The 288,358-nt window shown below is 42.4% G+C and overlaps 2 protein-coding genes across 8 annotated transcripts; one reads left to right on the top strand and one right to left on the bottom strand.

The window, feature by feature from the left end:
* Window positions 1-164,515: 164,515 nt before the first annotated feature.
* Window positions 164,516-200,785, bottom strand: UTP18 (UTP18 small subunit processome component). Of its 2 annotated transcripts, XM_010386212.2 has the most exons (14): window positions 200,346-200,785; window positions 197,862-197,974; window positions 194,641-194,739; window positions 192,384-192,451; window positions 187,695-187,783; window positions 185,201-185,326; window positions 183,892-184,066; window positions 181,147-181,247; window positions 180,776-180,866; window positions 175,551-175,674; window positions 172,935-173,109; window positions 166,789-166,931; window positions 165,448-165,486; window positions 164,516-164,665 (listed from the first exon to the last, which is right to left on the bottom strand). In XM_010386212.2, exons 1-13 carry the CDS (start codon window positions 200,736-200,738, stop codon window positions 165,462-165,464), a joined length of 1,722 nt encoding a protein of 573 aa, XP_010384514.2. In that variant the 5' UTR covers window positions 200,739-200,785; the 3' UTR covers window positions 164,516-164,665; window positions 165,448-165,461. The 2 variants fall into 2 exon arrangements, with proteins under 2 accessions (XP_010384514.2, XP_030778456.1); XM_030922596.1 differs by lacking the exon at window positions 165,448-165,486 and having other exon boundaries at window positions 164,523-164,665.
* Window positions 200,786-200,795: 10 nt separating this feature from the next.
* MBTD1 (mbt domain containing 1) lies at window positions 200,796-284,241 on the top strand. 6 transcript variants are annotated; one of them, XM_030922593.1, is made up of 17 exons: window positions 200,796-201,152; window positions 202,067-202,130; window positions 236,623-236,824; window positions 241,284-241,423; window positions 242,705-242,819; window positions 244,355-244,437; window positions 254,699-254,816; window positions 257,995-258,129; window positions 258,706-258,794; window positions 259,317-259,551; window positions 260,173-260,228; window positions 260,554-260,658; window positions 267,150-267,297; window positions 268,994-269,076; window positions 269,484-269,718; window positions 270,215-270,292; window positions 282,589-284,241. In XM_030922593.1, the coding sequence occupies exons 3-17, from the start codon at window positions 236,671-236,673 to the stop codon at window positions 282,705-282,707; spliced, it is 1,893 nt and encodes a 630-aa protein (XP_030778453.1). In that variant the 5' UTR covers window positions 200,796-201,152; window positions 202,067-202,130; window positions 236,623-236,670; the 3' UTR covers window positions 282,708-284,241. The 6 variants fall into 6 exon arrangements, 5 of the variants coding, with proteins under 5 accessions (XP_030778453.1, XP_030778455.1, XP_010384513.1 ...); XR_004054882.1 differs by having other exon boundaries at window positions 201,151-201,437; window positions 269,484-269,842; window positions 282,589-282,619; XM_030922595.1 differs by having other exon boundaries at window positions 201,151-201,437; window positions 241,284-241,417; window positions 244,358-244,437.
* Window positions 284,242-288,358: the final 4,117 nt, after the last annotated feature.

Raw genomic sequence — 288,358 nt, 5'->3', positions numbered from 1 at the left:
TCAGTAGCAGGTTGTTCAGTTTCCATGTAATTGTGCAGTCTTGGGTGAGTTTCTTAATCCTGAGTTCTAATTTGATTGCACTGTGGTCTGAGAGACTGTTATGATTTCTGTTCTTTTGCATTTGCTGAGGAGTGTTTTACTTCCAATTATGTGGTCAATTTTAGAATAAGTCCTATGTGGTACAGAGAAGAATGTATATTCTGTTGATTTGGGGTGGAGAGTTCTGTAGACGTCTATTAGGTCTGCTTGGTCCAAAGCTGAGTTCAAGTCCTGAATATCCTTGTTAACTTTGTCTCGTTGATCTAATATTGACAGTGGGGTGTTAAAGTCTCCCACTATTATTTTGTGGGAGTCTAAGTCTCTTTGTAGGTCTCTAAGAACTTGCTTTATGAATCTGGGTGCTCCTGTATTGGGTGCATATATATTTAGGGTAGTTAGCTCTTCTTGTTGCATTGATCCCTTTACCATATGTAATGCCCCTCTTTGTCTTCTTTTATCTTTGTTGGTTTAAAGTCTGTTTTATCAGAGACTAAGATTGCAAACCCTGCTTTTGTTTTGCTTTTCACTTGCTTGGTAAATCTTCCTCCATCCCTTTATTTTGAGCCTATGTGTGTCTTTCCACATGAGATGGATCTCCTGAATATGGCACACCAATGGGTCTTGACTGTTCATCCAACTTACCAGTCTGTGTCTTTTAATTGGGGCATTTTGCCCATTTACATTTAAGGTTAGTATTGTTATGTTTGAATTTGATCCTGTCATTATGATGCTAGCTGGTTATTTTGCCCGTTCGTTGATACAGTTTCTTCATAGTGTCGATGGTCTTTACATTTTGGTATGTTTTTGCAGTGGCTGCTACTGGTTTTTCCTTTCCATATTTAGTGTTTCCTTCAGGCGTTCTTGTAAGGCAGGCCTGGTGGTGACAAATTCCACAGCATTTGCTTGTCTGTAAAGGATTTTATTTCTATTTCACTTATGAAGCTTAGTTTGGCTGTATGTGAAACTCTGGGTTGAAAATTCTTTTAAGTATGTTGAGTATTGGCCCCTACTCTCTTCTGGCTTGTAGGGTTTCTGCAGAGAGATCCGCTGTTAGTCTGATGGGCTTCCCTATGTGGGTAACCCGACCTTTCTCTCTGGTTGCCCTTAACATTTTTCCTTCATTTCGGCCTTGGTGAATTTGATGATTATGTGTCTTGGGGTTGCTCTTCTCAAGGAGTATCTTTGTGGTGGTGTCTGTATTTCCTGAATTTGAATGTTGGCCTGTCTTGCTAGGTTGGGGAAGTGCTCCTGGATAATATCCTGAAGTGTGTTTTCCAATTTGTTTCCATTCTCCCCATCACTTTCAGGTACACCAATCAAAAGTTGGTTTGGTCTCTTCACATAGTTCCTATTTCTTGGCAGCTTTGTTTGTTCCTTTTCACTCTTTTTTCTCTGTCTTCACACTTTATTTCATTAAGCTGATCTTCAATGTCTGATATCCTTTCCTCTGCCTGATTGATTCAGCTATTGATACTTGTCTATGCTTTATGAAGTTCTCGTGATGTGTTTTTCAGCTCCATCAGGTCATTTATATTCTTCTCTAAACTGGTTATTCTAGTTAGCAGTTCCTGTAACTTTGCATTGGGTTAGAACATGCTCCTTTAGATTGGAGGAGTTTGTTATTACCCACCTTCTGAAGCCTGCTTCTGTCAATTCATCAAACTTATTCTCCATCCAGTTTTGTTCCCTAGCTGGTGAGGAGTTGTGATCCTGTGGAGGAGAAGAGGCATTCTGGTTTTTGGAATTCTCAGCATTTTTGCACTCGTTTTTCCTCATCTTCATGGATTTGTCTACCTTTGATCTTTGATGTTGGTGACCTTCGGATGGAGTTTTTGAGTGGTCATCTTTTTTGTTGATGTTGATGCTATTGCTTCCTGTTTGTTAGTTTTCCTTCTAACAGTCAGGTTCCCCTGCTGCAGGTCTGCTGGCATTTGCTGGAGGTCCACTCCAGACCCTGTTTGCCTGGGTATCAACAGCGGAGGCTGCAGAAGAGCAAAGATTGTTGCCTGCTCCTTCCTCTGGAAGCTTCATCCCAAAGAGGCACCTGCCAGATGCCAGCTGGAGCTCTCCTATATGAGGTATCTGTCAACCCCTGCTGGGAGGTGTCTCCCCATCAGGAGGCACGGGGGTCAGGGACCCACTTGAGGAGTCAGTCGGTCCCTTAGCAGAGCTTGAGCACTGTGCTAGGAGATCTGCTGCTCTCTTCAGAGCTGGCAGGCAGGAACATTTAAGTCTGCTGAAGCTGTGCTCACAGCCACCCCTTCCCCCGGAGCTCCCTGACCCAGGGAGATGGGAGTTTTATCTATAAGCCCCTGACTGGGGCTGCTGCCTTTCTTTCAGAGATGCACTGCCCAGAAAGGAGGCATCTAGAGAGTAGGCATCTAGAGAGGCAGTCTGGCTACAGCGGCTTTGTGGTGCTGCAGTGGGTTCTGCCCAGTTCGAACTTTCCAGTGGCTTTGTTTACACTGTGAGGGGAAAACTGCCTACTCAAGCCTCAGTAATGATGGACACCCCTCCCCCCACCAAGCTCGAGCATCCCAGGTTGACTCCAGACTGCTGTGCCAGCAGAGAGAATTTAAACCAGTGGATCTTAGCTTGTTGGGCTCCATCAGGGTGGGATCTGCTGAGCAAAAGCACTTGGCTTCCTGGCTTCAGCCCCCTTTCCAGGGAAGTGAATGGTTCTGTCTCACGGGCATTCCAGGTGCCACTGGGGTACTAAAAAAAACTCCTGTGGCTAGCTTGGTGTCTGCCCAACCAGCCGCCCAGCTTTGCACTTGAAACCCAGGGCCCTGGTGGCACAGGCACTGGAGGTAATCTCCTGGTCTGCAGGTTGCAAAGACCATGGGAAAAGCATAGTATCTGGGCTAGAAAGCACTGTCCCTCATGGCATAATCCCTCATGGCTTCCCTTGACTAGGGGAGGGAGTTCCCTGATTCCTTGCACTTCCCAGGTAAGACAACGTCCCACCCTGCTTTGGCTCACCCTCCCTGGGCTGCACCCACTGTCTAACCAGTCCCAGTGAGATGAACTGGGTACCTCAGTTGGAAATGCAGAAATCACCCACCTTCTGCGTGGTCTCACTGGGAGCTGGACTGGAGCTGTTGCTATTCGGCCATCTTGCCCAGGAATCTCCCTGTATAAGGTTTTTCTAAGCTTTCTGATTAAAATAAAACTGGCAACGTTGCTTCCACAACCTCCTAGAAGACAAAGGCTCTTCCTAAGATTTCCATGAATCCCCAAAGACATACATTTTTGTGACCTCCACCGGCTTTGAATCCCCAGTTTTACCAAATTCTGTCTTGTTTCTGAATTCCCTTCCCCACCTCTTCTTTCTTCTGCATTCACTGATCCTAATGTGTGTAGGGGAAGCACACCCTTAGAACAACCCTATATGGCAGATGCACCTGAATGTGTGTTCTGAGCTAGAGAATCCAGGAGTGGCCAACCTGGAGATTCATTCCTTATCTACAATAAACATCTGAGTCCCTGGCCCATCTGGTGAAACACAGGCTGTACAGGGGATTGAGGCCCTGAGTTTTGGGTTAAATGAAGGTTGCCAGGTGAAGGTTGTTGGAGGGAGGGGAGTAAGTGGAAATGCTACATAAACTGTATGACGACCTTTGCAGGCAGTTGTGGTTTTCCTTTCCAGCCCGCAGCTACTGGGCCCTGTGGTTGTCTTGTCCAGCCTGCTGTCGCTGCACTATCTCCCTTGTATGGAAGCCCCTAATAAGACCCCATGTCTCATTTATTGGCTCTGAGTGTCTTCACTATTGAAGTTAATGGAGGTTCAGCACAATGATGTGCGACAGAGTTTTTGTGGGTTTCTTCTGATTGTGCCCAAATCACTCCCATATTGCTAGAAGGATTTACTGAGTATTTGATGCAATGGCTAGGGACTTATTTTACAGAAAAAGAACTTGTAACCTAAAAATTCCTATTCTTTTATTTTTATTTCAGGTTCAGGAGTACATGTGCAGGTTTGTTACCTAGGTTAACTGGTATCACGGGGGTCTGTTGTGCAGATTATTTTGTCACCCAGGTACTAAACCTGGTACCCAACAGTAAGGTACCAAATTTTGACAGGTTCAAAATTGCAGTGAAGGAAGTAACTGTGGATGTGGTAGAAACAGCAAGAGAACTTGAATTAGAAGTGAACCTGAAGATGTGACTAGATTGCTGCAATCTTGTTATCAAATTTGAATAAATGAGGAGTTGCTTCCTATGAATGAGTAAAGAAAGTGGTTTCTTGAGATGAGATTTACTCCTGGTGAAGGTGCCATGAACATTGTTGGAATGACATCAAATGATTTGAACTATTACAGAAACTTAGTTGATAAAGCAGTGGTAGGGTACTCAACAGTATCAGGTTTAGTACCTGGGTGAAAAAATAATCTGTACAACAAGATTAATATGTTTTTCTGCTCCTCTCTCTCCTCCTACCCTCCACCCTCAAAGATGTCCCAGTGTCTGTTGTTCCCCTTTGTATCCATGAGGTCTCCTCATTTAACTCCCTCTTATAAGTAAGAACATGCACTAGTTTTCTGTTTCTGCATTAGTTTGCTAAGAATAATGGCCTCTAGCTCCATCATGTTCCTGCAAAAGACAGGAACATGATCTTGTTCTTTTTTATGGCTGTATAATATTTCATGGTACCTATGTACCACATTTTTTTTTATCCAATCTGTCATTGATGGGCATTTAGGTTGATTCCATGTCTTTGTTATTTTGAATAGTGCTGCAATGAACATTTGTGTGCCTATGTTTTTATGGTAGAATGATTTCTACTCCTCTGGGTATATACCCAGTAATGGGTTTGCTGCGGCAAGTGGTAGTCCTGTTTTTAACTCTTTGAGGAATCGCCACACTGCTTTCCACAATGGTTGAACCAATTTAAACTCCTACTAACAATGTATAAGTATTCCCTTTTCTCTGCAACTTTACCAACATCTGTTATTTTTTGACTTTTTAATAATAGCCATTCTGACTGGTGTGAGATGATATATGTCATTGTGGTTTTGATTTGCATTTCTCTAATGATCATGATATTGAGCTTTTTTTCATTTGCTTGTTGGCCACATGTATGTCTTCTTCAGCAAAGTGTCTGTTCATGTCGTTTGCCCACTTTTTGATGGAATTGTTAGTTATTTCTTGTAAATTTGTTTAAGTTCCTTATAGATGCTGGATATGAGACCTTTGTTGGATACTTAGTTTGCAAATATTTTCTCCTATTCTGTAGGTTGTTTACTCTGTTGACAATTTCTTTTGCCGTGCAGAAGCTCTTAGGTTTAATCAGATCACATTTGTCAATTTTTGCTTTTGCTGCAATTGCTTTTAATGTCTTCATCATGAAATCTTTTCCCATTCCTGTATCCAGGGTGGTATTGCCTAGGTTATCTTCCAGAGTTTTTATAGTTCTGGGTTTTACATGTAAGTCTTTAATCCATCTTGAGTTGATTTCTGTATATGGTGTAAGGAAGGAGTCCAGTTTCAATCTTCTGCAACGCAGCACCATTTATTAAACAGAGTCCTTTACTCATTGCTTGCTTTGTTGAAGATCAGATGGCCATTGGTGTGTGGCCTTATTTCTAGGCTCTCTATCCCCATTCTCAAAAATACTCCTGCACCACCACTCCCATCCCCTGCAACGGGAATTTCTCCTCACCACTTTTCTCAATGGTCTAGAGACTCCAGCTAGGTTTCTTGAGCTTTCTATATTTCCCAAGACCCTCCTCACGTTTGCGAGCTTACAAACTGTTCAAAGAAAGGCCATGTTCTCTAGACCTCATCCTTAAGGTGACATATTAAAGACCCCAAAACACATTGTTCAGCCAAAGCATCCAGATATTTCCCCAGAGGGTGCCCCAAGGCGGAAGTGGTGGCTCAGATGATTCCACAGAACACTGCATGGGTAACATCTTCCTCTCTCACTCCAGAGGAACTATAAATAATTCTTGATAAAGGGTGAATTTCTTTCAACCTAAGAAAACTGATTTTTAAAAAATAAAAAGAAGAAAATAACAAATAAAGCATGAATTTCTAACTCTTCCTGTTGAGACATCCCTCCTGTTTCACTGCCTTTAGAGGGGGTTTCTTCCTAACACTGTCATTAAATAACGTTATTTCAGTGCCCAGAAGCCTCAGCTCAGTCAACCGATTCCAGGAGCCCCATATTTAGCTTATATCATGGGGGAACTGGGAGGGATGTCCCTATGGGATGTCCCTATCTTCAACGGTATCATGTGTCCCTCTCCCATGCTGAGACTTGCTATTTACCCACCTCCCTTTTCTCCTCACAGTTTGAAAAATCCCCTTAGGAAAATCTCCCGAGAGTCAGAAGGAAGTGCTAAAACTCCTTTGAGATGAACCTCAGCACGAGGGTGGTGGGTGCAGGTACACTGTCAGAGAGCCAAGTACACATGGTCTGAGGGCCAGAAAGTTCCCTCAGGTGAAAGCAGGCAAAGGAGGCCTCTGAAAATTGCTCGGAAGAATCAGCACCTACAGACACAGGATTTCTTTAAAGTTGAAGCCTTTGTTGAAAGACATGCTTGGACTGATGGAAAATCCCTACCCAGCCCACCTGCCAAGGCACCTACAGACACAGGATTTCTTTAAAGTTGAAGCCTTTGTTGAAAGACATGCTGGACTGATGGAAAATCCCTACCCAGCCCACCTGCCAAGGCAGAAGCCCAAGGAGACTGGCTGACACAGCACAGAAAGAAATTAGGGGTACAATGGACTCCCTGGTAGAAGCTGCGTGCTATCAAGCTCGAGGGAGATTCTAAGGAAATGCAATGCAGGGCCTGGAGAGGATAATTGTAACGTGTGGTTAGACACATTCTGGAGATGTTATTACAATACTGGCAGGGCCCTGAAGCAGAGGAGCGGGAACTGACAGTCAGTCTCCCAGTTTCTGCTTCAGAAGCCAGCAACTGCCTCGGAGCTTCAAATGCCTCGGTCCCTGTGGCTGGCTGCTTAACAACATTCAAACAGGTAGCTAGAAATGCAGAGGGAAGCGGGGACTCAGACACTAAATGTTGACTGTGTTCCAACAGATAGGAAAAATGTTGTCCTCATATGTGTGTCAAAGAACAGTTGCTGGAGACAGCGTGGGAACTGTGAGCTGGCTCCCAGAGAGAGGCCCACCCCTGGTCATGCCAGACTGTCCCAAGGTGGCATGACCAGGCCTTTGGGATTCTGCCCCTGACACTCAAGATTCAGGGAAGTGGGACAGCCCCCACCTCTGTCAGAGGGTTTCCAGCAGAGACCTACTTGGAGTCAGCTATCCTACTGATAAAGACAGCTACAAATTGCCTCTTGGTGCTTAGCAAAGAGAATGTGACAGATCCACGAAAGAGCCAAGAATGTGCCAAGAACCTTCTAAGGGCGGGAGAGACAAAAGTGAAAAGAAATACCCTCTGCTCTGAAGAAGCCTGAGGTCTCCTGGAGACAGAGTTACACAATGCAAATCATAAAGCAGTAAAGTGAGGTCAGTGGTTTACGCAGGTTCAGAAGCTCTCCCAGGCCTGAATGGGGTGTGTCTATGGCACCCTGTGTTTACTCTTCAATCACTGTTTTTTCTCCTTCTCCTACTATACTGAACATGCAGAGAGGAGGTACTCTGCCTCAGTCAACACCATATCCCTGCCATGGCATCATGCCTCACAGTGGCAGGTTCATTTATCTAAGCGAAAATTAAACACAGAATACATATGTTAGTTGGAAAGTAAAAACTGAGACATTCACACCCTTGAGAAACAGGGTACATGGCAGGAATACAGAGAAATGATCCGAAAGAGGCAACACCTAGCACAGTCCTCAAACCAAAAGAGTTCTCCCTCTCATTTGGAAGAGTAGATGAAAGAATCCCAGACATGGGTCGGAAGGCAGGGCTGCTGGTTCACCTGGGCCTCTGGCACCATGTGTGGTCAGGTGGTTAACCTCCTGAGCCTCACTTCCATGGTCTCTAAAATGGGAATAGCCACACCCCCACTGCCCACCTAACTAACATCATCAAGTTGTGGAGAAGCTCACACAATCAATGAAGAGACAAAATATAAAACAGTGCTATCAAGTGCTATTCAGGAGTCAGGAGCTATTGTTCCTGTGCTTCCCACTGGATGGGCATGAAGGCCACGGCAGGCCCAGCAGCAGAAGTAGAAGCTCAGGGTTAGGAGAGAAGAGTTGGCTGAGACCTCCTGCCCGCCTCTCTCATTAGCTCCAAGGAGTCCCACAGTGCCCCTTCCTCCTCTGGGCCCTGGGCCTCATGCACACATCAGCAGACCAGAACCACCTCTTCCTCAAGGAGACAGGCCTGGCCCTTCCCCAGCCTGGGCAACATGAGCTGAGCTGCCCTGGACCACGCCCATCTATCAGAAAACCCACTCCTGCATTGCTTGACTGAGGCCACTCTGCATGGTGTAAATATCACTCAGCTGGTGCGATGGGTTGAATCTTTGTCCCCTCCAAAACATATGTTGAAACTTAATCCCCAGGGTGGCAGTAGTGAGAGATAGGGCTTTTAAGAGGTGATTGGGTCCTGAGAGCTCTGCTGTCATGAATGGATGAGTGAATTCCTGGAGTCACGGTTATCATGGGAGTGGGACTGGCGGCTTTTCAAGAAGAGGAAGAGACAGCTGAGTTAGCACGCTCAGCCCCCTCACCATATAATGCCTTGTGCTACCTCAGGACTCCACAGAGAGTCACCACCAGCAAGAAGGACCTCACCAGATGTAGCCCTTGACCTTACACTTCTCAGCCTCCATAACTGTAATAAATAAATTCCTTTTCTTTATAAGTTATTCAGCTTCAGGTATTCTGCAACAGGATACAGACTAAGACACCTCAGGTGCAGCAAACCTCCACTCTGGTCTCATCTCTGCCTCACTTGAGCTGTGTGACTTAGGGGTGGGCATCCAACTCTTAGGAACCCTGTTTCCACATCTGCAAAGGGGGGGTTTCCAAGATCAGACTTTCTCAATCTCAGTACCATTGACATTTCAGGTCAGATAATTCCATATTGTGGGAAGCTACCCTATGCATGTTTAGAGTCTGGCCTTGACCCACCAGAGGCTAGTAGCACACACCCACCCCCATCATGACAACCAAAAATGCTTCCAGACATCACCAAATCCCCCACAGTTGAGAACAAACAACCTAGCTGATTCCTTAGGGCCTCCAACCTACTTGGACTTCCCCAGCCCAGGCACTCTGCCTTCAGTACAAGCTTCCTTTGCTTGAGACAAATGCCGCCTCATATCAACCACCACCTCCTCTTTAACAACCACACCCAAAACAAAGGCAGTCTCCTCTCTCCATGGGTTTCTTCAGTTACCTGCATTCTTGTATTCCATTTAAATGGTGGTCAGGCATGGAAATCTGAGCAGAAAGGATCCAGCTGTCACGTCACAGAGTCCAAAGGAAAAGGGAGATTTCTGGAATGGTCTTGGAGCCAAGCAGATCTGAACCTGAATCCTGGCTTTGCTATATGTACTTCACCAATTCACAGAATCACTCCAAGCTCCAACTTCCTGTCTATAAAGTAGGAAAATAAAATAACTGCATGGGGCAAACATGAGGATTAACTATGTTGAAAGGGCCTGATGCTCCGTCTCCTCCACAGTGGCTCTGGATGTGTGGTCACTCCTGCCCTGCTCTGTAGTTGTGTTGATGGCAAGGAACTCAGTGATGGGGAGTCCCTCCCCTCCAGCTCTTTGAACTGACACCTTTCTCAAACCTAAGTTGACACTGCATGGCTTTGCTCCATCTCTCTTGGCTGTGGCAGCGTGTGGCCAGAGGCCCTGGCCCATTTTCATCTGGCCTCAGCAATAGATGCCTGGTCCACGGGCCAGCTCTCCAGTAGGAAAGTCAGTCCTCATCTTCAGAGCTCTGCCACCAACACGAAGCAATTAAGCCCATCTTCACATCGTATGGATGTATCTGGACTAAGTGGGAAAAGCTTCTGGGGAATTCATTACTTGCTGAAAACAGAATCCTCTTAACCCTGCTTCATCTCCCTTCCTGCCCATCCTCCCCAATCCTCACAGTTCAGTAATTTAATAGGAAGGAACCAGAACCAACAGGAAACAGAGCTGCCTGTCTGTTTGCAATAAACACAATAGAATCTCACTTCAGAACAAATCCAGGAGCACAGGTTCGCCTATGAGTCGTGCCTACTGATGAAGCATCTCCCGTCCCCACTGCAGCAACGAGGCCCTCCCCAAGACCAGGAAAGGCATGCAGAGAAAGCACATGAATTCTGCAGTGTGTGTGTGATGCTGGCCTGTCTGCTCAGCCTTCCCTCTGTCAGATAGAAAACATCAGAGCAGACCAAGAACTTCTGGAGGCCTTGAGCAAGTTAACCGCTCTATGCCTCATTTGTTAAGTAGAGGTAGTAAGAGTACATTACCATATAAGGAGGTTGTGAGGATTGAGTGTGTTAATATATAAAGCACTTAGGACAGTACCCGGGATATACTTAGTACTAAATAAGCGTGCCATGTTTTTGTTGTCATCATCATTATTATCATCCTCAGTCTCTGTTCCTAGTTATTTGGGGACCCCAGAAACAGATGAGCTCCAACACAGCACTATTATCCAAGCTTACACGATTGTAATCACAATCAAAGCCAATGCTGATTGAGAACTGACTGTACGTATGTTTCTTCATTCTTCATGGCCATTCTATGTGGCTGGCATCATTATTATCTCCATTTTATAGAAAAGAAAACAGGCTTAGGGAGTTTGGGAGACCTATCCAAGGACACCAATAAGCAAAGGGGCTGCTAGACATCACATCCAATTTGGCTTAGGTCTGTTCACTCCAGAGCCTGAATGTCACTAGGTGGCATGGCCTGCACTTCCCAGCACTTCCAGAAATTTCTGAAACACAGAGCACATTTCTTGCCACAATGCGGTCGCAAACAACAGAAAGTGATTTTGCCTAACTTAAGCAAAAAGGGATACCAGGGAAGGAGATCAGAGGCTCTGGGAATCCACTGGAAGGCTGGGACCCAGGCTGGACGCTGCTAGGGGGCACAGACAGTTCCTGGAGGCAGGAAGAACAGAAATGGTCCCAATGCAGGAGCAACCAGGTCCAGGCATCACCAATGGATGACGTATGCAACCTTTTCCCATTTGCTCCAGATTCACATTCTACGGAAAAAAGCATCTCTTCGGCAGGGTTTGGGTCACATGCCCCCTCATGTCTATTGGAAGTCAGGGCCCTGCCAGACTAAAGCCACTGGACAAAAGGCAATTGTCCCAAAAGATACCGAGGCACTGTTAGGAATGAGACATGGATGCCAGAGGGCCCCAGGCATGCTTGCCAGCACCACGAGGCTTCCAAGAGTTTTCACATCACGGCACATGAGGAAAAGAGTGAGTACTCTGATGGGGGATGAGTCAAGTTATCTTGGGTGTGACAGAGCTAAATAAGAATCCTAATGTGCTAGAGTTTGAAGGAATCTTGGAATTATCTCACCCAGCCTCCCCCTTCCCCCCCCCCTTTTTTTTTTTTACAGACAAGGAAAGAAAAAATGGTGGGTTACCAGAACCACACCACATGTTGCTGGTAGAGCCAGGACAAAGGACCCTGCAGCCCATCGGTGCCTCTTCCACTAAAATACTAATGATCTCCCACTATTCAGAAGCGTTGCCACCCATTCCAAACACCAAGTCAGGCCCCTGTGCAGTCCCAGAGATCTTTCTGGGGTCTGGAAAATCAGGTCAGTCATCTACTCTAGGGCCTCCCTTTCCTGAGCAGCCAGCCAGAGATGCCTTTAGGGAGGCAGAAAACCATAGAGAAAGGGGTAGCTCAGCCAGTCATGAGACACCTGTCCACACACATTGAATCTGAATGGGAAGATTTGTTGCTCGTGCCTTTCCCCTTCTCCATCCCCCTCCCAGTGTGGTCCTTTGCTGTATCCTCGCATCCCTGAAGGGATCCTCAATATTCACTGTAACCAGACTTCCCAGTGTTCTGACGTGGGGGAGTCTGGGGGTTCCCTCGGCTGAGACACACCCAGGTGTCACACTCAGATAAAGATGGCTCTGTCTGTTCTTGGTCTTTTGAGTTGTGACATTTGGACTGCCATTGCTAGTGCTCTAATTTAGACTTTGCATCCCTGCAGAGGCAGAAATAAGAAACAGGGGGCGAGCAGGGGTGCAGGGGTGGGGTGGAATATGTGCTCCCAGGTGCTAGAGGGATGGCCCCTGTCAAAAAAAAATTAACAAATGCTAGTTTTTGTAAATTCTAGCTCGGCTATGTGCCGATAAGGAATGTGGGCACAACCATATATGACATTACCCAGGGGCATCATTAACCTGTCGACTCCATCCACTCCTTATTTATATACTACATCAGGGTCATGCAGATAAAAGTCTACAAATAGGGTGCAGTGTATACTGCCCAGGTGATGGGTGCACCAAAATCTCACAAATCACCCCTAAAGAACTTACTCATGTAACCAAACACCACCTGTTCCCCAATAACCTATGGAAATTTAAAAAAAAAAAAAAAAAAAAAAGTTACATATCACCTAGTCAAACTTCTGGATGGGGAAGAAAATTTATTGCCCCAACTGCTTTATAAAAAGCTTCTGAGGCCAGGCATGGTGGCTCATACCTGTAATCCCAGTATTTTGGGAGGCCAAGGCAGGTGGATCAACTGAGGTCAGGAATTCAAGACCAGCCAGGCCAACATGGCAAAACCCCACCTCTGCTAAAAATACACACACACACAAAAATTAACCAGGAGTGGTGGTGCCTGCCTGTAGTCCCAGGTACTCAGGAGGCTGAGGCAAGAGAATCGCTTGAACCCGGGAGGTGGAGGTTGCAGTGAGCTAAAATCATGCCACTGCACACCAGCCTGGGTAACAAGCAAAACTCTGTCCCCCCACCAAAAAAAACGACTTCTGAGAGTATTGATGCTGCTACCAGAAAAATGGCTTCGACAAGAGCAGACTTCCACTGAGAAGGCAGAAAGTCATTAATACATTGCTCTTCCTCCTTTCCAAATGCAGTAAAGCTTGTGTTCCCATATACTAAAATGGGGCACTCTTTGAAGCTTTCAAGATTATAACAAGCAATAAAACACTGAGACACTGTCACGGATGGGAGGAAGCTAAGGACCTCTGACAACTACACACAATGTGGGATCCCAGGTTGGATACTGGAACAGAAAAAAAGACATTCGTGGAAAAGCTGGTGAATTCTAAAGTCTGTAATTAATAGTATTGTACCAAAAAAGGTTAAGAGCAAGGCAAGCTGGATGAAGGGTATTTGGGAATTCTGTACTATCTTTGCAACTTTCCTGAAAATTCAAACTAAAAAGTTAGTTACAGTGGGAAAGGGATCTCAGATAGGACAAAGGATAGACCGCCCCTTGGTACTAAGCCCAGCATGGGTGTGAAGGGAAGCCTTGGATGAGGCACATTTAAGAGCAAATCTAGCTCAACCTCACTCAGGCCTTGAACATTCAGAAACACTTTGGCAGAAATGCCAGAGAAAGAAGCAAAGAAAATGCTGAGAGTTCCTCGAGTTAACAAGCAACACCAGCAAAAAAGCCAGGAGAGATCACGGGGACTTATCTCATCCTTGTGAAAATACAAAGCAAAAAAACATCAAGCTGGGCCAGCTTGGGTGGTAAGCTCCCAGATTTAAAAAAAAAAAAAAAAAGAAGAAGAAAAAATGAAAAAAAAAAATTCTGTGATATTTAATAAGGGAAAACCTTAAAATTTTAAAGCAGCATTAAAAAGGGAGCCAAGGGGTCAGGCAAACAAAGAGTGGAGAAGGGACAAAGATAAACACTGGTGTCCTCTGGTCACAGGGGAGCAGAAATCAATCTGACTGCGCAAGCAAACTCCCCAGAAGCCAAGCATGCCCTTGCCAAGTCCAACTCACCCTTCTGAGGCTCCCTACCGGGTTGACTGCTGGTAAATATCATGACTGCACAGCACCCCACGTGGTGAGCAGGCTGAGTCTTGCATAGGGGCTCCCCTGGCTGTACATCTAGAGCTTGGAAAATAGCAAAACCCCACACACTCCCCAGCATCTCCACCTACTATCTGCAGCCACTTCTCGGCTGAGCTCAACTAAAATACTTTCAGCTGAAAAGCAAAGGTAGCAAAAACTCCAGGAAGTGGTCTTCGCATCCAGGACGCAACTCAGAGTCTGTAAACTTTGACTCTCTGTTTTTCTTCTTTTTCCACCAATTTATTTGTTCATCCAGCAGCTGCGTAACTGCCAATGTGTTCACCTTGCCCGCTGCCTAGACACAGCTGATACGTCAAGACAGGGGAATTGCAATAGAGAAAGAGTAATTCACTGCAGAGCCTGCTGTGCAGGAGACCGGAGTTTTATCATTACTGGAAGGATCACAGTTTTTCAGGACAGCTTGGTGGGTGGGGAAAAGCCAGTGAGCCAGGAGTGCTGATTGGTTAGGTAGGAGATGAAATCATAGGAAGCTGAAGCTGTCCTCTTGTGCTGAGTCAGTTCCTAGGTGGGCCACAAGATCAGATGAGCCAGTTTATCAATCTGGGTGGTGTCAGCTGATCCATCAAGTGCAGGGTCTGCAAAATATCTCAAGCAGTGATCTTAGGAGCAGTTTAGGGAGGCTCAGAATCTTGTAGCCTCCAGCCACATGATTCCTAAACCATAATTTATAATCGTGTGGCTAATTTATTAGTCCTACAAAGGCAGTCTAGTGCCCAGGCAGGAAGGAGCTTTGTTTTGAGAAAGGGCTGCCATCGTCTTCGTTTTAAACTAGAAACTAGAAACTAAGTTCCTCTCTAAGCTAGTTCAGCCTACACCCAAGAAGGAATAGCGCAGCTTAAGGGTTAGAAGCAAGATAGAGTCGGTTAAGTTAGATCTCTTTTACTGTCTCGGTCATTATTTTGCAAAGGCGGTTTCAGCTGCACAAGCTGATTCTCAGAATTCTTGCAGATTTGATCCTCTTAACTTCATTAACTAGCCTGCCAAGTTATGCTGTTAGTTATGAGTTCTAAATTTCTTTTCAAAGAATCAACATTGTCAGTATGTTCGATTCTTTGCCTTCTACTTTTAAACTTCCTCCTAAAGCAATCTTTTTCGATTACTGCTCCACCCTGACTCATTTCAATCACCTGCTCCACCCTGACATTCCAATTACCTGCTACCTGCTGGGCCCTGACTCATTCTCCACCCTGCATAACCATTTTTTCCCGCTAAACCACTCAGCCCCGTCACTCTCTTTAAATTAGCCAATTGGAATTAGTTCAGCCTGTACGGTCTCTCCCTAGCCAATAGGGGAATGGCACAGCAACAGGGGCCACGTGCCTCAGGGATAAGAAGTCTTTCCCCTCCCTTGTCCAGGTGTGCGCTCACCATTGCTCCATCTGTAAGGGTGCACCCTTCTATAGAAGTACATTGTCTGGCTGAGAATTAAAAAGAAAATTTTATATTCGAGTGCTATTTCTTTTGCGGCACCAAAACTTTATAACACCCATCTCAGAGTTAGGGAAGCCAATGGTCAGTAATGTTAGTTAAGCTCAGGTGACTAAGAAGGTGAAAAGCTGGGGCAAAAACAGGTCAAACTTGAGGGCCAATGTTGTGTCCCCAAGATCATAGTAGTGAATTGCTTACCATGTGTAAGGCTGTGGGAAAATATAGAAAACTTTTTTTTTAATGGTCCCTGTCCTTAAACAGATGGAAAAAGAAACCAAAAATGCCCACATATAATTCAATTGAATAAACATTTCTTAACAATTAAATCTAAATGATAGAAGTGGGACTTGAAATTGCAATGAAAGTTTAAATGGATTCTTAAACTATAAGAGGCACGCTCTAAGAAAAAAGTTAACATAAAATTAAAATTCCAAATTATTTTGGCAAAACTGGAGGGACGTGATCACTATTTCATTTGTGTAATTATTGGAGAGATATGTTTAACTACGTATATTAAATGTAAACACAAGTAGAATATAAATTCATATTAGAACTTCTAATTCACTGTATGAAGAAAAAGGAATCAACTGTATCAACTTAACAAAAATAAGTAAAGCAGAAATGAGGGAACCAATAGAAAGTGTAATAAACAGAAAGCATAAAATTAAATGGCAGGAGTGAGACCAAATCTCCTGGATGCCAAATTCATGTGAGAGGGTTCAATTCCACTTTGAAATGATAAAGGTCCTTGGGGATAGGTTGGAAAAACAAAAATCCAATTATATGCAATTTATAATAGATGGACCTAAAACAAAATGACACAGGAAAGGTGAAAACAATTGGATGAGCAAACATATATCAGACAAAAGCAAACAAAAAGAAACATGGGTAGAGATATTAAGGGCTAAGAATAGAATGTTAGGCCAAAATTTAAACAGTTTAAAGGCAGGATATTCTTAATGATAAAAGGGCACTCCATGAAGAAGTAGCTATAGTCATGAAAATGAATGCGGTGAGCAATCTACAAGGTAAAGTCTCTTAGAAATGCAAGGCAAATTCAATTTTAAAAAAAAGGACAGTGAGAATCCAAAACACCACTCTTCAAATTTTGTAGATTAAACAGACAAAAGAAGGAACAAGTATAGACATCATTTTGGCAGCATCATTATCAATCCTGATTTAATAGATATGTAGAAAGAGAACCATGTACACAAGGGAAAATATATTCTTTATTCCCATAGAAGATTTAAAAATAGGGATCATGTACTTGGCCACATATTTTTTTTCTAAAAAGTTAGTATTTTACAGGTCATGCTAATTGACTATAATTAAACAAATTCAGAAGCTAATAATTAACAGATAAGTGAACAAACAATTGTAATCATTGGGAAAACCTGAAAATTATCCTTTAAATAACTTGGGAATTTTTTTTTTAATTATTAGAAATAAAATGACAAAATTGCCAGGCTCAAGCCTGTAATCCCAGCTACTTGGGAGGATAAGGTGGGAGGATCGCTTGGGCTCAGGAGTTTTAGATCAGCCTGGGCAACAAAGTAAGATCCCATCTCTAAAAAAATAAAAATAAAAAAATTAGCCAGATGTGGTGGTGCACGCCTGTAGTCCCAGGTGCTCAGTAGATTGAGGTGTAAACATAGCTTGAGCCCAGAAGTTCAAGGCTGCAGTGAGCTATAGTCACACTACTGCACTCCAGCCTAGGGGAAAGAACAAGACCTTGGTCTCTAAAAAGAAAAAAACAAAAAAGATAAATTATTTAGGCTAACAAAATTAGATCACTTCTTTTCAAACTCTTTGGGATATGGCTAAACCCATACTTAGAGGAAAATTCATAGTCTTAAATTATTTATTAATAACTATTAGTAAGATTTAAAAACGAATTACACAAGTAATGAGCACATGAGAAAATATTCAACATCATCAATCTTCCGAGAAATTTAAACCATGATAAAACACCACTACATACCTGCTTAAATTGATAAAATGAAAAAGATAGACATCGTGTAATAGAAAAGATAGATACCATTAAAGAGGATGTTGAGTAACCAGAACTCTCGTACTTATTGGTAAGAATGTAAAACGGTGTAACCAACCTTGGAGAACTGTTTGGCAGTTTCTTAATAAGTTAAATGTACATCTACCCTATAAGGCTGAAGTTTTACTTCTAAGTTTTTGTGACTTAATTAATTATTTAAAAGTGTTTAAAATGGGGCCTGGTACACAGTATAGGGTCAATAACTAATAGCCATTATTATTTCAAAAGAAAGCAGTGTGTGGCTTATACTCTAGGTGATTTGGTAAAGTCAAGCTCTTGTTCCCTGTTAGAAGGTCTTGTAGTTTAACGACAAGATCACTTACCAGTAGTGTGAGCACCCCACCCTCATTAGGAGAATTTACTTCTGTCTTTTTCTATGAACAGTAACAGAAAACATCTTAACAGCGATAATACCCACTAGGCCATCTGAGCCAGAAAACAGGTGTAAAACCTACATGTCCTATTGCCATTTCCTCCAATCTCCTTTCCCAAAATGCAGGAACCAGCTGAGGGCAGAAGATCAATGCTGAGGGGCACTGGCAAGTCTCTTGTTCATCTGCAAGCTGAAAACATTTCGCCTATGCCCTTATCTGTGAATATCCATCCATGGAGGGCATCACGATGTAGAGAAAGCAGCCAGTACTTGGGTGGAGTCCACCCGGGTCTGAATTCCAGCACGGTAGCCTGGGCCAGTCCCTGCACACCAGACCACCACCTTCCCCATTGGGAAAACCAAGAGGATGACAGGCACCTGAGATATTTCACCTAAAGCAGCCTCCAGGACATGGCGTGTGATACATTTTAATTCCCTTGTTTAGTCAAATCTTTCCACGTTGCGAGTATCTCCTTTGAAATTTTAATTGCCTGTGTTGTTTGAATTTTGCTTACAATGAGCATGTATCACTATATAATCAGAAGAAACAACAAAAACCCCCCACTACATGGGGGGAAAAAAAAACACAATTACTCTGGCCAAATAACCTTCTAAGCATTGATCAGCTAATCCCTTAATGAGGCAGACTGGATAAGGGTGTATGGGATGGGCAGTCAATGAAAACTGTCAACAATAATAGCAACAACACCTTACAGCTGCATAACACTTGTCCATTTACAAGGCACTTTCAAGCATGTAACTTTGATTTATTCTAACAACAAAGCAGCACAAGCTCTTCTTCCTTCCAGGTATCTACCCTCCCCTCCCTTACTGCAGGGTTCTGTGGCCCCATCGGAGAAGCTGTCAGAGGCTGTTTCAATAGACACAACTTTCTCTCCATTACGCCATCCTCCATCCTGCTCTGTATTCCTCCAGAGCACTGATCACTACCTGAACCTAAATACATAGAGATCTATATTTATATATTTATTTATCTAGATAAATCTAGCACCCGGTATGTGTTAAGAATTAAAGAAAGAGGAAAGAAACATGAAAGGTGGCTCAACAGTCAAGGACAGGTTTATTTTAGAGAAACCAAACCTGAAAGTGGCTTCTGGCCAAGTTAGGTCAGAGCCCACTCTCTTACAAACTAAGGGTTTTTAAGGATTCAGGGTGGGAGAGTTTCTCAGAGGCTTGGACTGCTTCTGTGTCTCTTTGTTGTGCTTCTCTGGGAAGGAGAGTTTTGTGTCTGTTCTCATATATCTTTCTGCAGCTGCAGACATACCCCTGAGTCTACTTTTAGCTTCCCTATCTTAGTGCACCTGAAGGGAAAGGAATGTGCTTATTAAGGCCCACTGTTTTACTGGGGCCCACCGTATGAGGGTGAAGTTTGGCAGTTACCCAAGAGACTCTCCCCCTACCTCCCTCTGTGCCCAAGCTGTCTTATCTGTGTTTTACTGTCTGCTCTTTCTTGTTGCCTGTTGTTAGAAGTTATTTCCTTGAAATGCGTGAGGCTAGAAAGGGAGCTGGAACGTAAAGTGGCAGTGTTTATCTGAGATGACGGTGCTCCTGCTCTGTCAGTAGGTATGTAGCCTATCTCCCCTACCAGAATGCAAGCTCTGGGAGATACAGAACTGTGTCTGTCTTACTTGCTGTTGTATCACCAGGTGTACACAGCAGGCACTCAGTAAATTTGCACTGTGTGAATGCATGGCTGTGATAGGCGACCTCTAGGATGGCCCCCAATGATCTCTCCTCATGGAACCCATCCCCTTAAGGTATTTCCTCTCCTTAAGTCCAAGCTGGACTGAGCAACTCTGTTCTTACAAATAGAATACAGCAGAAGTGATGGAAGTCAACATGATAAAGGTCCTTTTCAAGATTGGGTTATACAAGGACATTTGGGAGTGCTTTCAGGTTCTCCCATGCATCACCAGCGTCTCTGTCATGAGAACACTCAGCAGTTCATGGAGAGGCTTGTGTGGTGAAAAACTACTGTGGCCTAAGTTGTGTTCCCCCAAAATTCATACGTGGGAGCCCTAGGCCCCAATGTGACTACATTTGGAGATAGGACCTTCAAAGAGGTAATTAAGGTTAAATGAGGACATGAGGGTGGGGTCTAATCCAGTAGAACTGGTGTCCTTATAAGAACGGGAAGAGATCCCAGGGATGCACAAGCACAGAGAAAAGGCCACGTGAGGACACAGCAAGAAGACAGCCATCTGCAAGCCAAGGATAGCGGCCTCAGGATTCACCAACCCTGCCAGCCCCTTAATCTTGGACTTCCAGGCTCCAGAACTGTGAGAAAATAAATTCCTGTGGTGTAAGCCACCCAGTCTATGGTATTTTGTTATGGCAGCCCCAGCAGACAGGAACCAAGGGTATGCGAGTGAACTTGAAGTTGAGCCTTAAGATGACTGCAATCTTGGCCCATGGCTTGATTACAATCTCATGAGAGACCCAAAGCCAAAGGTAGCCAGGTAGGCTGTGCCCAGATTCCTGACCAACAGAAACCGAGAGATAACAAAATATTTGTTGTTTTAAGTCACTACATTTTGGTGTAATGATGCAGGCATAGGCCACTAATATAGTGAATGAACACTTCCTTGAGTTAGATAAAGACTGCTATTATCATTGGCCCCTGTTCATGGGCAAGAAAGCTAAGCCTCCAAAAGGCAGAGTGACTTGCCTAAGGTCAAACAGCCTGGCAGAACCTGTCAAGGGACAGCAGAGGAAACCAAACATGAAGTTCGGCCTCCGTGCAACTTTTGCTATGGGCAACCCTGCCAGGCCTATTCAGCTGGGGACACCAAGATACAGAGAACATTCCTGAAATACCCCAGAGTGTCACCTTAATGGTCTCCTTGGAGTCTTTGCTGCCAGACAGAGTTGAACAAGAATTGGAGTTTTAACAAAGTTCACCTTGGTGACCTGGCCACATGCAGTAACAAGTTCCCTTGGACATAGTCTAAGAGAACCACCTCCGTCACACCAAACAGTGTGCTACTGAGGCTCACATCAGAAAAAAATCCTAATGTTTGTGGTCTTATCAGAAATTATAACAACAAAGACTTACAGAACATTTACTGTGTTCTAGGCAGTGTTCTAAGCACTTTATTATATTCATTTAATTCTGTGAGGTAATTCCACAACCATCCCCATTTTATAGGTGAGGAAACTGAGGCACCTAAAGGGGCTGAGCAGTTTGCCCAAAGTCGTACAGCTAGCAAGTGACAGAACCAAGATTTAAGGCCAGGTAGTTTAACTCCAGAGTTAATACTCTGACAAATTTTTCTCTAAGTCTTTGCATTATTTAATATCCCCAATATAATAGTAAGTAATTTGCTGGCAAGGCTCTATAACCCAAAGCCTCTCTAGCTTAAAATATCAAAGTGAAAAATAATCACAGCACATGAAGGCATCTTGCCATGCCCCAAGGAGAACCTTTTAGGGGCTCCCCGCTGCCCTCAGAATGGCTGATGAGTCCCCCCCAGGTTCTGACTCCCAGCCTGCGTTCACTACTCCCTCCCCTACTCAAACAGCCTGATTTCCTCTTCACTGTAACCCAGACACCCCACATCCTGTGCCTTCCTGCCTTTGCAGAGGCTCTGCCTGGGAAATCACCTTCACTCATCTCCCTTCCTGCTAAGCACTGTTTATTCTTTACTTCTGGGGAGTTTCACCTTCACACTAGTCAGGAGCCTTAGTCCTGCCCCCACTACCCTGGAAACCGTGGCCCGGTGCTAGTGTGTTATCCCTTCTCACTCCCTCTCCCACTGGACTCTGATTTCTGCAAGGGCATAAGCAGGTTATTTGTCTTTATATTCCCAGCAATTAGCACAGCACCTGGTTCCGATTAAGTACCAGTTTGTTGAATGAACACAAGCCCTCCAAAGAACCTAGCAGCATTGTTTCATTTCTCACTCCAACTGTCTCCACTGGAGGGTCCTGGAGCATAGACCATACAAGGGCTATACTGGAAGGGGCCCAACAGAGACGCCAGTTTAATCCAATCCCTTCAATGAACAGGTGGAAAAACATTGCCTCAACTAGTCAAGGACATCATAGGAGCACAGTGGGGTCAAGTTTCCAGACGTCTAAGCCCCCACCAAACACTCAAAGTCATCTGTATTTGTTTCCTGTTGCTGCTGTGAGAGATTGTCACTATTTTTGGAGGGTTTTTTGTTTTGGTTTTGGGTTTTTTTTTTCTTTTTTCTTTTTTTCTTTTCTGAGCCTTGCTCTGTTACTCAGGCTGGAGTGCAGTGACACTATCTCAGCTCACTGCAACCTCTGCCTCCCAGGTTCAAGTGATTCTCCTGCCTCAGCCTCCTGAGCAGCTGGGATGACAGGCACGTGCCACCTCAACCGGCTGATTTTTGTAGTTTTAGTAGAGACAGGTTTCACCATGTTGGGCAAGCCGGACTCAAACTCCTGGACTGTCACAAATTTAGTAGCTTAAAAACAACACGCACTTATTATCTTACAGTTCTAGAGATCAGAAGTCCAAAATGGATCTCACTGGGCTAACACATCAAGGCGTTGGCCAGGCTGTGTTCACTCTGGAGGCTCTAAGAGTGATTGGCTCCCTGCCATCCCAGCTTCCAGAGGCCACCTGTGTTCCTTAACTTGTGACCCTTTCTTCTTCAGAACCCACAGCATAACATCTTCAAATCTCCCTTTTGAAGGGATCTCTGCTTCTGTCATCTCCTCCTGCCTCTCCTGTCCCCTTCTTTTCCCTGTAAAGACCCTATAATAAGGACACAGGATAATCTCATCTCATGGCCCTTAATTTAATCGAGGCTGCAAAATCTCTCTGCCATGTAAAGCAACATGTTCACAGGTTCTGGACGTGAACATCTTTGAGGAGCCACTGTTCAGTCTACCGCAGCATCCTTATGTTTCTGATGTAAAAACACTCATGATCTGACAGCATCTTCCATGGGCAGGATGAAAACAAAACAAAACAAAACTTCACCAATGTCCAAACATATTTCATTCTCTTTTTCCATTGTCTAAATGTCTAGTTTTGAAGAACTGGTAAAAGTGGTTTATATATACTTATATAAAATATGATATTATATACTAATAACTACAGTCTATTCCTCTGTAACATTTATGTTTTAGGCATGCATTTCTAATATATTAATTCTTCTGATTGATTCCATACAGAGTCTGTAATACCTAATGTGCAAAGAGAGTGGACAGAAGGAAGTAATGTTTACTGAGTGTTGCTATATGTCAGGCACACTGGGTCTTACCTAATGTAAGACTCACAGTAGCCTTCTGACCTTGGCTCTATGATCTCCCATTTCATAGATGAACAAACTAACTCTTAGATGAGGTAACTGATCTAACTGATAGAGCCAATAAGTGACAGAATGGGTTTGAAATCCAGATTTATTTGACTCCAGAACTCATGGTCTTTCCACTAGACCTAGTGGTGTCCCCAGAAAGTTCAACTTTCTTTTAGCTGCCTGGTTTATTGATTGATCCAGAGGAAAAGGGAAAAGAGGGGAAGAGGAGGAAAAGGGAAAAGAGGGGAAGAGGAGAAAAAGAGAGAGAGAAAGAAAGAGAGAGAAGGATGGATAAATTTGGGTGGAAATTTCCATGTGCAAAGCAACTTTGGGGAAGCCTTTCTCGAGGGAGTATGGATGCTGTCCACCAAAATCTGCAATGAGGGCCAAGAGACTGCTGGTTGCTAGGCAACTCCTCTCCCACCACACTCCACATCAATCTAATTAGCAGATTTCACCTGAGTTCCAACAGTTGCTAGGTAACTCTCTGACTGGGGCCTTTTCCTCTCCCCTTCAAGCCACTTCTGATCCCAAAAGCAAAGAAGGGTGTGTTCGTAAAAAAAAAAATCCACTGATGGTATATCTATCTACAAAATTCCCCTGTGCTTTCACTATATCCACCAAGAGTAAGCAAACCCGGGAAATGGAATACAGTGGTTCTGATGTTGCAAAAAAAGGGGATCCATGAGCCAGAGAACTGATACTTTAGGGACAAAAGACTTATGGGACAGGGAAAGGCCAGAGACCAGGCTGAACTATGTTTGTGAACCACTTCAGACAAGAATTCCTATTGGAGACTCTAAAAGGACTGAGCTTGGAGCACCCTGAGAGGGAGGAAGGGAGGCTAATATTTATGGGCACCTGTTATGTACCTGGCAACGGGTTTGATGGTTTCACAAACACCTCATTTAATCTCCACAAAATTTCGGTCACTTGGGTAGCTGTTACCATCTACATTTTACCGATGAGAAATTGCAGTTCAGAAATAGTAAGTAATTTGATCACAATCACTTGCCCACAGGAACTTTAAGTTAAAGGCAGGACTGTCTGACTAAATTTCATGCATGATCTTTCCACTACTCGCTGCACATTCTCCTGTCTCCATGGGGCTATCTCCACAGGATGACAAGTACTATCATTCATTCAATGTAACTTCAGTATTAAAACAGACTACTGCAAATGAAGATACAAGCAGAAAAAAGGTAAATCCCCTTCCCCCGTTCATTGCCAGGGACTTAACATTACCCTAAGGCAGTGAGTGATTCTCAAACTGTTTAATCCCGGTATGCCTTCACAGTCTTAAAAATGAGTAAGGACCCCAAAGAGCTCTTGATTATGTAGGTAACATCTATCAATACTTGCCATATCAGAAATTAAAACTGAGAAATCTCTACAAATGTACACATTAAGTCATCATTAAAGTAACTAATAAACTCATTGCATGTTAACATAAATATCTATTTTTACGTAAAGTAACTTTTTTTTTTTTTTTTTTTGAGACAGAGTCTCACTCTGTCGCTCAGGCTGGAGGGCAGTGGCACAATCTCGGCTCACTGCAAGCTCCACCTCCCGGGTTCATGCCATTCGCCTGCCTCAGCCTCCCGAGTAGCTGGGACTACAGGTGCCCACCACCACGCCTGGGTAATTTTTTTGTATTTTTATCAGAGACGGGGTTTCACCGTGTTAGCCAGGATAGTCTCGATCTCCTGACCTCGTGATCTGCCCGCCTCGGCCTCCCAAAGTGTTAGGATTACAGGCGTGAGCTACTGCACCCGGCCTAAGTAACTATTTTCAAAAAAAATAGAAGAGTGGCACTGTTTACCATCCTTGTGGACTTCTTTGATGGCTGGTTTCCCGGAAGAGTTGGGTTCCTGTGCCTGCTTCCGCATTCAGTCTGTAGCATCGTCACATGCCAAGCATCCCCTGGAACATTTCATTCTCCTCCACTGAACACCGGTGAGTCAATGACAGTAACATAAACAAATAACGTCTTATATTATTATGAAAATAGTTTTGACCTTGAGGACCCTCTGAAAGAAATCTCAGAATCTCCCAGGGCTCCCCAGAACATGCATTGAGAACCACTGCCTTAAGGCATAATAGCTCAAAAGCCCAGAATGCATTCAAAGTTTGACTGTCTTCCTTCTGTTTTTTCAGCCAATTGTTTAAGAAAGCCCACATCTTTCTTGCCTGTAGCATTTTATGGCCCCTGAGAACCCCCAGCTATCCCTCTGGTATGCTGTCTTTGCATGCCATCTGTGAAAAACAAGATTCAGATACTGGCTCCAGCCTGACAGGAATGGTTAGAAATATCAAAACACATAGTTTCTGTGTTCCCAGCAACCTTTCCCCCACCTCTTCTAGTAACTGGTACAGAAAGAAGCAAGAGACCCTCTGGCCTGTGATTGGTAGAAGGGATAGGCGTTGGACTCAGCCAGGCCAATTAGAACCCTTCCCTGAATTTTTTCACCCTGTCTTGCAATTTGTCTTTCCCCCAAGGTATTAGCATGTTATACTGGATCACCAGCTTTATGTTGGTGCTTTACAGTCGTCTGTCCTGCCCTCCCACCTCAACCCCACACTATGATGTCACATGTTGGGAATTCTATCAGATGACTTCTAACAGAGCTTTTAACATTGAGATTCTGCCCCAGGTTTGTTTGCTGAACAAATGTCTCATTGCCCCTGAAAAATCTCATCTTGGCTGCCCATCAAAGTCCACAGCCTGGAACACTGACAGGCATCTCTCTGCTTCCTCCCATCCTCCCATGCGCTTACTCAAATTCCTTTTCCAGAGACTCAAGCCTTCTCTGCTTTCACAGCAGTGGCAAAGCAGCTCAGGATGTATATATGCAGCTTCCCATCTTGCAGCTAAGTGCCATGGTATAACATGCCTTTTGTCTTTGTGTGAGCCATTCCTTCTGCCTGGAAGTCAGCTCAACACACTTTAGCAAACAGTTATTGAGCACTTACTATGTGCCGGACCCTGTACTGAAAATACAGAAACATAAAAGACAGTCCTGATCCTCAAAGAGCTCGCATATAGGAGGGAAGCTGAGACATAACCAATAACTACAATAAGAGCTAGTTGATAAGATTTATGTGTCACCTAGGACTCTTACAGTACAAATGATAGAAAAGGCACCCAAAACTGGCTTAGGCAAAAAGAAGGATTATTGGTTTTCCCAATGGACAAATCTAACAGATGTTAGCTTTGTGCTGTTTTTTTTTTTTTTTTTTTTTTCACTTACCTCTTCCACCCCAGATCCATTCTCTGCCCTTCTCTGCTGTGTTCTGTGTCTGGAAGGCTGACCTTAATCTCTGGCTTTGATTGTTGTGTCCAGTCGATGCAGGTGCCAGCAGAAGATGAGAAGGCTCCAGGAGGGTACGGTCAGAGCATTTGCCTCCCCCAGCCCATTCCCACTTCCTGCCTGCATCATCACAGTCTGCCAACAGCTGCATTCCTCTACCACCACCACCACCCCTCTTCCATGGCTCAGCTCCTGTCAGGCTCTGGTGCCACTGCTCCCTTCCCTCACCCCTTCAGGACTATGGGTACTAATAGCTTCCCATTGTTGCTAGTCCCTGAGTGATTCACTGTGCTTTCTCATTCCCCTAATCCTCCTTCCACACCTCTGCAAATACTCCTGGCATTAGCCTTTCTTCAATTATGTCCTTTTGTGTATTCCATCTGTTTCCTGCTGAGAATCTGACATAAGTTTGATGCAGAGGCCCAAATGATGACATCGAGAACTGGTTTCTTCTTTAGGTTCTGCTATACCCGTCGGTTCAATTCTCAGGCAAGTTCTCCCCTCCTGGCAACAGGGTGGCTATTGCTGAATAGAGCCTCCTATCCTCGAGCTGTCAAGATCCCAGGCAGTGGAAAGAGGGTATCTCTCTTTCCTGTAGCATCCACTAAATTCTAGTCACCTGCCCACCCCTCAACCAATCACTGTGGCTAGAGGAATTCAGTGGTCCGACATGCCAGGCGTGGCCATGGGATCCACCCCCAAAGCCAGCAATGGAGCCATCTTCATCTAACACCTGTGGCCTTAAGCATGAGGAAGGAGTAGACCACAGGAAATTCTAGGTGCTGTCACCAAAAGAAGGAGGAATGAGCCTGGGTGGCCCCAAAACAAGGAATTTCACTTCAGTGCGTCACAAAAGAAAGAACCAGGTGGAGATAGAGAGATGAGAGGAGCCACCAGTAATAGAGATTGTCCCTCTGTTGATTATGCCAGAATGTTCATGTCCCCCTTTTACTTCAAAGGTTATTCTCAGCCTAACATGCTCACTATTACTCCCCAAGAGGGTGAGACACCTTTGCATATTCCTCCATGATTCTCTGGACCATAGACTTCTCCCAGAATACTCACAGAAATATGTCTGCTGCCACTTCATTTCAAATTCATAAACATAAACTAATCCAAAAGCTGAAGTTGAGGCATATGCCAAACCTCATCAGACTTGGTGACTTCTTTCAAAATTTTCATAATATGCATGGATATGTGTGAACTTCCAAGCAATAAGTTGTAACAGATATGCCCTTTTATTCCATTTAATGCAGCAAATAGATTGCATGCTGAAGTGGGAGCATTTTGTAAATTGAAAAGCACCATACAAATAGCAGACATAATTAATGCCATGTTTAAGCAATATGCTGGGCCCTGTCCCACCTGCTCAGCCCTGTAAGACTGCAATCCCAGCCTCCATGCCCGGCAGCCAGTACTACCAATGGTAGGTGCTTCACATCCACTATCCAACTTCCAAACAGTCTGTTCCACTACCCTACATCCCAGCCTGCTGCAAATCACAAAGCCTTGTGACCTCATTACTCTGGGTGTCCTCCCTCTTCAGACTTGAGCCTTCCCAGGTAGGACCTTGTCTCCACTCCTGCCCAGTTAAGTCTCACCCTGGCTGCACTGTCTCAGACCACACGATAGAGGGCCTCCCTCTGATCCAGGATGGGCAAATACTCCCTTTCAAGATGCAGTTGGTTCTGGTGTCCTCCTGACCCTTCAGAAAGAGAGTGCACAACTCTGAAGAATCCTGAGCCACCGTCCCTGAGAACAACACGTCGATTATCTTCCAGGGTGCTCCCGATATCAAATGCGGGGAGAGAGTGAGATACGGCAAGCCCCTAGAAAGAACTTTTGATGGTGAGACACTGGCACACGTATCCATCAGTGCCTTACAGTCTAAAACAATGGCTGATAATCTTGTGATCAATTAAATCTGATTCCTCTCTCGCCAATTTGTTGCCCTTCCGCACTTTCTCCTCCCTCAATTTGGATATCGATATCTGTGGCCATACAACTGAGATGTGAAAAGCAAAAATTGTAGGATGACATGACCTATTTTCAAATGTAGGCACTGTCCCTTATCAGCCGTGTAACCTCAGGCAATTCACTTAACCTGCCTGAACCTCACTGGTAAAATAAGGATAACCATTCTGCTCTACCCACCTCATCAATGCCTGCAGATTAAGTGAGACTGTGAGTAGAACACAGTAGGTGCTCAAAAAAGAGATGTGTGAACTATTACTATTTTATCATTATCATTACTGTATTGGTCTGTTCTCACGCTGCTAATAAAGACATACCAAGACTGGGAATTTATAAAGGAAAGAGTTTTAATTGACTCACAGTTCCACATGGTTGGGAGGCCTCACAATCATGGTGGAAGGCAAATGAGGAGCAAAGTCACATCTTACATCGTGGCAGGCAAGAGCATGGCCAGGGGAACTCCTCTTTATAAAATCATTGGATCTCATGAGATTTATTCACTCTCATGAGAACAGTACAGGAAAGACCCTCCCCTATGATTCAATTACTTCCAACCGGGCCCCTCCCACAACACATGGGAATTATGGGAGCTATAATTCAGGATGAGATTTGGGAGGGGACACAGCCAAGCCATATCAATGACTATTAATAAAACTTGAGAGGACATAAGTCCCATTTTTCCCCTTCCAATAATCATACAGCACCCCCCAAATCACCCCTCAAATATAGTCACCTACTTCAACCAAGCTCACGTTCCTCCCTGACCACCAGGGCACTGTTTGCCTCATATATTTCTCTTTAAAAGTATCATTACTTGGAACTCAACTCTCCATAGAAACCCAGAGAATAAATAGAAGCAGCAGGTTTTCAGTAGTTTCCACTCTGACTGCTTCAATTAAATAAACTCCACACAACTCTTCCATTAGCATGTGGGTGGAGAAGCCGGCAACGTCTCAGCGACCCTCTCTCCGGGGTTCACTTAGACCATCCAATTATTTTCAGCCAATAACATCTCCTTGGCTGGTCTTGTTACGAGTAACCTGTGCCAATGTCTGCATGAAGAGATGTGGTTGGGACAAGTCTGCTGTAACCTTCACATCTCTTACAAGTGCTGAAATTATAAATGTGTTTCGAATCATGAAATTCTTTATCAAGTACTTTTTTTTTCTTCCAGTGTTTCTCCAGCATCTTCTATTAGCAGACTCTTGAACTTATAAAAAGATGAACGATAAATAAATGGAAATAAGAATCCTCAGCTTGGTTGAGAACGTACGAAATATAATCTATATAAGGAAAGTCCTGTGCCTGGTGGGGCACTCCACGAGTCGGTGTGCACGAGGCAGAGTCCCTACATCTTTCGCCATGAAGGCTTTCTTCAGGGCCACAGGTAGCCTGCTCTCTTGTTCCCACCAGATACAGCCAGGTAGCCTCTCAAAGATGTGGCTTGGCTGGCTGCCAGAGGAAGAGATTTCACCGCAGTGAGATGAAGTTGCTGAGGAACAAGAAGAGAAACCCTGGCTTTGGTGTCAGTGAGAGATGTGGGGAGTGAAGGATGAGAGTGCCCAGAGTCCACACCTGCTGCAAGGGGAGCAGTTCTGCATTGGATTTAGAAAGCTTGAGGGTGATATAGAAAAGTGCCACCTCTCTACCAAGGAAAACAATGAAGTAGTCTGAAAGAATGATTCCAGTTTGCAAAAACTAACATGTAAGACTCTCCAAAGCAGATTGTTGAAAGAATAAAAGCCAGTTGCAATTTATCTACAGTATTCCACGCATGGAAAAGAACACATAAGCACATGCAAAACAAAACTATGTATTTCTATTGATATATATATATATAGAGAGAGAGAGAGAGAGAGAAAGAGAGAGAGAGTGAGAGAGTACATGTGTAGAAAAACATCTGGCATGTTAAACACCTAACTATTAATAGCAGAGTCCTGAGAGAAGACTGGGTTTGGGGTCGGGGGGAGAAAACTCAGATCCCATTTCTAATTTTTGTATTAAGCTCATTCTGATTTTCCCCATTCTGCATGTGGGCAATTTGAGATCTTAAAAATTTGCCCAGAGACCCAGAGAAGTCTCTGGCCTTTTGCATGAACATTGAACATCTTTGTTTTTATACCTGAAGATAATGGTCTTTGCTCCCTTGGTGCACCTGTGCATATAGTAGGTATCGTGTGCACACGCTTCCTCTAGCTAGTGACTCTCAGACGCTGCCATCTCAGTGCTTTCTCGGGTACTCTTGCTTCTGTGGCCACATCAGCATCTCTGCATCCTGACTATCCCTACTGTGGTCAGATCGCACTAAACTCTCTCCAGAATTATTTCAAGAGACTCCTAAGTGGTCTCCCTGCCTTTCTCTAATCTGCCCTACACTTAACTCCAGGGAGAGTTATCTAAACCACAGATTCAGCAACATCACCACTTAAAACTCTTCAATGACTCTTGTCTATTTCCACAACAGTTCTCAACTTCAGGGTGCACCAGAATCATCTGGGAGCTTCTTTAAATGCAGATTTCTGGGTCCCTCCTTCAAAGGCTCTGATTCTGCAAACCCTGATTTTTTTTTTAACAAGCATTTCAGATGATGCTAATGCAAAGACTATGGGGATCAAACTTTGCAAAAAAACTAATCTTAGGCTAAAGAAGCCCTAGTTCCTTAGCATGGCCTTCAGATTCTTTATAACCTGGTGCTTACTTACTTCTCCAGGCTTACCTTGCACCCCCCTCCACACCTCATACGTTTCCTTCCAGCAACACAGAACAGCTTCTTGACCCCCACTTGCTGTTTTGCCCCCAATGCTGTTGTCCTCAGCTATCCCAAAAGGCTCTCTTTGCTCATCCACCACCACTCTTCATCTGGCGGATGCCTACACAACCTTTAAAACTCAGCTCAGGCATCACCTCCCCCAGGAAACCTTCCCCAACACTCCCAGGTTATGTTACATGCCCCCACCTCATCTGTCTAATAGGTAAGGTACATATCAGGCAAAGCTCTTACTCTGTTCCCTGGATTTCGTAGAATTCCTGAATTCTGAGATCCTTGTAGCAAGTCTGTGTCTTACTTGTCACTTGACTTCCACAAGAGCTAGCACAGAGCTTGGCACACCGTGGGCAGTTATCGGGGCATGCTGTGGGCAGTTACCGTGGTACACTGTTGGCAATGTGCTGATGGTTGGATGAGGCCACAGCAGGGAAAGACTTTTCAGATGACATTTCCTTGAATCCACAAGAGCAAGTTAGCCAAGAGATGATAAACTTGCCCCCAACCCCTCCTCAATCAATGTTTCTACTCAACCTAAACTTTAGTATTTTTCCAGCCTCACACACACACACACAAAACGCATCTAGCAGAAGTTTGGCTCCAAAAAATTCAATAACCACTGCTACTGAGAAACAGGATTTTGCTCAATCCCCTTAGTAAACCAGATAGCCTTATGCTGGGTGAGGTTCTTACTCATCTCACAGTTTGCCACCATTCTAACTTCTGACCCTACCCTCACTACCAAATGATTTTTATTTTCTGGAAAATACTCACAAGGGCCTTACCTCTAGAGAGTAATGGCTATGCTTAGGGGCAAAAGTAAAGAAAGAACTTTCCCTCTCTCCTTGCCCACAACGTGGGTTTGGAGGTCCCTCATGAGTGACTCCATGAATGTTCACTCATTCCTGAAGGATTTGTACTAATCAATCATAACCCTGTTTGATCCAGGTTACCAGTTTCTGACTTGCTGCTGTACACTGGACATCACTAAAAGGAGATAGGGAATGCATTCCCAAACTTACTTGACAGACTGTCTCAAAGGACTAGTGTCCCCTGAAATACATTTTGGTAAATGCTGCTTAAGAAACGACTCAATCTTGAGATTTGCTCAACAAATGCGCCAGATATTCCAACACATTGTCTTAGGATGCGATGCTTCATTCCATTTCCAGGGCAAACTATGGAGTTGGGGTAGAGGAAAGAATGAACCTCATTTAATCGGGATGACTTCATTTCCCTGAGACTTCTGAGGGAACCCAGTCCGTCAGAAAAGGTGAACAGTAGGAGGTACTGTAGAGATTATATCCAATGCTCTTGTTTCCCAGCAAAGAAATGTAAATGCCAGATAGCTGGGAAAAAAAAAAAAAGGTACCTAACTTCACAGCCACACAGTCATAGAGCTAGGATCCAGAACAAAGTTCTAACTCAAATTCAGAAGTCTTTCCACTACACCATGCTGCCTTCAAATCATTTCTTATATCTGTAAGATATATAATACTTTCACCTCCACTGCAGAAAAACAATATGTAGTAATGCCATTGGGTGGTTAATGCATCCTAAGTAGGTAATGTACTTCTATAAGATCTCCCTAGATCTGTCCTCTCTGTTTCAAAGACCCTTTCACAGCCAGTCACAATGGCTCACGCCTGTAATCCCAGCACTTTGGGAGGCCAAGGTGGGCAGATCACTTGAGGTTAGAAGTTCAAGACAAGCCTGGCCAACATGGTGAAACCCCCTCTCTACTAAAAATACAAAAATTAGCTGAGTGTGGTGGTGTGCACCTGTAATCCCAGCTACTCGAGAGGCTGAGGCACAAGAATCTCTTGAGCCCAGGAGGCAGAGGTTGCAGTGAGCTGAGATCATGCCACTGCACTCCAGCCTGGGTGACAGAGTGAGACTCTTATCTCAGAAAAAAAAAAAAAAAAGCAAAGACCCTTTTACAACCATCCCTTTTTTCCATCTCAATCTCACTACTATCAAGTGATTTTTAAATTCTAGAAATTATACACTAAGCACTGGAAGGCAGTGCTTACCATTTGGGGCAGTCAAATAAAGCCTTCCCCTCACTCTTTATGTATCACATGACTTTGGAAGTACTTGATATTCAAATATTGCTAATTCTAATAATGTCTCCCTCAAAGCTCTTTCTGACCCATGGAACTATTCTGTCTTGATTGTCCCATCCACAACCAAATTTCCTAAAAAATGATGTACTATCTGTCACATATTCACATACCATTCACTCTTTTTCATCCAATCTGGCAAAGTATCAATAGTTGATGGGTTTAATTCACTCACATTTATTGTTGTTGATATATGTGGACTGGGTTTCTGCCATCTTACTTTGTGCTTTCTATTTATTTTAATTTACTTTTTCTTTGCTTCCTCCTTTTCTTGTACTACACTGTCAGGAGCTGAGAGAGATTGTGTTTTTGTTATTAGAAAAAGAGGGAATGAATACTGAGTAGGAAAAGTGAGAATTTTACCACATGCTGTTCAAATAATTTAAAACTAACTTTTTCAGGAGCACTAATTACTCATGAACATGACATTAATTGCAAATCTTTCTTGTCTATTCATTATAGTAAAGCTAACAGACCTCTAATTTTCTAACATTTCACAATATGTTTTATTTCTCCTCTATTTGTTTAAAATTTAGGCCAGGTGCAGTGGTTCACATCTATAACCCCAGAACTTTGGGAGGCCAAGACAGGCTCTTGAGGTCAAGAGTTCGAGACCAGCAGGATCAAATGATGAAACCCTGTCTCTACTAAAAATACAAAAAATTTGCCAGGCGTGGTGGCGCACACCTGTAATCCTAGCTACTTGGGAGGCTGAGGTGGGAGGATCACTTGAGCCAAGAGTTAGAGGTTGCAGTGAGCCGAGATTGCACCACTGCACTCCAGCCTGGGGGACAGATGAGACTCTATCTCAAAAAAAAAAAAAAAAAAAAAAAAAAAAATTATTATTTTAGTGGCTACCCTTAAAATTTTACTAGAAATACTTAGCATAACAAAGTCTAAATTATTCAGTATCTTAAATCCATCCACGCTTCAATAAGACAAGGGCCTTAGACTACTTCATTTTCAGTCACTGCCTCCCAATATATGTGTTCTTATCATCTAGCATTTTAGCTCTGTCCTTTTTGTTTTCTCACAAATTTTACCTTATCATCATCATCTTCATCACCATTCATCATTATAAACAGACAATGCTTATTTACATTTACTGACATGTTTTCTGATCACTCACCATTCCTTCTTACATCTCAGGTATTTTTCCTGGATCATTTTCCTTCTGAAGTCCAAGCCTTCAGAAGTTTCCTTAGTGAACGTCTGCTGGTGATAAATTCTGGGCTTTTGTTAATCTGAAATTTTGTTTTGTAGTCTCATTATTACTGTATAGATAATTCTAAATTGTTGGTAATTTTCCTTTGGCACTTTGAAGATATTATTCCATTGTCTTCTATCTTTTGTTGTTGTTAGAAAGTCCACCATCAGTCTAATAGCTGCTTCTTTGTTCATGATCTGTCCTTTTTCTCTAGTTGCTTTCAAGATTTATCTTCATTTAGGGGCTCTGCAATTTCACTATACTAGGTCTAGAATAGATTTATTTTTATTTATCCTGAATGAGATTTGTTTTGCTTCCTGATTAAGAATAACTTTTATCAGTTACAGAAATTATTTCTTCAAATATTTCCTCTCCCCCATTTTCTCTGTTATCTCCTTCTGTGATCCTGATAAGACATATGTGACACATTCCCATGGGATTCTCAATGTCTCTTGTCTCTCTTTACTATTTCTCAATTATTTATCTCTTCATGCTTCATTATTTATAATTTTTTAGACCTATATTCCAGTTCACTAATTCTCTCTTCATCTTCCTCTTGTCTATTGTTTAACACATTCACTGAGGTTTTAATTTCAACAATTACATTTTTATTTCTAAAATGTCTATTCTCCACCTTTTAAAATCTGCCTGACATTTTTATGACTTCTTGTTTCTTGCTCACAGTTCATTTCATCTTTTGTATCTTTAGACATTTCATATTTAGTTGCCTTATATTTTATATCCAATATTTACAATATTTGAAGTCCTTGGAGATCTAAATCTCTTATTTCTAGTCTACTAATTCCCATTTATAGTGGTTTGTTTCCTGTATGTTTGGTAATATTTTTACTGTAGGCTTATATTTTATAGAATATAAATTCTGAGGAATTCTGAATTAGGAATTCTGAGGGCCTAAACTGCCTATTCCTCTAGGCAGGACATGTTTACTCCTGTCCGATTCAAGGGACCCTACTGACTGGGTCTTGACCCTTTCAGCTCCTCTCCTTTGCCAAGGTTTCAAGATCTAATCTCCCATTTGCAGAGCTGATATTATATCTGCCTGTCAAGAAGTCCCCCTGTTTGAGTTTGCTTATTGCTCACAGTTCCCTCCTTCCTGATCTGTGTTTAATTCTCTGATTTATGAAAATTTTTTATTTGGCTTTGTTCTTCCTCTTGGTGATTTCTCTTCTTTTCAAAAGTAAGATATTAATTAATTATTAAAAATTAAGGCCAGGCATGGTGGCTCACTCCTCTAATCCCAGCACTTTGGGAGGCTGAAGTGGGTAGATCACTTGAGCTCAGGAGTTTGAGACAAGCCTGGGCAACATGGCAAACCCAGTCTGTACCAAAAGCACAAAAAATTAGCCAGGCATGATGGCATGCATCTGTGGTCCCAGCTACTCAGGAAGCTAAGGTGGGAGGATTGCTTGAGCCTAGGAGGCTGAGGTTGCAATGAGGCGTGATCCTGCCACTCTGTCATCCAGCCTGGGTGACAGAGTAAGACCCTGTCTCAAAAAAAATTATTAAAAATTATAGTTGATTGTATTTAGCATGAAGGCCTTTCATAGCATTTTGATGCTTCAGCCCAATGTAGTCTGGGTCTGACCACCTCACTCCATTATAACTCTTCTCACAAGTCATTGGCAACCACATATCATGTCCAGTGGCTTCCTCATTCCAGCATTCATTCAAATTGACATCTTTGTAGCATTTGTTAATATTAGCCACTAATGCCTTGTTAAAATTCTGTGCTCCCTTGGTTTTTGCCACAGCTCTCTCTACCTCCTCCACCTCTGGTTATTCTATTTCTCTGATTATTTCTCCTCTATCTTTTCACTGACTCCAATTCCTCTATCAAAGCCTTAAATAAATGCATTCCCCCAGAGTCCACTTCTTTACTTTCGGTCATGTTCTCTTCCTGGCCTCTCAAAATCACTTCTTGGTATCAATTAATGCCCATTCAAACTTATCCATCCAAATATTCATGATGCCTAAACCCATATCAGCAGCCCAGGCTCTCACACAAATGCCATTCACAGACCTGCCTGAGTCCCACTAGCATCCCAAGCTGACTACATCTAAAATGAAACTTATTCCACCTACCCACAATTGTTAAAAAATTGCTCTTTGTCGTTTGTCCTCTATCTGTGGTGATAGCATGTCCATTCCTAACGTCGTTCAAGCTAGAAGTCACACTACCCTTGACTTCGACTTTCCCTCCCCCCATGAGGTATCTTTGTCAATTCTTCCTATCTATCACAACTGCTATTCCCTTGATTCAGATCTTCATTTTATCTTGTCTGGATTCTATCAATAGCTCCCTAACTCATCTTCCCCACCCTCCTCACTCCATCTTCATGGTGATATTACCACAATCTGATCACATTATCTTCCTTCCTTGACTAAAAAATTACATTTATGATGACTATAAATACTACTTAAAGTTTCCAAAATTTTATGATATAAAAAGTAAAAGGCATAGAAGATATATAGATACACTAAAAATATGCAAAAGAATAGATATGTGTAAAAGATAGACATAAAAATACACCAACTAGTAGTTGGATTGAGGTGATAAAATTCACCATAGATTTTTCTCTTTTGCCTATTTTTCAGAATGAGGTTATACTACCTTTTCAACTGAAAAAATAAACTTATTTTTTTAAATTAAAACTCTGATGCGTTCCCATCACCTACAGCAGAATTTTCTAAAGTGCTTTGAGCTGTTAACCTGTCTTAGGTGAAGAAAAACAAAAAGGAAGCTTGATGATCAAATAACTTTGGGAAATACTTGATAGACAAAGTTAAACAGGTCTCTTTGCTGCATGATTTCGTGGGGTTTTTGAATTATTAATGTTCATTATGAATCTTCAAATGGGGACAAGAGTATTCAGTGATACCCAAAGTGATTTCATCTTTAAACCCTATTTCTGCAGAATATATCAAAGGACAGAACACTTTTTTGGAATCTCTTTCCTGTAGGAAAAAAGAATGTAACCTACGAAGCTTTTCATAGCCTGGCTCTGCCCACTTCAGACTCCTCCCCCACATCCTCTCTTCCCAGTCTGTATTAGGTTTCTATTGCTGCTGCAAAAATGACCACAATCGTGGTCTTATACTTCTGGAGGTTGGAAGTCCAACACAAGTCTCACTGAACTAAAATCCAAGGCAGGATTGTGCTCCTTTCTGAAGGCTCTGTGGGAGAATCCCTTGCCTTGCCTCTAGTGTTTCTGGAGGTCACCCACACTCCTTGGCTTATGGCTCCTTTCTCCATCTTCAAAGCCAGTTAAATTCAGAGTGAGTTGAGCCTTTCTCACCTTGCATTACTCTGACTCCTTCCTCTGCATCCTTCTTCTATTTTCAAGGACATTTGTGACTACATTGAGGACCGCTGGATAATCCAGGATAATCTCCCTATTTTAAGATCAGCTTATTGGCAACCTTAATCCCATCTACAACGTTAATTCCTCTTTGCATGTAAGGTAACATCTTCACAGGTACCAGGGATTAGGATGTGGACATTTGGAGGGCGGGAAGCATATTCTGCCTACCACACCACCTTTTACATTTCCGTACCTTTCTTCCATAGTACCCTCTACACTTTTCACCAAAGCCACCTATTATTCTCAGAGATAAATTTTTTCATACCTCTACTTTCCTCTACCTCTGATACCCATTCCCAGCCTCACCATTGTCTTATCTATCCAGAGCATTCCTACTTATCCATTGAAGTCTTGTTCAAATCTCACTTCCTCTATGAATACCTCCCTGAATCCTCCAAGTACAATGGGACACTCTGGGCTCCTATATTATTTTGTTCATGTCACCCAGATAACACTCATCATACTGTATTGCGTTCATAATAATATAACAGATTATACTAATTAAGCACTTACTAATGTGTCCATCACTGTGCTATGTGCTTCACCCACATTATCTCATTTTCTCTTCACAGCAACCTTATCAGGTAGGCATTATTGACCCTTCGTCTCCTCCTCCAGCCCTAGATGATGAGCATTTACAATGCGTGAACCCTCCATGCCTCCTTCAATTCCACACCATCAACACCTCATTCAAGCTCAGTTCATTTGGATCTGTTTAACTGCACTGCTAGTTCCCTGAGCCAAAAATGGCCACCCTACTAAATGCTGGAATCAAAGCTTTCCTGTAGGTCACACTAAAGGCCTATGACATCTGATCTATCTCAAGTCTTGGGATCAGGAGCAAATATGTCTGAACTTGGTACGTGACAGATCACAATGCAGCCCAGCTGTTCGAAGAGCATCACACAAAGCCCTCGGTGAGCAAGAAAGAACAGCTTGTAAGGCAAGTGCTGCATCAGAAGCAGATTTCTACTGTAGCACCTGCAGACACCACTGTGGTGTCCAGTTGGTCATGCACCCCTTCTAAAAGAATGAGCCATCCAGGCCTGACACAGTGGCTTACACCTGTAATCCCAGCACTTTAGGAGGTCAAGGCAGGGGAATCACTTGAGCTCAGGAGCTTGAGACCATCCTGGGCAACATAACAAAACCCCGTCTCTACAAAAAATACAAAAATTAGCCAGGCATGATGGTTCATGGCTGGGGGTCCCAGCTACCCGGGGGGCTGAGATGGGAGGACTGCTGGGACCCAAAAGGCAGAGGTTGCAGTGAGTTGAGATCATGCCACTGCAATTCAGCCTGGGTAATAGAGCAAGACCCTGCCTCAAAAAAAAAAAAAAAAAAAAAAAAAACTGAGCCATCCATCACTGGCTGATGATTCAGCCCTTAAATCAACCATGGAATAAATATTTGTTGAGTATAGCCCGTTACATATTAGTATGAAATAAACTCACTGATTAATAAGCACATCAACATATTGAATGGCAACATTTCTTCATATAAAAATAGTTCCTGAAGACATGTCACACTGGGGGCATAGACAATGAATAAAACCAGGCTCCTGCCTGTGAGGATGTCATGGTTTCATAGGAATAACAGACCAGAAAACAAATTTGTACAATTGGGCTGTGATGTAATAATAAAACGCCTGGACAGTTGCTTTATTGCATAAGCCTCAGGTTCCTCATCTTTGCATTGGGGATAATTATAGTATCTACCTCTATAGGGTTTGTGTGAGGATCATAAGAGTTATGCATTTAGGGAGCTCAGATGGACAGGAAGACAAAGGGGGTGTTTTCTTTTGTTTTGTTTTGGTTTGTTTGTTTGTTTGAGACGGAGTCTTGTTCTGTTGCCCAGGCTGGAGTGCAGTGGTGCAACCTCTGCCTCCCGGGTTCAAGCAATTCTCCTGCCTCAGCCTCCCAAGTAGCTGGGATTACAGGCGCCCGCCACCACGCCCAGCTAATTTTTTGTATTTTTGGTAGAGATGGGGTTTCACCGTATTAGCCAGGATGGTCTTGATCTCCTGACCTCGTGATCCACCCACCTCTGCTTCCCAAAGTGCTGGGATTACAGGTGTGAGCCACCGCACCTCTCCACAGGGGGAGTTTTCTATACAAATAGTCTCATCCCAGGGGTGCCCGGAAGGGAAAGGATGGTCCTTGCTGCTCTACCCTAGGGTTTCTCTTTGATGCCAAGTTATGCCGCACATGATGTTAGCCTAAAGAACTTGGGCTGAGCTGTTTACAGCCAGTAATTTTACAATCCTTAACAAAGAAAGTGTAATCAATGGTTACACTTGTGCAGGGTATTTGTGGGGGCTTTGGAGGATGGAGGAGCTTACTGCTTGTATTTATTGTGACTCTAAATCTTTAATAATAAAACAAATGTAAAAAAAAGTTTGCCATCAGACTAGAAGTTCCAATAAACGAAGTGGCAGAAATCAGTGGCTATACATTTTATCATGAGGAAGGTTTAGACTCTGAAGGGTAATAAATAAATGGACAATGAAAAAAATTAAAATAAAGAGTTCAGAACAGGGTCTGGCACCTAGAAAACCCTAATTAATGATGACAATGCACAAAGATCTGTGGAAGCAAAGAAGGGGATAGGTGCTCATGCAGAGCTAGGAGACACTTCCTGGTGATGTTTAGGCTGGGCCTGGAAAGATAAGGAAATGTTTACCCACCCAGAGAAACAGGGGAAGAAGAATTTAGGCTTAAATTTTTAGTTTTGTTTAAGGAAGAAGAGTTTAGAGAAAATAGCAAGGACAAACGCATTAAGATTTGAGCTAGGCCAGGTGCGGTGGCTCACCCCTGTAATCCCAGCACTTTGGGAGGCTGAGGCAGGCGGATCACCTGAGGTCGGGAGTTCGAGACCAGCCTGATCAACATGGTGAAATCCCATCTCTACTAAAAATACAAAATTAGCCGGGTGTGGTGGTGCATGCCTGTGGTACCAGCTACTCAGGAGGCTGAGGCATGAGAATCGCTTGAGCCCCAGAGGTGGAGTTTGCAATGAGCCGAGATCATGCCATTGGACTTCAGTTTGGGCTACAGAGTGAGACTCTGTCTCAAAAAAGAAAAAAAAAAAGATTTGAGCTACAGAAATAATGCTATTTGTCCATCAAACCCATTTCTTTGTCCTCTTGGCACTATCAAGGTCACACAATTGAGTTCTAGCCAATAAAATCAGAACAGAGTGATATAAGATCTGGCTCCTAAAACTTTCTAAGAATCCAACCATACCCTTTTTTTTTTTTTTTTTTTTTTTTTGAGACAGTCTCCCTCTACCATCCAGGATGGAGTGCAGTGGTGTAAGCTCAGCTCACTGCAACCTCTGCCTCCCAGGTTCAAGCGATTCTTGTGCTTCAGCTACCTGAGTACCCAGGATTTCAGGTGTGTGCCAGCATGCCCAGCTAATTTTTATAGTTTTAGTAAAGACAGAGTTTTGCCATGTTGCCCAGGCTGATCTCAAACTCCTGACCTCAAATGATCTGCCCATCTCAGCCTCCCAAACTGCTGGCATTACAGGCATGAGTCACTGTGCCTGGCCTCACCCATACACTTTATCCTCTCATCTCCTGGCTGGATGACTCCAGGGTGAACTTAAAATCACTTGTAGAGATGGAAGGAGCCTGGATCCCTGAGTTATTGCTTGGAGGAGAGCTGCCCAGGAAAGCTGCCAAACCAGGAACGTCACATTAGACTGAGGAAAAGCAGTATATAAAGTTTTATTGTGTTAAGGCACTGATATTTCACAGTGTATTTGTTACCTCAGCAGAGCCTAGCATTACTTACCTTAATACAGTATAAAACCTCATCTTGAGCTTAAACAATAACTAGGAGTTGTTCACTAAAATTTAGATTTGTGTGAGAAAAGGCTGGAAAGGTATTCAGGAATCAATTTGCAAAGGAGCATAAATGCCTCACTAAGGACTTTGGGCCTTGTCCTATAATCAATGTGAAGTTATTAAAGGTTTTGACTAGGGCAATAGCAAAATCAAAGGTGTGCTTTTGAAAGATCACCCTGCAAGGAGGAAGGAGAACCTGGGTGGAAGTGGGGCTGAAAGTGGAAATTCAGTCATTAAAGACCATTAGTTAGTGAGGCCTTGAAGGCAAAGAGTGTATCATGCCCAGCATTGCCCCAGGGCTTAGCCCAGTGCAGGTCCTCAGTGCAGCTGGGTGGATGGAGAGATGGGTGGGTGGTCAGGCAGATGTTATTACAGAAATCCTAGTGAGAGATGATGAGGCATGAACTAGAATGGTGGCAGTGGGGATAGAGAGTAAGGGACAGACGGGAGATGTATTTAAGGAGTCTGAGTGAACAAGGCTTGGGGACCCATTGGCTGTAGAGATGATGAATTTCCAAGAACCATCAAGTTCTGGGTCTTGAAGTCAGAGCCTAGAGGCAGGGAAGATAAACAGTAGAGGAGATCCCTGTCATGAGCCAGGCTTTCAGAAGGACCATCTCGAGACCTGGTCTTTTTCCAGACTTTCAACACATAGTTTCCTACAATCTCTGCAAAAGGTTTTGCATCCCCCACAGAGACAGAGTAATCAAAAGAAGAAGATGTATCCATTTCCTAATATTTCCTGGCTGCTACTGCCAGGGCTCTGGAAGGTCTGTATTCTCCCTTCATTCCCCCTCACTCCTTTCTGTGGAAAGTAGTGTTTTCTCACAAATTCTCTGCCTTAATCTCTCGGGGGTTCCTCACTTTTCTGATTCTGTGATTCCTCATTTTGAAATTCCTCCCACCTTAGAAGTCAATGATGTTCTATGACAGGAATCAATAAACTTTTTCTGTAAAGATCCAGAGATAAGATATTTTAGGCTTTGTGGGCCGTGCAGACTGCCACAACTCCTCAACTCTGTTGTTAAGCCATAGATAATATGTAAAGGAATGAGCATGGCTGTTTCCCAATAAAACTTTACTTCCAAAAACAGGCAGTGGGCCAGATTCAGCCTGTGGGCCACCGTTGGCCAACCCTGCCATAGACAGACCCAAAGCCATATTGGAGTGAAAACCACAGCCAGAAAGGAGAAGACCCAATCCCTGGTCTTCTTTTACTGTGTCACCATGAGCAAAGACCAGAGAATCTCCCTGGACCCGAGTTCAGGAATAATAGGGATATTGTTATCAGTTATTCCTGCCATCCCTATATTGCAAACAAAACAACTGACTACTGTTACATGCCAACCATGTGCCAGGGACTTTCTACTCCATATTTCATCTAATCCCCAGAGGAACCCCATGATGTATTATCACATCCACTTCTTAGATGAGAAAGGCAGGTTTCAGAGAGGTAAAGTAAACAAGGTCTGTATTAGTCTGTTCCCACGCTGCTAATAAAGACATACCCAAGACTGGGTAATTTATAAAGGAAAAAGGTTTAACCCTCCACATGGCTGGGGAGGTGTCACAATCACGACGGAAGACAAAGGAAGAGCAGAGGCATGTCTTAGATAGCGGCAGGCAAGAGCGTGTCCAGAGGATCCCCTCTTATTAAAACCATCAGATCTCATGAGACCTGTTCGCTATCACCAGAACAGCAGGAGAGAAACCTGCCCCCATGATTCAATTACCACCCACCAGGTCCCTCCCACAACACATGGGGATTGTTACAATTCAAGGTGAGATTTGGGTGGGTGGGAACACAGAGCCAAACCATATCAATGTCACATTGCTAACAAAAAAAAAGGTAGAGCTAGGATTTGACGTGGATCCACCTGGTTTCAAGTTCAACCCCCTTCCAGCATATCACACTGTTCCCCAAGGAGAGCTACTGCCAGGGAAAAGCTAGCTGACCAGCTCTGGCCAGAGAGGCCCTCAACCTCACCACCACTTCCCCGGGTCTGGTCCTCAGCTTGCAAGGTGAAGAGTTAATTGACCTGTCTCTCTTGGACAAACCCCCATTAACCAAGCTCATAAAAGACTTATTATAATTCAGAATACCAAAGTGTCTGCTTCTCATGGGGGATCCCATTCCTCATTTTTTGTAACTAGAATGTTCCAGTCCCTAAATCAGTGCACACCTCTTCCCAATATCAGGGCACACAAAGATCAAATTAAAATCCCGGTGGTTGTGGAATCAGCCAGGGGAAATAGGAAGCCAAGGTGAGGCCCAGCTCATGATCCATCTCTGGACATAACAGGGCCTGGAATCCTCATGGCCCCAAATTCAGGTCTCAATGACCAGGACATTGCTGTCCACTGTAGCTTTCTGTTCTCTCTCTGGCTCCCCATTTTCCCAGGAAGGAAAATTAGTCATTGGTGGTGGAGGTATCTGAAGATGGACAGACATACAGTCTCTGCTTTTCAGACCTGTTGCTGTTCCTCTCCACGGAGATCTGAACTAATAGAGACAGGCCCAGAGTGCAGCACGAGAGATGCAAGTCAGATCTAGGGCATAACTTGATGGCTCAATACCTCCCTTTTAATGGCTCATTCTTTCTTTCTTTCTTTAATAAGGGTTTATCTTACTCCAAATACAAGTTCATTTTAGGAAACTTCAAAACTACACTAAAGAAAATAATTATAAATCAGCCATAATCCACCACCTTAACATAATTGACTGAAGACTTGGTCAATATTTTGGAATACAGACATTCAACGTTTTTTCTATACATGGTAGTATATATACACATAAGTATGTACATATATGCATATATATATATATACACATACACATATGTGCTTTTATAAGACTGGCATTGTCTTGTATATGCTTCCTGGTCACTTTTTTTTTTACACTAAATAATATATGGTAAACAATTTATTTCCTTTTTTCCTTTTTATTTTTATTTTATTTATTTATTTATTTATTTTTTGAGACAGAGTCTTACTCTGTTGCCCAGGCTGGACTGCAGTGGCATGATCTTGGCTCACTGCAACCTGCACCTCCCAGGTTCAAGCAATTCTCCTGCCTCAGCCTCCTGAGTAGCTGGGATTACAGACGTGCGCCTCCATACCCAGCTAATTTTTGTATTTATAGTAAAGACGGGGTTTCACCGTGTTGGCCAGGCTGGTCTCGAACTCCTGACCTCAAGTGATCCACCCGCCTCAGCCTACCAAAGTGCTGAGATTACAGGCGTGAACCACCGCACCCAGCTGGCAAACAACTTCTCATGCTGCCATCTTATCTTCTTAATCATTAATTTAATGGTTGCATGATAGCCCATTACAAGTATGTGCCATAATTCATTTTCCCAGTTCCCCTTCTGTTGAACTCCTTCTTCCTTTAGCTGCATTAACATCCACCAATTTGACAATAGCTTGTCCTGGGAACCTTCAAGTCTCTTAATCCCTTGCCTTATTTTTATTAGTCATGCTCTCTGCCTCTCCTATCTGAGCCATTCTTCCTCACAGCACGCTCTGGGGTCTAAATAAGGTGTGCGCATTAAAGCCCTCTGTGTGCTGTAGAGCATGGTCCCCAGGGAAGTGCTGATTGAGCCTGCATATGAGAAACTGACAGGAGGCTGGGATTAGCACCAGGGAAGAATGTACCATGGAGTGGGGTTGGGGAATGACCTTGGGTTTTCTATCCCTGGCCTCTCCCTCCAAGGAACTGCAGAAACCCACACTAGAGAACAAGGGAGTGGGACTGGGCAGACAAAGGCCAAGGTGCATCAGTGCCCAGCATCGTCAACTGGGACAGCTCACGGTGCTCCTGTACTGACTGCAATCACTCATGCAAACACATACGCACATGCGCACACACACACACACACACACACACACACACATCAGAGTCTGTCAAGAATATGAAGCTCCTCAATGTCAATATCAGAATGAAAGAGACCCCTTCTTCCCATGGCTGCTGAGAGAGCAATGGGCATCTGGGCTCTGGATTCAGACTCTCTGGGTTTCAATTCCCAGCTCGAATCCTACCAACTACATGGCCTTGGGAACACTGCTTAACTTCAACACAGCTGTACACTGCACCTTTGTAAACTGGTGATAAAATAATGTCTACCTTACAAGACTATTTAAGAAGCATGAAATAATGTACATTAAGTGTTAACATATGTGCCCAGCACCTAGTAAAGGCTTAGCAGGCATGAGCTATTTTTATTATTATTATTATTATTGTTATTACTGCTGTTGTTAACAGAGGTTAAGTGACATCTCAGAGCCTGCTACACAGAGAAGAACCTGAGCCTTGATAAATTCCAGTTCACTAGGGCCCATAACAACTCCATTATCACAGCCATAAACCACTGGGGGCACCTTCAGCACGCTGGCTGATATAATGCTGTACTCTGGATGACAGAGGCCAACCCATAAATAAATCAGACCAAGCTTCAAAGCCAGAGCATGCAGCCTCCTAAAACTTAGCAGTGTGCTTGTCATTTCAGCTTCCACCCTTTTTCCATCAGCAGGGTCCCAGGGTCTAAGTTTCCACAACCTGTCACCACCTGCAGGTCTAATTAAGAAGGGAGGCTGGGTGTGGGAGTGTGCACTTCTAACCCTAGCTACTCAGGAGGCTGAGGCAGGAGGATCAGTGGAGCCCAGGAGTTCCAGGCTGCTGTGAGCTGTGATTGCACCATTGTACTCCAGCCTGGGCAACAGAGCAAGACCCCATCTCTTTAAAAAAAAAAAAAGGTAAGAAAGAAGAAGGGAAGTGGGAAGTATTGTGGTGGAAGCAAACAAAGGCACAAGTAGGAGGCGTGTGGTGATGATGTAATTGTCAGGGGAGCTGTCTGAGGATGCACAGACCATATAGTCTTTACTTTTCAGAGCCTGTTGCTGTTCCTCTCCACAATGATCTGAACTAACAGAAACAGGCCCAGAGTATAGCATGAGGGATGCAAGTCAGACCTACGACATAACCTTATGGCTACAACAACAGTTAAAACAGTGGCTGAGAAGTCAAAGTTGTTTTAGCGTATCTTTCCTCCAGGGTGTCATTAAAAAGAAAAACAGATTGGATCTCCCTGGTTCAGGCCAGACTTCCCCGGCAGAGGGGAAGAAGAGGACGGTGAAACGGGGAAGAGGAGGCAGTGAACAAAATAGGAGGGAGACACACGCTGTACCTGTTGGTCACATGCTCACTTTACTCAGAGATCAACTGCATAACAAGTTCATATGCTCTAAAGTCAATCATGACATTAATTCCAAAAGGAGATTTATTTCCTCGCCTGAGTTGAAAGTCCTGTATTGACACATGTCTGCTACTTGGCACCCTTCTTGTAAATTAGTGCCTCTTTCCATCAGGGTCTGCATGCTGATGAGAGCAGGTGCTTTTTAGTAGCAGAATCAGGCTTCGGCTGCCTGGCTTGAAATTATACTCCAGGGTGCAGCTAGATCCCAAGCAATTCACTCCTTCTAGGCTGACAACATCACCACCACCCCACCCCACCCATCATGGGAGAAGGTGATCTTCCTGAGCTCTATGAGATGGGATGGGGTTCCTTCCCTGCTCCCCCATTCTCTTCTTCCCACACTCACTTCTTCCTGAGTCAAGGTCTTTGGTAAGGCTGAAAAAGAGGCACTTTGTTAGGATAATGACACCCCCGGGTTCTCCTTTAAGAGGCTGTAGATAATGACAAACCAAGGGTTTTCGGTCATACGAAGGTTTTACTTGGAAGACTTGGCAAGACATGCAGTGCCCAAGGTTGGGCCTATGATGAAGCCCTTCAGGGTGGAGCTGGGACTCTGTGGGGAGAAGCAAGAGCCTGAAAAGACCAAGAGGGTCCCAGGGTGGGAAGGGGACAAGAAGGAAGGGGATCAGAGAGAAAAGAGCTTCCCAGGCATCTAGTAATAGGAGTTCGATACGGACAGAAAGGTGGTCAAATGAAGCAGAAGTAAATGGCTTATACCCTCTGGACTTTGTGTGTTTTTCTTGGTCAAGTGAGGGTAAGACTTTCATTCTGGCAATAGTCCACATAATCACACCCCACCAGATGTCATGGGCATTACCAAGGGCTTTGTCCTACACCGAGACTCTGTCTGTCTTTTTCTGGTGGCACACTGAGAGCCCAAGAAGGACCACATGAAAAGAGTAACAGCAAATAAGGATTTGTAGTTTACTGCCTTTCAGGTGCTGGTCCAAGCACTGTATGCATATTAATTCATCTAGTTTTCTCCACAGCCCTCTTACAAGCATAGTTCATATCCCCATTCTATAGACAAGGAAACTGAGGAGCAGAGAGATTAAGGAATTGCACAAGGCAACACAGCTAGGCAGTGGATGAAGCTGGGATTCAAATCCAGGCAGTCTGGTTTCAAGGAAAGGCCATGGGCCAGGATCAGAGCTGAGGAATAGAACTTGAAGCCATGTCAAGAAGTCTGGAACAAGGAGATAAACAAGATAAATGGGAGAGGAGGTCAGGGGCAAACATGAGTCCTAAGGGAAGAATCCATGAGTGCCTAGAACATCTTCTAGCATTCACGACTTATTTGGGGGTGCAAAGAAGTATGGGGCATGGTGTGTGGATGGTCCCACCTGGCTTGATGGGCCAGGAGTAGTAGATGTACCAGATAAGCAGCACGTTAGAGAGTGAGATACTGACAGGTTCTGCATCTCCATCGACTACTCCTGCATGAGACCTTTTGGCCCTCCCTGATCCTTTCACTATATCACATAGGAAGAGCCCACTAATGAATCAACACATATTAATTGAGAAGTTCCCATGAGCTAGGAACTGTCCTAGGTGCCAGGGGCATAGAAGAGTGAAGAAGACACAGTCCTGCCCTTAGGTGCTTGCATTCAAATGGGCCCAGAGGAATAAATTTTGAGCAGGAAAAGGAGAGAGAGGGTGGACCCATCCGAAGGAATGCTTTGAAAATAAAATTCCAAATACAATCTGGAAACAAAGCAATGTTTTCACAGCCCTTCTGTGTCAATCTGCAGGGAATGTCAGCACTAAGCAAACCAATTTGATCACTTTAGGGAATTCTCTTGCACATGGTACAGTAAGTTCTTTAAGATTTAGCTAAACACCAATAAATTGTTCCAATAATCTCATAATAATCAGTCATTCGGATCATTTTCATGAATTCCATATTTTTTAAAGTGATATTTGAATGCACTTTGCAAATTATGGTGCCTCCCCCAAATGGTATCTAAAGTTCATGATAATTTTCAGTGACAGTATTTGTGTGAATATGGACACCATTCATTCTTTCATATATTCCACAAGCGATTATTCGGTGCCTGCTCTGTGCTGGACACAGCATGCTGTGTTTGCCCTCAAGGATCTATGGCATAGCAGAGACACACAGAAAGAGCAGCCAATTACAATATGGCCACGAGGCACTGAGTGGAGTGAGTTCCCAGTACTAAGGAAGGCCTAGACTTGTGGAATAAGAGGCCACATGAAGCTAGGAATTCACATCCTAGCTAAGACCTGCAGGATGTATAGAATGGCCAATAAAATACCCAAATAAGAATCCTGCTGTCAGCTGGGCACGGTGGCTCATGCCTTTAATCCCAACACTTTGGGAGGCCAAGGCAGGCGGATCTCTTGGGGTCAGGAGTTCAAGTCCAGCCTGGCCAACATGGTGAAATCCCGTCTCTATTAAAAATACATAGCTGGGCGTAGTGGCACATGCCTGTATTCGCAGCCACTCAGGAGGCTGAGGCAAAAGAATCACTTGAACTGGGAGACAGAGGTTGCAGTGAGCCGAGATCGCAACACTGCACTCCAGCCTGGACTGCAGAGCGAGACTCCGTCTCAAAAAAAAAAAAAAAAAAAGGAATCCTGCTATCACTTCTGGAGAGAATAAAAGCTCCAGATTCAGAAAAGCCTAGGTGTAAATCATAGCTTACCAGTTGGGTGTTACTGGGCAAATTCCTTCATTTCTGTGAGCCTCTGTTTCCTGATTTCAAAGACAAGCACACCAACATTCACTTTCCAGACTCAGTTTAAGGATCACTTGTAAATTGCCCAGCGCAGCGCCTGGCACACAATACATACTTAATAAAGGGGAGCCATTGTTTGTGTGATAGTGGGAAGTCAATAAACAGTTATTCCTTTCAACAGACCAGGAGTAACCCTGAGCTGACAGACACAGGCAGCCAGGGAAAATAAAGTAAAAACGTTACCATATTTCCTCATTAAAACCTGACTTCGCTTTGGAAATAAGAAGATTTTTCCTCCCTCTTCTCTCAAACATTGTGATTAACTAACCTACTCCAAAGTGGTAGAAATGCCACTTCCCCCTCCAATAAGTAATAAGGTGAAATTTTTCTACATGCTCTGGGCCACCTCTGGTCTCATCTTTGTGAGCCAGCAGGAAGACTCTCCTGAGTGCTGAGGGTGACTGTAATTGAATCATTTGGCATGAAATTGGGGAATGCACCATAATAAATCAGACCCACTCCTGCATCCTGAAAGAAGCAGGCACCTAAGAGACTCAGATGCCAGATCTAGCTGGGAGGGCCCAGCTGCTGGGACCATAGAAGGTTGCATGCATTTCTGCACAGTTGTTGAAAGCAAGGCTATTGACAGGTCGTGCCACCTATCCTTCTGACTCCAGAACACCGTGCGCTCACCCAGTGGACATAGACAGAGCCTTTGATGTGTGCAGACGTGCTCAGAAAAGCAGATTGCTCAGGCAGCAAAAACAGATAGTGGGAAAAGCAGAGGCTCTGAGTCTGACAGTCTAGTTCAGGACCAAACCTTTATTCCATCTCTTGCTAGCTGTGTGTCTTTGGGCAAGTTGCTCAACCCGACTGAGCTTCCTCATTTGTAAAAATGAGGATTATAAAAATACAACCACATTAGTTTCCTATTGCTGCTATAATAAACACTGCAAATTTAGTGACTTAACACAAATTTATTCTCTTACAGTTCTAGAGCTCAGAAGTCTGAATTCAGATTCACTGGGCTAAAGTCAAGATGTCAGCAGGGCTGGTTTCTTCCAGAGCGTCTGAGAGGAGAATTCATTTCCCTGCTTTTTCAGCTTCTAACAGCCACTTGTACTTCTTGGTTCGTGGCCCTTTCCTCCGTCTTTAAAGTATATCACTCCAACTGCTGCTTCATCACATTGCCTTCTCCTCTGACTCTGACCCTTCCGACTTCCTCTTATAAGGAAGGGCCCTTGTGATTACACCAGGCCCATGTGGATAATCCAGGATAAGCCCAATCTTAAGATCATTAACTTCTGTCTGCAAAGTCCCTTTTGCCGTGTAAGGTAACATTCACAGATTCTGGAGATTAGGATGTGGACATATTTGTAGGGGTCATTATTCAACCCAGTGACACTACAAAAGAACAAAAAAGACATGTATGTAAAGCACCTAACACAATGCTTGGGATTCAACAGACCCTTGGTAACCTTCCCTCCTTTCCCCTTCCCCCTGGACCGCCACGGGACACTTGTGCCTGGAGGGATCATTGCATAGGTGCGCCTTGCCTTTCATGCCATACATACCATACCCTGTCTTCAGAGCTGACTCATCCAGCTCCACTTGGAAGCTGCATATCTTACCACTGAGACTCTGACTGTTCCTGATTCTGTGATGAGGCACCTCTCCTCATCTGTGATATTCTTCTGGTCAGGGGTTGTTTGCTTTCAAGGAAAAGAAACCTTTTTGGGCTAGATTGAGTCATTGTAGGGCTACAACAAGCAATCAAGCATCCAGAGACAGGAAACTGGGTCGCAAGGGACTTGGAAACTCCACACTCTCCGTCTGGACCCTGGCACATCTCCGCTTCTCTCTGCTTAATCCTCTCAAAAGACCAGCTTTGGGGCAAGGCTTTAGAGTCTCCCCTAATACCTTCAGCTTGCCCGTGGGGCTGGCTGGCCCTGGCTCCAACTCCAGCCCCAACATTGCATGAATGTCCCTTGCCCAACACCATCCCATCCAGCCAGTCTCTATATCCTTTCATTCTGTTGATCAACAGAGATTGGTTGGCTCAATGCATTGGTGATACCCCTGAGTTAGGTGTCTACCCCAGCTCAATCAGCTCCATGGTTAAGGGGCTGAGATGGCAGAGGACAGACCTAGACTCTTAGATCTCTCTCCACACCTGGGAGAGAGAGAGCATTCTCCAAAAAAGGCAATTTGGGCCGACACTCACTCCAAAACAGAGATGTTTGACAACCATCTTTTTTTTTTTCTTTTTTTGAGACAGAGTCTCACTCTGTCACCGAGGCTGAAGTGCAGTGGCACAATCTCAGCTCGATGCAACCTCTGCCTCCTAGGTTCAAGTGATTCTCCTGCCTCAGCCTCCTGAGTAGCTGGGACTACAGGAGCGCACCACCATGCCCAGCTAATTTTTTTTTTTTTTAGTAGAAATGGGGTTTCACCATGTTGGACAGGCTAGTCTTGAACTGCTGACCTCAGGTGATCCATCCGCCTTGGCCTCCCAAAGTGCTGGGATTATAGGCGTGAGCCACCATGCACGGCTGACAAACCACCCAATCTCTAAAAGGGATCCAGAGCTCTGCTCATATTCAAAAGTGACTATTAGCTTTATTAGTGCTTGGAATACCCAAGAATCATTAATAACAAATTGCCTAATGATTAAGAATGAGAACTCCATGAATTGCTAATCACAATTCCCACTTCCTTGCCCTGGAAGCTGGTAGCCTAGTGAAGTAAAAGGCACCAAATGGGCCTAGAGTCTAATGCTGCCAGCTGCTCTGCCCCTAGAAGCAAAGATGTCCATTTCCTCCAAGGCTTCAGAAAGCCCAAAACATACATAACAGTGCCTAATTTGGGAACTTTAGAATTGTCTTTCTCTATTGTTAGACCTAAGACAATTTTTCAGCAAGACAAGACAGCCCTGCTGTCTGAGCTTTCAATGACTAATGCAAAAATCGCCCATTTAAGGAAATACAGAGTTGAGTCTTGATTTCAAAAAGCCAAGAATTAGAAGGCAGGCAGAGAAAGAGGTAGAATCTGATCCATTGATCAGACCATAACTTGCCCACACCCCAGAATAATGGGAGATGGAGTCACTATGCCCTGGAGGTATCATTGGTGTCGTTTGTAACTAAGATCTTGTGGGCTTCATTGGCTGTTCTCCCAAAAAGTATGTGAGGACATCCCTGTGTAGGTGAGCCTCCTCTCATCCCCCTAGTCCACAGAAAGGTAGCCAAATCAACATGAGCTTGCACCCATCTGGAGCCCTCTAGACCTCGTCTGTTTCAAACACACTGGAGAAATGGAGGTAGTTTAGAAGACCCTTCATTGAAACAGCGGTACTCCTGCCCATGGGGGGAGGCGGGAATCCTTCTAGGCCAGAGTTGGCAGGGTTCTGCCTTGCTGCCAAGCCCGGCGTAATGGAACACAGAGGGAATGGGAGTGAGATTCGTGCTGCGTATATTTATCAGCCCGTTTCCAATTTTGTGTCTGAAATCAAACAGCCAAGGATCTGCATGCCTTGAATTTTAATCTGTCCCTTTAGGGCAGTCACAGGTTATGAATACAGAGTTCCCGGCATGGTGAGCCAGATATGTACATATATTTATCCTGTGCGTGCCTTTACCAAGGCCTCAGCATAGAGGTCCTGCTGGTCTTATTTTAGCCGAAATTCTTGTGCCAAAAAAAAAAAGAGGCATTTTTATTTCCATCCAATAAACACCATCTGACCATGCTCTGGAGGCAGCCAGGTAGCTGATGAAATCTCATTTCCTCTCTTGAACAGTGATCTACTCTGACACCTCAGTCCCCAGGTGACCATGTTCGGAAAGAACTTCGTTTATCAGGGAAGCTTGGCCTCCACGAAAACAGATTCTTCATTTTCAAAACATCTTCTCCATAGTGGCAAAAAGAAACCAAATACTCATTCTATGGGGCCTCAGAATTGAAATTGAAGTAAAATGAATATCAAAAAATAAAACATTAGAATTTTATGAGTAGCCATTGATTTTTAGATATTTTGAATGTATGGATTTCTTTTATGTGGTCTTAATGTTATGCATTCCAATATCTTTGGCCCTGCTCAGGATTTTTAAAAGTTATATGTTGTCTATAGATGTGAAGGTTGAGTTCTAATTTATGAAAAAAACAAAGCAATGCTTTTTTTTTTTTTTTTTTTTTTTTTTTTTTTTTTTTTTTTTTGAGACAGGGTCTGGCTCTGTCACCCAGGCGGCTGGAGTGCAGTAGCATGATCTCAGCAAACTGCAGCCTCCACTTCCCAGGCTCAAGGGACCCTCCCACCTCAGCCCTACAGGCATGCACCAAGATGCTTAGCTAATTTTTGTATTTTTTGTAGAGACAAGGTTGCACCATGTTGCCCAGGCTGGTTCTGAATTCCTGAGCTCAAGCGTTCTGCCTGCCTCAGCCTCCCAAAGTGCTGGGATTACAGGTGTGAGCCACCACGCCTGGCCAAGATACATTTTTTGAGTAGGGAAAGATAACATCACAAGCAACTCCAGAAGTTTCCTGTAAATGAAAGTACCTGACATTCAACTTGGACTCTTAACCAAGTCTAAGTCTACATATTTAGCAAGTGTATAATGAATGTCTGATTGGGATTTAATCCTATTTAACTTGCAAATATGAAGAAAGAAAAAAATTGAGACAAGTTTTTTTTAAGGCAAATTGGTTTTATTTTTGCAGAATCAAAGGGCAGTGCAGCTTTCTTTCCCCATTTCAGGCTCTATTCAAGATGTCTGTTTAAACCTAATCAAAGGCTTGTTCCCTTGCATACCATATCAGTGTTTCTAAAATTATGGGTGATCAACCACCATAAAGCTGGAAAAGTATGAAACCATGTTTTGTTTTGTTTTTAATTTAAGGTCTAGTTTGGCAAATGGATTGAATTATGTAGTGAGCCTACAAACTACATGTCAATTAAACTTCTTCTGGGCTTGGTAAAGAAAAAAAAAATTCAACCTTCTACGAGGGGAAAACTTTGGCCATGAGCCACTTATGCAAACATAATTGTAGAAAAGAACCCCAATTTGCACAAAGACATTTATCTTTGTACCTTTCCTACTTTAAATCAGTCTCAATGCTAAATGGGCTCCTTGCAGTTCATTGATTTCTTTCTCCGTTGCCTTCAAGGACAAGATTTCCTAGAAACAGAGTTACTAGGAGAATTAACTCTAGAAGGTAGATTGAAAACGCCGAGAATAGTAGATTCTCCCATGGGATGGGCAACAAGGCACTGTTCTGGAGCCAGGAGGGTAATCTCACTGGAAACTGAGGGACACTGAAAGCTGTGCCCAGAAGCCTAAAATGAGAGGGCAGATCACAAGGTCAGGAGTTCAAAACCAGCCTGGTCAACATAGTGAAACCCCGTCTCTACTAAAAATACAAAAATTAGCCAGGCATGGTGGCACATGCCTGTAGTCCCAGCTACTCAGGAGGCTGAGGCAGGATAATTGCTTGAACCTAGGAGGCCGAGGCTGTGGTGAGCCGAGATAGCACCACTGCACTCCAGCCTGGGCAACAAAGCAAGACTCCATGTCAAAAAAAAACAATGAGAAAGATATATTGGATCTACCCTTTGCTCTGCCTCTGATACCCTTCTTAACCTCTCCCCTCATCTTTTTCAGCTGGAAGAACTTCCAATCCTTTGAGCCCAGACAAATTGACACCTTTTCTCTAAAGCCCATTGGTTTTATTGGCCAAATGAGGATAATCTCAGAGGAGAAAGGGTTTTTCATAAGGCTGGATGAGTAATGGTCTGAAAAGGACCACGGAAGCAGGAGGGAAGCTAATACTTAATCTACACCCCATTGACCAAAACCTAGGCTTTTCCACACCTGACCCTGTGTACCTTTTATCATGCTGTAACTTAATATATTGTCTTCCCAGCTGATTCTACCTCCTCCCCACACTCAAAACCTGTGACCATGAGCCCCAGAAGGTTCAGGACTGTATCCCAGGATCTCACACAGAATACAGCCTGGGACATAATCATCTCATAAGGTTCATAATCATCATAAGGTTTCAGCTTATATTTACTCTCCCTGACTTGAAATCCATCGTCCCTTCCTGATTGCCTGCCCATAGAACTTCAAGCTTCAGTGTAAGACAAAAGCCTAATAGAGACTGTTTAACCAACTTGCACAATTGAGAACAGTGTAAACTTGTAACTATGTGTATATCTCCCAGGGTTCCGTTTCTCTGATTAAACCTAGTATTGTCTTTTTTTTCTTTTTCTGCGTGCTATGATGAGTGGTGGAGGCCCTCTACCCTCAGACACAAAGAAAGACAGCCATCGTTGTTCTCTAAATCCGAAACTATTGAGTATAACAGGGTCCAGGAAAATTCTGAAGGCAGGAATTCCTTCAGAATTCCTAAAGAAGAAAGTACTGATGCACTCCCCAGCTCAGCCACAAATATTCAATCACGAGCCACCCTTTGGCACCTAAAATGTTTTCACCTCATACCCAGAAATCTGTAGTCTTCTTTATTTCCCCTCTTAGTGGCTCACTCTTCCCCTTAAACTCAAGACTGTGTGCCCAAACTGACTATGGCCAAATACACCAACCACAAAACAACCATTGCTGTTGACTGAAACGTGTTTGAAAATGTTGACTCTTGACTGGCCTTACCCTGAAAAATGGCTGTACACTGGTGAGTGTCCACGTGTCACCTTCCTTTCCCCAAACAGTGTACCTCAACATCTTTGAGTATCTCCAGCCTTGGCCCAGTGTTCTGGACCTCCAGCCCACAGTCCCTTGGGAGAATTTGAACTTCTAAAATTAAAAAAAAACAAAACAAAACTGGAAAGTAAAGAATGCTGCTTTCCACTGTCTCTTCACTCCACAGAACCAATGGCAAGGACAGCTCACAGTGGCCGGCAGGGAGGGTGAACAGAGGGAACAAGAGTCTCCCACAGATCAGCCTCAGAACAAACTCCCTCCACCCTGTGATGGTGGTTGCCAGCTCTACTGCCTGCACTGTCTACCCATTCTCTCCACAGCCACTGCCCTGCTCCAGATAGACACACACTCACAATACACACACACACACACACACACACACACACACACGGTTCATTCTTAGCACCTCCTACCATCCAGTGCTCCAGCTGAACGAGTGAGGTGGCTCTGTGATCTGTCAGTTTATCTAGGCCGAACATGATTTCCCAAAATGTCCTTCCCCGTGGCTTCCCATTAGGTTTGACCACAGGTTGGGGCAGAATCATTGCTGTTTTTGTAGCTCAGAGGTTGTCACTTACCTGATGACTCACCTCATTGGCACTGGGGCAGCGTCAGGTCTGCAACTGTCCCACCTTCCCCTGGAGCCTCCATAGCCCTCTCCAACGCGGAGCCAGGTGTGCATTTAGCTCTGTGATGAAGGGTTCCTGCCTCCCCCACAGTATGATCACATCATCCAGGCTGGAGGCAGTGAGGATGCTGCAGGTTCTAGTCTGTCCTCTGTCCTCGTGGGTTCTCATTCATGCTCATGGGTTCCAGCCTGTCTTTACTCTCCCCTACTTGAAATCCATCCTCCCTTCCTGACTGCCTGCGGGAGAACTTCAAGCTCCAGCATAAGATAAAAGCCTAATACTGTTTAACCAACTTGCACAACTGAGAACACAGTAAACTTGTAACTATGTGTATATCTCCCAGGGTTCCGTTTCTCTGATTGAACCTTGTATTCTCTTTTTTTTTTTTTTCCGTATGTTATGATGTTTTGATGTGTGTGTGTGTATGTGTGTGTGTGTGTCAGAGCCTTGCTCTGTCATGCAGGCTGGAGTACAGTGGCATGATCTCAGCTCACTGCAACCTCTACCTCCTGGGTTCAAGAGATTCTATAGCCTCAGCCTTCCAAGTAGCTGGGATTACAGGCACCTGTCACCACGACTGGCTAATTTTTATGTTTTTAGTAGAGAAAGGGGTTTCGTCATGTTGGCCAGACTGGTCTCAACTCCTGACCTCAAGTGATCTGTCCGCCTTGGCCACCCAAAGTGCTGGGATTACAGGCATGAGCCACCGTGTCCAGCCATGTTTAGATACCTTAATAACATTAACATTTCTAGGTGGGGAGAGACTGCCCCTCCCTGAGCTAGCCAATTCTTACAGAGAGCAAAGGGATCAGCCAGGATATGCCTTAGATACACAAACCAATCAATATAGAGTCGCACCTCTTCTCTCTGGCTTGTGATCCCCAGGAGGCAATACTCCTCTACCTTCATCATCCCAGGGCTTTTACCAGGCAACTGAGGACCGTTGGTCCACATACACAAAGTTCATTCTTAGCAACTCCACCCTTAAGCTTCGAATCCACTAAAATTATTTAAACTAGCCCACAGGCTGTGCCTCCCCTTTCTAGGACCTGAGAGTACAATCAACTTTATTTTCCTGAGCCTTCCCTGTGTCTCCTCTCGTGGCCACACCTAACTGACCATTACATTAAAAACACAGGACAAATCTTGGCTGATACAACATAAATGCTAGAAGACCCTTCTCTTCTCCATCAGCTCTGCATCCCCTGGGATTGGACCAGTGTCCCTCCTTTGATCTCATGGCAATGAAAAGGCATTTTCTATCATCTCTGCGGAGGGTGTTATCTTTATTTGCCCCATGCTCTTTCATTCCCATTCCTGGATTATACCCAACTGGGGGCCAATAAAAGAACCAAATATCCCTCAACAAACGCGACCCAAGCTGAGGCCATTATAGTCTTTTTACACTGGAGCTGACAGGGAATACTTCCTTGCTTTGGGGGTCATGGAGAAAGCTCCCCTGAAGGAAAAGGGAATGAAACTTAATGAAATCCAGCAGAAAGAAGTAGAGATGAGCGAGAAACCGACAGACAGAGACTCAGTTCTATCACACGCTCCTGATTTCCGTCATGACATCACTCACACCAGTCCATGGACATCACTGCAGGTCCATGGCCCTTCACTGCTGTGGCCTATTTATTTTGCTTCCCTGGAGGACCTTTCCACAAAGACTGTTTCCTAAAATACAAATTCCTCAACACAGCAAAGGATTCCACCATCCACTAAGATGAGGAAACCCTGTTACGGGCTCAATTGTGCCTCTCCTAAATTCATTCGTTGATGTCCTAACTCCCAGTATCTCAGAGTGTGACTGTATTTGTAAATAAGGCCTTTAAGAGGTGATTAAGTTAACAACGAGTCCTTTAGGAGTCTGAGCAGGAGATACCAGGAAGTTGTACATGCAGAGAAAAAATCATGTGAGGACGCAGCGAGAAGGGGGCCATCTGCAAGCTAAGGAGCAATTACCTTGGGAGAAACCAAACCCGTCAACGCCTTGATCTCAGACTTTCAGCCTCCAGGACTGTGAGAAAATAAAATCCTGTTTCTCAAGCCACTCAATGTGTAGTACCACGTTATGCAGCTGATCCAACCAGGACACTGACCATAACGTCTCCATGAGGAGTCACAGTGTGTACTAACCAGGAAAAGGCTCTGTGAAGTCCTGCAGTGAAGATGACTTCTTGCCTTCAAACTGTGTTTCCTGAAGTTCTTTATCTATTCTCTGCACAGAGCTGCCATGATCAAGAAGAATGGCAGAGAGAAGGTCATCTGGATATCAGTAAAAATTATGTTCTTGCTCTTCAGAAATAGAGAGGTGAAGAAATAATTGTCAAAACATTTATCAAATTATGAAAAAGGAGGGATGTTATAAAAATGTAGACAGCTTCATGGTGTAAAGATAAAAACACCAAAGTTAAAACCAAAGTTCAGATTCCATCTCTGCTATTAACTGACTGGGTGACTTTGGTCAAGTCCCTTCTCCTCTCTGACTTCAGTTTCCCCATTTGTAAAGTGAGTGGTCTGGCTGGTGATCTCCTTAACTAGGTTTTCCCAGAGTCAGAAATTTGCTGGCATGCCAAGATTTCTTAGAGATTCCCTACTTAATCTACCAAGGTCTCTTACCTTACCAAGGTCTACCTTACCAAGGTCTCTCTACCTCTTACCAAGGTCTCTACCTCTTACCAAGGTCTCTCACCTTACTCCAACATTCAGGTTGAAGTTTCTTATTGTTGCTGTTTTAAATTTGAAAGCATATCTCATAACTTGGTTCCCAACTCCTCTCTTGATGTTTTCCGTTTTCCTGATCTTTAATTTTTTTTCTCACTCTGTCACCCAGGCTGGAGTGCAGTGGTGCGATCACAGCTCACTACAGCCTCAACCTCCCAGGCTCAGACAATCCTCCTACCTCCGCCTCCAAGTAGCTGGGTCTACAGACATGTACTACTACACCCAGCTAATTTTTTTTATTTTTTGTAGAGATGGGGTCTCCCTGTGTTGCCCAGGCTGGTCTCAAACTCCCAGGCCCAAGCAATCCGACCGCCTCAGTCTGCCAAAGTGCTGGGATTACAGGCATGAGCAATCGGTACTCAGCTTTAATTTTTTTAATCTTTAACTGTCGTCATAAAATAACATTTTGATAAATTACCAGGATTTCCCACCTCCACGCATTTCCTTTATCCTTTGCTCTTCTTTATCCATGAATATGAGCATTCATTCTATAGTTACCATTTCAAGGAAAAAATCACACAGCAAAATACAGAGAGAACAAGTGAGTCATTCTTGGCTTTTTGACTGAACATCCTAAAATCTGAGTGGGTTTGGGGCATAGAAGAAACATGAAGAAGAGCAAAGCTGGTCTAGCTGGAGATTTCCTGGAAAGACTTCTGGTTCCAAAATGGTAACATAAAACTCTTTCCACCCCCTTTCCTTCGGAAAAATTATCTCAAAATAACAAGAGGAAAAAGATACCAGAAATCCACATTAATGAGGCTACAAGATATCTGTAAAATCAAACTGTGACATACAGAAATAGAGAACGATGGAGGAATGGAAAAGGGCATGGCAGAGAAAGGTCAAAACTGAGCGTCCAGAGGAAGAGATCATCAGTGAGAAGAAAACCAGTTCACCCCTGAGGCCCTCAGAGAGGCAGAAAGGACTGGAGGCAACAGATACCTTGAAAGGCAGGGCACTGAAAACAGGGGGCTTCTTGAGAGTCTGCATAAAGAAACAATAGATGCTGTGATGGCCAGTCTTTAAGATTACCCACAAAGATCCCCATCTTCTGGTATTCACACATTTGCATTATTTCCTGCACATTGCATCAGGATCAGTTTGTGTGACCAGGAGAAGACAGCAGAAACGACAGTAAGTCATTTCCAAGATTCGGTTATAAAAGACACTGCAGTTTCCACCTGGGTCTCTCTCTCTCTCTCTCCTCTTATGGTTACTAGTGTCATCCTGATTGGACTGAAGGATGTAAAGTATGGTTCCTGGGTGTGTCTGGGAGGGTGCTGCCAAAGGAGATTAACATTTGAGTCAGTGGACTGGGAGAGGCAGACCCACTCTCAATCTGGGTGGGCACAATCTAATCAGCTGCCAGCACCCCTAGAATAAAGCAGGCAGAAGAAGGTGGAATGAGCAGATTTGCTGAGTCTTCATCTTTCTCTTGCGCTGCTTGCTTCCTGACCTCATACAGCAGATTCCAAGTTCTTCATCTTTGGATTCCTGAACTTAGACCAGTGGCTTGCCAGGGGCTATCAGGCCTTTGGCCACAGAGTGAAGGCTGCACTGTCGGCTTCCCTGCTTTTGAGGTTCTGGGACTTGGACTGATCCACCACTGGCTTCCTTGTTCTTCAACTTGCAGACGGTCTATCGTGGGACTTTACCTTGTGATCGTGTGAGTCAATTCTCCTTAATAAACTCCCTTTCATGTATACATTTATCCTATTAGTTCTGTCCCTCTAGAGAACCCTGACTCATACACTCCACTCCACCTTACTCCTTCTCTCTCTTTCTCTCTCTGCCTCTCTCTCCCTATCTCATCACTAGCTCTATGGACTAGTACAGGACTTCTCAACTGCAACACTGAAAGCTAGAAGATAATGAAGCAACACCTTAAAATTCTGACTGAAAGTTATTTTCAGCCTAAAATTCTTGCCCTCGCCAAACTATCAGTCAAGTGTGATGTAAGAAAAGATACTTTCAGATGCTCATGGACTCAAAACAAAACACCTCCGTTCACCCTTGTCTCGGGAAACTGCCAGCAGCTGTGCTCCACCCACGTGAAGGACTAAATCGTAATAAATAGAGCCATGGGATTGAGGAAGCAGAATTTCCAACACAGGAGAGAAGTAAGGGGCACCCCAGGGTGACGGTTATGCAGCAGGTGGAGGCACCCAGGACAGGCTGGGGCAGCAGGACAGAGGGCTCCAAGAGAGATGACTCCAGGGTAGGGAAAAAGGTTTGACTATGTGGACATTTGTATCAAAGACTATTTCATAGACTTATTGGAAGATGTGAGGAGGCTTAGCCAGAAATGCAAAGAAAACAAGAAAGCAAATAAAATGTCACAATTATTGATGTTTTAAAAGAGTTGTGCAAGAAAGGACATAGGATCAAAGCACATTCCATAGTGAGCAGTAATAGTATAGCTATAATAATGAAACACTTGATATGCACAAAAACCTGCAATACAACTAGATTAGAGGGATGAGAGCATTGAAGAGGGTGAACAAAGGCAAAATACTCTCATCTACCATAATAGGAATTAAGTAGAGAATGTCTAAAGTGGACAAATCAAGAGAAAGCCATACACACGTATTATTTACAAAGCTGGAGAAATAGCTTTTTTTAAATGGAAAGGGTTGCCTCTGGGAATGAGAAGGAGTGGAAGTGGAAGATAGGCAGGTCAGGGTTGCTCGTTTTTATTAAAAGACTTTTAGCACAATTTGTCCTTCATGGACTGATGCTAGGATGAGGGGAGGACACCTTGCGAACGACAGCAGAGACACCACCAAGACCTTAGCATTCATTATGTAAGACTCCCAGAATCCACCCCGCCACAGGAAATGGGAGAAGGACCCCAAAAAGACCATTCATTAAGTGTCCTTCACCCAGCCTGAAAAGGACTTGAAATAAATATTAAATTCAGTCATAGAACTTGAAGCTACATTTCTTAACCACGTAAGTAAACAGACTGATATTCGCACCCGTTAGCAACACAGCCCAGAAGAACTTTCTGGAATGGTGGAAATGTTCTCCACTGTCCAGTGTAGTAGCCACCAGACACATGTGGCTATTGAACCCTTAAAATGTGGATAGTGTGACTGAGGTCCTGAATTTTTAACTTTATTTAATTTTAGTGAATTTAAATGGCAATAGCCACGTGAGGCTAGCGGCTGCCATAATGGACAGCTGCAAAAGAGTGTCTCCCATTACATCAGTCTGTCCTTCAACAAATGTGGGGTCCTACTGCGGGGGGGCCCTGTTCAAGGAGATTGAACAAGTCATGTCTAGTCCCTTTCCTTACAGAGTATCGTAAGGAAAGTGGGTGAGGCAGACACTCATGGTTCCCATGCATGGTGCCATGAAGGACAGACAGGCTGGTAAGGGAGAGTATCACTGTGGCTCCTCATTCAGATGGAGAAGTCCTTTCAGGAAAAGGGGGCAGGAACAGAGCCAGAAAACAACTGTCGGACCGGAGGCTAGGGTATCCGCAGGCCCAGGCTTGAGGGAAGACAAGGACCAGGAGATGAGGCTGCGCAGGTGGGCAAAACCACATTGTCAGGGCCTCTTGGCTAGCCTGGGAGTTTATATTCTACTCTCAGTGGCACGAGCAGATTTTCATTTTAAAACGGGAATTAGGCTGGGCGCGGGGGCTCACACCTGTATTCCCAGCACTTTGGGAGACCAAGGAGGGCAGATCACCTGAGGTCAGGAGTTAGAGACCAGCCTGACCAATGTGGGGAAACCCCATCTCTACTAAGAATACAAAAGTTAGCCGGGCGCGGTGGTGGGCGCCTGTAGTCCCAGCTACTCGGGAGGCTGAGGCAGGAGAATCGCTTGAACCCGGAAGGTGGAGGTTGCAGTGAGCTGAGATCGCACCACTGCACTCCAGCCTGGCGACAAGAGTGAAACTCAGTCTCAAGAAGAAAAAAAAAAAAAAAAAAACGTGAATTAAACTCCAGTTGTGTGGAGAATGATGTGAAGAAGGCAGAATGAAAGGGTGAAGACTTGCAAGGGACTGCCCTGGGTCTAGGGGCGAGTGACGGTGACTCGGGCCAAGCTGGAGGCGGCTGAGGCGTGACCGGGTCGCCGCTGTTTATGGGAAGAGTCGCTGTGGTTTTGGGAGGGGACGAAAGGCATGTGGGAGCCAGCCTAGAGGAGCCCACGTGAGGGGAAGGATAGCGGATGAATCCCGCCAGTGGTCTGGGTCGGCGCTGCAACTTCTTGGATCTGGGGCTCTGTTCTCCACCCAGTTTTGGAAGGCAGGAGGGATGCAGGGGTGGACCCTTCAGCTCCCGGTGGATGCTCCATAGCCTGTCCAGCTCACTACACAGCAGCAGCAGCACCCTCTGGTGGCCCAGCCCTCTTTCCCCACCCCACATACCCATCTCACTCCAATCTGGGTTTTCACTGCAGGTCCTTACTTTCACCTGGAGTTCTTGTCATCAATGAATCTCTCTCCAGGCCCCATCTCCTCGACACCCCACTCCCCAGAAGCCTGTCCTGTGTTTTCCAGAGCAAAGACCCCCATGCTTAGGACAGGGCTGGGGCCTCAGGGTTAAGGGGCTGGGCGTGGGAGTGGGCTGAATTCAGAGCGAGGGCTGCGTTTCCCGGGTGAGAATGTAACTAGAAGTCCAGGGAAGAGCCAACATCCCAGAGTCTGCAATGGAGGGAGGCGAGCAAGCACAGACCCCAAGCAGGATGGAAGGCTGAGGAGGCCACAGGCAGAGCGCCTCTTCAAGACGGTCCTCGGGAAGACTCCCCGGCCAGTGTCACACGGGCAGGGGCCTTTTATGGCCTGTCTATGAAGGAGCTCTGGGCTGAAACAGAGCCCCTAAAACCGCCTCAAGGAAAACATTTAACTCTGGTGAAATGTAAACTCTAAAAGGCTGGGCTGTTTTCCTTTGCACAGAAAAGGCGCCGCACCCCGAACTCCGCAAAAGCCTCCCTACCTGGGACCACGTGGTGGGCGTCCACACTCTGAAGGAGCTGGTGCTCTGGGGTAGCACCGTCATGGCCATGTGTCTCAGATCCAGCCCGTCCATGGGCACAGCCAGACCCCTAATACTGCCCGAGGCTCCACTCGGCGCCTCCCTAGACGCCAGTGAGCTTGTATTGGTCTTTTCTCCTTCCCATAACCTGACCGGTCTGAGTTCTCAGGTGTGCACCCTTTTCTCCATCTGGGGTAGGGGTTCCCCATCCATCTGAGTGGCTCAACTAAGAGGATGCCAGTTTAGGCATATCTGGGAAATCTGAGGAATCAATAAGATGCCCTCCACCAGTGATCTGTGTGCAGAAAGGAAACAGGGCCCTCCTGGGATGTAGGGACCTCAGCTTAAGAGAAGAGGAAATGTGATATATAAACTTTTGGAAAGAGAACTTTTTTGGAAAGGTTGGTGAAGGTAGGATGATTCTGACCACAGTCCCGGAAAGAGGAGTTGGCTGCAATAAGAGCCCCATGACAACCTCTGCAAGGTGGTGTGAGAGGAAGCAAGACCTGCTTTGTAGCCTATGTTCCATGCTCCAGTGTGACACACACAGCATAAATGCCACCTCCTCCAGAGGACCTCCCAGTAACCGACACTAGATAAATTCTCCTTGCCATATGTTCCCACAGGATCCTGTGCTTCCCTCTCAGCATTTATCAACTTTCTCTAGCACTTGCCTGTCGGTTTCCCCACCTCTCTGCTGGACGGAACCATTATGAGCCCACAGGCCACATCCGTCTTGTTTGCTGTTGTATGCCCAGCACCTGCAGCAGTGCCTGGCACAGGACTTGGAAAGTCATGATGCAAGTGTAGACACTTTCCCCATTTCAGTGAGGAACCAGGCTCCTTCCGAGGGAAGACACCTGCACTACTCACTGACATCAGGTGCCAAAGACCTCCTCAAGGAGCTGGCAGGAACTCAGGAGAAGTTTCAGCAGCCACAGTTCTGCAGGCAGGAATAAAAGCATAGGAAAGCTGCATGCATGTGCCTGCAACCCCGAAACTGGCCTAGTTAGGAAACAACTATGACACACACTAGGACATCCTAAGCAAAGGCTACCAAGGTCAGGGCCACATCTCTCCCATCATAGGTTAAAAGTTCAAGGACTAAGTTGTTGCAGATGGATGTATAGAAAAGTAAAGCTTCTAGGCCCAGCATGGTGGCTCATCCCTGTAATCACTTTGGGAGGCCGAGGCAAGTAGATCACCTGAGGTCAGGAGTTCGACAGCAGCCTGACTGACATGGCAAAACCCCGTCTCTACTAAAAATACAAAAATGAGCTGGGCGTGGTGGTGGGCGCCTGTAAACCCAGCTACTAGGGAGGCTGAGGCATGAGAATCACTTGAACCCAGGAGGTGGAGGTTGCAGTGAGGTGAGATCGTGCCACTGTACTCCAGCCTGGGTGACAGAGCCAGACTCCATCTCAAAAAAAAAAAAAAAAAAAGTAAAGGTTCTAATAGAAGCAACAACATTTCTTTAGCTTTACAGACACTGTCAGATACCACGACAATATTCATTGTCTTTTCTCCTGACTTAAATCATTTTTCCTCAAACACAGGACCATCAGTTTAGAATCTGATGTACAGCTATCAGAGAGAAAAATAGACACTTGCTGCTCCAAACTTGACTCCTAAAATAAGATAATAATTCTTTTAACACCTCAGCGAATATTCCATCAGTTGGTCAAAAACGGATGAAGCCATCTAAATATATTTCCAGAACTCAGGAAGGGTTGATTTAAGCACATTTTTTTTAAATAATTGGAAAAGCGGGTAGAGAAGAGACTGCTGATTCTTAAGACCAGAAAAGTCATGAATTTACTACTTGACCGCAGGCTAAAACCATATTAATTTTATTTCAAATGTATGTATCCAAGCTAAGAGAGGTTGTCGTGAAAGGTTTAAATCTTAAATCAAATGTTCTTTCCAATAAGGTCATTAGTGACAGGCTGAAATGTTGCAAGGGATGTATTACATGATGGATGTTTGTCATTTATTCACAGAAAAATGCTACAGTGAGCCTAAAGGGTCATTTCTCCAGCCACAAAATATTCTCAAGGGGCAAAGCTGCCAAGCAATGAAATCCAAATTGCTCTCCTCCTCTTCTCACCATGTTAATTACTCCTGAACTTTGCAAGGACAAGCATTCTGCTCTCGATCAGCGGTCTCCCACATTGCCAAAGGAAGTTATAGCCAGCATGTTTGAACATGTGCTCTTCAGGAGATCACCAAACCCCAGAAAAGGGAAAAGGAAGAAGAACTTTACATCATCAGAAAGGTCTGGTGGCTTTCCCTGAGCATGAGATTTATGGACATTTTTACATGTTCGTATTTGGGAAGAACCAAAGTAACCAAGGATATCACTGGACCAGAGGTGGATGTGGGTTCAAATTCTACCAGTTGGTACATGACCTGTCATGGGGCCATTAAGTATCAATACCACTGCTGTGTCCCCCAGCAGCTACAACAGTGATAATCAGATAGTTGCAGAATCTCCCTGAAGTCCCTATGAACAATCTAGGGTTGCACAGAACAGAGTTAAAAAATAAGTAGGAAATTTGAGATTGCGTGGGCGTAGGCAAGGTTAAGACCTGACCCCACCACTTCCTAGCTGGGTGACCATGGATAAAATGTGTAGCTAAGTAAACAGCCTTTCCCTAGTGTCCCACAATTCCTCCCAGAATCCCCTTCTCTGCCCCAAAGCCTGCTGGTATCCTCACTGTCAAGTAACTATAATAATCAGCTAGCAACCATGGTTGCAATAAGCAGAATACCACTCATATACATACAGTTTACAAAGCATTTTCAGCATACATTATCTCGCATCTTTCTCCTGACAGTCTCTTGATGGAGGGAGCACAGGGCTACTTCCCTATGTTATAGGCCAAGAAGAGCTCAGAGAGATGAAATAATGGGCCCAAAACCACACAGCAAAGAGATGTGCTGGGACTAATACTGGGAGCTCCAATGTTCTCTTTCTGCACTGTGCCACCTCCTCACTCAGCACCTAGCAGTACCCACCAGTCACCTGGCATACACAGAGGTATATAACCATGCCATAGTCTACTCCAGGGGGCCTGTAGGAAGCCTGTGGTCCCAGGGGAAATGACTGCCCTGGGCTGGGCTTTATGAAGGATGTCATCTACAATAAAATGGAGCCAGGGCTGTCCTTGGAGCAAATAAATTGGCTCCTGCATCACACTCAAACCTTTTCTTGAATATTACAAATAAGAGTTCATAGATGTCCATAGAAATGGCCATATCATGGTGATACTGCTGCTCTGGGCTTCTCTGGTAAACTATCTTCCACAATATTGGATTTTCTGTTCTGAAACTGCATGGAAAAGTCATTATAGAAATTATAATTCTCGGCGGCCGCCATGTTTATCTTGTCTTGTGTTGTCTTGTGTGTTCATTCCTTTGTTCAGGAAACACGTGGACCCCAACATCTGGCGCAGGGAGCAGGGTCCGTGGCTCCACAAGAGCAAGGAACCAGAGGGGGAACACCCCGGGCAGGCGCGGGGAGACCATGGGCAGGTGCCAGAGACGAGTGGTTTCCATCTGGACGGTTGAAACAGTGCCATGGCGAAGAGGAGCCGATCCGAAGAGTTCCTCAAGGAATTTCAGGAGCTGAATCTGAGCGCTCAGAGAACATTCACCTTCAGGACTGGGCGTGTGGAGCCCCCGACATGAGGTCAACTGAAAAAGCTTAACTCAGAAAGCTGAAGGGGTTGTTCAACAAGCTGGGCAGCCCAAAACCCCACTGACTTTATTCCTGGCTATGCTGGCCATAGTAAATTGTCAGGTAACGGCTGGAGAATTTACATACTGGGCTTATATTCCTTTTCCACCCTTATATCAAGGTGTGGCCTGGGGAGACAGAGAAGTCCCAGTATTTACTAATGATACTGCTTGGATGCCATTGCCTTTTTTAAACCAGGATCCTGAATTAGACACTGGCACAGTAAATAGTTCATATCAATTTGGGGTTGAAGGGTTACCTATATGTCTTGGGAGTAGTCCACATTGTCTGCATCTTTTTCATGAGGCTTGGGCTGTTCGTTATAATTATAGTCACATTGCTGCCTTTACTATGATTATTGTTGCTCAAAGGTTTAAGTATAATCATACTGCATTACTAAAAGAAACTCTGCCCACTACATTATCTTTATGCCCTATCCCTGATGTGAACCGAGTTGTTTCCTGACTAGAGTGGACTAGATGTAGGGGTAGTGGGCCACGATTGTTGTTAGAAGTAAAAGGGAAGAGTCGTAAATACCTTGTTACAGGCCGGGCGCGGTGGCTCAAGCCTGTAATCCCAGCACTTTGGGAGGCCGAGGCGGGCGGATCACAAGGTCAGGAGGTCGAGACCATCCTGGCTAACACAGTGAAACCCCATCTCCACTTAAAAAATACAAAAAATTAGCCGGGCGAGATGGCGGCGCCTGTAGTCCCAGCTACTCGGGAGGCTGAGGCAGGAGAATGGCGTGGACCCGGGAGGCGGAGCTTGCAGTGAGCTGAGATCCGGCCACTGCACTCCAGCCTGGGCGACAGAGCGAGACTCCGTCTCAAAAAAAAAAAAAAAAAAAAAAAAAAATACCTTGTTACAGATTGGAGTGTACATGGGGATTTTCAGACTAAATTCAGCCACATCAACCTGCGTTGGCATAAAGGTAATCACAGCATTTCTGCAGATGGCAATGAAACTATTATTTGGCATGATGGTGGTCTATCACCCCCTATGCCACATTTGGCTACTACCTCACAAATACAAGGTCATATTTGGAAGTTGCTAGCTGCTGGTAAACCAATGTTCACTTTCACGGGAAACACGTCCTTAAATCTTACTAATATTGCTAACCCTTTCCATATATCTTTGCATCGAAATAGTTCTAGATATGTTATTGCATGTGTAAGAAAGCCTTACTTGTTGTTGACAGGAATTTTTAAATGGGATAATAATACAGGGGTAGTTAACTGTACAAACAATTGTACATTCTTAAGTTGTATAAATACTACTTGGTGGAATAATAATTGGAATGAGTCTTATTCCGATTTATATATACTAAGAGCCAGAAAAGAAACCTGGCTACCTGTAAATTTAACACGCACTTGGAGTGAATCTGCTGGGGTTACTCAAATTTACAAGGCTATGCAAGATCTTGTCCACCACAGTCGGAGGATGGTTGGAATTGTCGTGACCGCAGTGACAGGGCTTGTAGCAATTGCTTCCACCGCTGCTGTTGCTGGAGTAGCTCTACACCAGAGTATATAAAATGCAGAATTTGTGCAACAATGGCATAAACAATCACATTTGTTTTGGCAGCAGCAACGAGACATAGATGCTCATTTGACTAAATGAGTGGATAATCTGGAGCAAGTGGTTTCTTGGTTGGGAGATCAGCTAACAGTGTTGAATACATGAGCTTTGTTGAAATGTGATTGGAATACTACCCAATTTTGTATTACTCCTGTTCCTTTTAACAGCACTGTACATAATTGGACTGAGATAAAGAGACTTTTAATTGGTCATAATAATCTTTCCCAAGAAATACAAGAATTAACACAGAACATTTCTGAAACATTTCGCAATCAGTTACCATTGCTGACTGGTGCAGATTTGATGACTGGTATTGCACAAAGTTTGACGTCTTTGAACCCTATGAGCCCTGTAAAAACCTTGCTGACCTCTGTTTCTAGCAAGTATTGATTGTTGTTCTTGCTTTTGTCATTTTCACAGTCTGCTGGAGACGGTGCCAAAGGGCAAACACCAAATCCCAGCGAGCTCAACATGTAATGATGGTTTTGAAAGAAATTCAAACTTGTAAATAAGGAAAGGGGAAATGTAGAGGACTATGTGCTTGCAAACGAAGCAGGGCATTCCCGATAAGTCCTGCTCTTGCAAACGAAGCAGGGCATTCCTCCCCTGCAAACAGGGAGGACAAAGGAGCCAGTTGCAAATAGCAGACCCTGGGGGCTTGTTTATATGTAAACATCTTGGAAATCCAGAAAGTCAGGGAAAGGTCAGAAAAACAATAATGTGTCTTGTGACTTGGTAACATTCCACAAAGGACGGTATAAAATAAAGCGGAGCGTGTCATTTGGCGCAGCTGCCATGTTTGTCTTGTAAAAAAAAAAAAAGAAATTATAATTCTCTACACTCATTGTAAGTTGCCAAGATGAACAAGTCACTTTTGATATCATATTCAAGTGGCATTTGGTATGGCCACTTGAATTTACAAGTCTTGGACTGGCAGCGTCAAGCTACATTAGCCAAGCACAAAATCTGGAAAGTCTAATGGCAAGGCAGCCTCTTCTCTTCACATACATTGAAAAACCGGCTCTTCAGGACCACTCCCTCCCTGCTTATTTATGTCTTTCCAAACTGCTAGAGTCGGAGCTGGGCACCCTCAGTGTCTAGTCGTCTTATAAGTGGTCAGCCTTGGCTAGGCTTTGGGAGGCTCTTGCTCCTGTCCTGGAGGAATCCATGTACCTGATCTTTTCCGCCAGGAGAGACCTCAGGGATGGTTTTATCTTATAGCCTCATTTTACAGATGAGAAAACTGAGGACAAAAGAGTCGAAGGCCCTTGTCCAGAGACAATCAGCAATTTAAGATATGAGCTCAGATGCTGTTAAAGACACACACTAAATGAACCAAAGCAGCGCATGTTTTTCCTAGTTCCCCATGCAATAATATATTCAATCGCTTTTCTTTCTTTAGGGTAAGCATAACTCTTTTGTGCCACCAAGCTAAGCTCTGGGCCTTGTATGATCCTTACATCAATAAAACAAAAGACACACCTGATTTGTCTCATTTTATAGATGAGGAAGCTGAGATGGAGTTGTCCAAGGCCACATAACAAAGAAGCAACAGAACCAGAATCCAAATACAGTTTGGCTTAGCTCCCAAGTATGCTCGTTCTCCTTCCTCAACCTGTGGAGTGTACAGAGACCTCAGCTGGGTTGCTCTGGAGGCTGGCACTCACCTGGAATTTGGAAGTATGGTTCTAGGTAGGCTGCTGAGCACCTGGTCCTTGCTGTCCCAGAAAAGAACCCTTTCCACTTAGCTGTCAGGGGAGCCCGCAGCAGTCAGATGCTTACGGGCCACCTGAAGATATGGAAGCCATTCTCCTGAATGCCCAGAAGGTGCCCTTTGTGAACAGAGTAGCTGGGAGTCTCTACCTTTAACCTGCCACCACCATGACTTAGCCCCTTTCCTCTGGCATTGGGAAGCCAGCCAACCACAAAGACTTCTGCCAGGAGAGTAGAAAAGCTCCTGAGCCAAGAAATGGGGCAAAGGTCTAAGAGACATGAGACTCAGACCCATGTGACTCAGACTGCCACCTGAAACCTGCCTCACACTGGCACAAACGCCCTCCACACCAGGCAGCCCGCCTCCCCTGGGCCCTGGGCTCCATGCTTCAGGAGTCTGCTCACTCAGAGGAACGGCAGACCGCCTCTGTATCCTGGTGCAAAAAGGAAAGCAATTGATTTTGTTTGGGAGAATTTTACATTAGTCCTTTTTATTATCTCAAGAAGGGTCATGGAATCTACTGAAGCAAAATCAATTACAACCATGCTGAGGGAGGCCAGAGCAGCCCTTTGACTTTGAGCAAGAGGCAGGTCTCCAGATGAGAAATCCTAGCCTTTGAGTGGTTGCTGGTCTTCTCCCTGCTGGCTTGGACTCACGTCACCCACTGCTCTCTATAAAGCTCCTTTGTCACCTGACTGGATACCCCTGCCCCAAGACCCACAGTATGGGACAAGGGGGGACGCTGGTCCACACTGGACCAGTTGATTTCCTCTCCTAGAAATTGAGAATTGGGATCCAGAGCCAGAGAGCCTCTGAATGTGGCTGGAACAGAAGGGACATTAAAATGGTCACTGGGGAAAGGGCATCTTCTACCACGTGTTCTAAAAAGCAGGGGAAACCTGTCTGAACAGAAAAAAAATGATAGATAAAAAGAAACAGAAACAAAAGATAGTGTGGAATTCTGGCAAGTCTTCAGACCCTGGCCGCAGACCCCCCTGACTAGGCATGGCTTCCAGAAGGAACTCTCTCAGTTAAGCCGGCTCAAGCTGGTGTGTGTTGTTTGCAACCAAATATCAGAAATATTTTTCTTCAGTTTGGTAAATGTAAGAATGATACCCCACAAATTTGTTCAGATGTTTTCTTTTTTTCCCTTTTTTGAGATGGAGTCTCGCTCTGTTGCCCAGGCTGCGGTACAATGACACCATCTCGGCTCACTGCAACCTCCACCTCCCAGGTTCAAGGGTTCTCCCGCCTCAGCCTCCCGAGTAGCTGGGCCTATAGGTGTTTCACCATTTGGCCAGGCTGATCTTGAACTCCTGACCTCAGGTGATCCACCCACCTCAGCCTCCTAAAGTGTTGGGATTACAGGCATGAGCCACTGTGCCTGGCCTCAGCTGTTTTCATTAAGAAACAGGGCCAGGGCCGGGCGCGGTGGCTCAAGCCTGTAATCCCAGCGCTTTGGGAGGCCGAGACGGGCGGATCACGAGGTCAGAAGATCGAGACCATCCTGGCTAACATGGTGAAACCCCGTCTCTACTAAAAAATACAAAAAACTAGCCGGGTGAGGTGGCGGGCGCCTGTAGTCCCAGCTACTCGGGAGGCTGAGGCAGGAGAATGGCGTAAACCCGGGAGGCGGAGCTTGCAGTGAGCTGAGATCCGGCCACTGCACTCCAGCCCGGGCGACAGAGCGAGACTCCGTCTCAAAAAAAAAAAAAAAAAAAGAAACAGGGCCAGGTACGGTGGCTCACATCTATAATCCCAGCATTTTGGGAGGCTGAGGTGGGCGAATCATGAGGTCAGGAGATGAACCCCGTCTCTACTAAAAATACAAAAAATTGGTGGGTGTGGTGGCAAGCGCCTATGGTGCCAGAGGTGACAGAACAAGACTCCGTCTCAAAAAAAAAAAGAGGAAGAAGAAAAAGAAAAAAGACGTAGTCCACAGAGATAGAAACAAATTGTCAGTTGCCAGGGAGAAGTAGGGAGTGACTGTTTAATAGGCATGGGGTTTTCTTTCTGGGTGATGAAAATGTTTTGGAACTTGGTATAACTGCTGGTTGTACAAAATTGTGAATGCACTAAACACCACTGAGTTGTATACTTTTAGATGGTTACTTTTACATTTGGTAAATTTCACCTCAATTAAAAAAAAAAAACAGCTTGTTACACCTATGAATATCAGGAAGGCCCAATAAAATGCACATTTTGCCAACTAACTTGCTGAAGTATCTAATTCATTTGTCCATTTATTCATTAATGAGAACATATATACATAGTATTGACCACGTGCCAAGCACTGTGCTGAGAATACTGTGGTGGCCAAGAGAGACATGAATCCTTGCCTTGGAGAGCAAGATGGACAATCAGCAAGCTGTAACATTAAAGTACTTGTTTTTGTCCTCCAGCACCCACGCCTCCTTTCTTCCAGAAACAGAACTCTCCTTTCCAACAAATAATGTATTATCTCGGTGTGATACAGAAAGGAGGCTGGTTCTACCCACCCCTTCCAAGAGATCAGTCAGAATACTCCCATCCTCCTGGCCACAATGACTGGTTCGGAAATGGACACTTGACAAAGGTGAACCAATGAGAATCTCCCTGGAACTTTTCTACCATTGGTATTCTGACAGACTGTCTTCTCACTGATGTTGCTAAGCATGGGTTGCTGGGGCCATCTTGCCCATCATGTGGAGATAACTGGTCCAAGAAGTAGAGGGAAAGAGAGAGGGACCCAGAGCCCTACAGTTAGCTGTCCAGAGATATTTCACATTTCCAGTGATGAAGCCAAGAAATTATCTTGCTTTTGCGTTAAGCTAGTTTGAGTTGTGTTTAATCACTTGTATTGAAGATTTTTTCATTGCGAGGAGGACAAGGGGTGTACTTGATACCGTGGAAGCTCACAGCAGGCACTTCTATTAGAACACAGGTTATATGAAGTGTTTTTTCCTATAATTTACATGTACATATAGGATTTCAACATTGATTGACTAGTGAACATTTATTCTCAAACTGCTGTTGCTATACATCACTACACTATGATTTCCAAAACGTTTTATGAGACCAAGCACAGTGGCTGATGCCCGTAATCCCAACACTTTGGGAGGCCAAGGCAGAAGGATCGCTCGAGGTCAGGAGTTCAAGACCAGCGTGGGCAACATAGTGAGAGCCCCCCATCTCTACTAAAAAAATTTTTTTAATTAGCCAGGCATGGTGGTGCATGCCTGCAGTCCTAACTAGTCGGGAAGCTAAGGTGGGAGGATCCCTTGAGCCTAGGAGTTTGAATCTGCAGTGAGCTATGATCATGCCACTGCACTCCAGCCTGGATGACAGAATGAGACCCTATTTCAAAAAATTAATTATTAATTAATTAAATGTTTTATGGCCACTGCTGTTTGAGAAAGATTACACCACAACATACCATCTCTGAGCCCTTGGAGAACAGTCTGTAAGGGAGCCATTCCTAGGGCCTCTGTGTTTCCAGATCCCTGAGGAAATAGCTGGCCAAAGCCACACAATGGCAGTGGCAGTGCAGGGGTAACCCTCAGTCTCTGGAAGCTCAGAAGAGCCTGAATTGATCATGTATGTTTAGCATTCTTCATCACATCCTTCATTCCAGCAGGACTGAGGCTGGTTTCCTAGCAACCCTGCTCCATTCCTGTCCACCCACCCAGCATTACAGTCCATTCTTCTTCCCTAGGTTACTAGAATCACTCCCTGATGGTCAGATTCTCAAAGTCTACTACCTCCCTTCTCCCTTAACTGCCCCCCGAGGAAGTTCTCACTATTCATCACACATGACATTTACATACAGCTTTACCATTTATAACATGCTTCCACTCACCTTTCTTCCTCAGACACTCACCGCCACCCTACGAGGTAGGAATTACTCCCTTCAATGTACTGATGAGGAAACCGAGGCTCAATAAAGGAACCAGGATGGGACAATTAAAAAGAAATCACCCATCTCAACAGACTGCTGTCCACATAATTACTCATAGGCTGAACACTCTCCCACCCTGGTTTCTGGCCTTTGCCAGTTGATTCTGTCATCGGTCTCATTGAAACTCTGTGACTCTTGCTATCTTAACTGGCAAGGGACCTGATCCTGCTTTACCTTCCAGGATGCAGTTTCCACATCCTGCCCACATTCTTGGGGACATCTAGTCTCTTACTAGATGGGTGTTTTGCTTTTCACCCATCACAGACATCTCAGGAGGTCACAGGGTCACAGGCATAGGACGATGGTTGGAAAACACCAAATCCAGGAGGTCTTTGACAACCTGAAGATTTAGGTGCCTGTCAGTTGTAGCTAATACATAGGTTAACAACAGGGATACACAACATAATTCAGGATATGGCTGATGTTTCCAAAACTAATTTGACATTTATGGCAAAGAGAACTTAACCCTAACAGGACTCTGCCCTGGCTCCCTGGGGTGGGCCACGGAGCTCAGTTCACCAAGGCGGGGGGCGCTTCCGGAGAAACCAGAAGCAAAGCAGTTTCTCCAGAAGAAGGTGCTGATTAAGCAGAGGAGATTGTGCAAACTGTTCGATTCCATTTAATATTATGAGAAAAAACTCCAGGAGACCTTGTGTCACAATGTCAGCCACAGCAGTTGTCTGTGACAAGGCTGGCCATTCAGAGCCTGGTTACCAAGCCCTGGCAGCAAGAGTTTATTTTACATGACTGTGTGTGTTTATGTGCATGTGTGCATCTGTGTGAGTGTGTGTAGTTTTATGATTGTGGCATATAAAATTACTGTTTTGTTTTGTTTCTGGGTTTTTTGTTTTTTTTTTTTTGTTTTTTGTTGAGATGGAGTCTCGCTCTATCACCCAGGCTGAAGTGCACTGGCACAGTCTAATAGCCTCCATCCCCTAGGGTTCAAGCAACTCTTGTGCCACCCAAGTAGCTGGGATTACAGGAGCTCACCACCATGCCTGGCTAATTTTGGATGATTAGAGATGCGGTTTCACCATGTTGACCAGGCTGGTCTCAAACTCCTGACCTCAAGTGATCCTCCCACCTCGGCCACCCAAAGTGCTGGGATTACAGGTGTGAGCCACCGTGCCTGGCCTACATTTGCTGTTTTTCTAAGACCAAAGCAGCTAGGTCTCAGAAGTGTTATTTGGTTCAAACTAATGTTTTGAAAAATGGAAAATTCCATACTTACGGATGATATATTCACAACCCTCTTTGGAAAGTTTACTTATCAAAACCTACAAGCAACACAAAGGATTTGGCTTTCAGTTGATGAGTATTAGAAGTAAGGGCCCGAGGGAGAGTGGGCCGTGCTCTCAATCATGCCCAGTCCCTGGCAGCTCCGGCAAGAGGCCTCACAGCTGCCTATCAAAGGCATCATCTGCTGGGACCAAGTCAGACCCTGCTTATTCTACTCGGAACCCCTATGTGCCTCATTTGCTGGCAAAATGATCTTGTTCTCTGCTTCCGTTTCCCCTTCATGGACTCTAGCACTTCCTCTGCTTTCCAGCAAGCGTGAAGGCTTCCAGCACTCCAAGCTCAACTTGCAATTCCACTCCTGGTTTCTCCAACTGTGAGTGTCTTTTCCTTGACATACACCCGCTCCCGAACCCTCTTTCCCCACTACGCCTCATTCAATGCCAGCACACCACAGGATGGCTTTCCTGAATGTTTTTAAATGTCTCAGAAATGTATTACAATGGAAATGTCTGTCATTTTTATCCAGGTCTATTCCCCTAAAAACGTGGGCTGTCTTAAGAAAACTTCAATAAGGGAGGATGCTGCTTTCAGAGAAAAGAGACTCCGGGAGAAGCTGGAAACCTTGCAACCTTATTGAGGACCTGGGGAAACAGAGGCCTGGGAAATGGCAACCCAATAAGAGGCACAGTTGGCCAGAAAAAAAGGAGCTGTCCAGGAAGGGATGAGCCCTCAAAGGCTACCCATAGGAGTTTTCAGGGTCTGATTCACGCTAGGTGGGCTTCTCCAGGGAAACATCCCAAACTCACATACCCTGAGACAGGCAGTGCAGCCTTCACTTCAGACGCTGCTGCTGGCAGTCCTGTGGGAGGAAGGCAGAGACTGAGAAGAGGGAAGGGAAGTGTGCAGAGGAAGTCAAGAAGCTAACATTACTGGTATGGGGGACCCACCAACAAGGCTTGTACAACTTCTCCACTATTTACAAAGCAGGCATTTCACCAAAACAAGGCTCTTTAGTTTGGTGATGTTATACAAACAGTGCAATATTTGGGACATATTTATACTAAAATATTGTTCATTGTTTATCAGAAATTCAAATTCAACCTTTGTCCTGTATTTTACCGGCAATCCTAGGAGGGTGGGGAGGCTTCCAGAAGTGACACAAAACCACCTACCCAACCTGTGATGACAGCCTACCCACCCCTCTCCCCCAAGGTGAAACCTATACTACCGTCAGCACGAATGAAGGACAGGCTCACATTTCAAAGGGAGAGTCAAGAGGGGTCAGGATGAGGATGTGACTAAGAAGTGCTCCCAGCTCCCTGCATCTAGCCTGGGCTCTGGCCCAGTTCCCAGACCAAGGGTCTAAGCATACATGGTGTAAGTAGCTCCCACACCTACCTATCCATCACCTCCAGGAAGTATTATATCCCTCACCCTGTGACACCTTCCCCAAAGTACATCTGTGGTCCCTACAGCAGCCTTTTTAAATTTTAATCTTGACTATGTAAATGACAGCTGCAAATGATTATGCGACTGGTTCACTGTAAAAGAAATGGAAAATAGAAGAAACCCTAAGTGAAAGAACAAGAGGCAATCCTATTGTGCTGAAATGTTCTCTTGCAGTCTTTTCAAATGCATATATGAACTTCTTTTTACGTAGCTGGCATCATACCATACATTCATTGTTTTCCCTTGTTTTTACTCCAGCTGTTTTTTCATTTGACATCATCCCATTCAACTCAACTTTAGTCAATAAATATTTACCAAATGTCTGCTATAGGCGCCTCACTGTGCGCCGAGCAGTAAACAAGCCTGATACAGTCTCTGCTCTGTGCTGCTATGGTTCAGAGTGGGAGTCAGACACTGAACAAGGGAGATAAAAAGTGAATTAAATAGTCTCCTACAAAGTCTGCAATATAATTCAATTGTACATTTTGCTTTCGAGGAAATATGTTCTTAGAAATACTGAGAGAATGTTTTAAAGGGTTATATTTAAAGTAAATATTTTGTGCATGACTCTAAATGGTAGAACATTTAAATGAAAATAGGTATTGCCTATTTGAATTTATTTGTGTACCACGTGAACCCCGAGGCTTCCTGGGATTGCTACTTAACAAAGCACTGTGATGTCTGAAAGGCCAACGTGTTCTTCTACTGCATGATTTTGGGGGCTGCCTCCAACACTTTTTTGTGACACTTTTGTGTGACTAGACTATGAGTTCTTTAACACCTTATAGATAAACATTTACATTGATTCTAAACATTTACTTTTATAATAACAGAGCAATGAACATCTTTGTGCATGAATATCTGTGTGTGCAAATCTGATTATTTATTTGGGATAAGCTCTATCGTCCATATAAAGAATGAGTCTGGGGCAGAGATTGGCTGGTTATATGCAAAACCTATTTCCTCATTCTCCCAGGCACAGGCTAGACTACATTTCCCAGCCTCCTTTGTAGTTAGGGATGGCCTCATGACTCATTTCTGGCCAATGGAATGAAGGCAGAAGTGATGTTTCCATCCCCATTGGGGCTGGCTGGAATACCTCCCATGTGTGCTCCTCCATGTTCTTTCTACTTCTTCTAAGAGTCTGTAGAAGCCACATGTTGAAAATGGAAGAGTCCCAAGTTGGAAGGAGGTTGGGTGCTAGGATCACCCTTTGAGAAAGAATTACCCACTAGCTGGTCAGGGATCAGCCATTTTGAACATTACACAAGCAGGAAATGAACTTCTGTTGTGACAAGCCACTGAGATTTTAAGTCTTATCTGTTATAGCCGCTAGTGTTAACTAATACAGGATTCCTGCCTTCACTTCCCCTGCCAGAGTCCAATCCAGGTATGCCCAGCTGGGCATCTCAGGTGGTAGAAATGCCATGGTCTCCACTCAAAGTTTCCTCTCCATTCTCCTGTGCACCTGCCCAGTTTCACCACAGGAACCAAGCCCCAGTCTTGTTCTTGATAGTCTTCCTCCCTGGGAATTGTCCCAAAAGCTGAGCCTCAGTGGAAGCTGCCCTACCCAGATATCCACCTGGGAAGACCCCAGAGAAAGCCACCGGCTGCCTACCCTGGGATTTGCTTTGTAGCCTCTGCATCTAGAAGGCCAGCACCAATTTCTACCCATGAAACAAAAAGAATCTATACACATCACAGGATAAATAACCCCACAGATTACAAATAACCCATTCTCCAGGCTCACTGGCACTCATTCTATGCCCGGAAACCTCTGTGTCATTTTGTCTCTATATCTCTTTCATCAGAAAGCAAATGGACAATGTAGCTCTGTTCTGGGAAGAGCTATGGGTTACTGCAAATGGAAGTGTCTGACTATGACTGCTGGTCTGCCTGGAGTTTGGGTCAGCAGGGGATGTCAGCTTTTCAATCCCTCTCTAAAAGCCCCTTCCCCCAACTATGCATTAGGGAGCCTTCTCTGTAGCTGGAAGACAGACACTCAGTGTTCCTTCCTGGAGGCTGCAAGTCCATCCATCCTTGTGCTGTGATTGCCATCTTGTGGCAGAGAGACAGCAAGGCAGTGGGGGAGGATCCAACCAATGACGAGCCTCCCAAGAGCACCATGAGATGATGGTTAAAATCAGAGTTCCTTCCAAAGCCCTTTCCTTTGTCTGCCCCACTACAAAAAAAAAAAAAAGTCCTGCTCTCTGTTTACCATTCCCCAAATCATATGCTTTGGGGATTCTCTGCAACTAGTTTTTTTATTTAGCTATTATAAAAATAACGCATGCCCATCATTTACAAATTTACGCCAGGTGCAGGGTTCACGCCTGTAATCCCAGCACTTTGGGAGGCCAAGGTGGGCGGATCACAAGGTCAGGAGATCGAGACCATCCTGGCCAAAGTGGTGAAACCCCGTCTGTACTAAAATACAAAAATTAGCCAGGCATTGTGGCACGCATCTGTAGTCCCAGCTACTCGGCAGGCTGAGGCAGGAGAATTGCTTGAAACCGGGAGGTGGAGGTTGCAGTCAGCTGAGATTGTGCCACTGCACTCCAGCCTGGCAACAGAACCAGACTCAAAAAAAAAAAAAAGAAAGAAACACTACTGAAGAATTTAAAGACTAAAGTCACAAGTCACCCCAAATGCAGCCACTCTGAACTAGCCAGCATTAGTACGTGGGGCAAGTCCCTGCAGACATCTCTCCATGCCACCACAAGCAGAGAAGCAGATGGCCCAGTAGGGGTTCAGAGCTTGGGCTCTGGTGCCCGGCTGCCGGGGTTCCTGGTTGGCTTTGCCACTTCCTGATTTGTGACCTTGGGCAATTCCTTAACCTCTGTGTATCTTATGTTCTCACCTTAGAAACAGGGAGAACAGTGGCATCTCACAGAGTTGCTATAAGGACTTCCTCTGCAAACCTCAGAGCACAGTGCCTGGCACTTGGTAAACATTCACATGTCAGCCACTCTTATGATGGATGGATGAACAGGCAGATAGTAAGATACACTTTTAGGAGAAGGATGTTTAATGTCACATGTTCCTTTTTTTTTTTTTTCGTTTTATTTTTCCCCTTCTTTTCACAGGCAGTGATGCATGTTACTTTTTACTTTAAAGCAAAAAGTATGAACTGTGAAAAGAACAGGATAGGGAATCCATAATTGGAGAGACTAGGAACTGAGTAGCTGAATTCTCCTGAGGCCACAGGTAATTAGCCACATGTCTCCTGACTGGCTCTTCATCCCCATCTGGTCTCCCCCTGCCAGCAACATGCCACCAGGGATGCTGCCCCTAGCTGTAGCAGTTCCCACTTAAGTAGTTCTCAATCAGGAGGAACAAGGTGTGCTAATAACCAACCAGGGAGAAACGGAATTAGGAGAGAAAACCCATCCTGCTGCTGGCACAAATCTATGAACTGGTACAAATCTCTGAGAGCCAGCACCCATACATTGCTCTGTCCAGGGGCTTCAAGGCCACTGAGGAGGGCGAAAGAAATCAGTGGCCATTTCTGCAGTTGTGAAAGGCAGCGGGCATACCACACCTCCTCACTGCCTTCAGGTACTGCCCACTAACTGTGTATGATGCAGGCCTCTCCCAGCCCCCAGCAGAACACGGACCTGCCCTGGCTCTGACTCCCCAGAACCTGCAGTCAGGTGATTGGACCTGTTTCCACTCCAAACTGTGGGTGAGATGGCCTAGTGATGCAGAGCTGGCCATCACCAGGGCCAGCCTGCTTTCCAGCCCCCTGGTTTCCCCATCCAGGATTTGAAGAGTAAACCCAGAGTGTCCCAAAGCAGTCAAAGGATCCCTGAGAAGAGTCACTGGGATGGAAGGAAAGCTCCTGCCACATAAGAATGGGGCATAAAAGGCTATGTCCAATTCCCCTTAGCAATCCCATACACCTGTAGAGGAAAAAAAGAGGCTGGCAGGCTGGGAATGTGCTCACAGAAACAGCCAGCCTTTGGGAGAATGCCAAGTAACAAGGGTATGGACACTCCCTCTTGCCCAGGACAGAGGCACACACCCTGGGGCTGCAATTCTTCTTTCATCCGCCCCTCCCCTCCTGCAGTGAGTGGAGGCCTGGACAGGTAAGAACATCCCACAGAAAGGCATGTCCATGACGAGGCACTGGGAAAGAGAACAGCATTCCCAGAAATGTGTCCCAGGATTCTGCCAGACCACAGATTTGTCACATTTGAGTAGCCCTGAGAAGGCCCCTAGATCTCTTCGTGTACTAGTTGGCTTTGTAAGTGGACATCAGATTTGGATTCTGGAAACTTGGGCTCAAGTCCCAATCCAGGCACTAGCCATGTGACCTTATGTAAGGCATTCCCCATCTCTGGGCCTCAGTTTGCTCAGTAGCATGACAGGGTGAATTAAGAGATGCCTCCATGGCCTTCTCCAACTCTGACTCTACAGTCCTCAATAGTGGCCATAGCATGGAGAAAGGAGAGGAGGAGTGATAGTTGAGGCTCCTGCTCAGGTTAGGTCCATCTCCAGATGCAGCAGAGGAATGACTGACTGGTTATGTTTCCACTTTTCTGTCTGCCCAAAACATGCCTGCCCTTGTTTAAGGAAGGCAACTCCTGATCTCCACCTTGATTTCACATCAGAAAGACATCAGAGAGACTCAGAGTGCAGCTGGGCAATTCTCACATTTTACATCCACAGAAGATAAAGCCCCGAGAGTTAGAGGCAATGTTGGCAGCGAAATCCAGTGAGACCCAGTAGGACTCTGGGTCTACCTCTGCAGAGTGACTGCAGGCTTTCTGAAGCATGCCATCCTTCTGATTGAGACTGCCCAGAACCATAGGGGCTGAAATGGCACTAAGGGCGCTAGAGTGGTGTGCACAGAGTAGGAACATAGAAATTACTAATTCTAGGAATCCAGCTGCATTACAGCCCAATTATTTGCATAATCTCAACAATGGAAGTTTCATACATTTGAAGTTCATTAAATAATTTTTCTATCTTATAAGAAAGTTGGAATAATGCAGTGGTTCATTCTGTGGATCTAAAGAAAGCAATGGACCCTGATCTTGACCCTGATTTCCCAAAAACATAAATGCCTGATTTTGAAACAATTTCAAAGGGTTCCCAAACCCAATGAAATTCACAAATAATCTACTAGGTGTCGTGGGACCCCAGATTAAGAGTCCCTGGAGAAGAAAGACCTCAGGCTTTTAAAAATTGACAAGTGAGATCTAATTAAACTAAAGAGCTTCTGCACAGCAAAAGAAACTATCATCAGAGTGAACAGGCAACCTGCAGAATGGGGGAAAATTTTTGCAATCTATCCATCTGACAAAGGGCTAATATGCAGAACCTACGAAGAACTACAAGTGAAAAAACAACCCCATCAAAAAGTGGGCGAAGGATATGAACACACACTTCTTGAAAGAAGACATTTATGCAGCCAACAAACACGAAAAAAAGCCCATCATCACTGGTCATTAGAGAAATGCAAATCAAAATCACAATGAGATACTATCTCACACCAGTTAGAATGGCAATCATTCAAAAGTCAGGAAACAACGGATGCTGGAGAGGATGTAGAGAAATAGGAATGCTTTTACACTATTGGTGGAAGTGCAAATTAGTTCAACCATTGTGGAAGACAGTGTGGCAATTCCTCAAGGACCTAGAACCAGAAATACCTTTTGACCCAGCGATCCCATTACTGGATATATACCCAAATATTATAAATCATTCTACTATAAAGACACATGCACATGTATGTTTATTGCAATGCTATTCACAGTAGCAAAGACTCGGAACCAACCCAAATGCCCATCTATGATAGACTGGATAAAGAAAATGTGGCACATATACACCATGGAATATTATGCAGTCATAAAAAAGGATGAGTTTATGTCCTTTTCAGGGACATGGATGAAGCTGGAAGCCATCATTCTCAGCAACTAACACAAGAACAGAAAACCAAACACCGCATGTTCTCACTCATAAGTGGGAGTTGAACAATGAGAACACATGGACACAGGGAGAGGAACATCACACACCAGGGCCTGTCAGGGGGTGGGGGGTTAGGGGAGGGATAGCATTAGGAGAAATACCTAATGTAGATGACAGGTTGATGGGTACAGCAAACCACCATGGCACATGTATACCTATGTTACAAACTTGCATGTTCTGCACATGCATCCCAGAACTTAAAATACAATTTTAAAAAAAGAAAAGAAAAGAAAGAAAGACCTCAGGCTTCTTAGCTAAAATTCTGAGGTTCAAATCTCAGCTCCACTACTTTCTAGTTAATGTAATCTCAACCTATTTTCCAAACCTCTGAGCCTCCATTTCCTCATCTGTGAAGCTAAGGTAATACCTCCTCCCTCGTAGTATAGTCGTGGGATTAAAGGAGATGTGAAATCCTATAATACAGGGATGCTGCCAGGCTTGCAATCAGTAATAATAGGTGATATAAACTGAGTGCTTTCTAAGCACCAGGCTCTGCCCAATGCACTGTATTTGCACTATCTCAACACCACTAGGAGGCAGGTACTGTTGTGATCCCTGTTTTATAGATAAGGAAGCTGAGACAGAGAGGTTAATATTTGCCCAAGATGGCACAGCTTCTAAATGGCACAGCCAGTCAGTGGATTCCAGAGTCCATGTTTCTAACCACTACATCGTATTATCTCATTAAACAAATTGAATTTACTCCAGAAGTGTGGCTTTAAAAAAATTAAACTCAGAGAATGAAGAAGAATGGAAAGAAAAAGATAGATCTTGGTGAGGAATGAGTTGACCTAAAGGCCCCTTTGCCAACCTGTCTATTTTGTCCCTTTCTAGGGACAGAGGCAGAAAAGCGGTGTCCTGAGCTCTGGGCAGCAGATGGCCCTGAAGCTCCTTCTCACCCAGGTTGTAGCCGGCCGGTGCCTTGAGGACACATTTCATGTGCAGGCACTGCTCGAAAATGCTTTGCAAAAATCATCCCATTCAATTCATCCCACACACTCACAGTGCTGTGAGACAGATGCTACCACTGGCTCCATTTTACAGGTAAGAGAACTAAAACACAGGTGTAAAATGTCCCCCACAACCACTGGTGCCCTAAACTACTTCCCACCACAGGGTCTCATAAACAATTTTGGTAAAATGCTGAGAGGGGATAGTTCTCTTGACCCCCTTTGTGGACAGGAACTGGAGTGGCTCGTTTCACTCAGCCCATCACTGGCCACTCCTCTCAGGAGGGAGAGTGTGAGTGAGCGAATACAGGAACCCGAGCCAAGCAAACAAACACTGGAACTGGAACCGGCAGGTCACTCTTCTCCGGCGGGAGCAGGCTCCGTGTGGGCCCCACGGCAGCGTCCAAGCGTGTTACAACCAGTGCTCTTTCAGCTCTGCCATCCGGATCAGCCAAGTGCCAACCAGCTCAGTGGAGGGTCAGAGTGACAGCCTCTGGCCTCTCAGCACCCAGGTTCTTGTCCAGCGTCCAAGAAGAATCAGGTCACATGGCCTGTCTGAAAGGTGATGAATGCGGAAGACTTTATTGAGTAGCGGGTGGCTCTCAGTGGAAAGGAAGGCTGGAAAGGGGATGGGAAGGTGATCTTTCCCTGAAGTTCAGCCATCTCCAGCTGGCCCCTCTCCGAAGCCAGACTGTCTGAAGTCAGCCACATCTATCCATAGTCTCTGATGCTCAGTTGTTTCTCTGCTCACTGTTCAGCCGCTTATATCCTCGATGCTCAGCTTCCTGTGTTGTTCTGCCAGTTAAAGTTTTTTATGGGCACAGGCTATGGGTGACGCAGGCCAAAAAGGCAACATTTAGACAGAAAAATGGGGTCAGCTGTTTTCACTTAGGGTGCAGCTCCAGGCTTCAGGGTGGGGTTTAGCTGGGAGCCCTAGCCCTTCTGTTTCAGTACAATAGTTAAAATCAGAAACTTTGGGGCCAAATCCAGTAAAACGTGTAGGGGTGGGGAGAGGGGCTGTTAGGGAAGAGGATTAAATAAGCACAGTCCACATACCGCACATTGGAGCTATTTCTACCCCATGTGAACTGCATGGGTGTAAGGAACATGGCTGTTCTTTGGTCAAGGATAGGCCAAGGTAAGATGTTTACATCCCTGTGTGTCTCAGCGAGTTCAGAGCACAGGTGTATAACTCCACTTGTTATCACAGCCATGTAGCCATCACTACCTGGGAAGGCCATCACTTGGCTATACACCACTATTGTCTATAAAAGGCATAATTGCCCTGTTGACACTGCGCTGGCGCCCGGAGAAAGAGAGAGAGAGCCAAAGCTGTCCATCTGCAAGACGGACAGAGTGGAACCACGGCACTGCTCGCCCTGGTGCCCAGAGAGAGAAAGAGTTAAATTGCTGACCCTGAAGGCAAGAGAGCGCAGGCCACGCAGCTGTGTGTGGGGGCCGCCGGATCAAGCAGCTGAGACAGGGTGGACAGTGAGAAAGCTGTTGATAAGAGCTGCTGCTGAATAAAATAATTCACCTGCCTATGGCCCCCCAAGTGTTCTTTCTGTTCATCCACCCGCTCCCTCCGGATCTCAGCATGACCTTTGGCGTAGTCATGAACCTGACAATGGATGTGTCAGGACTCATCAGAGAAGCCATCCCAAGGCTGGAGAAGATAAGTAGAGGAAGTGAGCTGGCAGATTTGAGTCAGAAAGTTGTTGGGTGAGGCAGGCAGTGCTTTAAAGGAGGAAATTGGAGGCTTGAACCCCAGCTAGAAAACAACAACCCACTCTGATTTTCAGAGCCACTGGGAAAACTCAGCACCCAGGACTCTGACATAAATGACAGTGGGACACAGGAAGAGCCCTTGCCCCATCCCCTCCAGCCAAGTGAACCAGACCTCATTCTTTGGCTCCGAATTCAGCCTCCAGATAAGCAGCAGCAAGTCAGTGGGGACAGGACGGAGACTTTCCAAAGGAAGAAGTGCAGGACCGTGGAAAAGCTGACACCCTGTCTGCATATGCATCCTCACACCCCTCACCTTGCTTAAAAATAGTTGTTCCTAATCTTGGCCACACAGTGGAATTACTTAAGGAACTTTTAAAAAATACCAATCTTCTCTAGGGATGGGACTTGGAGATTCAAGTGTCAAAAACCCACCAGGTGGTCTTCATGTGCAGGCAGAATTGAGGATTCATCCTCGATTTGTCACCCATCATGTCTTATCAAGGACACCTGCACTCTAAGTGTGGTCCACACTGGCTCTGCCTCAACATCGCTTGGGGACTCATTAGAAATGCAGAATCACAGCTCCCTCCCCAGTCCTCTAGACTCGGAATCTGCATTTTAACAAGATCCCCAGATGATTCATGTGCACAGTAAAGTTTGAGAGATGCCAGTTTAGACTCTTACTACCCACCCACCACCCCTTTCCGTCTAAACAATCAGCAGCTGTTCCACTCCCCACCTCCCTTAGCCTGAGACAGGAATCAAGATGTAATGCAAGGGTTCCCAAGTTTTAGTATGACTTAGAAGCATCTGGGCAGCTTATTTAAAATGCAGATACCCAGGCTCAGGTGTGTTTAACACCCACTCCCCACCCCAGGTGCTTCTGCCCCAGGTGCTCCAGAAGCTGTGAATGGAAAAGCTGTTATCGCGAAAGCACAGAGGTATTGGAATCAGGCGAATCACACCCTAAATTCTGACTCTGCCACTTGCTATCTATGTGAACTACAGGAGTCACAGACGTCTCTGAGCATGTTTTCTCACCTACAAAAATCAGGATAACAACATCTCACTTACAGTGATGTTATGGCTTGTACTATGTCCCCCAAAAAGATAGGACAAACTCCTAACTCCCAGTACCAGAAAATGTTACCTTATTAGGAAATAAGATCATTGCAGATGTAATCAGTTAAAATAAGGTCATCCTGGAATAGGGTGGGCTCTTGATCCAATATAACTGGTCTCATTAAAAAACACATATGGGCCAGGCGCGGTGGCTCAAGCCTGTAATCCCAGCACTTTGGGAGGCCGAGACGGGCGGATCACGAGGTCAGGAGATCGAGACCATCCTGGCTAACACGGTGAAACCCCGTCTCTACTAAAAAAATACAAAAATCAAGCCGGGCGAGGTGGCGGACGCCTATAGTCCCAGCTACTCGGGAGGCTGAGGCAGGAGAATGGCGTAGGCCCGGGAGGCGGAGCTTGCAGTGAGCTGAGATCCGGCCACTGCACTCCAGCCTGGGCGACAGAGCGAAACTCCGTCTCAAAAAAAAAAAAAAAAAACACACACACACACACACATATACACAAGGGGAGAATGCTTTGGAACAACAGAGGCAGGGACTGAAATGCTATAGGTACAAGCCAAGGAACACCAAGAATTGCCACCACCACCAGAAGCAAAGAAGCAGCACGGTAGGCCTCTCCCCGCTCCAGGTTTCAGAGGGAGTGTGGCCCTGCCGACACCTTGATTTCAGATATCTAACCTCCAGAACTGTCAGTTTCTGTTGTTTTAAGCCACCTGGTTTATGGTGCTTTGCTATGGCAATGCTGGGAACCAAATACCAGTCAGGGTCAACGATTAGAGAGTTAATATTTGGGAGATACTACAAATACAAGGTGTCAACAAAAATGGTTCCCATCTCCTGTACCATACCCCATTTTCTGGTTTTCCAGTCCTTTGTCGGCATTCAACACAACAGCACTACAGCTGCCCACTCCTTCAAGGAGCTTTGGGTCCAGAGTAAAGCAGCAGGGAAAATTCTTTGCAGGGTAACACACGAAGATACTCAGTCCTGGCACCATAAGCAGCCAGACAACAGCTCTCAGAGCAGAGCAGTGTGATCAAAACCTAACTCTGCCTGTGCCAAGTCCACAGCGGCAATGACCCCCCCCCGCCAACGTGGCCCCAGCAGCTGTCAGCAACCCAGAAGGAAGCCTTCTCCCTGAGTGACCCACTGCTTCCCCTACCCACACCCCAAAGAAAAAATACAAAGGATGGATCAAGTAACTACTCAGACTTGGAAAATTATTTCAGAAAAGTCATAAAATCTTAAAAGGAACTTTGAGTGATGCCAACTGGATTGAGTAAAAGAGAAAAGAGATGCAAGGACAAGGTTATTTGAATATGAAAAGCAAAGAATGGCTCTTAGAATGAATGAAGAATTATAAGACATTCCTGCAAAACGGGACTTAGAAAGCATCTCCCATCCCCGCTGCTGAGAGGGCGATGAGCTCACCCTGAATCATTTTACAGATAGGGAACTGAGGCACAAAGACAGGAAGGGTTATCCAAGGTTACACAGGTGAAACAGAGCTAGGACCTGAGACTTCTGACTCCCAGCCTGGTGCTCTTTCCAACACTAGAATTCCTGGGAGGATGCCTCATTCGTTTGTCTGTAGAGGGTTATTGAGTCCAAGCTGGTCTGATTGTGAAAGGTTCTCTCAAGCCACAGAGCTATGAGCATGTGAAAGAAACCCGAGAGTGTGGCAGCAGGGATCCTTCCATTGAAGTCAATACAAAGCGAAAAATTTTGTTTTGTCATAAAAAGTCAGACCCAGAAACCCTGCCAGGCAGCAACTCTGGACAGTGCTCCTCTAAGCCCACGTGTAGACTTTGCCCTGGCGTCTTTGCTGCACAGACAGAGAACCTGCTGGGCTCCCCTCACCTTAGATTGTATCCTGACCCTTTGTTATGAACCGAATGTTGGTGTCCCCACCAAAATTCATACGTGAAATCCCTAACGCCTAATGTGATGGTATTAGGAGGTGGGTCCTTTGGGAGGTAATTAGGTTTAGATAAGGTCATGCGGGTGGAGCTCCTATGATGGGATTTGTGTCCTAACAAGAGCAGACCAGAGCCCTCTCTCTGCCACGTGGGGATACAGTGAGAAGGAGGCTACTGTGAGATGGAGGCCATCCGAAAGCCAGGAGGAGGGTCCTAACCAGAACTCAACCATGTTGACATCTTGATCTTGGAATTCCAGCCTCCAGAGCTGTGAGAAATAAATGTCTGCTGTTGAAGCCACCCAGTCTATGGTAATGTTACAGGGAGCTGAACAGGCATGAGCGGTACTTAGACACCCAGTAAGAATGCTGGGTGATGGTTCGGCAATTATGACATTGCCTCTCTAAAAGTGATAAATTAAGGCTGGGCACGGTGGCTCACACCTATAATCCCAGCACTTTGGGAGGCCAAGGCGGGCAGATCACCTGAGGTAGGAGTTTGAGACCATCCTGACCAAAATGTAAATGTTTAGTAAAACTCTGTTCCTACTAAAAATTAGCTGGGGCTGTGGTGGCATGTGCCTGTAATCGTGGCTACTCAGGAGGCTGAGGCAGGAGAATCCCTTGAACCTGGGAGGCTGAGGTTGCAGTAAGCCGAGATCGCATCACTGCACTCCAGCCTGGGCAACAAAGGGAGACCCTGTCTCAAAAAAATATAAAATAAAATGAAAGTGATAAACCGGCAGCCGGTGCTAGGGAGAGGCCATTTCCTTAAGGTCCACAGCTGTTGCACTAAAGTGTTAATTGCGGCCAGGTGCAGTGGCTCACGCCTGTAATCCCAGCACTTTGGGAGGCTGAGGCAGGTGGATCACCTGAGGTCGGGAGTTCAAGACCAGCCTGACCAACATGGAGAAACCCCCGTCTCTACTAAAAATACAAAATTAGCCGGGCGTGGTGGCACATGCCTGTAATCTCAGCTACTCAGGAGGCTGAGGCAGGAGAATAGTTTGAACCCGGAAGGCAGAGGTTGCTGTGAGCCGAGATCGTGTCATTGCACTCCAGTCTGGGCAAAAAGAGCGAAAGTCCATCTCGAAAAATAAAAAATAAAGTGTTAATTGAATGCAGATGCCTGGGAAGAAGCAACTTCCCAGACATCTGCATTAAGACACAAAATGGCGGAGTATGACTTTCCAGGGGCACTCCACCAGAAAAGGGAAGAAGAACCTCAGATGGGCATGCATACAACTTCCTAAGCACACTGCATGTTCTCACTTCCCAAGCCTAAGAAGGGCACTGCACACATGGGCAGCCCATCCTAAGGGAAGAAGCATGGGAAAGAGTTGGCCTAAAAAGCCCTAGGATCACAGTTAAGCTCTGCACTTGACGTTCAAGTGCCCACTTGGGTTTCTTCCAAGCCTACTTTTCTTTCTTTCTTGTTCTAAGGCCAATTTAAGTAAACTTCCACTCCTGCTCTGAAACTTGCCTCTGTCTCTTTTTCTGCCTTATGCCCCTCAGTCAAATTCTTTCTTCTGAGGAGGCAAGAATTGAGGTTGCTGTAGACCCCTATGGATTCACTGCCGGTAACGGGGATATCTTCCACCAGTAATGGTATTTTGTTATAGAGGCTTGGACAGAGTAAGGCATCCTTAAAATCCTAGAATGGCTCATACAGAGGGGGCCTAAGGAGCATTCTGGTCAAACCACCTCATTTCACACCAAAAGCCAGGCCCAGAAAGGAAGGACACATTTGGAATGGAATAATGAGAATAGCAATGGATGGTGACAATAACAGATGCTTGTTAAACAGTGATCATGCTAACCATGTGTCAGACACCGCTGCATAGTACTTTCATGACCTCCTTGAATTCTCATGACAACCCTGGGAGGTACTTGTATCAGTTAGGGTTTAGCACAAGAAACTAGGTGCGCTGGCTTACACCTGTAATCCCAGCACTTTGGGAGGTCAAGGTCGGGGGATCACGAGGTCAGGAATTTGAGACCAGCCTGGCCAATATGGTGAGACCCCATCACTACTAAAAGTGCAAAAATTAGCTGGGCATGGTGGCATGCTCCTATAATCCCAGCTACTCAGGAGGCTGAGATGGGAGAATCACTTGAACCTGGGAAGTGTAGGTTGCAGTGAGCTGAGATTGCATTATTGCACTCCAGCCTGAGTGACAGAGCAAGACTCCATCGGAAAAAAAAAAGAGAGAGAGAGAGAAAGAAAGAAACTGGAACAACTCGGGGTATTTTAAGCAGAAAGAGATTTAATAAAAGAAATTAGGCACCACAAAATCATTAGAAGAGCTGGAGAAGTAGGCTCTGGCCTAGGTGCCGGGACTGATTTCCAGAACAATAAGAACTAGTCAATTTTGGGAGATGCTATCTCTAAGGCTGACGCTAGGACTACTAAGTCCATGACACAGCCCCAGTGCTGTGAGCCAGAGGTCAGAAACCAGAATGAGGAATTATCTGCCCCCGAATGCTGTCTCTGTAACCACTGCTCATTCCAGGAGGCTGGAAGCAGGATACTAGAACACTGCAATAAAACATTTTACTCTCACTCCCTCGCTTGCCAGCAGAAGGGTCAGGAAGAAGGCCTGTGCGTGGCCTCACTTGGCCTTCCAAATACCGGGCAAGTGTCTGTAATTAGACTCTACATTCTATTCTAAGCCCTAGCCGCAAAACATCTGAAAAATGTAGATTGTTGCTTTCCAGGCCCCATAGTACAGGAAGGCAGCCTAGAAGGAGAGTGGAATGGAGATTGAGCAAGCCAGTCCACAACACTGCTAGCCAATCCATAGTCATTACTAGTGTCATTTCTGCGACTTACAGATAAGTAAAATGAGGCATAGAAAGGTTCAGTAATTTGCCTAAGGTAACACTGAAAATCAGTGGTGGAGCCAGGATTTGAACCCAACGGATCTGACGTCAGGATCCTCACTCTTAAAATGATCCCTTTCAAGAAAGGACAGTTTACAACTTTAGACAGCATATTTACAAAAGAGATACACTTTTTGCTGCAGAAAATGACCAGATAAAGCTCCATTTTTTGATATTACACTATCAAAAAATTGTCAGTATGGGACTCTAAATTCAGCAGAACTGCTTGAAATAGAGTTCAGATATCTAAGAAGTTTTTTAAATAGCCATTGTATAAAATCTAGTCTCACATGTTGATGGAAATGGAAGGATGAAGTAACACTATGCTATTCAACTCAGAATATCCTAGGAGAACACAGAGAAGCAGAGACACTATAGCCTTGGAGCACCAGCAGCTTGTCCTGGCTTCCTCACGAATGGCCGTGAAGAAAGGTGGATAGGAAACTGTAAAACTACTAGACGAAAACAGGAAAAGCTCTACCTCACTGGTCTGGGAAAGTATTTCGTAAATATCATTCACTTCACAAACCCTGGCAACAAAAGCAAAAATAGACTAATGGGATTGCATCAAACTAAAACACTTCTGCACAGCAAAGGAAACAACGAAGTGGAGAGAGGACCTACAGATTGGGAGAAAATATTTGCAAATCATGCATCCAATAAGGCACTAATACCCAAAATACATAAGGAACTCAAACTACTCAATAATAGGAAACCAAATAACTCTGTTTGTTTGTTTTGTTTTTGAGACAAACTCTCACTCTGTGCCCAGGCTGGAGGGCAGTGGCATGATCTTGGCTCGCTGCAACATCCACCTCCCAGGCTCAAGCGATCCTCCCACCTCAGCCTCCTGAGTAGCTGGGACTACTTAATCTTAAGCAGGGACAGGTGCATGCCACCATATTCAGCTAATTTTTTTTGTTTCTTTTTGTTTTTGGTAAAGATAGGACTTCATCAGGTTGCCCAGGCTGGTCTCAAACTCCTGGGCTCAAGCAATCCAGCCGCCTCGGCCTCCCAAAGTGCAGGGATAACAGGCATGAGCCACCACACCTGGCCCACTCTATTTTAAAACGGATAAAAGACCTGAATAGCCATTTCTCAAGAGGCTGTATAAATGGCCAACAGATATATGAAAAAATGCCCAACATCACTAATCATTAGGGAAATGCAAATCAAGGCCACAGTAAGATATCACTTCATCCTAGTTAGAATGGCTATTATCGAAAAATAACAAATGCTGCCAAAGATTTGAAGAGAGGGGAATTCCTATACATCGTTGGTGGGAATGGAAATGAGCGTGGCCATTGTGGAAAACAATATGGTGGTTCCTCAGGAAATTGAAAACAGAACTACCATATGATCCACCAACCCCACTTCCGGCTGTATATTCAAAGGAATTGAGATCAGTATGTCGAGGAGATGTCTGCATCCCATGTTCATTGCCACGTCATTCACAATAGCCAAGATCTGGAAACAACCTAAGTGCCCATCAATGAATAAATCGATTTTTAAAATGTGGTGTCTCTATATACTATAGAATACTATTCAGCCTTGAAAAAGAAGAAAATTCTGTCACTTGCAGCAACATGGATGAATCTAGAGGACACTATGCTCAGTGATATAAGCCAGGCACAGAAAGACAAATACTACACATGATCTCACATATATATGGAATCTTTTTTTGAGATGGAGTCTCACTCTGTCACCCAGGCTGGAGTGCAGTGGCGTGATCTTGGCTCATTGCAACCTCCAGCTCCTGGGTTCAAGCAGTTCTCCTGTCTCAGCCTCCCAAGTAGCTGGGACTACAGGCACCTGCCACCACACCGGGCTAATTTTTGTATTTTTAGTAGAGATGGAGTTTCACCATATTGGCCAGGCTGGTCTCGAACTCCTGACCTCAAGTGATCCACTCGCCTCTGCCTCCCAAAGTGCTGGGATTACAGGCGTGATCCACCACACCCAGCCGTATATGGAATTTTCAAAAGCTGAACTCATAGAAGCAGAGTAGATTTTCAATGTCCTCACCACAAAAAAATGATAAGTATTGAGGTGATGGATATGTTCATCAGCCTGATTTGATCAGTTCTACAATGTCTACATGCATGGAAACATCACATTGTACCCATAAATATATGTGATTATTATTCATCAATTAAAAGTTTAAAAATTAGCCAGGCATGGCGGCTCATGCCTGTAATCCCAGCACTAAGGGAGGCCTAGGCAATAGGATCACTTAAGGTCAGGAGTTCAAGACCAACCTGGCCAACATAGTGAAACCCTGTCTCTACTAAAAATACAAAAATTAGCTGGGCATGGTGGTGTGCACCTGTAGTCCAAGCTACTTAGGAGGCTGAGGCAGGAGAATGGCTTGAACCTAGGAGGCAGAGGTTGCAGTGAGCCGAGATCATGCCACTGCAGTCCAACCTGGGGGACAGAGTGAAACTCCATCTAAAAAAAAGTTTAAAAATTAAAGTGGATTAATTCTGAAAAAATAAAAGGAAAGCAGATAGGCATCTGGAAAAGGTACCAGAACCTCCCCATTCCAAGGTTACTGATCACAGAGTTGTGAATGGATGTCTGGGGGTGATGTTGTAGAACAAAGTGATCAACAACAAGCAGTGATTCCCAAACCCTCACCTGGGATCTAGAGTGCAAGACCCACAGACCTGCCCTGTGGGCAGTGAGGAGAGATCAATGAGCAGCTGTCCTCATGCTTGGGTGCCCACCTCCTTTCTTCAACCTTACAAATCTGACCTGTGGATATGAGGTCTAAAACCCCCATCGACATAAGTCTGATTTTCTTTCTGCTCTGTCTCCAACACAGAAAAGAAGAGAACCTTTAAGGTCCCAAAAGAAAAATGATAAATTCCAACAAGGTTTGAGATTAATTGCATTTTTCATTTTTTATTTAGAAAGCTTTGCTTTCTATGGCTCCAGGAAAGCATGAGTGGTCTATAAGGGCTGTCCCTTAGCCGAGCATCATAATCTTTGCTAATTCAGGACCATTACATGCATGGAGGAACAAATGGATAGTTACATAGACAAATTGACTCTTGGTGGGTAGATGAACTGGTAGATAAATAATGCTGTAAAGACAGAGAAACAGAGACAGAGAGAGTAAATCTTAAACAGTCAATCAGCAAGGCCAGGGCTGGAACAAACACTATCTCCCTAGAATTTCCCAGAAGAATGTGGCTTCTGGAAGGCTTCTAGGAGTGTACGTCGAAGAATATTCAAACTGCCCAAAGAAATAGCAACAACAAGCACAACAACAAAAATCAGTTGTCCAACTACAAAAGAGTGAACAGAATAATTATGAACCTCAGCAATTAGAAATAGAAGAGGAAAGAAAATGGAAAGAGAGACTTATGAAAAACCTTAACACTCCTATCTACTGCCAGGTTCAAAGTAATGTCCAAACCAATCAGCAAAACTCCTAAGAGAAGCCTGCGGCTGCAAGAAATCCTTCCAAGGTCACTGAGTCCCTACCCTGCTGGAGGGAGGCAGAGCTATTCCTAAGTCGCCCTCCCCTGGAACAGAAGCTCGGATCCCAAGGGCTGATTCCTGCGCCTTGGAGAAATACTCTTTAAAATTAAAGAATTACTTGGCAGGTTTTTTCTTCTCTTGCCTAGTCGTGCATTACCAAAAGGAAGAATATGCTGCAACTGTCAGGTCCAGCGACTCCACCCTCTGTCTAGGAAGGAGCTCACGTGTGCACTGTCATCAGACAGATTTGTCCCTAGAGCCAAGATGTTCTCTGCGGTCTCGGTTATAACACCCAGAAAATTAGATCCAAGGCTGCTGCTGTTTCTGCAGACTGGCATTGGTCAGTAACAGGCAGGGCAGGGAAGGAGTGGATGGAGAAAGTAATTACCTGTTTTGAATAGGGATGGCAGGGAGGCAGTATAGGGGCGGGAGGAACATGCACAGATCTTTGGGTTTTCATTTCTGCTCTGCCAGATGGCCACTGTGTGCCTGTAAGCAAGTGACCTCACCTCTCTGCCTCTCTGAACTTCCACTTTCCCATCTACAAAAAGAGATAGTAGTGCCTATCCTCTGAGGTTATTTCAGGATTAAAGATTATGCATAAAAGGGCCCATCCCACAATCCGTGAAAGCTGTCATCATGGTCATCAGCCCCTGTCTGGCTCTCAGGACCGCCCCGCTGCTCCAGCCCTGCCCACAGCTGAGGCTTCTGACTCCACATGCAGGTTCTTCCCCTCACTTCCCTCCAAAAGGCAGCTCCAGACGGAATGTGTCAGCTCTGCCTCAGTCTTCCTTGCTACTGTGCCAACTTAATAGGGTGGCCCCAGCACTAGAGGTGGCCTTTGACCTGGTGTCTGCCTCCAGTTTCTTGGTCTCATCAACTATGCAGTGGTCTTACAGAGTACCTGCTAACTCAGGTCCCTTCTGAAATGGACATCCTGCCTGGCTCCTGCCTTACTCTCTCTGTCTCTCTCCCAGAGACTGGACCTCCGCTCTGAGCCCCAGTCTGGTGACAAATGCTTTGCTATTCAAAGAGAGACCTCTGCACTAACAGAATCCTAAGCATCTCCCACACCAGGATCCCTGCTGCTGGACTCTGCCCACATCAACCCCCACCACTTGGTTCAGTCCCACCCTTGTTGCAGGCTGCCTGCCAGAGATCACCAGATACCTCCCCGCTTCCTGCCAAATCTTTCTCCCTCTGCAGAATGTGGTTTTGTGGAATAGACACAAATTATAGAATCAGACTGACCTGCACATCTGTGTGTGACCTTGGGCAATTTCTTCACCTCTCAGAACCCCATGTATAAAATGAGAATAACAACAGCCTCATTGGGCCATGGAGGAAATTCAGGGAAGGGCGTGCATTGCAAGCCTGGCACCGTGCCTGGCATGGAGGCAGTGCTCCCTAAAGGCCCACTCCCCTTTGCCTCCTGCCATCGCCAATGGCCTGTAACTGGTCATGCCCACCTGAATCCAGAGGTAGAAAGTGGTCATTAAAACGAATTGTCACTTGATTCTATAAGCCAGGTGGCACATGACAGCCATTAATTTTTCACATGAAAAATGGCTCTGCTAATTGAAAAACATCAAAAAGATTGAGGTTTACACAAATGTTCAGCTCTGTTTATTTTTTCTAATTTACTTTTCAGCACACAGTAAGAACTTAATGAGCTCTCATTTATGGCTTCCTCCCTATTTATAGATATTGGTGCCTGTGGTGTTCTAGATGTATATACTGAGAGCATTCAACCTGGGCTACATGGCCAGTAGGGAACAGTTACAATACCCAGGTAAATTCCAGACAGGAATTACTGCTCCTCAAAAACTTAGCTGATACACTGTTCATTAGGAAAACACTGCAGCTGGTACTTTACATGGGCTTGATACTGTTTTCTTCTTCTTGGGACAAATTTTTCTAGCTTGAAGTTTCATTTGGTATGACACGAAAATAGGTAACATTTATGGAGCAATTGCTCTGTTTCAGACACCACGTTGTGCATGGCATGTGAATTCTTTCATTTCATGCTTGTCATAACACTGAGGAAAATACCCTTATTAACCCTGTTTCCAGAATAGGGAATTAAGATGTAGGGGAAAATTAAAAATGTTGAAACCCAATTTTCTCTGGGTCCAGATTCCATATTTTTATCACAGAGTCTACACAGCCATACCCTCTTTTCAACAAGCAGAGAGCCAACTGGTGAGTTCTGTCCATTTGAGGAGGAGAGAGAGATATAGGAGAAGAGCTAAGAGTCAGGAAACATGAATTCAAGTCCCACATCTTCCAAAAGTCCTCAGGACCTTCAGCAGGTCCCTCACCATCTCTGCTGTGAAGTTTAGAGGTCTGGGGTAGGGCTGGAGCCAGAACATGGGCACCAACCCTTCTTCCCCTCCCACTGACCAGCCAACAAAGACAAGGGGAATTAGAGTTTAGGATTTATTAATGGCCAGTTTTATACCCCCAAACCACCCAAAGTAGAGCCCTCTGACAAAGCTGGAACGGCAAACATAGATTAGACAGAGGTCAAAATGGAGGCCTCTGACTCCTGCCCCAGATCTAGACCTTGGAACCCACCAGACTGTGAGGATGTCCCACCTGGTCAGGCTTGGAGTGAGAACAGAGGTCTTTGAGTCATGGGGCAAACAGGTCAGAAAGATAGAGTGGAGCATCTTTCCCACTGCTGAGGCACCAGAAACCCTGCCCAGCAGCAAAACATGACCCAACCAGTCCTCTGATGAAGAGAAACAGAAAGGCAGAGAGAGGAACAGAGCTTCCCTGAGCAGGGAGACGTGAGAGCAGAAGTTCTCACCTCCATGGGCCAAGGTGGGGGGATCTGTGGAGAGGAGGAGAAAGATCCCCCTAAAATTCTTGACCTGTAAACTAAAAGGCTGGACCCCTGAAGCAAGATGCAACACAGATGAATGAGAAGAATGGCTGCCACTATGCAAAGTGAATGGATTCAAGAAGTTTGACTGTACCTGACTGCAGACTAGAGACACAGCAATGGGAAGGTTGGTACCTCTGGTTTGGAGAAACTGAAGATGATCCCTTTGAGTTAAGGACACTGTCTTATTCATTCTGTATCCCCCACACCCTGCCCTGATGGAGCCTGGCTCAGGTCAGGCTCAATCAGTATCCGTTAAACTAATGAGAGAATGAATAGAAGGGCTGTGGTTTGGCATCTCCTGAGACAAGAAGTACACAGAGCTGCTCTGAGACATGATTCATAAGCCTTCGGGTGCTGCAGGGATGGTCACCCATGTTGTACCTGTTCATTTTGACTCCCAGTCACATATTAACAACCAAGATGGCAGCAGTTCTCACAATAGCATTTGTGGGGAGATGACACAAACATAAATAAATTACTTCTAGAGATCAGCATGTTACAGCCCAATCACTTGTATAACCACATACCTCACACCTTGGAAGTATAATCGAAATTTAGCCTGAAACCCTGGGCTCCTGACTGGCATTCTGGTGCTCCTTTCCTACACCACAGAGCGCAGCGGAGGCTGCCGTACAGGCAGAGCTACACACAGCACAGGACTCGGTGAAGACCCCATCTACACTCAGGCCAATAACTCTTTTTTCTTTTCTTTTCTTTTTTTGAGGCAACATCTCATTCTATCACGCAGGCTGGAGTGCAGTGGCGTGATCTTGGCTCATTGTAGCCTCAACTTTCTGGGCTCAAGCAATCCTCCCACCTCAGCCTCCCAAGTAGCTGGGGCTATAGGTGTGCACCACTATGCCTGGCTAATTTTTTTTATTTTTAGTAGAGATGAGGTCTAGCTATGTTGCCCAGGCTGGTCTCAAACTCCTGGGCTTAAGCAATTCTCCCACCTTGGCTTCCCAAAGTGCTGGGATTACAGGCTTGAGCCACCACACGCAGGAAAGAGTTCTTCTTACAAACTGCTTTTGTCAACACTCCTAACCTTGCCATCATCCTACAAGTAACAAATAATCACAATCCTCTTCTTGGACTTCAAATACAAGTGCCAGGAATACACAGAAATATATGCGTGAGTTCTCTTGCAATCTTATGTTGACAACTGAACCAGTGAGTTCAGGCAGCTAGTAAGCAGCTGATCTGGGCTGTGGTCCCAGATATTCCCTGAGCCAAGGCCCAGGAAGAGCTTTTTCAAGAATGTGATGTTTAAGCTGAGCCCAGGAAAATGAATAAGGAGGAGTTAGCTTGGGGAAGGGGATGAGATGGAAGCTCCTACAGGGAGAGGGAGGAGCACTTTCAAAGTCCTTGAGGTGGGAGCGCCTATGATTTTTCCATCAGACCACGCTGCCTCACAAAACCTCATTTTATGAATGAAAAGAGGACTTCCCCCACAACAACAATCTTGTATCATATCACGGGAAAGGAAGGAAGGGGCAGGGAAAGTGAGGAGGGGAGAGGAGATCAAATTATTCCCCTTTCCAATATGACAACATCCTTTTCAGCAGATCACTCACCTTGGGAGATGCTCCATAAAAACAGAGTTCTGAGACCAAATAAATCTGAGAAATAACCACATAGCTATGTCCTCCTCTTGACAAGTCACACAGCTCATTAACCATTTAAAGACCTTGAGAAGTCCTGCAGCAAAGAACGTGAGTTTCTCCAACCCATTTGACTACTTCTTCAATCAATACCTATTTAACATTCCACAGGATATACGTCAGGGAAAGTCTTCCCTAAATTAACTTCAACAGCCACGTGGAAAGTGCTAACTCTGACCTCGGCCCCAAGGACCAAAAGCTCTTTAATACCACAGTCTATTGTGCCAAGTTTCCTATGCAGTCCCGTGAGCAGCATCGCAAGTGCCCTGGTCAAGCCCCAGGCTTAAAGCACCCATCCCCAAGACAAGGGGCGTGTGGAATGGAGCACACGCTCACTATTTGATCCCTGGGAAAAGGGAGGAGGAGGCATGACTCAAGCTGGCTTAACAGAGATTTACTTCACCAGTATCCTTTGGAATGGATATCCTGCATGATTGAGCCGGGCTTTGTTCAATTCTCAAAGCAATTTGCCAGGAGCGAGAAAGGAGCGCTTAGAAAAGCAAGTTGGTCAGTCCTGGATGATTACTTCTTATTCCAAAACAATTACTGTAAAGGTAAAATGGGTTATGTTGCTGTAAAAAATATGACTCTCTCCAAACAGTAACACATGGATTCTCACCCGGAGCCATCAAGGCCACAGCCTAAAGCAGGCCGGGCATAAGAACTCAGGGGGAGATGCTTCTGCCCGTCAAGCAGTACTGATTTAAAACAGAATTAACACAGATGAAGGAGGGCTAGATAAGTAGGGGTTGTGGGGGGTAGTGTTGGGGTCCCCTGAAGACAAGTACCTCCTTAGCAGTCTGAGCCCATCCCTACCGAGTACTCTGAGATGTAAAAAAGACAAACACCCAGTTTCCTTCTTCTTCTGCCTCAACCTCCAGACCCACTGGCCTCCTAAAAGAAGAGGGCTAAGTAGGATTTCTCAATCTCAGCACTGCTGACATTTTGGTTTGGTAATCCTTTGTTGTGGGGGGCAGTCCTGTGCATTTTGGGATGTTTAGCTGCAGCCCTGGCCTCCACCCCAAATACCAATAACAATCCCTCCTCCTCACCCAGTTGTGACCATCCAAACTGTCTCCAGACATTGCCAAATGTCCCCAGGAAGTAGGAAGTATGGGCAAAATCACATCTGATTGGGAACCACAGGACAAAAGCAACACGGACATGGGAGAAGGATCCAACCAAGTCTTTGGATCTAGCCCATCGCCAAGAGAAAATTGTGCTCAAGACTGGCCTCTCCAAGAGAGCAAAGAGGAATGCATCCAGAAGTTGTTGCTGTTGGCCCCTTTTTTGGGCACTGATGGAAGAAGAGGGGTCTGAGTGCCCAGTCACTGGCATCACAGCCACGTGCCCAGCCTGCTCCATAGAGGACACCAAAGAGCCTTCCTGATAAGCCAAGTCATTCTAGGCAGCCACTCCCCTTACCTAGCCTGGCTTCCAATCATTCCTTTGCTGGTTGAAAGAAGACAAGTTAAAATATGAGAGTGTCTTGTAAGACTCAGGGAGGCTAAGTAGGAAGAGTTTGATAACTATTTCTCAAAACTAAAGATGTTCATTGTTCCCCAACTGACAGCCAACAGATAATGTTGCTATATAATGGCCTGGGTTTGTTTCTCACAATTAATAAGCTGCCATTAATACGAACTGCCTATGAATGATACAGTGGGAAGAATGTCTTGGCTTGGTGTTAGATGCTGAAGTATGGCTCCTGATGCTGACATCTGTTCAAGATCACTTCACTTTAGCATCCCCAAGCTTTCTCTCCACTATAAAATGAAGAAAACAGCAATATTCCAAAACCCACCTCCTTGGGTTGTTGCAAGTCTCAAATGCAATGTGTGTGAAAGTGAGTTGCAAATGCAGAGCACCAGGCTGACGTCAGTTGTTTTTAATAACTCATCAGGTCAGTTTTGACTCACTTAAAAGTAGACGTGAGGCAACAGTTTGCAGAGGAGAATACTGGGAAGAAATATCTGCTTTGAATATAGTGATTAAGGGAAGCTAAGATGGAAGAAAAATGTGGAACAGTGTTTTTAAGATTCTAAGAGTGATTATTAAAGCATCTCAGAACTCTTAGGTACACAGAGAAAAAATAACATTGCTCTTCAAAGTGGTCCTTTCTGTGTCTTTTTTTCCACTTTCTTAGCCCTTTATTCTCTTTTCCCCCATTCACCTCATTTCCATCTCCGCCCAGGCCCCTGAAGTACACTTAATTGTCATTGCCAGCCTCATCCAGAGCCACTATGAAGCGTTTAACTGCTGATGGCACCAACCAGGCACTGTACCGAGAAAATTACTATTGGTGTAGGAGGGAAGGAGGAAGAGAGGGAAAGAGAGAGGCAGGGAGAGAAGGAGGAGGTGAACAGAGAGAGAAACTGGGACCTGATCTCTCTTAAGCTTTGAATCTCAGCCGTGCATCCAAACCTGGAAGTCAGAGGGAAAACTAACATTGACTGGGGACCTAGCATGTGCCTGGGACTGTGCTAGGAGATTCACATAGCTGCTCACATCTAATCCTTGCAGCATTCTTAAGTAGGGCAGCCTTCCCAGAGCATGTTCCATGTAACTGCAATGGAACTACAATTGCATTGATTCAACCAAAGTTTACTGTGCTTTCTCTATGTGCCAGATACCGGTCTAGGTAACTATAAAAGCAAATATTTATATAGGGCCTATTATTTGCCAAACACTGTTTTATGTATGTTCATTTAATCACAACAACTTTATAAAGATGTTATTATTACCATACCAATGTTACAAACGAGAAGAGTTCAGTTATTGCCCAAAGTCACACAACTAGTGGGACAGGCAGATTCTCAGATGGTCTCCGAAGACCCCACCTTAGGGTATTCACACCACTGCATAGTCTCTCTCCTTGAGTGTGGACTGGCCTAGTGACTGCTTCTAACCAACAGAATACAGCAAAGGAGACAGGCTATCACTTCCATAATTAGGCTACATGAGATCGTGCCTTCCATCTTGCTAGCAGACTCTCTTCTTCACTGGCTTTAACGAAGCAAAATGTTATGCTGGAAAGGTCCATCTCCAGCCAACGGCCCACACGGAACTGAGTCCTGCCAACAGTTCCATGGGTTTGGAAGCAGATCCTTCCCCAGCAGAGACTTCAGATGAGAACCCAACCCTGGCCAGCACCTTGACTGAAGCCTCATGAGAGACACTGAAACAATGACTCAGCTCAGCTCTCCTGGATTCCAGACCCATGGCAACTGTAATATAACGAAAGTGCATTGTTTTCAGCTACTATGCTTGTGGTCAATGGTCACATGGCAGTAAACAGCTGATACAACTAGTAAGGAACAAAGGTGGGGCTTGTGCTCAGGCCATCTGGCTCCCAAGCCTGTGTCCTTCACCACTACATTATATCACCTTTCATGTCTAAGGGGACATTCTGTTTGTTTAAAAAAAAAAAAAAAAGTGGTAACATAAGTCTGGAAATGTTGAATATTATACTGCCTTCTTGAAGATTCACATTGCAAGAAGTCCTATAGTGAAGAAGTGTCTTTATCTTCACCTGACCCAGCATTGCTCATACTTTTCAAATCACAGATTTCTTTGTTTATGTGACACCTGTGGCATCCCACAAAACCAGAACTCCATAGAAGGGATTTTAGAAATGTTGAGACAGGCATAATCTCCTTATTTTACAGATGAAAGAAACTAAGCCTTGGAGAGGTTCAATATGGTCAGAAGTCACACATGATGATGGTGAGCCCGGATTTGCAGTCTGACTCAAAGACCCATACTTCTCCCACCAATCTACCCTGAAAAGGGAAGGGCAGACAAAATGATGTGGTGAGTAGGGTGGGGAGGAGTTGGGGAGTAGAGAAGAAATCGCCTGAAGCAAGCATCATTTGACTGATCAGTGGCCACTGCTTAAACCACAGCCAATCAAACAGTCACCAGCCTCACACCCGGAAGCCCTCAGTGCCCAGGTGATAGCCCCTGAACACTGGGAAAGGAAGTCTCATCTGCTGGGGCCACAACTGCAGAATGATTGCAGTGAGAAAGGACAGGTGGGAAGGTGCAGTCCAGTAAGCAGGGGAGAGAGCCCCCGGGACCTGTGTCTACAGCATGTGCAACCCCAACTTTCTTTTATGCCCTGCTTTGCCTGGACAAGCAGGTCCTGAGGCCCTGAAAGTGCTGCCTACAAGGAACCTAGAGGCCTGCTGTCTTCTTCGGCCAGGTGGCCACCTACACTCATGCCCTGTTTGAGGGAGCTTGGCATCATCACCCCTAATTAGCTCATCCTTTGAACCTACCTCTGAAAAAATGACAAGAAGGAGAGAGGAACACTGCCAAGTGGCTATATTGTTGCATGCTGGATGATGAACAAACACTATAGCATTGAATCCTAACAAGCTTCCGAACTGGTGACTCTCCTGCCTCTCCCATTTTGTAAGTGAGAAAACCGAGGTTCAAAAAGATTAAGGCATCTGCTCAAGGTAAGTAAATGGTAAGTAAACACAGGTGGATCTCACTCCAAAGCCCAAAATTCATTTAAATACAGTTTGAGGCAGGCAGAAGTTTCGTAGAAACCCTTTTCCCGCTCTCCACATTTCACACAAAGCTGATGAAACATAGACGCATTGGGAGCTTTCAGAGAACGAGCAATGTCAGAGCAAAGCACCCGTCTCTTCACAAACACTTAGCTCTTGCTAGGTTTCCAAAAAACCTTGGTGCTAAGAACAACTCTAGGAGGAATGTTTCTGCTCCATCTGTGGACAAATGTAGAAAAACAGCCTCAGGGGTTAGCTTAGAATGTGAGGTTTTGGTTCTCTTTTAATGGCCATTTTTATAAGTGAAATGAAAGGAACTACACTTCCCGAAATAACAGAGGGGGAGTTTTGTCATCCAGGATGTCTTGGAAGCTGCATGGGCCAGACAGAGCAGAATCCATCAGAGGCAGAGGCTCTGCCTTGTACGAAGCTGTGGTTCTGGTGCACCACCGGCATACCAACGCAAGCAGGATCCACAACAGCCCTTTGTGTACACAGGCTGTGAAAGCAGATGTCTTCGTTAATATTCTGCAGGGCTACTCCTGGGCTCACATCTCCCTCCGCGTGTGTATTTGTTTGTTTGTGTGTATGTTTTATAAGATTCAATCACCCCTAGATGGGCAAATAACTATGAATCACTCCATCAATCCACAGAAGAACACGAAAAGGAAATTTACATGTAATGAATTAACTCCCAGACCCTGCACCAAGCACTGAGCATACATTTTCTTGTGTAAGGCTCAACTTGCAAGGCAGACCCTCCCCCATCTACTATCCCCAGTTTATAGATGAAGAAAGAAAGGCTCTGAGAGGTTAAGCCACTTGTGCAACACCACACAGCTAGTCCACGGTCAAGCCAAGATCTCACCCAGGTCAGCCTGGCTGCAAAATGCACATCCATCTTCTGTACCATGCTACTTCCGAAGGGAGAGGCATAAAAAGAAAAATGAGCAAACACTAAGGGGTCCCAACTGCATGCATAGTGTCTGTGCTGGCTGCCTTCCACATTCAATCCTTACAGCGATCCTGCAAGGTAGATCCTACCATGCTCATTTCAGAGATGAGAATGCAAAGGCTCAGAAAGGTTTAATAAATTGCTACCAGATGAGCTGTGATCTGAACCTAGGAATACCTGACTCCAAAGCCTGGGAGCTTTCCACCACACCATCAGTACTCATTGACACAACTCCGCCCTCTTCCCCAGCCCTCCACCTCCACTGCCCCACCCCTCCCCAACCCACTCCAGGAGCACTGACCCAGGGAGGTAAAAGAGACAGACTGGGAGCTAGACTGGCTGTTTGGGCACCAGCATAGAGTGGGTTTGGGGGAATCAGTGTTTGTCTCAGCCTGCTACAGTGAGTAAGGGTGGATTCTGGTGACAGTAGGAATCATTTTGATTTATGGAGCTGTGTGTGTGTGCACTGGATGAAGGAGGGGCTTGGGCGAAGGAGAAAGCATATTTGTTGCCTCTGGCCCAGTTATTGTGTTCATGCAGCTACAGTGGTCCCATCTGTAAAGTGGGGTCAACCCAACAGTCCTGATACACCTCACCCTGCAGGTGCACAAGTGAAGGAAAGTTGGTTTCTGGAGAGAGCAGCGCGCTGAAGCAAATGCCTTTGGCTCAGAGCTAAAATCATTCAAGCACCAAGTGGCCAAAAGAAGTCACATGAGATTCTACAGGCCCATCCTATGTATTCACCTTTCCTATTCCACTCTCCCTTCCTCTTAGTTCTAAAAGATTCACTTATGTTACATTATAACCTCTAGTTTGTTTATTTTTGCCTAAACAGATTTGCTTTTTGGGGGGTCAGATTACATTATGTAATTCCAGTTTTAGTTTGCTACAGCTACATCCATTTAGGGAAGCCTCTTAGAATAATAAAACATGGGTTTACTTCTTTGTTTGTTTTGAGACAGAGTCTCACCCTGTTGCCCAGGCTGGAGTGCAATGGCGCGATCTCGGCTCACTGCAACTTCCTCCGCCTCCCAGGTTCAAGCGATTCTCCTGCCTCAACCTCCCGAGCAGCTGGGGTTACAGGCATGCACCACCATGCCCAGATAATTTTTGTATTTTTAGTAGAGATGGGGTTTCGCCCTGTTGCCCATGCTGGTCTCAAACTCCTAACGACAAGTGATCCACCTGCCTCGGCCTCCCAAAGTACTGGGATTGCAGGTGTGAGCCGCTGTATCTGGCCAATAAAACATGTTTTAAGGAAATGTTTCAAAAATGAGTCTCCATGCTCTTCCAGGAGGCAAGAGGTCGCAGCCTAGTGCCCTGTCTCGTCCTGTGTTCCCTTTGATCCCTGCACAGCAGACTGCCATGCATCGTTACTCTCATCATCCATCCATTTATGCATTCCTTCCTTCATTCACTGAAATGTACTTATTTATTTATTTATTTATTTATTTATTTATTTATTTATTCAATGCCTACCAAGTATCGGTTGCTTGGGAATCATGGTCATGGATGAGCAAAAATAAGCACGGTCCTTCTCATAGAATTTAGTGTCTAGTGGAGGGAAAATGAATTAATATGTCACATGCAAAAAAAAAAAAAAAACCCAGTATCTCTAAAAAACATGATAAGAGTATGGAAGGAACAGTACATGATACTCTGAGAAAGAAAAAATAACAGAAAGACCTGACCTGGTTGAAGAAAATAATGCTTCTGGCTGGGTGCAGTGACTCACGCCTGTAATCTCAGCACTTTGGGAGGCGGAGGTGAGCAGATCACCTGAGGCCGGGAGTTCAAGACCAGCCTGGCCAACATGGTGAAACCTCCGTCTTTACTAAAAATACAAAAATTAGCTGGTGTGGTAGTGGGCACCTGTAATCCCAGCTACTCGGGAGGCTGAAACAGGAGAACCTCTTGAACCCCGGAGGCAGATGTTGCAGTGAGCCGAGATGGTGCCACTGCACTCCAGCCTGGGTGACAGAGCAAGACTCTGTCTAAAAAAAAAAAAGAAAAGAAAAGAAAAGAAAACTTGAGATGTGGTCTAAGGCACAATAGAGCTAGGCATGGTGGTGCATGCCTATAATCCCAGCTGCTCGGGACGCTGAGGCAGAAGGATGGATTGAGTCCAGTAGGTCAAAGCTGCAGTGAGCTATGATCACACCACTTCACTCCAGCCTGGGAAACAGTGAGACCCCATCTCAAAAAAAAAAAAAAAAAAGGAATGGGGTGGAAGGGGAGTTCCAGATATGATCAGATTTGCATTTTTATAGTGGGGAGAGGCAGGGGGGTAATTTCCCTACAGGGTACGGTGTTCACTATTTGGGTAATAGATACACTAGAAGCCCAATCCCTACCAGTATGCAATATGCACATGTAATAAACAAGCATATGTACCTCCCTGAATCTAAAATCAATCAATCAATAATAAAAGATCCCTGGATGCAGGCTGGGAGTGGAGACAGTGCAGGCTCCAGGGCATGTGAGGAGAACAGATGGGAGAATGTTACAGAACTCCAGAAGAAAAGTGATGCTGGCTTGGACTAGGGTGGTAGTTACAAGTTAAAGAATAATGGACAGAGTTCAGAGCTATCACAGCAGTATCACTGACAGATTCAATGACCGGAAGGTGAAAGGTGGAGGCACCAAGATGGACTCTTGGTTTTGAGGCTGCCTCATGGGATGGCTGGGGATGCCATTCATTGAATTTATCACCCATAGTGTGCCCAGAACAGTGCCCAACACCATGAGCCACACAAAGGGAGCACTGGTCTTGGACCCTTCCCCTATGTCCATAACTTACTAAGGCCCAGGCTTCATAATCTCTCATACAAACCCACCCAAGCCATTAAATGGTTCCATGTGAAGGCTGTCATGGTTCCCCTGGCTGTGCTCTAAACCCTGGTCACAGTGAATTCCGCATCCCCTCCATCCCAGAAGACGCCAGGCCCCATTCCAAATTCAGTGGTTTAAGAAAAAAAAAAAAGAAAACAAGCAAACTATCACAAGAACAGAAAACCAAATACCGCATGTTCTCACTCATAGGTGGGAATTGAACAATGAGAACACTTGGACACAGGAAGGGGACACATCGGGTCCTATTGTGGGGAGGGGGGAGGGGGGAGGGATAGCATTAGGAGATATACCTAATGTAAATGACAAGCTAATGGGTGCATCACACCAACATGGTACATGTATACATATGTAACAAACCTGCACGTTGTGCACATGTACCCTAGAACTTAAAGTATAATTAAAAAAAAAAAAAAACAGGCATGGTTCCTGCACTGGTGTAGAAGTGAACTTGAACTTACCCTCCCAAGAGTCCACCCTGACCCACAGACCCTTTGGCTGGTCTGCGACCTGGCTCTTGGTATCCATTCTATTCTAATTTTCAACAGCTTCACATACATTTCCCACAGCCCCCATCTCAGTCGTGCATCTGGTGCACCACAACTGAATTTGGCCCTCCTGCTTTAAATCCTGCATGCTCTAAGGTCAAAACCCTGTCCCCCATCTAGCTCCTTCCACCACCCTGAAGGGCAGTCTTCTAGGACTAAAACACTAGGAAGATAGGAAAAGCCCTGGGACAGAAACCAGTGCATCAGTTTAGGGTTTTCTTTCGTTTTGAGGGAGAACAGTTAATGCATAAGAACATGATAGTGACCTAGATGGTTGAAGATTACCAGAAAGCAGGAATAAAAGGGGTTAGAATTTTTCTGTGAAGTCGCCATCATAAAGAGAGGTAGATTTCCTCCTGAAGGAAAGCTCACCGGGTTCTAGAAAAAAGACCAAGCTTGAGTCACCATTTAACTGTTTAAGTAAGTGATGTTAGACAGATCCCATCATGAGTTTGGTCTCTCTCCCCTGTAAAGCAGAAAATAACATCCACCCAACAGGGTCATGATGAGATCTAAATGCAGTCATGGGAACCCACATGGTGCTGTACACAAGTAATTCTCGTCACTGCCAGCAGGTCTGCAAGGCTCATTCTAAAGCCTGAATCTTCACATTCACTTTCTCTAGACCTGTTTCCTCTGCCCTCCATTCAAAGGGGTCTTTTGGTCTGCAGAAGGCTGCCCTAGTGGCCTGATGGGTACTGTCCCTCTTCTTTCTCATCCACAGGCGAAGAGAGTGATGCATTCAGGCCCCAGAATTTCAGCCCAGTGGGCACCCTCCTTGCCAGTGCCCCCAACCCTATTCATTATTCAATCAACAAACATTTAGTGTAGAACGACTTTGTATTGGGCACTGTTTGGGGTGCTGAAGGTATAGAAGTAAAAAAAATAACACAGCGGCCAGGCAAGGTGGCTCACGCCTGTAATCCCAGCACTTTGGGAGGCTGAGGCGGGTTGATCACCTGAGGTCAGGAGTTTGAGACCAGCCTGGCCAACATAGTGAAACCCCGTCTCTACTAAAAATACAAAAAAAAAATTAGCTGGGCATGGTGGTGGGCTCCTGTAATCCCAGCTACTCGGGAGGCTGAGGCAGGAGAATCGCTTGAACCTGGGAGGCAGAGGTTGCAGTGAGCCAAGATCACACCATTGCACTCCAACCTGGGCAACAAGACTGAGACTCTGTCTCAAAACAAAATAATAGACCGGGCGCGGTGGCTCAAGCCTGTAATCCCAGCACTTTGGGAGGCCGAGACGGGCAGATCACGAGGTCAGGAGATCGAGACCATCCTGGCTAACACGGTGAAACCCCGTCTCTACTAAAAAATACAAAAAACTAGCTGGGCGTGGTGGCGGGCACCTGTAGTCCCAGCTACTCGGGAGGCTGAGGCAGGAGAATGGCGTAAACCCGGGAGGCGGAGCTTGCAGTGAGCCAAGATAGCGCCACTGCACTCCAGCCTGGGTGACAGAGCGAGACTCCGTCTCAAAAACAAAACAAAACAAAACAATAAATAAATAAATAACACAGCACCTCTTAAAAAGTCCATAGTCATGGGAAAATAGCTAGGTAAACAGGCAAGTGTTCTATGATAAGGCATGTACCTTTAGATAAGGCAGGTGCTTGCATAAGATAAAAAGGCAACAGTGAGGAGGAAGATTTAGCCAGAAGGAGCCCACCCAGAAGGCTCCCAGAAGAGGTGAAGCTTGAAGAAGGCATAGGACAAATGCAGTCAATGTGAGATCTTCTGGGGTCATGAGCAGGACAGAGATGTGGAGGACAGGAGGCCTTTCTTGAATCAAAGAAAGCCATATTGGAAAAGAGAAAGAATTTTCCCCTTCTGCCCTTCTTGGGGTGTTTCCCTGCCAGGTCACAGAATTTTTCATCACAGTGAAATCAAACATTCTTGGATTGGAAAGTGAGACAGCTCACTCATGCATGTTCTTTTAAAAGCATGTGACAATAAAACCAGTGACCTGGTTAACAGCCTACGTGGTTGTCTTCTTTTCGTCTTTCTTCCTTTGCTTCCCTTTTACCTGAAAGGGGCAAACACGATGTATACCACCACCACTGATAAATTAGACACAAACCCTGAGCTGAGCAACTTTGGGGAAAGTATAAACTTTTTTTTTGTAGTAATCACATGCACACGATAATCAAGGGACAAAGAAATTAGCAGACTCTTCCAGTTACATTCAAAACTCCAACCCTGGCATTTACTTGAAAATATTAAGTATCTTCAAGGCAAATCATTGAAGTAGCTGAGAAGTCTCTACTGCAATATTTAATGATGCTTATAAATCCTAAAACCCTCATGGGACCATTCCTGGCTGGTGATGAAACAGTGTTTGATGTTACTGAAATTGTGAGTGTTTAATTATGTCTAACAAAGTTGGTTATCAATAAAGTGTGCATCCATGTCTGAACTCAGTCCATCTCTTCCTGTCATTTAGGATGACTGGGAATCAGTTTGAATGGGGTTAGTGAGCTTTTTCTGTAAAAGTCCAGTCAGTACATATTTTCAAGCATTGCTGTCCACAATGTCTCTGTCAAAACTATTCAACTCTGTCATGGTAGGGCAAAAGCAGCCAGAGATAATCCATAAGTAAATGAGCAGATCTGTGTTCCAATAAAACTTTATTACTTTATATAATAAAGTTTATTAAAAACTCTATTTACTAAAACCACAATTTGAATATCAGTTTTCATGTGTCATGAAATATTATTATTCTTTTGATTTTTTTAACTATTAAAAATGTTAAAAGGTTGGGTACGGTGGCTCATGCCTGTGCCCTCATTTAATCTTCACCAAGGGCCTGTGATTACTCATTTTATTTTATTTTTATTTTTTTGAGACAGGGTCTGGCTTTGTTGCCCAGACTGGAGTGCAGTGATGCAATCTCAGCTCACTGCAGCCAAGAAGGCCAAGGCTGGAGGACCACTTGAGCCCAGGAGTTCAAGACCAGCCTGGACAATATAGTGAGACATTGGCTCTACAAAAAAAAAAAAAAGAAATTTAATTAGCTGGGCATGGTGGTGTGCACTTGTAGTCCCAGCTACTTCGGTGCCTGAGGTGGGAGGATCACTTGAGTCCAGGAAGTGAAGGCTGCAGTGAGCAGAGGTCTGGAGGCTGAGGTGGGAGGATTGTCTGAGCCCAGGAGGCAGAGGCGGCAGTGAGCCAAGATTGTGCCACTGCACTCCAGCCTAGATGGCAGAACCAGACCCTGTCTCAAAACAAATAAAAATAAAAATAGTAAAATAGGCTGGGTGCAGTGGTTCACACCTGTAATCCCAACACTTTGGGAGGCCAAGATGGACAGATCACCTGAGGTCAGGAGTTTGAGACCAGCTTGACCAACATGGTAAAACCCTGTCTCTGCTAAAAAAAAAAATACAAAAAATTAGCCGGCACGGTGACACATGCCTGTAGTCCCAGCTACTCAGGAGGCTGAGACAGGAAAATCACTTGAATCTGAGAGGCAGAGGTTGCAGCGAGCCAAGATCACACCACTGCACTCCAGCCTAGGTGACAGCAAGACCCTGTCTCAAACAAATAAATACATAAATAAATAAAATGAATAATCGGAGGCCCTTGGTGAAGATTAAATGAGGTGACATGTATAGCAGACAAACATTCAGGAAGAGGCCGGGCGCGGTGGCTCAAGCCTGTAATCCCAGCACTTTGGGAGGCCGAGGCGGGTGGATCACGAGGTCAGGAGACCGAGACCATCCTGGCTAACACGGTGAAACCCCGTCTCTACTAAAAATACAAAAAACTAGCCAGGCATGGTGGTGGGCGCCTGTAGTCCCAGCTACTCAGAGGCTGAGGCAGGAGAATGGCGTAAACCCGGGAGGCGGAGCTTGCAGTGAGCCGAGATCGCCCCACGGCACTCCAGCCTGGGTGACACAGCGAGACTCCATCTAAAAAAAAAAAAAAAAATTCAGGAAGAATCCAGAACGTTCGAGCTCAGGAGGGATCTGAGTGCTCTGTAAATGCCAGCTCTGTTTTTCCCCTACTTTCTAAGTGTCTTACTACCAGTGCTTTCTGTTTATTTCTCTATCTTTGTATCTAATCTTCCCTTGTAGCAACTGATTAAGTAATGAAGCGTGAGAACAGATTTGCTCCTAACAGGCAGAAAACCAGCCCCGTCCCTTGTTGGCTTGAGCCCTCCCAGGCTGACACTTTTCCTCTTGGTGTGGGTGGCCTAAGCCTGGTCCTGGAGGGCTGGGTTTTAACTACCATTAAATATCAGGGAGAAACTAATGAAGCCACAATTGATTCATTGAGCTGGATCCCATCTCCCTGTGAAAGCGTCCCATTAGAGGTTCAGGGTCTCTTTGGGGGATTTACAGCGGCTGCAAATATCAGTGGCAATTATATGCGTCTCATCTTTCTTAGCGAGCTGCCACTCTCTCCTCCCCCTCCCTCAAGTGCCCCAAGGTTTACCGGTCACAAGCACCACAGGTCAGAGCATCCTCCACCAGGCTCACTGTGTCCCATCGGCTGGGTAGCGGTGGGGGAGCATCTCTCCCCCGCATGAAAGGAAATCCTAGAAGAAATAAGGAAGCCTGAGTTTCCTGAGAACTGGAGAGTGGAATCCAAGTGGGATCTTCAAGATCACCTGAAGCTGATTCTTTCTTCTCCATGGGTAAACTCTTTACCCTCTTGCAGGCCTGTGCTCTCACCCTTCGCCCCCTCAGCCCCACCTTGGTCCAGACCCTCCTGGACCCAACACCGGCCTGAGGTCCACAGACCCCAGCAGAGACACAACCCTTTGGTGTCAGGCTCCCACCACCCTGACTTTGTCCCTGGCCCCTGAGATTCATCTGCTGTTTTTATCTCCTGTCCATACACCTGCACTTCTCTGTACTGGGATAAATTTTGAAGAGTTAACTAGTATGTTTTCCCCACCATCCATTTTTTCCTAGCCAGCCCTCCCTACCTACAGCTTCTCTTATATCCATCCCCCTTGCCCACCACATCTTCATCTGCACCAGCAGAAGGGGAGGAGGAAAATCTGCTTTCTGCTGATCACACCTTCTTCCCAAATCTTCCTACTTTATACCTGCTCCTGTGGCTCCGGAGCTTAATGGGTAATAATTCACCACCTCTCTTCTCTGTTCTGCCCAATGCTGGTCTCCTTGCTGGTCTCCTCTCTCTTGGGGAGAATCAAAGGGCCTGGATAAACAGGGTGTGGATGGAAACTGCATTGATGAGTTCCTTACCCACCACCCTCCCTACGACACACACATCTGAGGACCTTGGTTTCTGATCCCACCTCACTCCCTTGGCCCGTCATGGACTAAATGCTTGTGTTTCCCAAAAATTCATACGTTGAAATCCTAACCCCCAAGGGGATAATGGAGGTGGGACCTTTGGAAGTAATTAGGTCATGAGGGTGGAGCTGTCATGAATGGGATTAGTGCCTTATAAAAGAGACCCCAGAGAGCTCTCTAGCTCTGCCGTGTGAGGATAAGAAGTCAGCAGTCTGCAACCCAGAAGAGGGCCCTAACCACAAGATTGTTGTGGCCCTGATCTGACTTCCAGCCTCCAGAACTATAAGAAGTCAATGTCTGTTGTTTACAAGCCAAGCTGTCTTGATTGTTACAGGAGCCCAAACTAACTAAGACAACCACATCTGAGGCTGGGCACAGTAGCTCACACCTGTAATCCCAGCACTTTGGAGGCTGAGGCAGGTGGATCAAAAGGTCAGGAGCTTGAGACCAGCCTGGCCAACATGGTGAAACCCCATTTCTACTAAAAATACAAAAATTAGCCAGGCACGGTGGTGCATGCCTGTAATCCCAGCTACTCAGGAGGCTGAGTCAGGACAATTGCTTGAACCCGGGAAGCAGAGGTTGCAGTGAGCCAAGATTGTGCCACTGTGCTCCAGCCTGGGCAATAGAGCAAGATTCCGTCACAAAAAAAAAAAAAAAAAGACAACCCCATCTGGAGAAAACTAAAAAGGCTCAGTCTTTCCCCTGGGTGCAGAACGCCCTTCTTCCCCCTGCCCTAGGAAAGCCCAGTCACCTCTGAGGAGGCAACAACATCCTGGCCCCTCCCACTTGCTTTCGGTGCATCCCCACGTCCATTCTCTCATGGAACCCTGTGCATACCTCTATCTGAGCCCCCGTAAGACTGTGTTCCACTAGCTTATGTGTTCATCATCTTTGTGTTGACTGTAAACTTCACTTTGTACCCTGTCCCCCAGAATCCAACACCTAATCTGGCACACTGAATGAATGAACAAATGAATCAATGAATGAGTGGGCAAGTAAGTGAAGAAACTAACAAGCTTCCCTGGAGTGATGGCATAGGATTGTTTCTTAATTATTTTGTATGTTTCTCCTCTTTCCAGTTTCTATATCACAACTTAGGATGATTCTAAAGGGTCGTCCCAGCTTCAGAGTTCCCTGGGGGCTGGCTGGGGCTTTTATTGGGACTTCACCAGTGCTCAGCTTCTTCATCTGTCCCATCCTGCTTCCACCTCATTCTTTCCATAGGTGTTGATCCCAAGCACATTCCCTCCTGCATACAAAGAGCTTGCTTCTGGGAACTCTTATGCTACAAGTCATTAGGAACATGAATTTTGGACACTTCTAACAAGCCTGAGTTTTAGTCCTGGCTTTTCTACTTATGTGTACTGTGACACTGAGAAAAATTGCCTAACTTCTCAGAGGCTTCAACTGCAATAGAAATGAAATCATTCAGTAGTGGGAGTTCAATGAAATGTTGTTTGAAGCACATTTAGCACAGCATCTGGCACACTGATAAGTGCTCACTAAAGTATTTTGTGTATCATCATCAATATTGCAAGGTCCAAGGAACATGGTAAGGCTATGGAACACACAGAAGCCAACTAGATTGGCTACAAGGCCGGCCTCAAGAGAGGTAGGTCCACTCTGGCTTTCAAGAGGTGGTAGTTGGACCTGTAGTCATATGGTAGTGGTACCTGGATTGTGCATGATTCGTGAGTTGTATGACGGGTTCTTTGGGAGTTGGAAGGATTTCAGAATGAAGTCTATAGTCTAGGGACTCCACCAGTCCTCAAGCAAGTTCCATACATCATGGGGAACTAAAATTTAATCAGCTGCTAGAGAAAGCAAGAATGCATTTTTCCAATGGTGCAAGTGATATTGTCCTAGGGGGATGCAAGTCTGAAATCTGTATCAGACTATGGAGGGAGGTACTGCTGTTCTGACTGGGATGCTGGAGACAGACCTGAATACTTGCACAGATATGTTCTGCTTTGAGTAAATTTAGCTTTGTTTAATCTCTTCTCTTAGTCTTAGAAGCTACGGCTGAGTAAGCATTTTTGTCTCTTAAAACATCAGGAAACACAAAAAGGATGGTCCCTTGTTAAGGTCTTGGATGTTCTGTTCTCACTTAGTCTTATTTTTTTTTTTTTTTTTTTTTTTTTTTTTTTGAGGCGAAGTCTCGCTCTGTCGCCCGGACTGGAGTGCAGTGGCCGGATCTCAGCTCACTGCAAGCTCCGCCTCCCGGGTTTGCGCCATTCTCCCGCCTCAGCCTCCCGAGTAGCTGGGACTACAGGCGCCCGCCACCTCGCCCGGCTAGTTTTTTTTTGTATTTTTAGTAGAGACGGGGTTTCACTGTGTTAGTCAGGATGGTCTCGATCTCCTGACCTCGTGATCCGCCCGTCTCGGCCTCCCAAAGTGCTGGGATTACAGGCTTGAGCCACCGCGCCCGGCCACTTAGTCTTATTAATGAATACTAGGCAAGAGAGTTTCAAAAACGAATAAGACCATATCCCTACTCTCGAGACACTGATATTTTTATAGGAAGAAACAGATATATATTAAAAAATACAAATTGTAAACCTTATCATATAAAGTAGTCATTTGTCCACTAACTGGCTATTTAGTGCTAGGCGCTGTGTTTAATGTGGTAGACACAAAGATGAACTAGATGTTGCTCCAGACCACAAGAGACAAAGTTTAGTGGGTACAAGATGCAGTGGGAGCAGTAAGGAAGCAAAGAAGGAAAGCCTGGAAACAAGAAACGAATTCTGAGCCAGAGCCTGGCTGCAGTCATGAAAACCAACCCAGTCCTGATGTTCCAAAGACTCTCAGACACCCTAAATCTTTGTTTTGTCACTATCTAGAAATATTGAGGTAATAAGGCAAACCCAATGCACAATCAAATGCAGTAAACCTATTTCATTGCATTCATTTCAGTGTCTAGCAAAATGTAAATCAGATTTCTGCTTAATGCAACTTCCCAGCACCTACTCTACTAAAGAGAACCCAACTAAATAAGAATAGTCTCTTTCTGGTTAGTATGTCCACAAAGACATACATTAAATATATTTTTATACATGCCAGAGACAATTAGAAATATCCTTGCCCAGTCCTCCAGCAAATAACCTGTGATATAAATTTATTAAAATGGAATATCAGAAGTTTCTAGCTTCTGATGGTAGACTGAACAAATATATTTATCCCCTCTCATTTTAGATTTCACTAAATTTATAGTAAAGGAATAAAACACAATATATGCCCACAAAAAAGAAAATGGGGGTAAAGGCCTTATTGTGAATAGAGATTTCTGCAAAATTTAGATATCAGGCAGCCAGTGGCTGAGCGATCGCTGGTGGAGCAGAGCAAGCAAGCCCTAGCAAAGTGTGCTCTGAGGGGGACTACAGACAACAAGAAAGCCAATTTGCCCTCACAGAATGCACAGTTCAGAGACTCCACACTCAGAGAAGCACAGGAGTGAAATGCAGGGTTGAAAACAGAGAGATTAATTGAGAGATTTTTAGGAAGAGTACACCCCTCACCTGACCCTTCGCCATCACTAAACCCCATCCCCCAGCTTCGCAGAACACTGATGAGCAGGCAGGCATTTCCCCATACCCACTATGGCAAAGACTGGAAGTATCTCTTCTGAAAAAAATATCAGGATGGTCCCGGTAGCTCACGCCTCTAATCCCAGCATTTTGGGAGGCCGAGGCAGGTGGATCTCTTGAGGCCAGGAGTTTGAAACCAGCCTGGCCAACATGGTGAAACCCCGTCTCTACTAAAAATACAAAAATTATCTGAGCATGGTGGCTCATGCCTGTAATCCTGGCTACTTGGGAGGCTGAAGCAGGAGAATCTCTTGAACCTGGGAAGTGGAGGTTGCAATGAGCTGAGATCGCACCACTGCACTCCAGCCTGGGTAACAGAGTGAGACTCTGCCTCAACAACAACAACAACAAAATCAGGCTATCCCAGGGAGAAAGACCATCTCATTCTGGCCTTCTCCTCCAGCATAGCAACAGTATCTTCCCCATTCACCCAAAGCAAAGCCTGCCAATCAGGCAGTACCTCCTTCCCACTCAGAGTTCCAATCGGCTTCACTATGCCCCACTCCTGTAATCAAAAGGACTAGCCAAGAATCACCAGGTTACTTGAGAAACACAGGGGAAAAAAACTCCAACATAAAAAAAGATAAATAAGAAAAAGTAACATTCTAACCTAAAAATCTATCACTATCTTCTTGAAAGAGAGTAAAGATATTGCACCCATAAAATAAGAAGACTTTTTGAAGAATAAAGTTAAAAAACAAGAGTTCAAGAAATTTTAAAGTATCTGCTAAACTATGAAAATTTAACAAAAAATCAGAAGATAAAAGTCAGAAAGCAGAACAAAACACAGAGACAGAAGATATGGAAGGAAAAAATAAGAGATATTTTAATTCAAGAGGTCCAAAATCTATTGACTTAGGAGTTCTGTTATAGAGAGAGAAACAGAGAAACTAAGGAAGGTAGAATTACTGATGAAACAGTTCAAGTTAATTCCCAGAGCTGATGTTTACAGATAGCAAGTTCCACTGAGAACCCAGAACAAGGGATGCAAAAAGAAACAAACCAAGAGACATTACGTAAAATCCTGCAGTACCAAGAATAAAGAATGGATTCTAAAAGCTACCAAAGGCAGAAAATTTAAAAATTGCTTTGAAAGTAAATAGAATCAGAATAGTATCAGATTTTGTAACAGTAATACTGTCTACCAGAAGAACAATGCTTCAGAATTCTAAGGGATTTGATTTTCAGATTCAAGTAGTTATTTTCAAGCTCTAAGAAAATTTGCCTCCAATACATCCTATTTTAGAAAGTTATTTGGGAAAGTGCTAGGAAAAAGCAAGGGACTAAAACCAAGAAAATGGAGAATGTGGGAGCCAGGAGACAGAAGCCAACCACCAAGAGAACAGTCAAGGAGAATCCCAGAGTCCAGATGGGAGCAGAAGGAAGATTCAGGAAAACGGATCAGTGCCTGATCTAATGGCACAGCTGGAGGAAAACACAAAAACTGAAGATATGATAAAGGAAGGCACAAAATAAATTAATTGTAATCAAAATATACCATTTCCATTTCTAGTTAATAATATTCACTTAGTCATAATAACAGAAACAACTAAACATAATAAAATTACTATATTGGGAGGACTGATTAGGGGAAGGGAGACTAGTGCAATAGAGATAAATTCTCATTTAAATGTTACAGAAGGAAGTAAACATAAAATGTCTAAAGATGATACACCATGAAAAAGTAGTATTAACATATTATCTGGAGATATGGAAGCCGCTATCAGAAGAAAGGGCGAAAGGGATTCCAAATGTCTGCCTCTAAGGAGTAGGACCGAGGACTTCCTTCTAGGACTGGGGCCCATGTTTAGGAGAAACTGCACACCATAAAGACACATCCAAAAATCAGAATAAAACCATTATTGTTTCAAATCAAGCTCAAACACATTTTTTAAACTACAAGACATAAAAGAACATTATAAATCAGAATTAGAAAAACTTAGAAGTGAAGTGACAGAACTCAGGAAAGAATTGAGAGAAAAAGCATTTCAGAAATGAAGACTAAACTAGAAAGAACAGAAGATCAAATAAACATGTTTCTTTATTTTATTTTATTATACTTTAAGTTCTAGGGTACGTGTGCACAACGTGCAGGTTTGTTACATAGGTATACATGTGCCATGTTGGTTTGCTGCACCCATTAACTCGTCATTTACATTAGGTATTTCTCCTAATGCTATCCCTCCCTCTACCCCCAACCCCACGACTAGCCCCCATATGTGATGTTCCCCGCCCTGTGTCCAAGTGTTCTCATTGTTCAACTCCCACCTATGAGTGAGAACATGTGGTGTTTGGTTTTCTGTTCTTGTGATAGTTTGCTCAAAATGATGGTTTCCAGCTTCATCCATGTCCCTGCAAAGGACATGAACTCATCCTTTTTTATGGCTGCATAGTATTCCATGGTGTATATGTGCCACATTTTCTTTTTTTTTTTTTTTTTTTGAGACAGAGTCTTGCTCTGTCACCAGGCTTGAGTGCAGTGGTGCAATGTCTTCTCACTGCAAACTCCACCTCCCGGGTTCACACCATTCTCTTGCCCCACCTCCCGAGTAGCTGGGACTATAGGCGCCTGCCACTGTGCCCAGCTAATTTTTTGTATTTTTTAGTAGAGACGGGGTTTCCCTGTGTTAGGCAGGATGGTCTCCATCTCCTGACCTCATGATCCGCCCGCCTTGGCCTCCCAAAGTGCTGGGATTACAGGCGTGAGCCACCACCCCCAGCCATGACACATTTTCTTAATCCAGTCTGTCATTGATGGACATTTGGGTTGGTTCCAAGTTTTTGCTATTCTGAATAGTGCTACAATAAACATACGTGTGCATGAGTCTTTATAGTAGCACGATTTATAATCCTTGGGGTATATGCCCAGTAATGGGATCTCTGGGTCAAATGGTATTTCTAGTTCTAGATCCTTGAGGAATTGCCACACTGTCTTCCACAATGGTTGAACTAGTTTACACTCCCACCAACAGTGTAAAAGCGTTCCTATTTCTCCACATCCTCTCCGGCATCTGTTGTTTCCTGACTTTTTAATGATTGCCATTCTAACTGGTGTATCTCATTGTGGTTTTGATTTGCATTTATCTCATGACCAGTGATGATGAGCATTTTTTAATGAGTCTGTTGGCTGCATAAATGTCTTCTTTTGTTAAGTGTCTATTCATATCCTTTGCCCACTTTTTGATGGTTTTTTTTTTTTTCTAGTAAATTTGTTTAAGTTATTTGTAGATTCTGGATATTAGCCCTTTGTCAGATGGGTAGATTGCAAAAACTTTCTCCCATTCTGTAGATTGCCTGTTCACTCTAATAGTAGTTTCTTTTGCAGTGCAGAAGCTCTTTAATTAGATCCCATTTGTCTATTTTGGCTTTGGTTGCCATTGCTTTTGGTGTTTTAGTCATAAGTCCTTGCCCATGCCTATGTCCTGAATGGTATTGCCTAGGTTTTCTTCTAGGGTTTTTATGGTTTTAGGTCTAACATTTAAGTCTTTAATCCATCTTGAATTAATTTTTGTATAAGGTGTAAGGAAGGGATCCAGTTTCAGCTTTCTACATATGGCTAGCCAGTTTTCTCAGCACCATTTATTAAATAGGGAATCCTTTCACCATTTGTTGTTTTTGTCAGGTTTATCAAAGATCAGATGGTTGTACATGTGTGGTGTTATTTCTGTTCTGTTCCATTGGTCTCTCTCTCTCTGTTTTGGTACCAGTACCATGCTGTTTTGGTTACTGTAGCTTTGCAGTATACTTTGAAGTCAGGTAGCGTGATGCCTCCAGCTTTATTCTTTTTGCTTAGGATAGCCTTGGCTATGCGGGCTCTTTTTTGGTTCCATATGAACTTTAAAGTACTTTTTTCCAATTCTGAGAAGAAAATCATTGGTAGCTTGATGGGGATGGCATTGAATCTATAAATTACCTTGGGCAGTATGGCCATTTTCACAATACTGATTCTTCCTATCCATGAACATTGATTGTTCTTCCATTTGTTTGTGTCCTCTTTTTATTTCGTTGAGCAGTGGTTTGCAGTTCTCCTTGAAGAGGTCCTTTACATCCCTTGTAAGTTGGATTCCTAGGTATTTTATTCTCTTTGAAGCAATTGTGAATGGAAGTTCATTCATGATTTGGCTCTCTGTCTGTCTGTTATTGGTGTATAGGAATGCTTGTGATTTTTGCACATTGATTATGTATCCTGAGACTTTCTGAAATTGCCTATCACCTTAAGGAGATTTTAGGCTGAAACAATGGGGTTTTCTAAATATACAATCATGTCATCTGCAAACAGGGACAATTTGACTTCCTCTTTTCCTATTTGAATATCCTTTATTTCTCTTGCTTGATTGCCTTGGCCAGAACTTCCAACACTATGTTGAATAGGAGGGGTGAGAGAGGTCATCCCTGTCTTGTGCCAGTTTTCAAAGAGAATGCTTCCAGTTTTTGCCCATTCAGTATGATATTGGCTGTGGGCTTGTCATAAATAGCTCTTATTATTTTGAGATATGTTCCATTAATACCTAGTTTATTGAGAGTTTTTAGCGTGAAGGGCTGTTGAATTTTGACGAAGGCCTTTTCTGCATCTATTGAGATAATCACGTAATGTTTGTCATTGGTTCTGTTTATGTGAAGGATTACATTTATTGATTTGCATATATTGAACCAGTCTTGCATCCCAGGGATGAAGCCAACTTGGTCGTGGTAGATAAGCTTTTTGATGTGCTGCTGGATTCTGTTTGACAGTATTTTATTGAGGATTTTCACATCAATGTTCATCAGGGATACTGATCTAAAATTCTCTTTTTTTGCTGTGTCTCTGCCAGGTTTTGGTATCAGGATGATACTGGCCTCATAAAATGAGTTAGCGAGGATTCCTTCTTTTTCTATTAATTGGAATTGTTTCAGAAGGAATGGTACCAGCTCCTCTTTGTGTGTCTGGTAGAATTTGGCTGTGAATCCCTCTGGCCCTGGACTTTTTTTTATTGGTAGGCTATTAATTATTGCCTCAATTTCAGAGCCTGTTATTGGTCTATTCAGAGATTCAACTTCTTCCTGATTTAGTCTTCGGAGGGTGTGTCCAGGAATTTATCCATTTCTTCTAGATTTTCTAGTTTATTTGCATAGAGGTGATTATAGTATTCTCTGATGGTAGTTTGTATTTCTGTGGGATCAGTGGTGATATCCACTTTATCATTTTTTATTGCATCCATTTGATTCTTCTCTCTTTCCTTCTTTATTAATCTTGCTAGCAGCCTATCAATTTTGTTGATCTTTTCAAAGAAAAAAAAAAACCAGCTCCTAGATTCACTGATTTTTTGAAGGGTTTTTTATGTCTCTAGCTCCCTCAGTTCTGCTCTGATCTTAGTTATTTCTTGCCTTCTGCTAGCTTTTGAATTTGTTTGCTCTTGCTTCTCTAGTTCTTTTAATTGTGATGTTAGGGTGTCAATATTAGATCTTTCCTGCTTCCTCTTGTGGGCAGTTGGTGCTACAAATTTCCCTCTACACACTGCTTTAAATGTGTCCCAGAGATTCTGGTACATTGTGTCTTTGTTCTCATTGGTTTCAAATAATATCTTTATTTCTGCTTTCATTTCGTTATTTACCAGTAGTCATTCAGGAGTAGGTTCTTCAGTTTCCATGTAATTGCACAGTTTTGAGTGAGTTTCTTACTCCTGAATTCTAATTTGATTGCACTGTGGTCTGAGAGACAGTTTGTGATTTCTGTTCTTTTACATTTGCTGAGGAGTGCTTTACTTCCAACTATGCGGTCAATTTTGGAATAAGTGAGATGTGGTGCTGAGAAGAATGTATATTCTGTTGATTTGGGGTGGAGAGTTCTATAGATGTCTATTAGGTCTGCTTAGTGCAGAGCTGAGTTCAAGTCCTGGATATCCTTGTTAACCTTCTGTCTCATTGATCTGTCTAATATTGACAGTGGGGTGTTAAAGTCTCCACTATTATTGTCTGGGAGTCTAAGTCTCTTTGTAGGTCTCTAAGGACTTGCTTTATGAATCTGGGTGCTCCTGTATTGGGTGGATATATATTTAGGATAGTTAGTTCTTCTTGTTGAATTGATCTGTTTACCATTATGAAATGCCCTTCTTTGTCTCTTTTGATCTTTGTTGGTTTAAAGTCTGTTTTATTAGAGACTAGGATTGCAACCCCTGGCTTTTTTTGCTTTCCATTTGCTTGGTAGATCTTCCTCCATGCTTTTATTTTGAGCCTATGTGTGTCTCTGCACATGAGGTGGGTCTCCTGAACACAGCACACTGATGGGTCTTGACTCTTTATCCAATTTGCCTGTCTTTTAATTGGGGTGTTTACATTTAAGGTTAATACTGTTATATGTGAATCTGATCCTGTCATTATGATGTTAGCTAGTTATTTTGCCCATTAGTTGATGCGGTTTCTTCCTAGTATTGATGATCTTTACAATTTGGCATGTTTTTGCAGTGGCTGGTACCAGTTTTCCTTTCCATGTTTAGTGTTTCCTTCAGGAGCTCTTGTAAGGCAGGCCTGGTGGGGACAAAATCTCTCAGCATTTGCTTGTCTGTAAAGGATTTTATTTCTCTTTCACTTATGAAGCTTAGTTTGACTGGATATGAAATTCTGGGTTGAAAAATCTTTCTTTTTTTTTTTTTTTTTTTTTGAGACGGAGTCTGGCTCGGTCGCCCAGGCTGGAGTGCAGTGGCCGGATCTCAGCTCACTGCAAGCTCCGCCTCCCAGGTTCACGCCATTCTCCTGCCTCCGCCTCCCAAGTAGCTGGGACTACAGGCGCCCGCCTCGTCGCCCGGCTAGTTTTTTTTTTTTTTTTTGTATTCTTTAGTAGAGACGGGGTTTCACCGTATTAGCCAGGATGGTCTCGATCTCCTGACATTGTGATCCGCCCGTCTTGGCCTCCCAAAGTGCTGGGATTACAGGCTTGAGCCACCGTGCCCGGCCGAAAATTCTTTTCTTTAAGAATGTTGAGGCCAGGCACAGTGGCTTACGCCTGTAATCCCAGCACTTTGGGAGGCCGAGATGGGAGGATCATGAGGTCAGGAGATCGAGACCATCCTGGCTAACACGGTGAAACCCCGTCTCTACTAAAAATACAAAAAATTAGCCGGGTGCGGTGGCAGGTACCTGTAGTCCCAGCTACATGGGAGGCTGAGGCAGGAGAATGGTGTGAACCCGGGAGGCGGAGCTTGCAGTGAGCCAAGATCACGCCACTACACTCCAGTCTGGGCCACAGAGCCAGACTCCGTCTCAAAAAAAAAAAAAAAAAAAAAAAAAAAAGTTGAATATTGGCCCCCACTCTCTTCTGGCTTATAGAATTTCTGCCAAGAGATCCACTGTTAGTCTGTTGGGCTTCCCTTTGTGGGTAACCCGACCTTTCTCTCTGGCTGCCCTTAACATTTTTTTCTTCATTTCAACCTTGGTGAATCTGACAATTATGTGTCTTGGGGTTGTTCTTCTCAAGGAGTATCTTTGTGGTGTTCTTTGTGTTTCCTGAATTTGAATGTTGGCCTTCCTTGCTAGCTTGGGGAAGTTCTCCTGGATAATATCCTGAAGAGTGTTTTCCAACTTGGTTCTATTCTCCCCATCACTTTCAGGTACACCATTCAAACATAGATTTGGTTTTCACATAGTCCCATATTTCGTGGAGGCTTTGTTTGTTTCTTTTTACTCTTTTTTTCTCTAAACTTCTCCTCTCACTTTATTTCATTAATTTGATCTTCAATCACTGATACCCTTTCTTCCACTTGATTGAATTGGCTATTGAAGCTTGTGCATGTGTCATGTCGTTTTTGTGCCATGGTTTGCAGCTCCATCAGGTCATTTAAGATCTTCTCTACACTGTTTATTCTAGTTAGCCATTTGTCTAATCTTTTTTCAAAGTTTTTAGCTTCCTTGCGATGGGTTCAAATATCCTCCTTTAGCTCAGAGAACTTTGTTTTTTTTTTTTTTTTTTTTTTTTTTTTGAGGCGGAGTCTTGCTCTGTCTCCCAGGCTGGAGTGCAGTGGCCGGCTCTCAGCTCACTGCAAGCTCCGCCTCCTGGGTTCCCGCCATTCTCCTGCCTCAGCCTCCCAAGTAGCTGGGACTACAGGCGCCCGCCACCTCGCCCGGCTAGATTTTTGTATTTTTAGTAGAGACGGGGTTTCACTGTGTTCGCCAGGATGGTCTCGATCTCCTGACCTTGTGATCCGCTCGTCTCGGCCTCCCAAAGTGCTGGGATTACAGGCTTGAGCCACCGCGCCCGGCCCGAGAACTTTGTTATTACCAACCTTCTGAAGCCTACTTCTGTCAGCTCATCAAAGCTGCTTTGTTCCATTGCTGGTAAGGAGCTGCAATCCTTTGTAGGAGAAGAGGTACTCTGGTTTTTAGAATTTTCACCTTTTCTGCTCTGGTTTCTCCCCATCTTTGTGGTTTTATCAACCTTTGGTATTTGATGCTGGTGACCTACAGATGGGGTTTTGATGTAAATGTCCTTTTTGTTGATGCTGGTGACCTACAGATGGGGTTTTGGTGTGGATGTCCTTTTTGTTGATGTTGATGCTATTCCTTCCTGTTTGTCAGTTTTTCTTCTAAGAGTCAGGTCCCTCAGCTGCAGGTCTGTTGGTGTTTGGTAGAGGTCCACTGCAGACCCTGTTTTCCTGGGTATCACCAGCAGAGGCTGCAGAACAGCAAATATTGCAGAACAGCAAATATTTCTGCCTGATCCTTCCTCTGGAAGCTTCATCCCAGCGGGGCACCCACCTGTATGAGGTGTCAGTCGGCTCCTCCTGGGAGGTATCTCCTAGTTAGGCTACACAGGGGTTAGGGACCCACTTGAGGAGGCAGTCTGTCCATTCTGAGAGCTCAAACACCTTGCTGGGACAACCACCGCTCTCTTCAAAGCTGTCAGACAGGGTCGATAAACACATGTTTCTTTTTCTTTCTTTTTTTTTTTTTTTGAGACGGAGTCGCGCTCTGTCGCCCAGGCTGGAGTGCAGTGGCCGGATCTCAGCTCACTGTAAGCTCTGCCTCCCGGGTTCACGCCATTCTCCTGCCTCAGCCTCCCGAGCAGCTGGGACTACAGGCGCCCGCCATCTCGCCCGGCTAGTTTTTTGTATTTTTTAGTAGAGACAGGGTTTCACCGTATTAGCCAGGATGGTCTCGATCTCCTGACCTCGTGATCCACCCGTCTCAGCCTCCCAAAGTGCTGGGATTACAGGCTTGAGCCACCGCGCCCGGCCAGTAATAAACACGTTTCTTAAGAGAAACAGATGAGGCTCAGTGTGGTGCCTCATGCCTGTAACCCCAGCACTTTAAGAGGCTGAGGTGGGAGGATCACTTGAACCCAGGAGTTCAAGACCAGCCTGGGAAACATAAGCAGACCCCATCTCTATTCAGGAAAAAAGAGAGAGAGAGAGAAGAAACAAGTGAAAAACAAGGGAAAAAAAATCTTAAAAAAAAAAAAAGAGATAAAAAGAACTCAAGAGAAACTGACAAATATTGAAGGAAGGCAAAGAAGATCATACATACAGATAATAAAGTCCCTTAAAACACCACAAGGAGGGAACAGAACAGACACTAAAAACTATAATTCAAGAAAACTTTCCTGAAATAAAAAAAGATTCCAGACTTCATATTAAAACAGCAGACCTCATCCCTGAGGATATTTACCCAGAAAGACCAGTACCAAGACATTCCAGTAAAATTATTGTGCTTTAAATAAAAAAGTCTTTAGCTATAAAGAAAATTAGAGTACATTATTTAAGAAGGGAAAGAAATTCAGCTTATTATCAGACTCCTCAACATCAATATTTTATGGTAAAGGAAATGGAATTCACATATTTAAGATGCCCAAGGAAAGAAAAAGTCGAGGATTTTATAGCCAGTAAAACTGATCTTCAATTGTAAAAGGCACAGACAAATGTTATCAACATGCAATAAATCCCTTACTTCACATCCCCCAGTTCTAAATTTTTATTGAAAAGGTCTAAAAATAAGGCCCAACCTCAGTAGTAATGATCATCACTAGCAGATTGTGGTCTTGATACACAATTTTGTATTAGGGTTCTCTAGAGGGACAGAACTAATGGGATAGATGTATATATAAGGAGGAGTTTATTAAGGAGTACTGACTCACACAATCACAAAGTGAAGTCCTACAACAGGACACCTGCAAGCTGAGGAGCAAGGAAGTCAGCCGAGTCCCAAAACCTCGAAAGTAGAGAAGCTGGCAGGGCGTGGTGGCTCACATCTGTAATGCCAGTACTTTGGGAGGCTAAGGCGGGCAGATTACCTGCAGTCAGGAGTTCGAGACTAGCCTGGCCAACATGGTGAAACCTCGTCCCTACTAAAAATGCAAAAATTAACCTGGTGTGGTGGCACACGCCTGTAATCCCAGCTACTCAAGAGGCTGAGGCAGAAGAATTGCTTGTGCCCGGGAGGCGGAGGTTGCAGTGAACTGAGATCGTGCCATTGCACTCCAGCCTGGCTGACAGAACAAGACTCTGTCAAAAAAGAAAGAGAGAGAGAGAGAGAGAGAGAAGGAAGGAAGGGAGGGAGAGAGGGAGGGAGGGAGGGAGGGAGGGAGGGAGGGAGGGAGGAAGGAAGGAAGGAAGGAAGGAAGGAAGGAAGGAAGGAAGGAAGGAAGGAAGGAAGGAAGGAAGGAAGGAAGGAAGGAAGGAAGGAAGGAAGGAAGGAAGGAAGGAAAGAAAGCCAAAAGTGCAATCTTCAGTCTGTGGCTAAAGGCCCAAAAGCCCTGGCAAACCAGTAGCATAAGTCCAAGAGTCCAAAAGCTAAAGAACTCAGAGTCTGATGTTCGAGGGCAGGAAGCATCTGGCATGGGAGAAAGATGAAGGCCAGAAGATTCAGCAAGTCTGCTCTTTCCATCTTCTGCCTGCTTTATTCTAGCCACGCTGGTAGCTGATTAGAATGAGCTCAGATTGTGCCCATTCAGATTGAGGGTGGGTCTGCCTCTCCCAGTCCACTGCTCAAATGTTAACCTGCTTTGGCAGCACCCTCACAGACACACCCAGGAACAATACTTTGCATTCTTCAATCCAATCAAGTTGACACTCAATATTAATCATCACAAATTTCTTATCCAAAGTAACCAGTGATTCTCAGAGAAATGGCTCATTTTATGTCTGGAGCAGGAAATATATGAGATGAGCCTGGAACACTTCTTCATGCCAAATGATAAGGAAACTATAAAATCCACTACAGTCATGTCAAAAGGACTTTGGATCAAACCTGAAGAAGCTTCCACTGACCAAGGATAGGGGACACGTTGAGCTTCAATGATGATAATAATTGCAATAGACCAGGGGTGTCCAATCTTTTGGCTTCCCTGGGCCACACTGGAAGAAGAGTTGTCTTAGGCCACACATAAAATACACTAACAACTGATGCGCTTTAAAAAAAAATTGCAAAAAAAATCTCCTATTTTAAGAAAGTTTACAAATTTGTGTTAGGCCGCAATCAAAGCTGTCTGGGCCACATGCAGACTGTGGGCTGCAAGCTGGACAAGCTTGCAATAGACTAAAACCATCAACTATATTTAAACCTATGGATTCATAATGATATTTTTAAAAATGATTGGTCACCCTCAGAGGATGACAGGGAGCTAATTCATTGTCTTGAAAACTGGTAGGTAAAGGCAGAAAACTCCAGCGTTAATCCAGCCTTTCCCATAGGAACTGCACCACTGGGTAAACAAATAACAAACAAGGGTAAGTTTCCCTTTACAAAAGCATCCCAGCTAATAATGGGAAAAAAAATGATAGAATATCACCATTCTGCAGCCCTCAATAAAGTACGTATGAATGGTTACAAACATAAAAAGAGAGACCATTAGATATTATGCATTTCCTGTAGGCATGCATAATACCACCAATAATCTTGCCAAAGAAACTGAACCTGGCTTCTAATACAGTCTCTGAACTACCTGTCAATCTGTAGAAAACACAGAGGTCTGAGGATTATGCTTAACTGCACCACGAGTATGTAATCAACAAAACCCAGACTACGGGAAACTCTACAAGCCGAATGGCCTGAACTTTTCTACAGGTAAATTGTAAAGAAAAAAAAGAGGGATGGAGGAAGAATTTACCGAATAATCACGGCTTCACAAAATTATCACATTTTTTTAAATGAGCAAGACTAGAGTATCTTAAGATGCGCATTTGGACTTTAAAAATAAACTTTAAAAAGCAAGTAAATGATTACTACAAAAGTCAAGAGAGTGGCTACTTATAAAGAGATAAGGGTAGGCAATTGGGATGGGGGAAAAGGGTTCTGGGGTGGGTGGCAAAGTTCTACTTCTTAACTCGGGTGGCGTTCACAATAATTCATTAAGCTGTGCATTTGTTAGGTGTGGGTTTTTGTATCTGTGTTTTGTTTTTCAATAAAAAAAGGTGAAGTAGGCTTAAGCAAATTGAGAACTTTGACTCACAGAGTTGATGGTAGTATAAACTACTTTTTCACAAGGCAATTTAGCCATATCCTTCTCTATTTCAAATTCATATTGGTCCCATGTGCCTCACGGGTTTGGAGCAAATGAAGTCATGAATGTTACTGTAAGTGGATAAATGTGAAGGACAAAGATAAACACCTAAGATAAACTCAGGCTGACCAAGCCCCTACTAAGTGTCAGGGACAGTGCTATGCAAGGCTCTTTACAATATGTCAATTCACTGAACCCCTTTACACAGGTCTGTGAGACAATAATAGTCATTTTAGATGTGGCACCTGAGGCTCAGAGAGAGGTTCAGCAACTTACCCAGCATCACCTAGTCCACAAGTGAAACACCTCTTCATTTCAGAAGTGAAAAACTCGAGAGGTAAGAAAATAAGCAAGCAATAGCCCTCCCCTGCTAACCTATCAGACAACAAAGGATGAAATCAATGCTTTTACTGAACAAAATGGAACGTTCTTGGTAATGTGTAAAAGCAAGAAGCCCAGAGGCCTTGCATAAGAAGTTATCCTTTGTACAAAATGCAAGTAAAAACTCATTCGTATCTTTCCAGTAATATCAAATATATATTATAATATTGATATAAAATTAAATCATTCTGCAATTTTCAAATGCACACATATATGTTAGGTTTTATTTCAAGTTGAAGGGAGTCAACGTAATTCCACCCAATAGACAACTAAGTTAACTCCCAGCTGAAGGCTCAATGTACTCACTGCATGAGCAGGAATCCTCCAGCCTTCCAGCGACTGAGTAGCCCTCCTAAATCCTCCGGAGAGGCCTGCATCCTGGCCTCACAGAAACAGGTAGCATTTTGACTGGCGGGTTTCTGGAAACTAACACCAGGCAGAATTCTGACAAGAGGAGGACAAGGTGGAAGGAAAGAGAATTCACAAACATGAAAGTCGGTCAGGCAGGTCCCCAAGGGAAATACCATTCATTTCAGAGGCCACTCAGAGGAAGAAGGAGCACTGAACTGAGGGTCAGACCACCTGGGGTCCGGACTGCCATTCACTGGCTCTGTGACCTCAGATCAAGTCATTTAACATTTCTGAAACTCAGCCTTCCCAGCGGTATAGAAGGGTTAATAACACCTGCCCTGCCTATCTCCCAAGGCTGCTGTAGGGATCAGATGAGAAAATAATAACAGCTGGCATTTATTGAATGCTTGCTATGTGCCAGGCAATGGGCCATTTGCTTTATATGTCATAGCACCTTTTATTTCTCCATCAGCCCTCTGAAGTAGCTTTGATTGCTGTCCCTCTTTTACAGGTGAAGAAACTGAGACTTGGAGAGTTTAAATAATTTGCCCAAGTTAAGGCTGACCAAAGTAGACTGACTCTAGGTTCTGTGTTCTTAACTCTGATGCCACACTGCCTCCTAGAGCACGTCTCTAGAAGGACCTTGTGTACTTAACACTCTACAACAGAAGATGGCAGTATGGTATGAACTGTCACCTATAACACAATTCCTCCAAAAGTGAAGCAGAGGGATGCTTCAAGGACACTTGTAAGCAAAGATTGAGGAATGTAGGGAGATTCCAGGATATAAGTCCTCCAGATGCTCAGTCAGATGAGACAGACTCTGGTAAGTAGCAGGAGGGGGCATTATATCATCCCCCCAACTCCAACCCCATTCCTGAGAGACAGCTAGGCTCTCTACAGAGAATTTCCAGTTTCTGGATTGCATGAGATAATCCACTTTTTGCAGAGGAGACAAAAAAAGACCTTTGAGCAGAGTCCAGGCCTTTGTCACTTTCTAGTGATAAAAGACAGGGACCCCACAAAGACACTGGAAGAGCGTGGGGCACTGTCATAGAAAGAGCATTAAAGCACAAATCAGGATGCCTGTGCTCAAGTGTGAAGAACTGGATCCCAAGCCCAGCTCTAACATTAATTAACAAGTCATTTACCTTGGACAAAGCCTTCCCACTGTCAGGAATAGATGAACTTCTAAAGTACTCAATAAACATTTGATTCCTACAACCCTATCTTCTCTACCTTAACTGGCCAATGGGATGAAGGGAGATGAGTCAGCAGTTATGAAGTGCCTGATATGTACAATGTACAATCCGAGTCTTTTAAAAATAATAGTAGGAGTAATACATATGAAGAGCTCATCCTGTGTGGGACCCAGTGCTAAATGCCTTATCAATGTAGCAATGCTATGGTAAGAAAAGTTAAAAGACAAAATGATTACCCCATGGAAATAAGACAAAATGATTACCGTATCCTTTGAAAGTCATATTAGAGCACTGTGTAAGAAGGAAGAGTCACAGTAGCATTTTTTTTCTTTTTTTTGAAACAGGGTCTCACTCTCTCACCCAGGCTGAAGTGCAGTGACAGGACCACAGCTCATTGCAGCCTTGACCTCCTGGGCTTAGCCTCCAGATTAACTGGTACTACAGGCGTGGGCCACCCACACCTGGCTAATTTTCTGAGAGACAGGTTTCACCATGTTGCCCAGGTTGGTCTCGAACTCCTGGGCTCAAGAGATCAGCCCACCTTGGCCTCCCAAACTGCTGGGATTGCAGACATGAGCCACCACACCTAGCCCACAGGAACATTCTATTGCCAAACTGAAATGGGGAGGTGGGCAGAGCCATCAAAGAGGAGAGAGCCACTGGAGACCCAGGAGCTTCAGGAAGAACCCAGGGCTCCAAAAAGGGAAGTAGCCAATAAATGCACAGGGAGCTTTCACAGTAGGACAAGGAATTCCAGAGGACAAGGGAGAGCAGGCTTGAAGAGAAATGGGGGGAGGGGAAGGCGCTGGCATGAAATACTCCTGGTCAACTTCTACTCACTCTTCTGAACTCAACTTAAATATGGCTTCCTCAGGAAGACTTCCAGGACCCTTCAGACCAGGTCCTGTTTCCTTGCCCTGTGTTCCCAAAGCACTATGCCTTTCTCCTTTGGTCATGTTTGCCCCAACTTGTATTTAACTAATCCATGACTTTGCCTCTGTGAGTGCTGGGAATCCAGCGTGAACCACATAGTGCCTGACATCCACAGGAACTCCATTGATTCTCATTGGGTGAATGGGAGGAGGGATGGGTGGGTGGATGGATGATCTGAAAATCCAGATGAGGGCAACAGAAGGAAGATGTTGCATTTGAGGAAGCAAGGGTTTGGGGGAGAACAGGAGGTATATAAAAATAACAGCATATAACCTTACTGGAACTTTTGGGAATTTGATTTTATTTTACAGAAAGCATATAGGCAAGCCCATATATGTTTTCTGAAGAAGAGGTAGGATCTACAATGAGGGAATTTTATCACTGCTTAGCTGTCAATGAGAAAATGCATTTACTGGCTGCTGGCTAATTCAGCTTCATGGTTTATTTTCAACTCATCATTTTAAAAACTGACTTGAATTTTGCCTACAGCTACCTATAATTCATCTGTCCTTATGCCGCAATATTCCCTCTCAAGCTCTTCTTTACAATTTAAACTCCAAATAGTCCCAATTCCAAATATTCTGACTTGCTGTCTACAAACCATCAAAATACCTCAGAATTTTCATCATTTCTACATTCATACCATGCCTCCAAGACAGCATCTCAAGTCTGAAAATGGCACAAAAATCCCTAGTTAGCCCATGTATCTTGATTTGGGACTCAGCAAATGTGCTTTTAGCCCTCACCCCATATTTACTCTGTAAACCAAACATAACATTCTAAACCCCTCAACTGACTGAATGGACTACCACTTCTCCGCCAAGGACATTTCCAAAGTAAACCTGAAAAACTAGTTCAGGCCATGATAGGAAGGGAAGTCGAACATCCCTCATTATACCCTTCTCCCTTTGGAATTCAGGCACAACTGATCAGCATTATCATTACAACAGAGATATTAAGACTGACAAAACAGACTCTTTGTAGCAGTAAGATACCAAATTCCAACCTGACTCTAGCATCACATGACAGATAGCAGGCCCTGAAATAATTCAAAGTATTTTACCCAAAAATATATTTCTTTGACATTTTTTGAAATGGCCCTGCAAAACTCTTTCTTGTAGGAAAAATCCATATTCTGTAGAGAATCCCCTTCCCTTTCCAGGTCTTTTCCTGATCCAGGAGATAGTTAATTAAGAGTCTGGCACATTTTTAGGTCTGATAAAGAAAATTGCCATCTATTCTCTCTGAAGCCAGCTACCCGGAGGCTTCATCTTCAATAATAAAAACCTTGGTTTCCACAACCTCTTATCTTAACCCAAATCTTCCTTTTTATTGATTCCAGATACTATAATCCCCCCACTTCAGCCTCCCGAAGTGCTGGGATTACAGGCATAAGCCACTATGCCCAAGGTAGAAAATTTTTGAATCCACCTACAAGTTGGAAACCCTCCAGCCCTTCAAGTTGTCCAGCCACTCCAGACCCAACCAATGTATACCTTACATATATACACTCTGATGTCTGCCTGTATCTGAGACAGGTCTCAGTTAATTTAGAATATAACCTTAGATAATAACTTAACTCTTTCAACCAATTGCCAATCAGAAAATATTTGGGTCTTTTTTTGGGGGGGGTGGGGGGATGGTGCATGTAGGATATAATAAATTCTTCTTCAAAGGTGTTAGCCTGTAAATTGCTAAGTACAATGAGTTCTGATATCCTCTCCAAAGAACCAGTGTATCAGTATGTTCAGCTCCCCTGTTCTTTGTTCATTTTAAAGTTTAACTTCCTCGTTCTTTACATCTCCTTGTCCCTAGTTTCAGTAAACAACCCCTTCCTAGCCTCTATCACCTGCTTTGACCTTAGTCACCTTTGGTCACCTGCTCTGACCTTAGTCATCCTTAGTCACCTGCTCTGTTCTTAGTCATCCTGAGCCACCTGTTCTGTAACTGCCCTTCCTGCCAAACTACCCACGCTGCCACTCCGGTTCGTACCCCTGCTCTCTTTAAAATAGCCAATCAGAATTAGCTTAGACTGTGTGGTCCAACCCTAGCCAATAGGGGAACAACACAGCAGTAGGGGCTACCTGTGTCAGGGATAAGAACCCCTTCCCCTCCCTTGTTCGGGTGTGCTCTCACCATTGCTCCATCTGCAAGATGCACCTTTCTATAGGAGTAAAATTGCCTTGCTGAGAAAATTCATGTTCGAGTGCTATTTCTTTTTGGCACCATAAATTTATTTCTAACAGTGCAGGAGGAAAGACAAGAGCTCACTCTGTCATCCAGGCTGGAGTGCAGTGGCTCACTGCAGCCTGGAATTCCTGGGATCGAGCTATCCTCCCACCTCCCACATAGCTGAGACTACAGACACACACCACCGTACATGACTAATTTTTAAAATTTTTTGTAGAGACAAGGTCTCACAACGTTGCCTAGGCTGGTCTTGAACTACTGTGCTCAAGCAGTCCTCTTACTTCAGCCTCCCAAAGTGCTGGGATTACAGGCATAAGCCACTGTGCCCAAGCTAGAAAATCTTTGAATCCACCTACAATCTGGAAACCCTCCAGCCCTTCAAGTTGTCCAACCACTCCAGACACAATCAATTTATACCTTACATATATGCACACTGATGTCTGCCTGTATCTGAGACAGGTCTCAGTTAATTTAGAAAGTTTATTTTGCCAAAGTTGAGGATGCACACCTGTGACACAGCCTCAGGAGGTCCTGATGACATGTGCCCAAGTTATTGGGGCACAGTTTGGTTTTATACATTTTAGAGAGACATGAGACATCAATCAGTATATGTAAGAGGTACATTGGTTCCATCCAGAAAGACAGGACAACTTGAAGCAGGGAGGTGGCTTCCAGGTCACAGGTAAGTGAGAGACAAATGGTTGCATTCTTTTGAGTTTCTGATTAGCCTTTCCAAAGGAGGCAATCAGATGTGCATTTATCTCAGGGAGCAGAGAGATGACTTTGAACAGAATTGGAGGCAGGTTTGACCTAAGTGGTTCCCAGCTTGACTTTTCCCTTTAGCTTAGTGATTTGGGGGCCCCAAGATTTATTTTCCTTTCACATTTCCCCCCTTTTCTTTCGAAAAGCTTTTGGAGAAAGCATAGCAGAAGGAAATGAGTCTCTGGTCTCAGGTTTCATCTGATCTCTCATGGCTAGGACAGTTTATTCCTAGATAGGTAGGTCCCAAGTTATCAGGACAGTTCACCTTTAGCAGGCTATGAAGTCTCATGTCCTATGAAGAGAAAATAGGGGGAGGAATGGTGAGAAACAACAATAAACAAAAGAACAATCCTGGAAAATTGATATAGGCCATGTTACTCTGAAGTCCATACATGAGTAAGCAGGTAAGAAAGTGGCTTATGTATGTAAATTGTTGCTATTATTTTCTTCTGAAGTTTGAGTTGTCTAGCTTCAGTCTGCAGAGTTTTAAGAAAACACAGCTTAGTTTTCAGTTATTTCAAATTAGGAAAATGGTGGGCGGGGGAAGGAAAAGAAAAAAGAAAAAAATTGAAAACATTATTTTGGAGACTTACAGCCAGGAAAAGTTAAAATTCAGTCCAAACTGTAGAAAATAATAAAAACTGAAAAACATTAGGCAAGACTAGAATCTAACAAGAGATGTATTATAGTTTTTGAAATATAATTTTTCTCTCTCCAGTTACCCATTTTTACAAAAGACAAATCATGGTAGGACCAGTTTCCTTTATTATACTTGGCCAGACTATTTGTATAAAGTGAAGCAAGAATAATTATTTTTCACATAGGCTTTTAAAATTGGCTTTGATGGAACTTTGTTCCACAGAAGGAATCTCAGATAAGACTTTTTAAAGCCAAGCCCCATCATGGATTTGTACCATCAAATACCTATGCATTGAGTAAATTCCTCTCTTCTTGAGGTCCCAAGATAACTTGGGGCTCCTGGACCTGTCAGAAAGTGACATTCTTTACTTACCACAGGTTAGGAACCCTACTCAGGAACTGTGTAGACATGGTATGCAGTCAGTTTTCCTAAGGGACTTTTACTGGCTCTATGTCAAGTTTGATTCCTTAAAGAAAAATACACCATTCCAGTCAAGCCTTTGGTAAAACAACCAGTTTCTCCAATTGTGTCCTGTTACAAATGAAAACAGATCTTACTGCACTCATGCAAATAACTATATTGCCATAAGTTAAGAATACTCTCAAATAGTTTCCAAATTCTGGAGAAATCAGGTAGCAAGAAGCAAATACGCTCCAAATTTTGTTCATAGGAGTATACTTTACTTAATTGTTAAACACTAGCCCAAAAGAAGTTTCCTTTACTCTGAAAAACAAAATAAAGGATCAGCAACATTTTAAGCAAAAACTAAAAAAATTACTCCAGTCTTCTATTAGTTCAGTCCATGCAGTTAATTCCTGTTTTGTTTAATACTCGTGAATATTTCAGCTCTCCATGAGTCCTGCCATTTTTCCTCTATTCTGATGTCACAATCTCGAAAGTAATCAGAATCCTGCATTCAAGAGCACCTGTTAGAGTTTTATAGCTAATCAGCTATAAAACCACCTTCTAAAGAGGACCAAAACAAGACAACAATTGTCTGTGGATGACAAGAAGTTTTAGGGCAGCCACAAAGACACAATTGATGAGGAGTTACCTCTGTGGCACATAATAATTTAACATAACAATTATAATTATTCCTGATAACATACACTAAGTCATATCAGAATTATAGGAGTTTCCCATAATTTTGGAACACAAATAGAGCCCAAAGAAAGCCAAAAACCATTTCATGTTTGACAATGCTTCCTATATATTTTTTATACTAAATAAGCCAAATTATGTCATCTTTTTGACTTTCGGGAAACTAATATCTTAAAGGAATATTTATGTCAGAAAAAGTCATAATTTATAATTTGATTTCAGAAAGTTTGTCAAATATCAGAGGTTTAAAACATTTGATATCACAAAATCACAGGTCACTGTAAAATAAGTCATTCATTTAACCAAAGTGATAACTCAAGGATTCCAAAAAAGGCAAAAACCTGCATTCTTCAAGAAACTTAATTTTCCAAATAATAAACCCTAATAAAAAGAGCATGAAGACAATTAGTTTTTCAAAATTTTATAAACTGTATACTTTTAATACTGACCATAAAATATAACTTCCATAAGCCTTTTACAACCATGATAAGCTTTATGAAGAAGTTGGTTAATGCTTCAAGAAAACATAGTTAATCTGACAAAGGGGCCCATATGCTGGTCTTGCATCAGTGTACCTTTGACATTAATGGTTAATTTATAGAGAAACTGAACTTATTTTCTCTCTCAAAATCTGCCCTTATAATCTCACTCACCTACCTTTTCCATGATAGCCCCTGGGCCCTGAGGAGTTAAATAACTTTCATTTCTGGTCATGTGTCTCAGGAACACAGTTTATTTTGATTGACATTTTCTGCCAGGCCAGACGACAAGGCTTTAATTACTGCCAGTTTTTAAGATTTAGGAAGACATAGTGTACTTTTTATTTTTTATTTAATTTTTTTTTTTGAGACAGTTTCGCTCTTGTTGCTCATGCTAGAGTGCAATGGCATGATCTTGGCTCACTACAACCTCCACCTCCCGGATTCAAGCAATTCTCCTGCCTCAGTCTCCAGAATAGCTGGGATTACAGATGCACGCCACCACACCCAGCTAGTTTCTGTATTTTTAGTAAAGATGGGGCCTCACCATGTAGGTCAGGCTGGTCTTAAACTCCTGACCTCAGATGATCTACCTATCTAGGCCTCCCAAAATATTGAGATTACAGGCGTGAGCCACCATGCCTGGCCTGGTGTCCTTTTTAGACCCAAGAGTCAAAGCCCTGTAACTCAATGTCACAAAGACTTTAAAAGCACATATAGAAAGATACACAGATGTAATCATCTTAATTTTAACAAAACCTTTTCACGTCTGTAATCCCAGCAATTTGGGAGGCTGAGGCAGGCGGTTCATGAGGTCAGGACATCAAGATCTCCTGGCCAACATGGTGAAATCCCTTGTCTACTAAAAATACAAAAATTAGCTGGATGTAGTGGTGCATGCCTGTAATGCCAGCTACTCGGGAGGTTGAGGCAAAAGAATCACCTGAACCAGGGAGTCGGCGGTTGCAGTGAGCCAAGATCACGCTACTGCACTCCAGCCTGGCAACAGAGTGAGACTCAAAAACGTTTTTAATCTGTTTTTTTCTAATCAAACCAAAACTTAATAATAATGGCATGGGAATTATTTCAATAAAACATAAAATCTGTTAAGCCAGTTACCAAAAGGCAAAAGAAAAGACCTTCTGCACTGCATAGAATATTATGTTGGAAGAAAATATTTGCTTTAGACCTTTAATGAAACATTGTTAGCATAAGACCACAACAAACAGAACCTGAGTGGGGGAGAAAAAAAACTTAAGCTGAAAATGGTTTGAAGAAGAGCATTACTATTTCATGCCTTTTGAAAGGGAAGAGAAAACCAAAAATAGCAAGATGCAATAAAAATTGAGCTTTGGGTTTAAAAAAATTAAAATATCTTAAGAACAAATCAATCCCTTAAGAAAATTTCATTGTTCTGGCCAGGCACAATGGCTCATGCTTGAAATCCCAGCACTTTGGGAGACCAAGGTGGGTGGATCACATGACGTCAGGAGTTCAAGACCAGCCTGGCCAAAATGGTGAAACCCTGTCTCTACTAAAAATACAAAAATTAGCCAGGTGTGGTGGCAGATGCCTGTAATCCCAGCTACACGGGAGGCTGAGGCAGGGGAATCATTTGAACCTGAGAGGCAGAGGTTACAGTGAGTTGAGATCGCACCACTGCACTCCAGCCTGGGCTACAAAGTGACACTCTGGCAGAGTGAGATTCCGTCTCAAAAAAAAAAAAAAAAAAAGACAATTTCATTGTTCTAACCAATTCTTTAGTGTATAAGTGTTTTTTTTTTTTTTTTTACATCAAACCCAATCTCTAGAAAGACCATTATATTTTTCCTTTAATTACAGACAACTTGATTATATAAATGTTTTTGGTTTTTTTAAAAAATACTCTTATTGTGGCTTATAGATACCATCCATGACATGCTGGGACTTTCTGGGTTGTCCTGAATATCTTTTTTTTTTTTTTTTTTTTTTGAGATGGAGTTTTGCTCTTGTTGCCCAGGCTGGAGTGCAGTGGTACGATCTCAGCTCACTGCAACCTCCGCTTCCTGGGTTCGAGCAATTCTCCTGCCTCAGCCTCACGAGTAGCTGGGATTACAGGCACCTGCCACCACACCCAGCCAATTTTTTCTGTTTTTAGTAGAGACAGGGTTTTGCCATGTTGGCCAGGTTGGCCAGTCTGGTCTTGAACTCCTGAACTCACATGATCCACCCACCTCAACCTACCAAAGTGCTGGCATTAGATGCATGAGCCACTGCGCCTGGCTTGAACATCTCTCTTTCTTAGACTACCAGTCATTTTATTCTAGGACTAAATTAACCATGCAAGATTCTTTCTCATATGAAATCATTTCTCTTGGCTGGGGATGGTGACTCACACCTATAATTCCAGCACTTTGAGAGGCTGAGGCAGGTAGATCGTTTGAGCTCGGGAGTTTGAGATGAGCCTGGCTGACATGGTGAAACCCCATCTCTACTAAAAATACAAAAATTAGCTGGGTATGGTGGCATGCACCTGTAATCCCAGCTACTTGGGAGGCTGAGGCAGAAGAATTGCTTGAACCCAGGAGACAGAGGTTGCAGTGAGCCAAATTTTGTCACTGCACTCTAGCTGGGCAACAGAGGGAGACTAGCTGGGTGACAGAGGGAGACTCTGTCTGAAAAGAAAAAAAAAAAATCATTTCTCTTTAAACTTTCTTACCAAAAAATACCTCTTTATTTCTATAACTTTCTTTTTCTGTTTGTTTTTCTGTCACCCACGCTGGAGTGTAGTGGCACGATCTCGGCTCATCACAACCTCTGCCACTAGAATTCAAGCAATTATCCTGCCTCAGCCTCCCGAGTAGCTGGGATAACAGGCGCACACCACCACACCTGGTTAATGTTTGTATTTTTAGTAAAGATGAAGTTACACCATATTACCCAGGCTGGTCTCGAACTCCTGGCCTCAAGTGATTCACCCGTGTCAGCCTCCCGAAGTGCTGGGATTACAGGTGTGAGCCATCATGTCCGGCCTTTATTTCTATAATTTTCTTTACATCTCTCTTATTTCCTGGTTCCTTTTACCTTGATTATACGTAACCTTTAAGCATTGAATTAGACAAAAATTATTCACCTTTTTCAAAAGGACACTTTTTTAAAGAAGGAATGTTTTCCTACAATATATTTTTATTGGAAAAATACCCAAATAATGAAATATCTATTATTTAATTTAACATAAGTTTAGATTCTAAATTATGATAAGTTTGTCTACAAGTATTTCTCCCATTACATTTACCTAATCATTTTATTTTACCTAGTTTATGAAAACTGCGATAGTCATCATTTAAAGCTATGAAACCGCCATTGCAAAATTATAACTGAAACAGTGAAAAAGATATGACTTAATCCATCTTGCTTCTAACCGCCAAGCTGTCCTTGTTCATTCCTGGGCATAGGCAAAACTAACTTTGGGAGGATCTTAGTTTATAGTTTAGCTTTTGTGATAGTTAATACTGAGTGTTAACTTGATTGGATTGAAGGATACAAAGTATTGATGCTGGGTGTGTCTGTGAAGGTGGTGCCAAAGGAGATTAACCTTTCAGTCAGTGGGCTGGGAAAGGCAGACCCACCCTTAATCTGAGTAGGCACAATCTAATCAACTGCCAGCTCGGCTAGAATAGAAGCAGACAGAAAATGCAAAAAGAGAGACTGGCCTAGCCTCCCAGCCTACATCCTTCTCCCATGCTGGATGCTTCCTGCCCTGGAACACTGGACTCCCAGTTCTTCAGTTTTGGAAGTCAAACTGACTCTCCTTGCTCCTCAGCCTGCAGATGGCCTATTGCGGGACATTGTGATTGTGTGAGTTAACACTTAATATTAACTATATATATATATATATATATATTTTCATTCCATTTGTTCTATCCCTCTAATGGAATATATATATAATTAGTTCTATCTCTCTAAAGAACTCCGACTAATACAGCCTTGAAACAAAGACAGTAACAGTCCTTTCCCAAAACAGACCTCCTTCCTGCCTGTAGACCAGACTGCCTAAAGCCACAAGATCAGAGGTTATAGTATTTTAGTAAATAATTCAAGCTGTAGCTATCTTCATTAAACCAATATCAAAGTCTTCTTTATTAAAAATTACACAAGCAAAGATCATTGTATTTGGGGCTGGATTTATAGTTTTGTAAACCCTATACCAAAATTTTGACACCTTATAGTATTTGGCAGGGATAAGTGTGAAATTGCTTGAACAATAAATACAAACAAAAATGTATGCTGGCAATTCTTATGACATTTCTAATATTACTTTACCAATAATTTTAAAGCTAGCTTATTTATTAAAGATTTTACTTAAGTCACATAAACTTGAAAAAGCATTTGACCAGTCTTTCCTTTTGTTCTGATAAAGTATTTAAGTGCTTTCAATTTTCTTCAAGCCAATTAATTACAGCTTTTTTATTATTATACTTAAAGTTCTAGGGTACATGTGCACAATGTGCAGGTTTGTTACACAGGTATACAAGTGCCATTTGGTTTGTTGCACCCATCAACTCGTCATTTACATTAGTTATTTCTCCTAATGCTATCCCTTCCCAATCCCTCAACAGGCCCCAGTGTGTGATGTTCCCTGCCCTGTATCCAAGTGTTCTCATTGTTCAAATTCCCACGTATGAGTGAGAACATGTGGTGCTTCGTTTTCTGTACTTGTTGAGAGTTTGCTCAGAATAATGGTTTCCACCTTCATCCATGTCCCTGCAAGGACATGAATTCATCCTTTTTCATGGCTGCATAGCATTCCATGGTGTATATGTGCCACATTTTCTTAATCCAGTCTATCATTGATGGACATCTGGGTTGGTTCCAAGTCTTTGCTATTGTGAATAGTGCCACAATAAACATACATGTGCATGTGTCTTCATAGCAGCATGATTTACAATCATTTGGGAATATACCCAATAATGGGATCAGTGGGTCAAACGGTATTTCTAGTTCTAGGTCCTTGAGGAACTGCCACACTGACTTCTACAATGGTTGAACTAATTTACATTCCCAGCAACAGTGTAAAAGCGTTCCTATTTCTCCACATCCTCTCCGGCATCTGTTGTTTCCTGACTTTTTAATGATCGCCATGCTAACTGGTGTGAGATGGTATCTCATTGTGGTTTTGATTTGCATTTCTCTGATGGCCAGTGATGCTCAGCATTTTTTAATGAGTCTGTTGGTTGCATAAATGTCTTCTTTTGAGAAGTGTCTGTTCTTATGCTTTGCCCACTTTTTGATGGGTTTGTTTTTTTCTTGCATATTTGTTTAAGTTCTTTGTAGATTCTGGATATTAGCCCTTTGTCAGATGGGTAGCTGGAAGAATTTTCTCCCATTCTGTAGGTTGCCTGTTCACTCTGATGGTAGTTTCTTTTGCTGTGCAGAAGCTCTTTAGTTTAAGCAGATCACATGTGTTTATTTTGGCTTTTGTTGCCATTGCTTTTGGTGTTTTACTCATAATGTCATTGCCCATGCCTATGTCCTGAATGGTATTGCCTAGGTTTTCTTCTAGGGTTTGTATGGTTTTAGGTCTAACATTTAAGTCTTTAATCCATCTTGATTAAATACTTTATACCATTTTGTATAAGGTGTAAGGAAGGGATCCAGTTTCAGCTTTCTACATATGGCTAGCCAGTTTTCCCAGTACCATTTACTAAATAGGAAATCCTCTCCCCATTTCTTGTTTTTGTCAGGTTTGTCAAAGATCAGATGATTGTACATGTGTGGTGTTACTTCTGAGGCCTCTGTTCCTTTCCATTGGTCTATCTCTTTGTTTTGGTAACAGTACCATGCTATTTTGGTTACTGTAGACTTACAGTATAGTTTGAAGTTAGGTAGCATGATGCCTACAGCTTTGTTCTTTTTGCTTAGGATTGTCTTGGCTATGCGGACTCTGTTTTGGTTCCATATGAACTTTAAAGTACTTTTTTCCAGTTCTGTGAAGAAAATCATCAGTAGCTTGATGGGGATGGCATTGAATCTATAAATTACCTTGGGCAGTATGGCCATTTTCACAAAATTGATTCTTCCTATCCATGAGCATGGAATGTTCTTCCATTTGTTTGTGTCCTCTTTTATTTTGTTGAGCAGTGGTTTGTAGTTCTCCTTGAAGAGGTTCTTCACATCCCTTGTAAGTTGGATTCCTAGGTATTTCACTCTCTTTGTAGCATTTGTGAATGGGAGTTCACTCATGATTTGACTGTCTGTTGTCACAAGGAATGCTTGTGATTTTTGCACTTTGATTGTGTATCCTGAGACTTTGCCGAAGTTGCTTATCAGCTTAAGGAGATTTTGGGCTGAGACGATGGGGTTTTCTAAATATACAATCATGTCATCTGCAAACAGGGACAATTTGACTTCCTCTTTTTCTATTTGAATATCCTTTATTTATTTCTCTTGCTTGAATGTCCTGGCCAGAACTTCCAACACTATGTTGAATAGGAGGGGTGAGAGAGGGCATCCCTGTCTTGTGCCAGTTTTCAAAGGGAATGCTTCCAGTTTTTGCCCATTCAGTATGATATTGGATGTGGGTTTGTCATAAATAGCTCTTATTATTTTGAGATATGTTCCATCAATACCTAGTTTATTGAGAGTTTTTAGCGTGAAGGGCTGTTGAATTTTGACGAAGGCCTTTTCTGCATCTATTGAGATAATCACGTAATGTTTGTCATTGGTTCTGTTTATGTGATGGATTACATTTATTGATTTGTAGATGCTGAACCAGCCTTGCATCCCAGGGATGAAGCCAACTTGATCATGGTGGTTAAGCTTTTTGATGTGTTGCTGGATTTGGTTTGTCAGTATTTTACTGAGGATTTTTGCATCGACATTCATCAGGGATATTGGTCTAAAATTCTCAGGAGGATTCTCTCTTTTTCTATTAATTGGAATAGTTTCAGAAGGAATGGTACCAGCTCCTCTCTGTGTGTCTGGTAGAATTTGGCTGTGAATCTGTCTGGTCCTGGACTTTTTTTGGTTGGTAGGCTGTTAATTATTGCCTCAATTTCAGAACCTGTTATTGGTCTATTCAGAGATTCAACTTCTTTCTGGTTTAGGCTTGGGAGGGTGTATGTGTCCAGGAATTCATCCATTTCTTCTAGATTTTCTAGTTTATTTGCATAGAGGTGTTTATAGTATTCTCCAATGGTAGTTTGTATTTCTGTGGGATCTGTGGTGATATACCCTTTATCATTTTTTATTGCTTCTATTTGATTCTTCTCTCTTTTCTTCTTTATTAGTCTTGCTAGCAATCTATCAATTTTGTTGATCTTTTCAAAAAACCAGCTCCTGGATTCACTGATTTTTTTGAAGGGTTTTTTGTGTCTCTATCTCCTGCAGTTCTGCTCTGATCTTAGTTTTTTCTTGCCTTCTGCTAGCTTTTGAATTTGTTTGCTCTTGCTTCTCTAGTTCTTTTAATTATGATGTTAGGGTGTCAATATTAGATCTTTCCTGCTTTCTCTTGTGGACAGTTAGTGCTATAAATTTCCCTCTACACACTGCTTTAAATGTATCCCAGAGATTCTGGTACATTTGTTTTTGTTCTCATTGGTTTCAAAGAACATCTTTATTTCTTCCTTCATTTCATTATTTACCCAGTAGTCATTCAGGAGTAGGTTGTTCAGTCTCCACGTAGTTGTGCAGTTTTGAGTGAGTTTCTTAAACCTGAGTTCTAATTTGATTTCACTGAGGTCTGAGAGACAGTTTGTTGTGATTTCTGTTCTTTTACGTTTGCTGAGGAGTGCTTTACTTCCAACTATGTGGTCAATTTTGGAATAAGTGAGATGTGGTGCTGAGAAGAATGTATATTCTGTTGATTTGGGGTGGAGAGCTCTGTATATGTCTATTAGGTCTGCTTAGTGCAGAGCTGAGTTCAAGTCCTGGATATCCTTGTTAACCTTCTGTCTCATTGATCTGTCTAATATTGACAGTGGGGTGTTAAAGTCTCCATTATTATTGTGTGGGAGTCTAAGTCTCTTTGTAGGTCTCTAAGGACTTGCTTTATGAATCTGGGTGCTCCTGTATTGGGTGCATATATATTTAGAATAGCTCTTCTTGTCAAATTGATCCGTTTACATGATGTAATGCCCTTCTTTGTCTCTTTTGATCTTTGTTGGTTTAAAGTCTGTTTTATCAGAGCCTAGGATTGCAACCCCTGCTATTTTTTCCTTTCCATTTGTTTGGTAGATCTTCCTCCATCACTTTATTTTGAGTCTATGTGTGTCTCTGCACGTGAGATGGGTCTCCTGAATACAGCACACTGATGGGTCTTGACTCTTTATCCAATTTGCCTGTCTGTGTCTTTTAATTGGGGCATTTAGCCCATTTACATTTAAGGTTAATATTGTTATGTGTGAATCTGATCCTGTCATTATGATGTTAGCTGGTTATTTTGCCCTTTAGAGATGTGGTTTCTTCCTAGCATCAATGGTCTTTACAATTTGATATGTTTTTACAGTGGCTGGTACCAGTTGTTCCTTTCCACATTTAGTGCTTCCTTCAGGAGCTCTTGTAAGGCAGGCCTGGTGGTGACAAAATCTCTCAGCATTTGCGTGTCTGTAAAGGATTTTATTTCTCTTTCACTTATGAAGCTTAGTTTGGCTGGATATGAAATTCTGGGTTGAAAATTCTTTTCTTTAAGAATGTTGAATATTGGCCCCCACTCTCTTCTGGCTTGTAGGGTTTCTGCTGAGAGATCTGCTGTTAGTCTGATGGGCTTCCCTTTGTGGGTAACTGGACCTTTCTCTCTGGTTGCCCTTAACATATTTGCCTTCATTTCAACCTCGGTGAATCTGGAAATTATGTGTCTTGGGGTTGCTCTTCCCAAGGAGTATCTTTGTGGTGTTCTCTGTATTTTGTGAATCTGAATGTTGGCCTGCCTTGCTAGGTTGGGGAAGTTCTCCTGGATATTATCCTAAAGAGTATTTTCCAACTTGGCTCCATTCTCCCCACCACTTTCAGGTACACCAATCAAATGTAGATTTGGTCTTTTCACATAATCCCATATTTTTTGGAGGCCTTGTTCATTTCTTTTTATTCTTTTTTCTCTAATCTTGTCTTCTTGCTTTATTTCATTAATTCGATCTTCAATCACTGATATCCTTTCTTTCACTTGATCGAATTGGCTATTGAAGCTGTGCATGCATCACAAAGTTCTTGTGCAACGGTTTTCAGCTCTGTCAGGTCATTTAAGTTCTTCTCTACACTGTTTATTCTGGTGAGCCATTTGTCTAATCTTTTTTTCAAGGTTTTTAGCTTCCTTGCGATGGTTTAGCACATGCTCCTTTAGCTCAGAGAAGTTTGTTATTACCGACCTTCTGAAGCCTACTTGTGTCAGCTCATCAAAGTCATTCTTCATCCAGCTTTGTTCCATTGCTGGTGAAGAGCTGCGATCCTTTGAAGGAGAAGAGGCACTCTGGTTTTTAGAGTTTTCAGCTTTTCTGCCCTGGTTTCTCCCCATCTTTGTGGTTTTATCTACCTTTGGTCTTTGATGCTGGTGACCTACAGATGGGGTTTTGGTGTGGATGTCCTTTTTGTTGATATTGATGCTATTCAGGTCCCTCAGCTGCAGGTCTGTTGGTGTTTGGTGGAGGTCCACTCCAGACCCTGTTTGCCTGGGTATCACCAGCAGAGGCTGCAGAACAGCAAATATTGCAGAACAGCAAATATTTCTGCCTGATCCTTCCTCTGGAAGATTTGTCCCAGAGGGGCATCTGCCTGTATGAGGTGTCTGTCAGCCCCTACTGGGAGGTGTCTCCCTATTAGGCTACATGGGGTTCAGGGACCCACTTGAGGAGGCAGTCTGTCTGTTCTCAGAGCTCAAACGCCATGCTGGGAGAACCACCATTCTCTTCAGAGGTGTCAGACAGGGATGTTTAAGATTGAAGAAGTTTCTGCTGCCTTTTTTTTTTTTTTTTTTTTTTTGAGATGGAGTCTCTGTCACCCAGGCTGGAGTGCAGTGGTGTGATCTCGGCTCACAGCTCTGCCTCCTGGGTTCATGCCATTCTCCTGCCTCAGCCTCTCTGAGCAGCTGGGACTACAGGCACCTGCCACTATGCCCAGCTAATTTTTTTGTATATTTAGTAGAGAGGGGGTTTCACCATGGTCTCAATCTCCTGACCTCGTGATCCACCCACCTCGGCCTCCCAAAGTGCTGGGATTACAAGCATGAGCCACCGCGCCCAGCCTCTGCTGCCTTTTATTCAGCTATGCCCTGCCCACAGAGGTGGAGTCTATAGAGGCAGTAGGCCTTGCTGAGCTGTGGTGGGCTCCACCCAGTTCGAGTTTCCCCACCACTTTGTTTATCTACTCAAACCTCAGCAATGGCAGATGCCCCTCTCCCCACCAGGCTGCAGCCTCACAGGTCCATCTCAGACTGCTGCGCAAGCCTTGAGCAAGGCTCCGTGGGCATGGGATCCACCAACTCAGGCATGGGAGAGAATCTCCTTGTCTGTTGGTTGCTAAAACCTTGTGAAAAGTGCAGTATTTGGGTGGAATGTCCCATTTTTCCAGGCACAGTCTGTCACTGCTTCCCTTGGCTAGGAAAGGGAAATCCCCAGACCCCTTGCGCTTCCTGGGTGAGGCGATGTCCTGCCCTGCTTCAGCTCGCCCTCCGTGGGCTGCACCCACTGTTCAACCAGCACCAGTGAGAGGAACCAGGTATCTCAGTTGGAAATGCAGAAATCACCCATGTTCTGCATCAATCACTCTGGGAGCTACAGACCAGAGCTGTTCCTATTCAGCCATCTTGGAATGAAAATTAGGAGCTTTTATATATTTTTAGTAGTGAAACATTGTGTACTCAACACATAATTACATAGACATATTAGGCGTACCAATACAAGTACATCTTATAGATTCATAAGACCTACTTTTCTTTTCCTGTCTTAGACTTGCGAACTCTTGATAACCTGTTTCATTACCCCGGCAGTTGTCAGCTAAATAGCCTTAAATCTGCTTATTGAAGGAAACAACTCTTAGATGAAAAATCAGGTAACGAAATTTACATCTCAAGGTATAGAGAGAAAAAGTCTGGTGGTGCTAGAGGGAGATTAAAGATGGATGCCAAATCAAACATAAAATTATATAAATGTATCATAGGATTGTATAAGGAAACCAATTTTATTTAGATAGGGACTATCTGCCTTTTAAGTGGATCTCTGATCTCTGGGCAGAGCCACCTGAATCCTGAATCTCCAAAAAGGAAGAATTACTGTGAGGCTAGACCTCATGATGCTTTTCCAGTGCATGCAAAAAAAAAAATGTTTTAAACAAAGGTATTTCTAAGTGTCTAAACTACATTCTTCCTTAACAACTATAGTTGCCTCTGTAGCAATAAACTATTTTAGTTAAAAAAATCAGGTAACACAATACAAAAGCAGTTTGAGAACTGAGACAAACTAGTCTGTTTACACTCTTTGGATTCCATAAGGAAAAACAAACATTTCCCAAAAGGGAGTCTGGCACCTTCTGTTTTCTTTTTCTTTTTTTTTTTTTTTTTAATGAGACAATGTCTCATTCTGTTGCCCAGGCTACAGTGCAGTGGCGTGATCTTGTGATCTCGGCTCACTGCAAGCTCCGCCTCCCAGGTTCACACCATTCTCCTGCCTCAGCCTCCTGAGTACCTGGGACTATAGGTGCCCACCACCACTCCCGGCTAATTTTTTGTATTTTTTTTTTTTTTTGTAGAGATGAGGTTTCACCATGTTGGCCAGGCTGGTCTTGATCTCCTAACCTCATGATCCGCCCACCTCGGCCTCCCAAAGTGCTGGGATTACACCTTCTCTGTTTTCTTTAAGGAATTTCAGACTATTATAAACTATTTTAGGTCCTTCATGCAGCAGAGGGTGCAAGAGAAAGGAGGGATAGCAGAAGCAAATAAAGAAAACGGAATTCAGCCAACAGAGAAGAAAAAAGCTTTTGTTCAAAAAAAAGACAAAGTCCTAAGAGGAAAAAAAAATGAAGTCCTTTAAAATACAAACACACACACGCATGCATCTTCAATGTTAGCTTTTAACTGAGCTGACTTTTAACCACTGAGTTCCTTTAAAAAGTCTTTTTAAATTTCATTACTGTATTTCAAACAGGAAAAATTGCTGCTATTTCAGAAGTATCAGGTATCAAACCAGAAAGGGCTTCATTTAGGGACAAAACCCAGGCTGTCGTGGTGATAAAAAGAAGGCAGAACATTAGCTCTGGAACTCCACTGTGGGGTAACAGCCATTGCTCTTACAGTTTGGCCTGGCTACCCAAAAGGTGGCCTTGTCATATAAATAAAGCCCCTTAAGTAATCAAAATCAAAATCAAATCTTTCTTTTTTTTTTTCTATTTGCTGGCCGTTATCACCTTCATGTTAACGAAGCCGTTGTCACCTTCCCATCGTGGGAAGAGGGGTATGGGGGGAGTATGGGGGAACTGAAAAACAGCCAGCAAGAGGGAAAAAAAGGAAAGATTTTTGATTTTGACTACTTGAAGGCTTTGTTTACATAACAAGGCCACCTTTTTGTGCATGTGTGGGAATTTAGTCAATTCAGAAGGCTTGTTCCCCATAATTTGAAACTTTCTTTGGATTTGATCAAGTCAGATACAGTTGGTCAAACCCAATGGGAAAAAGGTTGAAACAACAGAAACAGAGACAAACAACAACAAAAACGTTAAGCAAAACAAACAATCACACAACTTATATGATTACTGAGCACTCTAATAGTAAGGAGAAATTAAGACCAGCTGGTTGTTAACCTTAACTTTAGCCAAGACAAACCCCAATGCAGTTACTTACCTAGGGACAGGTCTCAGGCTGAAGACTGCTCTCTATTATCCTAGAAGCAGGAAAAGAACCTTCAAATTCACCTTCCCTGTTGGGAGCAAGTTCAAAGTCCTAAAGAAGTAACCTGCCTTCCATTATCATGGAAGCAGGAAAACTTGCCTTTCTTGTGCTGGAGGAAGCAAATAAAACTCAAAAAAAAAAAAAAAAAGTTGTACAGCAAAATCATATCTTGCCCAAATTTTGAGCGATCAGGGATTCTCGGGAGGGCATTCTTCCAGGCCTCAGCAAATTGTCCTATTGGTTTGAGCCATAAAGATAGCTCAAGATGGTACCAACCACTGATAGGAGATTTGTCAAAGTTCAGGGGGGCACCTCCACTCAAGAGTTCCTTCGTGGTTACCAAAATGTGAACCCTGAATATCTGAGACATGTCTCAGTTCATTTAGAAAGTTTATTTTGCCAAAGTTGAGGACTTGCACCTGTGACACAGCCTCAGGAAGTCCTGACAACATGTGCCCAAGGTAGTCGGGACACAGCTTGGCTTTATACATTTTAGGGAGACATGAGACATCAATCAATATATGTAAGAGGTACATTGGTTCTGTCCAGAAAGGTAGGACAACTTGAAGCAGTGAGGGGGCTTCCAGGTCACAGGTAGGTGAGAGACAAACGGTAGCATTCTTCTGAGTTTCTGATTAGCCCTTCCAAAGGAGGCAATCAGATGTGCATTTATCTCAGCACAGGGATGACTTTGAATAGAATGGGAGGCAGGTTTGCCCTCACCAGTTCCTGGCTTGACTTTTCCCTTTAGCTTAGTGATTTGGGGGCCCCAAAATTTATTTTCCTTTCACGCCTCTGTCCCTCTAAAATATCTAAAATCAAGCTATAACCCAACCACCTTGGGCACATGTTCTCAGGATCTCTTGAGAGTCTGCATCAGGCCTTGGTCACTCATATTTGGCTCAGAATAATTCCCTCAAATATTTTATGGAGCTTGACTCTTTGTTGCCAACTTTTTGTTCTATCCGTAATCAAGTCAGTTTTTTTATAAAATAAAGTTTATAAAAGTTTATAAAATTGTATGTCTAACATATGGAGCAAGCATTGAATTAAATGCTGGAGACACAAAGGTGAATAAAACCTAGCAGGGAAGAAATAAGTTGACAAATACATGTCAAGAATGTGGAGGCGGGAAAGTATTGCTTTCCCTGATGAACTAGTATAAACTTCTCTAACAATATGAATCACCTAACTTGTGTTACCCATTGTTCAGTGGCAGAAATCAAAATCACAGCTTGAGCAAACTAAAATAATAATAGGAATCATGTTTCACTCATGAGATTATGAACATCTAGTGGTGAACAAATACAATAAAGGGTACAGGTACCATAGTAAAAGTCCATCCAGTTTACCATTTAGGACCAAAAAATGTAGACAAGGAATTCCAACTGAGTGTTTGCTAGGTAAGCGATGTTTGAAAGGAAGCAAAGGAAAAAGCAAGGGAGAAACATCAGCAAAACAAAGTCATGGAGGAGAGCAACAGCTTGGCTTATTCAGGGAAATACAAGTACCTCAAGAAACGTGCAGCCTCCTAGGAGTGAGAAAGCTGGAGAGATGTGAAAAGGCCAAACTAACAGGCCTTTCTAACAAGCTAAGGAGCTTGAACATCATCTTGCAGCTGACCACGGTCAAAATTATTATGATGATGGTAACTAACATTCACTGAGAATGTGTTCCGGGCCAGGTGCTGTCATAACTAATCCTACAAGGCAGGTCTGTTTTTATGCCCGTTCTATGTATGGAGAAATTAAAGAGTGTTTGGGAGAGATGAGCTGTTGAAGAATGTTAAGCAAGTATAGCATGTTAAAATGTGCATTCTTAAAACACATCTCTGTATATACTACAGATGAAATAATACATCTTGCCTTTGCTTCAAAATAAACCAGAGTTTGTGGGTGAGGATATAAAGATTTCCGGTTGTTAAATCTAGGTGATGCATACTATTATACTAATCTCTCATCCTTTTTTTTTTTTTTTTTTTGAGACAGAGTCCTTGATCACCCAGGCTGGAGTGTAATAGTGCAATGTCGACTCACTGCAACCTCTGCCTCCCAGGTTCAAATGATTCTTCTGCCTCAGCCTCCCAAGTAGCTGGGATTACAGGTGCACACCACCATGCCCAGCTAATTTTTGTATTTTTTAGTAGAGATGGGGTCTCGCTATGTTGGCCAGGCTGGTCTTGAACTCCTGACCTCAGGTGATCCACATAGCTCGGCCTCCCAAAGTGCTGGGATTACACATGTGAGCTAACACGCATGGACTCATCTTTGGTATGTTTGAAGTCTTCCATAATAAACATTTAAAATCATCTCTGGCTATAATGTGGGCATCCAATTGAAAAGCAGGAAGTGAGAAGTCATAAAACCAGTTAGAGGATTGTTTGATAAGCGAAAGCTGATGAGAGCTGGGGAAGTGGTGGTATGCTAGAGAGAACAATCTTTTTTAGTAAATTTTTAATTTTTGTGGGTACATAGTAGGTGTATATATTTATGGGGTACATGAGATATTTTGATACAGGCATGGAATGTGTAAGAATTACATCATAGGGCTGGGCGCGGTGGTTCACGCCTGTAATCCCAGCACTTTGGGAGGCCGAGGTGGGCGGATCACCTGATGTCAGGAGTTCGAGACCAGCCTGACCCATATGGTAAAACCCCATCTCTACCAAAAACACAAAAATTAGCCATGAGTGGTGGGGGGCACCTGTAATCCCAGCTACTTGGGAGTCTAAGGCAGGAGGATCACTTGAATCTGGGAGGCAGAGGTTGCAGTGAGCCGAGATTGTGCCACTGCACTCCAGCCTGGGCGACAGAGCAAGACTCTGTCTCAAAAAAAAAAAAAAAAAAAAGAACTACATCATGAAAAATGGAGTATCAATCCCCATTTTTATCCTTTGTTACAAACAATCCAATTACACTGTTATTTTAGAATGTACAATTATTACTGACTATAGTCACTTTGTTGTGCTATTAAATACTAGGTCTTATTCATTATAGAGAAAAATTGGAAAAATACAGCTTTGAACTAGTCTTTGTGGTGGGGGGTGGGGTAAAGAAAAATCTCAAGTTTAAAGTCAGTCTAGAACAACAAAAGCAGCAGAAACCTCTGCAGACGCAAACGACTCTGTCTGACAGCTTTGAAGAGAGCAGTGGATCTGCCAACACGGAGGCTGAGATCTGAGAAGGGACAGACTGCCTGCTCAAGTGGGTCCCTGACCCCTGAGTAGCCTAACTGGGAGACATCCCCCACTAGGGGCAGACTGACACCCCACACCTCACAGGGTGGAGTACACCCCTGAGAGGAAGCTTCCAAAGTAAGAATCAGACAGGTACACTCGCTGTTCAGCAATATTCTATCTTCTGCAGCCTCTGCTGCTGATACCCAGGCAAACAGGGTATGGAGTGGACCTCAAGCAATCTCCAACAGACCTACAGCTGAGGGTCCTGACTGTTAGAAGGAAAACTATCAAACAGGAAGGACACCTACACCAAAACCCCATCAGTACATCACTGATGCAGACCAGAGGCAGATAAAACCACAAAGATGGGGAAAAAGCAGGGCAGAAAAGCTGGAAATTCAAAAAATAAGAGCGCATCTCCCCCTGCAAAGGAGCGCAGCTCATCGCCAGCAACGGATCAAAGCTGGACGGAGAATGACTTTGATGAGATGAGAGAAGAAGGCTTCAGTCCATCAAACTTCTCAGAGCTAAAGGAGGAATTACGTACCCAGCGCAAAGAAACTAAAAATCTTGAAAAAAGAGTGGAAGAATTAATAGCTAGAATAATTAATGCAGAGAAGGTCATAAACGAAATGACAGAGATGAAAACCATGACACGAGAAATACATGACAAATGCACAAGCTTCAGTAACCGACTCGATCAACTGGAAGAAAGAGTATCAGCGACTGAGGATCAAATGAATGAAATGAAGCGAGAAGAGAAACCAAAAGAAAAAAGAAGAAAAAGAAATGAATAAAGCCTGCAAGAAGTATGGGATTATGTAAAAAGACCAAATCTACGTCTGATTGGGGTGCCTGAAAGTGAAGGGGAAAATGGAACCAAGTTGGAAAACACTCTTCAGGATATCATCCAGGAGAATGTCCCCAACCTAGTAGGGCAGGCCAACATTCAAATTCAGGAAATACAGAGAACACCACAAACATACTCCTCGAGAAGAGCAACTCCAAGACACATAATTGCCAGATTCACCAAAGTTGAAATGAAGGAAAAAATTTTAAGGGCAGCCAGAGAGAAAGGTCGGGTTACCCACAAAGGGAAGCCCATCAGACTAACAGCAGATCTCTCGGCAGAAACTCTACAAGCCAGAAGAGAGTGGGGGCCAATATTCAACGTTCTTAAAGAAAAGAATTTTAAACCCAGAATTTCATATCCAGCCAAACTAAGTTTCATAAGTGAAGGAGAAATAAAATCCTTTACAGATAAGCAAATGCTTAGAGATTTTGTCACCACCAGGCCTGCCTTACAAGAGACCCTGAAGGAAGCACTAAACATGGAAAGGAACAACCGGTACCAGCCATTGCAAAAACATGCCAAAATGTAAAGACCATCGAGGCTAGGAAGAAACTGCATCAACTAACGAGCAAAATAACCAGTTAATATCATAATGGCAGGATCAAGTTCACACATAACAATATTAACCTTAAATGTAAATGGACTAAATGCTCCAATTAAAAGACACAGACTGGCAAACTGGATAAAGAGTCAAGACCCATCAGTCTGCTGTATTCAGGAGACCCATCTCACATGCAGAGACATACATAGGCTCAAAATAAAGGGATGGAGGAAGATCTACCAAGCAAATGGAGAACAAAAAAAAGCAGGGGTTGCAATCCTAGTCTCTGATAAAACAGACTTTAAACCATCAAAGATCAAAAGAGACAAAGAAGGCCACTACATAATGGTAAAGGGATCAATTCATCAGGAAGAGCTAACTATCCTAAATATATATGCACCCAATACAGGAGCACCCAGATTCATAAAGCAAGTCCTTAGAGACTTACAAAGAGACTTAGACTCCCATACAATAATAATGGGAGACTTCAACACCCCACTGTCAACATTAGACAGATCAACGAGACAGAAAGTCAACAAGGATATCCAGGAATTGAACTCATCTCTGCAGCAAGCAGACCTAATAGACATCTATAGAACTCTCCACCCCAAATCAACAGAATATACATTCTTCTCAGCACCACATCGCACTTATTCCAAAATTGACCACATAATTGGAAGTAAAGCACTCCTCAGCAAATGTACAAGAACAGAAATTATAACAAACTGTCTCTCAGACCACAGTGCAATCAAACTAGAACTCAGGACTAAGAAACTCAATCAAAACCGCTCAACTACATGGAAACTGAACAACCTGCTCCTGAATGACTACTGGGTACATAACGAAATGAAGGCAGAAATAAAGATGTTCTTTGAAACCAATGAGAACAAAGATACAACATACCAGAATCTCTGGGACACATTTAAAGCAGTGTGTAGAGGGAAATTTGTAGCACTAAATGCCCACAAGAGAAAGCTGGAAAGATCTAAAATTGACACTCTAACATCACAATTAAAAGAACTAGAGAAGCAAGAGCAAACATATTCAAAAGCTAGCAGAAGACAAGAAATAACTAAGATCAGAGCAGAACTGAAGGAGATAGACACACAAAAAACCCTCCAAAAAATCAATGAATCCAGGAGTTGGTTTTTTGAAAAGATCAACAAAATTGACAGACCGCTAGCAAGACTAATAAAGAAGAAAAGAGAGAAGAATCAAATAGACGCAATAAAAAATGATAAAGGGGATATCACCACCGACCCCACAGAAATACAAACTACCATCAGAGAATACTATAAACACCTCTATGCAAATAAACTAGAAAATCTGGAAGAAATGGATAATTTCCTGGACACTTACCCTCTTCCAAGACTAAACCAGGAAGAAGTTGAATCTCTGAATAGACCAATAGTAGGCTCTGAAATTGAGGCAATAATTAATAGCCTACCCACCAAAAAAAGTCCAGGACCAGATGGATTCACAGCTGAATTCTACCAGAGGTACAAGGAGGAGCTGGTCCCATTCCTTCTGAAACTATTCCAATCAATAGAAAAAGAGGGAATCCTCCCTAACTCATTTTATGAGGCCAACATCATCCTGATACCAAAGCCTGGCAGAGACACAACAAAAAAAGAGAATTTTAGACCAATATCTCTGATGAACACTGATGCAAAAATCCTCAATAAAATACTGGCAAACCGGATTCAGCAGCACATCAAAAAGCTTATCCACCACGATCAAGTGGGCTTCATCCCTGGGATGCAAGGCTGGTTCAACATTCGCAAATCAATAAACATAATCCAGCATATAAACAGAACCAAAGACAAGAACCACATGATTATCTCAATAGATGCAGAAAAGGCCTTTGACAAAATTCAACAGCCCTTCATGCTAAAAACGCTCAATAAATTCGGTATTGATGGAACGTACCTCAAAATAATAAGAGCCATTTATGACAAACCCACAGCCAATATCATACTGAATGGGCAAAAACTGGAAAAATTCCCTTTGAAAACTGGCACAAGACAGGGATGCCCTCTCTCACCACTCTTATTCAACATTGTGTTGGAAGTTCTGGCTAGGGCAATCAGGCAACAGAAAGAAATCAAGGGTATTCAGTTAGGAAAAGAAGAAGTCAAATTGTCCCTGTTTGCAGATGACATGATTGTATATTTAGAAAACCCCATTGTCTCAGCCCAGAATCTCCTTAAGCTGGTAAGCAACTTCAGCAAAGTCTCAGGATACAAAATTAATGTGCAAAAATCACAAGCATTCTTATACACCAGTAACAGACAAGCAGAGAGCCAAATCAGGAATGAACTTCCATTCACAATTGCTTCAAAGAAAATAAAATACCTAGGAATCCAACTTACAAGGGATGTAAAGGACCTCTTCAAGGAGAACTACAAACCACTGCTCAGTGAAATAAAAGAGGACACAAACAAATGGAAGAACATACCATGCTCATGGATAGGAAGAATCAGTATCGTGAAAATGGCCATACTGCCCAAGGTAATTTATAGATTCAATGCCATCCCCATCAAGCTACCAATGAGTTTCTTCACAGAATTGGAAAAAACTGCTTTAAAGTTCATATGGAACCAAAAAAGAGCCCGCATTGCCAAGACAATCCTAAGTCAAAAGGACAAAGCTGGAGGCGTCACACTACCTGACTTCAAACTATACTACAAGGCTACAGTAACCAAAACAGCATGGTACTGGTACCAAAACAGAGATATAGACTAATGGAACAGAACAGAGTCCTCAGAAATAATACCACACATCTACAGCCATCTGATCTTTGACAAACCTGAGAGAAACAAGAAATGGGGAAAGGATTCCCTATTTAATAAATGGTGCTGGGAAAATTGGCTAGCCATAAGTAGAAAGCTGAAACTGGATCCTTTCCTTACTCCTTATACAAAAATTAATTCAAGATGGATTAGAGACTTAAATGTTAGACCTAATACCATAAAAACCCTAGAAGAAAACCTAGGTAGTACCATGCAGGACATAGGCATGGGCAAGGACTTCATGTCTAAAACACCAAAAGCAACGACACCAAAAGCCAAAATTGACAAATGGGATCTAATTAAACTAAAGAGCTTCTGCACAGCAAAAGAAACTACCATCAGAGTGAACAGGCAACCTACAGAATGGGAGAAAATTTTTGCAATCTAGTCATCTGACAAAGGACTAATATCCAGAATCTACAAAGAACTTAAACAAGGCCGGGCGCGGTGGCTCAAGCCTGTAATCCTAGCACTTTGGGAGGCCGAGACGGGCGGATCACGAGGTCAGGAGATCAAGACCATCCTGGCTAACATGGTGAAACCCCGTCTCTACTAAAAAATACAAAAAACTAGCCGGGCGAGGTGGCGGCCGCCTGTAGTCCCAGCTACTCAGGAGGCTGAGGCAGGAGAATGGCGTGAACCCAGGAGACGGAGCTTGCAGTGAGCTGAGATCCGGCCACTGCACTCCAGCCCGGGTGACAGAGCGAGACTCCGTCTCTAAAAAAAAAAAAAAAAAAAAAAAAGAACTTAAACAAATTTACAAGAAAAAAACAAAACAAACAACCCCATCAAAAAGTGGGCAAAGGATATGAACAGACATTTCTCAAAAGAAGACATTCATACAGCCAACAGACACATGAAAAAATGCTCATCATCACTCGCCATCAGAGAAATGCAAACCAAAACCACAATGAGATACCATCTCACACCAGTTAGAATGGCAATCATTAGAAAGTCAGGAAACAACAGGTGCTGGAGAGGATGTGGAGAAATAGGAACACTTTTACACTGTTGATGGGATTGTAAACTAGTTCAACCATTATGGAAAACAGTATGGCAATTCCTCAAGGAGCTAGAACTAGATGTACCATATGACCCAGCCATCCCACTACTGGGTATATACCCAAAGGATCATAAATCATCCTGCTATAAAGACACATGCACACGTATGTTTATTGTGGCACTATTCACAATAGCAAAGACTTGGAATCAACCCAAATGTCCATCTGTGACAGACTGGATTAAGAAAATGTGGTACACATACACCATGGAATATTATGCAGCCATAAAAAAGGATGAGTTTGTGTCCTTTGTAGGGACATGGATGCAGCTGGAAACCATCATTCTTAGCAAACTATCACAAGAACAGAAAACCAAACACCGCATGTTCTCACTCATAGGTGGGAACTGAACAATGAGATCACTTGGACTCGGGAAGGGGAACATCACACACCGGGGCCTATCATGGGGAGGGGGGAGGGGGGACGGATTGCACTGGGAGTTATACCTGATGTAAATGACGAGTTGATGGGTGCTGATGAGTTGATGGGTGCAGCACACCAACATGGCACAAGTATACTATGTAACAAACCTGCACGTTATGCACATGTACCCTAGAACTTAAAGTATAATAATAATAAAAAATAAAAATAAAAATAAAAAAATAAAGTCAGTCTAAAGTCCCTAGCTTATGTGACAGTTAATGGAGAAGCTTTAACATTACAGGGAATATAAAAAGAGAATTTGGGAACAATGGAGGACAGGGTGTGGAAATGTGTCAAGTCTGGCTTGCCAGTGAGGCACCTAGGCCAGTGGTCCTTTAATAAGAAATGTACATTGAGGTCAGAACGGTGGCTCACGTCTATTATAATCCCAGCACTTTGGGAAGTTGAGGCAGGCAAACTGCTTGAGCCCAGGAGTTCCAAGACCAGCCTGGGCAATATGGAGAAACGCTCTACTAAAAATACAAAAATCAGATGGGTGTGGTGGTGTGCCTCTGTAGTACTAGCTACTCGGGAGGCTGAGGTGGGAGGATCACTTGAACCTGGGAGATGGAGGCTGCAGTGAGCCACGATCATGCCACTGTACTCCAGCCTGTGGAGTACAGCCTGAGACAGAGCAAGACCCTGTCTCAAAAGAAATGTACATTGAATGTACCCCCAATGTAAACGTATCTGTTTATGGTCATGTGCAGTGGCTCATGCCTGTAATCCCAGCACTTTGGGAGGCCAAGGCAGGTGGATCACCTGAGGTCAGGAGTTCGAGACCAGCCTGGCCAACATGGTGAAACCCTGTCTCTACCAAAAATACAAAAATTAGCCAGCCGTGGTGATGGATGCCTGTAATCCCAGCTACTCTGGAGGCTGAGGCAGGAGAATCGCTTGAACCCAGGAGGTGGAGGTTGCAGTGAGCCGAGATCACGACATTGCACTCCAGCCTGGGCAACAATAGCAAAACTCCGTCTCAAAAACAAAAACAAAACAAAAAACCGTATCTGTTTGTAAGTTATCTCTATGAGCTACAGCATGAATACATTATGTAACAAAAATACTTTTTTTAGACAGAGTGTCACTGTGTTGCCAGGATGGAGTGCAGTGGTACAAACTTGGCTCACTGTAACCTTCGCCTCCCAGGTTCAAGTGATTCTCCTGCCTCAGCCTCCCAAGTAACTGGGAGAAAACTACTTTTTACACAGCAAAGAAGTTCTAGTATTTCTTTCCCACAATCTAAAGGGCTGTATCTCATACCCTTAGAGTATGCAAACTCTGCTTTGTGGACCACTGACCTATGTCAAAATGATGGCTTTGGGACCAAGATGTTCAATCTGTTGAAACCTCAATTTACTTCCCTGTAAAATGACAAATGTTATTTTCCTCACAGAAAAACGAGAATTGTATGAGATTCTATGTATATATTACTGATGTCAGCACAATTACAGCACCAGGGAGTCAGAAGTGCTATCCACACTCCCACAGCCTACCTTCTCCCCAAGGCTCTTGCTCCAGCCTCCATTTCCTCCAGTTTAAAATAAAAGAATGGAAAATGCTTTGTTTCTTGTGTAATGACTTTGCAGATGGCATTTAAGTATCTTCCCAAGTAGCTTAAGAACTCTTCGAAGCTGTGAGCAAGCACCTGACTTCATGGGCATTTGCTTGCCTCCATCCCATCCTCAAACTGGAGGTGCAGATATGCCTACAAACCCTTCAGCTGGTCGGCTTAGAACAGGTTACATATCCTCACCAGAAACACACACATACCCACACACACTTAACGTCCATCTGTAAGGCAAATAACTTTTCACCTGTACTTTGTTTAAACAGAGGAAACATCTTCATAAGACTAATCCTTATTCGGTTCACTAAATATTAGTGAGGATGAGGGGAGAGATGAATGGGATACATCAAAGATTTCAACTTGTCGATTTATCACTCAAAGTATACCCAAGTACATCCTGTGTGGCTCTGGATGGCAAAATATCACCTCACAGCTCAAGATGGTTTCCCCCAAAAACAGGGACACGAGCCACTTTCATGCTGTCACAGCAACTGCCAAAAGAGCATCTGTAAAGAAGTTCATGGCTATGGATCTCATTTCCTTGAAGAATTAGCTTTTCTCTGGTTACAAGGAGACACAATGAAAGCCTGACTCAAATCTCTAACTTCCACTGAGGGGGGGGAAATTAAACGTTAAAATACAAGACACAGGATTAGTAGCATCTCTGTCTGTAGAACAAATAGCACATCTGTTTACCTTGGAGATTAGAACTGGATACTTTATTCTGCTCCTACTAGTGTATAAAAATGATCTAGAGAGTTTAACAAAGAACAGTTAAAATTTGGACTCTGCTTCCATCATTTTCTGCAGAATAAGTTCCTATAAATTGTCACACTTCTGGGAACTGAAAACCATACGCAAAATAAGCACATGTAAGGCTTGGTGTCCATTTCTGAAATGCTTTAGCTGAAGCTAAGGACAAGGTGACAGCAAAAAGCTCCAAAAGCCTTGCCTGCAACTATTCATGTGATCCAAGGCTGCCCTCTAGCAATGGGAGAGAGAAATAGCACCAACAAGCCCACTGGTTTCAGGAATTTGAGGTTTTAGCATTAATACTATTTACTATGGAAAAAGTTGCTGAGAAAGGAAATAGGGGAAGTGTCTCCACAATTAGATTGCAATAGTCCATCTCAAGATAAAATGTTCTTTTAGAAAGATGCTGGGATAAGTTAACACAACCCACACCTATTGGACTGCTCTACGTCCTACATCCTCTCCAGCTGACCCAGGAGAGCCTTGAAGACACAAAGGGACCTATTACTTCACTGGGCAGAGCTACTTTCTGTTGCTGAAAAAACTCCCTCCTCCGCCCTGACTTCTCTCTTCCATGTTTTAGTAGAGGGTGGGGCTGAAAGCTATTAGACCTAACTTGATACTTCTCATAACACCCGCCCAACCCCTTTAATGCTTCTTAAATGCACGACATAGTGTCAGTTCTTCCTAAGAAACGTAAGGACTGGTCTCAAGCAAGGTTATATTATAAGATAACTATGGAGCCAGCTGTCAACCTTGAAATACAAATCAAACATTTAAGTTGGCATAATGAACATTTATCTCCAGGAAAGGCAGTGGCGGATAATCCGTAGGACAAGACTACCAGGTTTACTATGCCCCCTCTTCAAATAACAATGACAATGATTTGAAGTAGTAAGCCCAGAAAAGCCTTTTCATTTCCAAAATCACCTTTCCCGGAAAACTTGGAAGTTCGAACTTCACTATGTGAGATTTCACTGCTCTGTATCAAGCCGACTGACCTCCACAGCTCAAGAAACGACCTGTTAGCTGATCCCCTAAAGCACAGAGAGATCTATTCAGGAAGGGGGAAACCAGGCATCAGGGTTAGCTGTGAAGTATGAGAAAATCCGCTTATATTTTATTGTTGGCTACAGACAGGTGTTTCCAATTTCTCATGGTTAGTCTTAAATGCATCCAAGTTTGTGTGTGTGTGTGTGTTGGGGGTAGAGGGAAGAACCAGATACACTTATTTTCAAACAAAAGCTGTCACGTTTATTAAGACATTACCGGCTCTTAAGCACAGCTGGCTCTATAAATCATTTTCCATATATTATTACACATTCAGGAAAGTTTCTGAGACGATATATCAAGGCAGGCTTCTCTTGTGACTCAACTGGACCTGAGGAAAGAACAAAAGAAATTACATACCTGATTTATAGCTGCTGGTCATCAACAAACACGTACTGGCAATGTAATCTTTAGAGACAGGATAGCCAAACTGCTTTCCCCTCCTGGCTAAAGTTTTGCCCAAAATGCCTGTAACTTTAAAAATCCTTTGTCCTAATTAAATATATATATCTGCATTCTCAAAGTCTCTCAACATTCATTAATCTCTGAGAAGACCAAACAGTGAACTGTGATGAAGAGGCCAATTGCAAAGCTCAATCTCAGAACCACTGCATCTCAGACCCGAAAGGACACCATGAGAAGGGAAGGATGTTCTACGGTTTTAAATATTGGGCAGTAGAACTAATGGCCAGCCCCATTATCTAGTTCTGTGAAACAGGGCAAGTTGCTAATTTCTCAAGAAACATATATAAGAGGATTTAAGCTCATACAAGCTATAGCTATATTTGAAGACCCATCTCTGTGTTATTAAGTCTTTTGTGGATTAAACATGTCCAGCAATTACAATTTTGATGAGAATTATTGAATGCAACATTAGAGATCAGACCTCAGAAGAACCGAGCCAGATTGTTGTGATTTGGGATAAGAAATTTCCAAGGAAGGCTCAACTTCAGCTAGACAGTTCCTGATCTACTTCCATCCCACCCCTCTAAATAAAGATGCAGTAACCTAGGGGTAAGAAACAAAGCTCAGCTAATGTGCTGCTTCCACCAACTGACAGCAATGGATGTAACCTTAAAACCTGCAGAATTTGTAAGAAAAGGGTTTTCTTACTTCAAATAGTCTCTTTAGAAGTCTGAGTAATGGTGCAACCTGGAAAAGTGAAAAATAAGTCATCTGAACTTTGTAATTACCCACAGTATTTTCAATTAGATCACAGAATGGCATTTAGGAAGATTTTGGCGGGTAAAACATGTAATTACAATCATTCACACCAGGCAGTTAGGTTCAGACTCCTCAATCTGACATTCTGGAGGATTCGAATGCCTCAGATTTTAGATAACATGCGTAAGCTTACTCCAAAGTTTCACATAAGGGTCTATGAAATACCTGATCAGAAATAATCAATAAAAATGTCATCAGTCCATTCCAGTCACTAGTATAGCTAGAAACAGTCTCATTCTACAGAGCAATGCCCTGGTGAAAAATCTAATGGCCTTTGGGTCTTAGAGAAAAGAAAATTTCAGTTATAAAAATACCAAAGGATTTGGAAGAGAATTCTAAGTGCAGTAAGAATCTGCATCCTTTTATAAAATACAAAACTGAAACAGAACCACTCCAAATCTGACCTGAAATGAGACTAATGCAATTATCCTGGTATAACCCATTTTCCTTTCAAAGTAAGTAGAACTTTAAACCACATTATTGTCTGGTATATTCTCCTTTCACAACTATTCCCTCAAAAATAATTTACATTCCTCCTTTTCTTCACTCCTGATTTTAGTTCATTTTGAAAGCAGGAGTTCCCTAAAGCATACAAACAGAAACACAGGGTTCTATGTAGCATTCACTAGCAACACAAGGAGCAAGGAAAGAGGGCTGTGATTTACATCACAAGTTTTCTACTGAAAACTCTTTAGTTTGCCCTGAAGATCCACCTTGTCACCTGTATCTTCTGGCAATGATGTAATTAGGTTTTGTTTGTTCCTGTTTTATAGCCAAGTATGTCGGGTACAGAAAAGAACCTGGACAGTGCATGTAAGTTTTGGTTATCTTTGTACTTAACACCCTTATTTACAGCTTACAGCTACAGGGAAAGAAACACCTTTTAAAAAGAAATCAATTAAAGCTAGTGGAGTAAACTGAATTATTAAATCAGCAAAAGTTAATCTAAATATAAGGCACCAAGGAAGTGGAAATATTATTAAAGTGGCTACTTTTCCTCAATTTGACATTCTCAAAATAGTGCTTTCCAAAAAATATATATATTCCCCCGGTGAACTTTTCTGCTAGTGACATTTTATGGTAGAAAAATACCTGAAGATAATGAAGATGAGAGTCAAGATAAACAGGCTATAATTTACTAATTGTAGAATTAGGAATATATAGTATCTCTTCATACTGTCACACGTAGTTTATAGGTATCTCTGACTTTTAAACATAAATAATACCTACCTATACATCAGGGCCTTGCCTTTTTCATTCCCCAAGGCAAAGTATCCACTTCTTGGAGAAAAATCCATGGTATGAACATGAGAAATATTCTTCTTTTTAACCACTGGGAAGTTTGAAAATACTGTACAGGAAGGAAGATGAACCTGCAGGAGATAATAAAAAGCTTTAAACTGTAACAACTGGGAGCTCATGTTTCTTGAATTGTAATCTTCATTCTATCTTTCTGCTGAAACATAAAGCTCATTTTGATTGTAGCACACAAGGAAGTACAGTCTATTAGTGCAGCAAAGTATTCCAAAATCAAGTTTGATCTTTCATTTTTTTATTACTTTATTTTTATAGTTAAGAGACATGACTGCACTTTTGCTACATGAATTTCTTGCACAGTGGTGAAGTCTGGGCTCTTAAGTGTCACCATCATTCCAATGGTGGAGAGGGGTGTCCAATCTTTTGGCTTCCCTGGGCCACAACGGAAGAAGAATTGTCTTGGGCCACACACAAAATACACTAACACTAACAACAGGTGATGAGCTAAAAAAAAAAAAAAAAAAAAACTCATGTTTTCAGAAAGTTTACAAATTAGTGTTGGGCCACATTCAAAGCGTCCTGGGCCGTGGGTTGGACAAGCTTGATGTACACTGTACCTATTAGATAATTTCTCGTCCCCTATCCCCCTCCCATGCTCTCAGCCTTCCAAGTCTCCAATGCCTATTATTCTATCCTCTGTGCCCATGTGTACACATTATGAAATTTGATCTTTAATGTGTTATTAACTGAAAAGAAAAGGACGAAAGAGAAAAAAGCATCAACACAGCATCTAGCATGATGCCTCAGAGATTCAAATGTTTGTTCAATGAATAGATTAATGAATAAACTAAAGCAAACAGCACCCACTCTGGCTTAATGGCCACAGTAAAGAATACTAAAATCTGATCACAGGGAAAAGAGATTTTAAACATGAAGATTCATCTGGTTAAATGGTGAAAAAAATTAAACATTATAAAGTCTGATTTTACATAACTGAAACCTAGGCAGAGTCATACCGCATATATTCTACTACCATAAAATTGCCATTTTGTACTTTTAATTTTCAACTATTGTATATACTCTTTGCCTTTTACAATTTCTCCTCAAAGAGGGCTGAATCATGAAAATCTAACTCCAAGTGAAACTGTCCTGATTTAGAGAGAGCCAAAAGCTCACCTCAAAGCCAGACCTAAGTATGAGGAGGAACACACACATCTCTTTCTCCAGAGTCTACTTCCTAAGTTCAAGAGACAGGTCCTCACCCAATTTGTGGATGAATAAAACCCAGGTGTGGAAGCAGTTACCTTTAGGCCACAATTGTAACAACACTCACTTTCAGATGTTCTCTAGCTCTCTGAAAAGATATAGCACCTTGATGTTCAAATACATATAACCATTACCATTCAGCTATTTACCTGGGCAGTTAGTCATCCTCCATACTTTCAGGTCACACTTTATACCATCAATCAAAGTGATTTTCACAGACAAGTGCTGGGTAAAATGGGTATGTAAAACCCATTGATACATACACCTATTAAACTGCTTTCAGTCAGTCACACATCAGGCCAAATTCTGATACATACTTACCAACCATTTTGTCAAGAAAATACTGTTTACAGTGAATCTCCAAGCCACATTCAATTATTTTCAACTTTGCTGGAAGGCAGGTTCTGCCTGCACAGCACAGCATCAATGTGAAGGCAATGGTGCTAATGAGAAGTGGTCTTGACCCATTAAAGCTAAGTTGGCAGAACCCCAATTTGGTCTTCACTTCTAAAGTTCTTAAATACCACTCTCTATACAGGTTCTTCAAGAAATTAAGTATTTATATTAAGTATATATATTTTCTCAAGCACTTAGTAAAAAAGCAGACTCCTGTTTTATAGAGAGAAGCCACAATATGGATATTGCAAAAATTTATTTACATTTAATTTGGGAAGGCAGATACTATATAAATCTGTGATAAGTACCTTGGTTTAACTGTGTTTTGCTTGGGTTATTGTAAGTTTGTATCCTCCAAGCATGCCCCAATTATGAACACATGATCCACGGCATCAGGAAAGCAGATGACCAGGAAAAAAACATTTGCTGCAAGGGCTAAGAACAAAGTTGTCCTACCTCTGCCTTTTGTTCCCACCCTCTTCACCTGAAACTACAAAACCATGCCTCAGGCATTCACTCACCAACTTTCCTGGAATGACTTTGAAGTTTGGGGAGCTGGTTTTCTGACTCTTCCTCATCAAAATACACTAGAACCAATCTTTCTATCTGAATTTTTCTTTTTTTTTTTTTTGAGATCAAGTCTCACTCACTGTTGCCCAGGCTGGAGTGCAGTGGCGCGATCTCAGCTCACTGCAACCTCTGCCTCTTGGGGGCAAGCAATTCTTCTGTCTCAGCCTCCTGAGTAGCTGGGATTACAGGTGTGGGCCACCACACCCAGCTAATTTTTTTATTTTTAGTAGAAATGGGGTTTCCTCTTGTTGGCCAGGCTAGTCTCGAACTCCTGGCCTCAAGTGATCCTCTCACCTTGGCCTCTCAAAATGCTGGGATTAAGGTGTGGGCCACCGCACTTGGCCTATTTTTAAATTTTATTTCTGCTACTGACTTGGAATATGGGGTAAAGGAGGTGGATTGTTTACGATGTCCTCCTAAGACATCAATAGTATCTACCTGCAAGTATCTACACTTCCCCAGTGTAACCTCTCACTGCATTGGTGAATCTTCCCTCAGGCCAATGATCTCACCTGATTAAAACTATGCTGTGCTCTGACATCTATTTATAGTCTCTGTTTTAAAAGCTACAATTGGCCGGGCGCGGTGGCTCAAGCCTGTAATCCCAGCACTTTGGGAGGCCGAGACGGGCCGATCACGAGGTCAGGAGTTCGAGACCATCCTGGCTAACATGGTAAAACCCCATCTCTACTAAAAAATACAAAAAGCTAGCCGGGTGAGGTGGCGGGCGCCTGTAGTCCCAGCTACTCGGGAGGCTGAGGCAGGAGAATGGCGTAAACCCGGGAGGCGGAGCTTGCAGTGAGCTGAGATCCGGCCACTGCACTCCAGCCTGGGCGACAGAGCGAGACTCCGTCTCCAAAAAAAAAAAGGCTACAATTGAACTATTAATTAGGAAAAATGCCTATAAATATCCAACTTCTTTAACTCCTGGCCTCAGGTGATCCATCCGCCTCGGCCTCAAAAAGTGCTGGGATTACAGGCGTGAGCCACCACAGTCGGCTTTCTAATACCATTTCTATCACAACAGTTAAGTATCCAGATATCAAAATTCAACAAGTAAAAGCTCACTCATCCTTGATTTAATGGGTAGAAAGTTCCATGGCGTTCTACTACATCCAAAATTGTCGATGTAACAGGAATTTGACTTGAGTCTCCTGCTATTCCAACAGCTGAAATTCACAGTGATTTGTAATGGGATGACAAAACTGAATCATTATAAGGGATTGATTGCATTTAACGATACTAACAATGTTTTACCAAGGCATTACGGAGCTGCTATGCCTGGCTTCTTTCCATTAGATATTATGGTTGACTACCATTTAAAAACTGTGATTTGGCTTTTACTAATGAATTCCTTGTGTGATTTTGCCACAATAAAAAAAAAATACAAATGCTGTCATGATCACTGAAGCAAACTATGCAGAACTATTATATGTCTTGCAGAATATATTATGTCAACAGCAGATAGATCCGATGGTTTTCTAAAACAATTTACTACCATTAAAGTGATAAAAGGTTAATATTACTAGTACACCACTCCCATTAGGGAGCAGGGATTTTAAAGCTCACTTGAATTAGAACCTTCTCATTTATCAAATGATTCATTCAACAGAGAGGCAATAAAATGCTATGCTGTATTTTTCACTCTTTTTCCAGCAAACCATTTTGTTGTTGTTTTTGAGACAGAGTCTAACTCTGTCATCCAGGCTGGAGTAGAGAGGCACGATCTCGGCTCACTGCAACCTCCACCTTCCAGGCTCAAGCGATTCTACTGCCTCAGCCTCCTGAGTAGCTGGGATTACAGGCGCCCACCACAAAGCCCAGCTAATTTTTGTAATTTTAGTAGAGATGGGGTTCCACCATGTTGGCCAGGCTGATCTTGGATTCCTGACCTCAAGTGATCCACCTGCCTTGGCTTCCCACAGTGCTGGGATTACAGGTCTGAGCCACCACGCCCAGCGCAACAAAACATTTCTTAAGGAAATCATATGCAGAATCCCAATATATACCAGAGACAACAATGATACTGCTCTACATGATACAAGTAGGCACTTAGCCTCCTCCTTACCCTACATGCCATATAAAGCCCTGTGCAGAATCTAGGGCTCTGTGGAATTCAGCCAGAAAACCAATGAACTGCTAGAAAAAAATGTGGCATCCAAATCACAATTCTGCCCTTTATTAACTGTTTACTTTGGTTAAGTTAATCCTCTGAAGAACTGTTATTTGACTCAAACTTTTTGTAGAACTCTTTGTAAATCTTTGTAAACTATATATTCTAATACAAAGCTGATGGCAGATGCAAGGCTTTTTGCCAAGTGAGCACAATAAAAATAACACACTTTGTAAAGTGTGTACAATCTGGTAGTAAACACATAGCAGCAAATGCAATTCTGCTATTCAAAGTTCTATGCCTTCTGTATACCTGGTGCCTTGGGCAAAAAATTGTTAAGTGACTGAGGAAATTGGTTCTGCCTGAAGAGTAGGAAACTTCACAGAGATGGGGTGACACTGAAGCTGAGCTCTAAGGTTGGGCAGAAAAGAGTTTCCATAGGCCTGAGGCTGCTATCCTTAGAAAGTTCTAGGCCGGGCCCGGTGGCTCACGCCTATAATCCCAGCACTTTGGGAGCCCGAGGCGGGCAGACCATGAGGTTGGGAGTTCGAGACCAGCCCGACCAACATGGTGAAACCCCCGTCTCTACTAAAAAAACAACAATACAAAAATTACTGGGCGTGGTGGCATACCCCTATAATCCCAGCTACTCAGGAGGCTGAGGCAGAAGAATCACCTGAACCCAGGAAGCAGAGGTTGCGGCGAGCTGAGATTGCGCCACTGTACTCCAGCCTGGGCAACAGAGCGAGATTCCATCTCGGGGAAAAAAATAAAGAGAAGGTCTGTTTACAAGGGTGGCGATCGCATGGTGTTGGAGAACTTGACTAGCACACAGTTCCTTATACTGGCATGAAACTTTCTCTGAATGATATGGGTAGCTCACTGTGCCTAAACTGTACAAACAATGTGGTTTATGCTAAACACCCGGTTTTTCTTCTGGGAATCTAGAATTTTGGTACATGCTAAGCAGAAGGGTACAAGATAGGCAGAGGTGGTACCTATATGAACTCCCAATAAAAATCTTCCTCAATGAGTCTCTAATGAGCTTCCCAGGTAGAAAACACTTAACACATGTTGTTACATCTCATTACTGGAGGAATTAAACTGTCCTGTGTGACTCCACTAGAAGAGGACTCTTAGAAGGTTTCCTCTGGACTTTACTCCATGTACCCTTTCCCTTTGCTGATTTTGCTTTGTATCCTTTTCACGGCAATACATTTTAGCCGTGAGTTCAACGAACATATGCAGAGTCCTGGAAGTTGTCTATAGTTAGCCACCAAACCTGGAGGTGGTCCTGCAGATTCCTGACACGAAGGGTATATTCACAGGTACTATCTAGCTATTTAAATTACAATACTTTTACACAATTTAATTTTCAAGTTCAACTTACTTTCAAAACCCAAGAACTGCCTCCGTTCCATTAAGACAATAGGCCTTAAAAAGGCAGATGAGGAAAGAAAATTGTGAAAGAAGCGTCTGCCTTAAATATAGTCCTTAACATTAACACTATAAGAAACCTCTGAAAATGAGGACCACTTTAGGAATGGTGAGAATGGACAGCAAAGCTTTCCTGAAAGAACTGACATAATCAAATGTGGTGGTTACTGTGCATCCTTCCAACAACCACATCCAAAAGCTATAATACTAGTAATTTCTACATCAAAAGAAGACACTGTTTTAAAAATAATTCAACACTCTCCTTTCCTGTTACTCTTGCATGCTTTCAACTTAAATTTAAAAATTAACAATGATAAAGGAGTAATGAAATATTTACCAATCTGACTGCTTCTTTCATTTTTTCTGAAGCAATTGCCAAGATTTCTGTAGTAGGATTGAAGGTCAGAGAAGTAACACCTGTAACCAAGTTCATTATAGCTTTTATTGGCTTTGGGTTTGTTTCTTGGAGACAAGAATCTTGATTGTATATATTTACCACTCCACAATTGGAACTACAAAGAGAAAAGGGATTAAAGTAGATTAAAAAACAAGTAAAAGGGCTTTCACAACCTAAGTGAATATAGATTTAACCCCACAAACTGGTATTTACAGGAATCATATGTTACAAAGAGTCCAGCTATCACCACTATAGCCACAGATGTCCTATAGAACCTCCAACCAAACAGGTTGAAAACAGAATTCAAATTCTCCCCATTCTGTTGACTTCTTGAAGGTTAAACTTTACTGACTCTTCTTGCATCCTGTTTCCTTCACAGTCACCTCTTTCTCCACTGATTCTTGTCCTCAGGATTCTATTTCCAACCTACTTCTAGTGTCTCACTCATCTCATTTACTCCCACAGACCACCTAATCACCCACCACATCCAAATCAGTGCCTTTAGTCCTAATTATGCACTGCATTCCTAACGGTTTGTAGGGGTGGCCACATGCATTAATTATCTCTTCTAACACCATTACCCCTCCTCCCTTCCTTCCGCCTCCCTTCAATGACAATTCCACTCCTCTGGTTGCACAGGCTTGGAGGCTGAGAACGTGAATACTTCTCTCCCACTCCTCATCTTCTAAGCATTTATCAAATACATTACAAACATCCTTTGCCTATTCCCCTATTGCCAATCCTACTGTCCTGGTGACTCATTACCTGATGCCTGCCTATTGGTGCAGTGACCTCAAGGCTCATCGACCTGTCCCTTTCTTCCTCTTCTAAAAGCTTAAAGATTTGCTTAAGATTCTTTAAGAATAACTTTAAGATTCTAAAGCCTTAAATGGTCTTTAGAAAAGCACATCAGAAATCAATTACACTGAAGGGCAATTAAAATTAAATGAGTTTAAGCTACTAGTATTAGATTCTTTCCTATATAGGCCCTTCAAAGGGGACTAATAAAAAGTGATACAAAAAACAGAGGGCAAGGAAGATTGGCCTCACAAATTTGAGTGAAGACCATTTTTGTGCAGTTTTTCTTGTCCCACAGAGGCAAATGCAGTTCTTCTTAAAACTACTTATAGTTTAAACAGCAGTCTTCATTTTAAAGGAGCTTGATTCCCAAAAGATCTGCTACTCATGAATTGCTGCCACAGCGCACACTACCCTGGCAAATGCTTGGCTGTGCTGAGATGTCCCTCGCTACAGGCTTGGCACAGGCATGGGTACGAAAGGAAGGGGCCTTCATCAGGGTACTCCCCCTCCAAGGGATCTGTTACTGTCTTACTGCCTACGGCAGATGGCCTGGTCTCCAAGCTCCACAGCCTAGTTCTACTTGCCTTTCCTCCCAAACTCCAATTTGCAAATGGTGGTAGGGATATATATACAAGTAGTTTCCCCAGTTTTAACCTGGAAGGAGAGAGTGAACAAAGAGTAGAGAGCATGCTAAGTTTCTGGACAGTAAGACCCCTTGACTTCCCATCCCAGGGAGGATTTGACTGAAATCATTTCATAGCTCAATTTTGTTTGGTCTAAGAAAATCATAAAAGCCTCCTTCTTGAAGTTACAGAATTATGGGTGCTAATTAGTGGTTTAGTAAGGTAGCTTAGAATACTGCAAAGTATCCAATGTCTCATCCTCCCACCCTGCATCTTCAGAATCAAGCAGGAGAACACACCCATCTTTTCCCCAGTGTAATAACCAATTTTTTCAGTAATAGCACAATGTGTTCTAGATAATATTTTTAAAGTTTCTACAATACTATCAAATGGTATTTCCTAGAAACATGTTTTTTATTTATACCCCCAGCTGGATAAAGGAAAAATGCTTTAGGTATCTTAAAGATTTAAACCCAAAGTTAAACTTATTTTATCTCCTCATCAATGACAAGAAGCTGAAAATAATTACAGGAAAACTTGATGCGACCAAACAGGCATTTTAAACAGGAAAAAATACAAATGACATAAGGTAGCGCCAGCATTTTCTTTGCTAAAAAGGCGTTCAACTGCAGTTATAGTAATCCCTCCTTATCTGCAGAGCATGTGTTCCAAGACCCCAGTGGATGTCTCAAACTGTGGATTACTGAACCCTATGTGTACTGTGTTTTCTCCTATACACACATCTCTATAAAAAAAGTTTAATTTATAAATTAGGCATAATAACAGACTGACATAACAATAAAACAGAACAATTATAACATATATCCTAATAAAATTTGCATGAATGTGGTCTCTTGCTCTCAAAATATCTTACGTAGATTTCAGATTGTGATTAAACACAGGTAACTAAAACCACAAACAGTGAAACTGCAGATAAGGGGGGCACTACTGTAATATTATTATTCAACACTGCACAAAGATGATAAAATGAAAAAAGCTCAGCTGGGTTGACCAATTTCATAATTACTGAATAGTTTATAAAGAGAACTACTCACACACCATCTAGTATATTCAATTCCTTAACATATTCTCATTAGCACGATGTGATTAAGGTTACAAGAATCTCTCTTACCCACAAGCAACATACTGTCCATTCCTAGATGTGGCAATGCTTAATCCATATAAACTGCCTTCATCAACAAATCTGTTAAGGCACTTCCTTGAGTTCACATCCCAAACATAAACTTCTCCATCCCCTGAATAAAAGAGTGAAAAAAATAGTTTTTAATTTTGCTTTAAACTTGAAAGGCAAGTAAACTGGCCACTCTCAGTCCCTCTTAATAGTACAGGAGACTACAAATACAGACCTATTATAACCCTCCTAGTTCTGGAAAACTGGACTAAGAATATTTCTTTTTTCTTTTTTCCATTTTTGAGATGCAGTTTTGCTCTTGTCACCCAGGCTGGAGTGTAACTGCACCATCTCGGCACAATGCAACCTCCTTCTTCTGGGTTCAAGCGATTCTCCTGCCTCAGCCTCCCAAATAGCTGGGATTACAGTTTGTGCCACCATGCCCAGCTAATTTTTGTATTTTTAGTAAAGACGGGGTTTCACCATGTTGGCTAGGCTGGTCTCGAACTCCTGACCTCAGGTGATCCACCTGCCTTGGCCTCCCAAAGTGCTGCGATTACAGGTGTGAGCCACCATGCCCGGCCTAAGAATATTTCTTGTATACATTCACATATACAGAAGAAAACTGCATCAGTTAGTCATTAATAGATAATACCTTTAGGTTTACAGGAAAAAATCACAAGCTGTTGGTTTGAGTTGAACTTTTAGAAAAAGCTTCTAAGTTCCACTCAGATAAATTATTGGAGCAAAAATCTGAGGCAAAACAAAACACCACTCACTAGCATAGCTCTTCCAACATCTATCAACAGGTATTAGAGTACCTCATAGGCAAGATTAGTGATTTACATATCAAACTGTTAATGATGATGGAAGAGGAAGAAGTGAAAAACGAACTGATCCAGAACACAGGAATTTATAATTAAGACACACACAATTTATCTATTACCAAGTTATTTAAATGATAAAAAATGCTAAACGCAAGCTTACGAATAAGCACAGATAGTTTACTGAAATGACCATACATCCATCTCAAAAGTGGATCCTCACTATTTTACCTCTTCCTTTTTCTAGTACCTCAGTATCTTTCCTTTTAGGATATTGCTCTAAACTTCACCCTTCCACATGTACTCTTATTCTCCCAATGAGAATTCAGTGAATCTCAGTTTCAACTCCCTAACAAATAAAATGTTCCAGGCTGGAGTAAGGGTGCAGGTGAAGTAGCAGTAAAACATATTTGGGAAAACTGAATAGGATCAAATTTTTAAACCTTTGCCTTATATGTTTGCCTGTACATTAATGCTATAATAAAGGAAAGTGTTTAAATATTAGTCTCTCAATAGACTAAAATGGGAAGAGATCAAAAGCAAGAACATCTAGAAAGCAAGTGCATGAAATGACCATGAGTTGATGACTTATGGCAAAAAAGGCAGCAAAGAATCCATGAGATGGCCAGGCACGGTAGCTCATGCCTGTAATCCCAGCACTTTGGGAGGCAGAGGCAGGCAGATCACTAGAGGCCAGGAGTTCGAGACCAACCTGGCCAAAATGGTGAATCACCATCTCTACTAAAAATACAAAAATTAGCTGGGCATGGTGGCACACGCCTGTAATCCCAGCTACTTGGGGAGGCTGAGACATGAGAATTGCCTGAAGCCAGTAGGCAGAAGATGCAATGAGCCAAGATCATGTCACTGCACTCCAGCCTAGGAGACAGAGCAAGACCCTGTCTCAAAAAAAAAAAAAAAAAAAAAAAAAAAAAAAGAATTCCTGAGTAAACAAAGACAAAACCTGTAAAGTCAGAAAAAGGTAAACTCTTCAACTCTTTTTATCTCAAAATATTCTTAACATGTAACAGTGTAATGTGAACACTATGTTACCAATCACATAAACTACTCCATACAGAATAAGAAAAGGGTCTGCACCCAGTGGCTCACACCTATAATCCCAGCACTTTGGGAGGCCAAGGCTGGCGGGTCACCTGAGGTCGGTAGTTCGAGACCAGCCTGGCCAACATTGTGAAACCCCGTCTTACTAAAAATACAAAAATTAGCCGGATGTGGTGATGTGTGCCTGTAATCCCAGCTACCCAGGAGGCTGAGGCAGGAGAATCGCTGGAACCCGGGAGGCAGAGGCTGCAGTGAGCTAAGATCGTGCCACTGCACTCCAACCTGGGCAACACAAGACTCAGTCTCAAAAACAAAAAAAAGAAGTGGCTGGGCGTGGTGGCTCATGCCTGTAATCCTAACACTTTGGGAGGCTGAGACAGGTGGATTGCCTGAGCTCAGGAGTTCAAGACCAGCCTGGGCAACACAGGGAAACCCTGTTTCTACTAAAATACAAAAAATTAGCTGGGCATGGCGGTATGCGCCTGTAATTCCAGCTACTCAGGAGGTTGAGGCAGGAGAATTGCTAGAACCTGGGAGGCAGAGGTTGCAGTGAGCCAAGATCATGCCACTGCACTCCAGCCTGGGCAACAGAGTGAGACTCCATCTCAAAAAAAAAAATAATAATAAAATAAAAAAAAAAAAAAAGAAGAAGAAAAGGAGGAAGAAGGGGAGAGGGAGGAGGAGAACCATCAAAATTTCAAAATTACCCCTAACTTACCAAGGCTCAACTTTTGATTTCTCCTTCCCTGCTTTCTTAGGACCTTACTATAAATTAGACAGCCGTGACCAAATTTGTAAATACATTACATCTGCATCCAATTCATGTATCAAATTTCAGTACCTCTGCTGACCAACCCTCCCCACCTCTTCTCCCTTCCCCACCTCTTCTCCCTCCCTCTCTCTCTCTCCCAGGGCCAAGGGTCATTTCATCAGGAATATCACTCTGAACTAATTCTTTCTTTCCTTCCTTCCTTCCTTCCTTCCTTCCATCTTTCCTTCCTTCCTTCCTCTTTCTCTTTTCTTTCTCTTCTTTCTGGTCACAAAAACTAGTACAATATAGAAAATATAGCTACTCCTGGCCTTATATTCATTGATTAGAAACATACAAATGTAAATAACCTTGTGAAAGTCTGATTCTAGGATAAAAACAAAACAAAAATTAATGTTAATGCTAAAATTAATCCTTTTTAAAAAGTTAAATAATTTTAATTAATGCTACTAATTTTAATGTTAAATTACAAATTGCTCCTAGCTGAGGTCAAATAAAAATTATGCTAAAAAGCTGTACAGAGATTGCTGACTACTACTCACAGAGCAGAACCACTTGAAAGCCTCCCGCTACCAAACACAGCATTAACTATACTAAGATTATGTAGCTCTCCCAAGGGATGGCCCCCACGGTCCTTTGGGATACAGAATAAGAGTCAAGAAGACTTAGGGAAGTCAGAAAGGTAGAAGAGCACGACAGTGCAGGTTAATTAAAAGAGCTACAGAAATGTCAGAAAGGACAATAATGAAGAAAATTTAAAACATTATCGAAGTCAAGAGAGTATTGTTACAGGAGTTGATGATTTTAAGTAACTTTCAAAAAGAAAGTCAGAAAATCTTCAAATGAATCATCTTTTTTTAAATAATGTCTGCCTTATCTTTTTAAGGAAGGTAGGACTACTTAATTAAAATTATGCCTCTTAAGATAATTGTAGATTCACATACACTGTAAGGAATAATACAGAAAATACAGTGTAGTCTTACTTTACCATTTCCCCCCAATGTTAACATTTTGCATAACTATAGGACAACATTACAACCAGGATAGTGACACTGATACAGTCAAGACACAAAACTTCCCATCACCACAAGGACCCCTCCTGTTGGTCTTTTACAGTCACCTCCACTTCTCTCCTGCCCTCAAATCCTCCTTAAACCCTCACAACCACTAATCTATTCTCTGTATCTATGATTTTGTCATTTCAAGAATGTTAATATAAACCAAACTGTAGTGGAAGTTTTTCCTTTGCGCCCTCTGAAGGTTTCCTGAAAACCAAGTGACAAAAGATAGAATAGGGAAAAAAAGGCATATAAAATTTTATTTTAATGTTCATAGCACAGGAAATCATAGGAGAATGATTACCCCTGAATAATCTTTTACATAAGCGTAATCTTCCCATTCTTTCCCCAAACATGTTAAAACTGCATGTTAAATTGTTAGCTCTCCATTATTATTAATGAGAAGGCAATGGCAACAAAAATGAATTCTAAAAATAAATGATTTTCTACCTAAAAAGAAACTTTAAAAACAAACACAGCTTTTCGTTAAATTCATATACATATATATATATATATATATATATATTTTTTTTTTTTTTCTTTTTTTTGAGATGTGAACTCAGTTCAGTGCAGCTTCTGTCTCCCAGGTTCCAGCAATTCTCTGCCTCAGCCTCCCAACTAGCTGGGATGCCTGGCTAATTTTTGTATTTTTGGTAGAGACAGGGTCTCACCATGTTGGCCAGGCTGGTCTTGAACTCCTGACCTCAAATGATCCACTCGCCTCCGCCTCCCAAAGTGCTGGGATTACAGGAGTAAGCTACCACACCCGACCCTAGTTGTTTTTTGTTTTTTTTGAGACAGAGTCTTGCTCTGTCACCCAGGATAGACGGCTAAAAAAAAAAAAAATTTATTGAGATGGAGTCTTGTTCTGTCCTTCAGGCAGGAGTGCAGTGGCCCAATCACAGCTCACTGCCACCTCTGCCTCCCAGGTTCAAGTGATTCTCCCACCTCAGCCTCTCAAGTAGCTGGGATTACAGGCCCATGCCACCACACCTGGCTACTTTTTTTTTTTTTTTTTTTTTTTTTTTTGAGACGGAGTCCCGCTCTGTCGCCCAGGCTGGAGTGCAGTGGCCGGATCTCAGCTCACTGCAAGCTCCGCCTCCCGGGTTCACGCCATTCTCCTGCCTCAGCCTCCCAAGTAGCTGGGACTACAGGCGCCCACCACCTCGCCCGGCTAATTTTTTTGTATTTTTTTAGTAGAGACGGGGTTTCACCGTGTTAGCCAGGATGGTCTCGATCTCCTGACCTCGTGATCCGCCCGTCTCGGCCTCCCAAAGTGCTGGGATTACAGGCTTGAGCCACCGCGCCCGGCCACACGCCCGGCTACTTTTTGCATTTTTAGTAAAGATGGAGTTTTACCATCTTGGCCAGGCTGGTCTTGAACCGCTGACCTCAAGTGATCCACCCACCTCAGCCTCCCAAAGTAGTGTGATTACAGGTGTGAGCCACCGTGCCTGGCCCAAAATTTAAAATGTAAAAATATCCTTAGCTTCTTTCATGTCATTGACTTACCGGAAGAGGCATACACTTTCTTACTATCTGAAGAGAATGTGGATGCTGCAACCCTTCCATTAATTTTCATGCTTCCAATCAGTTCTTTGGTCTAAAACAATAAATATTTATCAAACTGTTAGAAAGTATACAGAAGAATCACACAATGTAGAGAAAAACAACCTAGTTCTCTACTTTCTAGCACCTACTCAACTGTATTTTTCCCTGTAATCAAGAGGTCTACCCCAACTACCAACAACTTCTCTCCAAGTCCCACCTGTGCCTCCTCTACTTAGAGATGTATATTTAAGGACACACTGAGTTAAGGTTCAAGACTATCCCTACACTAATATCTTGTGGGAGAAGAACAAGTAGCAATAATAATGCTTTACCTTCATTGCTAGCAAATGCAAATATCCAGCAATGCCATTTATAAGCAAGAAGGACCCATCTGGGGAGACTTCAAAGCTCCTCACTATCTTCTCTTTCAAACCTAAAATAGGAGATAAGGCAATTAAATTTTAATACAGTTTTCAATAAAACTATCATCTATTTACAAATGAGTTTCTTACTTTTTAAAACATGTAAGTGGCTCAAATTAAAACCCTGGCTCAGATCCTGAATAAGTCTAAACCCAGGCATCACTGAGTTTGACCCAAACATAAGGTCATTACAAAGCACTCAGCAAACTTCTCTTCTTTGTCCTGGTTAGCATTCACCATTTTCCTTGCAGGCCACAGACTCAGCTCTCCAAACAGTAAACAAATCAACTAATTTTCCAAATATATGCAGTAATACTGCTAATTAACTAAAAGGATAAATTATACTTCTTTGTCACAAAGTTCATTACCAGAAGAGAAATACACTGCCACTAGAGACAGCCAAAAACATAAAAACATATACAAACTAGCTGCTGGCCACTTACTAAGCAGCTCATGACGGAAAGGAGTCTCATCCTTAACTTTGTGAGACAAAAAAAAAAAAAAAAAACCCCAAAACTTTTCACAATATGTCAGTTTACTTAAGGATCGACTAGCTTCCCTGGATGTGACACATGTAACCAAACCATACGAGAGCTAGGTATACAAACCAGTCAACTTACTTACAAAAGGACATGTCTCTTTTTCCATGACTGAAAGGTTCATATTGACTATACAGGAGACTCCTCCTGACATCAAAATGCTTAGAGAGCCAAGTTACTCTTTAAAAAGTTACCTAATAGGATGCATCAGAATGCATACAACTGGCTACCTCCAAAGAAGGAAAGTAGGTAGCCAGGGAGACAGAGCAGAAGAGAGTTTTCACTATCCATTCATTTCTCCATATTAGACTTTTACACCATGTGAATATATTGCCTAGTCAAAAATATATGTATTTTTAAAATTTTAAGTTACTAAGTTAAAATAGTAATTAGAGAAAAAGAATTTACAAAAATCTGGTTAAGGACCCTTGTTCCACTTCAGGAAAATGCAGATTAAGGCTACCTTCCACTACTACAAACTAGATATCCCACTCTAGTCCTGCCTCCCAAAGACTACATCTTAGTTCCCTTGCTTGCACTCATGCTTTCCAGTATTATTTCAGACACATATTTCCAAGCACGGGCGTTACTTCTGCTGATGACCAGTCTCCTTACTATGAAAGGCACTTCACTATCCCTAATAAGGGTAATTTTAATCACAATTTCTTAATAAACCGTATGTACTGACTAAAGTATACTGAAATAGTTCCAAACACAAAGAAAATATCATTTCATGATGAAGCAGAGACAGGAGGCTCATTCTAGCACCATGTGAAGCTACAGCTGGAAACCCCTATAGACCTAATCCTAACAGCACAGTATCAGGCAGTGGAAATGTGAAAATAGAAAAAGGAGAAATACTGGGAAGGAAAGATCAATGCCATGTCTCCAAAGGATGACTAGACACACACTCCTGCAGACCTAGCAGATCCATGGTAAAGATCACTAACTGTATCTTGGCCAACGCATGGTGTGCTTTCTCCCAAGAGGATGCAAGACAAGGAGACGCCAGAATCCACTACTTTTGATTAGTAAAATGACATGTAAAAATAACAACTACTACATATTGTTTTCTATTTCAATATGAGAAGATGGTTTAAGGTTTTTTAACCACATGAGGTCCATGGACCACAGTATCACCATCACCTGAGAGAACTAGAAATGTAGAATCAACCCACCTAAGACCTACAGAATCAGAATCTGAAGCTTAATGAGATCCCCATGTGATTCATGTGCACATTTACTTCTGAGAAGCTCTGCCTTAGAGTAAACCAAGGATCTACTCGGAAAGGATCAAAGTCCCAGGAACACAGGAAAGAAAAGACTGGAAATGCTATAAACATCATACATGTTTCTAAAGTAGGCCCCATCCACTTTCAGCCACTAGTAGAAAAATGGTTGTACAGAGCTACTCTTGTCCTTTCCAGCCACACGCATGTGCAGTTTAATAGGGAAAGCACCAGTAAGCCGTGCCATACGCCAACACTACCTCCTGAGATTAGCTAGACAACCTCATCAGAAGGGCTTTGGTTCCCAAAGGACGCATGAAGGTGTCGGTGTATTTTGGGGTATAAAGGAGTAGGGAAATACAAGAAAAGAACGGGTATGGCAGAGGGCAAATAAATTTTTACCTCCTAAAAAAGCGTTACTTTTTAAGTAGTTCATTCTTTAAAATACAGAAGTACCTCCAAAAGCAGTGCTTTATTCCCTCTAAATATAAATTAAAATTTTATTATAACTAACACTAAAACTACAGAGTATCCAAGTTTCCTGAAGATCAGAGAGGTGAAACAGTTTGTCCAAAGAAATGGAATCCAGGTCTTCTAGCTCCATGGCTCATGCTTTTTCTGCTGCATCAACTGCTAACTTTACAGCCAAGTATTTGCAATTGTTTCTCTTCCAAATTATGATCATTCCATAAGTGTTCAATAAAAAAGTTCACTGGTTTCATTCAAATGCATTACCTCAAAAGCAAAAAGACATTTTCCAAATACTATACCGAAAGAAACTCTTATTTTTAAGAATCCCATGGAGTGAAAAAAGTGGTTGTAAACACTGTTATATAAACTCACCTGAGGGGGGATGATTGGTTGCATGTGTTCAAAAGAAATCTTACCTCTCACTTGATGCACAGGAATTAACTTTCCAGCTAGCATGTCATAGACATAAAGAACCTTGCTGTGGTTACTCGTGGCTAAAACTTCTTCCCCATTAGCACTAAAACAAGCCTTAAAGATTGGAAACCTTTCCAAATAGATGCTCTGGATTTTAGGATTTGTTTTCCCATCAACCTATAAAGAAGTACAAATTGGTTCTTTTGATTATTTCCACGGACCCTGTATCCTGGTAGTATGTACTTTTCACTACAAGCATTCATTTAAAAATACATACCCAAGGGGCTGAAGGCTGACTTAAGCAGCCATGGCCAATGATTTAATCAATCATGCCTATGTCAAGAGGCCTTCATAAAAAATCTTAACAGAAGGGGTTCAGAGAGCTTCTGGGTTGCTAAACACATGGAGGTGCCGGGGAGGTGGCATGCGCTGAGAAGGCACAGAACCTCCACTCTCCTTCCCCATACCTTGCCCTACTAATCTCTTGAGTTTGTCCACCCACAGATAAGGAAATAGAGTCAGCCCCATCCAAACTACATGAACTGGACCAAGTGTTACTCTCTGAAAGAAAACCCTATCCAAAAGGAGATACTGTGAAGCACCTGCAGGACTGAATGGTTACATTTGTGACCATGTGTTCACCATCTATACCCCCATCAGAGAGTGACATCCTGAAGTGAAGGGCCAAGTCTGTTGTTTATTGTCGCAATCCAAGAAACTTAACAGGGTACATCAGTGTTAGATGAATAAACATGGAAGACGCAGTAAAGTCATGAGGTCATATTATCGCTTTGCTCTAATAACTCACCAGAAAATTTACAAAACACGTTTTTATAGAGATAATATATTCACTAACATGACTAATATATTCATCACTTTTCAATCTATTATTTTAAACCAATATTTTGCCGAATTTTTATATTCAGTGGAAGAAAAATTTTATTCCAAATCCCCTATTATTACGGCTCCTTGGACACTGAAGTCATACAGGTGCATTCAATAAAAATGTGAGTGGGCAAGGGATGGTGAGCTACCTAAACTGTGAACAGGCAAGGGGTTAGCAGCTGTGATTGACAATAGTGACAACAGACTTTGGAGCAAGAAGCAAGGGCAGTATGCTGACTGGATGTTCTATTTTGTATTTCCAAGCAAATGAACTCTGTCACTTCTGTTGAGACTCAGCTATGCTTTGGGCTATGACGTTTTAGCCATGAATTTTTTTTTCAGTATTTTTGCATTTGGGGTTGCAAATGTCTGGTTCTTAAATAAAAATAATGCATTAGAAATACGTAAGTAAATAAGGACGCACACCTGAAAGAGTGATACAGCATTATCTAATCCAGCGACCATCACAATCTGTGCACCGGGATGGAACTGCACAGATGAGATCCGAGCAACAGTAGGACGTTCAGCATTCGCATGCTGGCAGTTCTTCATCTGTAGGAAATGAAAGCGGGGGCTTTATCAATTGAAATGAATTAACATTATTTTCTTTAGAGTATAAAGAAAAGACATTATCGTTTATAATGCAGGAAAAAAATGCACTGGAATGGTAACCAAAGGACCACAACTCAAAAAAAAAAAAAAAACACCACAGCTCTGGCACCAACTAGCAAGTCACTTTACCACACAAGAATCCATTTTTACCATCTTTCAAATACAAAGATTAAATCATTAAAGTGCTTTCCATATCTAGAAGTCTGAATGTATTACTCATTCTTAGACCACTAGTATGTAGTCATTTCCCCAAAATACATCCATTTGTGTTAAGAGACTTTCACTTCTGAGGAAATTTCACTTAAAACTTCTACTTTGGCACCTGGCATCTTTGCGCTCATGGCACAATTGCAAGAGGCACTGCACATTTGTCCCCATAGTTCTTCGACTGGCACAGGTTGCTTTATTCTCTTAGGGTACATGGTTCCAAGTTTAAAGTAATGGTAATCTCATCCATCACCTGGACTATTTTGTTATTTATTTTGTTTTTACAGGTTTCCCCTTGAATTTTTAAAACTCAGTTAAAAACAAAAGTGTTTTGTTTGTAGTCACTGAAGTTAAATGTTTACGGTAACTACACTTTTTTTTTTGAGACTGAGTTTCGCTCTTGTTGCCCAGGCTGGAGTGCAATGGTGCAATCTCGGCTCACTGCAACCTCTGCCTCTCGGGTTCCAGCAATTCTCCTGCCTCAGCCTCCCAAGCAGCTGGGATTACAGGCATGTGCCACCACACCCAGCTAATTTTGTATTTTCAGTAGAGACGAGGTTTCTCCATGTTGGTCACACTGGTCTCAAACTCCCGACCTCAGGTGATCTGCCCTTCTCAGTCTCCCAAAGTGCTGGGATTACAGGCGTGAGCCACTGCACCCGGCCATGCGGTAACTACATTTTTAATGGAGGTGAATTCACTCTGTGAAGGCCTAATGAATTGTCCTTATAAGGTGGGAAAGACAAAATCACTCTAATTTATCATAATAGGTTCCCCTGACCCATTTAAATACTCCTGCCATCGTGTAATAAGATACCTATGTTGTCAGGCGTGGTGGCTCACACCTGTAATCCCAGGACTTTGGGAGGCTGAGGTGGGCAGATCACCTGAGGTCGGGAGTTCGAGACCAGCCTGACTAACATGGAGAAACCCTGTCTCTACCAAAAATACAAAAAAAAAATTGCCAGGCATGGTAGTGCATGCCTGTAATCCCAGCTACGTGGGTGGCTGAAGCAGGAGAATCACTTGAACCCGGGAGGCAGAGGTTACAGTGAGCTGAGATCACGCCCTTGCACTCCAGCCTGAGCAAAACTCCGTCTCAAAAAAACCAAAACCAAAACAAAAAAAAGATACTTATGTCATAGAGAGATCTGTTAATATGACAGATATTAAACTAAAGTACTGTCTGTTAATATGATGGATAACTGAAGTACTGTGCTAGGTAGGCAGTTGGTTACCACAATGAACAAGCTAGAGATAGTGATGAGTTAAAAAGTGAATAGTGTAGACCACTTCAGACAAAGTCTTGTCTAAGGTGCCATCTGAGCAGAAAAGTAAGAATGAGCTAGCTATTAGGACTGCCTGAAGACAAGACAGGAAGAACAAAAGAGCAAGAGCAAAGGTTCACAGGCAAGAAAGGACCTAGCAGCATGTCCAAGAAACAGAAAAAGGCTTGTGTGACTCAAGTGGGAAATCATGGGAAACGGGTCTGAGATGAGGCTAAGGATCCAGGCAAAAGCCAGATTGCAAAGGGCAGTGTAGAATACGATAAGGAATTTAGAAGTTTTCAAAAAGCAATGAAAAGTGATATAACCTGATGTTCTATTTTTAAAAGATCCCTCTGGCTGCCATACAAAGAATGATTTAAAAAGAGGTTAAGTGGAAGTAGAGAGCCCAGTCACAAAGCTACTGCAATATGCCAGATAAGAGATGACAGCAGTATGGACTAGGTTGATGCCAATGAAAATGAAGATAAACCAAATAGGATTCCTAGAATTATTGGAAAATTTATTTACTTATTTATTCAGAGACAGGGTCTCGCTTTCACCCGGGCTAAAGTACAGTGGTTCCATCACAGCTCACTGTAGCTTCAAACTCCTGAGCTCAAGCAATAGGAACATAATACCTCTAGAACATTTTTGCAAAAGGAAAAACAAAAACAAAAACAAAAAAAAATAACATAAGTATTTACCAGGGCAAAATGACAGCAAACATATTTAACCCCACAGATAATAGGAATCCATACATCTGTTACTGGGAAGCAGATTACATTGCAGAGGTAAGTAGTTGGATAGGGTCCCCCAACTTCACTGACTCTCACCTTCAAGATTCCTCTTGGAAGAGAAGTTGATGTGGATATGAAATTCCCAGTCCTTTGCAACAAATCATCTTCGTCCTCTTCACTTTCATCTAAGTCAAACAAACCCAGAAGGCTGATCTTTAGAATCAACGAGCCACCCCTCTACCTACCCCAAACTTCTATGAATATATTTTCAACATCAACTCCCTTTCCAGCCTCCCAACCTCAATTGCTTTTTTTAAAGCTGCAATTGGCAAAAACAGGAAAAAAAAAAAAAAACCATTTAAAGGGAAGAAAAAGATGACACAAAGCTTAACATCCATAGTTAAAATCAAAGTTTAACTCTAGAATGAAAGACTAACACATACATAGATGGTTACTAAAACAAGATGAAGTGAAATAAAAGTTTAAAGCCAGCATTTCAATTAAAAAGAGCAACTCATAATCACAGCAAAATTGGCAATAGGTTGGCTACTGATCTAGCTTAACTCACATGAATAAGAACCAGAACTTTTAGCTGACTGATCAGTCAGCAATCTATGTATTAGAACTTCAAAAAGAGCTAATAGGGCTGCTTTTCCCCTGGAGATGACTGATGATTCCAGTGGAGACAGCTAAGGAGCTGAGCAAACTTAAAACACTTGTGAAGCTAAGAAGGGAAAAACTAGCTCTAAGCTTCTTGACAGGGTCTGGTAAGCCACCAGGTTTTGGATTGGGGCCACAAAGGGCTACCACTAGGATTAAAGGTGAAATCAAAGAATTATAAGAGTATCTTCCAAAAACTGAAACTCTGCTTCACAATTCCTCTTTAAAATAAAACGTTCTGGGATTGCTAGTGTCCCCTGCCAAGCTACCTACCTAGAAGTAAACATATAAACCATCATTCTAGATCTAATTAATCTACATTATGTTTCATACGAAATGTTCATCACTCAATGAAATATAACCAAATACTGACAAGATAACTTCACTAAAAACCAAAAGAAAAACTAGACAATCCCCACAGGGATCTAGACAACAGAATTATCAGACACAAACCTTAAAAATACTATGTTTAGGCCAGGCGCGGTGGCTCACACCTGTAATCCCAGCACTTTGGGAGGCTGAGGCAAGTGGATCACCTGAGGTCAGGAGTCCAAGACCAACCTGGCCAACATGGAGAAACCCCATCTCTACTAAAAATACAAAAATTAACCGGGCATGATGGCTTATGTCTGTAATCCCAGCTACTTGGGAGGCTGAAGCAGGAGAATGGCTTGAACCCGGGAGGCAGAGGTTGCAGTGACCTGAGATTGTGCCACTGCACTCCAGCCTGGGCGACAGAATAAAACTTTGTCTCAAAACAAAAACTAAAACTATGTTTAACGTACTTAAAAATGAAAGACAAGACTCAAAATTGAGCCAGAAATCTAGAATATTTTAAAAAGAAATTCTACAACTGAAAAATACAGTAATTAAAATTAAGCCCCCAATAGGCCGGGCAAGGTGGCTCATAACTATAATCCCAGTACTTTGGGAGGCCGAGACGAGTGGATCACTTGAGGTCAGGAGTTCGAGACCAGTGAGGCCAAAACGGTGAAACCTCGTGTCTACTAAAAATACAAAAATTAGCTGGGCACGGTAGTGCACACCTGTAATCCCAGCTAATTGGGTGGTTGAAGCAGGAGAATCACTTGAACTCGAGAGGCAGAGGTTGCGGTGAGCCAAGGTAGCACCACTGCACTCCAGCCTACACAACAGAGCAAGATTGCCTCAAAAAATAATAATAAATAAAATTAAATTAAGCCTCCAATAGATGTGTTTAACAGTTTACCAAATTAGCTGTAGAAAGAATTTGTGGTCTAGAAAACGAATCAGAAAAATAGACCCAGACAGAAGTACAGAAAGAAAAAGGATAAAAAACACACTGAATACCAACATGGGCAACATAAGAAGATCCTGTCACTACAAAAAAAAATTTTTTTTTAATTAGCTGGGTATGGTGGCATACACCTGTAGTCCTAGCTACTCCAGAGGCTGAGGTGGGAGGATTGCTTAACCCAGGAGGTCGAGACTACAGTGAGCCAAGACCACATCACTGCACTCCAGACTGGGCGACAGAGTGAGACCCTGTCTCCAAAAAAAAAAAAAAAAAAACACCAAACCACACAGAATAGGTTGAAAACATTTAATATACGTGTTACTAATAATCCAGAAAGGAAGACTGGAACAGAAACAATACTTGAAGACAGGTAAGAATTTCCAAAACTTACAGAAGACATCAAGCCAGTTCAAAAGTACTATGAAGTCTAAGCAAAATACAAAGCAAGATAAAATGATGGGGGGAGGGGATAAACAAAGAGTAACACAATAAAACAATTCATAATATTAATGAATTGCCGTTGATTTTTGGAAGTGTGGTTATGTTCAAAAGGGAAAATTTTCTTATAAAGAAACTCAGTAAATATGTACAGATAAAAATAACACACTGGAGATAATTGTGAAGCTGCTAGTCACCATTCTGTCAACAATAAGAATACCTTCAAGTCACTATCTCTTTGAACCTCTCTGATGTACAAAATGAATGTATTAGACAAGCATATCCCAGACTGTAGCAGACTGACTGACTGCTGACTTAATCCACTTCCTTTTTCTCCTGTGTACAAAGCCAAACTACACTTTCTAGGATCCTCTCAGTTAGTGTGGCCTTATGACGAGTTCCAGCCAACAAAATGTAGGCAAAAGTATCCTGTACCAGCCGGGCGCAGTGGCTCAAGCCTGTAATCCCAGCACTTTGGGAGGCCAAGACGGGCGGATCACGAGGTCAGGAGATTGAGACCATCCTGGCTAACACGGTGAAACCCCGTCTCTACTAGCGACAGAGCTGTAGACTGTCTCAAAAAAAAAAAAAAAAAAAAAAAAAAAAAAAAAAAAAAAAAAAAAAAAGGTATCCTGTACCATTTCCAGGAAAAGCCAATTAAAAATCCCCTCTTTCTCCTCCTATAAGCCAAGTGGATGTCAACATCTCAGGCAACTATGGAAGAACCAACCTGAAGATGATGGAACTTCTATAAACTTGGGTCCCTAAAGTAAACCATCACCTTCCTACCACCCCAATTTTATGTGCTGAAAAAATCAACTTCAATTGGATTATGCCACTGGGATCTGTGGGATTTTGTTTCAACAGCTAGCATAACCATATCTAAAATTACAGGACTCTAAAATGTTGTGGGGTTCTATAAATGCAGCACTCTGAAATGGACAATAAATTTGTTTCATCCAGGAGGACAAACTGGTGATCTAGGGTCTAGAAGTATGCCAACAAAAAAATGGTCAAAATCACAAGGGATACTTAACATATTAAAAAACAAACATGGAAAGAGGCTTCCCAAATAAGAGAAAAAGAAGATAATCTGTATGTTTCAAACTGTAGGAGTACAGAGTTGTTGGGAAATAAATTTCAAGATAGGAAAAACTGTCTAACAGTTCTTCAAGAAAAGGGAAGAAGGGGAAGAAACAGTTTAGTAAAAAGTACAGTCTGTAGGCCAAGCACAGTGGCTCATGCCTGTAATCACAACACTTTGGAAGGTCAAGAGTTTAAGACCAGCCTGGCCAACACAGTGAAACCCCGATTCTACTAAAAATACAAAAATTAGCCAGGTGTAATGGCGCACACCTGTAACTCCAGCTACTCAAGTGGCTGAGACAAAACAATCACTGGAACCCGGGAGGCAGAGGCTGTAGTGAGCTGAGATTGCCCCACTGCACTCCAGCCCTGGGTGACAGAGTGAGATTCTGAGACACACACACACACACACACACACAGTACATTATTAGATACATTTAAGCAGAGAATAATGTAGAAAAGATTACTGCAGTGGATAAAGTCAGGCCACATCACTAAGATTCCTTCAATCTCTGAAAGCAAATGGCTAGAAGCAAAGACGGTCAATTTCTACTTAATAACAGACTGTCTTTTCTAATAGAATTACATAAAACACTGGCTCTTTGTATGGGCTCCCTGTATTTACATACCATGAGGACTAACAGGGTAGGGAGAAAGGGGACAGAGGTGGTGGTCATAAACTGAAGCTCAATGGACATCAAGGATGCTAAGGAAGGAGCTCCTACATGATGTGAGAGGATATACTCTGGACTCTCAGGATTTCAAAGGTTAATTCCAAGTCGAAAATGTGTAACTCCAAGCACACAAACCATATTTTAGCTAAGCCATCCATATTTATAATAGCTAAACTCCCAAAACAGAAAAAGCAGAAAATAACCATGGTACAAGTTAAATTTAAAACCTACAGTCAAAAAACAGATTTTGTTTTTTGTTTTTTGGTTTTTGAGACAGGGTCTCACTCTGTCACTGAGGTTGGAGTACAGTGGCACTATCACAGGTTACTGCACCTAGTCTTCCCTGGCTCAAGCAATCCTCCCACCTCAGCCTCCCAAGTAGCTGGGACTACAGGAACACACCACCACGCCTGGCTAATTTTTTTATTTTTTGTAGAGGTGGGATTTCGCCATGTCACCCGGTCTGGTCTTGAACTCCTGGACTCAAGCAATCCAACCACCTTGGGCTCCCAAAGCACTGGGGTTACAGGCGTGAGCTACCAAGCCAGGCAAGAAATACCAGATTTTAATGAGCCTCATAAGAAAGCTCAAATAATAACAAACAGGAACGGGGACTTATGTACTAATTTAGACAGAGATATCAACGCTCACCATCTGAAGATGTTTTCCGCTTAGTAGTCTCTGCCCAGGCAGGTACTCCTCCCATGGCATGTTGGAATCTAAGCAAAAATATTTGAAAGGTAAATTTATGGCAACCACTACATGTCCATAAAGCTTGACACATTTAAAGCATACAGGTTGGATCACACTTGAGAATATGTATGGACTCTCTTTCAAAGAAGTTAACTATTTTTAAAGAACAGAAGTTATTATCTTTACTCACACAGAACAGTCCCAATCTGCCTATATTGGAAACTTCCATGAACCTCTGCCCACTTAAACTACTCCTGGATACATATTTTTTGTTAATTATTTTCATCTAGTTACATGGTTGTCTTATCTGTTCATATCAACACACCCTGGATATCAAGACTATGTAAAGAAGTCTCTTTGTGGTTTATGCCACAGTACATAGACTACACATTAGAACACATCTGAAAGAAACTGACCAGATTGGTAAGAATATACAAAACTTCATTATATATTATCTGAATAAAATAGAAGTACTTCACTCTGGCAAAAGTAAGCTTTAATAGAAGCATGATAGCTATGTTCTTAAGAACTGGTACCTGGAAGAGGGCAAAGAGTTGTTTTAATTTTTTGGTGCAGAAGTACAGACTAGCTCACTAAGTTAAGCCTACTAGCCATAAACAACTAGAAACCTGGACAAAACACATGAAACAACTTTTTTTGGAAACTGGATGACAGCATAGGACTATGATCCCTCAGACAAGGGAAATACGCAAGATGAACCCCATCACCACCACGAAATTTCCCCTAACAGCGTTTATAAAACCCTGGCACAAAGCTGAGAAAAAGATCAGATTTGAAAGAGACTGATACAATTGGACTTTGAGGGGCAGTGTACGGTACACATCATCTTAAGATACTCCTCACCAAAATATGTCATTGAATTCTAACCAAGACTTTAAGCCCAACTTAAGAGGAATTACAGATGACAGAACAAGTTAAACAACACAAAGAAAAAATAATCAGATTGAGGGAAGAGGAAATGCGAAGTGACTAACTAATGGAGAGTTTTTTTTCGAGGTGATAAAAATGTTTTAGAACAAAAAAAAAACCAAAAGAAATGTTTTAGAACTAGACCGAAGAGGTGGTGGCACAACATTCTAAATATACTAAATGCCACCAAATTTACACTTTAAAATGGCTAACACTGTTAGTGAATTTCACCTCAATGAAAAAAGGAATCTTAAAATTTCAGAATGTGGGATATTCTACAACAGGTCTGAACACTTAAAAGATAGGTAATGGCTGAGCACAGTGGTACACGTCTGTATTCCCAGCACTTTGGGAGGCCGAGAAGGGCAGATTGCTTGAGCCCAGTTCAAGGCCAGCCTGGACAACATGGCAAAAAACCTCATCTCTACAAAAAAATACAAAAATTAGCTGGGCATGGTGGCATGCACCTGTAGTCCCAGCTACTCAGGAGGCTGAGGTGGGAGGATTTCTTGAGCCCAGGAGCTCAAGACCAGCCTGAGAAACGCAGTGCAACCCCATTTCTACAAAAAAATTTTGAAAATTAAGGTGGTAAATGCCTGTAGTCCCAGCTACGGGGAGCCCAGGAGGTAGAGGTTACAATGAGCCGTGACAGCACCACTCCATTTCAGCCTGGGTGACAGAGTGAGACCCTACCTCAAAAAAAATAAATAAATTTAAGGGACGTAAAATCCAAATAAAATGTATGCACCTTACAGCAATTGGAGAAACTAACACGGACTAGCCATAAACTATTAATTTTCTTAGGCATGAAAATGGTATTGTGAATATGAAGGAAAACATCCTTAATCTTAGGAGATGCACACTGACAAATTTATAGGTTAAGTGTCTCATTATCTGTACCTTACTCTCAAATACACCGGGAAAGCACACACATCCCCCAAACACACATAGCAAATATGACAAAATGTTGAAAACCATTGAACCCAGGTGGCAGCCATTTAAATTTTTGAAAATGTTCATATTATAAAATTATGACTAACCACATGCAAATGAACAAGTAAGCAATATCATCACTGATTATATTTGAATGGTAAGATTATAATTTTTTTCCAAATTTTCTTTGTGTTTGTGCTTTGTCCCCTCTCCCCTAAAACTACAGAAATTCAGTCACTGCCCGCAATAGCAATCCTGTTTCAAAATGGAAAACTACACAAGCAGTTACAGTTAATGACTGGGCATTGGTCATACACACCTCTTGGTAAATCATACGAAAAAAGACACTTACTCTTCTTTAAGTCTCTTTTTAAGGTTGTCTTTCGAAAGTTTACTTTCACTAGCATTTTTCATCATATCTTTCCGAAATCGATTGTTCATCATGTCAACCCTACAAAACCAGAACAGCATATTTTTAAATAACTTTTAAAAAGTTAATATAAGTAGCTGCTGCTTTTAGCACCTGGAGAAAAATGTTTAATGAAACAATGTAAGTCAAGGTTTTTAAGATGTGAACATTTCAAATGCATCTTCTCTGTTCTTCCTAAAACAAAAAAGTAGTCTCCAATATTTCAGATCATCTGGTTTACACTTTGGAGAGCTGGTATTTGAGAAAATTCATCATGACTTATCTACACAAAGTTTATGAAATTATCCAAAATAAATCCCAGGTAAATCAAAGAGTTAAATATATAAAGAGCAAACCTTAGGCCCGGCGTGGTGGCTCACTCCTATAATCCCAGCACTTTGGGAGGCTAAGGCCGGCAGATCACAAAGTCAAGAGATCGAAACCATCCTGGCCAACATGGTGAAACCCCACCTCTACTAAAAATACAGAAATCAGCTGGATGTAGTGGCACACACCTGTAATCCCAGCTACTCAGGAGGCCGAGGCATTAGAACCACTTGAACCCAGGAGGCAGAGGTTGAAATGAGCCCAGATTGTGCCACTGCACTCCAGCCTGGGCAAAAGAGTGAGACTATCTCAAAGAAAAAAAAAAAAAAAAAGCCGGGCATACTGGCTCATGCCTGCAATCCCAGCACTTTCGGAGTCAGAAATGGGTGGATCACTGAAGGTTGGGAGCTCCAGACCAGCCCAGCCAACGTGGTGGAACCCCAGTCTCTACTAAAAATACAACATTAGTCCGGCGTGGTGGCAGGAGCCTGGACTTGGGAGGCTGAGGCAGGTGAATCACCTGAACCTGGGAAGCAGAGGTTGCAGCGAGCCAAGATCATGCCACTGTACTCTAGCCCAGGTAAGAAGAGCGCAACTCAGTCTCCAAAAAAAAAAAAAAAAAAAAAGAGCAAACCTTGAAATACTATGAAGTAAAAATACAGGCAAACATTTGTCTCTCTCTGATAAAGAATGACTTACTATTAAAAACAGCAGTTAAAAATAATGAAGGAAAAGATTCACAGATTTGACTACATAAAAATTTAAAACTTCTATGCACAGAAAGCTGGGGAAAACCTACAATAAATCTAACATATAAAGGTTTGAAATTCTCAATACGTCAGGAACTAATATACCAAGATTATTCAAAAAGTATCCAACAGACAAAGACATAAAAAAGAATATTTATAAGAAATGAGGCCAGGCATGGTGGCTCATGTTTGTAACCCCAGCACTTTAGAAGGCCGAGGCAAGCAGGTCACTTGAGGTCAACAGTTCAAGACCAGCGAGGCCAACATGGTAAAACCCCGTCTCTACTAAAAATACAAAAATTAGCTGAGCATGGTGGCATGTTCCTGTCGTCCCAGCTACCTGGGAGTCTGAAGCAGGAGAATCGCTTGAACCTGTGAGGTGGAGGTTGCAGTGAGCCAAGATCGTGCCACTGAACTCCAGCCTGGATGAAAGGATTAGAGTTTCAAAAAAAAAAAAAAAAAAAAAAAAGAAAAAGAAATGACAATGACTAAACATAGAAACGTTTTCCCAAAACAAATTAGGTAGAGATATTATCCACGACCAAACTGACAAAGTCTGAAAAAAAACAAATAAACCATTGCATCTAAGAATGGACTGAGGCCGGGCGCAGTGGCTCACGCTTGTAATCCCAGCACTTTGGGAGGCCGAGGTGGGCGGATCACGAGGTCAGGAGATCAAGACCATCCTGGCTAACACGGTGAAACCCCGTCTCTACTAAAAATATAAAAAATTAGCCGGGTGTGGTGGCGGGTGCCTGTAGTCCCAGCTACTGGGGAGGCGAGGCAGGAGAATGGCATGAACTCGGGAGGCAGAGCTTGCAGTGTGCCAAGATCGCGCCACTGCACTCCAGCCTGGGTAACAGAGCAAGACTCCATCTCAAAAAAAAAAAAAGAAATGGACTGAAACTGACACCTTTCAATGGGAACGCAAACTGGCAGAACTTCATAGCATGCAATCTGGCAGTACTTAACAAGAGCCTTAAAAATAACTGTGCTCTTTGATCAAGTAATTCTACCTCAAAGAATCTTTCTCAAGGCAACAAATTAGAAAATAAAGAAAGGTTTATTCATAAAGAGGTGATAAACATTAATACTGAGATAATCTGCATTAAAGGGAAAAGTAAGGCTGGGCACAGCAGTTCATGCCTGTAATCCCAGCACTTTGGGAGGCAGAGACAGGTGTATACCCGAGGTCAGGAGCTCAAGACCAGCCTGGCCAACACACCAAAACTCCGTCTCTACTAAAAATACAAAAATTAGCCAGGCATGGTGGCACACACCTGTAGTCCCAGCTACTCGGGAGGCTGAGGCAGGAGAATCACTTGAATCTGGCAGGCAGATTGCAGTGAGCCAGGATTGCACCACTGCACTCCAGCCTAGGTGAAACAGCAAGACTCAAAAAAGTCTCAAAAAAAGCAATTTTTAAAAAAAAGGTAAAAAGAAAATCTACCCAACAACAGCCATGTAAATTATGGTTAATTCACATAATGGACTACAACAGAGCCATTTTTAAATGTCTATTTTTTTTTTAAGTAGGGAGAAATGCTTACAAACAACTTTATGTAGAAACTTTATGTAGAAAAAGTCAAAATGTTATATCAAGCATACAGTACATTCTCATCTATGACAGTTCCTATGGTGTGAGCTACCTTCTTTTTAGCCTTTACTCTGTTTCAGGCACTGTGCTAGAAGTTCTACATGTACTATTTCGTTTAATCCCAACAAACTTCTGATGTAGTTACTATCACTGTGCCCATTTCACAAAGGAAAAAATGTAGGTTCCAAACTGTCCATGGTCAATTAGAAACTGGCCAAATGAGGAGGCAAATTGAGACCTGACTTCAAACACTGTATTCTCTTAGCTATTGTATACAGCAAAAAGGAGACTGAGACAGAAGTATGACAACATGCTAACAGCAGTTCTCCCTCGGTGGTGGGATTAGGAACCATGGAAGATCTTTTCTATATTTTCAAGTATTTTTCAAACCTTCACTTAATCACAAATTGGTAAAAAGAATGATTTTAAAATCTGCAAAATAACTTTTTTAAGTGTCCAGAGGGGTTCAGAAGAAAAGTTAGGCAACTTACATTTCCTCGTCTTCATCATCTTCATCCACCCAAACTGGCTTCTTTTGAGGTGGAAAATTACCTTTTGCTTCATTCTCCACTTCTGAGTCACCCGAGTCTTCATGTCCTTGAACCTACAGCAGACAAAACACCCTAAAGCACTGACATTTTCCTATCCCATGACTGCAGACACATAGGCCTTAGAGCCAAATGGTTCACAGAATGTTTTCTCTACCACTCGCCGATGAAAAAATGGGACAGAATGCTACCACTGCAAATGCTGGAGGCAGAGGCAGAAAATGGAGAAACCAGAGAAATGGCACCACCAGCTGGACAGGTGAGACAAGATGGAACAGCCAAGGAGAAAAAGTCAACACTCAACACGCAGAAAGGAAAACACCAAGGAAGACAAGAACAAAAGGTGAGTCTGCAGATGAAATGAGGAGGAGAAATGTCAGAACTACAGAAATTACAGGACTGGAGGCAAACTAGAGTCAAAGATATCTCCATTTTCCTTATCTGTTTTTGACCCCTACCTCCTTAAGAAACTTTATACCAGCAGAGTGCAGTGCCTCATGCCTGTAATCCCAACACTTTGGGAGGTCAAGGTGGGAGGACTGCTTGGACCCAGGAGTTCGAGTCCAGCCTGGGCAACATAGGGCGACCTCATCTCTACAAAAAATTTTTAAAATTAGCTTGGTGTGGTGGTGTGCACCTGTGACCTCAGCTAGCTACTTGGGAGGTGGAGGCAGGAGGATCACTTGAGCCTAGGAGGATGAAGCTGCCTTCTGAGCTTAAAGTGCTCGGAGAATTGTGCAGGTGTAACTTATCTGTGACCAATAGAAAGAGCAACCAGTTACTATTAGCAAAAGGGAGCTGGAAGACTAATAGGTGCCACTGCACTCCAATCTGGGTAACAGGGTGAGACCATATCTCTAAATAAGTAAATAAATACATTTATACCATTAAATTTAAGTTCTAAAATTATAAATGTATACCATAAAGTTTATACCATGAAATCTAAATCTAGGCCAGGCGCAGTGGCTCACGCTTGTAGTCCCAGCACTTTGTGAGGCCGAGGTGGGCAGATCATGAGGTCATGAGTTTGAGACCAGCCTGGCCAACATGGTGAAACCCTGTCTCTACTAAAAATACCAAAAAAAAAAAAAAAAAAAACAGCCAGGCGTGGTGGCACACACCTGTAATCCCAGCTACTTGGGAGGCAGGAGAATTGCTCGAACCTGGGAGGCAGAGGTTGCGGTGAGCCGAGATGGCGCCACTGCACTCCAGCCTGGGCAACAGGGCGAGACTCCGTCTCAAAAAAAAGAAAAAAAAAAAACCTAAACCTAAACCATAGAATACCCCTTGAAGTGAGTTTGAGCTTCCCAAAACCACAGGACAGAAATGTCCAAGTGGTTTCTACTTGCTCTACTACCAGTCTAATAGCCTTCAAACCCAACGGCTCCCACCTCAGTACACTGTTCCTTTTCCAGACGACAAAACTGTCACAAAGTTCAGCATCTTTCCAGTAGCAGTTCTGTACTTCCCAAATAGATTGCTACCACTTCTCCCACAAGCACCCGAAGGAGGCTCTGGTAAGCAGCTGACATTAGATGGGTCAGCATTTGTGTAATAAACATAGACTGGGTAATTTTCGGTGAGCTTTCCTCTACCCCCTATCTAAAATTTCACAGGCCTCCTCTAGACACGCTCATCTCCCTTTACCGTATGTCCTTTTTTCTCTTCAGCACTTGTCACCAACAAACCTGAAGTTTACTGGTTTATCTCATCTATCTTGTCTTTGCCACTAACATACACGCTCCAAGATGCAGGGATTTTTGTCAGTTTTGTCCATTGCTGTGTCTCCTCCAGTGCCTAGAACAATGTCTGGGACTCTCTCAAGAAAAGCCTGGTATAGAATTAAACGGATAGCAAAATGTGTGCAAAAAGTATGACGAATCACGCAGGGTTTGCCATTGCCAGAAAGGGTATCTGGCAACCAACAGGTTCACCAATATTTGCTAAATTAACGAAATTCACGATCATTCTCAAAACATTGTGGGTCTCACAGTCACGTGGGGAGATAGTCACAACGCAGATGCCCAGGCCCCTGCCCACGAACTGATTCCATAAACGAAATGGAATTCCTGGATCACAAAGAATTAAGGCAGGTGATCAAAAGACCACATTCAGTTTGGGGAGAGGCTAGCAGAGCCGAGCAGCAGCGAAAGATGCTCACGACCACAGTTTGCAAAGCAGATACCCGAGCAGCGGCGCCTCCGGGGGCGGAGAAAAGCGCGGTCCCCGCCCTCCAGACACTTTCAGTCTGGAGCAAGGAGGCGAAGGACCCGCAGCTGCGACCCTCGGCGCCCGCGTTCTCAAGCTCCCTCCCACCTGAGCGCTCCCCGCCGCCGCAGGTCGCCCAGGCTCCGCCCCCCAGAGCTTCACCGCCCACCGCGCGCCCCGCCCGAGCGCGCCCAGCCCGCGCGCCACGGCCTCCCTCACCCTCGGGCCCCGCAGACGCCGCAGCAGAGCGTCCTCGTCGTTCTCGACGTCGCCGAAGACCAACTCCTCCAAGCACCGCTCCACGGCCGGTTTGTCCTCCTCCAGCGTCAGGCGGTTCCGCTGCCGGAGCCGTCTCTCCTCCTCCGCCGCCGCGACTGCAATCGCAGCGGCCGCAGCGCTCGGCCGGGCCGGCGGTTTCCGCTGGGATGAAGGGGCAGGCTTTTGGGGAGGCCGGCCTGGCCCCGCTCCGGCTTTCCAGTCCGGCCTCGTTCCGGGCTTCCGTTTCGGCGTCGCTCCGGTTCTCCGGTCCAGTTTCATTCGTCTCCTCCGTTCAGGCGGCATCGTTAGGTTTGAGGAGAAACGCAGGCGCTCACGTGGAACCTCGCTGCGCATGCGCCCAGGCACCTCCCTGGCCGCTGCGGCCGAAGCCCCGGAGGCCGGAAGGAGCCTGCGCAGCCTCATGCCACGTGACCAGCACTCCCTCCCTCTACGTAACTCCCACTCCCCTACCCAGCCCCGCCCCGTGTGGGAGTTCCTCCGGGAGGGCCAATCTTCCGGGTGTAGGGGGAAGCGGCGTGACTGGAGTGGAAAATTTTTCCAACACAACTTCGCAGCTGCAACATATTGAAAGGAGCGCAAGAAAGCCCGAGTATACACTGGGACGGCTGAATGAAACTTCTGCTTTTCCTGTTGACTTTAACCAGTGGACTTGACACAAGCCCCAATGCCCTTTCCACCTCTCGTCTTGGTACGGTCCTTGGAGTACGGCGCCTGCAGAGGGTCCCACGCTGGAAGCGAGTGAGGAGGGTATGTAGGGAAGTGGGCCAATCGGGGCGCGGGTCACGGCGCAGGCGCGCTGGGGAGGGAGGGCTATGCTAATGTTGTTGATATCCTGGGGCCACCCGAGTTAAAGGGGGGAAATCCGGGGGCTGCCGCAGCCGCCACCGGTCTGGGCCCAGTCAGGGGCCCCCTGTAGTCGCCGCAGTCCCGGGGAGAGGCACCTGCCCCCAGCCCGGGGAGGGGGCGCCGCGGGCTCGGGGAGCACGGACAACCCCTACCCATGAGGCCCTGATGGAAAACACAAAGGATCTGGTGAGAGCCGAGCGCGGCAGCAGCTTTGTGTGCCAGGTGGGGGGGACGCCTGCAGCTCCCCGACCCCAGGAACCCCGCAGCTCCCTGACCCCGCTCCCTGGCCTGCTTCTCCATCCCACGCCCCCTCAATCTCCGGAGCCCCCCCTCCCCCTTCCAGCCGTTAAACGATTCAGGGGTTCCCCTCCCCCCACCCCGTCAGCCCTGAACTCGTTGGGGTTCTCTCCATCTCCTCCACCCTCTGGAAGAAAAATTCAAGAAGAAAGTTTTTCTCTGCGTTCTGCCCCCGCCCCCTGCTCTGGCTAGGGGGGAAAGGCTGGATCCGAGACTTTTCCTTTTTTAGCCACCGAGGGTGGGAGAGTGGAGTAGTCCTCTCTTCTTCGCGGGGAGGGGGAGCATAGTTTTGGTGCTTTGCAGGGGAAGGTGTCTGTCCGCCTTGGGGCCAGTGCCGCGAGGCGGTTTGCACGTGGAGGTGGAAATATTGAAAGGGGGCGGGGTGGGCACGTGCGGGAGAGGTGGGAGTGGTGTTTGGGAAGCAGCCTCCAAGGCTGCGTATTTAAAAGGGTTTCAAGTCAGTGGGCTTCTATGACCATTGCATTCTCCTTTGTGAAATAAGAATCCTAATATTTCAGAGTCGGAAGAAACACTAGAGGTCATCTAAAGCAGCCGTCCCCTCTGCAGCCTCTCTGACAAGTGGTAGGTAGTCTGACCCCTGCTTAAACCCTTAAAAGCACTGAGCGCTCACTACTGCCCAGGAAAGCCCATTTTTCGGTAGTTCTAATTGTTGTCTGCCTACCCTTGTTAGACCCTTTAGTCTCATTCATGTCCTGGTTAAGTTGCTCCTTTTTTTACTTCTCAAATTTTCTCTCACATCCTCCTCACCCACCCACTGCTCATTGGCCTATATTTTATGTGCCAGGAAAGAACAGCAGGGAAGTGGAGGAAGGGGGGGTTGAGAGATAGTGAGGGCCAGCTGAAAACTTTGCTGGGTCAGGGTCAAGTGTGCTGGCTTACATGCCTGAAGGTGTTTTTTTCTACAGGAAGCTAAATAATTGCAATATGGGAATTTCATGCCTGTTTTCTCTCACCAGTGCATCTTTTTGAAGTTAGAAATTTCAGCGTCATCTCCGTGGTTCTTGTATCACAAAACACATTTGCTGATTACCTAAATCACTTCTCCTAAGGATGTCTAAAATTGTTAGGGATGGTACTGAAGCATCACCTGGTAGAGGGATGATTAGATGATTACCGCCCCCACCCATTTGACCTGTGTTCCTCCGAAGCTAGTCTTTCCTCCAAGGGTCCCTCTTCCAAATGCTTTTACTCCTTTTTTTTTTCTTTTTAAAGTAACTATCTTTTATGAGATTTGAAATTGATGGAGCATTTTAATACTTGTTTAGAGTTTACAATATTTTTAATTCTCCTTATACTAGCATGCACCAGTACTTATCCCTGGCTGGTTGAGATAGGTCAGTTGAAACTATTGTCACTGGGTGTTTCTCTAACATTCTCCTTCATTTGGTGAGCTGTGCTGCCTCCAAAAGTAGTTTTATTGGCCTAAGAATCTTGGATGTGCCTGTTTCTCCCTAATATGGTGAAGTGGGGGTCAAGACATAACAGATATAATGTAGAAATAATGCATCTGATTTAAAAGCCAGCAAATAAATTTCACCTTAAGCCCCAGTCTCCTATTTAAAAGGTTAGACTCAATTTTTCTTTCTTCCTTTTATAACTTAGAGACTATTGCTTTGCTCTTGTGTACTTAGACGGTTATTTTATTTTTCATTTGTTTACCTCAACACCAAAGAGTGTTTAGAAAGAAAATAGCTGTGCTTTTTTTTTTTTTTTTTTTTTTTTTTTTGCATCACCTCCTCTGAATAACAGGTAGCTTCTATCTAGAACCCCATACTGAATGCTTGTAAGTACCTTGCAAATTATGGTAACATCTGTCTTGAATAAGTATTTGTTCATAGTGCCTTACGTTGTTGCGTCATGTTTTTTAGCCATCCAATTTCTAACTTTCTGTAACGTTTGACATGAAATATTTCCTCTAAATCTACTCACTAGAATTCAGCTTGTGAAAAAAGATTCAATAGAGCTGTAGTAATAGTGTTTTTAACATTTTAGTTAATAAGGAGTTCCAAGTTGTTTTCCTGCTTACTTTAAACATGAACTGTCATGACTTAAGTTGACTGACTTTGGAGACATTTGCATTCTAAACATACTAGACAGGAACAACTGGTTTTATTTTTAAGACACTGCCATATTCTTTAAAGCTGGTTATATGTTGACCTTATTATCTAAACCTTTCTAAATGTTTTAGTGCTTCTTTTAGTCCCTCAATTATGTTGAAAATTGAAACAGTTACTTTAAATTGTTTTCAAACATAACAGTGGTCAAAGGAAAATATAAGTTATAGTTTAAAAGTGAAAACGTATTAGTATAAATACTAAAGCCCTGAATTACTAAAAGCCAAGAGTGCTCAGTAGTCTCAGTAACCACATTCGAAAATTAGACAAGTGACATTCTTTGGGTTGCTCTTTGTTTCTCAGCTTTTCATCTTTAAAATGTTTGCTAAATAAGATATAACCTTTCACACTTATGTATCATTAGTGTGAGGGTTTCAAAATTCAAGAAAGAGAATAAAAGCATCAGGACAATAAAAGAGAAAGGACTTACAATAGTTAAAACAAGCTAAGATGTGTCTCCTAACACCACAGTATTCTTAACTGTCCAAGATGACTTTTGAATTTATGCAAAAATTGCAGATAGATTTAATCATTATTTTTTAATAAACCTTGTCTTAAGGATTTTTTTTACCCGCAAATTTAGAATTTCTCTTCTTGCTTTGCTGGAACCCATGATAAAAGGTGAAAAGGGAAATAATTCCTATTTGAACACACCCTGAGTATGAGATAGGATGAAGTGATACAGTAGGAAGGGTGCTGGCAGTGAGGTTAATGTCACAATTCTACCACTGATGAGCTCTATGGCCCTTGTTGGACAAGATCCTGTGCCTCTTTTTTCTCATGGCAGTTGAAGGGTTGGTCTAGTATCAGCATAATCCAATAGAAATTTCTGCAGGATGGATATTTCCTATATCTTTGCTGTCCAGTTATGGTAGCTACTAGCCACATGTGGCTGTTGAGCACTTGAAATGTAACTGGTGGAACTAAAAATTGAAGAACTCAATTTTTAATTTTGCTGTTTTAATCAATGTAAATTTAAGTAGCCAAATGTCTGGCATACTGGACATACAGACATAGTACAGTGTTTTCTAAACATAACTAATCATTAGAATTACTTCTTGGCAGCTCTTGTTAAAATATAAAACCTCTCACGTTTAACTTATTTAGTAGATCTGCAGTGGGTCCTGGGAATGGGTTTTTAATGTATATCCCAGAAAGTTTATCAGGTTGGTTAGGGGAACACTCCATTAGGTGATTTCTGAGGTCCCTTCAAGTTCTCACTTTAGCACTGATAATTTAGAATTTAGTGCAATAGAAGTGAGCTCTGGACAAAGTCGGCAAGGTAGCTCTCTAAACTGTGATTTTAGGAAAGTTGCGTAACCTCTTTGAAAGCTTCACTTGCCTCATCTGAAATACGGGGTGAACATCAGCCCTTCCTCCTGCAGTTTCTATAAACCTCCACTCAGATGTTTTGCCCGCTGTTTAAAAAAATGTAAGCTGCTATAAAAGATGAGACAAATCCCAAGATAAAATGTTAAGATGTGTTCCCAGGCTTTCCTTTTTTTTCCTTTTTCACTGTGTTTAATTCCTACTACTAGTCTATTAAAACTGATTGTATACAATACTCATTAGTTTGTTCAACGTTATGACTCAATTATTTGGCCATCATTTGCAGTTTAATTGTAGGACAGGAGTGTTAAGTCCAATACTTCTTTGTATTTCTGGTGCTAAGCATAGTGATTTGTATATATCATTCAATAAATATTGGTTAATATTAGCCAGATGTAGTGGCTCAAACACCTGTAACCCCAACACTTTGGGAGCCCAGGGCAGGCAGATTGCTTGAGTCCAGGAGTTCAAGATCAGCCTGGGCAACATGGTGAAACCCTGTCTCTACAAAAAAAAAAAAAAAAAAAAATTAGGTGTGGTGGCACACACCTGTAGTCCCAGCTACTCGGTGGCAGAGGTGGAAGGATTGCTTGAGTCTGGTGGGAGACCGAGGTTGAAGTGAGCCATGATTGTGCCACTGGACTCCAGCCTGGGCAACAGAATGAGACTCCATCTCAGAAAAAAAAAAAAAAAAAAAAAAGTTTCTCATCATGTATTACTTTAAGACTTCTAAGCTTTCAAATTTGCTAGAGATTATTTTATACACTGGAGAAGTAGCCCCCTTGTGTATAGGTATGTGTTTAACCCAACTTTGTTTAATTATTAACACCCTGTAGTTAGTATTGTTCAGGATTATATATCTTCTCAGCAACCAGTTCCAAATATATTTTTTAAAGGTAAACACCAAGAGAATGTTGTTATTTCAGATCAAGTGTTTTTAAGTTATATTAAATCAATATGACATTGAATAAGCTAAGCTGTTAAATTTATTTTCTCACTTTTTTTTTTTTTTTTTTTTTTTGAGATAGAGTCTTGCTCTGTGGCCCAGGCTGGAGTGCAGTGGCATGATCTCGGCTCACTGCAACCTCCGCCTCCCGGTTCAAGCGATTCTTTTGCCTCAGCCTCCCGAGTAGCTGGGACTACTGGCAAGTGCCACCACACCCAGTTCATTTTTGTATTTTTAATAGTGGCGGGTTTTCACCATATTGGCCAGGCTGGTCTCAAACTCCTGACCTCATGATCTGCCCACCTCAGCCTCCCGAAGTGTTGGGATTACAGGCGTGAGCCACCGCGCCTGGCCCATCTCTATATTAACATACTAATAAATGATCTTGTTTGATCATTCAGACCACATTTGCCCTATAGACCCAACTTCAGTATGAATTCTATTATTTGGGGTAGAACTGATAGCTGATAATGATCTCAGGGAACCTCTAGGCTACTGCTTGTTTCAGACTTAATTTTGATATGGTCATCTTATTTTTAATTAGCTTTCCAGGTTCGTACTTAAGGATTCATAGCTTTCTTCAGGAGAACTGAAAGTCTATTCATGTGAATTTTTTTATTTTATCATACATCCTTCCTGTGTGGTAAGTGATGTTTTTCTTACTTAGAAGAGAGGGAAACTGAGACCCAAGTAATTGCTACATCCAAGGTCATAACAGTGATAGGACTAGAAGTTGAACCCAAAGAGGTAGAAATTTGTATTTCTTGTAGATCAAAGAATGAGTTCCTTTTCTCACTGTTGCTTCAAATCTTAAATATTGCTATGTAGAATATTGTCCTCTCCTGTCATTCTCTTGGGTACTTTTCCATTTCTTTAGATGGGTTATTCAGAATATTACTGCTTTCGGTTTCCTCTTGATTGTATCATTGACATGAATTTATTCTTGCTTGCACATGGAATTTGTGGGAAATAAAAACCCAGTAATCCCAAATCCTTACCATTTATGTTCCTCATAACAGTAAGCTTAGAAAGAAGGAAGGCTTTTCTCTTTACACTGATGAGTTTTATCACTATGCCAGAATGTGCTTTCATCCTCATAGTATAATAGAATGAAAAAGAGGCCTGCAGGAGCTAAATAGCTCTTGAGCTCCTACCAAGTTCAGTCATCACAGAGTATGTAGTAATTTCTGTTTGCACTTTGTGATCTCATGCATACAACATTCAAATTTAAGTTTCTAGAAAATACTTGTTCCATAGCTAAATGTAAAACTTTGAAAGTTACGTGAACCACTGCTCCCAGTGGGTTTGGATAATGAAGAATTGGTTGACTTCTGATGAGTTTATTCATATTGAAATTATACTGTTATTAATATTACTTGGCTGCATATTTATTGACACCTGCATTTAAGATTTCAAGTGTTTTCTGTCATTTCTCCCGGAGATGTTTAGTTTTGTTGGAACTTTTGTTTGATTATACCAATAAGTTAATGACTATGCCTTTTAATTCCCTTGTAGATTTCATAGGGAGGATGGTTTACCTAGGTGACAATTACAGTAGGACAGTGAAGTTATGTTGTGATTTGTGATCTCTTCTTTAATTTTGTCACTATACAAATCTTTTGTTTTATTTTTTATTATAGAAGTGCACCTATAATGTTTAAAAAAAGAGAAATACTGAAAAGTTAGATTCATCTTCCCATTCTGCTCCCACGCTGCTAAGTTTAACTGTTCCTAAGGTCTTTCTTAGTGCACATAAAAACAAACACACATATATTGATCTATGTGTATGCCAGTGTATATTGTTCCTTTGAATAAAAAGTGAGTCATACTGTGATATATTTTATTATACTATATATGGTGATTTATTTTTTCCACTCAGTATTTTACCTGTTGCTCATCATTCCCCTGCTGGTTGTAAGATTGTCTCCAGTTTTTCATTATTATTACATTAGCAAACATCCTTCTACATATTCTTTTGTCCTTGTATGTATTATGTATGAGTATTTCTGAAGGACAGATTCCTAAAAATGGAATTACCTAGGCAAAAGACATAGCCATCTTAAATTTTCATATGTAATGTCAAATTGCCTTCTAGAAAGATAGTATAAGTTTACCTTCCTACCAAGTGTATATGAGCACTGTTTTTCCCATATATATTTACTGATATCAGATATCATCAATCTGTCAATATATACCAACTTAATTTTTTAATGTACTATATACTTCATATAAATTAGCTTTTATTTTTATCAAAGTAATACATGCACTTCATGGTACAATAATTAAACAATGCTAAAAGTATGCCAAAAAAATGATTCCTTGTCCAGTTCAGCTCTGATGAGATAACTACTTTCATTCTTTTAGCTTTTTCATCTAGTATCTATCTCTCTAATTCTAAAGTTTAGGCTTATTTATTTAGTGTATTAATTTTAGACATTCGTGATTTTATACTAGACAGGGAGTTATCATAACCCAAATATAAAGCAAGGTTTACATACCTATAATCATCCCATCTTCCTATATTCAAGACCTTAAATAGTCATCTAATATGATTTGCAGTTTTTCGGGGTTTTTTTTTTTTTTTTTTGAGACAGAGTCTCACTCTGTCGCCCAGACTGGAGTACAGTGGTGCGATCTCGGCTCTCTGCAACCTTCGCCTCCCGGGTTCAAGTGATTCTCCTGCCTCAGCCTCCCTAATAGCTGGGTCTACAGGTGCCATCACCACGCCTGGCTGATTTTTGTATTTTTTAGTAGAGACGGGGTTTTACCATATTGGCCAGGCTGGTCTAGAACTCCTGACCTCAAGTGATCCACCCACCTTGGTCTCCCAAAGTGCTAGGATTACAGGTGTGAGCCACCGCACCTGGCCTCAGTTTTATTTTGAAGAGCAAAATGTTCAAGAGGCCACATTACCTGAAACATACTTATTTGATGCTTGTTTTCTATGCTTACAGAGGCTAACTGACAGAACCAGTATTCGGGGGGGAAAAAAGAAAGAAGGTTAAAATTTAAAAGGTTTTAAGATAGTCCCATGATTTATGTTATTAGTGTTCATGGTTGTTATATGATCTTGGGCAAGTTGCTTAGCCTATTTGGGCCACTGCCTCCTGTAAAATGGGAGTAACACTTACAAGGTTTAATGTGCTGCTACAAATTTAAGTGCTGAATGTGCCTGATACATACTAAGCATATTACAAATATTATGATAATAACCATAACAGAGTAGTAACAGAAATAGTCCAACATGGCTGGGTGCAGTGGCTCATGCCTGTAATCCCAACAGTTTGGGAGGCCGAAGTGGGCGAATCACTTGAGGCTAGGAGTTCGAGATCAGCCTGGACAACATGGTGAAACCCCATCTCTACCAAAAATACAAAAATTACCCAGGTATTGTGGTACACACTGTAATCCCAGCTTCTCAGGAAAGTGAGGCATGAGAATCACTTGAACCTGGGAAACAGAGGTTACCATAAGCCAAGATCATGCCGCTGCACTCCATCCTGAACAATAGAGCAAGTCCAATATTAGGTTATTGTAGAATTTACAAATAAACTCCTATAGGACGAAATGTGTTTAAGAGTTCAACTCATAAATTTAGTTTATTTCTCTACCTATAGAGATTTGTCGATTCTTATAGGTAGAGAAATAAACCAAATTCCAAATGCTCCTTATGCTCATTCCTCTGGGGGTTAAGAGTGGGAGAGGGAAGACTTGACAAATTTACTGAAAGAGGTATGGGAGCATGAAAGCCTTAGACAAGGTACAAAGATCCACTCCCAGAAAGAGAAGATCTGAAAGAAGTTCCAAAACATTGATCATAGGTTTGGAGTTTGATAGTTCACAGCTCTATGGAGAAGAGCTTAACGGTAAGCAGTACCGGAATTGGTAGCTTTAAATTATAAGCATTGCCTCATAAGGGAAACATGAAGACTTGGAGACATGGCAGTGAAGAAGGAGGAAGAAGAAAAAATTCTTTAGGAAAAGAAAAAAACTGAACTTAGAGAAGAGGGTGTTCTTGAACTGCCTATGAAACGAACAGAAATAGAAAAGAACAGGCCACATCCATGCAGAACTGTAAGAAAAAACAAACAGGAAATGTGAATCAGCATTTCAACTGATGAAAACTACCCCCATCAAAAAATGCAGGAAAAGGCCAGGTGCAGTGGCTCAAGCCTGTAATCCCAGCACTTTGGGAGGCCGAGACGGGCGGATCACGAGGTCAGGAGATCAAGACCATCCTGGCTAACACGGTGAAACCCCCTCTCTACTAAAAAATACAAAAAAACTAGCCGGGCGAAGTGGCGGGTGCCTGTAGTCCAAGCTACTCAGGAGGCTGAGGCAGGAGAATGGCATAAACCCGGGAGGCGGAGCTTGCAGTGAGCTGAGATCCGGCCACTGCACTCCAGCCTGGGCAACAGAGCAAGACTCCGTCTCAAAAAAAAAAAGAAAACGGGAAAAAATTGACACAGTGCTCCAAGTGAAATTAAATATCCTGAAACCAATGTTGAGAGATTTGAAAAATAAAATTAAGAAATATTCTGAAACAAATATAAAACTCGGAACAGAAAGGAACAAAAAACATTAAGAAATGAACACAAAGTAGATTAAACAGAAAAATAGAAGATGAAATCATAACCAGTAATGAAGTTTTAACATTCCCACAGGACAAAATTGACCAAGTTGAAATGGGAGATGGATCTGAAGTTTACTGTATATAATTGGTGTCCTTAAATATTTAAAACTGTAATCCAAGAAAACTTTCTGGAAGTGAAAAGAGATCTGAATCTAGACCTCAGAAGTTCATACCAGAAGGCACACTCAAAGATACTTCCTAGTAAAGCTGTATGACTGTAAAGATGCAAAGAATTATCAGGGTCTCCAGGCAAAGACGTGACATAGGGGCAAGAGAATTAATTAGCCCAGTGTCAGATTTCTCAAAACCAACATAACAAAGCAAGACAGTGGAGCAGCATGAGGAAAGTGACTGCTAGCCAAGGATTTTATATCCAGCTAACTGTTGTTCAGGTATTAAAACTGCAGAACAGGCCAGGCGCGGTGGCTCAAGCCTATAATCCCAGCACTTTGGGAGGCCGAGACAGCGGATCACGAGGTCAGGAGATCGAGACCATCCTGGCTAACATGGGGAAACCCCGTCTCTACTAAAAATACAAAAAACTAGCCGGGCCAGGTGGCGGGCGCCTGCGGTCCCAGCTACTCGGGAGGCTGAGGCAGGAGAATGGCGTGAACCCGGGAGGCGGAGCTTGCAGTGAGCCGAGATTGCGCCACTGCACTCCAGTCTGGGCGACAGAGCGAGACTCCGCCTCAAAAAAAAAAAAAAAAACAACTGCAGAACAACAGTTTGAATATGCAAGAACTCAGGAAATAAACTCTACTTGGTACTCGTTTACCCCTTCTGAGGACACTCCAAAAGGATGACTTTCATCTAAAAGAGATAGTTGGGAAATTTCCTACAAAAAGACTGACAATAAGTATTTCAGATATCTTTTTGAACTAAGATTAAAACCAATAGTGGGGACCTAGAGAATAGAGTAGTACATAAATGTTATACGTTCTGACAAAACAGAAAGAATGCAACTGAAATATAAGGGGATGGGAAAGGGAAAGAAAAGGAAAAACTCAGGCCATGTGTGGTGGCTCACACCTGTAATCCCAGCACTTTGGGAGGCTTAGGTGGGTGGATTACTTGAGCCCAGGACTTCTAGACCAGCCTGGGCAACATAGTGAGACCCAGTCTCTACCAAAAAAAAAAAAAAAAAAAAGTTTAGCCAGGCATGGTGGCTCATGCCTGTAATCCCAGCTACTCAGAGACTGAAGTAGGAGTATCGTTTGAGCCCAGGAGGTCGAGGCTGCAGATAGCTGTGTTTGCGTAACTGCACTCCAGTCTGGGCAACAGAATGAGACCCTGTCTAGAACTGTTCTTTTCAGAACTAGAATAAGATCAATTACTGTAGTTGAAGTAATATGAGGGAGTCAGAGGCTACCATCTAAAACTGAAAGACCAAATAGAAAAGATTAGGTAAGAAAAAAGATACGACATACTGTGAAAGCTATTAGTATAAAGGTAAGCATATTAGGAGGACTTGCCAAAATACTGAGAGAAATTTTTTAAGGGACAAAGAAAATTATGATGGAACAGAAAAAAAGTGTGAAGTACATAATGTACACCCTAATGATAAAATATGTGGAGAATTGACAGCAATCATAAAGGCCAGTACAAAGATGTACCAGGCAAATAGAAACCCCAAGAATGCAAGACTGGCAATGCTGATAGCAAAGTAGAATTCAAACCAAAAAAAGCATTAAATCAGACAAAAGAGAACAGTTTATAATGCTAGAAACCATGATTCACAACAAAGAATAACAGTTAAATATGTACCAAATAACACAGCAACAATCTGTATAAAGCAAAATCTATATGAAGTATAAGAAGAAATAAAAAACTAAAATTAGAGGACTTTGACACTTAGCACAAGATGTAGTGGATAAAAAAGGATATAAAAGATCCAAATAATATAATGCAAATTTTCAAGTATATCCCTAATAATCAAGAATATGCTGTTGCCATCCCGCCCCCTCACTCTGTCTCCCAGGCTGGAGTACAGTGGCGTGGTCACAGCTCACTGCAGCCTTGACCTCCCCGCCTCAGGTGATCCTCCCTCCTCAGTCTCCCAAGTAGCTGGGACCACAGGTGCACACCACCATGCCCAGCTAATTTTTTTTTTTTTTTTTTTTTGCTTATTGTAGAGACGAAGTCTCTCCATGTTGCCCAGGCTAGTCTCAAACGCTTGGGTTCAAGCAGTCTTCTGCCTTGGCCTCCGAAAGTGCTGGGATTATAGGCATGAGCCACCATGCTGGGCCAGAGAGTATGTTCTTTTTAAACACAGAATATTCACAAAAAATTGTCCATCTATTAGAAAAACATTAGTAGGTCCCATACAAGAAAACAAAAATCCAAAAAGCAAAAGGACATTGCACTTCCCGTCTTGAAATTAAGAAACCTTGTATTACGTATTCACAGAAAACCTTGTATAAGAATTTGTGTGGCAGCTTTATTCATAATAAAATCTGGATGAAGAAAGGGTAAGCTGATACATTGACAAGTATTACTCAACAATAAAAAGAAACCTTTTGTACATGTAACATGAATGAATCTCAGAAATACTATGCTGACTGGAAGAAATTAGACACAAAAATATCCATGCGATTTTATGCCATTTATATAAAATCTTAAATATATACGAAATCTAGTCAAAGCTGATAGAACTCAGGATTGGGGAGAGCTTGAGTGGGAAAGGACAGGAAGGAGCTTTCTAGAGTGACTGAAAAGTCCTGTATTTGGATAAGTGTTCAACAGCATGCCTTAATTTTAAAACTTTTAATGGGTAAGAGGGAAACCCAGATTGCAAAGTTTCTGGAAAATGTTGATAAGGAAAATACTACCTAATACTACCTACCAGAATCTGTGGAATACATTTAAAGCAGTGAGCAGAGGAAAATTCATAGCCCTGAACACTTACATAAATGAAAATAAATTCCCAATTCAGAAATGAACAAAGTAAGCCGAAAGCACAAGGGAAATAAAGATAAAAGTTGAAGTTAATGAGTTAACAGAAAAACTATACGTGTAGATGATGAATCAGTCTTGGACTCTTGAGGCAAGAGTCACATAATAGATAAGTCACTAGCTAATTTAACCAAGTGGGGAAAGGGAGAAAGCACAAATAAAATTTTAAGACATGACAATGGGAAAATAACATTGGATACAGAGGAAATTGAGAGATATTTTAATACAGAACTATTTTGCACAGCTCTGTACAAATACATTTCAAAACCTAGATGAAATGGATAATTTCTTAGGAAAATACGGTTTAATAAAATGGACCTCATTAGAGATGAAAAGAAAATAAGACCAATTTTCTTAGAAGAAATACAAATTTGTCAAGGAACCATCCCACCAAACACCAGGCCTAGGTGGTTTCACAGGGGAATTCTGCCTGACCAGATATTCCCGATGCTACATGAATATAGAAAATGGAAAGCTAATTATTTTTATGACGTAAGAGTAATACTGGATTATGCGCAGTGGCTCACACCTGTAATCCCAGCATTTTGGGAGGCCAAGGTAGGAGGATCACTTGACCCCAGGAGTTTGAGATCGGCCTGGGCAATTGTTGTGAGACTTCAACTCTACAAACAACTAAAAAATTAGCTGAGCGCAGTGGTGTGTGCCTATAGTCCCAGCTACTTGGGAGGGCTGGGCTGGGAGGATCACTTGAACCCAGGGGTGTTGAGGCTGCAGTGAGCCAAGATCATGCCACTGCACTCCAGCCTGGGCAGTAGAGCAAGACCCTGTCTCAAAAAAAAAAAAAAAGTAATACTGATTTCTTAACCTGATAAAGATAGCTCAAAAAGTGAAAATTACAGAGATACCACATACAGATACTAATGAAAAACTTATTGTGCAGTCTCTCACACCATATTACAAAAATACGTTTTGATGAGTGAGTTTTATACCAGGAATACGAGGATGATTCAGTATTTAAAAATCTATTTTATGTAATTCACCATACTAATCGGTCAAAAGAGAAAAAGTTGTGTTCTCTTTGTAGAAGCTGAAAAAGCCTATGACAAAATTCAACACCTGTTCCTAACAGAAACCTTTGAGAAAATATGAATGGATGAATACTTCCTTAACATATAATATTTTTATTTTTATGGATACACACATATGCACATGTACATAGCCTTAACCCTAAAACCAGAATCTTATTAAGAAACACCACAATCAAGAATAAAGTAAGGATGCCCATTTTCTCCATGACTTAACGTTATACTGGAAATATGAGCCCATACAGATAGAAAACAAATGGCCGGGCACGGTGGCTCACGCCTGTATTCCCAGCACTTTGGGGGGCTGAGGCGGGTGGATCACCTGAGGTCAGGAGTTCGAGACCAGCCTGGCCAACGTGGTGAAACCCCATCTCTGCTAAGAATTAAAAAAAAAAAAAAAAAATTATCCGGTGTGGTGGCACACACCTGTAGTCCCAGCTACTCAGGAGGCTAAGGTGGGAGAATCGCTTGAACCCTGGAGGCGGAGGTTGCAGTGAGCCGAGATTGCGCCAGTGCACTCCAGCCTGGGCAACAGAGTGAGACTCTGTCTCAAAAAACAAAACAAAAAACAAATTAGAGACGTAACAGTGGAAAAAGAAGAAAAGATTCTCTGGTAGTGACATGATTGTTTATCTGGAAAGCCTGAGAAAATCAATGACAAAACTACCTTCAAACAATTCAGCGAGGTAGGATATAAAATAATAAACCTTCATGTAGTGAGAAAATAACCAGTTAAGAAAATACAACAAAAGAAAAGATTACAATAGCAACAACAAAACATAGATTGAGCATCCCTAACCCGAAAATCCGAAGTCCAAAATGCTCCAAAATGTGAAACTCTTTGAGCACGGACATTACAGCACAGATAAACCACATGGCAACTGAGTGACACCTTTGCTTTCTGCTGGTTCAGTGTACACAAACCTTACTAAATGCACCATTTTTTTTATACTGTACTAATTATCTTCAGGCTATGTGTATAAGTTGGATATGAAACAAGCGAATTTCGTGTTTAGACTTGGGTCTCATCCCCAAGATATCTTATGTGTATGCACATATGCCAAAATCTGAAATGCTTCTGATCCCAATCATTTTGGATAAGGAATACTCAACCTGTAATTAAATTCCTGAGGATTTACTTTTTAAAAACGTGTTAAAAACCTATGTGAAGCAGGCAATATAAAACATTCCCAAAAGACACAAAGCAGACTTGAACAAATGAAAAGACATCCATTGTTCTTTGGACATTCCAAAATGTCACTTTTTCCGAAGTTAATTCGAAATTTAGTGAGATCCTAATATAAAGACTGATAACTTTGGTATAGAGTTGAACTATCTAATACTGAAATGCACTTGGAAAAATAAACATGCAGGAATGTAAAAACATTAAGAGATTTTTGAGGGGGTATCTAGCTCTGCGAGATATCAAAATACATTCCAAACCCTTAATGATTCAGAAAGCAAGACATTGACACAAGAATAGACAGACCAGGGAAATAGTGTGAAATCCAGAAATGGACACAACTACATATGGAAACCTAGCACTTAAAGTGGTATTTTAAATCACTGAGACAAAGATGGACATTTTGATAAAAGATGTTGGCACAACTAGATAGCCATTTGGAAAAAATATTAGAGCTGTTCTTCATGCCATACATAATGATAAAGTCCAGACACATCAGATCTAAATATAAAAACTATACAAATGCCAGGAAAAAATATGGGAGAATTTTTCTGTACCATGCTTCAGGAAAAAGTTTTCTGACTCATGATCAAGGTACAATGAAATAAAATACTGATAAATTTTGCTACCTAAGATATTTTAAATATATGGGGAAAAACTTCATGTGCAAAATCACAATTTTGCATACATACAGATAAAGGGTAAATGTAAATTTCTCAATGCCAAGAACTTTGAAGAAAATTAAGACTAAAAATCCTAAAGAAGAAAAAAGGTAGAGGTAGGCACATAAAACCACAAAAAAGAAGATAAAATCCTCTAGGGCCGGGCGCAGTGGCTGACGCTTGTAATCCTAGCACTTTGGGAGGCTGAGGCAATCAGATCAAGAGGTCAGGAGATCGAGACCATCTTGGCTAACACGGTGAAACCCCGCCTCTACTAAAAATACAAAAAATTAGCTGGGCATGGTGGCACGCGCCTGTAGTCCCAGCTACTCGAGAAGAAGCTGAGGCAGGAAAATCGCTTGAACCTGGGAGGCAGAGGTTACAGTGAGCCGAGATGGTGCCACTGCACTCCATCCTGGGCGACAGAGTGAGACTCTGTCTTAAAAAAAAAAAAATGCTCTGTAGAACTGCACTGAGTGCCCAGATCTTGGCTTTCAATACCAGTTCTTCACTAATAAGGACTAGAGTTCCTTGGAAAAATTACCGATTTCAGGGCTGGAGCAACATAGGTGTAAAATGAGCCTGGAATATCTTGATATGCAAGAAAGGAAGGAATTCCTCAAAATGCAGATGAAAGTATGTCAAAAGAACATTAGGAGGCCTGGCATGGTGGGTCACGCCTGTAATCCCAGCACTTTGGGAGGCTGAGTCGAGCAGATCACTTGAGGCCAGGGGTTCCAGACCAGCCTGGCCAACATGGTGAAACCCTGCCTCTAGTAAGAATACAAAAATTAGCCTGGCTTGCTGGTGCACACCTATAATCCCAGCAACTCAGAAGGCTGAGGCACAAGAATCACTTGAACCTGGGAGGCAGAGGTTGCAGTAGCCTGAGATCACGCCACTGCACTGGCAACAGGGGGAGACTGTCTCAGGAAAAAAAAGGCACACAAGAACGAGTTCAGGGGCATCATTGTGGCCAATTCTGGCATATATCGAACCCCAGAATAAGAATAGTGATGAATGATAAACCACTGGGAAAAAAATAGAAGTTAGTGAATTCATACTGATAATAAATAGGTAGGTATGTCAATAAAAGGGGGTGATAGATTTCTTGCTGACTGATAAAAAAAAGTGCTGGAGTTGGGAAATCGTTTTGCAGCCACCATATTAATGTTTGGTTTGGCACAAGTTATCATTAGATGCCAAATTTAAGAATGGCGGTGAGACTTCAATGAGAAACAGTGTGATCATATTTCAAAATGTGTCCCTGAGGTTGCTGTTGGTTGCAAGGAGAAATACATAGTATACAGTGGAGAACTGGACTACGCCTTAAAAAAGTAATCAAAATTAACATCACTAGTGAGAGACAAACAGGAATCTTGTGACTCTGGTTACGATATCCTGAGGTCAAATGTAGTATTATGGGGTACATAACCAGAGTCTCCTAAGGACACAGGCACATCAGATGAACCTCAAATGAAAAGCATTCTGTTAAGGGTGAAGGGGCTTGCTTGCATTCTTCAAAAATAATTTCAAACCAAACATATCAGTGTACACCTGTAATCCCAATTACTTAGGAGGCTGTGGCGGGAGGATCGTTTGACACCAGGAGTTTGATTCCAGCCTGGGCAACATAGGGAGACCCTGTGTCTGAAAAAAATTAAAACTAATCTTCCAGATTAAAGGACACTAAAAGATAAATAAGACTTTTTAATTTTCATGTGATCGTGGTCTTGAAGGAGGAAATGCTATGAAGACATTGAGTCAGTTGGAATGTGTATGGTGAATTAGGGTTAAGTATCATATATTGTCAGATTTCCTAAAACTGATAACTATGCTCCAGTTACAAGAAAATGTTTTTACTCCAAGGAAATGCACTTTGAATTATTTTGGGATATGTAACTTTCAAATTATTCAGAAAAACTGTGTTTAGAGAAGAAAAAATGGGGCAAAATATTAGTAATTGGTGAGTTTGAGTAGAGTACACAGGACTTCATTGTATTATTCTTCTAACTTTCCTGAAAGTTCAAAGGTATTTCCAAATAGCTTTAAAAAAAAAAAAAAAAGACGACAGTGACAACTATACTGGCATACCATTTTTCATCCATCATTTTGGGAAAAATTCAGACACTTGACAATACATTCCCAGTGCCTCTGGGGAAACAAGCACTCTCAATATTGCTGGTGCAAATGATTACATTTCTTTTGAGTGGAATTTGGCAATGTCTAACAAAATTACATATACATATATCCTACCCAGCAATCCCGTTTCTGAGAATATACCCTGGAGGTATACCATGCACAGTATAAAAACACAGATACATAAATTTGCTGCAGCATATTTGTAATTGCAGAACATTGAAAACTAAATGTTGAAACAAGAAATTTATTGAATAAACATTCACAATGGAGTACTATGCAGCTGTAAGGATAAGGAAGATGTCAGTGCACTGAAATGGAATGAATTCCAGGATGTATTTCTAAACTAATAAAAACAAAGGACAGAGGAATATAGTATGTGACTTTTGTGTAGGAAATGGAAATAAGAAAACATATGTATACCTGTACATATTCTGTTTACTTTTTCAAAATGTACACAAATAAGAAGGATGAACCAGAAAGTGATAAAGTTGGTTACCTGCTTAACAGGGTGGGTGGTGAGGCAGGGAAGGAAATGACATTTCTTTTGAGTTACACCTATTTGTGTAGTTCTTTATTTTTGCAAGAAGGGTGATCTTTCCAGTAGTCCCCCAAAAAATGAAGTTAATCCAATAAGGATGATGGAGGAGACTAAAAACCATAAGCAAACCAATTCTAACTTAAGTCAGTAACAACCACATTGAAATAAATAATCCAAGTAACTTTTGTACTCAGTAGTCAGTCTAGAGAGAAGTGACTGCAAAGAAATATTGAACTCTAACAGTTTTTTTGTAGTGGTATGCTGTAATACTTCTGTAACTATTTAAATGTGTAAAAGGGTTGAGGAAATGAGTAGATAGGTTTTGTTAAGAGCCAGCATTCTGTTGAAAAAGACAAATGTGAAGTGTGGGAAGGTGAGAAAAAAGCCCTTGTGGGGATGGCTTGGAATTGCGGGTTTAAGTGTGAACTCATAATTTTCGAAAATACATGTGCGTATACATATGTCACATGCGTGTGTGTTTATATTCTTTGTCCAGTGGAAAGGCCCAGAGAAGCAAAGAGATACCCAAATAGCAATAAGTACATTGAATACCTAGATCTGTATTTCTTATATCATTCCCCACTAAAAGATACCAAGGCTGTTAGGAGAAATATTTGGTTCCAGGGCTGGCACAGAGAAATGGTTATAAGATAAGCCTGGAATATCTTGTTATGCCAGAAAGTAAGGAAATGCTCAGAAAATGATAGAGGCATATCAGAATGACACAGGAGTAGGCTCTAAGGGGCTCCCACTGACCTACTCTGGGACAGTATGATCCCCCAGATAATTAAGGACAATAATGAGTTATAAAACCTTGAAAAGTAGGCTGGGCATGGTGGCTCACACCTATAATCCTAGCACTTTGGGAGGCCGAGGCGGGCGGATCACTTGAAGTCAGGAGTTTGAAACCAGCCTGGCCAACATGGTGAAACCCCATCTCTACTAAAAATACAAAAAAAAAAAAGTAGGCTTGGTGGCAGGCGCCTGTAATCCCAGCTACTTGGGAGGCTGAGGCAGAAGAATCGCCTGAACGTAGGAGGTGGAGGTTGCAGTGAGCCGAGATAGCACCACTGCACTCCAGCCTGGGCAACAGTGAGATGCCATCTCAAAAAAATAAAATGAAACATTGAAAAATAGAAATCCATTAGTTGATAGCAATAATAAGTAAAAAGAAAAAAGAGAGCTCTTCCTTAGAGAATGCTGACTGCTGAACATACAGGGAATGTTGGGGTTGAGAAATCATCACAGTGAGAGATAGGGCAAGAATAATTGGATCCTAAATCTTAAGTGAAAATTTGATGAACTGAATGTTTGCGTTGTCTTTAAGTGTCTCCCCATAGATTGCTTATTAAAGAAAATAGCAAAAGTACAGTGGAGAAACCAGACCATATATAGACCAGAGCATGCAGTGGCTCACACCTGTAATCCCGGCACTTTGGTTTGGGAGACCAAGGTGGGAGGATCACATGAGGCCAGGAGTTTGAGACCAGCCTGATGAACATGGCAAAACCCCGCCTCTACGAAAAGTACAAAAATTAGCTGGACGAGGTGGCGCACATGTGTAATCCCAGCTATTCAGGAGGCTGAGGCAAAAGGATAGCTTGAACCCCAGAGGTGGAGGTTGCAGTGAGCCAAAATCACTCCACTGCACTCCAGCCTGGGTAGCAGAGGGAGACCCTGTCTCCAAAAAAAAAAAAAAAAAAAATTAACATCACCAGTAAGGGGCAGATTGACATCATGCCTCTGGAATCGATGCCTTGAAAATGATAGCATCAATTAGGCAGTGCAACGTAAGTATAATCCTGAGGACACCTAAAACCCAAAACAAGGAAATTTTTATTTTTTAAAAAAGGAAATCTATACAGAAGAATTCCAAATACTTTATATGAATACTCCACTCTCAAGGAAGGGAGTATAACTCCCTGCTCCTTAAGTGTAGGGTATACATAGTCATTTTGTTCCAGAGAGTATAGTTTGGGAAGGAATTCAGAGTAACTTCACAGCAGAGAAACCTGATAAACACTACCGCAACCAGATGATCAAGGTCAACGTCAGCATTGATAAGTCATGTTAGTAGGTATCGTTGAAATGCTGTGATACCAAGGACACTTTACCTCTGGGTGTACCTGCAAACATAACCCCAGCCTGATAATGAGGAAACTATCAGACAAATTACAATAGAACAGACAGCAAAATATCCGACCAAGATTCCTCAAAACTGTCAAGGTCATGAAAAACCAAGAAAACCTGAGAAATTCTCACAACCAAGAGAAGCCGTTTGACACTTTAAATAATGGATACTTAACGGTGACTAAATGTACTGTGGGATCTTGGAACAGAAAAGAACAGTAAAAATGAAAGAAAACTGAAAGTATAGACTTAATGACAGTGTACGTATCAGTATTTCATTTACTGTAGCATGTTCAATGCTAATGTAAGATGTTAATAGTGGACACTGGGCCATATGGGAACTCTACTAAATTTTCACTTTCACTGTAAATTTATAACTTCTCAAAAAGTAAAGTCTTTAAGAAAAGAAGACTTTTGAGAACAGTTATAGATTTATAGAAAAAGGGTAAAAAGTCTTAAAGGGACTGCATTCTTAAAAGACATCAAATATGAAAAAAAGATAAGGTCTCCCTCTAGATTAAAGACCAAGGCACATGACAAATGAAATACAGAACCCTGTACTGAAGAAAAAAAAGATCTTGTAAAGGGTGGTGTTGAGTCAGTTGACGAAACTGGGGGATGGATGGTAGATCAGATGAAAGTATTGGGTTAATGTTAAACTCCTTGAAGATGATAGCTGACCTGTGATTATGTAAGAGAATGTCCTTATTACGAGGAAAGGCACATTGAAGGATGAGGCAACAGTTCTCAACTGGGATTTTTTTTTTTTTTTTTTCTCTCTCCTGGGAACATTTGGCAATGCCTAAAGGCGTTTTTGGTTGTCACAGCTGGGGGATAAAGGCGAGTGTTACTGCCACAAATGATGCTGGACATCTCTTAATGCACAGGCTAGCCTCCTATAACAAAGCATTTTCTGGCCCAAGGTAATATCACCAAGGTGAAGAAACCCTGAGCTATGCTTCTACTTCTGATTTAGAGGTAAAAGGGCTTAAAGCATATAAACCATTCACTAACGGTTGAGAGGGAAAATATATACATGTAGAGAGGAATAACTGGAAGAAAATGTTAATCATTGGTCAGTCAAGATAAAGGGTGTCTAGATGTTCTTTGTATTGTTGTAACTTATAAATTTATAAATAAAAAGTTAAGTATTTTATGGTAAAAACCTATAACCATCCTTAAAGTGATCTTATAATAAAGGACATGATCTTACAATAAAGGGCAGTAATTTAAGTTTAGTGAATTAAGCTTTATGAAAAATTAAAAATGTATTAGTTGATACAAATAGACATTTGCTTTTTTACTCTATATCCCCTAAACTGTTTTTATTCAAGTTGATCCAAAAAAATTCTGTTTTTTTAATCTCATTGGGAAATGAGAAATGAGGGGCCACCTTGTTTTCACACTTACCCACTTCATTGACTTTTTTTTTTTTTTGAGACGGAGACTCGCTCTGTCGCCCAAGCTGTAGTGCAATGGCATGATCTGGGCTCACTGCAGCCGCCTCCTCCAAGGTTCAAGCAGTTCTTCTGCCTCTGCCTCCCGAGTAGCTGTAACTACAGATGCACACCACCGTGCCCAGTTAATTTTTGTATTTGTAGTAGAGACACGATTTTACCATGTTAGCCAGGCTGATCTCGAACTCCTGACTTCAAGTGATCCATCCACCTCAGCCTCCCAAAGTGCTGGGATTACAGGCATGAGTCACCGCGCCCAGCCCACTTCATTGACTTTTATCACAAGTTTTGTTTAAATTGCTAGTGTTTATATAGTACATAAATAGTATTTACAGCTTCCCAGCCAGTCACTGTACTGTTTCCTTTCTGATACAACTTTGTTTCCTGCAGTTACTGATTGGTTCACTTTTTTCATTTAGTCAGTGTTGAAAGTGACTGTTGCCTTTTTCCACATGCTGCTGCAACAAGCTCCAAACACAAAGATTCATATTTTTCCTAGAGCCCTTCCAGAGCCATCATCCGTCTTCTTTTTCTAATACAGTCTGGTTGCTGTCTAAACCTGCTATACAGCTGTAACCCTGAGACATCCCTTTATCACTGCTTTAGAAACTCCCGTTACCTCTGTGCTGTATTGAATCATGTAGTTCCTAAATCAACCATCTTCCTCTTTCTTGGTTACTTCGATGTTACAGTGAAGCATGTCTTCTAATCATCTCCTGAGAAAAAGTGAACATGAGTGCTAAGTTTTTTGAAGGGGCTTCAGGGGCATATCTGAAAATACATTTTCTACCCTTAGACTTGGTTGATAATTTGGATGGCTATAGATTTTTTTTAACAGCCTCATTGAAGTAAAAATTGACAAAATTAAACTGCACAGAAACATAGGTGTACACTCATGAAACCTTCACCACAATCTACATAGTATATTCCTCATCTCCAAAAGTTTTCTCACGCTTCTTTATAACTCCCATTTTCCACTCCTGGCTCCCACCCCATCCCCAGGTAATTACTGATCTGCCTTCTGTCACTATACGGCTAGTTTGCAGTTGTAAAGAGTCATGCAGTAAGACTTTTTTGGTCTGGCTTACACTAACAATTGTTTAAAGGGTTATCCACACTGTGTCTATCAATAATTCATTCCCTTTTATTACGAAGAAGCAAAATGGAATCATTGTATGGATGTACCACAATTTGTGTAATCATTTACTGATGAGCGTTTAAATTGTTTCCAGTATGGGGCTGTGATGACCATTGGTGTTTATGTCTTTGTATGGGAATAAGCCTTCATTTCTCGCAGATACATGTCTATGAGTGGAATGGATGGTAGGTGGTTGTTTAACTTTTTAAGAAGCTGCCTGCTTTCCAACATGCTTGTACCATTTTACATTCCCATCCACAATGAATGAGAGTTCCATTTGCCATGCTGACTGTAGGGACTTTTATAAATTTTAGTCATTCTAAGAGGTGTGTTACAGTATCTTATGGTTTTAATTTGCGTTTTCTCAATAACCACTGATGTTGAGCATCTTTTCATGTTGTTACTCGCCATCTGTATATTTTTGAATTTCTGTTTAGCTCTTTTGCCCCTTTTTGTGAATTGGGTTATTTCAGTCATTGAATTTTGATACTTCTTTATGTTTCTAGATACAAATCCTTTATCAAATCTATGATTTGCAGATGTTTTTCCCAGTCTGTGCTTGTCTTATTCTCTTAAACATCGTCTTTCGCCGGGCGCGGTGGCTCAAGCCTGTAATCCCAGCACTTTGGGAGGCCGAGACGGGCGGATCACGAGGTCAGGAGATCGAGACCATCCTGGCTAACACGGTGAAACCCCGTCTCTACTAAAAATACAAAAACTAGCCGGGCGAAGTGGCGGGCGCCTGTAGTCCCAGCTACTCGGGAGGCTGAGGCAGGAGAATGGCGTAAACCCGGGAGGCGGAGCTTGCAGTGAGCTGAGATCTGGCCACTGCACTCCAGCCCCGGCGACAGACTGAGACTCTGCCTCAAAAAAAAAAAAAAAAAAAAAAAAAAAACATCGTCTTTCAAAGAGCAGAAATTCTTCATTTTGACGAAATCTACTTTATGAATTTTTCTTTTTTCTTTCTTTTCTCTTCTTTTTTTTTTTTTTTTTTTTTTTTTTTGATATGGAGTCTTGCACCATCACACCCAGGCTGGAGTGATGCCATGATGGTCATGATCTTGGCTCACTGCAACCTTCGCCTCCTGGATTCAAGCGATTCTTCCACCTTGGCCTCCTGAGTAACTGAGATGACAGGCATCTGCCTTCATGCCCAGCTAATTTTTGTATTTTTGTAGAGACAGGGTTTTACTATGTTGGCCAGACTCGTCTTGAACTACTGACTTCAGGTGATCTGCCCACCTTGCCCTCCCAAGTGTTGGGATTACAGGTATGAGCCACCATGCCTGGCCAAATTTTTTTTCTTTTATGGGTCATATTTTTTTTTGTCATAACTAAAAACATTTGCTTAACACAAGATTGTTAATATTTTTCCCACAAGTTTTTGAAGTTATAGAACTTCTTACATTAACTCTTACATTTAGGCCTATGAACTACTTTCAGTTGATTTTTATATATGATGTGAGGTATGGATCAAAGTGATATTTTGGCATATGAATGTCTTAATTCTTCAGCACTGTTTGTTCAAAGACTATTTTCTTTTTCTCCACTAAATTGCCTTTGAAGCTTAGCCAAAAATCAATTGACCATATATATCTATAGATAAATAAGCAAACAGAGGTGATGGAGTTTCAGTCAGGGCCTGCAAGGGCAGCAGGGGCCTCCCTGCCTCAGGCCTTGTGCCACACCATTGGACTGTGCTGCATACTAGGAGGGCCAGAAGATGAACAAGACTAACCTTGATGAGCAATGCACAAAGTGGCATAAAAAACATAGGCCGGACACAGCAACTCATGCCTGTAATCCCAGCACTTTGGGAAGCTGAGGGGGGCAGATTACTTGTGGCCAGATGTTTTAGACCAACCTGGCCAACATGGCGAAACCCTGTATCTACTAAAAGTGAAGATTGCGGTGAGCTGAGATCGTGCCACTGCATCCCAGCCTGTGCAACAGGGTGAGACCCCGTCTCAAAAAAAGTAAATAAATAAAAACATAGTATCATTACATAGTGTGAACCAAACGCTGGGGATATAGGTATCTATAGGTATAGATATGTGAATCTATAGATATATATACACTCTATAGATAGAGATATCGATCGATCGATAGATAGATGTCTATGGACTCTTATTATTCTGTTTCATTGATCTTTTTGTCTGTATTCGTGCTAAAACCCTACTGTCTTCATACTGTAGCTTCATAATATATCTTGGAGTCAGGAAGCTTTAGTCTTAACTTTGTTCTTTTGAAATTTACTTTGGCTGTTCTAGAGCCTTTGCAGTTCCATATGAATTTTAGAACCAGCTTTTGATTTTTACCCAAAAATCTGCTGTGATTCTCATTGGATTGTGTTAATCGTAAGTCAGTTTGGGAAGGATTGACATTCTGATCCATGAATATAGCACATCTTCCATTTATTTGGATCTTTTTAAAATTCTTTAAGCAACATTTTGTCATTTTCAAGATACCAGTCTTACACATCTTTTACCAGATTTATCTCCAATTGTTTCATAATTTTCGACTGTATTGTAAATAGTGTTTTAAAGTTTCTGTTTCTAGTTGTTTGTTGCTTGTATATAGAAACACAACTAATTTTTGTATATTAATACTGTGTCCTCCAGTTTTGCTGAATTCACTTATTAGTCCCACTTATAGCTTTTCATAGATACCATTGGATTTTCTACATAGCTAATGTGGTGAATTTATTGATTTTCAAATGTTGAATTAGTTTTACATTCCTGGAAGGAACATACTTGGTCATGTTATGTTCTTTTTATATACTGTTAAGTTGTATTTGCTAAGATTTTGTTAACAGTATTTTCATCTAGCTGGGCATGATGGGTCACACCTGTAATCCCAGCACTTTGGGAGGCTGAGGTGGGTGGATTACTTGAGGTCAGGAGTTGGAGACCAGCCTGGCCAACATGGTGAAACCCTGTTTCAACTAAAAATACAAAAATTAGCTGGGTATGATGGCACACGCCTGTAATCCCAACTACTCAGGAGGCTAAGGCACGAGAATAGCTGGAACCCAGGAGGTGGAAGTCGCAGTGAGCCAGGATCTCACCGCTGCACTCCAGCCAGGACAACAGAGTGAGACTCTGTCTCAAAAGAAAAAAAAAAAAATTTGCATCCTATATTCATGATATTTATTCTGTAGTTTTCTTCTAATTGCTTTATCTGGTTTGGGAATCAAAGTAATGCTGGCCTAGTAGAATGAATTTGGAAACTGTTTCATCCTATTCAGTATTCTAGAAAAGTTGGTACATAGGCCAGGCGTGGTGGCTCACCCCTGTAATTCCAGCGCTTTGGGAGGCCGAGGTGGGCAGATCACCTGAGGTCAGAAGTTCGAGACCAGCCTGACCAACATGGAGAAACCCCATCTCTACTGAAAATACAAAAAAAATTAGCCAGGCATGGTGGCGCATGCTTGTAATCCCAGCTACTCAGGAGGCTGATGCAGGAGAATTGCTTGAACCTGGGAGGCAGAGGTTGCAGTGAGCTGAGGTCGCAGCATTGCACTCCAGCCTAGGTGACGAGAGTGAAACTCCATCTCAAAAAAAAAACAAAAGTTGGTATAAACTTTTTTATAGTTTACCAGTTTTATTGATCTCAAAAAACCAACTTTGTTTTCTTTTTTTTTTTCTTTTTTCTATTTTTAATTTCATTTATTTTCACTTGGAGCCTTGAGTGTAGATTTTCTAATAAGAATTTTTTTCCGGCCGGGCGCGGTGGCTCAAGCCTGTAATCCCAGCACTTTGGGAGGCCGAGGCGGGCGGATCACGAGGTCAGGAGATCGAGACCATCCTGGCTAACATGGTGAAACCCCGTCTCTACTAAAAAATACAAAAAAAAAAACTAGCCGGGCGAGGTGGTGGGCGCCTGTAGTCCCAGCTACTCAGGAGGCCGAGGCAGGAGAATGGCGTAAACCCGGGAGGCGGAGCTTGCAGTGAGCTGAGATCCGGCCACTGCACTCCAGCCTGGGCGACAGAGTGAGACTCCGTCTCAAAAAAAAAAAAGAATTTTTTTTCTTTAGAAATCTGAAGGTAATACATTTACCAGGCTTGCTGTTGAGAAGTCCACTGATATTTTGATTCCCTTCTCTTTTTGTGTAGCATAGTGCCCAAGCTTTTAATAGCAGTATTGGCAGAGTTTGAATTGTTATAGTGATGTATGTTGGTATAAATTTTTTTTTAAGTCGCTAAGCTGGGCTTACATGGTCTCTTTAAATATGGATGCTCCATTTTGGTATTGGAAATTTGTTTTGTTGTTGTTGTTTTTTTTTTTTTTTTTTAATGTAACTTTGTTCCCGTCTGTTTTCTCTTTCTTGAATGTCTCTTAATTGGATTTTGGATCTTCTAGATTGAGCTCTTATTTTTTTCTTTCTTGTTGCCTAGCGTTTTTCCCATGTATACACACACACACACATGCTTATTGAAAGATTTCCTTGACTTTATCATCCATTTGTTGAATTTGTTTTGCCATTTTTGTTTTTAAATTCCAAGGTCTGTCTTGTTCTCCGATAGTATCCTATTCTTGTGTCTCTGAAGAATTCATTATAGTTTTTTGGAGTTTTCTCATGCTGTTTGCTTTTCCTCTGTTTCCTATAGATGCATCTTTCCTGGAGATTTGTTTTGTCCTTTCATATTCTTAGAGGCCTTTCTCAAATGATCAGTGATCCTTGCCTGTCTACTCATATCGAATGGTTAGGTACTGAGCAACTGATTGGACTGTCTACCTGAGTAGAGCTTGTTGACTGCTGAGCTTCACTGTGGTGATTGGTTGCTTTTTAATATCTTTCCTTTGATGTTCTGCAGTTTTACTATGATCTGTTTAGATGTGGATATCTTTTTGTTGTGCTTGACTTACATTATAGTTTTATCTGTGAATTCATGTTGTCTCTCTCTCCCTCTCTCTCTCTCTGTGTGTGTGTGTGTGTGTGTGTGTGTGTGTGTGTGTGTGTGTGAAGGTTTCGCTCTGTCACCTAGGCTGGAGTGCAATGGCACAATCGCAGCTCACTGCAGACTGAACCTCCCGGACTCAAGTGATCCTCTCATCTCAGCCTCCTGAGTAGCTGGGACCACAAGCACATACCACCGCAGCTGCCTAATATTTTTTATTTTATTTTTGTAGAGGCAGTGTCTCACTTTGTTGCTCAGGCTGGTCTCAAACTCCTGGCCTCAAGCAGTCCTCCTGCCTTGGTCTTCCACAGTTCTGGGATTATAGATATGAGCCACTGTGTCTGGCCTAATTCATGTCCTCATTTCTGCAGAATTCTTAGCCAGTATCTAATTCAACATTGCCTTTCTCCATTCTCCATAATTCACCCCTTTAAGAATTCTTATTAGACTTTTATTGGATCTTTACATTCTGTTCTCTTATTTTGACATCTTATTTTCCAGTTTTCTGTTTTTCTTTGCTGCATTTTGAGTGTTTATCATGTATCTTCCATTTTTTAATTCTCTTTAGCTATGTCTGATAAGTTGGTGCTTGTTTTATATTGTTTATTTTTCAGTAATATTTTTATTTCTTATTAAACAACTCATAATGCTTATTTTATGTTCTGTCTCTGTCAATTCCAATGCCCAAAGTATTGGGGATTCTTAATCAGTTTCTCCTGATGCTTGCTCATGCTGGATTATTTATTATGTATTTGCTATTTAATCATGCGCTCATAGTTGATAAAATTGGTAGGAATACTGAAAGGCCTGAATGGTAGGTGACTTATTTCCCGATCTAATTTAGGTTTGCTTCTGCTAGGTGTCAAAGGGCACTGGTAGCGTGGAACCACTTTAATTTCTTGGCCTGGGAATTCCCTGACCATAGAAGGGAGAGAAAATTTCAACCTCAGACTTACTCATGAGGTCAGGCCTGTGATTACAAAATCCCAGAGAAGCCTCTTCACCCAGAGCATGGACCTGAAATGCTCACTTGTAGGTCTTTTGCGTGTAATCAGCTTCTTTCTCACTCTTTCAGTGAAGTTGCAGACCCTTTCAGGGGTTTTGGTCTAATGTAGGAGTTTCCAGTTAAGTGCCCTCATAGTAAATAAAAGGTAAGTTTTACATAGGGTAAATCAATTATAGTTTATATATTAGTATTTTGTTCACTGATACTCTATCCTAATGTATTTAAAAAAACAACAACAACAACAACAACCACCTTAGATCACCATAGTGTTTACAAGGGGAAAAAAGTCCAAAAAAAAAAAAAAAACTACTTTAGGAAACCACATTCCCTAAGAAGAATAAAGCTTACCAACGAGTGTTCCTCAGATTAGGAGTATGTCAAGATACTCATTCCTGCATACTTAGGACAGTCAGAGGCCTTAGGCTGGTTGCGTCCAGGGGTTTATTCTCCTTGAGTTGTACAGATGATCATTTTCTGTGTGTGCTAGGATCATAGAAAAGATCAGAGAACATTTCTCTAAGATAGTCTTAAAAGATGCTCTAGAAAAGACTGCATACCACATATTCCTCTTTAATCACTATAATGTTCATAAGCATATTAAAGTCTCCAGAAGACCTTGACACGAGGAAAATTTCCCAAACATCTTTGACCATGGTACTTTTTTAAAAAAATACTAATAGCCTGTAACTATTGAAAACAAAATATCTATAATCATTGACCTTCTGAAATTTTAAGGCTATATTCCTTGAAAATAGAGTCAGAATAAGATATTCTGGGTTGGGATTTAAGTCAATAATCTTACATTAGCTGCTAACCAAGCTGGCTATATATTAATAGTAGACAAGCCTGTATAAAAACTATGCATATAAAAGGTCTGGCGGGCACAGTGGCTCACACCTGTAATCCCAGCACTTTGGGAGGGCAAGGCGGGCGGATCACAAGGTCAGGAGTTTGAGACCAGCCTGACCAACATGGCGAAACCCCATCTCTACTAAAAATACAAAAATTAGCCGGGTGTGGTGGCAGGCACCTGTAGTCCCAGCTACTCCAGAGGCTGACACTTGAACTCAGGTGGCGGAGGTTACGGTGAGCCAAGATCGTGCCACTGCACTCCAACCTGGGCAGCAGAGCAAGACTCTATCTCAAAAAAAACAAGAAAGAAAACTATGAGTATAAAAGGTCAAATGGAGGTGAGCTGTACGACTCTATTAGAACTTAGAATCTAGCCAGTGTTTGTTAAATGTGTAGAGCAGGCACTGTGATAAATAGTTCGTAATGTCTTCTCATTGCCGCCAGGAAAAAAAAAATCAATTTCTTACCCTGGCCTACAAGGGCCCTCATAATCTGGCCACTACATCCTCTTCTGACCTCATCTGTCATACGTTTCACACTGGGTGCCAGCCACACTGGCCTCCGAGTGTGCTAAGTTTATTCTAGCTCGAAAGTCCTTGTCTTGCACTTTCCTTTGCCTAGAATATGCCAGCATCAGATGTTTAAGTGGCTGCCTTTTTGTCCTCATGGTCTTACCTCACTGAGGTTGTTCCTCACTGCTGAATCTCAGCTAATCGCCCCTACTTGAGTGACTCTACACTCACACAGCCTTGCTTGGTTTCCTCCTACGAGTAGCTTAGTCTTCCTGTAAACCATAGATCTTGTCTGCTTTGTATGCTCTTCTGTCTTTAGCCTTGGTTACGATGAGACTCACAAATACTTGATAAATAGATGTCAAATGAGTAAGAGAAGAAACCCCTAACTTGCAGAAGTTCACAGCTAGCAAGTGTCAAAGTTGAGTCTGAACCCATGTTTGTCAGAATTCTGTGTTCATAACACCACATTATATCTAAATGTGGTTGTCCCATTCCCTTCCGCACTGTCAGTTCAAAGTGCTGTTAGAACTTTTCTTTTGTATTGCCTTCAAGGTCTCATTTTTTCTTTTAGATCTCCTGATTATAGCAAATCTTGATTCTTTGACGATACCTTTGATTTATAGAAATACTGAAAAGTTACTCGGAACCAAATCTGCTGAATCAGGTAGATGACCAAGCTAGGGAAGACTGATGCGGGGAACAGGAGGAGTAATTCTGAAGTGACCACAAACGATAGGTTTTTGTTTTTAAAGTTGTATCTAAAAGGGAGTACTAAAAGAAGTATACTGGCTGGTTGTGGCGGCTCACACCTGTAATCCCAGCACTTTGGGAGGCCGAGGTGGGTGGATCATGAGGTTAGGAGATCGAGACTATCCTGGTTAACACAGTGAAACCCCATCTCTACTAAAAATACAAAAAATTAGCCGGGCGTGGTGGTGGGCACCTGTAATCCCAGCTACTTGGGAGGCTGAAGCAGGAGAATGGCATAAACCCGGGAGGCGGAGGTTACAGTGAGCTGAGATGGCACCACTGCACTCCAGCCTGGGCAACAGAGTGAGACTCCGTCTCAAAAAAAAAAGTATACTAAAAACAGCTGGGCTGTGGCAACATTATTAGAATATGTATATAACCTCCCAGGGGAACTTCTTTGGTAATGTAATATTTCCATTGTGTGAACTAAGAAATCAGTTTTCGTAGCTTTCATAGTTACAGCTGATAGAACTGAAAATTAGTTTCCTGTCTCAATGCAAATGTTAAATACCTGACAATGACAGTCTCAGTTTATTCCTTAAAACTGAGAGACACATGTCAATGGTTTTATCTTGTCCAACTTTGGACAACAGATTTCAGCCTTGTTATTGGTCATGTAATACTAGCTTTGTTTTCTGGTCATTTAATACCAAAAAGAAGGTAAACTAGCCAGGAAAAAAATGTTAGCTTAAAGTGTAGTGCCAGAGGATAAAAAAACTATTTCTGTATGGCAAAAGAAAAAGAATAGGTGCCAAATCTCAAATATTCTTGAGTTGATAGTTTTCATCTCTCTAGTTATAACTCACTTAATGTTTTGTCGTGATTTGAGTTTGTTTGTTTGTTTGGTAGAGATAGGGTCTCCGTGTGTTGCCCAGCCTGGTCTTGAACTCCTGGGCTCAGGCAGTCCTCCAGTCTCAGCCTCCCAGAGTGCTGGGATTACAGGCATGAGACACTACACCTGGCCTGTTTGTTTTGTCTTTTTCTTGTTTTTTTTTTGTTTTTTTCTCTGCTGTTGTTTGTTTGTTTTTTAGGTTTAGGGACATGAGCTGGGCCTCAGCCAGTGGCCCGTCGCCTGTTTTTATTTTGAATTTGAGATACCTTTCCAATCTTTGTTTCTTCCCCACCACCCCCTCCCGAGAAGGACTCTTAATCTGTCACCCAGGCTGGAGTACAGTGGCGCCATCTCAGCTCACTGCAGCCTCTGCCTCCTGGATTCAAGCAATTGTGCCTGTCTCAGCCTCCCGAGTAACTGGGATTACGGGCGCCTACCACCAGGCACAGCTAATTTTTTTTGTATTTTCAGTAGAGGTGGGGTTTCAGCATATTGGCCAGGCTGGTCTCAAACTCCTGACCTCAGCCTCCCGAAGTGCTGGGATTACAGGCGTGACCCACCATGCCCAGCCTGCCATATTTTTTGTCCTTTTTATTGTTTCCTATTTTCTTTTCACTTCCCACAAAGCCTGTAGTTTTGGAATTTATTTTGGGAATGGTTAGAGTAGCAGTATTAGTTTTTTCTTTGTTTTTTTGTTTTTTGTGGTTTGAATGAGGCAACATCTTGGAGGAGACATAAGACTGGCATTCACTAACGGTATAACTTCTTTGTATTTTTCTTTGAAAAGGAAATTTTTTAAAAAGTTTTATTTTAAGTTCATGGGTACATGTGCAGGTTTGCTACGTAGATAAATGTGTGTCAAGGGGGTTTGTCCAACAGATTATTTCATCACCTAGATACTAAGCCTAGTAGCCTGGTACCCATTCGTTATTTTTCCTGGCCCGCTGCCTCCTCCCACCCTGCAATAGGCCCCAGTGTCTGCTGTTCCCCTCTGTGTGTCCATTTGGTCTCATCATTGTCTCCCACTTTTATAAGTGAGAACATGTGGTATTCGGTTTTCTGAGGAAATACTGTTTAACTTGAGAAAATTGGATTGGGTTTTAAACCATTGTTTATGTTTTTTAAAAAACTGAATAAGGATATATATGTAGAAATATTATCTCCTGCAATTTTTGAATTATTTGCGATCTTAAAATTGTAAAAGGTAAAATTTTCTTTCTTTTTTTTTTTTTTTTTTTGAGACGGAATCTTGCTCTGTCACCCAGGCTGGAGTGCAGTGGCGCAATCTCGGCTCACTGCAACCTCTGCCTCCTGGGTTCAAGTGATTCTCGTGCCTCAGCCTCCCAAGGAGCTGGGACTACAGGCATGCATCACCATGCCCAGCTAATTTTTTAATTTTTTTTAGTAGAGACGGGATTTCCCCATGTGGGCTAGGCTGGTCTCAAACTCCTGACCTCAGGCAATCTCCCTGCCTCAGCCTCCCAAAGTACTGGGATTATAGGCGTGAGCCACCGCGCCTAGCTGAAAGGCAAAATTTTCTATTAGACCCTCCAGAGCTCTTAACAGTGATTTTTTTTTTTTTTCTTTCCTCTTCCAACATGATAAAGTATCCAGCAAAGTGGTTCTTGGTTTTGGGTTTGAGACAGGGTCTCACTCAGTCGCCCAGGCTGAAGTGCAGACGCACCATCATGGCTCACTGCAGCCTCGGCCTTCTAAGGTCAAGCTATCCTCCTACTTCAGCCTCCCAAGTAGCTGGGATCACAGGTGCAAGCCACCACACCCGGCTAATTTTTGTGTTTTTTGTAGAGATGGAGTTTTGCCATATTGCTCAGGCTAGTCTTGAACTTCTGGGCTCAAGCAATCCACCAGCCTCGACCTCTCAAAGTACTAGGATTACAGATGTGAGCCACCGTGCTCAGCCAGCAAAGCGATTTTTTTTTTTTTTTTGAGACGGAGTCTCACTCTGTCGCCCAGGCTGGAGTGCATTGGCGCAGTCTCTGCTCACTGCAAGCTCCGCCTCCCAGGTTCACACCATTCTCCTGCCTCAGCCTCCCCAGTAGCTGGGACTACAGGCGCCTGCCACCACGCCTGGCTAATTTTTTATATTTTTAGTAGAGACAGGGTTTCATCGTGTTAGCCAGGATGGTCTCGATCTCCTGACCTCGTGATCCACCCACCTCGGCCTCCCAAAGTGCTGGGATTACAGGCATGAGCCACTGCGCCCAGCCCAAAGCAATTTTTAAAAATGTCTGTATGTTGACTGGGCGCAGTGCCTCACACCTGTAATCCCAGCACTTTGGGAAGCCGAGGCAGGCGATCACTTGAGGCCAGAAGTTCAAAACCATCCACGCCAACATAGCAAAACCCCATCTCTACTAAAAGTACAAATATTAGCTGGGCATGTTGGCACACACACCTGTAGTCCCAGCTACTCGGGAGGCTGAGGCACAAGAATCACACGAGCCTGGGAGATGGAGATTGCAGTGAGCTGAGATCATACCACTGCACTCCAGCCTGGGTGACAGAGCGAGACTCTGTCATCAAAAAAAAAAAAAAGAAAAAAGTATCTGTATTTTCTGGATACTCCAAATTGGTCTAGAAGTTTAGTTTTAGAGATGAAACGCAAATTTAAAAATCATGTTTGTTATGTATATTTCACCACAATTTTTATTTTATTTTATTTTATTTTATTTTATTTTATTTTTGAGACATGGTCTCTCTCTGTCATGCAGGCCGGAGTGCAGTGACATGATCTCAACTCACTGCAGCCTCCACCTCCCAGGCTCAAGTGATCCTCCCACATAGCTAGGACCATAGATAATGTGCCACCACACCCAGCTAATTTTTGTATTTTTTGTAGAGTCAGGGTTTCGCCATGTTGCCTAGGCTGGTCTCAAACTCCTCTGACCACCTCGGCCGCCCAAAGTGCTGGGATTACAAGAGTGAGCCACCACGCCTGGCCCACAATTATTTTTGTATGATTTTTTTTTTTTCTTCTTCGTAGATAGGGAGTCTCACCATGTTGCCCAGGCTGGTCTCAAACTCCTGATCTCAAGCTATCCTCCCACAGTGCTAGGATTAGGCTGGGCACGGTGGCTTACGCTTGTAATCCCAGCACTTTGGGAGGCTGAGGTAGGTGGATCACCTGAGTTCAGGAGTTTGAGAACAGCCTGGCCAACATGGCAAAACCCTGTCTCTACTAAAAATACAAAAATTAGCTGGGTGTGGTGGCATGCACCTGTAATCACAGCTACTTGGGAGGCTGAGGCAGGAGAATCACTTGAACCCAGGAGGCAGAGGTTGCAGTGAGCCGAGATTGCACCACTGCGCTCCCGCCTGGGCAACAGAGTGAGACCCAGTCTCAAAAAAAAAAGTGCTGGGATTATAGGCATCAGCCACCATGCTTATCCCATAATTAAAAAGAAATCTGGGCGAGGCACAGTGGCTCACACCTGTCATCCCAGTGCTTTGGGATGCAGAGGCAGGACATCCCTTGAGGCGGGAGAGGTGGCTCACATCCATAATCCAAGCATTTAGGAGGCTGGGGTGGGCAGATTGTTTGAGATGAAGCATTAAAGACCAGCCTGGGCAACATGGCAAAACCCCATCTCTACAAAAAAACACAAAAATGTTTCTGGCATGGTGGCACTTGCCTGTAGTCCCAGCTACTCAGGAGGCAAAGGTGCGAGGATCATCTGAGTGCGGGAGGTTGAGGTTACAGTGACCCAAGATTGTGCCAGTGCACTCCAGCCTGGGTGACAGAGTGAGACTCTGTCTCAGAACATTAAAAAAAAGAAGAAGAAAGTGGTTATTTCTCAGGGCTACGTTTTCATTTATCAAATCTCATTTACCAGAATTTGTGCTAGGGTCTTTTAGGGGGTGTATATGAGTGCTGTGTCATGTGTCACTGGTTTCTCTACTTCAAAGACTGAACATTCTTCACGATCGGAAAGGAAAAGAAGAGATTCTTTCGGGATGTTTGACGGTTATGATAGCTGCAGTGAGGACACAAGCAGCAGCTCCAGCTCTGAAGAGAGTGAGGAAGAAGTCGCACCTTTACCTTCTAATCTCCCGATTATCAAAAACAATGGGCAAGTCTACACATACCCAGATGGTAAATCTGGCATGGGTGAGTATTTATAACCTTCACCTGTTCTACAGCTTTATGTTTAAGGGTGTGTTTTTATTTGGTTTCTTCTGTCATTTCCCCTTCCTTAGAATTGTTAAGGGACAGTTTGAAGAGCTGACATTTATAGTTCGAGATAAGATCACTGAGTTGGTGTTTAACTCTTTATTTTGCCTACCTCCCGGTGGAAAGCAAATAAAATAAAAAACAAAAGGCCAGTGAGAAACTTCATGTGGACATAAATTTAGTAGTTAGATGAGAAATGCCTCTGTAACTGAAAGTGCAAGTGCATAGGATCATAGGCTTATACAGTTGAAAGAGACATTCAAGTTTGGGCTCCCTCCTCTGTTAATTGCTTATAATTTCTGTTTTAACATAACTGGTGATTGGGTATTCCCTGACACAGTAAGGAATTTCTTTCTGCCTAAAGTCTGGCTTGAAAATGAAAAAGGAAGCAGTTTCATTTCTTAGTATCTCAAATTACTAGAATAGTCTCTTTATTCAATGAAAATTTCCTTCCTCCGACTTTTATCTTTTGGTCTTAGTTTTGCCTTTTTAACTTTGCTTCTGGGAGTCTGGAAAGTTTTGCTTTTTAAAGCTACACAGCGTAATTCTAATCCTTGCTCTAATGACATCTGTTTTCTCCACAATGGAACCCTTCATTCTAGTTTATCTCTAAGGCATACCAAGGAGCCATAGTTACTTCAACCATTTCTCTCCTGGTGTATCCCAGTGATTTAATTATTGGATATCCTGGTCGCTCTGTTCTGGGGATACTACCTCAGATTGTGTGGTAGTAGGGTAACAAGTCATCCTGATTTGCCTGGAACTGTCCTGATTTTACCATTGAAAGTCCCACATCCTGGAAATGTGGGAATGAAACAAATGGTCACCCTGTGTGAGACCAGAAGATAGTTCAACCTTTATCTCCCCTTTTCAAGACACTGTTTCCATTCATGCCACCAAAATTGCTTTAGCTTTCTTGAAAATGATAATGAACTTGTAAATAACTGATGTCCTTTGACCTTTACCACATAAACTAACCCACTTTAAACCAGTCTTCTTGCAGTTAACTTTTTAAACCCAAGATGTAGGACTTTGGATCTCTCAATATAACGTTTTTCTTACTAACTTTCAGTCTTAGAAATTTTTGTTGTTGTTGTTGTTGTTGTTGTTGTTGTTGTTGTTGTTGTGACAGTCTCACTCTGTTGCCCAAGCTGGAGTGCAGTGGTGCAATCTCGGCTCACTGTAGCCTCCGCCTCCCGGGTTCAAGCAGTTCTGCCTCAGCTTCCCAAGTAGCTGGGACTACAGGCCTGCGCCACCATGCCTGGCATATTTTCATATTTTTAGTAAAGATAGGGTTTCACCATATTGGCCAGGCTGGTCTCAAATTCCTGACTTTAAGCGATCCGCCTGCCTTGGCCTCTCAAAGTGCTGGGATTACAGGGGTGAGCCACCACATCCAAGCTTTTTTTTGCCTTTTTTTTTTTTTTTTTTTTGAGACAGTCTTGCTCTATTACCCAGGCTGGAATACAGCAGCAAGATCTCGGCTCACTGCAATCTCTGCCTTCTGAGCTCAGGTGATCCTCTCACCTCACCCTCTCCAGTACTATAGGCACATACTACCACACCTGGCTAACTTTTGTATTTTTCAGAGACGGGCAATTTTCACCATATTGCCCAGGCTGGTCTCACTCCTGAACTCAAGCGATCCATCTGCCTCAGCCTCCCAAAGTGCTGGGATTACAGGTGTGAGCCCCTGCACACTGCCCGGTCTTAGAAATTTTTGATTGCTAATTCTGTCATCTAATATTGAATGCTGTGTCATCTAATCTTCAGTTTTATATCATTTACAGTTTTGATAATTCTGCCCTGTTGGTCCTATTCTAGTCTTTTGGTTAAAAAGTTGAATAGCATGGCCAGGTGCGGTGACTCATGCCTGTAATCCTGGCACTTCAGGAGGCCGAGGCAGGCAGATCACGAGGTCAGGAGATCGAGACCATCCTGGCTAACACGGTGAAGCCCCATCTCTACTAAAAATACAAAAAATTGGCCAGGCATGGTGGCATGTGCCTGTAGTCCCAGCTACTCGGAAGGCTGAGACAGGAGAATTGCTTGTACCTGGGAGGCGGAGCTTGCAGTGAGCTGAGATTGCACCACTGCACTTCAGCCTGGGCGACAGAGCGAGACTCTATCTAAAAAAAAAAAAAAAAAAAAAAAAAACCCTACCTGGGTGTCCTCTACTCCAGCTGAAATTTCTCAGTCCTGTTGTCAGAGCTACATGAGATTTTATCAAATGTGTTAGCTCCTGTTAGTGTATATTCTTGCCGTGGTTTGATTATAACATACCAGCCTAATAATCCTATCATAAAAGGAAATAGCGTTTATTGAAGCTTTGTGTGTGCTAGCGTCTGTTTTAAATACCGGAGATATGCAGATGAACAGCACAGAATAAATGTTGTGTCCTGATGGAACTTGCATCCTACTTGTGAGAATTCTAGTTTGACATGTATAATTTCTGGCAAAGATTCGCTGTTTCCTTGGTATCACAACTTTTCCATCTAGGTGTTCAGAACATTCTTTAACAATCTGTTCTAGAATTTTTGCAACAGAAAACCATTTAGTTTTTTCTCCCAGTAGATACCCTTTGTTCACCTGCAATCTTCTGTCACTTTTGTCTTTTTTCCATGATTTCTCATAGATTTGTAAGTAAGTAGGCCGGGCGCAGCGGCTCAAGCCTGTAATCCCAGCACTTTGGGAGGCCGAGATGGGCGGATCACGAGGTCAGGAGATCGAGACCATCCTGGCTAACATGATGAAACCCCGTCTCTACTCAAAAATACAAAAAATTAGCCGGGCGAGGTGGCGGGTGCCTGTAGTCCCAGCTACTCGGGAGGCTGAGGCAGGAGAGTGGCGTGAACCCGGGAGGCGGAGCTTGCAGTGAGCTGAGATCCGGCCACTGCACTCCAGCCTGGGCGACAGAGCGAGACTCCGTCTCAAAAAAAAAAAAAAAAGATTTGTAAGTAAGTACAGTTGTCCCCGTTATCCATGGGGGATTGGTTCCAAGACTTCCCTCAGATACCAAAAATCACAAATGCTCAAGTTCCTTATATAAAATGGTGTGGTATTTACATATAACTTATGCACATCCGTCCATATACTTTAAATCATGTCTAGATTACTTATAGCTAATATAGTGTAAATGCCATGCAAATAATTGTTAATACTATACTATTCAGAGAACAATAAGAAGAAAAACGGTCTGTGTATGTTCAGTACAGATGCAATTTTTTTTTCCTGAAATATTTTCAGTCCACTTTTAGTTGAATCCACAGATACAGAACCCATGGAAGCACAGAGCCAACTGTACCAGTTAAACTACAGGCCTCTCCAGTTTACCTGTTTGGGTGGAGGCTTTAACTCACTAAGGCAGTTATGTGCTACGTTACTTTTTGTTTCTCTTTTTTAAACTTCAATTCTTGTGAACCTTGTTCTAATTCTACGTTTCAGATTATTGTCTATTATGCAATAGTAAGTAGCCAAGAGTTCTACTGTCCCACTATCACTGGTTAATAATAGAGCACCTACGTCAAACTTGTTTTTGTTTTTCTGTTTTTTTTTTTTTAACTCAGGATCTCCTTCTGTTGTCCAGGCTAGAGTGCAGTGGTGCGATCATAGCTCACTTTAACCCTGAACTCCTGGACTTAAGCAATCCTCCTGCCTCAGCCTCCTGAATAGCTGAGACTACAGGTGTGTGCCACCATGCCCGGCTCTTTTTTATTTTTATTTTTTGAAGAGACGAGATCTTGCTCTCTTGCCCAGGTGGTCCCATACTCCTGGCCTTGAGCCAGTTATCCTGCCTCTGCCTCCCAAAGTTCTGGGATTACCGGCATGAGTCACTGCACCTGGCCTCTACCTCAAACTTTGAACCCATTCCTTTTTTCTTGTCCCCCAAACATAACTTGAAGGAATCCTCATACAGCTCTTAGCATTTTTCCAAGTATTAACCTCTTTTTAAGTTTCAACCTTTGCAGTATTTTAAAGGCCTCTGTTATACTTTGTTATTAATCCTTAATTGTGTGGCACTTTTCATCTTTGATGTGTAATCATTTCAAAAGCTGGAATTTGTTGTATATGAAAATGCCTGATACATGGTAAGCACTAAGGAAATATCGGTTGAATCCAGCGTATCTGCCTTGTTTCTGTTGACGCTTTGCAAAGCCTTTCAGACCTCAAGCTACTATCAGACCTTCTAGAACCCATCACCATGGCACAATACCAGTGTTCTCTCTTGACTTCTCTGTGCAGGCTTCTTTATCATTTGTATAGGAGATAGAAGAAATGTTCAAGGCAAATTTTTAAATTAAAACTTTCAGATGGCAGGATAAATTATTTAAACTGCTAGATGAAGATTGCTTTTATTATATCATCATAATGCCAGTGTTTTTATTTTGTTAATTAGCTACCTGTGAGATGTGTGGGATGGTTGGCGTCCGAGATGCTTTTTACTCTAAAACAAAGCGTTTCTGTAGCGTTTCATGTTCAAGAAGTTACTCGTCAAACTCCAAGAAGGCAAGCATTTTGGCCAGACTTCAGGTAACGGTACAGAAACCTTCTTACTTACATCTGTTATTTCTATGGCTTTTGCCATTTATCTGTCATTTGACTGTGATTCGCTGCACTTTACCTCTGCCCACTCAGTTACTGTTTTATACCCACATCTTGAGGAAACATGTGAGCCCCAAACTTTGTTCACCCTATAAAATTGGAAAACTGTTTTAAATGGATAAGACATACTATTCAAAATAAATGATTATTTGCATAAGTTAATTAAAATATCGTTTTTCCAAATAAGTATAAACAGTTTTTTATATACAGAAATCGAAGACATTTTCTTGTTTCCCTTTGTTTCCTTTTGTGTTAACATCAAGGTAGAATCTTTCATCATTTGGGGGGAAATAATTTAATCTCTGGTTTTATTTTCTCATCTCCTCGCTTTGTACTTTTTAGTACAATCCATTTGATACCTTGACCAAATGTATTTGGTTAATCCAACTAACCTTTTTGACAACGCTCATGATAAGGAAAGAAAATCGTCTTGCTTTAAATGTACATCAGTGCCTACAAAATGACTGGAGACTTGACCGTTTGACTAAGTTCTTACTATTGTATCATGTAAACAACTTTTTAAAGGCATTAACTTAACTGATTTTTGCAGTATTTTTATTGGATGATCACAGTGTTATCATTTAATTTATTATTGTGATCATTATATAGCACTGAAAGGGTTATTTAAATCCTCCAAATTAAGGAAATACATCACTTAGATGTATTTCTATATTTCAGATAGACAGTACCTAAAGATCCTGAGCAGTGGTCTGTACCCAAATGGATGGCAGTTTGTCACACTGTGAATTTGGCCCATGATCATTTTGTCATTGATCTTTTGCGTTAGCACTAAAGGTATAAACCTCAGTCACTTGCTCTTTGAACATTAAATTATCTCTCTTACCATATAAATAGCAATGCTTGGCAACCTGCATGAGTAAATAACCACTGGTTCTATCTACTATAAGAAGGAATCAAGTATCCACCACAGCCTATATTTTAACATCTTGTGGGGTATAATTTTTTATTAACATATTAATTTGCGTATTGCTGTTGTAGTCTATGCCAGCTCTGCTACCCATATTAGATAACTACATTGTAGCAGAACTCCAGAAAAAAATTCTCATGTTAAAATTCTTGTATGTTTCCTCTGCTTTAATAATTTTCTAAACCCTCAATGTTTACTTAAGCAGAATGTGTAGTATGCAGTCCAGTTAAATTGTGGTGGTGGGGGGATGAAAAAGAATCCTATTTACTTAACTTTTCTTGTTTTAGGGTAAGCCTCCAACAAAGAAAGCAAAAGTTCTTCAGAAACAACCTTTAGTTGCTAAGCTAGCCGCATATGCTCAGTATCAAGCTACCTTGCAAAATCAAGCAAAGACAAAAGCAGGTAATATTGGTGAATCTGACCGAGATGAAATATTTGACATTGATTCGTTTAGTTTTAATTAATTTTGTAATTAATTAAATTGTAATTTTGAATTCTGTTTAAGCTGTTTCTATGTCCTGTTAGCACATTACGGCTCTAAGCTTCCTAATGGTTGTTTAGATTTCAATAAATTACTCTAGAAGATTATAGTTGCATGCATAAGTTCAGGTGCTTTTGGCAATCTCCTTAATGTTTTTGTTTGGTTTATTATTTACTTTTCATGTACTGATTCTCTGAATTGTGAAGATATTAGGCAAAGAAACAGGACATTCAGCAGGCTTCAAAGGGATTGAGAGAAGAAGAGTAGTAAGAGGAAGAGATTAAGGAAAGGACCATTTCTAATAGAGTTTTTTTTTTTCTTGGAGACAGAGTCTTGCTCTGTCACCCAGGCTAGAGTCCAGTGGCATGATCTTGGCTCATTGTAACCTCTGCCTCATGGGTTCAAACAGTTCTCATGTCTCAACCTCCCTAGTAGCTGAGACTACAGGTGCACGCATCCACACTCGGCTTATTTTTGTATTTTTAGTGAAGATGGGGTTTCACCATGTTGGCCAGGCTGGTCTAGAACTCCAGACCTCAAATGATCCACCCACCTTAGCCTCTCAAAGTGCTAGGAATACAGGTGTGAGCCACAGCGCCCAGCCAGAAGATTTTTAATAGAGGTAAATAGAAAGTGAGGCAATAAGTGAGTAAATAGAACGGCAATAAGTGAGTAATGAGGAGAGCAATAAGAGAGTAAATAGTGAGAAGGGCAACAAGTGAGTAAATAGAAGAGGCAATGAGTGAGTAAATAGAAGTAAATAGAAAGTGAGGTAATTAAAAGTGATATGGGGTAGGTATCTCACTGAGGTACATGGCAAGAACTGAATGGAAATAAAAACTCAAAAGCAGCCACAGCAGTGTTTGTCATTCTGTACACTTCTGTCAACTTCTCTTTGCTCCGCTTAACTGAAGAGCTTGTACCTCACTTCCTCAGGAGCATGTGTCATGTATAGAACAGTTAAGAAACTCCTGGCCAGGCGTGGTGGCTCATACCTGTAATCCCAGCACTTTGGGAGGCCAAGGCAGGTGGATCACGAGGTCACGAGTTCAAGACCAGCCTGCCCAATATGGTGAAACCCCATCTCTACTAAAAATACAAAAATTAGCTGGGTGTGGTGGCACATGCCTGTAATCCAAGCTACTTGGGAGGCTGAGACGAGAGAATCACTTGAACCTGGGAAGCAGAAGTTCCAGGGAACCGAGATTGCGCCACTGCACTCCAGCCTGGGTGACAGAGTCTCAAAAAAAAAAAAAAGAAACTCCTGTTTGTTCGCAAATATGATATAAGCCAAAGCTCATGCTATTTAGAGAAGTTATTTGATCTTTACTTAAAGAAAATGTTCTTTAAATGGGATAAATTAATTTTATGTCCTTTCACACATTTTAACCGTGATAACCTTCTTATAAATAAAAGATGTGAGAATTGTAATATATGTAAATTTGTTTGATTTTAGCAGTCTCCATGGAAGGTTTCAGCTGGGGTAACTACATCAATAGCAATAGCTTTATAGCAGCTCCAGTTACCTGTTTTAAACATGTGAGTACAGAATTTCTCACCTTATTTTGAAGTACTTAGTCATTGTTTAAATCTGAAGGTACAATAACACCTAAGCATCTTATCCTTAGAAGGTGTTTGTTTTTATGCCTTGTAATTGAAATGCTTCTTTTATTATTATTTAATAATAGTTAAAAAGAACTTATAAAGTTTTGTAAGTACAAGTTTCCTGTAAAGAAATTGCAGTTTGAAGTTATTTTAAACAGGGAGAAGTACTAGTCTTCTAAGTACTAATTTTCTTTTATAATATATTTGTTTTTTAAATTTTTTGGTAAAGACATGGTCTCGCTATGTTGCCCAGGCTGGTGTCAAACTCCTGGCATCAAGCAGTCCTCCCACCTTTGCCTCCGAAAATGCTGGGATTACAAGTATGAGCCACCACACCCAGCCTCATCAGATGTTCATATTAAGTTGAACTGCTAGCTTTGTCCGGGCACAGTGGCTCAACTGTATTCCTAGCAACTTGGAAGAATGAGGCAGGAGGATCACTTGAGGCCAGGAGTTCAAAACCATCCTGGGCTACATAGTGAGACTTCTTTTCTACAAAAAATAAATGAAATTGCTAGTATTGTGTATCAAAAATACGCATATTGACAGTGTCATACGATTTGACCTAACCGGTTATTCATTGTGTATGTTACTTAAATCTGCAGTTTGACCTGATAATTCAGAAGAGGAAGAATCTTTTTTCTAATTCTTTTGTCTCCAAATGTTAAGTCACAAAAACAAGGAACTATTAGTAACATAGTATTGTGAGCTGAAATATGTGCTGTATATATATCATGAGAAACCCTTTAAAAAGTTTTCTTTTCAGCAAGTGGATTGTTACAGAGCATTTAAAATAATTTAGTATTGTGTTTAAAATATATCTGATGACAGGTTCTTTCCTTTCGATTTATTCCTTTAGATTTGATTAATTCTCTCCAATACTTTTTTAACCTGACTACAACTTTAATTAATACTTAAAGATCCTTTCTGCTGCTATCCATGTTTAAGAAGAAAAGAAAATTTAGAAAATACATGAACTTTTGTTTGCACTTAACATTTTGTTAATTTAGGGCTTTAGGCCAGGCACGGTGGCTCACGCCTGTAATCCCAGAACTTTGGGAGGCTGAAGCGGGCGGATCACCTGAGGTCGGCAGTTCAAGACCAGCCTGGCCAACATGACGAAACCCCGTTTCTACTAAAAATACAAAAATTAGCCAGGGGTGATGGTGGGCGCCTGTAATCCCAGCTACTCGAGAGGCTGAGGCACGAGAATCACTTGAACCCAGGAGGCAGAGGTTGCAGTGAGCCAAGATTGCGCCACTGCACTCCAGCCTGGGCAATAGAGCGAGACTCAGTCTAAAAAAAGGAAAAGAAAAAAAAAATTAGGGCTTTATTTTTAGATAACAGCATGTGAACAAAACTGAGCTTAGGTTCCTGTTGTAGAAATCTGAGTGAATTTTCACTCATTCATGGCCAGTAAAGGAGTTTGATCAAAGTCAAGTATATTAATTTGCTAATTCTCATTCTTAAAAATACAATATGAAGCCCTTAGTCAGTGACATCTTGCCTTAAATGGCATCTTATTTCTGTGTAAAGTAGGTAATTTATTTTGCTGTAATGTTGATAATAGTGTCATATTTGTGAGAAATATTCCATACACAGCACTGGCAGTTTTAAAGAGAGATCTTTAAAAAGAAAATCTTTAACTCTCTTCTCTTGGTATATTACTTTTCTGAAGGTCAGAAAGTTCTCAGTTACAGTAACTCTTTCATCTCAGATTCCTGGAACATTTGTCCGTTGTCTCCTTCTGAATGGCCTTTCTCTCTCTCTGTATCTATTTTTGTATTATAAACCATATAAAACTATTTTCTGTAAGTAGTCAGGGTATTAAAAAGAATAGCATTTCAACACCAGAAGCATATTTTCTGTCCAAATCTTTGAATTGTTATACTGTTATATGAAAGTTATTTATGAGAAAAATCTCTGTGGTAGTAATGAACTTGATTGACTTTGTTCAACTCTGCCTTTTTTGAGATTGAAATGTTGTATCATAGGGAATTGAGCAGCTAACCTCACCACACGATTAATGATAAGAATGTGGAGCCTCTGCTTTCTCACTCAGAAGTGAGGCATCTGTTTCTTAATTATGTGGATCCAGTATCTTCCTGTTCCATTTACCTCTGTTTATTGCCTTCTCCTTATCAAACAGGAAAAATGTGTCTTAGTAATTCCTTGGTATGTTTTTGTACAAAGAGCTTGCTCTCTTACCTTAACTGGCATATTCATTTGAAGCCATTTGGTTAAGGGGGCCACACCTCATGCTGCACTTGACTTTGTCCTTTAGAGTTGACTCCTCCTGGTTGTCCCCTCCGAGACAGTTTTCTGGGTCTCTAAGGAGAGTTACTAGCTTTGTCTTTGGAAAACCTATAGTCAGGAGCTAAGAGTACAAGATCCTGCCTTGTATCATCAAAGTCTTCTAAGACTTGACACTTGCTCTGAAACTGGTTTATTAGACAGGAAGGCCTCTTTGTTCCAGACTCTACACCTGCCTTCTCTTCTACTTGAGTACAAGTTGGGAGCCTTTCCTGCTCCTAGGGGATTATTTTTCAAGCATAGTTTACGAAAGAACACCCAGCAAGTAACATGTAACACAGAAACGGAGCTGTCGTGATTGCATCAGGAATTGGGATGGGGGCACTGTCAGAGCCCTGGCTTCTTTAACTTAACCCAACCTCCTCTTCTAGAATAAGAATCCCAGATAAATACTTTCTATTTTCTAGCACTTAGATATTGTTGTGATTAGTTCTAAAATCATAGAATTTCAAGAATATGATTCTTTCCATGGTCTATCAGCTTCTGAGAATGAACTTTTTACAGAGTAGATCATTGGACTATATCCTTTTTGATAATTCCTGTAACTATTTATAGTGTCTTATACGCACTCAATTACAACAGTATCGTACAATTTTTTTTTTATAATCAGCAATGGAAATCAAGTCCCAATTGTCGTTTAGTGTATCTGCTTAGGCTGGGCACAATGGCTTACACCTGTAATCCCAACACTTTGGGAGGCCAAGGTAGGAAAATGGCTTGAGGCCAGGAATTTGAGGCCAGCCTGGTCAACATAGCAAGACCCTGTCTCTACAAAAGTATGTATGTGTGTATATGTGCATATATACATATGTGTGTATGTGTATATAGATGTATGTGTGTATATATATTACTAAAAAATCTGTATATTATGATTGGCTGATATGTCTTTTATTGTATCTAGGGGTTAGTTTTTCAGATCTTTTATTTAAATATCATAATTGCCCTTTTTTTTTTTTCTTGCCATACTTTGGGTAAGAATTCCCCTTTTCTCTAACAAAAATCTTAGACCTCAGAACACAGGATAAGAGGAAACTGCATTGATTGTTCTGGCAGAGATGGGGTGTTGCTACCAGAGCCTTGGCTCCTAACATTTAAACACCCCATCCTTGACAGTTCCTGAGGCTGGAAACCACTAAATTGGGTAATATCACTTTTAATTAATCCTAAATCATATGGTCACAAAGCTAGAAGGCATCTTTAAAATTATCTGGTTCAGCTAGTCCATGTCTTATAAATGAAGAATTCTTGCTACTTTTTTGAGTAGCTGGACTATAATTTTCAGCATTGGGCTTTAACCCATTTTTCATAATGCAAGTCTTTTTTTTTTTTTAATGTGCGTTTTATTTAACCCCCTAAGAGCAGTATCCATATCTCTCCTAATGGTGGAAAAATCTCCAAAATAATAATGCCAGTTAGGTGCAATGTATAAATCAAAGAAATTAACAGATTATTTTCTATTAGTAATTTAACTTTAACCCAGCAGAGCCTTCAATTGATGTATGTATATTCAGAACATTGGCTTTAAAGCACTGTAGCCAAGAGCAATGGCTCACACCTGTAATCCCAGCACTTTGGGAGGTCAAGGCAGGAGGATCAGTTGAGCCCTGGAGTTTGAGACCAGCATGGGTAACATAGTGAGACCTCATTTCTACAAAAAAATTAGCTGGGCATGGTGGCACATGCCTGTAGTCCCAGCTACTCAGGAGGCTGAAGGGGAGGGATTGCTTGAGCCCAGAAGGTCAGGGCTTCAGTTAGCCATGATCATACCACTGCACTCCAGCCTAGGTGACAGAATGAGACACTGTCTCAAAAAATAAATAAAAATAAAGCATCCTTCAGGCCAGGCGCGGTGGCTCACGCCTGTAATCCTAGCACTTTGGGAGGCCGGGGCAGGTGGATCACGAGGTCAGTAGTTGGAGACCAGCCTGACCAACACGGTGAAACCCCATCTCTACTAAAAATAGAAAAAAAAATTAGCTGGGCGTGGTGGCGAGCGCCACCATGCAACTTTGGAGGCTGAGGCAGGAGAATTGCTTGAAACCGGAAGGCGGAGGTTGCAGTGAACTGAGCTTGCACCACTACACTCTAGCCTGGGCAATAAGAGCATAACTCCGTCTCAAAAATAAATAAATAAATAAAGCACCCTTCATTATTTTTTAATTACTTAAAGACTTTAAACTGAAGCACTTCTACTTCCCATTGTTTGCCATGTGAAATCAAGTAAAACTTTTTTTTCCCCTAGGTATTATAGCATGGGCCAAAATGTATAAATGAACATGAAGTCGTCTTTTTTCAGTTATGTATTTACAGACTTCAGATTTCTTCTGTTTGGTACCTAAACTAATAATCTCATACCTTACCGATGCTGTCTTTACCTAGATCAGAAATGTTGAAATCATCCCGTTTTCTCTCTCATACAGTTGTAGTTTGTACCAAAAAAAAAAAAGTCCTTTGTACACATATATGCAGAAGCTTTTCAGCTGAGTTTATCACACTTTCTCTTTTTTTTGAGACGGAGTCTCGCTCTTTCACCCAGGCTGGAGTGCAATGGTGTGATCTCAGCTCACTGAAAGCTCTGCTTCCCGGGTTCAGTCGATTCTCCTGCCTCAGCCTCCTAAGTAGCTGGGATTACAGGCCCGTGCCACCACACTTGGCTAATTTTTGTATTTTTAATAGAGAAGAGGTTTCACCATGTTGGTCAGGGTGGTCTCGAACTCCTGACCTCGTGATCTGCCCTCCTCGGCCTCCCAAAGTGCTGGGATTACAGGTATGAGCCACTGTGCCCGGCCACATACTTTTTCATTCTGCCTCCACAGATACCTTCTTGTTACTTACGTGACATATTCTAATCCTCTTTCTTGTGCCTGACCTATATGTATGTCAGCTTTTTTGAAGGGATAAAGTTACCATATTTTTTTGCGGTGTGTATCATGTATACTTTCAGGTTTTAAGGAAAGAAAAAGAAAAGCCCTTTTGTGTATGTACAGTAGCAGTAGTTTAGAATAAAACTCATTATCTATTTCTCAGGTATGTGCTTGTTAGTAAAATCTTTTTCAAGTGAACTCATTTTTTTTTCCCTAGTCGTGACCCCACACACAGGACTCTATTAAAGGTTCGAAAAAAATCGTATTACTTCATCTCCATTTTAACTAAAGTTAAAATCTTCAATGTAGCATCCTAGATTGCAGGATTTTCCTTCTAATGGAAATAAAACTTTAAATTAGTTTCTGGTACTTGTTAATGCTCCATCTCAGTTAGCTAGTCTGAGTGTTGCCATGAAATAAATTCTCTGCAGGAAAGCAGTGGACTCTAACATAATAAACATTACCTGTCTTGTCTTTTTTTTTTTTTTTTAAGCAGTCACATTCCTTCGTCCAGGCTAGAGTGCAATAGCACGATTACAGTTCACTGCAACCTCGACTTCTTGGGCTTACGTGACTCTCCCACCTCAGCCTCCCAAGTAGCTAGGACTACAGGCACACACCACCATGCCCAGCTAATTTTTTGTATTAATTTTTTTCTATTTTTGGTAAAGACAGGATTTCACCATGTTGCCCAGGCTAGTTGCGAACTACTGGGTACAAGCAATCCTCCCACCTTGGCCTCCCAAAGTACTGGAATTACAGGCATGAGCTATCACACCTGGCCCTGTCTTTCCGTATGTTTTAAAGAAAGCCTAACTTAAAAATTTTTTTTTCTTTTTTTTTTCTGAGATGTAATACTGCTCTATCATTGCAATGATAGTGCAATATTAGCAGGAGTGCAATGGCGCCATCTTGGCTCACTGCAGACTCCACCCCCTGGGTTCAAGCGATTCTCATGCTTCAGCCTCCTGACTAGCTGGGACTACAGGTGCGTGCCACCACACTCAGCTAATTTTTGTATTTTGGGTAGAGACAGGGTTTTGCCTTGTTAGTCAGGCTGGTCTTGAACTCCTGGCCTCAAGTGATCTGCCCACCTTGGCCTCCCAAAGTGCTTGGCATGAGCCACCACACTGTGCCAATTCTTTAGTGATATTGGTTTAATATGGTTTTTTCAAAAAAATTATGGACTGTTTTAATGCATTTTGTTGTTGTTGTTGTTGTTGTTGTTGTTTTGAGATGGATTCTTGCTCTGTTGCCCAGGCTGGAGGGCAGTAGCACGATCTTGACTCACTGCAGCCTCCGCCTCCTGGGTTCAAGTGATTCTCCTGCCTCAGCCTCCCAAGTAACTAGAACTACAGGCATGTGCCACCATGCCCAGCTAATTTTTGGATTTTTAATAGAGACAGGGTTTCTCCATATTGGCCAGGCTGCTCTTGAACTTCTAACCTCAGGTTATCCACCTGCCTCGGCCTCCCAAAGTGCTGAGATTACAGGCCTGAGCCACCACACCTGGCCGCCTTTCAAATTAGTAACCAGTGTTTCCTGTCGTTTCACATATGCATAACATTATTTCAGCCTTAATCTTACTTCCACCCCAGGCATCCCATTTTCCTTTTTGTCTTCTCCTTGGACTCCCCATCTGCCTGCTACCACCACCCCAAAAGGTAGATTCTGGTATCAAAAGGTGACTGGAGGACAGGCACAGTGGCTCATACCTGTAATCCCAGCTCTTTGGGAGGCTGAGGCAGGCAGATCATCTGCGGTCACCAGTTAAGAGACCAGCCTGGCCAACATGACAAAACTAAAAATACAAAAATTAGCCAGGCTTGCTGGCACCCCACCTGTAATCCCAGCTACTCGGGAGGCTGAGGCAAGAGAATGGCTTGAACCCAGGAGGCAGAGGTTGCAGTGAGCCAAGATTGCGCCATTTCACCCCAGCCTGGGCGACGGAGTGAGACTCTGTCTCAAAAAAAAAGGGGGCGGGGGGGGGGGTGAGTGGACTTTATGGAGAAGACAGGAACAGTTTTGGTTTTGTTTTTTTTTTCTTTTTCTATTTTCTACCAGAAAATTCTAGTAAGTAGTACTTAGGAACTCTCGTTTCTTTCCACTTAAATTTCTGTAATGTTTTCTCCCCTTTTTGGCCAAATAATATTTCATCATTCTCTGCTAGATGTACTTTGCCTGTTAGTCTGAAGACATTTTAATGATGGCTTTTTGTACATTTGCCATCTCATTGGGATAAATTATTCCCTCTTGGTTACCTATATGCGACCTCAGGTCTTGTCTCTGCCCACTTACAGATTAATATTAAAGATTGTATGGTTATCTTTGGTTGGCAGCTCTGCAGAGGGAAATCTCTATGTCTGCCATAAATCATCGTGTGTGCAGTGCATCAGCCCCCTGAGAGTCTGAATACTAGCCAGCTGAGCGGTTGGACCATCTGGGAATGATCTTGAAGTCCAGCAAATAAGACTTCCCACCCAGTTATTTTCTTACAGTCATGTGGAGGTTGTCATACATTTGTGTTGGGGACCCCTCAGCATTTGGATTTGGCCATGTCCTGCAGGACCTGATGACAGCTTACCTTGCAGGGAAGGAGAGTCGCTCCCAGATAGCCCTCACGAGTGGCCCTGGAGCAGGAAGTGGTGGAGCAGATCTTCCTTGTTTGGGAGGAGCCTGAGGTGGACCTCGCGTCCTGAGTCTGGAAGGTAAATTTGTTGTTACCTGTAAATTATGGTTCTGCTAGTTCATGCTATGCCAATCCAGACTTTCAGAGGTATCCCTCCTGCCAGCAAGCGAAGACAGATGACTTGGACGAAGATGGCTGTCAAGCCCTGGGTCATTTAGTCTTCCACACTTAAGAATATTCATTTTAAACTAAAGGGCAGACATATCTATGAAATTACCGTATTATTTCAACACATTGAGCACATACTATGCTATGACCGTGGTGCTCTTTCTTGTTGATGTTTTTGTTTCTTCATTTTTTTTCTTAGAATGAACCATTTGGATTGGTTTAAGAGGGCCTAGCAGAACCACAACCTTACAGGCAAGAACAAATGTCACTTTCTGCTACTTTCTCCTATACCAATCCAGACTGTAGGGACCAAAACACAGTATCCTCCACCAAAATGAACATAATTTTTTAAGCAAGCATATTGACCTTTTGTTTTCTTTAATAAAATAGTATTAAAAGTTTTCTCCCAACAAATGTTAAGGCTTTAAAAAAATAAAAGTCAATATGACAGATTGTCACATTTAGCTCAAAAGGGAATATTGTATGCCAAACTCACCAGTGACCCCCAGCTCATTAGCATAAGCACGCCTCTTTCTTCTCAGTGAAAAATAAACCCAATTCACAAATTTGGTAACCAGACAAAGAGGGATGGATGCTGCACTGCATTCATTTAACTACATCTCTGCTCTAATTAGTACATCCTCACAAAAATGAAGACATGATCTTTGTGTTAATATATGTTAGCTTATTTTATGTTACCTGTCTTCCTTCTAGTTTCTCCTTTTTTGATCATATCTGCTGGCAATAGGGATGGCCCTACAGTCTAGAATGATATAGGGGAAAGATAGCAGAACCTGAAGAGTCCAGTCTTTCAGTTTAAAAAAGAAGAGGTAGTCACAATGAATATATTATTTTTTGCACAAGTCGAGGAGATAATTATATGTACCCGTCCAGAACCGCAGATAGTTGAGCCTAGTCCATGTCTGCCAGTTACTGAGGTATACTCATTGCTTACTATTTAAACCATTAGCCATTAATTGATTCTCTTTGGTTTCTAGACTGATCCAACTTCGGTATTTGACATTCTCTTCCTCTCCTTCAGAAATTCCAGAAACTACTGAGAGGGTAGGGGTTGAATGTTGTTTTAGGCTAATCCTCCTGTTGGGTGAGCATCCACCAAAGTAGGAGGGGCCTTGCATGGAGGACATTTGCCTAATGTTCAAATTGGCTAGTTCATGTAACTCCTGGATATCTTTGCTCATCTTTGAGCTTTGAGGCTATTTTGGTTTTTCCTGATTTGTTCATACTATCAAGTCTTTTATAACCTCACATAATCCTTTTCTTTATGATCAAGGTTCTAAATGTAATCAGGAGCTGATTATCCAGAGCAACACAAACTGTAGTATTATCAGCATTTATATTCTTAAATGTGCTTATTTGATTTAATTTACCATTGCATAAGTTCCAAGTAATTGTGAATTACCTTGAATTTTAAAGATTAAAATACAATGGAAACTGTACTTTGGGAACATCTGTTAGATTTTGGAAAATCCCTTCATGATGCTCATTTAATTGATTTTCCGAGTCCCCATCTTAACCATTTGCTGTGGGAGGCTAGTGATTACCAGTTCTAACACTGGAAGTTTTCTCTTTATAGTAATTTCTACATGAGAAATTTTGAAATAATTTAAATAGTTTACCATGGTACTCGTCTCCAAAACTCTTCAACTCCACCTTCTTAATAACTTTATCCAATGCTTTTCCCTCATGTCCATCTTTGTGGACTCGATTTATATTCTGTGAATTTAACTTAAATTGAAAATTTTTGTTTCTCTTATTCATGTTGTTGGAAACCACATTGCTGATTGGAATTGTTTTTCTTTCTGCTCTTTGGCCAGATCTTTTAAAATTAGAAATTAGGGTAAAGTGTATTCATTCAGTACATATTAAAAATAATAAATTTCTTAAATCAGTTTAATCCTATTAAATCTGCTATTGAGTTTGTAATTCCACTCTTAGAAAAATTGCTGCTTAAATCTTATATTAGGACAGTATCAGATTTTGAAGTCAGCATGAATCTAGTCTAACATATGTGAATTCTCTCTTCATCTTGTTTGTCACTGAAACTGACTTTTTCCAGATAGAATTCTATGAAACAAATGGAATTAAAATGGCATTTTTAGTTTAATATTCCTATTATTGATGATAATGCGTAATTTTCATTGATATGTTTTAGCCTTTATGTTAATAAGACAATAATTTAATGATTTTTATATGACAGGCACCTATGGGGACCTGCTGGGGTGATATCTCAGAAAATGTGAGAGTAGAAGTTCCCAATACAGACTGCAGCCTACCTACCAAAGTCTTCTGGATTGCTGGAATTGTAAAATTAGCAGGTGAAAAGCATGAATAATAATTTAGAAGAAAATGCAGTGATCCTTGTAACCTTTTGTAAAAAAGCATGTTTATAAATTTTGCAAGTATTGCCAAATAAAAAATATGTCACGATAGAGGGCAGAGATTGGCAAATTGTTTTCCGTGAAAAGCCAAACAAATATTTTCAACTTTGCAGGCCATATGATCTCTTGTCACAGCTATTTGTCTCTATCATTATAGCATGAAAGCACCCTTAGCAATACGTAAAAAAATGGACATGATTGCGTTCCAGTAGAATTTTATTTACAGGAAATTTGAATTTCATATAATCGTTATGTATCATGAAATATCCTTTTTTTTCTCTTCAACCATTAAAAATGTAAAAGTCATTCTTAGATCACAGTCATAAAAATAATCCAGCAATAGACCAGATATATAGGCCATAATGTATATGTCACTTTGAAAAGTAATAGAAGTTGAGGTACTAAAAAATTGATAAGAGCTGGCCACAGTGGCTCACGCCTATAATCCCAGCCCTTAGGGAGACAGAGGCAGGAGGATAACTTGAGCCTAGGAGTTCAAGACCCACCTGGGCAATATAGTGAGACCCATTCTCCATTTAAAAAAAAAAAAAAGTGATAAGAACCTTAATACCAAATTTATACAAGTATTGATAATTTTATGTATCTTGAGTTCTTCCTTTCTCTTTATTCCCACTGCCTCCATCATACCAAGCCCTTTACTGCTCATGAAATAAACATGTTAGGAATCTACTGTGGTAGGCAATGTGGACAAAGGATGATATCTAGAAGTATAAGGCTTGTATTTTTTCCAGCATGTTCACATCTGCCAAATGTTGACTACTACCAGGCGTTAATATGACAAGGTACTCAGTGAGTACTACTGCAGACTGCTCGACTGTGTACTGCTAATTGACTTAATTTACCTAAAAATTATTTTAAATTTATTTTTATGTTCAAGCATCTTTTATGGCCTCTTTGTACTTAAAGGATCAAGATGGCCAGCGTTTATGGCATTCATGGCTATTGATGAGTTGCTCCATATACCACATGCCAGATGTATTGTAGTTCTCCAGCATAAATGATCTGTTGTGATGAGGCCAATCTCCCTCTCTCCTTTATACAGCATGTTTTTGTCACCTCTGTGCCTTGGGTTACTCCTGCAAGAGTGTCCCAACTCTGTACTTAACTGTACTACTACCCAAGTCAATTCCCCATCTTTTTTTTTTTTTTTTTTTTTTTTTTTTTTTTTTTTGCGACAGAGTCTTGCTCTGTCGCCCAGGCTGGAGTGCAGTGGCCGGATCTCAGCTCACTGCAACCTCCGCCTCCTGGGTTCACGCCGTTCTCCCGCCTCAGCCTCCTGAGTAGCTGGGACCACAGGCGCCCGCCACCTCACCTGGCTAGTTTTTTGTATTTTTAGTAGAGATGGGGTTTCACCGTGTTAGCCAGGATGGTCTCAATCTCCGGACCTCGTGATCCGCCCGTCTCGGGCTCCCAAAGTGCTGAGATTACAGGCTTGAGCCACCGCGCCCGGCCCCCATCTTTTTCTTGAAACATTTTCCCAGCTTTGTGAGCATTCGCTAAATGCTTGTATTAACTCTACACTGTAATTTAAAATAACAGCGTATTATTTTTGCCCTGGGTGTTTAAGTTAGTTATATTTAAATAGCTCTTAAAATCAGTGCATTTACTATCCAAAAATTACTTCTGCCTTCCATCTCCGATTTTACATTTCTCTTTTATCTAACTGCATCACATATCTTCTTTAAGCCACTTTAATGCCATTGTAGAAGTGAGTCTAATGTTAACCAGAAGCTAGAGTTCAGCAATAATTAGCAAACTCATAAATTGTTCTAAGAAATTACTGAATTTTAAAACTGAACATTTCATGCTATAAATTTTTCACAGACATGAAAATGCTTAGTAAACTTGTCTCCTAGCCTGAAATACATATATAGGCGTTTTTCTGTTTCATTAAAGACCTTAAATTAAATCATAATCTTTTGTCAACATAAAGTTTATAAAATTATAAATAGGATATATTACATATTTTTTGTACTTTCCAAGAATAAGGCTTCCTATTTGCCTAGGACATACAGTTTTTAACTCATTTTACGTAATTTTCTTTGTGTTTATTGAACTTTTTACATGGCATATTCAAATCTTATTTCTAAATACATATGACAGAAAAATTTAGATTCTTAAAGTAGCTACATTCAAATTATCCAGGAGTAATTGGCCACCTGAGCAGCTGGATAAAGCAGTTTCTTTGAAATATACTTCAAGGCCAGGCGTGGTGGCTCAAGCCTGTAATCCCAGCACTTTGGGAAGCCAAGGCGGCCAGATCACCTGAGGTCGGGAGTTCGAGACTAGCCTGGCCAACATGGTGAAACCCCATCTCTACAAAATACAAAAATTAGCTGGGCGTGGTGGCACACAGCCTGTAATCCCAGCTACTTGGGAGGCTGAAGCAGGTGAATCACTTGAACCCGGGAGGCAGAGGTTGCAGTGAGCCAAGATCACACCACTGCACTCCAGCCTGGGCGACAGAGCAAAACCCTGTCTTCATAAACCGTATATATATAATTATATATAATACAAATAAATATATAATATGTATTTTATATGTTTATATTATATGCTTATACATAAATATATGTCATATGTATAGTTATATATATACACACACACATAATATATGTGACTGTAATCCCAGCTACTCAGGAGGCTGAGGTAGGAGAATCTCTTGAACCCAGGAAGCCAAGGTTGTAGTAAGGCAATGTTGCGCCACTGCACTCCAGCCTAGGCAACAGAGCAAGACTCCATCTCAAAAAAGAAAAGAAAAAGAAATTATGGGTACAATTGAAATACATGTAAGGAGGCCATGCTCTGAGAACAGTTGAACTGTTTGCACTGAACAAATGATTCTCAAATGTTTGGTCCATAGACCAGCAGCAACAACATCACCTGAGGACTTCTTAAAAAGGCATATTCTCAGTTCTATCCAAGATCTACGAAATCAGAATCTCTGGAGGGGGACCCACCAATCTGTCTGTTAACAAACCCTGCAGGTGATTCTGTTGCAGATAGACACTAGTTTGATAACTGCTGTCAGGTGCGGTATTGTTTTATTTAATTTTATTTTCTTACTATGTAGTGATTTATTTCTGGGTTTCAGGTTACAATGCCCTTTTAAGATATGAAGGATTTGAAAATGACTCTGGTCTGGACTTCTGGTGCAATATATGTGGTTCTGATATCCATCCAGTTGGTTGGTGTGCAGCCAGCGGAAAACCTCTTGTTCCTCCTAGAAGTAAGTAGCTTATTTACCCTTACCTTACTTTTTTCATATGTGTACTTTAATGCTATTTTACACGTAGTAATGTTAAAGTAATATGGAAATTAAAGGCCGGGTATGGTCGCTCACACCTGCCTGTAATCCCAGCACTTTGGGAGGCCGAGGCAGTCGGATCACTTGAGGTCAGGAGTTTGAGACCAGCCTGACCAACATGGCGAAACCCCATCTCGACTAAAAATATAAAAATTAGCTGGGCATGGTGGTGTGTGCCTGTACTCAGGAGGCTGAGGCAGAAGAATCTTTGAACTGGGGAGATGGAGATTGCAGTGAGCCAAGATCGCGCCACTGCACGCCAGCTTGGGCGACAGAGCGAGACTCCATCTCAAAAAATAAAAAAAGAAAAATTAAAGTAATTTTTTGGTGTCAAGCAGCTTTTTGCTGGCAAGGCATATATTTGCTTTCTCTATATTTGTTACCTTTCAGAATGTTAATAGTCTTGACTTTGCAAGGAAATTCGTTACTTTTTTAACAAATAATTTATGAAGCAGTTCTTTTTTGCCAAAGTATGACTGGTTATTTCTTCTGTTTTAGCTATTCAGCATAAATATACAAACTGGAAAGCTTTTCTAGTGAAACGACTTACTGGTGCCAAAACACTTCCTCCTGATTTCTCACAAAAGGTAAAAACAGGATCTTACAAAGACTGAAGAGGCCGGGCGCGGTGGCTCAAGCCTGTAATCCCAGCACTTTGGGAGGCCGAGACGGGTGGATCACGAGGTCAGGAGATCAAGACCATCCTAGCTAACACAGTGAAACCCTGTCTCTACTAAAAAATACAAAAAAAAAAAAACTAGCCGGGCGAGGTGGCGGGCACCTGTAGTTCCAGCTACTCGGGAGGCTGAGGCAGGAGAATGGCATAAACCCAGGAGGTGGAGCTTGCAGTGAGCCGAGATCTGGCCACTGCACTCCACCCTGGGCGACAGAGCGAGACTCCGTCTCAAAAATAAAAAAAAAAAAAAAGACTGAAGAGCTCTAAAAAACAAGGGTAACAAAGAACATTTTTAAGGAATTGGTTTAATTTTGTGAATCAGATGAGGTGTGTTACATTTCAAGTGCATTCAGTATTTTTTACAGTATAATACGAAAATTTCTTGTAGACCTTTGTCATGAATTTCGAGCAGTTTTTTTTGTATGCTTTTAAGGTTTCAGAGAGTATGCAGTATCCTTTCAAACCTTGCATGAGAGTAGAAGTGGTTGACAAGAGGCATTTGTGTCGAACACGAGTAGCAGTGGTGGAAAGTATAATTGGAGGAAGATTAAGACTAGTGTATGAAGAAAGCGAAGATAGAACAGATGACTTCTGGTGCCATATGCACAGCCCATTAATACATCATATCGGTTGGTCTCGAAGCATAGGTCATCGATTCAAAAGATCTGGTAAGCACCTGTCACAAGAACTCCTATCAAAAGCATCATTGAGGCTGAATTATACTAGTTGGTTATTTTTCTCTGCAGAATTGCATTGATCAAAAATAACATTCTAGTTGTTTGGGCTGCTTATTCTACCTTAATTAGTGAAGGTTCACACCATATTAGTGTCCTAATAAATTTTTTTATATTCCTTCCACTTGTTCTCCAAAAGAATGAACTTTTGGTCACAACTACAATTGTTTCTTTCTTTTATTATTCAGCCCATTTGAAAGATCTAAATATCCCTTTCCCTTTCCGTTCAATTTTAATCAAAATAGCAAGATTAAATGTGGTTAGACTTAATACTAAGCACATGAAAACATGCTTCTAAAGTTGTAATTTTTTAACTAGGGAATTACATTAAAATTATGAGCATTAAAATTGGCCGAATATATTTAAAAGCATATATGCACATGTACCCTGAAGAGAGAAAAGACTATTAAAGACTATTCACCCCAAATGTAGAAGGCATGTCTTTTTGCCATGTTTTACAGTATGACATACTTTGTGAGTTTGAAGCCTTCAAAGAACTTGGTTTTTGGTCTTCTCACAAATGCTGACAGATTAGTGTGTAACTTTTCCTTGTAGATATTACAAAGAAACAGGATGGACATTTTGATACACCACCACATTTATTTGCTAAGGTAAGAAGTTTTTATAAGAACCCTCATTTGTAAATTAGGTTTGAAAGAGGGTTGTGGGTTTTTTCCTAAAATTACGGAAATCACAGTTACATGTGTTCACTTAAAAGAATTAAGACCTTGTAAATTCATAGGTGTCACAACTCTTTATTATAATTATTCTTAAATTCTGTTTGTCTGAATTCTCTCTAAACTTTGATGGAAGTTTGAGTTATAATACTAGGTAGGTAGGAGAAGGCACCTGGTAAATCTTTTCACATTGGTAATATTTTAATTATTAAAATAACAACATTTGTAACAGTAGATGTGCTTTCATATAATTCTTTAGGTAAAAGAAGTAGACCAGAGTGGGGAATGGTTCAAGGAAGGAATGAAGTTGGAAGCTATAGACCCATTAAATCTTTCTACAATATGTGTCGCAACCATTAGAAAGGTAAGATAATAGGTTTTAAAATATAGAAATGCAATTATAGGATTTGGGTGTAAGTAAGCTAATAGAAGGAGTCCCCAAGCATACTCATTTTGACATAAAATGTGTATGTGTGTGTATCTTCACTGGAGAGAAGGTTGCTAGGAATTTCAAAATAAATTTGAATTCCTGATCTTTCTTATATAGTTTATTGTCAAGATTGTCATTTTGAGTCTGCTACATTTATTTGTGGAAGTATATCCTAATTAAGAGGAAAAATATTTATTTAAGTTACTTCTAGTCAAGACTAGTCCAATTTAGAATTGTAACAAGGCCAAGTTTATCTTCAGTTTCCTGTGTTTCCTTTTTAGGCCTTTTTCTTCCTTTTGGTAGTAGTTTTTGCTTCTTTTCTCTTTTCCCCCTCATCTGAAACTGCTCGTACAAAAAGACCTAGAAGAGAGATTCTTGGGTTTTGTTTGTTTGTTCATTTTTTTGAGACACAATCTCTCTCTGTCGCCTAGGCAGGAGTGCAGTAGTGTGATCACAGGCTCAAGTGACCTTCCCACCTCAGCCTTCAGAATGGCTGGGATCACTGGTGTGTCCTTTCATGCCTGGCTACTTTTCTTATTTTTATTTTTGTAGGTACAGAGTCTCCCTAGGTTGCCCAGGAGGCTGGTCTCAGACTCCTGGGCTCAGGCAGTCCTCCTAAAGTTCTAGGATTATAGACATGAGCCACAGCACCCAGCATTTTTTTTTTTTTCCTTTTAAGACATGGTCTCACTCTGTCACCCAGGCTGGAGTGCAGTGGCATGATCTCAGCTCACTGCAACCTCTGCCTCCCAGGCTCAAGCGATCCTCCTGCCTCAGCCCACTGAGTAGCTGGGACTACAGGTGCTGGCTAATTTTTATATATTTTGTAGAGATGGGATTTCACCCTATTGCCCGGGCTGGTCTCGAATTCCTGGACTCAAGTGACCCACCTGCCTCGGCCTCCCACAGTGCTGGGATTACAGGCATGAGCCACCACACCTGACCTTTCTTTTTTTTTTTTTTTTTTTTTTTTCAGATGGCGTCTCGCCCTGTCACCCAGGCTGTAGTGCAGTGGCGTGATCATAGCTCACCACAGCCCTGAGCTCAAGCAGTTCTCCCACGTCAGCTTCCTGAACAGCTGGCACTACAGGCACAAGCCACCACACCCAGCCAGTTTGTTGTTGTTGTTGTTTTCTTAGCAATGGGGTCTCACTGTATTGCCCAGGATAGTCTCGAACTCCGGAGCTCAAGCAGTTCTCCTGCCTCAGCCTGCTGAGTAGCTGGGATTACAGGCAAGGGCCACCTGCCTGGCTAACATTGGCATTTTTTTAAGGCCCCAGGTGAATATCATGTACAGCCATGGTCTAGAACCACCTAAGGAAAATCTGCTTACATAAAGGTGTAACTTAAGTCATGATTTACATTTCAACAGTTGAAAACCTTGAGCTAAAAGAAAAACAATTATGATGGCCTGGGCATGGTAGCCCACACCTGTAATCCCAGCACTTTGGGAGGCTGAGGCGAGCAGATCACAAGGTCAGGATATCAAGACCATCCTGGCTAACACGGTGAAACCCCGTCTCTACTAAAAATACAAAAAATTCGCCAAGCGTGGTGGCACGCGCCTGTAGTCCCAGCTACTCAGGAGGCTGAGGCAGGAGAATCACTTGAACCCAGGAGGTGGGGGTTGCAGTGAGCCGAGATGGCACCACTGCACTCCAGCCTGGGCAACAGAGCAAGACTCCATCTCAAAAAAAGAAAAACAAAAACAATTATGATGACTGCCATGGCACATGGTCAAACAGCTGGATAAGACTGGCTCCAAACCCTGTTCTTCCCCTTTTCCTGACTAGTGATTAGAATGACCCAATAAAATTTAAAACAGGCCGAGGCAGGCAGATCACAAGGTCAGGAGTTCGAGACCAGCCTGGCCAATATGGTGAGACCTCATCTCTACTAAAAACACAAAAATTAGCTGGGCATGGTGGCAGGCGCCTGTAGTTCCAACTACTCAGGAAGCTGAGGCAGAAGAATTGCTTGAACCCAGGAAGGGGAGGTTGCAGTGAGCTGAGATTGCACCACTGTACTCCATCCTAGGCAACAGAGCAAGACTGTCTCAAAAAAAAAAAAAAATTAAAACACTGATTCCTGAAACACCTTTATCATGTTAAAAAGAAAAAAAAAAGAGGCCAGGCCGAGTGGCTCACACCTGTAATTCCAGCACTTTAGAAGGGTGGGTCACGAGGTCAGGAGTTCAAGACCAGCTTGGCCAACATGATGAAACTAAAAATACAAAAAAATTAGCCGGGCCTGGGGGCGGGCGCCTGTAATCCCAGTAACTTGGGAGGCTGAGGCAGGAGAATTGCTTGAACCTGGGACACAGAGGTTGCAGTGAGCTGAGATCGTGCCATTGCACTCCAGCCTGGGCAACAAGAGCAAAACTCTGTCTCAAAAAAAAAAGAAAAAAATAAAGGCTTGGTGCGATGCCTTACACCTGTAATCCCAGCACTTTGGGAGGCCAAGGCGGGTGGATCACTTGAGGTCAGGAGTTCAAGACCAGCCTGGCAAACATGATGAAACCCCATCTCCATACAAAAATTAGCCAGGTGTGGTGGTGTGTGCTTGTAATCCCAGCTACTCGAAAGGCTGAGGCAAGAGAATCGCTTGAACCCGGGAGGTGGAGGTTGCAGTGAGCTGAGATCCAGCCACTGCACTTCGGCCTAGGCATAGAGTGAGACTCCATCTCAAATAACAACAACAACAAAAGTCACATAGATTCCCACGATCTACTCCATGTCTACATGACCAGAATCACAGTCAAGGCCAAGCTTGGTGGCTCATGCCTGCAATTCCAGCACTTTGGGAGGCTGAGGTGGGAGGATCCTTTCAGTTCCAGCTGCCACCCATGTGACAGCAGTCTCTGTGTCTGTTAATTCTAATTACTGAGAAAGAGTCTGAGTAGCTGAGCTAAGCCTTTAGTTTGGTTCCATATGTGATACATACAAGTCCTTAGTCCAGTCACCTGTATTTAGAAGAATGAAGAAAGGAATCCCATGAAAGTGGGGTAGTTCTGTCCAGAGGTCTTAGGCAAAGCTGTCAAACTTGAGAGTAGTAAATTCAGTGTACATGTTTACCATATAGAAATAACCAGAGAAGCCGGGTGCGGTGGCTCAAGCCTGTAATCCCAGCACTTTGGGAGGCCGAGACGGGCGGATCACGAGGTCCGGAGATCGAGACCATCCTGGCTAACACGGTGAAACCCCGTCTCTACTAAAAAAATACAAAAATCTAGCCGGGGGAGGTGGCGGGCGCCTGTAGTCCCAGCTACTCCGGAGGCTGAGGCAGGAAAATGGCGGGAACCCGGGAGGCGGAGCTTGCAGTGAGCTGAGATCCGGCCACTGCACTCCAGCCTGGGTGACAAAGCGAGACTCCATCTCAAAAAAAAAAAAAAAAAAAGAAATAACCAGAGAAAGGAACTTGGGGGAAGAGACCAAAAGATAGTGTGGAACCAGTATTACAGGCTTTAAACACTTGGTCAAGTCATCTGAGAGTTCTTTAGTAGACAGGATAACTTGGTGTAAAGGTTCTGGCCTGAACAGAGACTGGACTGAAGGAAATTTTTACGTCTAAGAGGGGCAGCATCCATAGAGGATGGCTGAAAGCAATTATATCAAACAAGATAGCAAAGTCAAGACAGAGATTAATGGCAAGTTGAGGTGGAGTTGTGGAACACAGTGATTGATTACCTCTAAAGGAGTAAGAGGAGTTGTTGATTTGACACCCTGTACTAACTCAGAGAATATGTTCAGCATGCAGGTAAAATGCTGGACCGAGACCCTGGAAGAGAGGCAAACTCATGATAAAACTTTAGGAATCACTGGTGTAAAAGTTGATCATTATAGCACTGGGGTGGATGAGGTCATCAAAACAGACAGAAAAAAGCTAAAATCAGAAATGTGAAGGTTGGAGGTGAGAGAGCAAGTACCAAAAGGAATGCAGAAGGAATGATCAGAGAGATGAGAAGATTGATTGGTAGACCAGAATGTCATAAGAGACTAGGAGAGAATGTTTCAGAAAGTTAAGAGTAGGTTGGGTGTGGTAGCTCACACCTGTAATTCTAGTACTTTAGGAGGCCGAGGCGGGCAGATCGCTTGAGCCCACCTTGGCCCCCCAGGAGTTCGCTACCAGCCTAAACAATAGGGCAAAACCCTGTCTCTACAAAAATTAGCTGGGTGTGGTGGCACACCTATAGACCCAGCTACCCAGGAGGCTAAAGTGGGAGGATCCCCTGAGCTCACGGAAGTTGGCTGCAGTGAGCCATGATTGTACCACTGCACCTCAGCCTGGGCAACCTTGTCTCAAAAAAAAAAAAAAAAATAGTAGTGAGCAAGTAGCAGATACTCAATGAGGCTGAAATTTGAGGAGGGTAGTGCTGGGGGAAAAGGCCACTGGGTTGGGCAAATTAGGAGTTTATTCATGAATTTAGCAGTTTAAAGGCAAAATACTGTAGGAAAAAGATAGCCAAAAACAAAAATTCAACAAATAAAAAATACACAGGAATATTTGGGAGGCAGAGGCAGGAGGATCACTTGAGGCCAGGAATTCAACCCAGCCAACATGGCAAAACCCCATCTGTACTAAAAATACAAAAATTAGTCGGGTGTGGTGGTGAGCACCTGTAATCTCAGCTACTTGGGAGGCTGAGACAGGAGAATTACTTGAACCCAGTAGGGGGAGGTTGCAGTGGGCTGAGATTGCACCACTGCACTCCAGCCTGGACAACAAAGTGAGACGCCATCTCAAAAAAAAAAAAAAAAGTGTATATAATAATAGATAAAGACAAAAATTAACTGCAAGGAGTTGCATATATGTAACTTGAATTGAGTCTTTGGGTGAATAGAGTTTATTCTATTCTATAACTTTGAACCTATTTTAAAGTAAAAAAAAATTGTTTTTCCCCCTTTGAGACAGTCTCGCTCTGTCAAGTCCAGGCTGGAGTGCAGTGGCAAGATCTCGGCTCACTGTAACCTCCACCTCCCAGGTTCAAGTAATTCTCCCTGCCTCAGCCTCCCAAGTAGCTGGGATTACAGGCGCCTGCCACCATGCCTGGCTAGTTTTTGTATTTTTAGTAGAGACAGGGTTTCACCATGTTGGCCAGTCTGGTCTCGAACTCCTGACCTCAGGTGATCTGCCTGCCTTGGCCTCCCAAGTGCTAGAATTACAGGCACGAGCTACCGCGCCCGGCCAAAGTATTTTTAATATAATGGAAATTGGGAACATTAGAATATAAAAGATGGTCTTTTGAAAGCAAAATTCCAATGGTAATAGGACAAGATGGGGAAGTTTGTCTTAGTTTTAACAAGCAGGGGCAGCCTGGCCATGGTGGGTGGGTCACCTGAGGTCAGGAGTTCAAGACCAACCCGGCCAACGTGATGAAACCCCATCTCTACTAAGAATACAAAAATCAGCTGGGCATGCTAGCACATGCCTGTAATCCCAGCTACTTGGGAGGCTGAGGCAGGAGAATCACTTGAACCCAGGAGGCAGAGGTTGCAGTGAGCCAAGATCGACCCATTGCACTTCAGCCTAGGTGACAAGGGAAACTCCGTCTCAAAAAAAAAAAAAAGGGCAGAGTGGGGACAGCCGGGAGTGGTGGCTCGTGCCTGTAATCCCAACACTTTGGGAGGCCAAAGCAGAAGGATCACTTGAGCCCAGGAGTTTGAGACCAGCCTGAGCAACATGGTGAGACCACATCTCTACAAAATAAAAATTAAAAAATTAGCCAAGTGTGATGGTGTGCACCTGTAGTCCTAGCTACTCAGGAGGCAGAGACAGAAGCTACTTGAGCCGCGGAGGTCAAGGCTGCAGTGGGCCATGTTCGCACCATTGCACTCCAGCCTGAATGACAGAGCGAGACCTTGTCTCAAGAAGGGGGAGTGGGTTACTTGTTACAACAGTCTTTGAGGCGTGAAGAAACGAACAAGAGGACCCTTAACGTGGACCAGCCTTAGCATCTGCCATAGAGGAGTATGGTTATCTGTAGCATAAAAGAGATGAAGTTGGAGGTTGAAGAAAGTGGAGACGGTTTGTAAAAACTCTGTGTGATAGAAAGAAAGAAGTAAAAGTGTTACCAAGTAGGATCTGGAGCCTAGCTAAAACTAGATAGGTAAATTGTAAGAGCACTCAGCCCCAGTTTCATGATGCTGCGACAGCAGGCAGCTATAGCCATGGTCAAAGGCACTGCTTTTCCCACACCTCTGAGGTCAGTTCTAGGTAATCCTGCTTTTATTTCTGGAACACACTAGAATTTACATAGATTTTTTTCATTAAAACTTCTGTTACTTAACATAACTCAATAGAGAAGCATGTTTCACTTTGAAGAGTCCTTTATATAATAGATTTTCCTTTCTTTTAGAATGTCAAAGTATTATTTTTGTAATAATAGTATCTAATTTCAAGTACTTAGAATTCTCTTAATTTAAAAGGTGCTAGCTGATGGATTCCTGATGATTGGGATCGATGGCTCAGAAGCAGCAGACGGATCTGACTGGTTCTGTTACCATGCAACCTCTCCTTCTATTTTTCCTGTCGGTTTCTGTGAAATTAACATGATTGAACTTACTCCACCCAGAGGTACTTCATCCTAATATAAACACTGGAGTTTAATCTTTGCTTTCTTGTTACATGGTTTCCATTTACAACATTTAACACAGCTCTAGATTTCCTGAGTACGTATATAACGTGTGTGGATAAACATAATACATACAGGAGCTGTAGGTTGCTCTAAAAATATAAAGTACTGTATTCTAGCTTACTGTAATAAATTACAGTAGTATATAATTTTTCCTGAGCATCTGTGTATTTTATAATATGAATTGGTATTCTCAAACTCTGTTGAGTCAGTAATATAGGCTCAACAGGCTATGGCATACATAATTTTTTTTTTCCCCAGTAAAGACAGGGTCTTACTCTGTTGCCCAGGTTGGAGTGCAGTGGCACAATCATAGCTCACGGTAACTTCCAATTCCTGGGCCCAAGCAGTCCTCCCACCTCAGCCTCCCTAGTAGCTGAAACTATAGCTGAAAGGCACAACCATGTCTGACTTTTTTTTTTTCTCTCTTTTTTCTTTGTATGTATAGATGGGACTCTCACTATGTTACCCAGGCTGGTCTTAAAATCCTGGCCTCAAGTGATCCTCCCACCTCAGCCTCCCCAAAGCACTGGGATTAGGAGTGAACCACCACATTTAGCTATGTGGACTTTTTTTTTTTTTTTTTTTTTTTTTGAGACAGTCTTGCTGTGTCTGGAATGCAGTGGTGCTATCTCACCTCTTTACAGCCTCCACCTCCCAGGTTCAAGTGATTCTTGTGCCTCCCCTCCCAAGTAGCTGGAATTACAGGTGTACACCACCACGCCCAGCTGATTTTTCTATTTTTAGTAGAGATGGGGTTTCGCCATGTAGGCCAGGCTCATCACAAACTCCTGGTCTCAAGTGATCTGCCCACCTTGGCCTCCCAACGTGCTGGGATTGTAGGTGTGAGCCACTGCACCGAGCCCTATGTGGACTTATAAAAGGATGGCTGTTTTACTCATGGTTTAACCAGTCATTTTCCAAATTTTAATACTTGAGCATTAAGTTGTTCCTCTAAGAAAGGAGGAAAGCTATAACAGAGGTCTGTAAACGTAGTATTTGCTCAGCCAGTTTTCTTTCTTGCAAGGAAAGAAAAATATCACTCCATAGTATTAGGTGCTAGACTCTTCTAAAGCCTAGGATTGAAAGAGCAAAAGCGTACCCTTGTAGTAAACAGAAAAAGAGCCACTTTTGCGTTACACTAAGTGGGCATACCAGTGCTTCTAGAAAGGGGAGGGAAATCTGTGTAACATGGAAGAATTATCGCACTCAGCAGATAAATCATATAGGCCAGGTGCAGTGGCTCATGCCTGTAATCCCAGCATTTTGAGAGACTGAGGCAGGAGGATTGCTTGAGACCAGGAGTTTGAGAACAACCTGGGCAACATAGGGAGACCTTGTCTCTACTAAAAACAACAAAAAATTAGCCTGTCACAGTGGCATGCACCTGTATTCCCAGCTACTAGAGAGGCTGAGGCAGGAGGATCACTTGAGCCCTGGAGGTTGAGGCTGCAGTAAGTCGTTGAGAGCACTACTGCACTCCAGCCTGGGTGACAGAGCAAGACCCTGCCTCAAAAAAAATAAAGTTGATCATGTAACCTATGCTCTTAAGATTTTGTGTACTGTTACTTTTTGTCTGCATTTTAATATTATGCTAATTTTAAATGAACTGCTAGTTAAACCAGTTGTGTTTTTTAGGTTACACAAAACTTCCTTTTAAATGGTTTGACTACCTCAGGGAAACTGGCTCCATTGCAGCACCAGTAAAACTATTTAATAAGGTAAATTTAAATGGCAGAATAATTATGTGAGGACTTATTAATGCCCCACAAATACAATTTATGTTCATAAAAATGTCTTTGCCTTATATTAGAATTTCTTAGTGGAGATATAATATAAACAGATATATAGCAATGAAATAATATGAATATTTTCTTTACCTAGGAATCAAAACTTGTTTCCAAACTATGTTTCATGTTTAATCTGAATGAAATCGAAATGAATACTTTTCCTAACTAGTTTTTCAATGCTTCACCTTCATATTATGTTTAAATAGTTACAGAATTATTTGGAATTTGTGGTTTAAATTATGTTATTTACCTTGTCGCTTCTGTTTCTTGCTTTCTTAGTGGTAGTAGGGTTGCGTGTTCTTTCTTTATACCAATATTAATGTTTTCTTCTCTGTCAGGATGTTCCAAATCACGGATTTCGTGTAGGAATGAAATTAGAAGCAGTAGATCTCATGGAGCCACGTTTAATATGTGTAGCCACAGTAACTCGAATTATTCATCGTCTCTTGAGGATACATTTTGATGGATGGGAAGAAGAGTATGATCAGTGGGTAGACTGTGAGTCCCCTGACCTCTATCCTGTAGGGTGGTGTCAGTTAACTGGATATCAACTACAGCCTCCAGCATCACAGTGTAAGTTGGTATACAGAAAAGGTGTCCTTTTGTAAAAATCAGCAATTCTCCAGTGGACTATCTCACATAAGTCATCTTTTGAGCTCACAGGACAAGAATATACCTATGTCTGATTGGTTGCCAGGTAAGACATTAAGACTCAACAACAATATCACAGAATCAGACCATGTGTACCATGGCAGTGTGAATCCAATAGTCAGTTACATAATGACTATAGAAACACAACAGTCACCAAATTAAACTAGACTTACTATTTTAGTGAGTTAAAAATTACAGACTGAAAGTTTATTGGTATGTAATAAATGGTTTTGAGTAAATAGTGGAATCTGTCTCGTTTTGAGGCTATGGTTTTGTAGGAACAAGTATCCTTATTTTCAGAGCATCATGTACTTAAATAAGTCTTGGAAAAGATAGTTCATCTAAGTTGCATCTAGACAACTGTATCATCTAAATTATAAACAATTATCTGGTACCAATTTTCCCTTTTATTTTTCAGCATCAAGAGAAAACCAATCAGCTTCTTCAAAACAGAAGAAAAAGGCTAAGTCCCAGCAATACAAAGGACATAAGAAAAGTGGGTCACCACGTGGTGTTCACATACATTTTCTAATTGTTAACTAATTGGAGTCACAGTGTTCTTGGACAGAAAATGCTATCTCTTGTGAGAACTGATGACTGTGCGTTATGTATTGTGCTTAAAGGTGCAGTATGCCATAAAAGGCAAACCCTTGCAATAATGAGAAACACTGATGTTTTACTGACAGGAGAAATGATTACCACAGTATTTAAAGTATACGTGGTAAAGAATAGAGCCTGTGAATGACTCTTGAAATAATATGTAAAACCTACTAAAATTTAATCCTTTTTAAAAACTTTATTTAAAAAGAAAAATTAGCAGCCGGGTGTAGTGGCTCACGCCTGTAATCCCAGCACTTTAGGAGGCCGAGGCAGGCGGATCACAAGGTCAGGAGATCGAGACCATCCTGGCTGACACGGTGAAACCTGTCTCCACCAAAAAATACAAAAAATATGCCAGGCGAGGTGGCGGGCGTCTGTAGTCCCAGCTACTCGGGAGGCTGAGGCAGGAGAATTGCTTGAACCTGGGAGGCAGAGGTTGCAGTGAGCCAAGATTGCGCCACTGCACTCTAGCTGGGCAACACAGCAAGACTCTATCCCAAAAAAACAAACAAACAAAAATTAGCAGATGCTTGATACTTACAGTAGATGTGAAGCCTAATAAACCCATTTTTCTTAGAAAGCAAAACTTTCTGGAGTGATACTGGTAAGAAATCCAAGTTGATGGCAAACAAGCTTTACCAAATCTTTCTAGAAATGCTTTCTATACTAAAAAATTAGCCAAGCGTGGTGACGCATGCCTGTAATCCCAGCTACTTGGGAGGCTGAGGCAGGAGAATCACTTGAACCCGGGAGGCAGAGGTTGAGGTGAGCCAAGATCGTGCCATTGCACTCTAGCCTAGGCAACAAGAGCGAAACTCCATCTCAAAAAAAAAAAAATTCTTTCTATACTATGTTTTACCTTACAGTGAATTGTTGGCATAAGCCAAAGTAATATAAAATATATTGTTAACTATATTTGATTTTTTTAAATCTAATTCCCCATCATAGAAAACCATAGCTTCTCTCTTCATAAAACTTGTCATAGCATATTTCATTCTTTTGTGTATATGTGTGTGTGTGTGTGTGTGTGTGTGTGTATGCGCGCGCGCGTGTGTGTGTGAGACAAGGTCTTACCTTGTTGCCCAGGCTGGAATGGAGTGCAGTGGCACAATCTCCACTCACTACAGCCTTGACTTTCCCTGGCTCAAGCAGTCCTCCCACCCCAGCTTCCTGAGTAGCTTGAACCACAGACATGTGTTGCCACACACCCAGCTACTTTTTGTATTTTTTGTAGAGACAGAGCCTTGCCATGTTGCCCGGACTGGTCTCAAACTTCCAGGCTCAAGCGATCTGCCTGCCTCGGCCTCCCAAAGTCCTGGGATTACAGACATGAGCCACCACAACACCTGGCCATATTTCATTTCATTCTTAGATAAGATTTATATATATATATATATATATTTTTTTTTTTTTTTTTTTTTTTTTTTTTTGAGACAGAGTCTCAGTCTCTCGCCCAGGCTGGAATGCAGTGGTATGATCTTGGCTCACTGCAGCCTTGACTTCCCGGGTACAAGCAATTTGCCCACCTCAGCCCCTGGAGTAGCTGGGACTACAGGAGTATACCACCATGTCCAGCTAGTTTTTATATTTTTACAAAAATGGTGGTCTAACCATGTTGCCCAGGCTGGTCTCAAACTCCTGGGCTCAAGCGATCCATCCACTGCCTCAGCCTCCCAAAGTGCTGGGATTACAGGTGTGATCTTCGTAGTCTGGCCAATTTTTATTTAAAGATACTTTCTAAATTGGATTGGACGCAGTGACTCATGCCTGTAATCCCAGCAACTTTGGGAGGCCAAGGCGGGCGGATAGCTTTAGACCAGCCTGGGCAACATGGCAAGACCCCATCTCTAAGAACAAAAAAAGAAAGAAAACAAGCTGTTTACAAAATGTAAAAGTACACTTGAGGATTAAAACTGAAACAGATTTTTCCAGCTGATTTGCCAAATGTGCTCAGGTACGTGCTGATTTGCCAAATGTGCTCAGGTACGTGCCTCAGTAACAACCTAGAGACTGAAGTGGCAAGAAGAATCAAATACACTCTGTTCTAAACTTTCTGATGTTTGCTTGTTAAGTGGGAAACTAAAAAATTTCTACTGTCCACTCTAGTGGTACTTTGAAATTTCTGCTGTCCACTCTAGTGGTACTTCTCCCAGCACAAAAGCCATGTCAGCCACACAGAAGTAGCAACCTACAGGCCTGTCTCTTGACCTCTCATTTATAGGCATAAGCCTCCCACAGGCTCAGCATTATTTTGCCCACCAGCTGCTTGCCAGGTCTGATACTCACCTAAAAGAACTTTAGGGAACATTGCCAAACCAGCCTGATGAAAGGGAGTTCTCAGGTATCTAAGTGAGTAGCAAGAATTCACATGGGAACTTCATTTATGTCAGTGGGCTGACAATAGCAGGTATGACCACTAAGCTTTCTGTGAAGTAAATAACAAGTCTGCTTTCACTTTCTGTTGGATAAGACTTTGGAATTTCAGAATTTTCTTTCCAAGATGTCAAATTAAAAATGGTTTTTATTACTCAGTGGCTCTATGACATTGCTTTTTAGAACTAATCTGTGAGCTTTGTGTAGACAATTCATTTGCCTCCTTCAGCGTGACTCTGGTAGGATTTGTTTCTGACTTGTGGGGTTTAAACGGTTTTGAATTAATGGGCTGGGAACATGGAAAGAAATGTGTAATTAATGAAGAAATATTAACACCCCAGTTTTTAGTGATATTTACCATTACTAGAGTTCTGGATTCATTGAAAAAATGAATTTTGGACTACATGTACCATTCTCTAACTATAATGTTTTACTATTTTCTAATAGCATGACATCATCTCTAATACCTTTAAATTGTCCTTTGGACATAGAAAAGAAAAGAACTGTGGACCCACAGTACCTCATTAGATGCCATTGGGACCAGATGTGCTTTGGAATTGAGAATTTTTTGGATTTTAGAAGAGAAATATAGTCTGTAACATACATTATTTAACACTCCAGACTGAAGCATTTTCTAAAGCAAATATATATATAAATATTTACATTAAATGACCCAAATAAAAAATTATAAGTGGTGTCACCAACTGAGGTACGGCTTTGTTGCCAAAGTTTTTTTTAAAAAACTTCCTGAGGCCAGGCGCAGTGGCTCACGCCTGTAATCCCAGCACTTTGGGAGGCCGAGGCGGGCGGATCACCTGAGGTCAAGAGTTCAAGACCAGCCTGACCAACATGGAGAAACCCCGTCTCTACTGAAAATACAAAAAAAAAAAAAAAGCCGGGCGTGGTGGCGGGCGCCTGTAGTCCCAGCTACTCGGGAGGCTGAGGCAGGAGAATGGCCTGAACCCGGGAGGCGGAGCTTGCAGTGAGCCGAGATTATACCACTGCACTCCAGCCTGGGCAACAGAGCAAGACTCCGTCTCAAAAAAACAAAAAAAAACCTTTTTGAATGTTGGAATTGAGGATAAGGAAGTGTAGTGCCGTATTAAGCAGCAACTTTCACTCATGGTGCCGCCGCCTCTTATTTTTTTCTATTACTCAGCAAACAGTTTGTTAGAAAGTTTTCTCACTAAGCTTTAGTTATGCAAATAAGTATTTGGGGTTTAGAAACCTGTCATCTATTGCAGGCAAACTGATATCAATATCAGATGGGCTATAAAACCTTTTGTTTGTTTTTACGTTTGCCTTGGTAGATTATCATATTCTGGCTCTGTTGTTTCATCTTATAGCTTGTTGGTCTTTTTGAACTTAAGATCATCTGTTAGTGGTATATTCTTTGGTAGTGCTTATTGTGCAGAAACAGCTGATGAGCTTCATTGGTCTAGCTTGCTTTGTAGTAGGTTGTGTTCATGCCACGAAGGATGGATAATTACTAACACTTTTGAGAATAAATATAAGCGTCTGCCACAAGGATCATATACACTCTCTAGTCTCAAAAGCCTCTTTTCCTTAAGATGTGGTAATTCTAGAGCAGGAAAAGCAGCACTGATTTCTGCTTTAAATCTCACCATTTTCAGGGACTACTGTAAGTAGTAAGAGTTAGACATTACTCCTTGCGTTTTTATCTCTGAGTATGTAGTATATTAGGAAAAAGTCTTAAGTTTTTGCTGCATGTGATTTTGGTTTGGCTCTTGAGAATTGAATCTACTCAATAACAGCTTAAATCCCACATCATTTTACATAGGAATACTGTGTGGCTTACATTTATCTTTTAGTTTTGATTTTGTGAAGCGTAATTTTTTATTGCTCTTACTTGGTTTATTCTATCATCTGGAAGAAAACAGACGTAACTCAGTCACAAAGATAAGGATCCTTCCACTTTTTTTTTTTTTTTTTTTTTTTTTTTGAGGCAGGATCTTGCTGTGTCTCCCAGGCTGGAGTGCAGTGGTGTAATGTTGGCTTGCCACAACTTCCGCCTCCCGAGTTCAAGCGATTCTCCTGCTTCAGCCTCCCAAGTAGTGGGATTACAGGCATGCACCACTACTCACAGCTAATTTTTATATTTTTAGTAGAGACAGAGTTTCGCCATGTTGGCCAGGCTGGTCTTGAACTCCTGACCTCAAGTGATCCACCTGCCTCAGCCTCCCAGAGTGCTGGGATTACAGGCATGAGCCAGTCTACCCTGCTGATCCTTCAGCTTTCAATATGATTAATGTACTATACTTGATTCTTCAAAATTTGCAGAGTTCAGAGTATTTCTTTTTGGTTGGCAAAAGCATTGTATGTGTCTTGGAAGGATTATATTTATATTTGTGTAGGAAACTATAGCTGAAGAGTGTGATACATTTCTTTTTTTTTTTTTCTTTTTTTTAAGATACGGACTCACTTTATTGCCCAGCGTGGAGCACTGTGGTGCAATCATAGCTCACTGCAGCCTCGAACCCCTGGGCTCAAGCAAATCTCCCACCTCAGACTCCGGCATTGCCCAGCTAATTTTTTTTATTTTTTGTAGAGATGGATCTCACTCTGTTGCCCAGGCTGGTCTTAAACTCCTGGCCTGAAGCCATCCTCATTCTTCTGCCTTGGCATCCCAATGTGCTGGGATTACAGGCATAAGCCACCATGCCCAGCCTGATAAATTTGTTTCAGAATAAATCAGATTGCTTAAGAATGTGCAGGTAGCCGGGCGCGGTGGCTCAAGCCTGTAATCCCAGCACTTTGGGAGGCTGAGACGGGCGGATCACGAGGTCAGGAGATCGAGACCATCCTGGCTAACACGGTGAAACCCCATCTCTACTAAAAAATACAAAAAAACTAGCCGGGCGACGTGACGGGCGCCTGTAGTCCCAGCTACTCGGGAGGCTGAGGCAGGAGAATGGCGTGAACCCAGGAGGCGGAGCTTGCAGTGAGCTGAGATCCGGCCACTGCACTCCAGCCTGGGCGGCAGAGTGAGACTCTGTCTCAAAAAAAAAAAAGAATGTGCAGGCAGTAAGCTTTGAATTTGGAAGTACTTTTTAGAACAAGAATTGTGTTTTCTAAAAGAGTGAGTTGTGCACTAAAAAGTTAGGGGAGCACATTTCATACCAATAATATCCTACACCCAGATAATACGTTTAAACTGTTTTACTTTGATTTCTCCCACCAGTGTTTGGGCTTATATGAGCTATGAAATGCTACCCTAAAAGTCGTGTTTTAAGACCCTTTCTTTCTTCCTTTGGGTTTTTACCCCATCTCAAGCAGAGACGTTCTTGAAAGAAATTAGCCAGCTGTTCTTAAAGCTCTCTGTAATTCATTTTACTTTGTCTTGTTTTAAATTTGAGAGTCAGAACTAGTATTACCAAACTCTCAGAGAGTAGAAACAATCTCCCCCAACACACACACTCACTCTCTCTTCCTTGTTTTCAGAAATACAAACTTTGCATAATTGGTTCTCTTTTCAGAGTGTCCTGTGCAGCACAGCTTTCCTAGTTATGTAATGCACTTTTCTTACCACACATGTAAGTGAAAGCTTACTTTAGTCTGACTTGATATTTAGAGAGGAAGATGCCAATTGGGAAGAAGCCTGTCAGTTTGTCGAGCCTGCCCATGACAGGTGGGGTGCGGAGGAGCTTCTCTGGTGACGAAGAGTTGACTCCTCCTCCATATCGAACCCTTCCAGCACAGACAGCCCCGGAGGCCTTCCCACCTCCCAGCACTAGCCGAGAGTTCAGTCCCAGCCTCAAACCAGGTAATTAGTCACATCAGCATCTCAGGTACTTCAGAGGGTAAAAGTACTGGGTAGGGTGGTGGGAGACAAAGCATGGTCTGGCATGACAGATGCTGACTCATTGAATTTTTTTCTTTTTCTTTCAACTAAAGAATTCATTTCACTAGTCCTTAGTAGTCACTTCACTAAGACAAAACATCAGGGAAGGAATTTTACTTTGTTATAAAATAGTTCCGAGCTTCAGATAAGGGTAGTTGGAATTGTGAGACAACTTGGAATATTTCTTGGTTTTGAACATTCCGCTTTGCAGAATTGTATGTGACTTGACCTGGGAACAAAGTGTGTCATTAGGGATAAGTCTGATTAAAAAGACAGAAAAGGCTTTGTTCATAACATTTCATAGTGTCTCATTCATGGAAAGGATGTGTTTTGAGTTCCAGTTTAATTTTAGTTTTGGCAGTAACATTGATCACAATCTTAGTTGAATAACAAATTTGGAAATTGAATACCTGCATAATTTTTTTATTTCCGTAAGTTCATGATTATGTATGTATAGTGATTTAAGTAGTCAGTGGCATTTGATTTGACTTTAATTGGTTAGGCCAAGGTAGTAGATTATAAGGAAGACTACAGAAGGCTTTGCCCTTTGTAATTACTAAGAACAAGCATGGTATTATCATAGGGTATGAGGACTTCACTTAGGCATGATGAACTTCAGGCCTGAGTACAGATCAGATCATACAGCTTCAAAGCCAAAGTTATACCTGCCTTGGCATATGTTCTGCCATATGCTAACTATTGCTTTTAGACTAAATTGTTTTCTCTAATCAGCATTCTTTAAAATGTCTTGTATGTTGAAAACCTAGATGAGACTTTCGTTACCTAGCTCTGTTTTCTTCTCATTCTTCTGTTTGCTAATATTTTTGCACCTATGGGGGTTTTCCTGTTTGTTTCCGTTGTTGGTTGGGGTTTTTTTTTGCCATTTTAGGATATGTTCTTTAGCTTTTCCCTCCTTCACAGTGTATTAGGCCACCTTGCCCCCTTCCCAGTCTGTTTCTCTGAAGATCACTGTGATATTCTTACATCCAGAGGAAATTACGCTACTACTTTTGTATGAAAAACAAATTAGGATTGTAAATCCAATGTTACCTGCTCTTTAACGGAAAAATGTTCAAAGTCTAAAGAGCGTTCCAGTTTCTTTTCTTGTCTAAGTTTTTTTATTTTTGCACTTATTTATGAAATAGTCTTGCATTACTTAATTAAGTATGGATATTGTGAGTTCCAAATATATTTGAGCTTTTGTTGGATCTTGGATGTATTTTCTTTAAGCATGAGGCTGGTTTTGAAGATGTATGTCACATTTTGTGATAGGTTACTGATTCATTTCAAACAGAACATCTGGCACTGGCAAAACCCAAGAATTTAGAGTAGACCTACTAGATGGAAACTACCCGGCCTCCTACGTGACTTCCTTCTTCCACTGGTGTCTGTAGTATCTTCTGAGCTATGGCACAACTGGTGGGGCTTGGTGTGATTTTTCTCTGATGAAACTAAGTAGGGACTGCATTGCTACTTTAACTATCTGAAAGCTATGGTTTAATTAGCGGTTGAGAGAGTTTATTATTTACGGGCTTGTAGCTGGAAAAATGTGATTTCGGTTAGCTTATCTCCTGAAATGTTAGTGATTAGTGTCAACAGAGTGACTTCCTTCTAAAAACAGAGCTAAGAAAAGGCATTTGTGTGGAAAGTGACTTTCAACCACAGGATTTGTTTTATTTCATCCATCATTTATTGAGAAGGCCTGGAAAGGAGAAATGATTCATGTGAAGCTAACCAGACAGGCTTTGTTTTAGATTCCATGAAAACAATGAAACTTTGCATTAAAACATTGCACATCTGAGTGAATGTTTCACCTTTATCTTGAGTTACTTTTTTTAGCACATCATTTTCATATTTTAACATGACTAGAAGCATAATCCAGAAATTTGTTGTTAGCAGTAATGCATATAGCTTCAGGATAGGCTTTAGAATCTCAACTTACCTTTCTTACATTTTTTTGAAAAACATGCGTTTGAATGAGCTTGATCTTGAAGCACAGTAATTCTTTTCTCATTCATTTAGCCATCCAGTCATCATAGAACAAGATACTGTTTTAATCAACCTTTTATTGTGGGTACTGCACCTTTAATGAAACTTGGGTTTTGTTTTCCTTTCCATGTATGTATTTTCTCGGTATTGTTAAAATGGCCCTCATGCTGAATGACTGCACGCTGGCTAGATTTGAAGGATAACTGTCATACATTTGATGTCATTCCTCATAAAAGCATTTTTATTTATTTTAAGTAATTTTTTTGATGAAAGGAAGAACTAACTGCACAGGCTCGTTTGCTGTACCTTTGAACAGTCTGATGGGTGTTTGCTATGATTATATGCATAACGTATTCACTTTTCTGTCTTTGGCCTGTTAAATTTTTGATCACCAATGCCAAAACCAGTACCAAATAAAATAAATTGCCATCTCTTGGCCAGGCACAGTGGCTCACACCTGTAATCCCAGCACTTTAGGAGGCTGAGGCAGGTGTATCACCTGAGATCCGGAGTTCAAAACCAGCCTGGCCAAAATGAGGAAACCTCATCTCTGCTAAAAATACAAAAATTAGCCAGGTGTGGTGGTACATACCTGTAATCCCAGCTACTTGGGAGGCTGAGGTGGGAGAATCACTTGAACCTGGGAGGCGGAGGTTGCAGTGAGCTGAAATTGTGCCACTGCACTCCAGCCTAGGCAACAGAGCGAGACTATCTTGAAAAAAAAAAAAAAAAAAGATTATTCTTTAAATTAGCAAGTAAGATGTCAGCAGCCATTATTTTTATACTAATTGCTTATAACTAAAATCAAGACATCGGCCAGGCACATCTTTTACTTTGTCTTGTTTTAAATTTGAGAGTCAGAACTAGTATTACCAGCCTCTCGGAGAGTAGAAACAATCTCTACAAAGTGTAATCCCAGCACTTTGGAGGGCCGAGGTGGGAGGATCACAAGGTCAGGAGTTCAAGACCAGCCTCACCAACATGGTGAAACCCCATCTCTACTAAAAAAATAAAGACATGAAGTATTTTTTTGACTGTACTATTTGACTTTAAAAGTTGTAGCAAATTTAATATTGTTCCACATGACGACACTGCCATTGCTTCATGAAAAACTTAAATCCCATACTACCTATCCAGATATTCTGCTGAGTTCTCATTCTCCTCCCCAATTGACTTTTTTCTCTGTATGAGCAGTTTCCCATTTACATCCCATATATGTGTATCCTCTCACTTCATTTATTAATGAAAAGATACATAATAGAGAAAAACGAAGAACTTTTACCCTTGCTCTGGAGCCAGATGCCTGCAGGGGCTGGTGTTACCTGTGTGAGTATTGTGGGCAACCTGAGCAGTGAACTCTGTGGTGGACAGAGATCTCAGGCTGCCCAGATTAAGGGAGTAGTAAGTAGCCAGTCAGTTCCCAATGATCACAGCTCTTTAAGGATGCTGCACTCATGTTTCCAAGTCTGTCTACTTTTCAGATTTTCATGTGAAATCTCTTGTATGGAAATATTCAGTCAAATACGTAAAGAACCATTCAAATGTATAAAGAGGCCAAGCACGGTGGCTCATGCCTGTAATCCAAACACTTCGGGAGGCCAAGGTGGGTGGATCACATTTGGCTAGGAGTTCAAGACCAGCCTGACCAACATAGCAAAACCCCATCTCTACTAAAAATACAAAAGAATTCGCCAGGCTTGGTGGTACACACCTGTAATCCCAGCCACTCGGGAGGCTGAGGCATGAGAATCACTTGAACCCGGGAGGCAGAAGTTGCAGTAAGCTGAGATCACGCCACTGCACTCCAGCCTGGGTGATGGAGTAAGACTATGTCTCAAAAAAAAAAAAAGCACAGGGCCCAGGCAGGGGTGGAAAAAGCAGTTTCTGACTTTTGATTTAGCAGATCCATGTATGCTAAAGAAGTTGGGAAAGAAGGTAGCATTGCTCACTATGGGACTAGATTCCAGTGGATGTGTTAGCACAAAAGACCGCCTCATCTGTTGTTCTTTAAATTATTTGAGCTCAACTATGGTTAGACAGTAACTTTCTCACTCTGTCGCCCAGGCTGGAGCGCAGTGGCGCCATCTCAGCTCACTGCAATTTCCACCTCCCGGGTTTACACCATTCTCCTGCCTCAGCCTCCCGAGTAGCTGGGACTACAGGCGCCCGCCACCATACCTGGCTAATTTTTTTGTATTTTTTAGTAGAGACGGGGTTTCACCATGTTAGCCAGGGTGGTCTTGATTGCTTGACCTCGTGATCCGCCCGCCTCGGCCTCCCAAAGTGCTGGGATTATAGGCATGAGCCACTGTGCCCAACCAGACAGTAACTTTAAGAAACCTGAACACAGCCAGGTGTGGTGGCTCACGCCTGTAATCCCAGCACTTTGGGGATATGAAACTGAAAAACTGTTTTCCATACTAAAGACCTACAGAAACATGGCTGTACTATTAATCTGCTTTCGTTAAAAAGTAAGTCATCAGATAAGAACTCAGGCAGGCACTCAGCGTTGAACTGGCCCCCTGCCTTGTCCTCCCACATAGCTGGGACTGTAAGCATTAGCCACCACACTCGGCTCAGGAGTTTAAGACTCATTTTTCTTCGTAGGAGAAGAGGTGTACACAGGCTAGAGTGCAGTGACACAATCATAGGTCACTGTAATCTCGAACTCCTGGGCTCCAGCAAGCCTCCTGCCTCAGTCCTGAGTAGCTGGGACTACAGCCTTGCACAGCCATACCCAGCTTTTTTTGTTTGTGTTTTGTAGAGCTGGGGATTTGCTACATTGCCCAGGCTGCTACCACATCCAGCCCAGATTCACTTTTTTAAAATGTATGTTACATCCTTATATAATTTATAATTTTTTAATGTTTTGATTTAACATCAGATTTATATCTTTTTCTTCAGATAATCTTTTTAATAAAAATACTCCTTGGGGCCAGGCGCAGTGGCTCACGCCTGTAATCCCAGCACTTTGGGAGGCCGAGGCAGACAGATCACAAGGTCAAGAGATCGAGACCATCCTGGCCAACATGGTGAAACCCTGTCTCTACTGAAAATACAAAAATTAGCTGGGCATGGTGGCGGGCGCCTGTAGTCTCAGCTACTCAGGGCAGGGGGGAGGAGGAGGGGGGCGGGGTGCTGAGGCAGGAGAATCGCTTGAACCCAGGAAGCGGAGGTTGCAGTGAGCCGAGATCACACCACTGCGCTCCAGCCTGGCTACAGAGTGAGACTCCATCTCAAAAAAAAAAAAAACTCCTTGGGATTAATAATATATTACAGTCATATTTATTGTGTTGGTAATTAAGATTGTACTTAAGAGGCCGGGCGCAGTGGTTCACGCCTGTAATCCCAACACTTTGGGAGGCCAAGGCAGGTAGATCACAAGGTCAGGAGATAGAGATCATCCTGGCCAATATGGTGAAACCACATCTCTACTAAAATACAAAAAATTAGCCAGGTGTGGTGGTATGTGCCTGTAGTCCCAGCTACTTGGGAGGTTGAGGCAGGAGAATCACTTGAACCAGGAAGCACAGGTTGCAGTGAGCCGAGTTTGCTCCACTGCACTCCAGCTTGATGACAGAGCAAGACTCCATCTCAGAAAAAAAAGATTGTACTTAAGAACCATGAAAGAACTGTATCGTTGTTTGTACAAACATTGACATAAAAGTGAATACTTGATCACAAAATTCTCATCCCAGTCAGATTAGTGAGCACCATTACTCCGAACACTTCATTGAAGATGTCCATTGTGCAGTGTGCATTATGCAGTACTGTTCCTTTCAGAATGTTTCTTAACTGCTAATATACTTGAAAATTAACTGAATGCTCATACTTTAGGGATTTAACTTGAAGTTACTGAAGAAATGAAGAAGTCTTAATAACTGTAAAACTGATGGAACATGAAGATCACAGGCAATCTGAGTACTCTAGAGAGCCTTAATGCCCATATGTTTCTCTCTCTCATTCAGTGACGACACTGCAGCTGAAGGAGGAGTTGCTGGATGGAGAGGATTATAATTTCCTCCAAGGAGCATCTGATCAGGAAAGCAATGGCTCTGCCAACTTCTACATCAAACAAGAGCCATGAGGTGGCTCAGAAACTGAGGGCGGGAGGGGAAGGATTTTACACAGGACTGATTTATAATCAATCCAGCTGTACAGGGGGCTATTCTACTGGGACATTTTGCTAAACATAGAAGATTTCAGTTCCAGATTTTTCAGGTGGGTGGGGAAACTATTTTAGTCGGGGGGGCGGGGTGGGAAATTTTCAATTTATAAAGATGGACAATTTTTGTGTTGTATTTGAAGCTTTTGAAAGAATTTTGTAATATTTTCCAAGTTTGGATTTATGTGCATTGTTAACAAGAACTGAAATTCTAACTTTTTTGGTAAGATTAAAGTTTAGGTAGCAGGATTGAAGGAAATGATTTAAGAAGGATATAGGTGTTAAATGCAAATGAACTGTCATTACAAATGAACCTTTTTGGTACCTGTTGGGAGATTTTGGGATTTTTAGAACTTAGGCCAGTCACATCTCCAGCTTCCTTTGCTGCAGAAATATGCAACTGAACTCCTTATGGAGGAGAGGGGTCATCACCACATCGGTCATGGAAGGGGTCATTATTTCTGCTTGTTGGCATTTTATTGCAGCCCATTTTAAATGTTTGTACAGAAATATTTTTCATTCTGTGAAAATTTATTTGGAGTTCTATATGAAACTGGAAGAACTCTGGATACTTTCATATGTTCTCTTTTAATTAAAAAAATGATTAGAATTATCCTAACACTAAAGTGTTAAACTGGAATGGTTGACAAGATATACAGGATCTCAGTCTACATGTTGAGGGGTTGGGGAAAATGCAGTGTTGTTCTGAGTTTATTTTCCTTTCTAAAAAAATACCCCACGAAAGGGATACTGATCAGTTCTCTGCCATTTCCCTCTGTCTGTGAAATAACAACTTGGTATAACCACAACCAAAAACAGATGTTCTGTATTAGGAGAATTGAATCGAAAGTTATTCAAAGCCAAAATAAGTTTAGATTTCAAAATCATTCCAGCTCTGCTTTTATCTATCTTGGATTTGGTAGAAAACTAATTTGAAAGAGAATTTAATTTTCTTAAAATTCCATATATATATATGATTGTCTTTAATTGTATTCAGGATTTATTTTAATAATAACTGATTTGGACCATGTTGAACATTCCCTGTTTTAAAATTCACATGACTTCCTTTTAAAAAAAAAAAAAAAAAAGGATACAAGGGTAAATTGGTGAAAGGTTTGCTCTCTGCATTTTCTAACTTTCTACTGAGTTGTGACTGAATGAGAGCTCTCTAGCGTTTACCAGTGAGGTTCATAAACTAAACTCTCAGGAATTAATTGCATCTGTTCTAGAAGTGCTTCTGGGTCTTAGCCTGGCCTCTTCAGAGTGGTAATATTGACCATCTCCTCTGGAATATAGGTAGGGCTAATTAGAAATTAATCAAAATGATTAACCTCTACAGTCCTTCAGCCTATGGAATGCTTTAAAAAATGTTAATGGAAAGCCCCAGGAGACCATTTTAGGTAAGATTTTTGTTTGAATTTTAAAATGCATAGAACGTTAAAAAAAAAAAAAAAAACCAGCAATTTATTTTCTAAAATATTGCTCTACTTTTGGGAATAATAGCATTGGTAATACGCACAGGTTTACCTCATTCTATGCAAGAGGGGTTAATAACATAAGGTTTTATAATAGCTACTGGAAGTAAAATTTGTTACTTTATAGTGTAAGAATGTATGGAATCGCATGTCACCATTTCTTAATACTGACTCTTTAGGGTCATAAATGCAGATCACATCAACGCAAGTTGATTCTCATGTGTCAAATATATGTGAATTCAGCTGTTAAATTACTGGATATTTATCTTAACATTACTGAGAGGGACCTACTGTAAATGTGACATCCTCACACTTCCCATATCTTTAACTTTGAAAAATCTTCTCGTAAACTTAAAGCCTGGAAGTATTCCAAAGCAAGGGTTACAGCAGTCTTTATTCTCAGGCTCACTGAATTAAACCCAGGACTAATTCCACAGCACAGGCACAAGAAGCCTGTTGTATGGTGTACTCTGCCAGTACCTTGGATTTAGGAGCTCCGTGGGGAACTGAATAAACCAGAAGAGACAGGATTTGAGCTAGTCAGTCCTGGTAATCTATGAAATGCTCATTTATACCCCAGTTTCATAAGCTTCCAATTCTATAGCAAACCCAGGCTCTGAGTGTTGTAGAATTTCCTAATTCATGAAGTGTTTCTTTTTTTTTTTTTTTTTTTTTTTTTTTTTTTTTTTTTTTTTTGAGACGGAGTCTCGCTCTGTCGCCCGGGCTGGAGTGCAGTGGCCGGATCTCAGCTCACTGCAAGCTCCGCCTCCCGGGTTTACGCCATTCTCCTGCCTCAGCCTCCCAAGTAGCTGGGACTACAGGCGCCCGCCACCTCGCCCGGCTAGTTTTTTGTATTTTTTAGTAGAGACGGGGTTTCACCATGTTAGCCAGGATGGTCTCGATCTCCTGACCTCGTGATCCGCCCGTCTCGGCCTCCCAAAGTGCTGGGATTACAGGCTTGAGCCACCGCGCCCGGCCATGAAGTGTTTCTTGTCTTGATCCCTTGACCAACAGTTGAAGGTTGGTAAGGACTTTCCTACAGTCTAAACACAACCTAAAGCGCTCTTTCATTGTTCACACACTAACTCCTACTGCTGATGAACCGAAAAATAATTAATGCAGAGGAAATTTATGTCTTAGCCATAACTCCAGTTGTACAACTCAATCGCCCCATTCTCTTTTACGGTTCAAAACTGCTGACCTTGGGTTTGTTTTTGTTTTGTTTTGTTTTTCCTGTTAGGATTTATTTGGGGACTTTTGGTAGTTTAAACTCTTTAACCTTTTCCTTGCTGTGTATGAGGAAAGCTAAAGCTGTTATCAGCTTCTTATTCTACGATACTAACACGGGTTTTCAGTGTTTGTTTGTTTTGATTATTATTATTAATTTTGCGTGATGTGAATACCCTCTCCCATCAATATTTGTATTATGGTGCTATATATTGGTAATGATCCTTTAATATTGGGAAGGGATTTTAAAAATACTGTGATTAAACTGGGTTTCTTCCTTTGATTTTCATATTTTAAATAAAGCCACAGTCATTTATACAAAAGAAAAGCATCTGTCCCTGGGCAAATCTTTCGAGGACAGAGGTCAAAGTAAACTGCATAAGGTTTTTACATCATTTCTGTATGTATTTGATATATAAATCAATATCTGTACAAATTTAATCTTTTATTTTCTTGGTAACTCGTGATCATTGAGAAAGTGTTTGAAACTTTCTCATGAAGTGTATATATAATGGCGTGAAAAATTCCTTTGGAAAAATTTATGTTCCTTTCATTTTTACCAAATTGCAAATTTTCAGCATGGATGTGAAAAGCATTAAAATTATAACTTTGTGTACAAGATGAAAATAATTCACTAAATTTGCCCTTTTTTACACAAAATAAAATGTTAAAGTTAAGCTGGATTTGAGCAGGTTCTTTAATATGCTTTGGTTTGGAGGGTTGCTTTTCTATTGCATGCCCTCTATAAGCAGTCAGAGACCCCTATGAAAGTTGGATCCGTCCCTTCCTCTAACAAGGGGTAGCGGGCACATGAGTGCTGTGAGGAAGAATTACCACTTGCTGGTGAGGGAGCCGAGATTAGTATGGTTAGACATGTGGATGAGGTTACATTGGAGGTGGGATTGCAGGGGCAGGGAGGGAAAGGGCAAAAACCACAGCAGGAGCCGAGGTGAATAGGGACCTTTATGGGGAAATTAAATCATCTTAGCTAGAACATTATGTTTTGGGGTTGGCATGCTTAGTAGGAGATTTTTTTATTTTATTTTTTTTTTTTTGAGATGGGGTCTCACAGTGTCACCCAGGCTGGAGTGTAGTGGTGCAATCTTGGCTCACTGCAACCTCCACCTCCCATGTTCACACCATTCTCCTGCCTCAGCCTCCTGAGTAGCTGGGACTACAGGTGCTCGCCACCACGCCCAGCTAATTTTTTCTGTTTTTAGTAGAGGCGGGGTTTCACCATGTTAGCCAGGATGGTCTCAGTCTCCTGACCTCGTGATCCACCTGCCTCAGCTTCCCAAAGTGCTGGGATTACAGGCATGAGCCACCACGCCCTGGCTAGTAGAAGACTTTTTTTTAACTCCATTAACCTCAGCAGCAAAGTTAATGAGATGTAAATAAAGTATCCCAGCTAACTCTTTCCCTTAACATTACAAGGGAATGTCAAAAAGCCCTCCTTTACCAACAGCTGACTCTTTGGAAAATTATTCAACTTTTACTGCAGATGCAGTTGGTAGAGATTTTTATGAACTGGGAAAGGATATGTAAGACAGTAATGAGATGGACTGGGTCTCTTCAGGGATTAATTTCATTCTTTAGAAAAATGTAACGCATTCCAAGAGAAAAACCTAATTTCTGCCCTGTTTTCTACCTTTATTGATTTGAACAGTTGGCCGTAGTAAGCTGGAATTCCTAGGTTGGTGCTTATTTATTATCCCATGAGTTTTGACAAATACATATATATATATATTTGTATATATGTTTTTTTTGTTTTTGTTTTTGAGGAGTCTTGCTCTGTCACCAGGCTGGAGTGCAGTGTCATGATCTCGGCTCACTGCAGCCTCTGCCTCCTGGGTTCAAGTGATTCTCCTGCCTCAGCCTCCCAAGTAGCTGGGAGTACAGGCACACACCACCACACCAGCTAATTTTTATATTTTTAGTGGAGATGGGGTTTCACCATTGTTGGCCAGGAAGGCCTTGATCTCTTGACCTCATGATCCGGCTGCCTCAGCAGTCTCCCAAAGTGCTGGGAATACAGGCATGAGCCACTGCACCTAGCTTTTTTTTTTTTTTTTTTTTTTTTGAAATGGAGTCTCACACTTACCCAGTGCAGTGGCACGATCTCAGCTCACTACAACCTCCGTCTTCCAGGTTCCAGCAATTCTCCTGCCCCAGCCTCCTGAGTAGCTGGGACTACAGGCACATGCCACCACACCCGGCTAATTCTTGTATTTTTTTGTAGAGCTGGAGTTTCACCATATTGGCCAGGTTGTCTTGAACTCATGACCTCATGATCTGTCCGCCTCAGCCTCCCAAAGTGCTGGGATTACAGGCATGAGCCACCGCACCCGGCCAAATATATTTCTTTTCTTTTTTTTTTTTTTTTTTTTTTTTTTTTTGAGACGGAGTCTCGCTCTGCCGCCCAGGCTGGAGTGCAGTGGCCGGATCTCAGCTCGCTGCAAGCTCCGCCTCCCGGGTTCACGCCATTCTCCTGCCTCAGCCTCCCGAGTAGCTGGGACCGCAGGCGCCCGCCACCTCGCCCGGCTAGTTTTTTGTATTTTTTAGTAGAGACGGGGTTTCACCGGGTTAGCCAGGATGGTCTCGATCTCCTGACCTCGTGATCCGCCCATCTCGGCCTCCCAAAGTGCTGGGATTACAGGCTTGAGCCACCACGCCTGGCCTATTTCTTTAAACCATTATATGCCTCTTGGGAAACTAGTTATGCCCAGAAACAAGTGTCTCAAGAATTCAAGGGATGTTCCTGCCTTGGCCTCCCAAAGTGCTGGGATTACATGCATGAGCCACTGCATCCAGCCAAGATAATGCATTTTAAATAATAATGTACTTTCACTTTTTTTTTTTAAGTTTGTTGAA

This window comes from Rhinopithecus roxellana, chromosome 19 (genome assembly GCF_007565055.1).
Source record: "Rhinopithecus roxellana isolate Shanxi Qingling chromosome 19, ASM756505v1, whole genome shotgun sequence".
In the NCBI taxonomy this organism is placed as follows: Eukaryota; Metazoa; Chordata; class Mammalia; order Primates; family Cercopithecidae; genus Rhinopithecus; species Rhinopithecus roxellana.
Note: the sequence above shows the minus strand (reverse complement) of the source record. Positions and strands in the feature narration are given on the sequence as shown.

Excerpts from the sequence above, each read along its gene's own strand:
- UTP18 (XM_010386212.2), bottom strand. The coding sequence starts at position 200,738 with ATGCGCAGCGAGGTTCCACGTGAGCGCCTGCGTTTCTCCTCAAACCTA. Across the intron at positions 184,067-185,200 it reads ATGCTGTATCACTCTTTCAG|GTTGATGGGAAAACAAATCC; the intron begins GTGTGCGTCCTT and ends ACTTCTTTATAG. Across the intron at positions 165,487-166,788 it reads GGCAAGGCCCTGATGTATAG|GTTGCACCATTACTCAGACT; the intron begins GTAGGTATTATT and ends TCACTTTTCCAG.
- MBTD1 (XM_030922593.1), top strand. The coding sequence starts at position 236,671 with ATGTTTGACGGTTATGATAGCTGCAGTGAGGACACAAGCAGCAGCTCC. Across the intron at positions 244,438-254,698 it reads CAGTTACCTGTTTTAAACAT|GCACCTATGGGGACCTGCTG; the intron begins GTGAGTACAGAA and ends TTTATATGACAG. Across the intron at positions 260,229-260,553 it reads CACCACATTTATTTGCTAAG|GTAAAAGAAGTAGACCAGAG; the intron begins GTAAGAAGTTTT and ends ATAATTCTTTAG.